Source organism: Muscardinus avellanarius, assembly GCF_963383645.1.
Source record: "Muscardinus avellanarius genome assembly, chromosome: 16".
Taxonomy (NCBI): Eukaryota; Metazoa; Chordata; class Mammalia; order Rodentia; family Gliridae; genus Muscardinus; species Muscardinus avellanarius.
In genome coordinates this window covers 9,819,992-10,108,349 of record NC_137802.1, presented here as the reverse complement: position 1 = coordinate 10,108,349, position 288,358 = coordinate 9,819,992, and the positions used below count along the sequence as shown (strand labels likewise).

General features: G+C 41.7%; 1 protein-coding gene across 1 annotated transcript; it reads right to left on the bottom strand.

Annotated features, from left to right (window-relative positions):
• Positions 1-120,893: 120,893 nt before the first annotated feature.
• LOC308275576 (heparan sulfate glucosamine 3-O-sulfotransferase 3A1-like) lies at positions 120,894-227,008 on the bottom strand (the record flags this gene model as incomplete). Its single annotated transcript, XM_080713938.1, has 2 exons — positions 120,894-121,515; positions 226,413-227,008. The coding sequence occupies 2 exons, from the start codon at positions 227,006-227,008 to the stop codon at positions 120,894-120,896; spliced, it is 1,218 nt and encodes a 405-aa protein (XP_080570064.1).
• Between the last annotated feature and the right edge of the window lie 61,350 nt (positions 227,009-288,358).

Genomic DNA, 288,358 nt, shown 5'->3' with positions numbered 1-288,358 from the left:
CTCCCAGACCTATTTTATATTTTATTTGGGAACAGGGTCTCTTAAGCCAGCGAGGCTGGCTTTGAACCTGCGCGATCCTCCTGTCTCAGCCTCCCAAGTGCGGGGATCACACCACACCCAGCTGACATTCTCTTTTTTTAAATTTGTTATTGGTGCATTGTAGTCATACATCTTAATGGGGTACAAGATGGTGGAGGCATACGTGCACACAGCACCCAGTTAGCCCTTACCCAATTCCCGCCCCACTCCCTCCTTCTCATGTTTGGCTTAGTGATTGACTTTGATATATTTGTTAATGTGCATCATGTACATTAGAGAATTTTTTCCTCTCCCCAATGCCTTCAGTTAGGTTGCCTTATTTGTGCATCTATATTTTCTCCTTCTTCGTCTAGAGTTCCTCCTATGACTCATTTTTTCCCTAGCTTCTGCATATTAGGGAGAGCATCTGATTTCTTATTTTTTGTGACTGACTAATCTCACTTAGCATAATGTTCTCCAGTTCCATCCATTTCCCTGTAAATGACGTAATTGTGTTCTTCTTTATGGCTGAGTAAAATTTCATTGGGTACGTATCCCATAGTTTTGTAATCTATACATGTATTGATGGACATCTTGGCTGTTTCCACAGTTTGGCTATGGTGAATTGTGCAGCTATGAACATAGATACATATGCATTAGTTTGGTACTTTGGTTTCCATTCTTTTGGTTAGATACCCAGAAGTGGTATTGCTGTATCATATGATAGGTTCATTCCCATTCTTCTGAGGATTCTCCATAGTGTTTTCCAAAGTTGTACTAATTTACAGTTTCACCAACAATGTATTAGAGTTCCTACTTCACATCCTCACCAAAATTTGTTGTGTTTTGAGTGATTGCCATTCTAGGTGGAATTAGATGAAATATCAGGGTAGTTTTCATTTGCATCTCTCTAATTACTAATGATGTTGAGAAGTTTTTCATGCATTTATTGGTCATTTAATTTTTTTCATTTGTGAAGTATCTATTTAGTTCATTTGCCCATTTTTTGAAAAAATCAGAAGATTTTCTGTATATCAACCATAAATCCACTGAGAAAGAAATCCAGAAAACACTTTCACTCAGGATATCCCACAAAAAAAAGAACTTGGGAATTAACAAAGGAGGTAAAAGACCTCTACAAAGAAAATTATAAAACTTTGAACAAAGAAATTGAAGAAGACCTTAGAAGATGGAAAGATCTTCCATGTTCATGGATAGGCAAAATAAATATCATCAAAATGGCCATACTTCCAAAAGTAATCTACAGATTCAACACAATACCTTCTAAATTACCAAAGTCATTCCTTACAGACATAGAAAAATCAGTCCTTAAATTTATTTGTAACAACAACAAAAATAAAACACACCAGAATAGCCAAGGCAGTTCTCAGCAACAAAAACCATGCAGGAAGAATCACAATACCTAACTTTAAACTATACTACAAAGCCACAGTAATAAAAACAGCCTGGTATTGGCACAAAAACAGATACATAGACCAATGGAGCAAAATAGAAGGCTCAGAAACAAAGCTGCACACTTATAGCCAATTGATTTTTGACAAAGGGGCCAAAAACATAAACTGGAAAAAAATAGCCTGTTCAAAAAAGGGCAAAACTGGTTAACCATATGCAGAAAAATAGAAATAAACCCCACTTTCTCACCCTGCACAAGAGTCAATTCAAGATGGATCAAAGACTTGAAAATTGGACCAGAGACCTTGAGGCTTCTTGAAAAGGTCATGGGTCCAACCTTGCAACACATAGGCACAGGTAAAAACTTTCTCAGCAAGACCTCAAAGGCACAGAAAACTAACAGGTGGATCAATATGTAGGATGGCATTAAACTGAAAAGCTTCTGTACAGCAAAGGAAACTATCAAGAACCTCAAATGAGAACCAACAGAATGGGAGAAGATTTTTGCCACCTACTCCTCTGATAGAGGACTAATAATATCTAGAATATACAAAGAACTCAAGAAACTCAGCACTAAGAAGACAAATAACCCAATTGAATAATGGGTAAGTAAACTAAATCCTTGACTTTCTGATACCAGCTGATTTCACTTAGCAGACTATGCTGGAGTTCCATTCATTTTCCTGCATAACTACAGAATTTTGTCCTTCCTTATGGCTGAGTAGAATTCCATTGTGTGTATATACCACATTTTCTTTACCCATTTGTTTGTGCTTGGACACTTGGGTTGGTTTCATTATTTGGCTATTGTGAATTGTACTGCTCTAAGCATGGATATACATGTATTGCTATAGTATTCTAATTTTAATTCTTTTGGAACGATACCAAAGAGTGTTGTTACTGGGTCATAGGGTGTTTCCATCCTTAGTCTGTTGAGAAACTTTCATTCTGACCTCTAAAGGAGTTATGCTAATTTACCAATTCTTATCCACAGTGTCTAAGAGTCCCAATTAAGAACTTTGATCTTAGTGAGGTTTGTTATTCAGTTTTACATTACTATAACAAACATCTGAGGTAAATTTCTTATGCACAGAAGAGGGGTTTTTTTGGCTCAGTTTTGGAGGTTTCAGTCTACAGTTGGGTTGACCGCCTGTTGCTTTGAGAAGGGGGAGAGGCAGAATGCCATGGCGGGGTGTGAGGTAGGACAGAAGTGGTTACCTCTGGCTGAGAAAGCGAGAGAAAAAGAAGGGACCAGGTTCCCACTATCCTCTCTGATGGCACACTCCCACATAACCTAAAGACCTCCCAGCAGCCCCTGCCTCTTAAAGGGTCCACACCTCTGCCACCCTAGGGACCAAGCTTTTAACACACAGGACTTTGGAAGACATTCTAGAGCCAAACTGGCACCAGAAGAAGAGAAGAAAGGAGCTACTGAGCCAGAGCCAAACTGGCACCAGAAGAAGAGAAGAAAGGAGCTACTGAGCCAGGCATGGTGATTCATCCCTGTAATCCCAGAGGTTTGGGGGGGGGGGCTGAGACAGAAGAATCAAAAGTTCAAGGAAAGCCTCAGCAATATAAGGATATTCTCAGCAACCTAGCAAGACCCTGTTTCAGAAGCAAAAATAAAAAGGACTGGGGGTATAGCTTGGAGGTAGATTGCCCCTGGGTTCCATCTCCAGTACCAGTACCGTAAAAGAAAAAAAAAAAAAAAACTTGAACATGAACAGAACAAAACACCTTGGAAAAGCTAGATTGTAGAAAGAGAAAAGAGGAAACAGTTTCCTGAAGGGAACGTTCAGGCAGGTAAGAAATCTGGGGTCAGCATTTGTGCATGGCATCCGTGAGAGGGTGGAGGAAAACTTTCTTGAATTTCAGGTTAAGCACTGAATGGAAGAGAGGGTGCAGAATTGTGAGCTGGGATGCTGGTATGGGGCTGCTATCCGCCTCTAGATGGGGCATGGTATTCTGAGTTAAGGTAGCCGCAGTGGTGAGCAGGAGACAAGCAAGATCAAGGTCTGTGGTAATGCTGCCAGGTGTTTATATCCCAGTTGCAAGAAGATGCCTCTATTTGAAGTTGGATCCATGCCACTGATGGGGTTGCTAAGACTTTGGTACGTGTTCAGATTATACCTGACTTACATGGATTTGACGTCTGACTTTTCACCTTGAAGATGGTGCCAAAGTAATGCTCATTCAGTCGGAAATGTGTTTCACAATTTGGTTGAGGGTGTAGTCTTGAAGTAGTCTTGAAGAGAACTGTGTGATGCTCTCTGGTGATACTGGGCAGTGTCAGCAAGCGAAACTCCCAGTGAGTCTTCTGATTACAGGCGGAAATGATTGACACTGCAGGGTGCAGTGTGCTGCCAAGCTCTGATACTTGGCAGGTGAGATGTATTAAACGCATTGCCAACTTAATGATATTTTTCAACCTATGCTGGATTTACTGGAATATTTTCCCACTTTAAGCTGCAGAGAATCTGCATTACTAGAGATGCGTTTCTGTGGATGGTAATGACCAAATAGCAGTTAACCGTGATCCCCAGATGGAAATAAATCACAAGTTAGAGTGGCTGGAATTTAGAAGAGCCTCCAGGCATGGAGCTATTTACCTGTATATCAACATAACATTTTTTTTTTTACTACAACAGCTTTAAAGCATGTCTTGGAGTTAGACAGAATTAGCTCCATAAGTTTTTTTTTTTTTTTTTTTTTTCCCCCAAAGCTGTTTTGATGATTTTAGAGCCTTTGTGTTTCCCTATGGATTTTGGAATGAGCTTGTCCATTTAAAGAAAATACCAGGAGTTTCATTACCTGTACATGACGGCAGACAATAAGGTGTTCCGGGAATGTGACGATTAAGAAAATTTGCCCTTCATGTACCTTTCTGAGGAAGTTATTTGAGGATTTACTTAGCAAAAATAGAGGAAGATCAAAGAGAGCCGATCGTGGGATCCAGGAAACAGTGATAGACTCCAGAGGTACCCACAGAACTCAGAAGCATCTGGTCTAAATTGTAGCAAGAAGCCGGGCGTGGTGGCGCACGCTTGTCATCCCCGCGCTTGGGAGGCGGAGACAGGAGGATCGCGCAGGTTCGAAGCCAGCCGCGCATGCGCGCTGGCTTAGGAGACCCTGTTTCCAAATAAAAATGTAAAAATAGGTCTGGGAGTGTAGCCCGGAGGTAGAAGGGCTTCCAGGAACCCCAGTACCACCAAAAGAAAAAAATATATAGTGAGAAATTAACGTCTAAATTGTTTGTGTGGTACTTGGGATTGGACCCAGGTGCATTCTACCTCTGAGTTACACCCCCAGCCCTTTTAATTTTATTTTGAAACAGGGTCTTGCTAAGTTTCTGCACACTGGCTTTGAACCTGTGATGATCCTCCTGTCTCAGCCTTCCAAGTACTTGAATCACAGGAGTACACCACTGCACCTGGCTAATAATGTATAAATGTGCCTCCTGCAACTTGATGAAGCGCTGTTTCCAAATAAAAAAATAAAAGATACCTGGGGGTATAGGTCAGAGGCAGAATGTTCCTGGGTTCAATCCCTAGTACCATACACACACAAAAAAAAAATTGTAAGTTTGATGACTCATACATAGATAGATACAAACATATTTTAAGTTTTAAATGCAATAGATATATAAAGCCTTAGTAATTATTTAACTAGCAAAATCTGGAGGCAAGAGGAAGGAGGAAGATTGGGATTACACAGATGCCTAAATCTGCATTCTCATAACAAAAGTAACGATGAGTGTCTAAAATAAACGTTAAGCAATTATTGTGCAAGCGTATTATATAACCCAGTCACCCAGTGATTCTTAACCCTCATGGTACATCAAATGCGCCTTCTTGGGATTAAAAATAGTAACCACTTGAGCTGGGGATGTAGCTCAGTGGCAGAGTGTTTTCCTGCTATGGGTGAGGCCCTGGGTCAATTCCCAGCATTGTAATCAATCAATCAATCAATCAATCAATAATATCACTCCCCGGGACCAACCTGAAAGAATCTGAATTATTAATACAAGAGAAGGACAACTATGAAGAACTTTTAAAAAAATTCCAAATGATTTTTAGTGTAAATCCAGAAATAAGGACCTCTGATTTAAAAAGAGGAAGATAACAGCCGCTGTATGAAAAGCAGAAACTGTTAGAAGTGGTTACACTGATGATGTGAGTTTAGAAAGAGTAGAGTGAAAGCGTTTACAGTTTTTACTATAAAACATTGTTATAATCTAATTTTTAATTATTGAAATTTTAAATCTTAGGAATTTCCAAGCAGTGCATAGTCATCATTTTATAAAAATAATATTTAGATTTAGATAGTAGTTTACAAATCAGTACAAACAAAACCATCCCAATATTGTGGGAAATATGTTTTTCAGGAACACACATTAAAATGTTACCAGTGGTCATCTTTGGGTTTATATTTTTGTTTGTCTTCTGTGATATATTTTCAGAATTTCTCATGAGAGTGTTTGTGCACAGCTTGAGTTAGAACCCTAGGCTTCTTATGCTTTCAAAGAAAAGACATTTGCATATATCTCAGGGGATATGCCAACAGACCCATCAGGGTGCATATTTCTCAGCTTGAGAAATAAATTTTAATGACACTGTAGCCCTATTCTGGGAAAATATCTTCCAACCGTGAACTATCAGGGCGAAACATTTGTTCATAGCAATTGCATAATAGAATATTAAAGTCAGACTCCTATAGTAAGATCCCCAAAGCTAAAAAAAAAAAAGTGATAAATCTGACATATCCTCACTCCTAAATTTAGGTGCAGGAGCCATCAAGAGATTGCACATTCAATTCTTCCAGTGTTAACCTATCACCCACACTGAAGTATGAAAGAGATGATTTGCAAAAGACCAGCAGAGGAAACTGCTTTGGAAAGAGCTATGGAAGAGTCATGCATTTCCTCTTCCTCTCCTTTTTCCTCTTTGCAGAGGAAGCAGTACCTCCCCTGCACCTCAAAGCAAGTAAAAGCTTCTTTGTTTCAGTCAGCATTCTTACTACTGTGAACCGAAAAACCTGACGACCACAGCTTAGAGGAGGAAAGACGCATTTGTTCACAGTTCTGGAGATTTCAGGGATTCAGTCCATGTTAGGCTAGGTGAAGTCTGTGGAGCTCAGGGGATGGTGTGGGGAGCAGAGAGAGACAGCGGAGTTCAAGGGCTCTTGCTCTCACATCATGAAGGCCAGAAGTAAGAGATAGGACAAAGGGAGGAAAGACCATATATAACCCCCAAGGCTACACCACAGCGAATCCTCCTCTACAACGAAGCCCTGTCTCCAACGTGGCTGTGATATGAAGTCTGGGCACATTCTAAATCCAAACCACAACACACCTGAAGGCTTCCACTTATGTTGTGTTACATTGGAGACGCAGAGTATAGCATGTGGCACGGACCTGGGAAAATGGCACTGACAAAAAAAGAACAGAGAGAAAACACTGTGAGTGGCTTGCAGGACTGCTGGTGGCAGAGGAGATGTTGGCAGTTCCTCTTGGAGTTAGGTATGGGACCAATGGAATAGGATAACTGGAGTAGAGAAAGGATTTCATCAAAGAGTGGGATTTAACTCTTCCTAGGTCATAGAAACCCCAGCTGGAAGCACCTAGAGGAAGATTAATGGGACGCCTACAAGTAATGCCACATTAGAAGACTCAGTTTATGGGATCTACCACAGCTAGAAAGTTCCAAGACAGATTATAGCTGTGTCATCAATCAAAATCTTTTTATGTCACTTCTTCCTTCCCTGTCCTTCAAAGTCCAAGATGTTAGGAGCCCAGAGCTGCTGCTAAAATACAAGAAAGGTGTGGAGCTGGGACTCAATACGGGAACCACCATCTCCTTACCTTTCCTCTGAGCTCTCTGGACCAAAGTAGGCTGCTATCACGGAATACCACAGGCTTGGTAATTTATAGAGAACAGAAGTTTATTTCTCATAGTTCTGGATGGTAAGAAGTCCAAGATCAAGGAGCTGGCATCTAGGGAGAGGGCTATTCTTTGTTTCCAACATGGAACCTTGAACACTTTCTTTTCCAGAGGGGAGGAACTCCGTGTCTTCATGGGCAGAAGGAGGAATAGCAGAATAGGATGGACCCCTTCCATCAAGCCCTATTATAAGCACATTGATTCACCCCTGAGGCTGATGCCTCATGACATAAACACCTTCCTGAAGGCTCCACCTCCCCATCCTGAATCATTGAAGGTTAATTTTCGGTCACATGAATTTATGGGAATTCATTCAGTCCACAGCCCGAGTTTCAAACTTGAATGGAGTTTGGAGTTTTGAAATTACTGTGGATTGGAACTGAGTGTCTGTTAAGGAAGGTCTGGGCTTTTTAATGATAGTGAAGTCTCAGAAAAAGCTATAGAACCTATGCCAGGTTAGCATGAAGTCAAGGATGAGGGGCTTTCCCACAGGACAAGTTGAATAAGAAATGATAAAAAGAGAATGAGGTGAATTGTAGCACACACCCCATTGGGTTCAGCTTATTGAACTGACAAAGTCATCGAACCTCTGAAACCATGGGACAAAATAAATTATCCTCCTCTAAACGATTTTGGGTCCTTTATTTTTGTCTTTGAGAAGAAAAAGCTAACTAACATAGTTATCCTACAAAGTTGAAAGCCTGTTTTGTTTTGTTTTGTTTGGGTACTGGGGATTGAACCAAGGTGCATTCTTCCTTTGAGCTACACCCCAGCCCTTTTTTGTTTTTTTATTTTAAACAGTGTCTCACTTGGTGTCTAAGGGCAATTGCTCAGGCTGGCCTCAAACCTGTGGTGCTTCTCTCTGTTTCCCAAGTATTGAGATTGCAAGGGTGTGCCACCGTGCCCAGTTTCCTTGTGGTTTTAAATTCTGTTTGTGATTTATGTTATTCTGTTTATCACCTTAGCAATTTGTAAGCATTCATTCTTTAAAAAAATCTCGTGATCAATACTTTGGCACAATTATAAACCTAAATAATTTAATTCCCTTGAATATTTCAGACTGAATATGTGAATTTGCTATATTTGAATTCATTCCTAAGTTTTTTGTCTAGTTTAACAAGCCTAATAAACACAATTATGAATATAATAAACTTTGATTTCTCTTAAGTGTTCCAAAAGCATTAATAAGCTAAGATTTTTAAATTAAACATTTAAATGTGCAGATATGGGGTGGCCACTCTAGTAGGGCAAATTTTATTTTTCTTAAACATAACAAGTTCATAAATATGAAATATTAAAGCTGTGGCTGAAACAGGAGGATCATGGTTTGAGGCCAGCTTCAGCTACTTAGTGAGGCCCTTTGCAACTCGGTGGGATCTTGTTTCAAAATAAAGAATTAAAAATTAGGGCTGGGGATGTAGCTCATAGGTTCAATGTCCTGGGTTCCATCCCCGGTACTGGGAGATAAAAAAAAAAAAAAAAAAAAAAAAAACTCTGGTATTTTTTTTCCACATTTGAATGCTGAATTCTAATTCTCCTGGGGGTTATAAGATGTTTACTTCTAAGGGGGATATTTACCCTTTTGAATAACAGATATGGATCTCAACCAGAGATTTCTAATGAGTGTGAGCTACAGGCTTGTATGTATTCTGGAAAATTCTTTCTGCCAACTAAGGACACTATTATCTCATTAATAGCGTGGACTTGCTTTCTTACTGTGTTGGGAGTGACAGAACATTCCAGCTAGGATGCTGATGTGATTCTTATCAGCAACCTTGATATGATGCACAAAACCCTCTTGATAATTACAGAATCAAAGACTCTCTAACTCAAAGGAGATTTTCACATGGTCCAAGACTTTTAGATACATGCCTTGCACAATATCTAATTCTTTTTCCAAACTGTAGACATCTGTGACTTGAACTTAGCCTGGTTGGATTTTCTGTTTCCTTGGATTTTGAGCTATAGAGTTGTAGTTTTTGTCTACTTCTACACACCTTTGAACCTGATGGAATCCTGCATTCTTTCCACCAATCCAGACCACCCAACTCTTACAGATATTAAAATGACAAGCAGTGGAGCATTTTGTATGTTTTACAGAGCGACAAGGACATTCTGCTAGCAATTTGTATAATGAAAACCCAAATAAAAATAAAAGTATGAATACGGACTCAGCTTTATTCAGTTTTGTGTTTGTCCATTTAACAGTTACAGGAAACATGTCACACAAATATTATTTTCTATTTTGTACATGAAAGTATCGTATGGAAAGAGACTGTATAACTTACCTCAAACCGTGTAGGTGATAAATAGTAGAATTAGACCCCCAAAATAATTCGATTTCACGTATCCTATATCTTCTAGTGTACCTCCCTTCTCCCCATAAAAGTTCTGTTAAAAAGACTAAAAGAATAAATACGATTTTCTGTTGTCCTTTGCACTTCATTAAAACACAGTAAGACGGCTTCAACAAAGGTCTGTATTCTTCTTAAATCCCTGTGACCAACTCTGACTCTTCAAAAGCCTGTAATGGCAGTGAGTGTCCCTGAAAAGTATTTTTAATTATCACCCCAGAGTAAACTTTATTAGGAATTAATCATTTCCATAGACAGGAGCACTGACATATTTATTTGTTAATTTTTTTTTGGTGGTGGTGGTACTGGGGTTTCTGCAAACCCTTCTCCCTCCGGGCTACACTCCCAGACCTATCTGATTGTTTTTTTAAAATTTGGAAACAGGGTCTCTTAAGCCAGCAAGGCTGGCTTCGAACCTGCGCGATCCTCCTGTCTCTATCTACCAAGCGCAGGGATTACAAGCATGCGTCAACACGCCCGGCTTATTTGTTAATTTTTAAAAACTAACCTGAAGGTCACTTCTTTTCTTCTTCTTTTTTTTCTTTGCAGACCTGCGGGTTGAACCCAGGGACATTCTAACTCCAAGCTACACTCTCAGCCCTATTTTTAATTCTTAATTTTGAAACAGGGTCTCACGAAGTTGCCAAGGGCCTCACTAAGTAGCTGATGCTGATTGTGAACCTGCGATCCTCCGGTCTCAGCCTGCCAAGTACTGGGATTACAGGCACACACCACCACGCTTGGCTTTGAAGGTAGTTACCGTGTGCCTTTAAGGAGATTCAGAAGTTTCTAGTTTCTAAGATTAGAGTTACAGGCACATAGCTCAAATTCTTCCTCAGATCTTTAAATAATATTACAAATTATATTACTATACATCATAATAGCGTATTTCCAACCATGTAGAAACATCTCTGAACAGATTTTCAGGGGCTTCTGCTAGACAGCTATCCCATGCTGTAAGTTGATATTGACTGCTGATTTCCCCAGTGGAGCTGGGATAAAAACCTGAAAAACAAAGTGTGATTTCTTAGATCTGATTTTTTAATTCCCCTCATTATTTGTTTTAAAGCAGTGGAACTGTTACTTCACATGAATATTATGCAGAAAGCCAATATGTAGAGCCCTATCTGCAGAGTCCATTTGACTTAAATTCAAGTTAGAAAGCTGTGACCTTTCTCCCTCCATCCTTTCCTAGGAAGCTCTTCTACATCATCTTAGCGCCCACAGTGGTTCAGGTACCACTCTCACAGAAAGTGCATGATGTCCTACGCCTAGCATCTCTCTAGAAACAATTTATAGTGGTCTCTCAGAGGGTTCCTCTCTACCCAAAAGAGGAGGGGACTTGAGCACCACCTCTACAGGGGAATTGTCGTCCTGACTACAATTTCATCATCTAATACCAGAAACACTAGCATCATTGTCTGAGCCATCTAGAAGCTACATATGATATTTGCCAGATGCAACACATCTCATCCATTTTGTCTGAGCCAAATGTAGATTGGTCAGAGAATAAATGGTAAGCGTGAATGTTAGAGACAGATTCCTGAGGGAGAACTTATTCTCTTCCCTCTGTTTTATCTCTCATCCCATTCTTTTTTATTCTTTTGCAAGTTTGGTGGAGTCTATCAGAATAAAGCTTTCCATGAAGGGAGGTTTAGTCTGGTAACTCCCTAATTTGTCTTTTCTCACCCAATATTAATTGTCTATTGGGCATCCGACAAAATGAAGGAGGAGGAGGAAATTGTGTCCCAGGCAACCTGGTGGGTTAACACTGGCCTCGGGGGAGACCCACAGATTCTACAGTGCTTGAATGCTCAATCCACATGTAATTTATATTATAGTTATTGATTGCATCTGCTACATCAGAATTCTGGAAACAGACTTGGAAGTTGTCAAGCCAAAAAAAAAAAAAAAAAAAGGTAGAAACGATGATTACAGTACTTACGCTGTCCAATCATTTGTGGTTTCCCGTCCCATAAACTCAGGAGCTGAAACCCAAGGTCAATTGGGAATCGCGGCCATAAAAAACATGGGCATCTATTTTTTTTTTTTTTTACTCTACTCTTCACCTCACCTCTATCCTCCAAGAATTTCAGCCCCAAATCCCCTTCAAGATTAACAAGCTGACAAACCTTGCTAATGTCACAAGTGGGGGGAAACAGCTCCCCGCTAGCTGCCGGAAACTATCTCCAGACTTCCCCTGAGTTAGCCGAGGACACTATGTAACTACTCAAAAATGTAAAGGTTTCTGAGAGCATGACTATTACAGGACAGAGACACAGGCTTCGCCTGCAGCCAGGTAGCAACACCAATGAATCAGCCCCAGTCTCGCCTGACCTTCAACAGGGAAATGATTTATAATCGGACGCAAGGGCAGTGGTGGCGGATACACCCAGAGGCTGGGTAATCCAGACCAGCTGGGCAGAGACTGTGACACTTCGCTCTTCTACGGGTCCTTTTCTCCCTGCAGGTCTTGGAGAGGGCAGCTTAGACACACAAAGATGCAGACCTATCAAGAACCGGTCCCATTCTTTCTGAAACTAATCGCAGCTCAGAGAAAATATCCTAGCAGGAAATAGAGCCAAAGGAATTATGGACATTCTAGAAAAAGTCACTATAGAAAAATTATTTCTTTTTTTCTCTGGCCTTTTTTTTTTGGTTGGGTTCATAGAAGAGTAATCTTTTATATTTATTTTAAAGAGTTATTAGTTCTCAAAGTTGGGTGTGCTAGTACACACTTGAGAGGCTGAGACAGGAGGATTGAAGCTGGGATCTCAGCCTCCCAAGAACTGGGATCACAGGTTTGCATCACCATGCTCAGTGTTTTCAAATATTTTCAATCTGAATGGTTGAATCCACAGATACAGAACCTAGAGACCCATAGATGTGCACACAGGCAGCCAGCTGTATACATGTATTCTATTACAATACCACACAGAAAACAAACTGGCTTTCCTAAACTATATTACAGTTTCCATCCCAGTTCTACTCTATCCTTCTGGATAAATGTTCTTTAAATAGGTTTTTCTTGGTAATCCTTGTGTTAAATTGTTGGGAACAAAAGAATATCTAAAATCAACATGTTCAATTAAAATTATGTTGGAAAGTTCACAAGGAGGGTAAGAAAGCTTGTTGTAAAAAGAAAATATCTAGTGAATTCTTTTGTAAAGAAAATAAGAAGCAGGCATGACTGAGACTACTGTTCTTCAGCATTAAATACTTAAGGCCGTGGTGAAATCCATACAGACTTGCAGGAGGAAATTTAGCAACCCTCAAATTCTTAGATGAAATGTTATTCATGTGTGAAGATAGTAGAAAGAATTTTCAGATATGCTATTATTCATAAAGCGTGCAATCCACGTACCTATCCTGAAAAATGTAACCTAAGGATGAACCCAAATGCCATTAGGAACTAGCAGTTTTTGAGAGCTCAGATTCAGAAATGAAGAAGTAGAATAAGGAGTTTGAAAATGGAACCTGAAATTGTTTAAATATACATCCAAGTCAAAATAAACCTAAAATACAAGTTACAAAGCCACTATGGAGCACCATAATTCATTTTGAAAGAAAAGATTAGGCTTTAACATGAGAAAAAATACTAGTAGGCAGCTCTTTAAATGTCATACTAGACATAAAATAGGAGGTTAGAAAAAGAAGAGGAATTTTCTCATTTTCTTTCTTGAACTGAAGGGAATCAGTATAAACTATTTCTAAGTAAGACTCATGCTTAAAGAGGGAAAGTATAGCCGGGTGTGGTGGCCCATGCTTGTAATCCCCGCACTTGGGAGGCGGAGACAGCAGGATCGCGCTGGTTTGAAGCCAGCCACGCTGGCTTAAGAGACCCTGTTTCCAAATAAAAAAGTATATAAAAAAAAATAGGTCTGGGAGTGTAGCCCAGAGGTAGAAGTATTTCCAGGAACCCCAATACCACGAAAAAAAAATTTTTTTAAGAGGGAAATTATATGTATTTTCAAATTAAAATTAAACTGTAATTGGATTAAAATTAGTATTTATATGTTACAACTCCATAGACAAAATAAATATGCCTGACTATGGCTCACAAGGCAGGAAAATCAATGTATAGCATATGAAAGAAAGACTAAAACAGACAACAGGGACATGAAGTAAAAATGTGAAACTGGTTAAACTCCAGCTTGTATTATAAAACAGGCTGACTCCATTCTTCATTCAAGTGCACACTGAGGACAGAGACATCTACAAAGGTTTACATTCAAAGGATATGAAAATAAGCCAAATATGAATGCAAGCTAGAAGAAACTAGGTATCTGCTCCTCCGCCACCTCCTCCTCCTCCTCTTCCTCTTCCTCCTCGTCCTCTTCATCTTCCTCCTCCTTTTCTTCCTCCTCCTCATTCTCCTCCTCTTCCTCCCTTTCCTCCTCCCTCTCCTCCTCCTCTTCTTCATCCTTCTCTTTCTCCTCCTCCTCCTTCTCTTCGTTGTCCTCCTCCTCCTCTTCTTCCTCCTCCTCTTCTTCATCCTTCTCTTTCTCCTCCTCCTCCTCTTTCTTCTCCTCCTCTTCCTCTTCCTCCTCCTCTTCTTTCTCCCCCTCTTCTTCCTCCTTTTCCTCCTCTTCCTCTTCTTCCTCCTCCTCCTCTTCTTCATCCTTATCTTTCTCCTCCTCCTCTTCCTCCTCTTCCTCCTCCTCTTCTTCCTCCTCTTCTTCCTCCTCTTCCTCTTCCTCCTCCTCTTCTTTCTCCTTCTCCTCCTCATCCTTCTATCTTCTTCACTGGGGATTGAATCCAGAGCCTTCCAAATGCCAGGCAAGTGGTCTACCAATGAGCTACATCCCCAACCCAGGTATTGCATTATTAATATGAAAGAACAGAATTCAGAACATTAATTGTTAAAACAAATATATAGAAATAATTCCAGATTTTATATGTACATATCGTCTCAGGTAGAATTTCTCCCTGGACTCAGTTTTCCATTTTCTAATGAAAATGACCAAATCGATGCTGTGGGGAGAATTCTGTGTCACTCCCAGAACTCAGTAGAAGGGTGCTACCTATCTAACACTGGGGGGGGCATGAAAATAAATAATGGAAGCATGACAGAGAGGGTTGCTGTGAGGGGAGTCCCCCACAGGGAGACTAAACAGCTAGCAAGGAGATACGCAATACAGACTTCCTGGTAAAGGGTAAACAAATGTTCAAAGAAGAGCATACTGGGAAAATGAGATCAGTGATAACTGACTGCTAACCAAGAAGAAATATTTTGCTTTATTGAGCAAACGAACCTCCTTTGTAAAAACAATCATTCTATAGCATGAACCACACCCTTTAAAACCAAGGGTGAACTGAAGATGTTTCAAATCAATAGACCACAGGAAATCAGTTGCAGAAAGACATGAAGTATACTCTATACTAAAATATATTCTTTAGGCTGAAAGGAAGTGATACCATAAGATAAACTGCATCTAGGGGAAGGTAAACAGTCCCAGAAATAATTGATATGAAGAAAAATGAAAAAAAAAGCCAACTATAGCATGTGAAGATAAATTATTCACCTTAGGAGGAAAGGAGTTGAAGTAGATGGAAGGTTCTTATGATGTATATAAAATAATATGATGCTAATTCTAAATAAACTGTGATAAGGAGCATATTGTTATCCCAAGGAGTGTCCAGTAAGAATATAATAACAAAAATAAAATAAAATGGAAAAAATGACATCAAAAATAACAAAGCTAATTCTTGGTGCTTTGAAGAGAGTAAAAAAATCGATATAGTCTCTAGGAAGATTAATCAAGAAAGAGAAGACAAGATACAAGTATAGGTTGAGGATTCATAGTTCAAAAAAAATTAAAAAAATACTCCAACATCTGAAACATTTTGCATATCAACAGAAAATCACAAGCGGAATATTAAACACCATAAAATTCTGACTTATGCACAAAATTATTTTAAGAATTTGTATAAAATTGCCTTCTGGCTATGTAAGGTGCATATAAATCTTAAATGGATTCTTGAGTCTAACCTCTTAAGACATTTCATTGTATAGATGTAAATAGTCTGAAATAAAAAGAATATTAAACCTGAAGCTCTTCTAGTCTCAACAACAGGATACTCAAACTTTAACCAGTTTCATGAATGACAGAGGTTATACATTACAAACCTTATAGAAATTAAAGAGAATATTATGGGAATATACTGAAAACGTCACACACATACGATGAATAAAATGAAACAGACAAATTTCTTTAAAAGTAGAATTGGCCAAAGCTGACTCTGAAGAAGAAATCTGAATAGCTTTAATCTCATTAAAAGTATTTAATTCAGCCGGGTGTGATGAAGCACGCTTGTAATCCCAGCATTCGGGAGGCTGAGACTGGAGGATCATGGTTCACGGACAGCCTCAGCTACTTAGTGAGGCCCTTTGCAACTCAGTGAGACCCTATTTCAAAATAAAGAATAAAAAATAGGGCAGGGGGTATACCTTGGAGGTCAAATGCCTCTGGGTTCCATCCCCAGACTTGTAAAACACACACACAAAAAAAGTATAAAAATAGGTCTGGGAGTATAGCCTGGAGGTAGAAGGGTTTCCAGGAACCCCAGTACCACCAAAAAAAAAAAAAAAGTATTTAATTCCTAATCAAATCCCCCCCCCAAAGAAAATCTAATTGTACCAAATTTGGAGTAAAAATTTTTACTATCAATCTTACACAAACTCTTTAGAAAATATAGGAGAATGGAATATTTCTAAACTCATTCCATGAGTTCAGCAATAATGCAGATACTAAAATTAGACAAAGACACTAGAAAAAAAAATAAAATACTGCCTTTTATCACTTATCGGTATACTCAGAATCTGTATATCAAGCTCTATGCTAGGGCACATAACCTGGGGTAAACGGTGACATCGCCAACAACTCCTTGTACAAGAATGTTTGTATTGCTTTTTTTGTAGAAACCAAAATTGAGGGCAGGGGGCTCACGGATGTTTATATCCTGTGGAATGGATAACCAAATTATGGTAAATCTTAGAACAGAATCAAGTTCTAAGAACTGGAATTGCAATTGCAGTTGAATCGCACTCATCAGATTGAACACCACTTCACCATCAAAACTAGTAATCTGATGCTACAGCATAGACGATTCCCAGAAGACGAGGCAATAAAACACAGTAGATTTCATTCTCAGGATAGAAGGTCCTCATGAATCATGTTTATGTCCAAAGAGAAAAACTCCACAATAGTTAGACGAGTTTCCACACCCATTAATGATTAAAAATGCAGTGGCGAAAGTGGGAAGAACCCAGGTGCTTTGGTGCATACCTATAATCCAAGCACTTGGGAGGCAGAAGCAGGAGGGTCATAGGTTCCAGGCCAGCTGCAGCAGCTTCACAGCGCCCTCAGCAACTTAGACCCTGTTTCAAAATTTAAAGAAAGCCTAGAAATGTAGCTCAGAGCTAGAATGCCCCTTGGTTTAATCCCAGTAATACACACACACACACACACACACACGTAAAAAGAGATGATATTGAATTCTTCTCTCCTTCTTAAACACATGTGGAAAGTGTTGATAATGAATTCTCTCCTTTCTAATGAATGTGTGTGTATGTATGTGCGTGTGTGTGTTCACGTATAGTACATATGTTATGTAACTATGTTTGAGATGCGGTCAAGTTTTCAATCTTGAGTAAATTTTCTTAATTTATCTCAAAGTTAACTTCATTGAAATTTTTTAAATTTTTATTTATTTAGTTTTTTGCAGTACTGGGGATGGAACCCAGAGGAATTCTACTTTCAAGCTACACACCCAGCTCTATTATTTATTATTTTATTTTTTATTTTTTTGTTTTTTTATTTTTATGTGAATCATATTGAAAATGGCATACATTCAGACTGTGCTTGGTGCCCTCTCCTCCTCCCACTTTTTCTTCCCCGCTCCTAACAATGAGTGTCCAGGTTGACCATGCTACATTTATACTTTTACACATATTTGAATGTAGCTCCTCCATTAATCAACTGTAGCCTTCTTTCTCTCCTACCATTCCATTCTAGCTTTGTTGAGGTTTCCCCTCCATTACCTGGAGTCCCTCTGGGTCTGAGACTTTGTGGTACAACCCAGAGAAGGTAAGAGTAGGGTCTGCTGTTGGACATAGCAGAGGCTCAGACAGACTCAGGCTCTAATCAGTGAAAAGTGTTGGGGGAGACCTATACTTAACTCTAGACCCAACTAGTAGGATCTCCTGGATCATCACAGACCTCCCAATTGTGGTGAACAGGGAGAAGTCAGACCGGCCGGGCCCTACCTGTAGAGAACAGAGAATTCTCTCCTTACCTGATGACACCTCTAAATTCCTATTATTTTATTTTTTTATATAAAATTCTTATTGAAAATAAATGGTATACATATAAACTGTACTTGGTGCCCACTCCCCCCCCCGCCCTCATTTTCCCTACCCCCTCCCACCAATGATTGTCCAGGGTAACCATGCCATATTCATATTTTTACACATATTTAGATGTAGACCCTCATAAATCAAGTTCAGCCTTTCTCCTCTCCTGTCTTTCCATTTAAACTTTGCTGAGATTTCCCCTTCATTATCTGGAGTCCCTCTGGTATCCCCTATGTTCCCTAGTTTGGGCATATTAGAGGAAACATATATCCCTTCTCCTTCTGTGCTTGGCTGATCTCACTTAATATAATGCTCTCCAGGACCCAACAACAGATGAATGGATTGCAAAATTATGGGAAATATACACAATGGAATTCCATTCAGCTATAAATAAGAACAAAATCTTGTCATTTGCAAGAAGATGGAAAGTCCTATTCTTTACTTTTGAAACAGGGTCTCACTGAGTTGCAAAGGGTTTAACCAAGTAGTAGCTGAGTCTGTCCGCTAACTGCGATCCTTTTATCTCAAGCTTCCCAAATTATAAGTGTGTGCCATCACACCCAGCTGAAATTTATTTTAATATAGGTATTCTACTTCTTAAATGGGTTCCTTTAATCATTTTTATTTTCAGAATATTATCTACTTTATTCATATTTTAATATTTATACTTCTCTGTATAAGTTCCCTGTCATCACTTTCTTTCTTTATAATCAATTTTATTCCTCGTCTCTTTTTTGTAAAATAAGTTATTTATTGTATTGTTAGTTTTGAAAGGAACAAGGCCTAAGTTGAATATCTTATTGCCTTTTCTTCTAATTATTTTCTTTATTTAGTAATTATTCATTTATTTCTCTTATAATTTATAGTTCTGTTGCCCCCTTTCCATCTTACTGACATGAACATTTAGCTCAACTATTCCCTTATGAAATAAAAACGTTAAATTCATCTTTTGTCTCAAAAATGGTTTTGAATAAATTCTGATAGCATATATATAAACATTATTCTCAGTTTTGTTTTCATTTAAATGTCATGTATTTAACAATTTTAGTATCCTTTTTCATACTTAAGGGACAATGAGCTTTCTTACTCCTACTTCTATGTATTGGAGATTTTGTGTCTGTTTTAAATTTTTTTAATTTCCAATTTTCTGCCCCATAACCACATCAGGTAGCCTGTACATCCTTTTCCTTTTAGAAATTATTGAAAGTTTTTTTGTATTGTAGATTATGATCAACTTTCAAAATTCTCTTTGGGGATTTGTAAAGAATATGTATTCCCTGTTGGTTAAAGAGTTTGACATAATTAGTAAATTGACCTTATTTCTTTTATTATCCAATTTTATGTGTTATGTCTACTTGAGCAAATGTGGTGTGTTAAAATCATCAACACACATCGTTCCGCTAATGCCTTCTGCACTTACAAGTAGTTTTGCTTTATATATGGTAAGGACATTTAGTTTGGTGGATAGAGTTTCATGCTAATTATATCTTTACTGCAGTTGATAATTATTATCAAACTGGAGTGATTAATTTCCCCTTTCAATGAACTTTGCCCTGTATTTGTGTTTTATGCTTTCTATTGGCTATGCTTTCCTTTTTGCTTAAATTAAGCTAATATACGCTCACCCGGTGTGTGTGTAATATATTTATATATGTATATGTCTATAGATACACACATATAAATATTCTGCAATACTTTAGAGTGTTTTCCTTACATTTATCATATAGCTGCAATTCTTTAAATTTGATTTAACCTTGCTTGTAAATCTCAAAGTCTTGAAATAGTTTTAGATTAACAGAAGAATTCAAAGAGATTGCAAAGAGTTCCTATGTATTCTTCATCCAATTTCTATTATTAGAGGCCTTTAGACCCTCAGATGACTTATAGGTTTCACGAGTTTTCCTACTAACATTGTCTTTCTGTTTCTGGAGACAGTTCAGAGTGTGACATTGTCATTTTCTTTATCATGTTTTCTTTTTTTTTTGTTGTTGGTACTGGGGTTCCTGGAAGCCCTTCTACCTCCGGGCTACACTCCCAGACCTATTTTTTACATTTTTATTTGGACACAGGGTCTCCTAAGCCAGCACGCGTGGCTGTTTTTGAACCTGCGTGATCCTCCTGTCTCTGCCTCTCAAGCGCGGGGATTATGTGCGCCACCACGCCCGGCCATTATCATGTATTCTTAATCACCAGTGTGTGATGGTTTCTTTATGTTTCCTTGCTTTTTGATGACTTAGATACTTTTGAAGAGAAAGTTCTAGGTATTTTGTAGAGTACTGCTCAATTGTGGTTTGCCTTGAGAGTTTTCTCTAACATAATTGGTCTGGGGTTGTAGAGTTTTGTGGGAAAATATTACAGAGGATGTGGCTTCTTGTCACATCACATTGGGAAATGTGCAACGCTGACATGACTTACCTCAGCTGATATTCACCTAGATCACTGGCTTACAGGGGTGTGTGGCAAGTCTTGTCCCTACAAAACCATTTTTCCTTTTTCTATGCTATACATAAGGACCAATCACTAAGTCCAGCTCAAACTCAGGGGGGAGGGAATTTAAGTCCTTTGATTGGAGAGAGGAATACCAAATAATTTATGTTAAAGCTACCAGAGCAGGTAATAGACAGTATGGGGAGAACTTTGAGGCTACACAAATATCTTATTTAAAATAACCTTAAGCCAGGCGTAGTGGCGCACCCTTGTAATCCCCGCCCTTGGGAGGCAGAGACAGGAGGATCACGCAGGTTTAAAGCCAGGAGTGCTGGCTTAAGAGACCCTGTTTCCAAATAAAAATATATTTTAAAAAACAGGTCTGGGAGTGTAGCCCGGAGGTAGAAGGGCTTCCAGAAACCCCAATACCACCAAAAATAAAATAAAATAAAATAAATAAAATAACCTTAAGTGTTCACTGGCCAGTTTTATGATTTATGATTTTATGATTTATCCCTGATTTATCCCTGAATCTTGCTGGCAACAATTCTCACTCTGATATTCTAATAGATATATTTTATTTCCCCTATTTTTGTATATTTATTCATTGGAATTCCTCTGTAAGAAACATTTGTTTCTTCTGAACTTGCAGGTTGAATATCCCTTATCTGAAATACTCAGAATCAGAAATGTTTTGGATTTTAGGCTTTTTTATATTTTGGAGTATTGTGTACATATGTGAGACCTAAGTTTAAACACAGAATTAATAATATGAGATCAGATAATAGAATTTTTCACTTATGCTAAAAATTTTGGATTTGGGAGCATTTTGAATATGAACTTTCTTTTTAGGATTGTGCAACCTGTCTTTGTTAATTAAATCATTTACTTAATTCAGGATACTTAATTTATTTTGAGGTTATAACTAATACTAAATACTATTACTATTCTATTGCTTGACTTTTTTTGCTTGGTCTTGAGAATTTCTTTGGATTGATTCTTTTATCTTTTTGACGTGCCTCTATTTGTGTTATTTTTATTTAATTTATTTACTTTCTACTTATTTTATCACTCTGTTTTCTGACACTATATACAACCGTGAATTCATACTGGCAACTCTGACCTTTATCCAGTACCCAGATAGGATAATTAAAAAAAAATTTTGGCTTGTTTTCAATTTTCTTTTCTTTTCCTTTCTTCTTTCTCTCCTTCTTTTCTTTCTTCTTTCTTTCTTTCTTTCTTTCTTTCTTTCTTTCTTTCTTTCTTTCTTTCTTTCTTTCTTTCTTACAGTACTAAGGATGGAACCCAGAGGCATTCTATCTCCAACCTACACCCTAAACCCTATTTTGTATTCTTTATTTTGAAACAGGTTAACACTGAGTTGCAGAGGGCCTCACTAAGTAGCTGAGTCTGGCCAAGAACCGCGATCCTCCTGTCTCAGCCTCCAAAATGCTCCGATTACAAATGTGTGCCAGTATGCCTGGCTCCAATTTTCTAATGGTAAGAAACCCAATTCCACTTTTCTACAATTTGCTAATTTATTAGTTGTACCATAGCGCACAGATAGTTTCAGAGTTGAAACCACTTTGAAAAACAACCATATCAATGTTTAAGTTTAGTTCACTTTTTTACAGTAACCAATCAAAACTCTATTCTCCAGTTTACTTAGATAAGCACCTTCACTTCCCACTTGGTACTTTTATTTTCATAGAGGGTTTAAGCTATATACAAAACCTCTGGAGTTTCTTCCCATTTTTTTTTTTTGTAATTTTAGAAGCAGGGAAATATCCTGATTCTGGCTTGACTTTAGCTTCCTTTTGAGTTTATATTATTTTTTAACCCCCTGAATGTGTTTACAGCAACTTCCTAGAAACTCTAGAATAGCATCAAGATATATTTGGAACTTAGCCTTTTTTTTAATGAACACAAAATTTACTAACCCAATTTGTCTATGACTGAGTCCTTTCTTTGAGTTGGGAAAAATATAGCTTTTTAACTTGCAGCTAAAATAAAAATACTGTATTGGAAAAGGTAGGCTCCCGGATAGAGAAAGTGGTTTCCTCTTGGGAGATGCTATAGTCTCTTAAGTCTTTTCTAAGGGTCTTAAAGGATCTTAAGTCTCTCTCTCAGTGGCCCATTGTTAAAGGCTTGATCTCCTGGAAAGTGATATTGCAAGGTGGTGGGGCCTTTAAGAGGTGGAGCCTACAGAAGGCCTTTGGGTCACCTGGATGTGCTCTTGAAGGGGATAACGATGCCCTAGCCCTCTCCTTACTTCCATTTATTTCCTAGCCATGAAGTGAGTGTTTTTTTTTTCTCTGCTGTGGCCCAAAGCAGTGAGACTAATAGACCATGAACTGAAACCTGCAAAATGGTGAGCCAATATGAACCATTTCTCTCTATAAGTTGATTATCTCAGGTATTTGTTATAGTGTTAGGAAGCAGACTATCACAGGAGATAAATACCAAGCCTGGGAGCAAAGCCTAGCTTTTGTCTTTAGTCCCAATAGATCTTCACGTGGCCCCTTAGCACTGCCAGTTAGGGCCAGGGAGCCACGGTTGACATCATCGAAGCTTGCATTCACAACAAGCGGAGCTGATAACCACTGCTAAAATCAGGGTGGCTGTGACGGAGATGTGACATCTGCCAGACAAAGTCAGTTGAATGGCCCTTGAGCTGAAGACTTCATGGAGAGCTGACGGGTATTTTGGTCTTATAACAGCAGCTGACTCAACAAGTGTACAAAACCCTGTCTGAAAGTAGCAAAAAGGCAGGTCCTTCTAACTCCTGCTCCAGGCAGACACGGGGGAGACAGGGAGCTCAGGGAATTGCCTGGCATGACTGCGTGAGTGTGAGTTTGTGTGTAGATGTGTGGGCACCACCAAGCCTCAAGTGTCTGATTACCCTTGCACACTCCTGCAGGTTACTCCCTCCCGTCAGCTCCCCGTGCACTGATCCTGTCCCGAGAGCTCAGGAAACCATCTCTTGTCCCCATCTTAGAAAGGAGGGTGAGGCAGACAACAGGGAAGAGGCTTATGAAGGATCGACTGGTTTCTGATTAATTATGCAGTGGTGTGAACGTCAAGTGTTGGAAACTTAATCCCTGAATCCATATATTAATGGGGTTTAGAGGTGGCATCCTTGAAAAATAATTGGAATTAGATGAGGTTATAAAGTCAGGGTCCACATAATGGCATTAGTGTTATGGGGCAGTAAATTTTCTCTGGATTTTTGCTTCTGCAAGAGAGAAAAATGCAAAGGGAAATCACATATAGGGGGATGTAAGAGGTTTCTTTAGGGAAGAGGGGGCATAGTGTGATTTATAAATAAAAAAAAAAAGAAGTGTTCACTTCTAGAAAAAATAAGTCTGGAACAGGCAATGTTTAGAGTGGAAAATAGCATCGGGCTCTTTGCCTGGGAACTCTTATATTCCTTCTGGACATCTCCTTCCCCATGCCTATTTATGAGGGGTGGTCCAGTGTCATTTTCAAGCCACACATTAGTGCATCTATATATGTGCTGTCTTCTTTGCCCTGGGGGAATCTTTCCCATGGGTGGGTGTCTACGTGAGACCTCGTAGTTCTCTAGCTGTTCCCTGGCATAAGGGCGTGATTAACCTTCTCCCTCGGGTGCTTCAGGTTCATCCCCGTCCTACCCACCTGCTTACATCGCTACCTTCTATTAGTGCTTTGTAATAGGAGGAAGAGCGATCAGAGCTATTCTGCTTGCTCTGACCTACCCTGGGATGCCCTCTGCCATGTCATAATGCATCAAGAAGGGCCAAGCCAGATGGCCAGCAGATGCCAATGCCATGCTATTGGGCTCTGCAGCCTCCAGGACCTGAACTGAATAAACTACTAACTGCTTTTCTTATAAACTACCCAGCCTGTCGCAGTCAGTTATAGCAGCAGAAAATAGACCAAGACGCGTACAAATGCCATAGGATCTCCCAGGAGTGGAAGTCAAAGAGTAGGTGAGAGTTTTCGCAGCCAGGTGTGGTGGTGCACATCTGTAATTCCAGTACTTGGGAGGCTGAGACAAGAGGATCACAGGTTCAAGGACAACCTCAGCCACTTAGCAAGACCTTCAGCAGCTTAGCGACACCCTGTTTCCAAATAAAAAATAAAGTAGCTCAGAAGTAGAATGCCCCTAGGTTCAATTCTGAGGACCACATGCGTGCTGCGCGCGTGCGCGCGCGCACACACACACACACACACACACACACACACACACACAATCACACTCAGACAGACACAGAGTCTTTGGTATGTAAATGAAACAATCTTTGCTCCACAGACCACTCTCAACTCTTCTATTTTTGGGGAACTCAGAGTGTCAGAACTTCTGGCTTCTCAAAGCACCCCTGTACAGTTTATTGCATCAATTTATTACCCTATTTATTGCATTGACCAACCACCCTTTTCTGGACTTCAGTCCTGGATCTTCCTCTTTGAATTCCAGGCAGATCCTACAGTTTCTTCAATTACGAAGTAGGGTCCATTTCATAATTGACCCTGACCACATAAGGATGCCCTGAGACCCACAGAACAGACAGATCCAGAGCGTGAGTGGAAAACCAGTATTGCTAGTCTGACATCCACTGTGAGGTACGGGCTGATGTAGTCGTTAAGGAAGCTGTCCCCGGACTCTACTGTCCACATGGTCATCCTGATGCTAACCTTCAGCAGATGCAGACTCGGATGGCTGCTAAATTACCAACTCTCAGCTTCCTGAGAAACGACGTTATCAGCCCCTAAATTGCTTTTGCAAATGTAGTTCACGTAAGTCACATTCCTGTGCCCAGCATATGGCACAATTACAAGAACTTGGGGCTGTCTTCCAGCCTCCACCAGCTCCTACATATCCTGAACTGCCAAAACTCTGAGAAATTCCTGAATTCCACCAGCATCACCAAACTCCCCCCAGAACCCTTGATATACACATCCTCATTGATGCTTTCTAATTTTTTTTTCACATAGAAATTCCCACATTTTGCTAAAGATCATGGATAGTGATACTTCAAAACCAAAACGTGCTATTTTGGCTCCTCCAGCCCGGATGCACGGCTTTGTAGAGGAGGAAATGGAGTTATGGAGTTCACACAACTTGACCACAGACATTGGATTAAATTTGTACTGGAGCCAAATGCAAAACTCACCCCCTGGCCAGTGCTCTTTCCAGTAATACCGCAGTGATATCCCCAGGATTCAGATGTGCTCGGCATCTACAAGAGACTGGCCTGAGCCCCCTTTCTCAGGACTTCCGGAAAGTCCCTGAGGTTTCTAGCTTTCCCTGAGCTTGGCTTTTTGACTTCCCCGGTGCAGGGGCTCCCCATCTCTCTTTGTGCGGACCTTGTTTCACGCTGTGCTGACCTTCTCTGCTTTATTTCAGTGTCAAATTCCACTTCCTCTGAGTCTCCAATTCAACGGCAACTTTCCCAAGGAGGTCCCAGTTCCTCCCTTTTTTTTTTTTTCCTCTTGTCTGAATTGTCTTTATTTCCTTCTGTCATCCCCATTCTCCTTCCACCCTGGTCTTTTGTCCCCCTCAAATCACAACCGGTTCAAATGGCAGTGTGGCAACCTTTTAAAGAAAATTTGGTTAACAGGCACCAGTGGAGAAAGGCAAAACCAAAGAGCGATTCTCCACATTTTCTCATACAGAGCAATGCAATTCCCAGGCAACCTAGGTCTGAGCCACTTCTCTTTGTCACTAAAGCTTAAAATTCACCACTTTTGAGGACTTGAATGAAGCTTGTAGACAAGGAAGTCCTTTGGCTATGTCCTGTAGGATGTCTTCTGTGGCCCCTCATTTATAATTGACCTGTTCAGCTGTCCCAGCTGGAAGTGGGTTCTTTAATAGTTCTGAGAGAAAAATACCAGGAAAAAAAAATTCTGATTTTCCTGACTTGGAGCAAGTATTCATTCCTGGACTTGACTTTATGACCAGAGGTGGGGTTCACTCTTCCCAGATGGTCCATGACCGTAGGGGAATCATCGTTCATCTTAGCACATGAAAGGTTTTCCCTGTGGGATGAGGATTTCTGGTTTCAGAATACAGAAATACAGGAGAGGCAGTGACAATGTCTACCTCATCCGTCTACCTCAGTGAGAGGAGTCTGTTGGCCAAACCATGGAACACATTGCTCCTACATTGGTCTTCCTGGAATGCTACTATTTCTAATTTCTCTCAAGTTGAACAATTTGCAAACGTTTCCCATGGCGCAGTGGATAAATCTAGCTGGTTGAGATCAAGACAAGCCCTCAAGGTCATCTACAGCCTAGCCCCGGATTATTGATAATGTTAGATCCCATATTGTGTCTTGTTCTTCTTTAAAAAATTTCTTTGGGATAGATTGAGCTAGCTGCTGTCCTGCTAACACACTTTGTATCATACTACATCTTGGTCATTACTGAAGCTGATGCACCTTTGGGGTGCTTGCCCTCCTTCCTCCATACCATCCTCTGAGGCACTTTTGTACCCCACTGCTTTATAAAGAAAGGTTTCCATGACCACCTACCTCCCACCACTTAGGATAATAAAAGATAGAAAATGGGGTGGGGAGACAGCTTTCTATTGCTCTAACAAATGCCAAAGAGAGTCAATTAATAATGAGAAATGGTATATCTGGGCTCATAGTTTTAGAGATTTTATTCCACGATTGGACTGAGTGACAATGGTAGGCTCCATTGCTCTTGGGCTTGCAGAGAGGCAACAGGAGTGTGGGGTGGAGCATATCTGTTTACCTCCTGGTGGAGGACTGAAAGAGAGGAAGAGGATGGGGTGGGCATAATCCCAATGGCCTAAAGACCCTCCCCACCTTCTAAAAGCTCCTCTGCTCCCCAGGAACCCCATTCTGGAGACCAAGACTTTTTAGCACATGGTCCTTTAAGGGACAGTTGGGATCCATACTATACCAGGTGGGCAGCAGCTATGGAGAGAGCTGTTTTTCTCTCAGGGTAGTTGCTTATTAATGCATTATTTTTACATAGAACATCATAAGTTACTTATACTGTTTGTACTCCAATTACTTTCAGCAAAATAATAGTGCTGGACTGGATGATGGATGATTTTGAGCTCTCTCTCTCTCTCTCTCTCTCTCTCTCTCAGATTAAACCACCCACATTCTACCTCTGAGCACTCAGGGTTTTTTTTTTTTTTTAATTTTACATTCCAAAATGGAGTCTTGCTAAGTTCCCAAGGATCTCACTAAGTTGCTGAGGCTGGCCTTGAACTTATAGAGGGAGGGAGGGAGGGAGGGAGAGAGAGAGAAAAGAATAAGAATAAGAATAAGAATAAGAAGGAGGAGGAGGAGGAGGAGGAGGAGGAGGAGGAGGAGGAGGGAGGGAGGGAGGGAATCCAAGGAAATCCAAGCTGGGACTCAGAAACATTTCGGAGAAAGAAGACAGCGCTGGAGACACAAACAGTGGCTGGTGTAAGAAACAGGAAACTAGGGGAATAGCAGGGTGCCAGCATGAGATTCAGCAGTTTGGAAATAGAATCCAAGTGTCAGAAAGGATGGGAAGGACATAACATGTCAGTTACTGAACTCTCTCCTCGTCCCAGGCACTGTGCTAAGTGCCTATCAGGCCTCATCTCCCTTAATCCTCAGAGTGGTTCCAAGGGCCATTATTATCCCAATTGGAGTGACAAGGAAACCATTGCTCACAGTTAAGCACCCTGCCCACCCCCCACACACACACAACCAGTGAGCAGCAGAGCAAGATTAAAAGTCTTCCTTCATATAAAGCTGGGAAAGACAGACCAGAGCTGGAAGGGCTGGATGAAAGGAAAAGAATTGTGTTCCTACCCCAGTCATGTTGGAAACTTACACTGCACGTGTGCCGTTTACTCGTCTCCAATAATTAATTTCTGTTTCTACCTTTTTCCCTTCTACAGAATAGGTGAGTGGTAACAGGATGCTTCAGGTTATGAATCACCAACATCTAATCAAAAGCATTACATAACAAATGCTTTGTTCTCTCGTAAAATAAGAGCTCTGGAGACAGGGAAGCTGGGGATCATTAGTCCAGCTATATCCAGGGTTCCTCCCATCTGTGTTAGGATTTATAGAGGAATAGGACCAGTAGAATATATGTAATTCTAGGAGGTGACTTATTAGACTGGCTGACACAGCAGAGGATGAATAGACCACCTCCAGGCTGGAGAGTGGCTGGGGTCTCAGAACAAGAGGGACCAGTGATGCTGTCCAGCCAGAGGCTGAAGACCTGAAATGTCTCTGGAGAATCGCTGGTGTAAGTCTCCATTCAAAAGCTGGAGTATCTGAAGTTGGCTGTCCATGAGAAACAGCAGCAGCATAAAACACACCCACTTAAGAAAAGCTGATAATGTGCTAGAAGCTGGGAGCGGTGGTGTACTCCTGTGATTCCAGTACCTGGGAGACTGAGACGGAAGAATAGCAGGTTCAAGGCCAGTGTCATTAAGTTAGCAAGACTCTCGGCAACCTACAGAGACCCTGTTAAAAAAAATAAAAATATAAGGGGCTGAGGGTGTAGCTCAGAGGTAGAATGCCTCTGGTTTAATCCCCAGTACCAGAAAGAAAAGAAAAGAAAAAAATAGAAAGGAAAAATGAACAGAGAGGTCACTTGTATAAGCCTCCCCTCCTGCTTCTTCATCCCATCCACATGCCCTGCCTATTGTGTGGGGCTTCCACTTTCTGCAATAGTCTTTCCTTCTTTTTTTTAATTCTTATGTGGTACTGGGGATGGAAGCCAGGGGCATTCTACCTCTGAGCTACACCCCCAGCCCTATTTTTTTATTCTTTATTATGAAACAGAGTCTCACTGAGTTGCAAAGAGCCTCACTAAGTAGCAGAGGCTGTCTGCGAACCGTGATCCTCCTGTCTCAGCCTCCCAAATGCTGGGGTTGAAAGGGTGCACCCACCATACCCTGCTGAGTCTTTCCTTTTTAATTAAACTCTCGTACATCCCTATCCTTCTCGGAAACACTTTTATGGACACAACTGGAAGTATTTGATGCTAATTTCCTGGGCATTCCTCAATCCAGTCAAGCTGACAGACAACCCGAAGTAACCATCATAAGCATCTTTCCATGTGCCCTCTCAGGTCACTGGGGCTGTCATGCCTCACAATCACGAGATGCTGCAGCACCTCCAGGTATTAAACACAGACTAAAGATATCCAGCTTAAAAAAAGAATATTTCTCCAGGTGTGTTGGAGTATAACTATAATCCCAGTACTTGGGAGCCTGAGATAAGAAGATTGTAGGTTCAAAGCTAGCCTCAGCAGTTTAATGAGACCTTCAGCAACTTAGCAAGATCCTATTCCAAAAATTAACAAAAATTAGGAGAGCTGAGGAGTGAAGCTCCAAAGTTGAATGTCCCTGGATTCAATCTCTAATACAAAATATTGGGAGAAATATTTCTTCCAGGCTTTTCTGGTGGAAAGAAAAATCTTTAATAGAACATCTTTGAAGACCTCCCTCCCTTGTGCTTTATGCTCATGTTTAATATAAGCAGTGAAGCCAGGCGTGGTGGTGCATGCTTGTAATCCCCGTGCTTGGGAGGCAGAGACAGGAGGATCAGACAGGAGGATCCCACAGCCCGGCTGGCTTAAGAGACCCTGTTTCCAAATAAAAAAAGTATAAAAAACAGGTCTGGGAGTGTAGCCCAGAGGTAGAAGGGTTTCCAGGAAATAATAATAATAATAATAATAATAATAATAATAAAAGCAGTGGAAAAGGAGGATGAAATTACCATAGATATCTTGATTTAATGATGGTTCACTCCTGGGTCAGAGAACGGCTTACCTCTCCTACCCCCATGGGAAAGCAAAGTCCAAACTCAAACTGGAAAGGAAGAAAATGAAAGTTCATGGGGAAGGTGAATGGTAGAGAATGTTCTCAATCAAGGAAAAGGAAGGAAGGAAGGAAGGAAGGAAGGAAGGAAGGAAGGAAGGAAAAAGGAGTTACACCTTTGCTTCAGTGAGAGGTGCGGGGTAAAGGGATTACTACATTATCTAGATTTCTCCCTATTTTCCCAAAAGGTTTAAATTAATAATGTGCCCCTAGCCCTCATGGGAATAAGGAATCATTGTTGGAAGTGAGGCTTGGTTGCTAAGGAGGGGTCTCTGGAAGTGTGGCTTTGGGATTCTAACAGGTCTTCTCCTTCCCCTGCTCTCAATCTCTCTTGCTTCCAGCCTTCATGATGTGGGATCAGAGCCTTGTGCTCTCCCAATCTCCACTTTGGCCACCAAGCCCTGAGCTCCACAGACCTTACCTCACATGAATTGAACCCAGAAATCTGCAAAAACTATGAGCAAATAACTTTACCTTCCTCTAAGTGGTGTGGTCAGGTTTTTTGTATCATAGCAGTTAGAATGTTGACCAAAACAGAAATTGGTACTAGAGGATTGGGGTCACTGCTGTATCTAGGTCTGCTCCTGTGGACCGTGAGTCCTTGGAACTGATTTGTGAGAGGAAGTTGGAAGGGCCAGAATGTGGCTAGAAAGGCAGACAGTAGAGACTGTATTCAGGAGATTTTGGAGACCAAAGAGGACTTCATAGGAAAATGGACTAGAGGTCACAAGTGTTATACTCTGGCAAAGAACTTATCGGCATTTTGTCCAGGTCCCAAAACTTTGCTTAACCCTAAATTTAAAGCTGGTGAGGAAAATCTCAAAAGAGCAAAGTATCCAAAAAGCACTATAAATTTTAATGTCCGCACTTAGCCAATTGTGTGGTGAATTTCAGAAGCAAAGCAGAGAGAATTCGTAGATTTTTAGTTTGAGCAAAGAGCCCTATATAAGTCTGGGGCACAGAGAGAGAGTGCTATGAAAGACGGTAAGATGGATGAAAGGAAGGAAGACATGGCCTGGAGGAGCGTGTGGTTCCTCCAGAGGAAAACGTTATTTGCTCACACTGGGAATATTGGACTTCAGCACGTTTTGCTGTTCAAACTGGACTTTTGCCAATGTTTCTCCAAAGAGTGTCTTGGCCTTTCCATGTAGGACTGGGGCTGCATAATCTGTCGCTCCTATTCTGAGATTCTAACTCTTGGAATGCTCGAGTGTTTGCTGGTTCCTCCAGCTCTCTGGGTACAAGCAGCCACTTTGAATTACATCTCTTTGGGCTGTGAGCTGATTTGATAAATCCCCCTTTGTAATATACATATCCTGTGAGTTCTGTTACTCTAGAGAACCTTGACTAACAGTTAATTATGCAAATTAGGACTATACACTCTAGGGGAAAACAACTCAAGAAAAGACAATGGAATTTCTATCCACCACACAGCTGATCTCTTCTCTACTTGTTCATTGGGTCTCTGTGACTGTGTTGTGAGTTTCTGTGGACTTACAGGACATTCTTTCAAAAGCAATGTGAAGCTTAAATCTCTCAGGGTTGCTGTCTTATTCACATGTAAGATTCTCCTCAGGGGGTATTTCCTTAGCAAACTACTGCTTGAGAACATACACACACAAATAAATATGAAACAACAATGCCACCAACCAGCCACAAATCCACATCCCAGTCATAATCTCCCCACCTCCACTCAAATTTCTATCTTGATTGACAACAGCAAGCAACTCATGCCTGTCTTATTTCTCATTGGTAACACACCACAGGTTATCTGTGATGATTCACAGAGATCCCTCATCAAATAGCATGTGCGTCTTAACACAAAAGATGCTGGGAAAATCAACCTCACAGTACCTCTACATCTATCAGATGTTTTCTGTGCGCCAGAATGGTTCCAAGGAGAGCATTTTGGTTTTCATTGGATGAGAGCATGAAGTCATTTGGATTCCCTTATGTGGTGCCAGGCTTAAAAACCAAAACTAAGTGGCCCTACAGAAATATATTTTAGGAACGGAAGACCCACGGTGGCATATTTGCTTTTGAAAGGGACCGTTCTAGTCAGCAGAATATTAAATTGATGATAAAAAAGTGAATTCCTCCTCTGTCTTCTCTGCCCTATATACTTAAAAAAAAAAACCAGCCTTATTGTCATTTCTATAATTTTAGTTACTCAACACTACAACCTCATCGTGTTCGTGAAGTCTAGTTATTAACTCCTGATTTCTCATTTAAGTTTCCAGATGGAACAGAGATGGCCTCATGTTCAACGTGCACCATTTGTCATGTTTTGCATCTCTGAGATGAAAGATGAATATGGGCATCCAGGGCGATGGACACAGCACAGAGCAGTCAACAAACTTGCCTGTAATGCACAGCCTGTCCACAGATTTGGACATAAATTTGTCTGCCTCTAAGTTCTTTACTCCTTCTGTCATATCAGGCTGTTTCTCATATCCCAGAACAAAAAGTAGTCAAGAGAAGAGGTCAAGGGCAAAGGTCTTTTCTCATAAATTAGTTGAGGATGACCCCCCCCCTAGATTTCTTAAACTACTACAGAAATATAAGAAAGTCGTATGGAAAACAAGTTATCAACAACATAAGTTACCAACTAGTTTATAAAAAGTCCATGACTTACTTTGGTATTTTTTGAGTCTCATTCCCATAGTGAAATAATGTAAACATTATCTTATCTGGCAGCATCTTTGATTTTTAATTGTGAGCTGCCCTGTAAACAGGAAGTGCCTTCTTTGCCGACCGCTTCCTTCTGGTACCCCATCCAGTAAGTGGTCGGAATGATTTAGATACTCTTCCTTTTTGCTCAGACACTAGCGCGGGGCTTTCCATAATTGAAATGAAAGGACTGAGATCTTCTAAATAGACTTTGTTGTTTTGTAACCTTCTGTATACACTTTGATGAATAAGTACACACTCATCCATTGAGTGTCTGTGATATACCAGGCATTTGAAAGGGATTTTAGATTTTATATCTCCTAGTGACTACTGTTCTAAACAAAACAAAGCATAACAAAAGCCCAGATAAATTGCTCAAGTTTATCCAAGAAGTACAAAGCTGGGTGAGTTTATGCCTATAATCTCAGCACTTGGGAGGCTGGGATAGGAAGATCGCGGGTTCAAGGCCAGCTTCAGCAACTTAGGGAGAGCCTGTTTCAAAATAAATAGAAGCTAGGAATGGTGATGCATGCCTTTAATCCCAGTACTGGGAAAGCTGAGGCAGGAGGATCCCAGGTTTGAGGCCAGCCTCATCACCTGAGTAGTCTCTCAGTAACCTAGCAAGACCCTATTTCAAAAAACAAATAATAAATAAAAAATAAACAAATAATAATATGGCTGAGAAGTGTTTCCTGGAGGTAGAATGTTCTTGGTTTTGATCTCCAGTGCAATAAATAACTGAAGGAAAGAAGGAAAGAAAAGAAAGAAAGAAAGAAAGAAAGAAAGAAAGAAAGAAAGAAAGAAAAGAAAGAGAGAAAGAAAGAAAGAAAGAAAAGAAAGAAAGAAAGAAAGAAAGAAAGAAAGAAAGAAAGAAAGAAAGGGAAAAAAACTTTTGACTCAAAGCTGGTCTTTTCACCACAGATCAAATGTTTTTCACACTACAGCACTTTCAAAAAATCTGTGCTTATGTCTAACAGGGATCGATCCCATGAAACAAAGCACATGTTTGTAGAAGTCCTTATGTGCACGGTAGCAGATGGTGGAACTGGGGTCATGGCTTTCAAGCCAGTCAGGATTCAGATAGGAGAGAAGCAGAGCCATCAAGATCACAAGAGCAGGACCCAAGGAGGTTGTGCATGTCACCAGCGTGTGGTCAGGGGCCAGCAATAACATTTGCGTCCACAAAGCTCACATTTGGAAACTCTGCCAGCATTGGCTTACATTTCTGGATCCCAAGATAATTCCTTGGGCTTTGGTTTCTTTTTCCTCCCCAGATCTCCAAAGCGCACGGCGTTTTTTTCCAATTTACTCCTTTTATGTGATAAGCATGAATCGGGCTGCTTTAAGGGACCAGGCACCGTATTAGATACCTGGGACCCACCAAAGAATAGGCCAACATGATTTCTGCCTAGGGAAGTTGCATTTTAGAGAGACAGAGAGTAAGCCATGATGCAAAGAGATAACTGATTGTACTGTGCAAGCAATAAACAGGATAATAAGATAAAGACTGAGAGAGGGCGGGTATGCCTCTCAAAGGAGGTGACATTTGAGCTGAGGGGCTAAAGGCAGTCATGGTGCCAACAGAGAGAACATTCCCAGCACTGGAGCAGCCAGACCAGCAAGTGTCGGTGGACCCAGGCACATGGAAGTGACATAGAAAAATCTGTGTGCCTGGCACCCAGTGAGCAGGTGGGACGTGACGAGGGATGACAGGAAGGAGGAGCCAGAATTGCCAGTTCTTTTGAGGTCGGGAGAGGGGGGTCTGGATTTTATCCTGAGTCTAATTGGAAGCAGGAAAGTGACGTGATCTGATTTACACTTTTAGAAAGGTCTAACAGTGGCTCTTGGAAAACAGGCTTGGGGGACGGGTAGGATCTGAAAGTCAGGTTCAGGGTGCAAACCTGATCACTTGAAGAAGAAAGGAGGTCCTTTAGAGAATACTGCTGATCTCACTCTCCTTTTTTTTTAATATACTTTTATTGGCACATTGTAATTATACCTCATAATGAAGTTCAGAGTGATATGTACAAGAACATAGCACTTGGTGTGTTTCTTTCCAAACCCTACCCTGCTTCCTCCTCCCTCTTCCCGGACATGCTATTGAGTTTGACACTGGTGATTTTATATATGTAGAGGGCATTATTTGAACTGTTTCTTTCATCAAATGTACTTCCCTCATTCCATCTCCCTCCCGTAAACCCCCTCCATAGCTCCCCTCGACTTTCTCCTTCTTTATCTGAAGTTCCATTTGTATCCCAATTCCTCCCTAGCTTCCACATATGACAGAAAACATTTGGCCCTTCATTTTCTGAGACTGGTTCATCTCACTTAGAATAATATTCTCTAGCAGGGCATGGTGGTGCACGCTTGTAATCCCTGCGCTTGGGAGGCAGAGACAGGAGGATCGCGCTGGTTTGGAGACTCTGTTTCCAAATTTAAATATATATATTAGGTCTGGGAGTGTAGCCTGGAGATAGAAGCGCTTCCAGGAATCCCAGTATCACCACCAAAAAAAAAAAAAAGAATAATATTCTTTAGTTCTATCTATTTTCCTGCAGATGACATCGTCTTGTCCTTCTTTATGGCTGAGTTACATTTTATTGAACATGCAACAGTTTGAGATGTCACCGTGCATGGGTTCTTGTTCTCAGCTAGTTTAGAAAAAATAGCCAGAACTGCCTAGTGGCAAGCTTAAGCAAGGTTTTATGATTATAAAGGTAGAAAAAGAAGCGACAGAACAATCGAAGCACTACATCAGAGGGACACGGTGGAGTGTGTCCAAAGTAAGCACTGAGGTCTCTGAATGCATACATCTTTTATAAGATTTTGTTATCTTCTTCTTCCCATCCTTCTTAGTCTAATGCTCTCCTTTTCCCGCCAAAAGCTGGTACAGCCCCGCCAGTTATCTCTGCTCTCTAAGCCTTTTCTGTTAGCCTTCTTTGTTCATCTTTATAGGGACAAATTAGTCTGATACCACTGGTTAAGATGTGTTACTTGGCCGGGTATTGTGTCACAAGTTTGTAATCCCAGTACTTGGGAGGCTGAGACAGGAGGATCGCAGGTTCACAGCCAGTCTCAGCTACTTGTAAGGCCCTATGCAACTTAGTGAGACCCTGTTTCAAATAAAAGAATTAGAAATGGAGCTGGGGGTGTATCTCAGAGGTAAAATGCCCCTGAATTAAATCCCTAGCACCACACACAAAAAGTGTTACTTAGTTAGCAAAGCCAGGGGCTATATGGTGGTAAAATCTTGCTTTTTTTGGGTTTTACTTTTATTCTTAAAATTTAAAGCATGTATTGTCTACCTGTGTCCTTGCTGAGTTCTCAGTTTTTCCCATCTCTGTCTGCTAGAAGTTACTTACTGTGTTGAAAACTTGCCTTATAATTTAAAAGAAGACATAGGAAGAAAGTCTTTCAAAGTATGGAAATTTTGGCTACATCTATTTTGTATTATTAGTAATTAATATTGGGTTAATATAGCTTAATTTTTTTTATCTTTTAACTCCAGTCTCAAGTATGGTGAGAGCCTATATAATTCTTTTTCTAAGTGTAGGTGTTTGTGTTTTAACACTCAGTGTTTAGCTGAACTAACAAGCCACCTTGAGCTGACGAAGATCGACCTGGGCTGCAGCTCTTGGCTGACAGCTTAGACACAGAGCAAAGGATTTTCTTTGTTCTGTCTAAGTATGAAAGCATGTTCTTATTAGCAATTAATAGAGTCCTTATTAACAATCAATATAGGTTAACTCCCCATCAGTATATATATACCATGGTTCTTTCTGTAATCCATTCTTGGTGTTGATAGACACCAAGGCTTGTCCTAATTTCCTTTCAAAAGAGCCACTGGTTCATGAATACCTTTCCTGGTTTATAATAGTAACTTTTATTTCTTCTTTATTCTGATTTCAGTCTACTTTTTTAAAAAATATAATGACATGATTATATTCTTATATTAATTTTTTTCCTGCATAATTGTTGAATGTTGCATTGTATTTCAACACAGTAGTCTATTTGAGGGGCGTATACTTTTACTATTATAAATAAACGCTGCAGTAAGCAACAGAAAGCCAAAGCTTAGTATCTTTGATATTGTCCTGAGAAAAATTTCTCAGAGATTGATTTGCTCATTTAAAGGTAAAATTTTTAGAGCTTTTAGATAGGCTTGGTGGCATATGCCTGTAATTCTAGTGCTTAAGCAACTGAGACAGGAGAATAGCAAGTTCAAGGCTAGCCTCAGCAACTTAGAGAGGCCCCCAGCAACTTAATGAAACCCATTATCAAAGGTAAAATAGGGATGGTGGTATAGCTCAGAGGTAGAATGTTCCTGGGTTCAATCCCTAGTATCCCCTGCACCCCTCAACACACACCTGAATTTATAATTTTTGGTGAGCACTATTAAATTATACCATAGTTCTTATTAATCTATGCTCTTGCCAACACAGAAAATTATCAATTTTTAGAAAATAAAATTTTGGTTCTCTGGACAATTTTAAAACAGTATCCTATTTTTCTGTAATCATAAAACGAAAATAAAATAAAGCCTACTAATTAAAAAATTCTGGTGCTGCTTCATTTATATTTCTTTGGATGAGATGTTTACTCTTTCTTATTTGCTTAGGCATATTTTGCATTTTAAAAAAAAGAGGTATAAAACTACATTCAGATCAAATCAGAACTTCCTTTGAGTACCCGAATTTAGTGAGACTGGAAGCCAGCCGTGACCTTGACCTTAAATTGGATGCGGTACCCAAGGCAGCATCCTGTGAATGGATCTGTTTATGCTCTGAAGCTCCCACAGGAATGTGTTTGTTTTAGGGGAAAACTTGGGAAAGGAGGATAAAGACAGGGGAAAAAGAAATTCAAACTCATCAATCTTCTGATTTAGTTATCCTTAATCTTCTGCTATCAAACTTGCATTTTCATTTTTCTTATAGACAAACAAACAAAATCCAAGTCATTCAGTATATTTGCGAGCCACTTACGAGACCCCAGGCCTGTTGCCGTGTCCAGGAAATTCAAAGATCGTTCAAAAACTGACTCTGCCTTGAAGGATTTCAGAATTCCATAGAGTAGACAAGCCAGTAAACAAGAGTTTCTGCAAGTGTGTTAAGAGTGACTTTAGAAAATTGTATGAGACGCAAGAAGAATCACAAAAGGAGAAAAGAATGTAACTGAAAAAACAGCTTTGAACAGCAGAGGATGTAACAGGGACTCAGGATAGGGAAGATGGGGACTCGGGGTTCAGAGGCATGTGGATTCAGGGTCAGATGCATGGGGACTCAGAATCAGAGATATGGAGACCCGGGATCAGAGAGATGAGGACCCAGGATCAGAGAGATGGGTACTTAGGATCAGTGAGGTAGCATGTGTGTCCTGAGTCAGAGGGAAAAGTATGAAGTAGCCTGGAGTCAGTGGAAATCCTGAGGAATCCAGAGAAAGCAGAACAGAATCTTAGAAGGGAGGGTTGAGTGGTCAGGTGGGCAAGACCAGGAAGAGCAGGGGTCAGCAAACTACAACCCCTAGGCAAAACCTAGTCCTCTCCCTTCTCTGGCATAACCCTCCAACTCAAAACAATTTTTTAATTTGTTTTTACTGTAAAATGCTGAAAAGATCCTTGTCCTTCCCAAAAGAGACACTCCATTTTGCTTTCTGGCTCACTGAGCCTAAAATATTTATTGTCTGGCCCTCTCCAAAAAATGTTTGCCAGCCCCTGATGAGGAGTTTTGTGTCTTGTGCTTAGTCTTGGCATTAAAGTCTATCCTGTGGGTGACCAATGCCATTAAGCAGAAAATAAACATGTTCTGTTTAAATTAAAAGAAAAAAAAATCTCTTGGAGGGGGGGGAATGTAGAGGTAAAGTCAAAGGAAGAAGGCTAGAAAGAAGACTTCAAGGTCTATTTTATGGTCTAGAAAAAGTGCAGTTATCAAAGAAGGTGAATTATTTTTGTTTCATGCTTTAAAACACATTTTTGAATAAACAATAAATGAACAATCTTAGATTTGAAGAATAACTTATTCTCCATAATCAAAATACCCCTTTTGGAGGGGGTAAATTCTCCTTCCTTCCTTCCTTCCTTCCTTCCTTCCTTCTTTCTTTCTTTCTTTCTTTCTTTCTTTCTTTCTTTCTTTTTCTCTCTTCCTTTCTCTCTCGCTTTCCTTTTTATTTCTTTCCCTTTTTCTTTCTTTCTTTTTTATTTTTTTTCTTTTTGGTTCTGGGGATTGAACCCAGGGGCAAGGGCATTCTATCTCCAAGATACGCCTCCAGCCATTTTTATTATTTGTTTTAATTTTGAAATAGGCTCTCGCTAAGTTACTGAGGCTCTTGTAAAGTTGTTGAGGCTGGCCTCAAACCTGTGATCTCCTGTCTCAGCCTTCCAGTTACTGGGATTACAAGGGTGCACCTCTGAGCCAGCTGCAGCATTGGGGTGGGGGCTCTTAATTCTCACTCACAGGGCCTCAATACCATTGCTACTACACCACAGTGACTATATACAATTCTAGAAAACGAGGATGTCCAGAAATTAGAACTAGATTGTGTAAATGTCTACAAAGAGCTGACCAGAAAAAGCTCAAAAAGATATTGTTGATGGAAGAGAAACAAATACTTTGAATTCCTGATCACGCAGTAATTGGATGCGCCCCCACCCCCTTTTCTTTCTTTCTTTCTTTTATTTTTTTGGCAGCTCTAGAGATGAAGCCCAGGGGCATTGGACCTCTGAGCTACACCCCCTGCCTTATTATTTTTTTATTTTTTATTTTGAAACAGGGTGTCACTGAGTTGCAAAGGTCTGTCCACGAACCACGATCCTCCAGTCTCAGTCTCCTGAATGCTGGGATTACAAGCATGCACCACCACGCCTGGCTGCCCCCCGCCTTTTCAATGGGCTCCCTCCAGGGCCCCAAAAATTGCAGCTCATAGAAAATAACCCACACTTCCTGTGCACAGATCTGATCTTATCCTGGCTTTCTTGGTTAATTCAGACAGAAAAGGAAGAGGATGGTGTTCTAACAACCCAAATGATAGGCCTGTGGAAATTGGGGTTAAACCACAAGGAAAACAGCTGTTTTCTCTCAAACTTCCCTGGAAAGCAGGAGAAGAATGCGGTCTGATCCTTTTGTGATGACTCAGTCCACACCCTGTCCTCGCAAGAACTCGTGTTACCACGAGAAGAAGAGATTTCAAAACGGAATACGAATTTCCGAGTACTTCCTTGGACTCCTTTTGAATCTTTCTGACCAGCCAAATGGTTATAAGTTGAATATCCCCTGTCCAAACTTCTTGAGACCAGAAAGAATTCAGATTTCAGATTCTTTTTTTTTTAAATTAAGGATTATTTCCACACATAAGATAGTGTGGGATAAGTTTCCATTCTCAATGTGAAACGCATCTGTTTCGTGTACACCTTATGCACATTGCCTGAAGGTAATTTTATAAAATGTTTTAGTGTACTTGTGTTTTTTTTTCAACCTAAAGTATTTTATTATTTTTTTTTATTTTTATTGGTGCACTGTATTCATACATCATAATGGGATAAAAAAATACTTTTGTAGACATACATGCACACATTGCCCAATTAGCCCCTACCCGTTCCCCACCCCGTTCCCTCCCCATCCCTCCTTCCCATGCTTGGCTTAGTGGTTGACATACTTGTGTTTTGATCTCTACCAATGATATGATTTCAAGTTTGGAATTTTCTTTTCTTTTTTTTTATGGTGCTTGGGTTGGAACCCAGGGGCATTCTACCTCCTAGCTACACCTCCAGCCTGATCTTTTTATTCTTTATTTTGAAATAGGGTCTCACTAAGTTTCTCACGTTGCGGTGACCTCACTAAGTAGCTGAGACTGGCCACGAACCTGGATCCTCTTGTCTCAGCCTCCCAAGTACTGGGATTATAAGCATGTGCCACCACGCCTGGCTAGGTTTGGAATTTTCTACTTGTGTTATTATGTGGACACTGAAAACAGTTTTGGATTTGGGAGCATTTCACTGGTGCACACCTGTAATCCCAGAACTTGGTAGGCTGAGATGGGAGGATAGCAGGTTCGAGGCCAGACTTAGCAATTTAGCAAGGCCCTCAGCAACTTAATGAGAACCTGTTTCAAAACAAACAAAACAAAACAAACAAAAACAATAGGGCTGGGAGGATATCTCAGAGGAAGAACACCCAGTCATGAAACAAAACAAAACACAAATGCTTTTTAGTTTAGGAATGCTCAACTTTTATATAAGCAGGTAAAGATGGATTACTGGTGCAGACAGCCCATCTTTACATCTGACTCAGGGGGCATCTGAGGCCAAGTTAGAGATTAGAGCCATGGACACCAACTAGCCCAAGCTGTGCTGCTAAAATTCTAACAGAGAGCTGGGTGTGGTGGTGCACACTTATAATCCCCACACTTGGGAAGCTGAGACAGGAGGATTGCACAGGTTCGAAGCCAGCCTTAGCTACTTAGTGAGGCTCTCAGCAACTTAGTGAGATGCTATTTCCAAATAAAGTATAATAAAAGTAGGTCTGAAAGTATAGCCCAAAGATAGTAACACACACACACACTCTCTCTCTCTCTCTCTCTCTCTCTCTCTCTCTAACGGAAGAGACCTATGGGCAAGCACCTATCCCATCCCTTAAGTATACAGCTAGATCACGATGAACTTTAACCTTCCCTTAGGAAGACTCAAAAAGAAAGAACTGATGACTTCCTTACCCAGCATCCCATCCGGGGAGACCTGGCTCTGCACTGGTCCTCACTGAGGTCTCAGCAGAGGCTAGCAGGTGTGAGGCAGCCTGCCCGGGGCCACTCCTTCTTCCGCCATCTTCTTGTGCTCCATTGGTATGCAGCTCCTCCATTATTCTCTAGCGATTATTCTGACTTCTTTGAGGAAATTCCTAACTAAGCCTTCTAATCACAACATCTATCTGAATCCTTTTTCAGTGGTCTGATGAAGGCAATATGGGGGAAAACACAAGAGACCCCATAGACTCTGATTTCCTTGTGGCGGATGGTGAGGCCTTGTCCCTTCCCATGGCTTCTGATTTGTCCTCACAATCCCCACATGCGCTTTTCTGCTATAGCCTAGATGAGCACCCATCCTCTGATGCCCACACTAACATGTAATCTCCGTTCCTTCCTCCCATGACTTCTAACAGATAGGCTGGAATGATAGATTGTGTTGATAAGTCACATCTCTTGGGTTTTCAGGGAAAAGGGGAAAAATAATCCCTCGTTGTTACAGATTTACTTACTTGTTAGATTTACTTGTGCGGTATGACAATTGGGTTGGAGGAAGGTGAGTCAGAAATAGAAAGAATGATCTCACATTCCTCCTCCATATATATAATCATGTGGACATCCTGGGAATATTTCAAAATGAAGATAAAATGTGCTGTTTATAAATCTATGAAAGAAAATGTAAAGGAGATTGATTTAAGTATTAAGGGAAGAAAAATCATCAAAAGTTTGAACTCTCTCAGAGGAGTAGCTGGTAAGCTCTTCTCCCATTCTGTAGGCTATTTCTGTAGATTCTTGATGGTTTTATTAGCTGCACAAAAGCTTTTCCACTTAATGCCATACTACCTGTTAATTCTTGTCTTAGTTTCATAGGCTTTGGGGGGTCTTATAAGAAAATTTCTATCAGTGTTTATATGTGGGAGTATTGGTCCTATGCCTTATTGTAGTAATTGCAAAGGCTCTGGTCTTTATTCTAGGTGTTTGCTCTGTCTTGAGTTGACTCTCAGGCATAGTGAGAGATTGGGGTTTAGTTAGTTCCATTCTTCTACAAATGGATAACCATCTTTCCATAACCATTTGTTGAAAAGGCTGGTTTAACTCTAGCTTAAGTTTCTGTCCTCTTGAAGGTAAGGGAGTGGGTGGGACCAGAGAGCAACACACCAAGTGCTGTGTGCACGTATGTCCCCATCACTCCAAACCTCCTTATGATATATTATTACAATACACCAGTAATTATATTTTAAAAAGTCAAAATCCCCTACAACTGGAATTAAACAATTAAAATTAATAACTTTTCTTAAAACTTTTGAGTCATTAAGCATTCGAACAGAAAAAAAAAAAAAATTGCCATTCTGTCCAGCAATTGCCCTAGATTTCTCAAGCAAAATGAGAACAGTGCAAAGAAGGAGAATGGTGTGGCAGATGTGTGGGTAGGTGTGTATTCAGAGGTGAAAACACATCACCCCAAACTGAATGGTGAAAAGCCACAAGAGCCATGTGTTTGTTTACAATGTGTAAGATGATTCTGCAATGCGTAAGATGACTCATCTACTTGACAAGGTGTTAGTCAGAGTGTGAGGCTGTACTCAGCTGGGGGTGGAGCATCCAAGATACGCACACTTCCTTGTCTTTGAGCCTCAGCTGGGGTGGCTGTGGTGTCTGGGGGCTGGAGAAGCTGCTTTCTCCAGTTGGATAGACAGACTACTTATATGGTAGTTGTTCTTGGTTCAAGAAAACAGAAAATTTCTTAAGCGATAGAGATAGTTTCTGTCCCTTTTATTTTTGGTGATATTGGGGATTGAGCTCAGGGGTACCCTAAGTGATGCCCTAGACCTTTCAGTTATTATTATTTTTTAAACAAGGTCTCACTAAGTTGATGATGCTGCTCTCAAACCTGCAATCCTCCTATCTTAGCCTTCTAAGTACTGGGATTCTGAGTGTGCACCACCACAGCTGGCTGATTTTTGTTACTTTCTATTGACCAAAAGGAGGTGTAAAAGGAGATTCAAGGATAAGGCAGGAGACTGCAGTTCTTTCTGGATGGAGTGACACATTGGATAGAGGGAATTCCAGGATGAATTCCTGGAAGCCGTATTTGAGAATTCTATGGTATATTTTTATCAGATTACTGACAAAGACACTTTTCTGGATCATACTCTAGCCAAATTACTCTGTGCCCTCTTATCAACTTGGTCACATCTGACCCTCAACTTCAGTTTATCTATCCTTGGAGAAAGGATTAAAAACTGAAATACCGAGATATTCCCAGATATCTGAAAACATCGTGTCACGCTGGAAGGCTGACGTAGTCACAGTGTCCGAAGGGGGGTGTGAGAGAAGAATGTTTGATGTGAAAACATCTCTCTCATCCCATCATCCCTTCCTTCCTCCTTTCTAATTGATTGACAATAAACATAGACAGATGTACATTGTTTTAGTTTTGGTAACTAGCATTATAGGCATGCATCAGTTAACAAGAGTGCTATATTGTAGAAGATCCATCTTGTGTGATTGTTGTGTGAACATCATAACCTGCACTTATTAAAACCGAGATGGTGCTGCTTTGTAGTGGTTTGATTTTAGAATCTCTCCCTAGTCCTCATGGGAAAAAAAACCAGCAATGCTGAAAGTGGGGGTTAGTGCAGAGGAGGGGTCCCTGGGGATGTGGCCTTGGAGATTATATGGTTTCTCTCCATCCTGATCTTGCTTTCTGTTTCAGGTCTCTATGATGTAAGAGTGGTTCTCTCTATCTATCTATCTATCTATCTATCTATCTATCTATCTATCTCCTCTCTATCTCTCTCTTTCTCTCTCTTTCTCTCTCTCCTCTCTCTCTCCTATCTCTCCTCTTCTCCTCTCTCTCTCTCTTTCTCTCTCTCCTCTCTATCTCTCTCTTTCTCTCTCTTTCTCTCTCTCCTCTCTCTCCTATCTCTCCTCTCCTTCTCTCTCTCTCTCTCTTTCTCTCTCCTATCTCTTTCTCTCTCTCTCTCTCTCTCTCTTTCTCTCTCTTTCTCTCTCTCCTCTCTCTCCTATCTCTCCTCTTCTTCTCTCTCTCTCTTTCTCTCTCTCTCCTCTCTATCTCTCTCTTTCTCTTTCTCTCTCTCCTCTCTCTCCTATCTCTCCTCTTCTCCTCTCTCTCTCTTTCTCTCTCTCTCTCCTCTCTATCTCTCTTTCTCTCTCTCCTATCTCTCCTCTTCTCCTCTCTCTCTCTCCTCTCTATCTCTCTCTTTCTCTCTCTCTCCTCTCTCTCTCCTATCTCTCCTCTTCTTCTTCTTCTTCTTCTTCTTCTTCTTCTTCTTCTTCTTCTTCTTCTTCTTTTCTCTCTCTCTCTCTTTCTCTCTCTCTCTCTCTCTCTCTCTCTCTCTCTCTCTCTCTCTCTCTCTCTCCCTTTCTCCTTCCCTCCCTTTACAGTCTCCATGATGTCAGAGTGAATACTTATGCTCTTCCTCTCTCTGCATCCTGCTGCTCTGCTCTGAGATCTCTGGTCCACAGCATCACATAGTTGAACCCCCCAAATCTCTAATGATATCGTGAGCAAATAAATCTCTCTTCTTCTAAGTTGTGTAGTAAGTCATTTTGGATTATAGCAGTGATACTGCTGATGGCATCATGCCTACTACACAGCCATGCTTTATGGCAGATGTGATCTTTTGCTTCTAGGATCATGATGAACAATACAACAGGAGATTAAATCAGGTGTGAGAGAAAGTGCTGTAATAGCCGGGCCTGGTGGTGCACGCTTGTAATCCCCGCTCTTGGGAGGCTGAGACAGGAGGACCTCACAGGTTCGAAGCCAGCCTCAGCTACTTAGTGAGGCTCTCAGCAACTTAGTGAGATCCTGTTTCAAAATAAAGTACAAAATAGGTCTGAGAGTATAGCCTGGAGGTAGAATAGCCCCTGGGTTCCACCTCCAGTATCACCAAAAAAAAGTGCTATAATAAAGACATTCAATAAATATGAAATTCTATAAGGCTGTTTCTGGCAACACATGACATACTGATCTATAATAATTTCTTTTTTGGTATACATAGAAGTATGCCGTAAAATCATGATTAAAGTTATGTATAGCTGGGCGTGGTGGCACATGCTTGTAATCCCCGCGCTTGGGAGGGGGAGATAGGAGGATCGCGCAGGTTCAAAGCCAGCCTCACTGGCTTAAGAGACCCTGTTTCCAAATAAACGTATAAAATAGGTCTGTGAGTGTCGCCCAGAGGTAGAAGGGTTTCCAGGAACCCCAGTACCACCAAAAAAAAAAAAAAAAAAAGTTAAGTATAGAAAATACTAAAGCAGTCACATAATCATTTATTAAAATGATTAAGTATTCCATACCATACACAGTTATATCTGCTTACTTTATAGAAGTATACAAATGTCAGTGTAGTAGGTTTGAATATATCAGCTTTTGCCACAAACACATGGATAATGTGTTGCTCTATGACATTAGGGCAGGTACCATTAGGTGATAGGATTTGTTCAGCTCCATTGTGATCTTACAGAATCACCATCCTTGTATGTGGTCTGTCATTAACTGAAGCATCATTATGTGAAGCAGGATCAATTGTTCCCCTCAATGGTTAGGTTTAAAGGTGACCTTGGCTGTAAATGATCCTTCAAGTCCCATCACTGATCTTTTCCTATGGTGTATCCCTTCTATAGCTCATGATTATGAAAAAATATCTCATCTCTGTATCAGCCGATTAGATTCAGGTGAAGCTTGCAAAATAGCCAATTTTTTTTTTAAAGAAAAATGAGGCGTGAAGCAGATGTGTCTTGCTTTTGTAATTCTGTTTAGCTTCATACAGCCTCTTGGAGCATAAACAGGACACACACATAGTTACAGATGATGTCAGTTGGTAGACAGACATGCTTTCTTTTATTCAGTGTGGTATTTATTTTAATTTATCTAAATCTTAGGTAAATTTTTTCATAGATAAAATATAAAAAATTATGAGGACACTGACTTTTCAGTCAAAGTTTCAATGAACGCTTAATATAATTTTACAATCTCTATGAGCATCAGTGCATTAATTAATAATTATGCTCTGCTATTCTTAAAAAATATATACCCTGAGAGGCTGAAATAGGAGTATCAAAGTTTTGAGACAAGGTTCAGGAACTTAACAAGACTATCAGCAATTTAGCAAGACCCTGTTTTAAACTAAAAAATAAAGTAGGGCTTTATTTTTTGTTTGTTTATTGTTGTTTGGAGGAAGAACATTTCTGTCCCTTGGTTCAATTCTCAGTACAAAACAAACAAACAAACAAACTCTACTTTGTGTTTGCACCACTTAAAGGTGCCATCACCTCTATGGATAGGATAACATTTGGTCCAAAAAGTAAAGAGTTCTATTTTTCTAGAATAAAACTTGACCAGTAGATTAATTTTAATTCTTTTTTTTCCCTAGCTTAATAAGAAAAAGTGTTTTTAATAACTAATGCTTTTTTGTTAATAGTGTATTAACAAATACAATAGTCAAGGTTGTGTAGAGTGTCAAAACTCACAGGATATGTAATATTATAAAAGGGGGGATTTATCAAAGTGGCTTTTGTGCAGAAGCAGTGGAACACCACAAGGCCACCTGTACCCAGAGAACCAGATGAGCCAGAAGTCTGTCCAGGATTCAAGAAACGGAGCCTCAGAATCAATGTTATGGTCCCAGTCCAAAGGTGAAGGGCAAGGAGAATCCCAAGAGAATTGTTGATGAGAATTTAGTTGGAAATGCAAAGAAACTGAAGTCCAATAGCCCTAGGTGGGGGTGGAAACTTGCTCTTTCTTCCACCCTTTATTCCAACCTGGTCCCCAGCCTATTGCAGAGTGGTTGCTCACATCGTGGGTGGGACTTCCTCCTCAACCCACTGTTTGACATACCAATCATCTATCTCATCAACATATCCAAAGCTAGGTGTCAAGTTAACAAGCCAGATAAAACATCACCAATGGTTATGTACCAGAGATTGCTCCAGAGTCTCTATGTGTCTTAACACTTTTAATACTCCAAGCATACCATGCAACGGGTAGAAAGTAATGTCTCTCCTTTTCGGTTAAAGGCATGAAGGAGGCTATACCTTGTCATTGTGAAAATGGTTTTGTAGCTTACTCGGCTGGCTACACAGTCCGTCCTCCAGATCCAGAAGTTCTATATGCATAGATTTAACCAACTCCAATATAAAATATTTCTAAGTTATGTCTGTACTAAATACATACAGACTTTTACATCATTATTTCTTAGACAATACAATATAAACTCTTTGCATAGAACTTGCACTATATTAGGTATTATAAAAAGTTATCTAGAGATGATTTAAAATATATAGCAGGATATTAGGATATGGTAGGTTAAATATTATAACATTTTTCTACGAGGGATTTGAACATCAATGTATTTTGTTATACACACACAAGGTCCTGAAACCAGTGGCCTGCAGGTACTGAGGGACCACTATATTAAGGAGTATGACTCAGTCACAACCTGTAAAATGGGCATTCTGGTGGGAGAGACAGAACCCTACCCAGATATTCATAACAAAATGCAGAAAGTGTCTGCTGTAAAATCTTGCCCTTTGGCAGTGAAGGAATAAAATAAGAACAGATCTAAGTTGTTTTCTATCTCAAATCAATAGGATTCCTAACCATCTGGCCTTGGTCATCCAAGTAGTTGCTATTTATGGTAATACTTGATTTTCTTTTTGTCTGGTGATAAACATTTTTTCTAATATTATTTCTGTGTAGCAATATCTGGAGGTAGATAGTCAATTTAAAGAAAATGATTAAGTGAATTGTACTACATGTAGCATATGCCCAGGATAAATGGTGTAAAAATGGCCTTGATGAAAATCAATGATGGGTAGCAAGGGTAGAGCCTAGAGGTACAGCTATTGGAGTTGCTAGGAAGTGACAGATGGAAAAAAAGAGGATGATGTTCACACTCAAAGAGAGTGTGTGGGGCTTAGCTACAAGCTGAGACAAACAGTAAGAATTCTCTCAATTAAAAAGTGAAACCTTTGCATCCATCCCAAGGTGGGATAACCACCCTTATCTTTGAGCCTAAGCAAAAGATATCTTAGATGAATGTGTTGTTCATTTCCTCAGTTGACAATAATGAGCTTATAAGTTTTGCCAACCAAAGTGTGTCTGGCAGTGGACTGCTTGGCGCTTCATGAATGGTGGGAATTTTGGGAAGTGGTGGAAAGAGAAAGCCAAGCTCCTTAGTCACCAAGAGAATATAAGCTCTATCTTTAGAAAATATGGCAAGCTCTGAAGTTCGGCTGATTTCCAAAGGTCAGAAGATCACATCCATAACTATTTACTGAGGACCTACTTGGTGTACTTTGTACTCAGCATTAACAAGGGATATTCCTGTGTCTCATCTATTCCAATGGAAGAAGTCCAAAGCCAGGGCTGTCACCCCATCTCATCCCATCTGATAACAGCAATAATGATGTCATTCCTGGCTTCTTGAAGAAGTCTTTCCAAATTCTCCTACACAGAAGCTGACAAGAGATGTGCAGTTATAAGCCTTACTGCTTGCCAAACACAGAGGTGGCAGACCAGGCTCAGTTACTCAGATCACACTCAGAAAATTCAGGAATCCAAGCTGTTGCTGACAATCCACTAAACAGTGTTTAGATTCCACACTGGGCCTGTGTTCTTGCTATGACGTCTCTTTCCAAGTATGAGCAATCCTCTCTTCAGGAAGCCAACATCGGAACACCGCCTCCCACAGAAACCACCAGCTAATGCACACTCAAGCCCCGAGTATTCTTTTTTGGAGAAGCAAGTAGTATTTTTCTGTCTTACAGTTAGAATACTTAAGGTACCAAGTAACAAACTGAGTTGTCTGATTTCTTCTAAGTTAATCTCTAAAGGAAAATTGGCTCCATGTATGGCCCTTAAAATCATGAGTTTAAGAAGAAACACTATGTTTTAGAGAAACATGAGATAAAGAACAGACATATGCAACACGTAACCAGTCATTCTTATAAAAATTACTTGAACATTGTGTGGTTAAAATAAAACTATAAACCAGGTGTGGTGGCACATGCTTGTAATCCCAGCATTTGAGAGGCTGAGAAAGGAGGATTGCGGATCGTAGACAACCTCAGTTACTACTTAGCGAGATCCTTTGCAACTCAGTGAGACCCTGTTTTGAAATAAAGAATAAAAAATAGGGCTTGGGATGTACCTCAGAGGTAGAATGCCCCTGGGTTCCATCAGTACTGCAAAAACAAAAAAACAAAAAAAACTATAGATATGTATGTAGATATAGGGAAAGAGAGACACACACACAAAAATTAATGACTAAGTGATAGATACGTAGATAGACATATATGTGGATGGTGATATGTTAGTCACCTTTTCATCACTGTGACCAAAATGCCTGACAAGAACAACTTATAGGAAGAAAGGTTTATTTGGTTCATGGTTTCAGAGGTCTTGAGCTGGTTGGCCAACTCCAAAGCAGAGAAATCATGGTGGCAGAGCATGGTATAGGAAAGCTGCTCAATTCATGGCATCTGGGAAGCAGAGAGTGTGGAAGATAAAGGGGAAAAGATAAACCTTCCCAGTGCATGCCCCAATGGCCTACATCCCACTACTATCTCTTTTCGTCTGCTAGTCCATTCAGCTATCAATGGATTGATCCACTGAGGAGGTCAAAATTCTCATGATCCAGTCATTGCCTAAAAGCCCCACCTCTGAACTTTGCTAGAGTGTGAATGGTGTGCTTTTAACACATGAGCTTTTGGGGGTCATGCCAGATTCAAACCATAATAGATTAATAGGGGATGTATGGATAGATATATGTATGGATAGATGGACTAATACATGGATGGATGGAATAATATATGGATGGATGGACTGATACATGTATGTATGTGTGTATGCATGGATGGATGGATAGATGGACTAATACATGTATGGATTGATGGATGGATAAATGGATGAATGGATAGACTAATATATCTATGGATGGATGGATGGATAGATGTGTGGATGGATGAGAGAGAGACAGAGAGAGAATATGTCTAGTATTACATACCATTGAATATTAAATATTAACAAGCAGGTTAATCAAAACTCAGTAAAAAAAAAAAAAAGATAACTTTGGCCTGTGAATATCACTGCTTCAGTGGTTGGCCTTCATTTTGAGTAAATCTTTTGTTAGCTGTTAAATGAGAAAGGTCATATAACCTTTGTGGAATTAGTAATAGTATCATGCTTATTAACAGCCAATATTCTACCAATTGTCATCACTGAGTTAAAAATCTCATATAGAATATATCATTTAGTCTTTAAGGTTATCCTATGAGGGAGATTATTTTACTAACACCCTTTTAAGACAAGACAAATTAGGCACAGAAAGAATTCCTAAGTGGTCCAGGATCTCAGCCAGCTAGTAGAGGAGCCATGCCTGAACTTGGGTCTAACTCTACCAGAACTATATATATATATATTTCACCACTGTGCCTTAGACCTACACATGAAAATGTTTGGGAAATTTCCAAGTGAAATACATAGCAAACATGTACTACTGAAATACATATAAATGCATAAATGTGTAAAATGCAATTCACAACCAACTAATAAACCCCTCTTGCCTGCGACTTGGCTTAATTCCAGGAAATAACAAGTGCTGGAACATGTTTCTACACAACCAGTTGGGCTGAAGCCTCAGGGGTGTCAGGGCAAGCATGAGATCTAGCTAATAGTTTATCATGAGGAGACACAGAAGTTCTTATTTTCTACCCACTACCCCTGGCATCAGGACGCCCCCCCCTCAGAGCAAATCTTTGCATTGGACAGAAAAGTAGGCAGGGGCAGATGTAGTATTCTTCATTTGGAACTTTCAAAGGTGTGATATGTCCCATAGTCATAGAAGAGGAGGCAAAGACACAACTTATAAAGACACTATCACAGGTATCCAGACAGGAATTGTTGGAAGGCAGAGCAAGATGCAGCTCCCTGGAAATCACGGAGCTGGGGGAGTCAGGGGAAGGCAGTGAAAGGAGAAGGAAACTTCACCTTCCATAATCTTAGCAGCCCATGTCCTCAGTCCTCCCATTCATTTGGTGATTTAGAAGGAGATTCTGAAAGGATGCACATATATACTTTTTAAATTTTAAATTTTTATTGGTACATTGTAGTCATACATCTTAATGGGAAAAAAACCTTGAGGAGATATACATGCATACATCACCCAATCAACCCTTACCCAATCCCTAACCCCTTCCCTCCCCATCCTTCCTTCCCATGCTCGGTTTCCTGATTGACTTTGATATGTTTGTTTAAGTATATCATGTGATGTAAAGAGTTCCCTCTTCCCCCATCCCATCCCTCAGATAGGTCACCTTAATTGCTCCTCTACTGGATCCCTTCTTCATCTAGAGGTCCTCCTGTTACCCATTTCTCCCTAGTTTTTGCACATTAGAGAAAACATCTGATTTCTTTTTTTTTTTTTTTTGACATTTCACTGTAAATGCCATAATTTTGTTCTCCTTTATGGCTGAGCAAAATTCCATTGTGTACTGGAACCAGCGAGGCCAGACCCAGGGCCTGCTGCACAGCGGGGCTGGGACCAGGGCCTGCTCCACAGCAAACGGCCAGCAGGCCCCTGCAACCACGTGGCCAGGAAACACTAGAAGCTGCCACTGCCTCGCATAATCTCTCAGCAGATTCCCAGATCCAAGTGACCTCTATTAAAAAAAATTGGTTGTGAGTGGATCATCTTGTCAGAGTTACTCACCTTCTGGCTTTCAGTATTTCAGTAAGTGGGAATCAGTGTAGAAATTAAAAAAGGACTTCCAAGGAAGAAAGAAACTGTAACTGATTGGATGTGGAGAAATAGAAGCTCTAATACATTATTGGTGGGATTGCAAATTAATGCAACCACTTTGGAAAACAGTATGGAAGATCCTCAGAAGAAGGAAAACTAACTCTCCATATGAACCAGCAATACTACCTCTGGGTATCTACCAAAAAGAATGAAAACAAAGATACCAAACTAATGCATGAACAACCATGTTCATAGCTGCACAGTTCACCATTGCCAAATTATAGAACCAGCCATGATATCCTTTAACAGATGCGTGGATTACAAAACTATGGGATGTATACACAATGGGATTTTGCACATATATACTTTGAGATGATTTCTACATGTAATGTTACTAAGCCCATTAGACATTATTTTATGTTGTAGGCCATTGCCATCACCTATGAGTAGCAAATCGCAGATACTGAATCATGTATGGGTGTGACATTACATATAACATTATATGTTTATGTGTGTTTGTGTATGTGTGTATTCACAAGGAAACATTCTGAGAAATATGTCATTAAGCAATGTTGTTGTCTGAACATCGAGAACAGGCAGCCTGTTGTTGCTGAAATACTATTGTGCTGCACATGAATATTTATTTATTTGGGGCACTGGGGATTGAACTCTGTGGCATTCTACCTCTAGGTTACAATGATAGCCCCCCCCCCTCTTAAGTTTTCGGTACTGGTGATTGCCTTTTTTAAATTTTGAAACAGGGTGCCAGTAACTTGCTAATGGCTTTACAGAGTTGCTGAGGCTAGTCTTGAACCTGAGCTCCTCCTGCCTCAGCCTCCCAAGAACTGGGAGTAGACGTGAGTGCTACTTCTTTGGACACACCTGAGTATTTATACATCCACTCAAGCACCATTGAAGAAGGCACCAGGCCATTCACATACATCTGAGCTGGAGTTAGAAATTGGAGTGGGAAGTTTTCAAAGTTGGCATTTTCAAACCAGTACACATTTGGCCTCTTGAAGAGAGACTTAGGTCCCTGCTCCTATCCCTGAAAAACACAGCAACCATGTCTCTATTTCTGTACTAAATCACCTATGGAGAAGGGAGATTCTCTGTTGGCCTGCTGTCTCCTTTGATTGTGGAATACACCACTCTCTACTTTCTCTGCCCTGACTATAATCCCACATCGTTCACTCTCAGTCACCTGTGCTGGTTGAGAACATGCTGTAAACCACTGGTCTAATCATACAACTCTTGCTTCTTCTCTGTGCCTGAGGGCACTGTGGCCCTTCATGTCTCTTCTGAGAGAGGTACCGCTGCTATGCCCGCCTCTCAGGGTCAAAGGAAGAACTTGCCTTTTTCACTCCTCCAGAGTTGCCTCTGGAAGTTAATAAGTGCTTTAGCATCAAGCCAATCACTGTTTTGTGTTTAGGTTCATATCAAGCAACTACATCTTTATTCACTTGTCCTCATTCATATCATTTAATAGGAATAGTATAATATGCTGTTGAACAAAGAGCCTATGGATACAAAAGAAATTTGGCATGGGGAGTTATTTTCCATCTTCTCAAAGTGGATCCATCTCCTCTCGGTCCCATAAATTTTCTAAGCATCCCAAAGCAATGAAATATATTCATCATATGAAACTACTGGGCATGGCCTCATTGCAGAAACTCAGCACCCCAGGCCTGATACAGGATACACAGCCTCCAGCTTTACTCACATCAAAATAACGTGCCTTTCCTCAGTTTCTAGCAAACGAATGGCAGAAGGCCTCCTGCCCTTGACTGGCCTCGCCAACCCCCCCACCCCACACCCAGCTGACTGTGGCCTGCTTCTCCTGCATCCTCTGGGACTCTTGACCTTCTCCTCCAGCTGCTGTCCTCCCAGGCACGATGCTACCTCAGGTCAGAACTATTGGACAGAACATTGCTTAACCACAAAGGCAGTTCTTTGGTGTGGTTGCTTCTGGTCCCTGGGAAATACTAACACAGTTTTTGTCCTGAACAATTCTTTTGTGTGTGTGTGTGTGTATGGTACTGGGGTTCCTGGAAACCCTTCTACTTCTGGGCTACACTCCCAGACCTATTTTTATACTTTTTTATTTGGAAACAGGGTCTCTTAAGCCAGCGCACGCAGCTGACTTCGAACCTGTGCGATCCTCCTGTCTCTGCCTCTCAAGTGCGGGGATTACAAGCGTGTGCCACCACGCCTGGCCTGAACAACTCTTAAGAATACAGTAGAAACCTCATCTGTGTAGACATCCCTCCTTGGGTTATCCCATCAGCAGTTAACCCTTTAGATTCTTCCAGAAGAATAAAGTCCCTAGTACATTCTATCTCATGGAGCTATCTTAGGGCTCATAGAGGTAGCTCCCTAAGGCCTTCAGTAAAAGCTACCCCATCTCCTATATAAAGAGGGAGTCAGGAAGAACTTTGAGCATGGCTTTCTCTAAAGAAGGTCCTTTATCAAATATTTCTCCTTGTAGCTAACGACTTATACTTTAACTTTATTCTATGTGAGTAAGGGCTTTAATAGTCATAAATTGATTCTTTTTTATTTTGTACCTTCTTTTGGGTTGTTTCAGATATTTTCTCTGATAATTTTTCCTCACTTGGGCTATTATCCTGATGTCTATTGTTGTATATTAATGTTATATTTTACAACATAATAGAATATATTATATATTATATTGTATAGAATATATAGGATATGTCTATGTAGAACATCTCTAGGGTTATATATATATATATATATATATATACATATATATATATATATATATCTTTTGCTCTCTCTATATATATATATATATAATAATAGTGAATATATATATTCACCTAGGATTGAACCTTGAACCCATGGGCATTCTACCACTGAATTATATAACCCCAGCCCCATTTTATTTATTTATATATTCATTCATTCATTCATTCATTTTGTATGTGGTACTGTGGATTGAACCCAGAGGATTTTTACCTCTGAGTTACAGCTCCATTCCTAGTTTGTATCCTCTACTTTGAAATAAGGTCTTAATAAACTATGGAGGACCTCACTAACTAGCTGAGGCTGGCTGCAAAGCAGCCTCCAAGTACTGGGATTACAGCATGCACCACCACACCCAGCTCTATTTTATTTTTTGAAACAGGGTCTCATGTGTGCATGTGGAGGTGGGGGTTTACTGGAGACTGAACCCAGGGGCAGTCTACCTCCAACCTACATCTATGACCATTTTTATTTATTTGTTTGTTTATCTGTTTATTTTGTTGTTTTGAAACAGGGTCTTGCTGAGTTAGTGAAAGTCTTATTAAGTTGCTGAGGTGAGCCTGTGATCTCCCTGTCTGTCCTTCAAGTACAGGATTATAGGCATGAGCTACTAATTCCATCTTGTCTATAATTTTGTTTATTTATCTAAGTGAATACATCACCCTCTTAGAAAAGCCTTCCTTAAACCAATGCCTTTGGGTAGGACACCTCTGCCAGTTGTATGCATAGTGCCTGTACTCATTTACCTCCAAAGGAACATTAATCTTCACCAGACAGTAAGCTCATTTTGGTCAGGGAGACTTTTCTGTGCACCCAGAAGTCCTTTTTTCTCTCCGCCGAGACTCCAACACTCAGTAGAAACTCATCAAGTAATTTTTGGGTAAATAAAAACACAAGCAGTGGGGGATAGGGAGGTTCCAGCTAAACCCGCAGGAAAACCCATCAAGAGACAAGCAGAAGTACAATTGTTGAGAAATTGGCTTTTGTAGAATAATCTAGATGGAAGGAAATAGGGGCAGCTTGGCCCTGAGTTCTACCAGCTAGTCTTGCAGAGAGGGATTGAGAGCGAAGTACCAATGAGCAGTTGTCAGGGCAATTTTTCCTTTCCAGAGGGAGAAGGCAAACCCAGAGAAATACCTCGTCATTATTCATGAAAGGAACTTAATGGCCGAGGGGGAACATTTGTTAGGGGAAAAATTGAAAGGAAGAGTTTAAAAGCTAAGACAGCCTGGTGACTATTTTAGAATGGCTCGCTAAAAAGTCCAGGATAAATGCATGCCAAAAAACTAAAAGACCTGGCGCTTTAAGGAAAGCAACAAAGGCGCACATACAACTCTTCATGGTCAACTGGCAAAATAAAATAGGGTTTTTTCTCCTGCCATTTTTCAAAAATGGAAAGACAAGCTAAGTGAGTAAAACAGGAAGGCATACACTAGAAATTAGACATGCCTAAAAAAAAAAAAAAAAAAAAGAATTTAAGAGAGTATCGAGAAGGGATTCCAAGACTAAAAATAATAGACTCTTTATACTCGCGGAAAGGGCGAGGTCAGCCAGAGCCTCGGGAGCTGGTTTAATAGATGTGATGCATTCACGGGACTCGGGTAGGCTACAGAAAGCAGCGACGACACAGCAGAGTACTTTAATACTTTTAGTGACGACTGGCCGTAGCCCAGGCACCATGTTAAATATGTTATATACGTTGCCACATTCGATCTCCACCACTTCCTGCTACCAGTTTCACGTTAGGAAGGAGAGACATGCAGGTACAGAGAGGTGAAAAGCAGTAAACACACACAGCCAGTGACAGATCTGAAATTAGTAAAGTCTGACCGAGAGCCCTCATGCCTGGTCTTGGCCTGAGATTTGCTAGCAGATTGATCGAGCAGATCAGAGTCACTGGTCCAGTGAATAAAAAATACACAGGATGCAGCTGCCCAGGTGGATCAGGTAAATACCAAATGACAGGTACTTGACGCCTTATTGACACACAGCCTCTGAACTAAAGAAAAAGACACATGGCCTAAGCCCCACGTGACCCCGTTCCCCATCCTCAAAATTAGCAGACAGAGAAAGTGAGTTTTGATTTCATACCAGATAACCCTGTACCATCTGTAACCAGAGCTAAGAGTTCCCGAGTATTTAACAAAATATCACTTGACCTAGGGGGTGGGAAGAAAAACTACGTAGTGTGTGAAAAAATAATGCACGCCTTAAAATAAAATCCCCATGCCTTAAATCATCTCTTCAAAGGGTTAAAGAAAACAAGTGACTCTGATAGATTTTGACATTATTTATTTTGGTACTGTTTGAAACCCAACTTTGTTCAACAGCAGCTCAAATCAAGACAAGGGGAATTAAAAGGGAAAGCCAGAAAAGAAAAAAGAAAAAAATAGAGAAGTTTAGGGACAAAATCGATGGCCAGAAATTGGGCCAGACTCTCCTTTTTCACTGGCCAACAGATTTAAAGTCTCAGTGTTTCAGCACGTAACCGGCATGTGAATATTGCCAGCGATAAAGAGACGAGTGGAAATCGGTTGCTCAAGAGAAGCTATTTGTTCTGCATACGAGCATCAGGCGGACAATTATTCTGAGGACGCTCATGAATAGGATCCTGTGTAGTGTCACGGACAACATATCATTCTTACATTGAACCCAAGTTTGTGGGTTCAAAATCCTATTTTTCACATCCACTCTTAATAAAGACAGAAGGCTTCAAAACCAAGACTTTGATGCCTCCGCGATGGTTCTGTGCCGAAAGACTTTTATTTACGTACTTGGGTTGCTAAAGGATTTTTGTAAAATGGCTTAATTACTTGTTATGTGACCAGCAATCAGGGGTGAATTGCCAATTTTTTGAATGAAGAATTATTGCTATCATCATCGGGAAAAAAAAAAAAACCACCATAAATGATCTGGAAGGAGTGGGATAGAAGTGAAATATTTGGGATTGGCTACGGTGCTAAGTTATCTGAGGTAGAATCAAATCGGTCTTCCGTATCCATGGACTCTGCATTCAGGAGTCAAACCAACTATGGATTCAAAATATTAAAAAGAAAAAAACATGTCTATTAAACATATACAGATTTTCCTCATCATTTCCTCCTAAATGAACAGTAAAACTCTGTAGCGTTAATTTTTTTATGAGGTATTATAAGTAATCCAAAAATTGTTTTAAGGAGGCAGAAGGTTGTGTGTAGCTTACCTACAAATACTATACCAATTTCAACAAAGGGACTTGAGAATTCCTGACTTTGACCTCCCTGGAGGATTCTGGAGCCAATGCCCCATGGAAATCAAGGGATGGCTGCATTTATTCATTAAATATTTACTAGATGCTATTATGCTCCAGGTAAGCACAGCATTAAGTTTCTGAGACACAGAAGTCCTTATCTTATACAAATACCATTCTAATTGATAAACTGCAGGACGCCTTCAAAGAGCTAGACAAAAGACAAAATATTATTAGCTTCTTAATAAGAAATGAGGGTATTTGCCTTTGGGGCAAGATATGCTTTCTGGAAACCCTAGAATAATTCAAGACTAACTTTCTTTAGGAACAAATGTTAAAGTGGAGTGAAGGAACCTATCAGATTGGAGACTATAAACTCTAATAATTGATATATACATAATTTTTTTTTTTTTGCTTTAGGACTGTTTTTTACTTTCTCAGCAATGTCTCTAATGTTTCTCTTAGCGCGCTCTCCAAATTTCCAGCACAGCACTTTCGGGTTGTTTGACCTACTTTATTTTATCACGTTTCACATGTTTCTGAAAGTGGTGATTTCCGGGTGCCATTTTTAGCAGGGGTTCTAGCTTCACAACATAGTAGATGTTCAGAGGATCTTGTCAAAGGAAGTAGTTTCTCCAGGATCACACGAATAAGAGCAATCCTTATTAAGCAATTTATCACGATAATAATGCGCACGAAAAGGGAAACATAGCAATTACCTAAGTTGCTCAGAAATGCCAATGCAGACGAAACAAAACACACGCCTTGGGGTAGTGTCAACAGTGGTGGAGATCTGTATGTGTGCATGTGTGAGCGTGTGTGTGTGTGTTTGTATGGGTGTGTGTGTATGTGTACCTTTTAATCAGCCAAGGTTACACTTTAATGTAATAACAGCATAAAAGCTTCTCACAATTGAGGCTGCCAGTCAGTTTGGAAATTTGTAATTCTTAGCATCTTATTTTTTTTAAATATGGGGCCAGTATACTTTATTTCGGCATAAAGTGAGATCTTAATATTTTATACTGCACTTTTTTTTTTTTTGGTGGTACTGGGGTTCCTGGAAGCCCTTCTTCCTCCGGGCTACACTCCCAGACCTATTTTTAAATTTTTGAAACAGGGTCTCTTACGCCAGCACGGCTGGCTTCGAACCTGCGCGATCTCCTGTCTCCGCCTCCCAAGCGTGGGGATTACAAGCGTGCGCCACCACGCCCGGCAATATACTGCACTTTTTAATTTGCCTGATTCAAATTAATTCTCTCTCTCTTTCTCTCTCTCTCCCTCTCTCTGTCTCTCTCTGTCTCTCTCTCTCTCTGTCTCTCTCTCTGTCTCTTTCTCTGTCTCTCTGTCTCTGTCTCTCTGTCTCTCTCTCTCTCTCACACACACACACACACACACACACACACACACACACACACACACACACACCTGCTGCCTTGGGATACAGAATAGTTTACTGTTAATAGTATAGAGTGAAGAGCTGAGATTTACAGCCAGGCAGCCTTGGACCTGACTCCTGGTTTTACCACTTACACTTTTGGTCAAGGTTTATACTTCTTTAAGCTTCAGAGTCAGGAAGGAGCCAAGGATTAAGGAAACTGGAAAATATAGCAAAGAAGACAGGTCCAGGAACGAACACTCCTGAAAACCTGTGGTTCAGACTAATAGATGCTTTTGTGTGTTCTTGGCTTTGCTTTTTTACTGCTGAACTACCGTACAATGTCTTTATTGGAATCTCTTAGAATCTTGCCTCAGTCATCATTATTTTCAACTTATGGGACTCCAGTGAGGTTTTTCTGCCCCCTTACAAATCAAGACCGCATTCTTTGTTTAGTACACCATGAAATTCACTACCAACATCCCTATCCGATAGTCTACCTGTGCAAAGAAAAAAGCCCCCCAATTAAATGATACGTGTGCGTGTCACGGAGGGGCAGGAGAATTAATCCAGGCATTCCATGAACTCTCAAACATTTCTTTTGGAAGAAGCATCTGATATCACTGGCCACCGATTTCGCAGATTTCTCCAAGATTAAAGGACAACTTGGTCCACATTCTGCATTCTCCTTCCAGCGGTGTCTGGATTCCAAGATTACCTTGGAGGGGTTCCCAGCAAGAAGGGGGTGCTACCCTGATTGCCTGTCCTGTGGGCACTTGGCCGGCTCTGTCTCTGTGGTCCATCTGGCAGAGAGAATAGCAGATGTTTGATTCTTTGCCTTGGTCAAGTCTTGGTAAAACAGCTACTTAGTTTTTATGTTTAAAACAAGATCCACATCTATTTAGTATGCCCATGTCAAGGACCTGAGATCTATAAAGAACCTTCTTGAACTATTAACCACTTTGAGATTACACCAAAGCATACATATATAACTAGCGCTCCTGGGTAATTTCCCTATAAAATAAGTTTAACTGTGACTATGTAATTGCCATGAGAGGTAACTTTGCACACTCAGGTTAAGTATCCCTTATCCAAAATGCTTGGATTTCAGATAATTGTTTTTCTTCAGTTTTTACAGTATCTTAATGCACATAGGAGATGTCTTGGGGAGGGAACCCAGGTCTAAATGTAAAATTCACTTATATCTCATATACACTTTGCACATACTGCCTGGAAGCAAATATGCGGTATTTTTAGTGTCCTGTGTCTTGTCAAATGAGGTCAGGTATGGAATTTTCCATTTGTGGTGCTCAGAGTTTCAGATTGTGAAGCATTTTAGGTTTTTGGATGAGAGATACTCACCCTATAATTGTGATCTGATGCATTATTTTTTGCTTAGGAAAACAAGAATGTAACCACTTAGATCAGAAATTCTAGTCATGTGTTTTTAATGCTTGAAGTCAGAGAACTCTCTTTCTTTTCGTGGAAGGTGATGACAATCTACGTGAATAGTTTTAGTGATCCTTTCTTAGGCTAATCAGCCGGTTGATTTTATGATATTAATGTAATGATATGACAAATTAGATTTCCAGTATGCTTTCAACTGGAGAGAATTGGGGTATGACTAGAAATACCTTTAAGAAAATAAAATAATTCTGATTTCAATGTAGTCTAAATTTCTCAGTCTTATTTTCTAATAAAAATAGAGATTGTCAATAGATTCCTATTAATAATATGTCAATGGTACCATTGTAGACTTTCATAAGGAGTTGATGTTATGGTTAAATGTCCATAGAATTCATGATTGTCATGTTGTTATATAACATTTTTTTCCTACTTAAATAGACAAGATCACCGGGTGTGGTGGCACACGCTTGTAATCCCCATGCTTGGGAGGCGGAGACAGGAGAATAGCACAGGTTCCTCGCTGGCTTAAGAGACCCTGTTTCCAAATAAAAAGTATAAAATAGGTCTGGGAGTGTAGCCCGGAGGTAGAAGGGTTTTCAGGAACCCCAGTACCACCAAAAAAAAAAAAAAAAAAAAAAAAAAGATCTTTTGCCAGGTTTAGAGAGAGCAGGTAAACTCAGTCTCCCATTTTCTTTCTTACTGGCATTTAAAAGTAACTTACAAATGCAGAGACCGATAGGTATAATCGTCAGATATAACAACAAGGACAAGAAAAAAAAATCAGGATACCCTGTTAGATTTTGAATTTCAGACAAACAATGAATTATCTTGCGAGAGATGTGCCCTATGCAATACTTAGGAAATACTTATTCTAAAAGAATTAAATTTACTTGGACATCCCATAATTTATTTAGCAAACCTACTTCTCTGCTAAAGACTTAAAGCAGGAAAAGAAAATTCCCTGATGGCCTTGAACATGGTGAATTCAAATTCAAACAAGATCTGACTCAATGATGCCATCTTCCATGAGGAATCTCATGAAATAAGCCACAGCCATGAACCTCCACATGCATGTCCCAAGATGTTATCACTTAGCTCACCTCGAGTGAGGGATGGACAAGGAGGGAGGTGGGCACAGTCAGCAATGCATGACAGGGTTCAGGGCAGAATTATTTTAACAGACTTATGCTGCCTATGTAATGCAGATGGAGAAAGGTTGTTTCCTGTGCATTAACTAAAAGCTAGCAGATTCTGAGCCTATGGAAACAGTATATTTCCTTCATACTCTCTCTGTACTAAACACACACACACACACACACACACACACACACACACACACACTTCAGACTTGCAAAACCCCGTCCTTCAGTTTAATGTTAGAAAACTTTGGCGCAGGACTTATTTCTCTAGGAACTATGAATCTGACTTTCTCGGCCTTTCCCAAGATCCCATGATTCACTTGTCATCTTTGAAAGATAAATTGTTCCATGTTTGTGCCCTTTATAACCCCAACATCAGCTGGGCGTGGTGGCGCACGCTTGTAATCCCCGCACTTGGGAGGAGGAGAAAGGAGGATTGCGTAGGTTTGAACCCAGCCACGCTGGCTTAAGAGACCCTGTTTCAAAAAAAAAAAAAAAAAAAAAATATATATATATATATATATATATATATAATAAATTAAAAAATATATAAAAAAATATATATTAGGTCTGGGAGTGTAGCCCGGAGGTAGAAGGGTTTCCAGGAACCCTAGTACCACCAAAAATTTAATAAATAAATAAATAAATAAATAACACCAACATCAAAGGACCTATTAGTAACATAAGGAATTATGTGTGATACAATTAAATTTCCTGTTCTAAATCACAACTTACTGCCACTACCATCATTTATTCATGACTTACAGAGACAAAGAAAAATAATACAAGAATAAAGCATTTACTACATCCAAAAACCTAAGACGAATACCAATGCAGTAGTATTTGGGGGAAATGGCTAATAGGTAGGGAGAAAAATATTTGAAATTTTAAAATAAAAATATGATTAAGTGCCGGGCGTGGTGGCGCACGCTTGTAATCCCAGCATTCGGGAGGCTGAGACCGAAGGATCATGGTTCTCATACAGCCTCAGCTACTAAGTGAGGCCCTTTGCAACTCAGTGAGACCCTGTTTCAAAATAAAGAATAAAAAATAGTGCAGGGGGTGTAGCTCGGAGGTCAAATGCCCCTGGGTTTCATCCCCAGACTTGTAAAAAAAAAAAAAAATGTGATCAAGTTTCATTGCATCAACCTGAACCACCTGGAAGAAAAATAATCTGTATATTTCCTCTCAGATTCCCACATTGGTAGAATAGGGTTGAGATGGGGAACACAGAACTAGTCAGCGTTAGGATTCGGATGCAAATATCCCCTGAAGAGCTCATGTATTCGTGTTTATAGTGAAATGAATTATGAGAGCTCTAATCTCATCGATAGATGAATCCATTGTAATGGGTTTATGAAGTGGTAGCCGCGGCAGGTAGGCTGTGATGGAAGGAGGTTCATCAGTGGGGGTGTGACCTTAGGGATCATATGTACATCCATGGACCCCCTTCTCTTGAGATTTCTGCTTCGGGCCTTCATGCCCTTAACTCCATGCCCTTAACTCTTCCAACTTCACCCAGTCTAATATGGATTGAAACCTCCACAACTGTGAGGAAATAAATCCTTCCTCCTCTAAGTTGTGGTCATCAGGTATTTTGGGTAATAGCAGTGGGGATACTTACTAAAACAACCAGCTATTCCTTTTTATCCCTTGTGCTATGCTATGAAGAAGGCAGAACACTATGTTTTTTAATCTTGAGATTCCACTGGCATTCCCCATACCAAGAGACTCAATCCCAGAAGGCCTCTCGACAGGAAGTGTGTTAGGTGAGTGTGTACCACCAGTGAATTCTGGGGTTTGTTTTTGAGAGGGCTGTATGAGGCAGCTTCCCCAGAAATGATAGGTTAGCCATATTGTAAATGGAACTCAGATTTTCAACTAAAGCTACCAAAATATACACAATGTAAAAATCTGTAATACTGTCAAAATCTGAGTCATCGATCAAATTGACTCCACAAGCCCTGTGCTTAGCTTGGCTATTTCCTCTTCCGTGTCTCCTCTGTAACCCTCTCTAGAACTCTTTTGAGATACAAACAGGACTCTTTCAACTTTAGAGCTGAGAGTTTGTTTTGCTTACTTGGCCCTCAAGTAACTTTAATAGTAGATGAGATTTTCTCCTCTTAAAAGGAGAAACTTTGGGCTGTCGGAAAGCTGAATCAAACTTTTGACCCCAGGTCAGAGCACAGGGGCAGATGGTAACCAGCGCGATCCCTGGTAGCCTTATGAAAATCAGCTTCTTAGCAGTATTTTGGGGAGGTAGAACATCAAAGAGGAAGTTAACTGGACTCTCGAACAAATGAGTGCAATATGAAGGAGACCTGGAGAGGCATTTGGTGTTCATTAGGGAGCATTCAGAAGCTGCTTCATCATTTTTCTTGTTTGTCATAAAAAATAAATAGAATTTAATAGATGATCTAACCTAGCAGCTTTTGGCAACAAAGGAGACTGTGTCCCATTATGATTTCGATGTGTATAATTTAAAGTAAGATGGAACACGAAACCATTGCCAGCACATGGAGGGGAGTGAGTGACAGAGATTTAGTTCCTGATTGTGCAGAAATGAAAACCAGTGCTGTCTTGGATGGTGTATTAAATCATGTATTCTGCTTTATGGAGTCGGGGCTGTAAACAGCATATTTCAGAATAATTAACCCTGTCAGTTTTGACTTAGAAGTTTGTTTTTAAAAAATAGGAGTGTTTTATGTAGGGTGCAGAAGCTTAATAGATGCACGAAGGCCAAGAGAAATTCGAAGGGCAGTTCCTGTGAACTCCCAGGTCAAAATTACCATCAGTTAGCAAGAATTAAGATGTGCCCAGTTAACCCAGGGGAAATTCTGCGCTTGATGGGAAAGATCTGGGATTCTGACTAGGACCTCTCGCCTGCCTGGCCAGGGCTGAGAGGTGACCGGGGGCGGGGGGGGGGGGCTTACAGAAGTTATGCCTTTAACATGACACACTGGATAATCATCTCCCTTTCCACAGAGAAGCATCAGGAACGGATTAACCTCTGTGGCAATTTGGGGGGCTCTTATCAGAGGACTGCTCAGATTTTCTGCCTGGTTGGTGAAGCGTCTTGATCCTAGTCACTCCCAGGGGAACGTCCTGGAGATATATTTCTTGATTTGTTCTTAGATTTGTAGCCCACACTTAGTTTTCTTTGTTCTCAACATATGAGAATTCTCTCCAGGCGATTTTAAGCAATGGGCTATACTTTGGAAGTTACTACGTTTTGGAAGAAATTCTCACCAAGACCAGGACTTAAAAGTATCTTTGTCCCGACTCCGCCCTTTTTCTTGGCTCTTGGGGAGGCTGTCTTCTTCTTTGTCTTGAAAGAGAAAATTCAAACAATAAATGACAGGCAAATAGCACAGTGTTATCTTTTTTTTTTTTTTTTTTTTTTTTTTTTTTTAGTACTAGAGATTGAATGCAGGAGCATTCTACCTCAGAGCTGCAACCCTCCAGCGCTACTTTATTTTTTATTTTGAAACCCTAAGTTGCTAAGGCTGACCTCAAACCTGTGATCTTCCTAGATCAGCTTCCCAAATACTGGGACTACAGGTGTGCACCATCACAGCCCGGTTGCACTATATTACCATTTAAACAAATATCTTCAATATCTTACAAGAAGAAATGTGCTTACCTAGCCCCATTTTACCCGTCAGGTCAAAAGATTGGGTGACAGCCGGGTGTGGTGGTACATGCTTGCAATCTCAGTACTTGGGAGGCTGAGACAGGAGGATCCTGGTCGCGTCCAGTCTCACATACTTAGTGAGGCACTCCGCAACTTAGTGAGACCCTGTTTCAAAATAAAGACTCAAAAAATTGAACTGGGGGTATAGTGTAGCTTGGAGGTAGAATGCCCCTGGGTCCAATCCGCAGCACTACAAAAAAAAAAAAAAAGAAGACTGGGTGTCAGATTGAAGAGTTACCTACTAAGTGGCAAGCTTAAAAATGGATCAGCAACATTCTCCTCTTGGCTGGGAAACTTCTAATGGTACTTTCCTTTCAGATTCTATGATTTCTACTCTAATTATTTTTCCACATCATAACACCAGTTATTCCATTCCTCAAGCCTAAGCATGCATAAAATTTATTTCATCTGGTATTTATGTTAATGGGTAGTATTTACCATCTTACAAATGATCTCTTATGAAGTGGAAGCCTCTCCCTCTAGGATTTTTAGTGATCCAGTGAGAAAAGTCAATATTTACCCAGAAAAAACACTACACAGACACTGACTGAAGAGCTACACGCACTCGTCTCAAAGACAACTCAATAAAAAAGAGAAAGAGAGAGAAAAGAATGATACACCAGTCAAGTTTAGAAAACATTCTCCATGTTTAAGTCAATATTCTCCCTACTATAATCCAAAATAAGTGACCACACACAATTTAGAGGCAGGAGATTTAGTTTTTATTTGTTGACAGTTTTGGAAGATTTCAGAGGTTCAACCCATGTCCGGCTGGGTCTGCAGAGCTCAGAGAATGGCAGTAGGGAGCAGAGAGAGAAAGACAGAGATAGAGATAGAGAGAGAGATAGAGATAGAGATAGAGATAGAGAGCTCTGCTCTTTCATCATGGAGATCATGGAGGCTGGAATCAAGAGAGAGAAAGAGGGGATGAAGGACTTTATGTAATCCTCAAGGCCACACCCCTAGGGACCCCTTCTCAGCAATCAAGCCCTGCCTCCAACATGGCTACTTACTCTCTGTGAGGTTTTGGGGGACATTCTAGATGCAAACCATTACACCCCATATTATTCAGATAATTTTTATAATCTCAAGTATCAAGAATAACCATTTTTCAACTTAACTGCCTGAGGTTTGTAATGAGTTGACCTCATGCTTCACAATCTAGCTGTATTAATTTTACTATAGTAACGATAGAAACTGGCTTTTAAGAAATTAAAAACATAAATGGAATCCTACGTAAAGTTATGGAGTTAATCTTCTTCCAAAGTTAACCTGTTTAACTGTGTGTGTTCTTTTTGAAGAGTCTTGTGTGCAAGGCCCTATGCGCGGTGTACGTGTGTGTGCCTGTGTGAGAGAGTATATGTATGGAAACTTTTAAACTTTTCTCAGATTGAATAATTTCTACATAAATTTACGCACCTTTCTCATTTCACTCAAAACTATAGCTTCCGTGCCTTTCTGTTCTATCATATGTACACCAAAATGTGTCTTTTGAAAAGTGTTTAATACTTACCAATAAATATAATATCCCTCCTGCTAATTCACACATTGGATGTTGTTAATAGTTTGATTTATTGTTTTCTTATATTAAATAGTGCCGTATCCCACATATTTTTGCCATTATGTGCATAGAATTCCTGTAGATAGTTGAGTTTATGGTTGGCCCACTTTTAATTTTAATAGTTATGGCTTTAGTCATACTTCACACAATGTTCTAATAAATTTCCTCAAATAGTGGATGAAAGGACATTTTACCCTAGGCTTCGGCCAACCCTGGTTTTTAATAAAAAACTTCAAACTTTTGCCAGATGCATAGCTAAAATAGGATATCTCCTTTTCTGTTTAATTTGTTTGTAACTGTAAGCAGAGATAAATATTTGTCTGTTGGCTATCGACTTCTTGATAACTGTCTGTTTCCTCCTGACAGTCTTTAAGGCTCTCGGAAATATTACCGTTACTGATTTCTAAGACCACTGAAAGTTGAAAAGAAAATGTAATCTCCCACGTAGTCTATCACATATGTTGCAGAATTGTTTCCTCACTTTATGTCTTGGATCTGGCTGCGATTATAATATTTTGAACAACGTTAATTGACATATAATAGACAGCACATCTCTATGAGTACAGCGTGACAGCTTTTACCTATGGCATCACATTTCACTGTGTCCCCGTGCAATACCCCCCCACATCTTGACTCCACTTATCTTGTGTTTTTGATTCCCGCATATCAGTATGCATTTCCTAGAAAGTTATGTTTATGGACTCATTTTCCATCTTCACCATTCCGCATACTTATTTGATAGGAATTTATCTATTCCGCTACTGATTAGACATTTAGGTTGTTTTCTTTATTATAAACACTTATTAAAAGTTATCGGCCACTTGCTTTCTTTTCTCTCAGATAAATAACTAGAAGCAGAATGTGTGTGTGTGTGTGTGTGTGTGTATTTCCAAGAGACTTCAAAACTGATTTCTATGATGGTTGTGACATCTGAGATTACCAATAGCAGCATCTGAGAAATGTTGAGTTCTTGTTCATTGTTGCCAACACTTGGAGTTTGTCTTATTATTTTATTCATTTCGAGAGTTGTTTATCTTACTGTGATCTGTAGTCACATTTCACTAAATGGCTAACAGTTTTGAGCACCTTTTTATGTGTATTTTTGATATCCATTTATTGTCCTCTGGTTCCTTTAGACCTCTTGCACATTTTCTGATAGGGTTGTTTTCTTTCTTTTTTTTCTTTTTCAGTGGTACTGGGGTTCGCAGAAACCCTTCTACCTGCGGGCTATACTCCCAGGCCCATTTTTTAAATATTTCTTATTTGGAAACATGGTCTCTTAAGCCAGCGCGGCCTCCTAAGAGCGGGGATTACAAGTGTGCACTACCATGCCCGGTTGATAGGGTTGTTTTCTAATAATTGAGTTTTAAGATTCATTTATATATTCTAGATGCAAATTTTATTAGATAATGTATATTTTAGAAATGTTTTTATTCAAATCTGTAGGTTGTCTTTCCTTCCTTCCTTCCTTCCTTCCTTCCTTCCTTCCTTCCTTCCTTCCTTCTCCATTACTGGTATTGGAGATTGAACCCAAGGGCATTCTACCTCCAAGCTACACCTCCCACCCCAGCCCATCCCCCCCACCCCTCTTTTTTTTAATTTTCAGTTTGAAACAGGTACTTGCTAAGTTACTGAGGATCTCACTAAATTGCCAGGGCTGGCCTCCAACCTGAAATCCTCCTGTCTCCGCCTCCCAAGTGTGGGGATTATAGGGTGTGTCATCATGCCTGTCTATATATCTTCTTATGTTCTTTACATTTCTACTTACAGTCCTGGTTAGCTCAATGACATTTGGGACGACAGACCACATATATGATGGCGTTCTCTTAAGTTCTATCACCCTGTGACTTAGCGGGCATCTCGTTTTAGTTAGCAAAAGTGCACCTGATGATGATGACACAATGATGAACTCTCCTAACAATGCGCTGCTCAGGAGGCGGCCTCATCATTCAGTGGCATCTGATTGCACATCTTACTAGGCAGTCCTTTGGGATTCCATTACCTGATCAAAGCCAACAACTCTTCATTTTATGCATGTATTGACTTCCAGTTTCACTGCACAATGATCAGAGAAGGTATCTATCCTCTATCATTTAGAAATTTGCTGAGATTTTTGGGTAATGTGGAGCAAATTCATGTTTCTTTAGAAACAGCAACTGTCAGAGTCTTTCTTTGCATTTAGAACTAAAATAAGGATTATTGTGTTTATCATTCTGTTTATTTTTTCTGTTAAGGACCACAGAGTAAATATTTTAAGTCAGGGGCCTTATGGTTGGCTACAGTTATGAGATTCTGTCATTGTAGGAGGAAAACAGGATTTTTCCCTAGGAAGCAAGTGGCACCATGTTCTCATCAAACTAACCCTCTCCTCTCCTCTCCTTTCCTCATTAGTTCTCCTTTCTTCTCCTTTTCTCTCTTCTCCTCTCTCTCTCTTCCCGTCTTTCTTTCTCTCTTTCTCTCTCTTCCTCTCTCTCCCTCCCTCCCTCCCCCCCGCCCTGTCTTTCTCTGAACTGTATATTGAACCCAGAGGCATTCTACCTCTAAGCTACATCCCTAGCTCTTTTTATTTTTTTTATTTCAAAGAGGGTTTCACTAAGTTGCTTAAACAGTCCACTGACCTCGTGTGTGTGTGTGTGTGTGTGTGTGTGTGTGTGTGTCCATGTTCTCATTAAACATGCACGTGGGACCATGTTCTCATTAAACTAACTCTGTCCTTTCCTCTCTTCTCTCTTCTCTCTTCCCTCTTCCCTCTTCCCTCTTCCCTCTTCCCTCTTCTCTCTTCTCTCTTCTCTCTTCTCTCTTCTCTCTTCTCTCTTCTCTCTTCTCTCTTCTCTCTTCTCTCTCTCTCTCTCTCTCTCTCTCTCTCTCTCTCTCTCTCCTGTATATTGAACCCAGAGGCATTCTACCTCTGAGCTATATCTCTAGCTCTTTTTATTTTTTCTATTTCAAAGAGGGTCTCACTAAGTTGCTGAAACCTCGTGTGTGTGTGTGTGTGTGTGTGTGTGTGTGTGTGTTGTACTGGGGATTAAACTCAGGAGCATTCTACCTCTGAGATACATTCTCCAGCCCTTTCAATTTTTCATTTCGAAATAGGGTCTTGCTAAGTTGCTAAGGCTGTCCTCAACCTCTGATCATCCTGTCTCCCAAACACTGAGACTCTAGGCATGTGCCACCCCCCCCACCCCCAACTTAACTTCTGGTTTAAAAGACACCTGTAAATATTTTTTAAACCTAAAAGAAGGAGAGAGCAAAGACTGTCTTCTCTTTTTATACTGGCTTTATCCACCAGATAAGTTTTCTGTCTCTTCTGAAAGGGCAGAGAATCCGATAAAGGGGAGGTAGAGAAAAAGCAAACGCAGCAGTTCTGAGCTGCCAGGAACTCATCCCTCACAGACAGAGGTGCCCAGACGGAGAGGTGGGTCCCACTCTCTTCCTTTGCTCCTTCAGTGGAGTAGATCACAGGCATCATGTGAGGGCTTAAAGCATGAAGCCTTTGGACAATACCTTTTGATGCTGAACATCAAAGGACACGACAGAGTCTTAAAATCCTGGCTCAGAAATACATTAGCTGTGGATTGCTGGGTAAGTTATGCAGCCTCTCTGAACTTAAGTTACATGTATGAGCCCTGGATATAACAATACTAATCTTGCCTGCTTATTTTAAAGATAAAATAAGTGAATGGGATAGTCCTTGGCATGAAATAGAAACTTTAACAAATGTTCATTCTTTCAGCTACTCTGCAAGCACACATACAATCCTCACGCTCCAGGACCTCCCACAGAGCCCCCAGTCCGTGGATGCTCGTCTCTTATGCAGACTATATGCAAAATAATGTGGTGTTGTAGGTAAAATATGCAACCCCTCTGCCTACTTTAACTCATGTTTAGATTGCTAATAATATCTAGTGTCTTGTAAATAGCTCTTATTCCATCTTGTTTGAAAAATAGCGACAGGAAAAATATCTGTAATGTTCACTACAGATGCAAAATGCTTTAATATTTTGGATCCAAGTTGGTTGCATCTGTAGATTTTGATCCTGCTCATGAGGAGGGCCCACTCCCAACATGGACTTGTGCGCAGAGATTTTCCTGCCCTTTTTTTTTAGCGTGACTTTGTTGGGGATGATCTGCTTGCCCCTAAAGAGAATTAATTTTTCTCTCTCCAATATCACAGCAGAGTAGAATGTCTCCCAAGGCTGCTTCCTGAGCTGTATTTCTTGAAGCAAGAATCCACAAACCCCACTACAGTTTCATTTTCAAGAGTGTTACTATTGAGTAGATCACTGATGGAAGATGAAATGGAGAAGCTCATCAATCTCTTTAAATCTCTGTCTTTTATGTACAATTTAGCATGAGTAAAATAAGAACATTCATTTTTAACAATATTATTTGTAGGACGGAATAGAAGAAATAAAAGAAATAGGTAGAACGTAGACACCAAGGGAGAACAAGAAAAGTGTAACTTTAATATGGAAGCCTGTGGCAATATTCCCCAATAACCTTACTCCCCAGACAGACCCACCCTCTGCCCCTACTCCAAGCCTAGTAGTCTCAAATATCTGAGGAATATACTAGCCTTTACTATTAATTACCCTGAGCTCTGTTGACTATTCTCAAAGACATATCTATCTTGATCAGACAAGAGAGAACACACTAAATATTCAGAAAGGTGACTGATACCAGCCTGGAAATTCACTCACTTGCAAAATACCTTGAACGGTTAATTATCCAACCTAGGTATAGTTACACAAGAGAGCTATCTGTTGGTCAGATAGCAGAGGTCACACAAAAGAGTACTCTCTTTGACCATGGTTAGTTGTCCTTTAATAGTCTAAACAATAGTGATACCTATTGAGAACTACTGAGAAGACATTGGAGGTCCCATCAGGACCTAGTAGATGACCAAAACACCTTAAATTATCTTGTGACTATTGGACTGATGTTATCGTTACTTACCTTCTCCTTCCTGTGCTCCTCACAAAAGTCTCTTCACAGGAGAAGAGCCATGCTGAGTGCAGTGGCTCACACCTGTAATCCCAGTACTTAGGAAGCTGAGGCAGGAGAATCACAGGTTTGAAGACAGACTCCGCAACTTAGCAAGACCCTGTTTCAAAAAATAATTTTAAAAAATATTAGAAAGGGCTAGGCATGTAGCCTGGAAGTAGAATGTCCCTGGGTCCAATCTAGAAGAAAAAGAAGAGGTGGGGGAGGAGGGCCCCAAATGGACTCTGAAGATTGTCCACATTCTCCCTTGAATGTGTATTTCTTGCTTTCATAAATAAATCTCTGAGTAGCTTGACAGTCTTTTCTGTCTTGTAATTCAAGGACCTTGCTGATCCTGGATTTCATTTTCCTCTCTCACAATGGGAACTCCTCAAAACCCTTCGCAAATTAACCCTTCTCCCGTGACAGTATGACCTTTTCCTCAATAGTTCTGTATATTTCGATCCTGGAAAGATAGCTCTTGAGTTCTGCTGGGTTAGTTCACTCAGAACGCGTGACGATAGGTACAGATTGGACTTTTCAATGGTGCAAAAAGAGAAATGCATTCAGCAGAAGAAACCTTCCTTTGAATTCTGAGTTTTGTTCTCTTCCAAGGCTAGCAATATTTGATGATTGGTGGGATATTCTCTCACAGTGCTGGAAATGGTAGTGAGCTCCCAGCCAGAAGTTGACGGCTCTGGTTGCTATAGTGTTGTGTCTTCAGAGTCTAAAACGAAACCAATAACTAATAATTAGACTCTAGAGATTCTACACATGTGTGAGGCCCAGTGTGTGTTCAAATGTGTGTGATAATGGTGAGCATACCTCTACAACCCTTCTGATTTTTACTTCCAGTAGAGTGTTCAATAATTTACATGAGTTATTTAATACTTCATTTGAAAAATAAGCTTTGCTTGAGGATGTATTTGCCCAACTATGTGATCATATAAGTGGGCTGAACACATTTCAGCTAAGCTATCATTCCATTCACCTAGGTTCCAAGTATTAGCTGCATTTTTTTTTATAATATTTTCATTGTATAATGGGTTTATTGGGACGTCCCTCCATCATAAGTCAAGATGCATCTCTATAGAATATTTTTTCTGAGCTTATATGAGAGTAAGTGGCAAAAATCTTGACACTTTCTTCCTAAATATGTCAGCATGGGTCTGTTTAGCAATATTCATATTCTCCACGATGAGAAGATATGGGACATATTGCGGGGGGAGGAGCATATGAATGAAAAATTGTTAAAATTAAGGGAAGAATAAGATGATCAAAATGGAATCCAGTCTTAAGAAAATCCATACAGTGTGAGTTTCCTCAATTGTCCCCATCTACTAATTATTTATTTATTTTTATTTAATTTTTTTTGTCATATGGGAGATTGAACCCAGGGTCTTTCTACCTCCATGTTATGCCCCCACCCCCAGATTTTTTTATTTTAATTTTTGTTTTGAAGCATGGTCTCACTAGGTCGCTGAGATTCTCCATATTTGCTGAGGCTGTCCTTAAGCCTTCAATCCTCCTGTTTAAGCCTCCCAAGTACTGGGATTACAGGGATGTGCTGCCATGTCTGGCTCTTGTTTTTAATGGAGGAATAGATGCTTTCTAGTATATATATATAGTTCATCCTCTTCTCTGAGGCATCTGGCCATAGTCACACACTTTCTTTTTGCCCACAGTTAAAAACTGTTGTTTCTTCCTTGAGCCTGGTGGTTGGACAGATGTAATCCTCGTTCTTTAGAGCAAAAGGTAACCTCTGGCTCCTACTGACTTCCTTTTGCCAGCTATAGACTTTTTTGCTGTCTTTTATTGTAAAATTTACCTTTTTCCAAGTATAGCAGCATTTCCCTGGGCTTGTGTTGTATTAATGAGCCATCAAAACATCAAGGTGTTTACACAGAAGAGAGAGGTGTTTAGACAGAAGGGAGCATCCTTAGGTGACCAGCCCCGGCTCACTTCAAGGAAGCCTAAATGTGTCGCCTTTCTCCAAATCCAGAAAGAGACACTGAGAATCAACTGACACTTCAGCAGAAAACAGAAAACATCAACAATTATTTCTCGGTACTAGTGTTTCATCTGTGACTCCTGACAAGTCAACAGGAGTAATCACTTACATTGGTAAGGCTCAGAAAGGCAATTGAGCTGACCCTGAGTCTGATTTCCTTGGGGACCCCTCCCGAAGGGCAAAGGTCACTGGCAGAAACAATAATGGAAGGTTCTGGCAGCCCCATTGCCCTGGGCTATTTTCCATCCTATGTGGGTGATTTGCCAAAGCAAACTCTTCAGGATGAATTGGGGTCTCTTCCTACTTACCTTCCCTCCAGCCTTAGCTGGAAAAGTAATCGCAATGCAGAAAGTGGGGGGTGAAAAGGCTGTTCTCTTTAGTAAACTATAACTACATATCTAAATCCAGGAATTATGCAGTACCTCACAAGTGTAACTCAAATCCAGAACTGTCTCTTCACTACAGTTCACACAGCTGCCATGGGTCTCGGGAAGCGATTTTAATTTTACTGTAATTTTACTAATGCTTAGGGAATTTTTTAGGATTACTGTAAAGGTCTCGAGCTATACTCTCCCTCTGTCTTCTCTCTCATTTTCACCCCTAAATTATCACAGTTTCCTCCACAAGAAAGAAAACCTTACCACAGCATTATCCGAAACAACTCAGCCTGACCCATCTTCAACACTGACATTTTGTAGAGTGTGAAAGAAAAAGCAGAGATGAGTTTTATTAAAGGACTCTTGCAGTACGGGCAAAGGTAACTCAAAACCTGAGCTCAGTTCTGAACATAGCAAGTAAAACTAGAAATGGAAGCTGGGCACGGTGGTGCATGCCTATAATCCCAGTACTTGGGAGGCTGAGGGAAGAATCACACATTTGAGGCCCAGCCTCAGGAATTTAGCAAGTCCTTCAGCCCCCTGGTGAGACCCTCTTTCAAAATTTTTTAAAAAAATTTAAAAGCGATAGGGGTATTGCTCAGAGATAGAATGTCCCTGAGTCTAAACCCTAGCACCAAGTACCAAAAAGTAAAATAAAATAAAATAAAAAAGGAAAAGGAAAAAAAAAAAAGGAATGATAGCTGTACCAGTATTGGGAATGGCCTAGGAAGATTTGAGAAAGCTATGACTATTAATACATTTCAAAAATTGGGTGAGGGGCAAATCTGTGCAAGGACTTGGTTTCTGCCTAAAAGCAGGCAACTATTCCAATGTAAATTAACATAGCTAAAAGTAATTAACAAGTCAATAGGAGAGGAGAACTAGGCCTTTCTCTATCTAAAGACAGATCTACAGGATTAGATAAACTAGCTAAAATGGTAGGAGGGGTCGACCTTCATGAAAGGAGACACCTTGCCACACCTTGTTGGGGGAGCTACCTTACAGGGTAAGGGGAGGTACCTTATAGGGACGTTCACTACAAGATTGAGGTCATGGGTATAAAAAGTCCAGTCCACGTGTGATCCCTTTGGTATATTCATTTGAGTCACCCCTCCATGCCACTCTGTATTTCTATCTTTTCCTCTTTTTCTGTTTTTCTGTGTTGTCCTGTTTTTTGTTGTTGTTGTTGTTGTTTGTTTCTTTGGGGAGTTTTTGGGAAATTATTCCCAGGGGTCTAACAAAGTTTTCCAATTCATAACAATAGCCAAGGAGCAGGTTGAGTTCTTAGAAAATCACTAAGAGGAAACCTAAGGATAAGGGGAGATTCTAGTTCAGATTCCTGATGAAGGCAAATCCAGGGGGAATCACAGTATCAAACGGAAGATTCCCTCTAAAATGACTTAGCAGGTTTTTTGTTGAAACTAGAAGATGAACAAAGATGAACACCAATGCCCAAGGTAAGAGTCTCCTTAAAAAGGCCTATCGAAGACATTGTTTGGTCAAAAGAGTCATCCGCATTTGAGTTGATGAACCAGTGCACTGGGTGCTACGTACAGGTGTGTGTCTATCTCACTAAATCTCAATATGACTCAGTATGATTGCAATGAATAAAAGTGTGTTTTAAGAATATATAAACCTTTGAGCCAGGCATGGTGGCACACACTTGTAATCCCAGCATTCCAGAGGCTGAGACAGAAGGGTTGTTACTCAGTGAGTTTCCAAAAAAAAAAAAAAAATAGGACTGGGGTTGCAGCTCAGAAATAGAATGTCCCTGGGTTCCATCCCCAGTACCACACACACACACACACACACACACACATACACACACACACTATATATATATAATCTTTAATAACAGTTGCATAATAAAATATCACCTATGGGGGAAAAATTGCACCAAATAAGATTCTTTTGATTTGCTTCTAGTGGCAGGTTTCTATCTTTCAAGAGCGTATTATCCAACAAGAGAATGTTGTGATGTGATGTCTATGGCAAAATTAAGGCTAACACAGAACAGGAGGAATTATGCATTATGGCTTTTGTGGCTTCTTTTTTTTTTTCTGTAATAACATTTCTTTGTGTTAAACCAGGAATGCAGACCATCTGGAATCTTCCTTGCAGAGGTAAGGCCTTTAGGTTACAAGTAGAAACCCCAATATCTACCCCAGTGGCGTTAGCTGGAAGGGGCCATAACGCCTCTCAAAGACAAAAACTCCTAAGAGATCCAGTCAGATAAGATGTCAGGGTGTGGATGTGGGTTGGACAAGAATTTCCAGGACAAAGAGTAGAGCTACAGGTTTATTGGGGAAAGTAAGAGTTATGCATTCAAGGAAAAATATGGACCGTTTTCTACATGAATTGCATTGCATTGTTTGGTCAAAGAAATATCAAGAAGAAAAAAAAAGTAATAATAGCCAGGATGTTCAGATATAGAACATACAGAATGAGAATATAACCAGGGATCTCCAGTCTTGTCTAAGACAAAGAGACAGTACCTCTGGTAGACCAAGTCATGGAAACACATTTTTTGGTCGGCCTTGAAAAGGACCAGCCAAGTGCCCGCCTAACATGAGTATTCTTGCAACTAAAGGCTTTACCTCAATAAGTTGGCATTCTGCCTCACAGCCCAACTCTCTTTCAGCCACCTTGAATGAATTATTGACCCAGATTCTGATGATACCCAGAAGACTTAGAAAGACCCCTGAGCTTTTCCACTTAATGTTATTTCTGGAAACTGATTATTTTAAACATTGCAGCTCTTGTCCACGATGGTGTACTGGTTTCCAAGAAGTTCCTAAATGTTTGATTATGGATTTCCTCAAGGTTGTTTATGACCCTCTGATTAAGCGCTTTGTGAACAAAACACTGGGTTTTGAATCAAGAGAACAAGTGGGGGTTTTACCAGGCAGATACCTTCCCAAATGATCTAATGAAGAAATTTCCCTCTAAATCAAATCTGCCAGATGATTGGCTCTATCATTTGAATTTTGTGTGATTCTTAATACATGAGGAAGGGACATGTAAATTGTATCAAATTTGAAAATGCTGGTGATGAACAGATGCTGGGTATGTCTCATCTATTTCTTTTTTTTATTGGTGCATTGTAGTCATACATTTTAATGGGATAAAAGACTTGTGGAGACATACTTGCACACATCACCCACACATTCCCATCCGAGTTTGTGCCCTTTAAATCAACGCTCCAGGAAAACAGCGTGTAAACCCACGTGCTTATGATGCTCACCAGTCTTATCTCATTGGAGCATTTACTCAGCCAGACTATGAGAGGTTTCAAATGAAATAACTACAAATTAAATAACATTCAAATGAGATAACTACAAATTAAATAACATTAAAACTAAATAACTACAAGAGGTGGCAGATTATTTCAAATGAAGGCGGGCAGGGTCAGAGTGAGAGGTTACATATTCAGAAGAGAAGTCATGTCTGTTTACAATAGTCACTGTGGTTATCGGCAGTAATTGCTATTGCCAAATAGTTTGAGTTTTAAGGACAAAGTCAAATTCAAGTTTTCTTAGGAATTCTGAATTTAGGGGTCTGATTTTAAAATGTGGAATGAGACAGCTCTGCCTTCTCATCGCAACCAACTTACAAGGGCTTCCATTCAGTTCTATGTTCGAATTCCTGCTACTTACCAAGTTTGCAGGAAAGATGTGTAACTCAAGCCTTTAGACCCCGGGTCAGTAAAGAAAAGCACAAATCCCAGCTTAAAGTCTTCAAACCTTTTTCATTGTGGTGCAAGTATGTTTTATGAAGGTGGGAAGGGACATGGAACATTTGTTTTCATTAAGAAAAAGCAAACATAAGTACAGGGTCCTTCAAAAGATCCTTGAAAATGGAGAGCCGGCAGCAGAACCCAAGAGACAACGAGATTAAGACAGGCTATGTGTAAGTAATAAAGAAAGGGAGAAAAAGCAAACCTCTAGTATGATAGGTTTGAAATGAAACAACTACAAAATAAATAACATTCAAAAATAAGTAAGTACAAGAGGCGGTGAATTATTCAAGGGACTGGGAAGGGCATCCCTAACCCTAAGAGAAGAGGAGTCATGTCTGTCTACACCAGTCATTGTGCTCTGGTTCTTTGAGAAAATATTGCTAGGAGATGGGGCCTTTTGGGAGGTAATTAGATAATGAGGGCAGGGATCTGATGATGAGATTATACCTTATAAAAGAGGCCCAAGGAAGCTCCTTATAACCTTCTACTCTGTGAGAACACGATGAGAAAAGTTTTCTATGAACCAGAAATTGGGTCCTTAGGAGACCCCACATCTGCCAGTGCCTTCTTCTTGGACTTCTAGCCTACAGATCTGTGAGCAATACCTTCCTGTTGTTGATAAGCCATCCGGTCTACGGTATTTTGTTATAGAAGCCTAATGGGACTAAGACATTCACACTTCACATTTTAATTGTATACATGCTCAAATTTGTGAGGCTTCGTTTTTGTAAAAGAGAAATGTACTGGTGCATTGTAATCTTACCTGATAGTGAGGTGATACATTCGTATATGTGTGTAACATTTTTGGGTCCGTTTCCTTCCGCAAACCTTCCCTTTTTTTCTTGCTACTTCTCTACTGGTCTCTCCCTATTTTCATGAGATTCCTTTATTTCTTTCTTTCTCTGTAGCTTCCACAGATGAGGGAAAACATGTGGCCCTTGGTTTTCTGAGATAGTTGATAACCGGCTGAAACCAGATCAAACCGGCTGGAACAGGTTCGAACCGGGTCAAACCGGCTCAAACCGGATGGAACTGGATCAAACCGGATCAAGCTGGCAGAAAACTGGATCGGACCGGTTCGAACAAGCTGGAACCAGATCGAGCCGGACCAAACCGGATCAAACCGGCTGGAACCGGGTCAGACCGGTTCAAACCAGCTGTAACCGGCTGAGACCGGATCAGACCGGCTGCCGGCTGGTGAGGAGTCCCATTGATTAATTATTATTACAGTGAGGTTTGAGAGCATCCTAGATGAGTCCAATCCCAAAACCATTCTGTTGGTTCAGTTAACAACTAATGAGGAACATTGAAGAATAATTTCTCAATATGTGGTTCTTGAAGAGGCAGCAAGCAGCACCATAATTTGAGACCTTGGTAGAAGTGCAGATTCTAAGACACCGCCCCCCTCCCAAAATCTGCTGAGTCAGAAACTCGGGGGTGCAAACCAGCAATTTTCATGTCTTCTTAGGTATCAGTTTCACCTCACTGCATGCTGTGTTCACTGCAGTACCTTGATCATAATGCATACACCCTCCTTACTTGTTTGATAGTAACTCATAAAGAAGCACACATTTGAAGATATTTCTTACGTGTGGTCCCTAAATCACGTGCATGATACTAAGTTTGTTAAAACACTTCTAGCCCTACCACTAAGACTACACATAGACATGTAGACTCCTAATTTCTGGTCCTGGAATATGTATTTTTAGGTGATTACATGTATTTCATCCTTTTCCTCTTAAGAAATGTAGGGTTTATTTTAATAGAAAAAATAATAAATATGCCCACATGGTACAATATTCAAAATGTCTAGATGGGGATTCAGGAAAGAGTGAATATTTCTACTTTCTTGTGCCATCCACCCATCCCATGATGTAATTTCAGTAAGCAGGGATTGTATTATTTGTTTGTTTGCATATCTCTTAAAAAATTTTATACTTCCATAAATGCATACCTACACACACACACACACACACACACACACACACACCAAAAGGGTCATATCACATTATCTTTGTGTTTCTTGTCTTTTTCTATTATATCTGAATATACTTTTTAGAATTTTGTTTTGTTTTGGTACTGGGGATGGAACCAAGGTGCATTATACCTCCATGCTATACGTTCAGCTTTTATTATTTTATTTTATTTTTTTTATGTTTGTTTTGAAACAGAGTCTCACTACATTGATGAGGCTGGCTTGAACCTGCTACCCTTGTGCCTCCGCCTCCCGAGTCCTGGGATTACAGACATGCACACTACCATGCTTAGTTTGGAATCTACTTTTATTTATTTATCTTTTTTATTTTTATTTATTTATTTATTTATTTATTTATTTATTTATTTATTTTTAGTGGTACTGGGGTTCCTGGAAGCCCTTCTACCTCTGGGCTACACTCCCAGACCTATTTTATATTTTTGAAACAGGGTCTCTTACACCAGCGTGGCTGGCTTCGAACCTGCGCGATCCTCCTGTCTCCACCTCCCAAGCGCGGGAATTACAAGCGTGCGCCACCACGCCCGGCTGGAATCTACTTTTAAAACACAATTTTTTCAAGTAGAAATTCTTTGCAAAGAATCACTTAAACATTACTGTTTTCTGGGTTTTGTGATCAAATTTGGGAAAGTGTGCTCCTGTAAGGCACAGTATACTTCAGGCAGTTCTAAGTCAAGCTCGAGCTTCCTCTGCACCCAGGACCTCACAAGTTGTCCATCTGACTTCCTGAGATAATATTAAATCTATGCTTAGTCTTAGATTCATATTTGGGGTATGTCACATGTCTCTTTGAAGTTTTTTTTTTTTTCTTTCTGTTCATACCCGGTACTTAGTGGTATATGGTTGGAGCTCAGGAAATAACTACTAAGTGAATGAACAAAGCGTGTAATGAATCTGGGATGCAGCTGGATACCAGAGAATTGTATTGGCCCACCAGCCCAGTGGAGTCATGAGCACTGAAGGCTGAGGCAGGGGTTGCCAGAGGGAGATGAGGAGAAATCCTATGCTTCTCTGCCCCATATTACACACCTAAGTGTGTCAGCCCAGCACACACAGTGCTGAATACTCCACAGTGAAGCCAGTAACCAGTCAATATAGTTGTGCAGCCCACAGGGGCTTCCTAGTACAAGGGCGGGTTACCTTCAATAAGCAGGTGCAAACAAACAAACAAACAAACAAACAAACAAATTCACCCTCCAGCCAGTGCTGCCTCCTGTAGCACTCTTATGGATTCCCAGCTCCCTGTCTCCCAGATTAAAGGTTATAAAAAGGGAAACATCTAATGTTTCTTAATGGCTGCGGGTTATCCGTCCTTTGCATTCAACAAAACAGAGCACAAAGGGAGCTTATGAAAAACTATCTTTATTTCTGTTCATTTACCTCTCTTAAAATGCAGAGACTGAACTTAAAGGGTCCTTTGGAACATCTGAGGCTATCAAGGAGACCCTCCTAGGCCCTTTTCAAGGCAAAAGCAAAACAAAACTGGGGTTATTAAGGGATAAAATGCCACGTTCTAGTCTAAAGACAAGGGTGTGTTAGGCATAGAAATGAAAGAGCATAGAGCTGTTAGACTCAAGAGGGCAAGGGAGTATAAATAGCACAGTCAAAGAGTTCCTGTTCTAAGTTTGTCCTCTGCAGGACATTCTGGGGAAATCTGTGCCTGGGGCCACCCTGCTAGGTCGCAGGAAGGGGGTCTAGAGTGAACAGAACACACACCACATTCCTTTTTTTTTGGCGGGTCTGGAGCTGGAACCCAGAGGCATTTGACCTCCGAGCTACACCCCCTGCTCAATTTTTTATTCTTTATTTTGAAACAGGGTCTCACTGAGTTGCAGAGGGCCTCACTAAGTAGCTGAGGCTGTCTGCGAACCACGATCCTCTGGTCTCAGCCTCCCGAATGCTGGGATGACTAGTGTGCGCCATCACGCCTGGCTTCACACCACATTCTTACAGGAGAGTCTGCAAGTTCACCCCACCCCTCAGTCTGTTCCAGGGACCAGAAGAAATTCAAAGACTTCCAGGGACTGAAAATTCAAACAGAACAGAACTATCCCCGTGGGTAGGATGATCAGGAGGTATAACGATGGTGTAGACATAAAAGAAGACCCCAAAAGAAGAAAAACAACCAAGACATAGTAGAAACCAAATTTATCATAATAAGAGCTGAAATGGCACTGTGTTAAAATGTCTTCTTTTAAAAAAATAAATCTCCCAAACCACCATTTCATATATATATATATATATATATATATATATATATATATATATGTGTGTGTGTGTGTGTGTGTATATATATATATATGTGTGTGTGTGTGTGTATATATATGTATATCCTTGTCATTCCCTAAAAAAACTAAAGAGGACTCATGGTTGGAAGAGCTAAAGAATTTACAAGATTCAAAATAGATGTGACTTGGGTTACATAGACCTTGCCAATCCAAGATGTGTTAAGAACAACAGGCAGCGACCCTGGGCCAGTGACCCCAGTGGGTGTCTCTTCCCTTTTGTCCACAAAGCTTAGATGGGAGTTTTTGTGTCTCTCAATCTCAGTGTCAGTTTTTCAACCAGTTGGCTAGAAGACCCAGGCTCTTCTCCCCGAGTTTCCATAAAGATCCTTCTGTGGACAGTCAAGAACATTTATAATTTTCTGCTTAGTCAACAGAAATGTGAACAACTTGGGTGACCAAGCTCACTCTAATGTGTGTGTGTGTGTGTGTGTGTGTGTGTGTGTGTGTGTGAGACAGGGTTAGGCATAGCATGGCGGCTCAATAATTGGAAATTGATGGGAAACCAAAAAAGGAGGGAAAAGTACAAAAGAGTAAATGAATGTGGCACGAGATGGGAAAAATGTGGTTAAATTAACTCATGATATGCCTGCCATTTAGACTTCTGGTAGAGAGGCTCACCAACTAAAGAGAAAGACTGCACTCTCTGCCTCTTACATGGATGAAGGAACAGAAAGGAAAAATGGCGGGGAGGCAACTGCACCCACAGCCTGGATATCGTGAATCTGTGCCAGAGGTTGTAATTGAGTTGAAATAAATTGATGGGTGATGCCTATAATTCTCTACACCATCCTGATTCATGCGTGATCCTGTTATCCATCACTGCCCAGCAAGCCACCCCAAAACTGTGTGGCTTAAAACAAGTGATCATGCCGGGCGTGGTGGCGCACGCTTGTAATCCCCGCGCTTGCGAGGCGGAGACAGGAGGATCGCGCAGGTTCGAAGCCAGCCACGCTGGCCGTAAAGAGACCCTGTTTCCAAATAAAAATATATAAAAAGTCTGGGAGTGTAGCCCAGAGGTAGAAGAGTTTCCAGGAACCCCAGTACCACCCAAAAATAAAAAAATAAAAACAAAAAAACAAACAAGGAATCATTTTGGAATCCCCTGCAGTTTTCACAGGTAGGGCACCTTGGAGGGGGTGCAGCTAGGCTGCTGTAGCTCGGAGTCTCGTGCACTTTGAAGCAGTGGCTGGAAGGTGAGGGCTTGGGTGGTTGGGGGCTGGCTGAGCTCTGTTCTGTCTCAGGGTTTCTGTGTCTTTCCTCCATATATACCCTTGAGTTTCTATACAGCACGATGCCCTCAAAGTGCCAAGACTTTGTGGATGGTAGCTTAAGATACTCGCTTCATGTACTGGGGGGTCCCAGGATGTATCTGAATTGCTCTTTGGATCTAGCTTCTAAAATCCCTCCCCATCACCTTCAACAGAGCATGTGGATTGGCCAATCCCTAAGGTCAGCCAGTGTCAAGAAGAGGGGGGTCACAGATCCCCTCCCTCCGAGACGGGAGAGTCAGACACATGCGCACATGTTTTCGGATTGCCACAGTCTCCTTGCCTGATTATTATAGTGATATTATTATTTAATTGACTGGAAAATCCAATCCCTTAAGACTGAAGTCTGAGCTTTCTCATGTACCCTATTGAGCTCACAGCAAGGTACATTGTTCACGCAGTGGGAAGCAAAATGCCCAAGAGGAAATGATTAATTTTTTGAACCCAGGGGTTTTCTACCTCTGAGCTAAACCCTCAGCCTTTTTTATTTTTTTACTTTGAAGCAGGGTCTTGCTAGGTTGCTGAGAATCTCACTTAGCTTGGCTGAGGCCGGCCTCAAACCTACAACCCTCCTGTCTCAGCCTTTCAAATACTGGGATGGATTACAGGCATACATCACCACACCTGGCTACAATTAACTTCTTGAGTCCTGCATTTGCCTCTAAGCATGAAGTGAAAATTTTACTAAAATGTCACTACTAATATGGATCGATAAACCCCATCGTCCAGAAAACAATGCTCTATTTTTCTTCGTGTGAGTTTCAAGAAAATATCATAAAGTATCACCAAATCGATGTCTTCGCAGCACCTGTGGCTGACACTTCTTTGCAGTTTTCGTCTGCATGATTCATTTCTCTTGTTGCACGAAGAGAAAACAGCTGGTTAGTCCTTACGTGAACACAGTGATACAAGAATGATGCTCTGCGTGTGTGCTAACGGAGGTCTCCCTGGATAAATTAAATATTGCTCATTTATTTATAATGCAAAAAGTCCATTGTGCATTTGGCTGAAAAGTCATCAATTATTTATTCAGAACACCCTGTCTCCAAGTGAAGCTTTTTGTGTGCATGAGGGCAGATCTGCTTTTATTACTTTAATACATGTAATTTTCTTTTTTATTATGTTTGATACTGTGTCTGGGAGCATGTGGCATCGTAGTAACCTGTAAATTAGATAAAAGACTTCTCATTGATTCACCACTTCCATCTGAGCCCTCTTTCTCCCAGTGGTTAAATGCCCAAGCATCATGACAAGCAGATATCCATCCATCCATTCATCCATCCACAAGCACACCGATTCATTTTCCCTCCCTCCAAACAGAATTACTGCATCACTAAACTATTAATTATATCCCGGGAGCAAGCATCCTCTCAGGCCTCAGTGACTTCTCCTAACCCCAGCGAGGTCAGGATTAGAGTAACAGCATCCTCAAATGTATCCTGTGGTCCCTAAACTCTGACTTTCATTCACTACTAAGTCTGTCTCCCTCACATCACCTTGCTACATCAGCGTCTGGCTCCTCTGGTCCATGCGAGAAATGTAACTCCTTGAAATAGAGGTGGCAACAGCCTGCTGTGTAGGCTCTTCATGAGCTCCTTCATCACCCGGAAAGATGCATAGCCAACCCTCTGCTCCAGGACACGGGCACTACTGAGGGAAAGTGGTACATGAGCCAGGAGTTACTGCCCTTACAGCCAGGTGCTGAAGCCAGCCAGCCTGCATGCCTGCCTTCTTTCTTTCTTTCCTTCCTCTCCTTCTCCTCCTCCTTTTCCTCCTCCTCCTCTTTTTCCTCCTCCTTTTTCTTCTCCTCTTTTTCTTCCTCCTCCTCTTCTTCCTCCTCCTCCTCGTCTTCTTCCTCCTTCTTCCTCCTCATCCTCATCTTCTCTTCCTCCTTTTCTCCTCTCCTCTTTCTTTCTTTCTTTCTTTCTTTCTTTCTTTCTTTCTCTCTTTCCCCTTTCATAATAAGTCTTTTGTTTCAAACACAATGATTAAAGCCTGCCATTCTAATTAAAAGCTCAGGTATTCTTACTCCTATTAAGTGATATTGAACAAATATTTTATTGAATATTAGAATAAAAAGAACTAAAATACCTTTTGTTTGGGCATCTACTATCTCAGGGTAGACATGATTGAGACATGAGGCTGAAATTATCCATTTTTCCTATGCAACCAATTTTCAGAGATCATCGGTATCTTTTTTTTAAAAAATAGTGTTATTGGTGTAATGTGATTATACATCATAGTGAGGTTCAGAGTGATAGAAACAGACATACACACAGCAGTTGATGTGTTTCTCTCTGGAACCCACCTCACTCTTTACACTTCCCCATGCACGTGATTAAGATAGGTGCTGATAATTTTGTGTATGTATAGAGCATTGCTTGAACTTTTTCTTATCATCAAAAAATCCCTACTTTCCTCTCTCAATCTCTTTCTACTATTTTACTGACATCTTTCTATTTTTGTATTAGAGATGGAACTTAGTGGAATTCTACTTTCAAGCTACAAGCCCATTCCTATATTTACCCCTTTTTTAAAATTTTTAAACATAGTCTCCCTAAGTTGCTGAGAGCCTCACTAAGTTGCTGGGCCTGTCCTTGAACCTGTAACCCTCCCATCTCAGCCTCCCAAGTACTGGGATCACAGGCATGCACCACCACACTTGGCTGAAGGCTTTCTTCACTGCGAGTGTAAAGTCTCTTCCTCATGTGAGGTTAGGGTGGGGGGCTAGCAAAGATTCTCACCCAACACAGCTTTGGGGCACTTGAGCATTGCCACCGGCAAAAGACAAATCCCTAGATTCCTTACCCAACACCTCCAGGTAGCAGTCCAGGTCCCTCTCATTGGCTGAGGTAGTTTGAGCCGGGTGCCCACCTGTACAGGTGCACCACTCCGATTTCCCTTTGGGTTCTCCTGGGAGAATGGTTAAAGTCCAGCCTTCAGCTGTCTCCTCTTTAGATCCATGTGGCAGATAAGCCAGAGGCAGAAAATCCATTCAGTGTGAGCCCATGTTACCAACAACCTCAAAATGAGTTCCTGTCTGGTATCTACTCTTTGCAGAGTAAGTTGTTAAAACATCATCAGGAAGGCAGCCTGTTCCTGCCTCCACCCCCTCACAGCGCGGATAAATCTTTGGAATGAGCATAATAAAAATTCAAGATGACATTTGCAAGAAATAAAAAGAAAAAAGAAAAAAACTTTCCTATGCTGTTATATTTGCCTCTTATTTGCTTATTTGACCATCTTCTTTATTTAATTATTTATTTATAATGGTACTGGGGATTGAACCCAGGGATATACTACCTCTGAGCTGTAACCCCAGCCCTATTTTATTATTTTCTTGAAACAAGGTTTTTATACATGGCTGAGGCTGCCCTCGACAATCCTCCTCCTTTCTCAGCCTCCCAAATACTGGGATTACAAGTGTACACCACCGCTCCTGGCTTTGACCATCTTTTATACATCTTTGCATTGTCATTACCAATGCCTAGAATAAAACTAACTTACTATCACATTGCTGAATAAAGATCCCACAATGCCTCTCCACTGTCCCCCTACCCACACTCTCTTGACTTATTTCTTCTGGCATCTCCTGGCATTCAGTGGCTTTGAGCTGACTCTGACCATCCTGTGCAAATCAGAACTCTCCCCAAACAAACTTATTCTTGCTTCTCATCTGGAGTTTGTGTTCAAATTCCACTAGCGCCTATCATTCCTGCTGCCAAAAATAAGATTAAATTCATAAGATGGGAAAGCAATTTCAGTGAGAGTTGGGATGCTGCCCCTGCCTTTAACTCGCTGTAAATTTGGGCTAAATCATTCAATTTCTCTTGGCTTCCCTTTTCTGTCCCATGTTAAGTAGTTTACAGCAATCTGAAAGTATTTTCTGAGAAAATGGAATATCAAATGATGGATGGTTATAATCCATCATTTTTGAATTATATAGTTTTTTTTTTTTAAAAAAAAAGATCCCCGCTGCATCAAATATGTCAATTGCAGTAAGAGTTTTTGATGACAGTAGTGAAGATTGTCACATAGTTCTGAAGATGTGATTAGAGGGATGGGAAAGGGCAATTTTCCTACCATCAAAATATATTCATTACTGCCCACCACCTACACTTACACACACATATTTGCACATTCACACACAATTCTCAAGAGTCACTATACCATCTATTCTGGAACAGAAGGACAGTTGTTTAGGGGACACCCTTGGACAAGTTTTCTAAATCCTGGGTTAGGCAATCAGTCCTTTAGTTGTTCATCAAGACACACAATGGATGACTCCACGTGGGAAGAGAGAAACGCCACTAACAACTGATATGTGGCTGTGTGTGTGTGTGTGTGTGTGTGTGTGTGTGTGTGTGTGTCTATGAGATTAGGGGAAATTGAACTCAAGGGTGTTCTACTTTGGAGCAACATTTCCAGCCCTATTTCATTTCTTTGTTGTTGTTTTGAAACATGGTGTCACTAAGTTGTAGAAATGATGGGAATGAGATTAACGTAATGCCAGTTCTGACCCACTCATTTTAGTACCAGACATTAAGCTAAAATTTGGTTGCAGATACTCAACACTCCCAATACAGACACACACTCACACACACACAGTCACTCACAGTTTTACACAACTGTGTTGACATGTGTCATGAGACTTGGACACAGTGCTGACAGGAATTGGGGAAGCCTACAACGCACACATTCAATAATTCCCCTATTGAGTTCTGTACCTTATTTTAGGCTCCCAAAGGCACAGAAGTGTACCACAAAAATTAAAGTCTACAATAGCCAGTGCCATGGGGTCTTAGCAGAGAATATAAGATCAGCCACCGGAAAGAAAGTCGCCATTTCTTGCAAAAGTGAGCTCATGGCCTGAGATTTGTCTGTGCCCGTGGTTACCTTAGAGGTATGGCTTGAATCCAGAGAAGAGGGGAGAACATTTCACACTTTGCTCTGTTTTCCTGTCTCCTGGGCTTAATTTGTCCAGCCTGATATACAACAGGTCTCACCTCCCTCATTGAGTATCTACAACCAAATTTTAGTTTAACCTAAAAGCAAGAAGGAAAACCTTAGAGGACTCGAAACAGAGGCAGAAGCCATGGGGCAAAATCACACAAACACATACACACACACACACACACACACACACACACACACACACACGCTCTGAATTCGTTTTTCTTTCTTTTTTTTTTTTTTTTTTTTTTGCCATTTTGCCCATTGCCCCTGCTAAGTACGGTTTGTGTTATATCTTCCAGAAGGGCTTGTCCTTGGGTCTGGCTGGTCTCTTTCCAAGTGATCAGCTTCTAACTACTAAGCTACAGGCTACCCTAGTTACTAACTCCCTAATTGCCCTGAGGCCAATGGCCGACCACTCTGTCTGTTCTGATGGAAACCATACATTCGTTTGTGACTTCACGTCAGCGTCAGATGTCAAGAAATGAAGTAGGAGCCACAGCTTCTTGTCAGTCCTCAGGCTGCCAAGATCACCAGCTCCTGAACTCTGCATAAACGACTCTTCTGCTCAGACTTGCAATGGCTCTTGGTTCTCCCAGACTGAGGCAGAGTATCCTTTCCAAGCAGGAGCAGCTCATGCATCATCCTGCCGCCCCAACGCTGTACCTACAGGGAAATGGATCACCTACGAGGCACTGAGGATCAATCTGGGCTTTGTTCCTCCTAGTTATGGAAAATACCACTCATATACCCCCAAAGTCACCCTCCCCGGTGCCTGTGGCTGATTATATACAAAGAGGAGGGTCTGAGGTGGACAGAGCCTAAGGCCGGGACCACCACCTCGGGATGGAGCAAAGGAGGGGCATAAAGACCCCCATTGTTTACAGTGAACCTCTTTGATGGCCAGTCAGGAAGCCCCTTTGCAAACAAAGTCGCCTCTGCCAGCCCTTGGGGGATCTGGGGAATACATTCACCCGGCCCTTGGTCTGTGTGTTTAGACTCATGCCACACTGAATTTCATCTGGGAGGAAAAGCTGTTTCAGATGACCATGAATAGCAGCTTTCACCAGCTGTCACTTCCCATTAAGGCTGGCAAGATATGGAAATGTACTAGAGGCTGCAAGGCTCCGGGAACAGGAGCAGCTCTCTCCATTCTCAACATCTAGTGACTTAATTTTCCCCTTTAAAAAGTAAAAAAAAAAAAAAAAAAAAGTTAATCTGATCATTGGCTTCCTCCTCCCTCCAGTCCTGCCTAGGTTCATCTGACTCCTGGGGTCAGAAAAAATATAGTGCCGATTGGGTGTGGTGGTACACCACTTGTAATCCCGGTATTTGGGAGGCTGAGTCAGGAGGGATCGTAGATTTGAGGCCAGCTGCAGCGACTCAGTGAGGCCTCAGTCATCTAGCAAGACCCTGCTTTACTGTTGGGTATCTACCCAAAAGAAAAGAAACCAAACTACCAAACTAATGCATGTGTATCTATGTTCATAGCTGCACAATTCACCATAGCCAAACTATGGAACCAGCCAAGATGTCCATCAACAGATGAATGGATTACAAAACTGTGGGATATGTACACGATGGAATTTTACTCAGCCATCAAAAAAAAAAAAAAAACTCAATGACATCATTTTCAGGGAAATGGATGGAACTGGAGGACATTATGCTAAGTGAGATTAGTCAGTCACAAAAAATAAGAAATCAGATGCTTTGCCTAATATGTGAAAGCTAAGGAGAAATGGGTAACAGGAGGAACTCTAGATGAAGAAGGAAATTCTATAGAGGAGCAAATAAGGCGACCTAAAGGAGGGGATGGGAGGGGGAAGAGGAAAATCTCTAAAGTACATGATGTACTTAAACATATCAAAGTCAATCACCAAGCCAAGCATGGGCAACAGGTGAAGGAGGGAGGGGAGGGAATGGGGCAGGAACTGGGGAAGGGCTAAATGGGAGATGTGTGCATGTAGGTCTCCACCATCTTGCATCCCATTAAGATGTATGACTACAACACACCAATAATTTGTTTCTTTTTTTTATTTTTGGTGGTACTGGGGGTGGAATCCAGGGGCTTACTACCTTTGGGCTATACTCCTACCCTATTTTATATATTTTTTATTTGGAAACAGGTCTCACTAAGTTGCCGAGAGCCTCACTAAGTAGCTGAGGCTGGCTTCGAACCTGTGTGATCCTCCTGTCTCATCCTCCCAAGCACGGGGATCACAAGCGTGCGCCACCACGCCCGGCTTAGGAGTTTGGGGTTGTGTGTATGTGTGGTGTGTGTGTGTGTGTGTGTGTGTGTGTGTGTGTGTATGTGTTACTGGAAGTAGAACCCAGGGGCTTTTCTACCTCTGGGCTATACTCCCAGACCTATTTTATACTTTATTTTAAAACAGAGTCTAAGTAGCTGAGGCTGGCTTCGAACCTGTGCGCCTGTCTCAGGCTCCCAAGCACGGGGATTAGAAGCGTGCACCACCACGCCCGGCACCAATAAAAAATTGAAAAAAAAAAAAAAGATTAAGAATTAGGAAGACATGCATTGTATTTATGAGGGTCCTTGCAAAGAATAAGTATCAAGCCGGCCAGCACTGATGTTGACATGCTTGAGTTTGAAATTTTCAAGTGCAAAGTCCCCGGTGGTTTGGGGGCCTGGTCTATACCAGAGTCACTTCTGTGACAGAGAAGCAGGAAAGGGTTAAGTCCTGGAGCCAGACTGTCCAGCTTACACTCAGGCCCTACCCCGTGCCCCCTTTGAAGCCTTCTACTGACACGTGGCTGCCTTGTGCCGCATTTTCTTCTTCCTGGCTTCCTTTAGGAACTGAGCCCGAAACATCATGGGTCACAGAAGTGAATCGACACATTAAACTTAGAATAGTATCAAATACATAAGCGCTCAATTAATATTAGCTGGGAAAACTCAACAACTTCTCTTTACTAAAACTTGACCTTTATCCGATGGAAATTTCATGTCCACCGATATGACGGATGAAGCCAGGACATTGTCCTGTCCCTGCAGTCTACCCATAACAGAGTGATTCTGATGTTTATCAGAGCTCTAATTTTAAGCTCACTTTAGTTTGTGAGTGTTCTATCAGTTGTCCTCGGGTGGCTTTCTGGAACCCCTACACATTTTATTTATTTATTTATTTATTTATTTATTTATTTATTTGCAGTACTGGAGATGGAACCTAGGGCCATTCTACCTCCGGGCTACTCTCCTAGCCCTATTGTTGTATTCTTTATTTTGAAACAGGGTCTCACTGAGTTGCAAAGGGCCTCACTAATCAGCTGAGGCCATCCGCAAACCCAGGTCCTCCTGTCTCCGCCTCCCAAATGTTGGGATTACAAGCGTGCGCCACCACGCCTGGCTTATTATTTATTTATTTATTTATTTATTTATTTATTTTTATATTGGGGATTGAACCCAGGGGTTTTCTAACTCTGAGCTATACCCTCAGCCCTTTTAAATTTTTATATATATTATTATTATTATTATTATTATTATTATTATTATTATTATTATTTTGGTGGTACTGGGGTTCCTGGAAACCCTTCTACCTCCGGGCTACACTCTCAGACTTATTTATTTATTTATTTATTTATTTATTTATTTATTTATTTATTTATTTTTAAGCCTACAGCACCCAGTATTCCCAGGTGGTCTCCCATCCAAGTACTAACCAGGCCCGACCCTGCTTAGCTTCCGAGATCAGACGAGATCGGGCGCGTTCAGGGTGGTATGGCCGTAGACTATTTTATATTTTTATTTGGAAACAGGGTCTCTTCAGCTAGCACGGCTGGCTTCAAACCTGCAGGATCCTCCTGTCTCTGCCTCCCAAGCGTGGGGATTACAAGCGTGCGCCACCATGCCCGGCTTTTATTTATTTATTTATTTATTTATTTATTTATTTGGTGGTACTGGAGTTCCTGGAAACCTTTCTACCTCTGAGCTACACTCTCAGACCTATTTTTATATTTTTATTTGGAAACAGGGTCTCAAGCCAACGAGGCTGGCTTCAAACCTGTGTGATCCTCCTGTCTCCGCCTCCCAAGCGCAGGGATTACAAGTGTGCGCCACCACGCCTGGCCATCCCTAGCCTTTAAAAAAAAATTTTTTTTTTAAAGAATTTTGCTAAGTTTACACAGGCTGTCCTCAGATCTGTGATCCCCTCGTCTCCGTCTCCCAAGTGCAAGGATCACAAGCGTGCACCACCATGCCCCGGCATTAATTTTTATTTTAAACAGGACCTTGCTAAGTTGCTGAGGCTGGACTTGAGCTTGCTATCCTCCTGCCTCAGTGTCTCAAGTACTGGAATTCCAGGTGTGCTCACCTTGGAACATGTAAGTTTTCTCAGTTAATCCACACCTTCCCAGCCTGTCCTTGTCTCCTCCATCCCTGACCAGGCCAAATCCTCCTCCTCAGGGAATGTAAAGATGAAACAGAAATGCATCTGGCCGTGTATTATTTAACAGGTGCGTAAAGAAGGCTTCCCTCTGATACACATCTCTTTCACTGTCTTGGCCCATTTTCTGCAGCTACAACAGAAAACCAGACTTGCTTAGCTTCTGTCACTTCTAGATTGTGCTGGTACAAAAGTCTTAGAACAACCCTCAGCCCAGAGAAGAGGGTTAGCCCAGGACAGCAGAAGGAGGAAGAAGAGAATTGGAAGGAGAGAAGGCGCTCACCTATGTACCTTGGTGGGAAAGGCCATGTAAGTGAGGCCTCCCCCTGAGTCAGGAGCAATCCTTGTATTAATAATTCCTTGTATTTCATTATTGATAAAAGGAGGAAGCCTCAGCTTCTTTCTTCGGATCCCCTGTGATTGGCTTAATTAAAGTAAGATTTTATAGCTTAAAACTAAGAGTAGAAATGAATCTTCAAGAATGCACATCAAGATATCACAGAGTCTGGGTTTAATATACAGGCAAGCAAATATAGAAATTTGAATATTCTGTTTTTCCCCCACCCCCAAAGGAGACTTGAGAGCAGTTTCTAGTCAGCTTTCCCCTGTATGATAGCTTGTATTAATAGTTTATAGATGGCAATTTAGGCAAAATATGCAAGAGGTGTTTTCTGGAATTGGAGTACAGTCTCAGGGGACCCTGCCTGAGATTATAGCTGTCACTTTATTAATGGCGAGCATAGTTTGGTAAAAATGTTTTATTGTATTTTATTTTTTAAAAAAGAGCAGTCTCCCTTCTGCCGTGGATTCACTACTATTTCTTGTGCTTGCGTGAATTGAAAAGGAAAGCGTGGAATTCTACAATTTACTCAACTGGGTGAAATTAAGCACAACCTCCGGAGGTCAAATAAAGCAGAATGGTGTCGCTGGTATAAAGGACTTCTGGGCCCCAAGAAAGGCGGAGAAATCAAGTCCCCAAATCTCCAAATTCCCAGAGTTAATTAAATCAAAAGGTAGAAAAAATTAGCAGTGATTTTCTGCATTGTATTTGACATCTCACTGATAGTCCAGAACCAATGTTTGAAGCCAGGCGTGGTGGCGCACGCTTGTAATCCCCGTGCTTGGGAGGCGGAGACAGGAGGATCGTGCAGGTTCGAAGCCAGCCGCGCGCACGCTGGCTTAGGAGACCCTGTTTCCAAATAAAAATGTAAAAGTAGGTCTGGGAGTGTAGCCCGGAGGGCTTCCAGGAACCCCAGTACCACAAAGCAAAACAAAACAAAAAACAGAACCAATGTTTGTGTCCCTGACCACTCAGACTGAATTCTTGAATTGTGGCCCAGGGAGTGTAAAAGGATCAGATTGTTTTGCTGCCTTTAAAATCCTAAGTTACTCGAATACTTTAAAAATGAATGCATTTGTGTGTGTGTGTGTGTGTGTGTGTGTGTGTGTGTGTGTGTGTGTGTGAAAAGGCATTGTAGGTTGTAAATATAATCAAAATTGAAATGAGACAATTTTAGTGACAGTAATTGGAATCATTGATTTCAGTGGCTGTACTTGTCTTTCTTCCTTCTTTTCAAATATTTTGATCTTGGAGAACAGGCAGAAAAGAAGGAAGAAAGTAAGAAAGAAAAGAAGAAAAAAGAGTGAGAGAAAGAGAAGAAGAAATATGAAAAGACTATAGAGCCAGCCAAGATGTCCACTGACAGATGGATTACAAAACTATGGAATATATACACAATGGAATTTTACACAGCCATAAAGAGGAACACAATGACCCCATTTATAGAGAAATGAATGGAACTGAGAACATGATGCTAAGTGAGATTAGTCAGTCACATAAAATAAGAAATCAGATGCTCTTCCTCATATGCAGAAGCTAGGGAGAAAATGGGTCATAGGAGGAACTCTCGACGAAGAAGGAGATTCTACAGATGAGCAAATGAGGCGACCTAAATGAAGGGATGGAAGGGGGAAGAGGGAAATTATCTAATGCATATGAGGTACTGTAACAAACATACCAAGATCAGTCACCAAGCCAAACATGAGAAGGAGGGAGGGAGAAGGAATGGGGTGGGAATTGGGTAAGGGATAATTGGGTGATATGTGCATGTATGTCTCCACCATCTTGTACTCCACTAAGATGTATGACTACAATGCATGATATAAAAATTTAAAAAAAGAAAGAAGGAAGGAAGGAAGGAAGGAAGGGAGAAAGGAAAGAAAAAGGAAGGTGAAAGAGGGAAGGAAGGAAAGAAGGAAGGAAGGAAAGAGGGAGGGAAGGAAGAGAGGAAGGAAAAGACCCAGCAATTTTGCCAAATGCTTTGAAATCATTCCATTTTCCCTCTCACCATCCTTCAGAGTGGGGCAATGCAAGACCCAAAATCACAAGGAAAAGAAAATGGCGGCAGGTCTGAAATGGAACTTGAAATCTGGGAACGCACATCATAAATCTGGGCGCACTCTCTATTCTTGTCAGCGGGTCCCGGTCCCTGATCCGTGGTCAGGATGAATAACGCTGTGTCTCTGAGGACCTCAGAGCTAGCGCATGACCACTGTGTGTGTGTGTGGAAAGATGGCAGCAGCTCCACCTTTCACTGCGCTATTGAAAGAAGGTCCATGTGTTCCTCTGCTCCTTTTATTTTTGTTCTGTTTTTATTTCTTTAAACTTTTATTGGTGCATTGGAATTATACATCAGAGTGAGGATCAATGTGACACAAGCACACAAGTAAGCATCAGTTGATGTACCTCCTTCTGCATCCAACCCTGCTCCTCCCCCACCCCTCCCTACATGTTGGTGAGATGGGTGGTGATGCCTTAGTTTATGGCTTTGCATTATTTGATCTGTTCCCTTTCTCAATCCTCTCTCTCTTTTTTGGGGGGTTGTAAACTGAAGATGCAAATAGACAATAAAAGCTTGTGACCATCATCAGTTTCAACTCAAAAGCGTGATGGAAACCTACAACTCTTTCCTGTGTCAAGGCTACAGCTCAGAAACCGCACTGACTGCCAAGAATGCGGAGGGGAAAAAATTACTTTTCTTAATTGCTCTTGGGCGTAATGAAGCAGAAAGAGAAGGCAGGTCTTTGGACTTTGGGGCTCCTGGGGAGCGAAGGAGTTGAGCATTCCTTCCCTGGATACCACTGGTTTTAACTAGCAATAGGTACAGGATTTCTCAGGCAGATGGCTGTGATATAGGACGCTGGTGAGTGAAAGTTCCCCTGGTGTCGGAGAGCTCCATACCCACTGGGGCAGCCCAGTGCTGCGTAACAGATGTGTTTCCTGCCCTGCTTACTTCTCCTGGGCTCTGTAACCAAAGAGGTCCCTGATGGCACATTCCTCCAACACTTTTAAAACCACATTTCCCATGAAGGTCTTTCAGAGGTGAAGGAAAAGTTACAGGGAGGCATAGGGAGGGCCCCAGTCAGGTTGCATTGGGGAAGTTTATTATGATTCACGCGGCGCTGGAGACCCTGCACACAGACTCACTACACTGCTACATGAAACGTAGATATGAGAGAATTTTCCCGTCCCTTCACATGGCTTGATGAAGCCCAGCCTTTACAAGAAAGGGTTTCTTGGTGGAAAAGATGTCCACCAAGCTTCACCAAAAAAGGAGCTGCTTGGAAATCCATCTGTTTTTTTTTTTTTTTTTTTTTTTTAATTTTGTTTTCTAGTGGTGCTGGAGATTGAGCCCAGGGGCATTCTACCTCTAAGTTACACCCTCAACCCTTTTTAACTTTGTGAACTTAAGTTGCTGAGAACCTTTCTAAGTTGCCGAGGCTGGCCTTGAACCTGCCATTTTCCTGTCTCAGACTCCCAAGTACTGGGATTACCACCTCACCTGGCCCTAACTGATATTATCAGTGATCACTAAGATTTACCAAGAACCTATCATGTATCAACCATACTCTCTCAGATCCTCACATGCTTCATAACTTCCCTGAATTTTCACAGTCCTATCAGGCCAATGCCTTTATGACCCCCAATTTACAAATAAGAGTAAAACAAATTAAAAGTGCTATAATCCACCTTCTAATCTTTGGAGAACTCAGATAACTCCTGGGTGGATACAGATGTATATTTGCTGCAGGACAAGGAAGCTGAAATATGATAAATTTCACTGTACTTTAAAAGAGAAGGCACCTTATCCATTTTCCTTTTTAGTTTCTTTGTCTGTCTTATCCCTTGTTCTATTCTTTGTTTTTCTCTTTCTTTTCTATCTTTCCCTCTTTCTTCCTTCCTTTCTTTTCTCCCTTTCTTTCTCCCTTTCTTTCTCTCTTTCTTTCTTTCTTTCTTTCTTTCTTTCTTTTTCTTTCTTTTTTCTTTCTTGCCTATGCTCTAGGTCAGGGATGGTGAATAGCTATCCTGGCAGGCACCAGCTTCAGTCCATAGATGTAGATTCCTGAAACATGGGGTTGGGGATGATCCCTAGAGAACCAATATGACCGAGAACTCTGAGTGATAAATGATGTCTCCCATGGGCATGGACAAGGGCAGGTCCATCCGGGCAGTGGTTCTGTTGTGCCTGGTACTAGCTATGATTTGGGAAAGTCATGTTGCCTAATAGTAATGAGTATATTATACAGTGTGAGACTCCATCCTGCTAGCAGACTCACTGTGAAGACTCTCCTTTATCATTTGATGAAACAAGAAGGTATGTTGAGGAAAACCATTTGGTAGAAAATGTAGGTGGCCTCTATATACTACATGTCTCTACTTTCTGAAAGAAGCTGGTGGACTCAGGTTTACAGTCAGTAAGAACTGGGTCCTCAGTCCTGAAGCCACGGGAAATCGATCCTGCCATTAACTTGGATGAGCTTTTGAAAGTACCTTCTTCTCCAGATAAGTCTCCAGATGATAAAGCAGCCTAAATTGAGTGCAGCCTTGTGATCCCCCAATGAAAAGACACCTCTCAGTTGTGCCTGGAGTCATGAACTATCCACTGTGAGATAACACATTTGAGGATACTATAGAAATACATGAATCCTAGGTAAGAGAAATAATTTACCCACGATCAATGCAGTATGACCCAGTAGACTTATAACATGCCCTCTGGTATTGCTGTGGGTTGAACGATGTCTTTTATGAAGATATCTTGAAGTCTTAGCCACAGGTACGTGTGAATATGAATTTATTTGAAGATGAAGTCAACATAATTGGGACCATACTAGATTTGAGTGGGCTCTCAATCCAGTGACTGACATAATTCCTAGGAGTGTGAGACTTGGAGGTAGAGAGGACACAGACACACGCAGAGAAAAGAGAGCCATGGGACAGCAGAGACAGAAAACAGAGTGAGGTAGCCCAGGAATGTTGAGGATTTGGGGGACCACAGAACAAACCGGAGAAGCATGGATCAGGTTCTTCCTTGGATCTTCTAGAAAGAACCAGTCTTGCCCACACCTGGGTTTCTGATTTCTGACCTCCTGGATTATGAAAGAATAAATGTCTGTTGTTTGAAGTTAACCCGTTGGGAATAACTTGTTAGAATATCCCCATTAAATACTATAGGTACCATTGAAAATACTTTTAGTTTCCTAGATCCTCAAGTCTTCTAAGTCTGTGTTCTTATTTTTTTTATAAGCAAAACAAAATATTTTATTTTTATTTTATTTATTTATTTATTTTATTGAAAGTAAATGTTATACATTTAATCTGTATGTGGTGCCCTCTACCCCCCTCATTTCCTTTCCCCCCTCCTGATACTTAATACCCAGGCTAACCTTGCTATATTCGTACTTTTACACCTATTTGGAAATAGCCGCTCATCAATCAAGTTCAGTCTCCTTCCTCTCTTAGTTTTCCATTCAAGTCTGTGTTGTTTACAGTGACAAAGTGGACATTATATTAACGGATAAAGAACAAGACCCAACTTCATGATTGCATACAAGAAAAGTACTTTAAATGTGATGACATAAATGTGTTAAAAAAGTACAAAAGAAAAAAAAGAGACTAAGCATGTTAATACTAATCATAATAAAGCCTGAACTAATTATATTTATACCAGACAAAGTCAACTTTTAAGCAAATATTGCAGAGATCATTTCATAATAATAGGAGGAACTCATCAAGGAAATACGGCCATCCTAAGTGCGACTAATGTACCTAATTACAGAATTTTAAAGTTCACGAAACAAAACATCATAGTACTATAAGAAGATATAGAAAACTTTATGAAGTGTTCCATTGTATATTCATTATCTCGATTTTGGTAATTGTTTCAAACTTAAACCACATTCATTAAATGTATGCTACTTAACATATTCAATCATATGCCCATAGAGATATTTTTAAATTATATTGGGAATCTTGAAGATTAGCAGGAGCAAACTGTCTAATAAATCAACTTATTTTAATTTTTGCTTTATCACCAAAAGATACTCTCAATCTCTTTCCTTTGGACCAAAAGAAAGTTTGTTACAGTTAATTTTCAGAAAAGGAAAGAGTATATACAAGTCTAAGTTTTCTATAATTTTTATTTTGGAGAACAGAAGACTAGCCTTAATATTGCAATTATGTTTACCATATCAGTAAAATTGGGATGCTCAATATTATGTTTCTCAAATATTATATATCATAAATAAGCATCAATGAATTGTAGTAACTGTCCATGAATTATATAGAATAGATGTCTTTTATCAAATAAAATATAAAACTCAAGCAAAATTATTTAAACAGAAATAACACCAAAAGGGAAATGTCCAACATGAAATATTATGAGAAAACAGATCTTTTCATACTTTTAGTTTCCCTCATAGCATAAACATATATTTATTTTACATAGAAAGAGATAAAAACTTCGTATAGTGATGTAATTTAATAAACACATTTTAAGTGAGATTTTCCCTTTAAACTTAAGGTTTTAATTTATTGCTATTGCCCATAATTCTCTTGGTAGTTCTATTATAGTAAATTTATATTTAATACATCACTTTTAAACTTAAATTATTACAGCAAATAAAAACCTACAGAATTGAGAAAACATTTGCAGAAATGTTTTGAATTAAAGATCACTTGGCAGCTTTTGTATGGAATAATCAAGAACTGTCTTCAGAAAGCAGAAAAATATATATTTCTGCTGAGAGAGAAACTGATGAATTCTTCCAAGGGAAAGAAGGAAATTGAGGAGCCTAAAAATATTTTAATGATTTGAAATACATGAACGCTACCTTTCTGATGACTCAGACATAGAGCAATATTCAAGAGAAGTTTCAAAATCTATTTATTTATTTATTTATTTATTTATTTATTATTTTTGGTGGTACTAGGGATGGAATCCTTTTACCTCCGGGCTATACCCCCAAGCCTGTTTTTATATTTTCATTTGGAAACAAGGTCTCTTAAGCCAGGGAGGATGACTTTGAACCTGCGCATCCTCCTGTCTCTGCCTCCCAAGCGCGGCTTGGTGTGCGCCACCACGCCCTGCTCAAAATTAAAAAAAGAAAAAAAAATACTAATCATCAGGTGGGGCGTGGTGGCGCACGCTAGTAATCCCCGCACTTGGGAGGCGGAGACAAGAGGATCGCGCAGGTTCGAAACCAGCCGCGCTGGTTTAGGAGACCCTGTTTCCAAATAAAAAGATATAAAATAGGTCTGGGAGTGTAGCCCGGAGGTAGAAGAGCTTCCAGGAACCCCAGTACCACCACACACACAAAAAATAATCCTACATTGTGAGTACAATTATCTTTCATTCTTTAAATTTTAGAACCTGAGAGACTGGACATGGTGGCACGAGCCTGTAATCCCAGTACTTGGGAGGTTGAACCAGGAGTATAACAGGCTCAAGGCCAGCCTGAGCAACCTATGGAAGCCCCTAGCAACTAGAAAGACTCTGTTTCCAAATAAAATAAAAATGGCTGGAGGTTAAGTAGCTTAGAGGTAGAATGTCCCTAGGTTTAATCCCAGACCAAGAGAGAGAGAGAGAGAGAGAGAGAGAGAGAGAGAGAGAGAGAGAGAGAGAGAGAGTGAAGAGACTAGAGAGAAAAGAAAAGAAAAACTCAGGTACAGAGAGAGGAGAGATTAAGTATTAATCTCAGAGTCACACAGCTAGAAATAGATAAATCCAGAATTCAACCCAAAAGCCCACACTATTTACTAACAATAATCTCCTTTATCAGTACTAAAAAAAAAAAATCATGTTAATTATACAATTAGGGCCCAACAAGGATGCCGGGTTATTTGTGAGTTTTATTGACATATCTAGTGTCCCTAGCTGCTGGGGTTTTAGTCTGACACTGGCACCACCAGCTAAAATCAAAATGTGTCTTTACCATCTCTTTTAAATAGGGCAGCCAGCGTGCCATTCCATTGCTTCTCATTCATTTCTCACACAGACCCAGAAGTCCCCCTTCGTGGAGTTAGAGTGATCAGCCAGCTGCAAATGATAAAAATGAGGACAGGGAGAGAAAGAGTGGGGAGTTTGGGATGGGTGCACTTTGGAAGTACTAATCAAGAAGGGTATAAAAAAGGGAAGAAATTGCATCCTTCTGGTGTGGCAAATGTGGACACCAAGAGTCAAACTAACAGAGATGGATGAAGATCTCATGGAACCTGACCCTCCATCGAAGGAGCTTCTTTAAGAAAGCACAGACATAACATGGCAAAGAGCTCTGTGCCCATGAAGGAGGTAAGAAGTAGTGACTCTCTTGGTACTGAGTAGTAAGTGTCCCTGCATTTGAAGGCAGGAGGCGGGAGAAGGTTCTGCTAACTACATGTCCCATGGAAACTAGAGACTCCTTTAGGAGAGCTACCCAGGGGAAAAAAGAAGCCACCCAAGGCTACCAACTAAATTGGGAGAAAATAAAAAATAAAGATGCCCTTCAGTTCCTACAGGCAGTGTTTACAAATCAGAAGAAAAGAAAGTCAATTTGTCTTTTATTGTTTATTTGTTTGTTTGTTTGGTAGTACTGGGGTTCCTGGAAACCCTTCTACCTCAGGGCTACACTCCCAGACCTATTTTATATTTTTATTTGGAAACAGGGTCTCTTAAGCCAGCAAGGCTGGCTTCGAACCTGCGCAATCCTCCTGTCTCCGCCTCCCAAGTGCGGGGATTACAAGCGTGCGCCACCACACTCGGCTTAGATTTGTCTTTTAAAAAAATTTATGAAAAAATTGGTCACAGGCACTAGAACGATTTTCTTACATTGAGGCTTGCCTTGCCTTTAGAATGGATCATAGAGAGCACCAAGACAATAAAATCAGTAGAGATGGCCACGGAGGCAAACCAGATGTAGTGGGATTTGAAATAGAAGACTGCTGTTATTTGGATATAAAATGTCTCTGAACAGCTCATTTATGAATGTTCAGAGATGATATGATCAAATCAGGAGTATTCTAATCTCATCAGTGGATGTGTTCATTGTGATGGGTTTATTGGTGGTAACCTAGGCAATGTGTCTGAAGGGGCTGGATCATTGCCGAATGTGGTCTTAGGATCCCTCCCTCCCTCCCTCCCTCCCTCCCTCCCTCCCTCCCTCTCTCCTCCTCCCTCTCTCATCATCATTCTTCTTCTTCTTCTTCTTCTTCTTCTTCTTCTTCTTCTTCTTCTTCTTCTTCTTCTTCTCTTCTTTCTCTCTCTCTGTCTCTTTCCCTCCCCTCCCCTCCCCTCTCCTCTCCTCTCCCTGTCCTGCCCTGAGCCCGGAAGGCTTAACATGGACTGAATCCCCAGGAAAATCTCCAAAAATATAATAAAGTAATTCTTCCTTCCTCTAAGTTGTGGTTGTCAGGTTATTTGGGTCACAACAGTGAGAATGTTGACGGAGAAAACTCCTGTCTGATCTTCGGACTTGCCTTGGTGGATAAAAGCAAGAAAAATCTGGCAGTAGATATCAGAGGTGTGGTCAAAGAGACATAACTCCAGATCCTGAATAATATGGTTGAAGAAGGTGGACAGGCTGGAAAGCCACCTGTACAAGTGGAAGACGACACTCAGCTAACATATATATATATATATATATATATATATATATATATATATATATATATATATATATAGTTTGTTTGTTTGTTTTGTTTTCCAAAACAGGGTCTCTTAAGCCAGCGAAGCTGGCTTCGAACCTGCGCAATCCTCCTGTCTCTGCCTCCCAAACCCGAGGATTACAAGCATGCGCCACCATGCTCGGCGTTCCTCCATTTTTTTTTTTAATATGAGAAATCATTACATGTCTTTTGCAAAGCTGGACTCTGAATACCTAATGGCAATGAATTTTGTCTTCCCTTCAAAGGCAGAGGTCCACAGCTTCACTTCAGATAGCAGGCTCTGCTGCTCCACGTGCACCCTGGCCTCCCGCACTGTGCAGAGGAGTATGGTGGCCCTGAAGGCTGATGTCTCCCAGAAAACGCAGTGTGGTGGCCCATTCTGGTTATGCAGGGATCCCTCTGATACACCCCAAACCCTTTTACCACTTAGCATGTTGTCCAGAATTCCCGATCATGTGTGGCAGGAGCAGTCTACTTTTGGGGAGATTTCCTCAAAAGTTCAAGGTGGATTGGACTGGATCTGTCTTCCCCTCCAAATACTGGTCACCACCACTGCCACTCTCACCACCGCCATCTTGGTTCTCTCCTGAACACCTTTCCCACACAGCATGTTTTCCAGAATTCCCAAGCATGTGTGGCAGTAGCAGTCTAACTTTGAGGAGATTTCTTTAAAATTTTAAGGTGGACACACGGTGCATGCCAGCCAGGGCCCGGATCGCGGGACTCTGGGCCCCGGGCCGAACTGCGCGGAACACGCCAGACCCCTGGAGAAACCGGGCACAGTAAGACGGTGGGTTCCGGGCGGGGTCACGCGGAGCACGCCAGCTGGGGCCCGGGTCACGGGACTCTGGGCCCCGGACCGGAAAACGCGTAGCACGCCAAATCCCTGGAGAAACCGGGCCCAGTACCCTGGGACCCAGGCAGGGGTCAGGTGGGGCACACCAGCCAGGGCCCGGGTCGCGGGACTCTGGGCCCTGGGCTGAACTGCGTGTAGCACACCAGACCCCTGGAGAAACCAGGCCCAGTATCCTGGGTTCCAGGTGGGGGTCGCGCAGGGCACACCAACCGGGGCCCGGGTTGCGAGACTCTGGGTCCTGGGCCGAACTGCGCGTAGCACGCCAGACCCCTGAAGAAACCAGGCTCAGTACCCTGGGTACCAGGCGGGGGTCGCGCGGAGCATGCAAGCCGGGGCCCGGGTCGCGGGACCCTGGGGCCCAGGCAGAGTAGTGTGGAGCACTCTGGACCCATGGGGAAACTGACCTGGTTACAGTGCCACTGAGTGAGTGCCTGATCCCACTACCTCCTCAAACCACATATACTGTCTTCTCTTATTTAAAAAAAAAAAAAAGGAAAAGAAAAAGAAAAATATCGGAGAGGAGTTAAGAAAGCTATTGCGGATGTCAGGACACTGGAGATGCAGACAAAACTTATCTAAATGCACTGGAACTTATGGAAAAATTCCCCATGAAGGAGGACTGCTGTTTCTCTATATTGTTAAGAATCTTGGATATCACCTGTAAGGAGAGAGTTTAGCGGAGACCAAGGAGAAAGGCGGTGTTGAAAGAGGTCTCCACGATGGCAGTGGAGACTTGTATTCAGGAGAAGCAGAAACTGGATCCTACCAACCTTATTTTTTTTTTGAAGAAATTACACCAAATGTCGAATGCTACCGTCACGCATGCTAAGGAACACTGGACAACATTCAGAGTGGAAAAAGAGCCTGGGAAGGATTTGAAATGGTGGAGGCAGTGGCAATGGCAGTGGCCAGTACTCAAGGCAGGCAGAGATCTGATACATTACACCTGGAACCTTTGAAATAAAACCCCAGAGACAGTGATTGGAGCCTGCTGAGGGGTTAGGTGGGTGCCAAGGCCAGTGGCCGACATCAGAGCTTGACATGAGGCAGGGCCACTACTGAGGCCTCCATGGCCGGGACTGGAGCCTGCCGAGGGGTTAAACCGATGCTGGGGCCAGCAAGGCTGGCATAGGAGCCTGCCGTGAGGCAAGGCTGGTGCTGGAGCCTCCAAGGCCGGGATCGGAGCCTGCTGAGGGGTTAGACTGGTGCTGGGGCCAGCGAGGCCGGCATCGGAGCCTGCTGTGAGGCAAGGCCAGTACTGGGGCCTCCGAGGCCAGGATAAGAGCCTGCCGAGGGGTTAGGCCAGTGCTGGGGCCAGTGAGGCCGGCATCAGAGCCTGCCGTGAGGCATGGCTGGTGTTGGGGCCTCCAAGGCTGGGATTGGAGCCTGCCGAGGGGTTAGGCCGGTGCTGGGGCCAGCGAGGCCGGCATTGGAGCCTGCCTTGAGGCAAGGCTGGTGCTGGGGCCAGCGAGGCCAGCATTGGAGCCTGCTGTGAGGCAAGGCCGGTGCTAGGGCCTCCGAGGCCAGGATCGGAGCCTGCTGAGGGGTTAGGCCAGTACTGGGGCCAGCGAGGCCAGCATTGAAGCCTGCCATGAGGCAAGGCTGGTACTGGAGCCTCCGAGGCTGGGATTGGAGCCTGCCGAGATGTTAGGCCGAAGCTGGGGCCAGTGAGGCTGGCATCGGAGCCTGCCGTGAGGCAAGGCCGGTGCTGCGGCCTCCAAGGCTGGGATCGGAGCCTGCCGTGAGGCAAGGCCGGTGCTGGGCCTCCAAGGCCAGGATCAGAGCCTGCCTTGAGGCGAGGCCGGTACTGGGGCCTCCGAGGCCAGGATAAGAGCCTGCCGAGGGGTTAGGCCGGTGCTGGGGCCATTGAGGCCAGCATCGGAGCCTGCTATGAGGCGAGGCTGGCATCGGAGCCTGCCGTGAGGCGAGGCCGGCATCGGAGCCTGTCGTGAGGCATGGTCGGTGTTGGGGCCTCCAAGGCCAGGATTGGAGCCTGCCGAGGGACTAGACCGGTGCTGGGGCCAGCGAGGCCGGCATCAGAGCCTGCCACAATGCAAGGCCAGTACTGGGGCCTTCAAGGCCAGGATAAGAGCCTGCCGAGGGGTTAAGCCAGTGCTAGGGCCAGCGAGGCCGGCATCCGAGCCTGCCATGAGATGAGGCCGGCATCCGAGCCTGCTGTGAGGGATGGTCGGTGCTGGGGCCTCCAAGGCCAGGATCGGAGCCTGCCAAGGGGTTAGGCTGGTGCTGTGGCCAGCAAGGCCGGCATTGGAGCCTGCCGTGAGGCAAGGCCGGTACTGGGGCCTCCGAGGCCAGGATAAGAGCCTGCCAAGGGGTTAGACCGGTGCTGGGGCCAGCGAGGCAGGCATTGGAGCCTGCCATGAGACAAGGCCGGTGCTGGGGCATCCGAGGCCAGGATCAGAACCTGCCGAGGGGTTAGGCCGGTGCTGGGGTTAGCGAGGCTGGCATCGGAGCCTGCCTTGAGGCTAGGCTGGTGCTGGGGCCTCCGAGTCCAGGATCGGAATCTGCCATGGGGTTAGGCCGGTGCAGGGGCCAATGGCCAGCATTGGAGCCTGCCGTGAGGCAAGGCCACTCCTGCGGCCTCCAAGGCCAGGATCGAAGCCAGCTGAGGGGTTAGGCCGGTGTGGGGTCCAGTGAGACCAGAACCGGGGCCTCCCATGAGGCAAGGCCGCTGCTTGAGCTAGTGAGGTCTGGATCAGTCCACTGAGTAGCCAGGCCAATACTGGGGCTGTCAAGAGTGAGATCAGTACTTGCAACACAGCATGCACAGAGAAATATCGCAGAAAATATAAATCAGACGCTTCCCCTAATCAGCAATAACTAGGAGGAAAGGGGCAACAGGAAGAGGTTGAGCTATAGAAAGGGCCCTATAGTGAAGCAACTAATGTGACCAATCAGAGGGTATGTAATACTGGAGGACGGAGCCTCTTTAAAACGCAGGAGGTACATAAACAAATGTATCAAAGTAAATCACCAAAGAAGTGTGGGATGGAGGGAGGGGGAGGGAATGGGACGGGGGCTGGAGGAGGGCTAATTGGATGATGTGTGCTTGTATATCCTCTCAAGTCTTGTACTCCAATGTGATTGATATATGACTACAATGCACCAATTTAAAAAATAAATTAATTAATTAAAAAAATTTAAGGTGGATTGGATTGGATCTATGCCTCTTCTAAATACTGGCCACGACTGCCGCTGCCATGGCCATCTCAGTTTTCTTCTGAGCACCTTTTTCACAGAGCATGTTGTCCCAAATTCCCGAGCATGTGCGGCTGTAGCATTCTACCTTTGGGGAGATTTCTTTGAAAGATCAAGGTGGATTGGATCAGATCTCAGCCTCTCCCAATTACTGACCTATGCCGCCGCTGCTGCAGCAGCTGCTGCCACCACCACCACCACTACCAGTACCACCATCTCAGTTCTCTCCCAAACACTTTTCCCACACAGCAAGTTGTTCAGAATTCTTGAGCGTGCACGGCAGTAGCAGCCTACCTTTGGGGTGATTTCTTCTAAATTTCAAGGTGTATTGGATCAGATCTCTGCCTCTCCCAAATACCGGCCGCCTCCCCTGCTGCCGCCACCATCTTCCCGGTTCTCCGCTGAGCACCTTCCTTACATGGTATGATATCCAGAATTCTTAAGCATGTGCAGCAGGGGCAGTCCTCCTTCATGGAGATTTTTTTTTCCAAAATTTCAAGGTGGATTGGATAAGATTTGTCTGCATCTCTTGAATCCTGGCTGCTGCCGCCACCATCTTGACCCCTCTCTAATGTTTTTTAATAAGAGAAGATAGTATGTGTGTTTTGAAGAGGTTGTGGAATCAAGCACTCAACAGCAATGAATTTTATCTCCCTTCCAAGAGCAGATGCCACAGTCTCACCACGTGGAGCAGGATCTGCTGTTCTGAGCGCACCACAGCCCCCAGTGCACCATAGAGGAGTGCGGTGGTCAGGTGCACTGAGCTCCCCGGGAGGCGTGGCTGGGCTTCCTGCCCGGCACTCCTGGGCTCCCTCCACCATGCCTGAATCCTTTTTCTTACAAGGTATGTTGTTTAAGAGTTCCCCAGCATGCATGGCTAAAGCAGACTTTTCTCTAATCTCTTTTGGGATGTTCTTCCAAAAATCACTTTTCTTGTGTGGCAAGCCCCTCCTTGTCATCTTGCTTCTAATTCCACCATTATCCACTCTCTCTCCTGTATTCTAGATAGGAAGTCACAGCTGAAAGTGTCTCCTTAAGTTGTCCCAATCAGATATTAAACCAAAATCTGGTGTCCAGGGCTTCTCCGAGGAATGCATGTCCTTTTCAGTGGCTGCCGTCTTCCTCTAATAATCTATTTTAAAAGAGACTGAGAGATCATATTGGCAGAGCTTTTGTTACTTTATATTGCTATAGTTGCTCTGTTTTGTTATTAGTTATTGATATGTCTGTCTGTCTTGCTATGCCTAATTTATAAAGTAAACTTTATCATAGGTATACATGTGTAAAAATATTATATGCAGGTTTTGGGTATTATCTTTGGTTTCAGGTGCCCGCTGGACGGTCTTAGAACATATCTCCCATGGATTAGAATATATCTCCATGGATAAGGGTGGTGACTCTGTCATGGCTGAATTTGTCTCTGACCACCGGGGGATCCTGAATTTGCTCCTGGTAACATCCGTGTGACATCTGCAGCAACAAGAACTCAGGGAAACCCTCTCATACTCAGTGACACTTTTATTTTATGAAGTGCAAACAGTGAGCCACAGCTGAACTTGTCTTTATCCACAGTATTCTTCCTTGGTAGGCTCAATTTCAGTGTTAAACATCTCTTGAAGGCACGGGAGGAATCATAATTGAGTAAAGACACACTAGACTGTGTTTATGATCATGCTGAGGTTGGCAAACCATCCTGGGGCTTGTGTGAATTGTTCTGGTGTAAAAAAAAAAAAAAAAGAGGTGTGCCATGGAGGAAATGGTGTCTTTTTAGAGCTTATGTGGTTATAGCTGGTAGACAAAGACCTAAGTCATTTGTTCAAGCCTCAAAGTAGGTTGGAAAAAGTAGGTTATCTCAAAGTAGGTTATCTGAGTGCCACCAGACAGCATCTCTAATGTGCAAAACAGGGATCTGGCAATAGTTCAGGTCAAGAGGAGATGGAATGTGGTCTTCCTGGAAGCTTGGGAAACAGTATACAAAGGAACTAGTGAGTATGGGTGCCTTGGACACAGAGTTTTCTGTAATGAAAAGAAAAAAAAAAGATGAGTCTGTCAGCTTTAGGAGTCCAGCATGGAAAGGACATTGGAACAGCAAGATCCATCCTGGTGAAGTTGTCTCAAATTTTCAGAGTTCAAGAGGTTTCCTAAGACAGGGAAAGTTTGAAAGAAGGAAGCAATTCAAATTCAAAAGGCAGAAGAGCAGACTTGGAAGGTGACTTTAGCTAGGAGACAGAGTCGAGGGACAAGCACAAGAGAGGGGAGGAAGAGTGAAAAACAACTTCAGGTACCATTAAAAAAAAAAGTCCCCAAGAGCTGGGAGTGGTGGCAGGCATGTCTGTTATCCCAGTGAGGCCAGTCTCAGCAATTTAGCAAGACCCTCAGTGTAATGAGACCCTGTTTAATAATACTAACAATAACAATAATAACAACAACAACAACAACAACAACAAAAATAAGGGCCAGAGGTGTAGCTTACAGGTAGAATGCCTCTGGGTTCAAAATATAATCAAAACAGGGGCCAGGCATGGTGGCGCACGCTTGTAATCCCCGCGCTTGGGAGGCGGAGACAGGAGGATTGCTCAGGTTCAAAGCCAGCTGCGCGCGCTGGCTTAGGAGACCCTGTTTCCAAATAAAAATGTAAAAATAGGTCTGGGAGTGTAGCCCGGAGGTAGAAGGGTTTCCAGGAACCCCAGTACCAAAAAAAAAAAAAAAAAAAATATATAATCAAAACAGAAAATAAGAAGTTTTGGTGTCTCATGCTTGGAATTTCAGTACTTGGGAGGCTGAGACAGGAGAGAATCACAAGTTTGAGGTCAGCCTCGGCAATTTAGTGAGATCATCTGCAACTTAACAAATAAACAAACAAACAAACAAAATTAAATAGGGCTGGGGACTGTAGCTAAGAGGTAGAATCCACCTGGGTTCAATCCCTAGTACAAGAAAAAAGAAAGAGAAAAGGAGGAAGGGAGGGAGAGAGGAAGTTTAAAAAGGAAGAAAGTCAGGAAGGATTCTGGCATGCCCTCTACTCAGAAGGCATTTGTATGCTTGATCAAGAGGCAAGAAGCAATTCCCGTCATCCCCCAGTGGTTACAAATGGCGTGTTGTCCTCAGAAAAAGATTCCTGCTCCTTCTTTTGCAGAAGCAGGGAAGGATGTTGAAGACAGAAAAGCCAGCGCCTAGGAGTTCACCGAAAAGAGGCTGTGCTCAAGGACAGACGTGGTCAGCTGGCAGCAGATCAAAGGGAGGAGAGAAGTAATGGTTTGCATTCCATGAGTTTCTTCATAGCTGTCTTTGACTATTCAAGGTGGGGGGTAGTCTGTAAATTAAAGGGCCCCCCAAATGAATGGATGGCGAGGGCCCCAGTTTAGAAACAGTTATTAAAGACCTTTTTTTTTTTTTAACTTTTAGAAACCAGAAGAGAGAATGGTAGTAGAGTTCAGGAGATGAATAGTGTCAGGGTTTCAGGGAAAGTAGCAAGAAACTCGCGGTTCAAAGGTGGTAGTGCTTTGCTCCTCCAACGTGAGTCATGTGATCACACTGTAGAGAAAGAAAATGCTTGGTGGTCAGTTAACACCTATCCTTATTAATAAAAGCAGCCTTAGGTCACAGTTCTCAGTAGCCTCTGGGAAATGAAGTGATTGATTTAATGGTAATCACTTTAAAGAGACAGGAGAAAAGTAATTATCACCAAGAGCCCTGGTCATAAATGTTTCCAGGCTTGTCACAGTTGGGAAAAGCCGGACAGTACAGTTGATCCCCTCCATTGTTTTTCTTTAATAAATGAGAAAATTTGAGGCTCCGTGGTACTGAGTAACTCGTGCAAGACTTTTCCGTTTGTGGTTAAATCAAAGCTGTTCACGGGGTTATCCACAAGGCGTGGGGTGTCATCAGACGGCCCAGAAAGAGCTGGCGAGTCTAAAAACCACCATAAAAAAGGGAGAGGGAGAGGAGAGGAGAGGAGAGGAGAGGAGAAGAGAGGAGAGGAGAGGAGAGGAGAGGAGAGGGGAAGGGAGGGAAGGAAGAGGAGGAGAGGAGAGGAGAGGAGAGGGGAAGGGAGGGAAGGAAGAGGAGGAGAGGAGAGGAGAAGAGAGGACAGGAGAGGAGAGGAGAGGAGAGGAGAGGAGAGGAGAGGAGAGGAGAGGAGAGGAGAGGAGAGGAGAGGAGAGGAGAGGAGAGAAAGATAGATGACTGGGCATGGTGGTACACCTCTGTAGTCCCAGTACGTGTGAGGCTGAGTTAAGAGAATCACAGTTTCAAAGCAAGCTTCAGTAACTGAGCAAGACTTTCAGAAACCTGTTTAAAAACAAAGGCTAGACAAAGGGCTGTGGATGGAGCTCAGAGATCAAATACCTCTGGGTACAATCCTCTCTCTCTCTCTCTCTCTCTCTCTCTCTCTCTCTCTCTCTCACACACACACACACACACACACACACACACACACACACAAACACACACACACACACACACACACACACACACATGCACATGAGGTTGGATCAAGAAAATAATGTATTATGTAAGCAATGGGTTCCTCTTCCAAGGTATATACAAGTATAAAGTGCCATGTCATCCCACTAGATAGATGATCATATTCTACTTTCCAGCATGTCAGCATCCCTGGATCAAAGATAAGTGGGGGAAAAAAGGAGGAGAGATGCTCACGGAGGTGATAGAGTATTGGGTCAGACAAATTCAATACAGTTTTAGATACCCAGAGAGCATCATAATGGCAATACCACAAACAAGGGACCCAACAGTAAAAATGAGAAAGTCATGCTGGAGAAATTGGACCAGGAGACAATGAAATGATAATAGTGTCAAAGGAAGAAATGGAAATGAGCTGGCAGAGAGCAGACGGGCGAGTCTCCCAAGGCAAACACTGTGGGGAGTATAACAAGGGAAACAGAAGCCAGGAATTGTGACCACGAGGGGAGGCATTGATCCTGATTTAAAAGACAGGATGCTCAAAACAGATCTGCTCCCGATGTCTCTGTGTACTCACTCTTTATGGCTTGTGCTAGTAGAAGTTATTATTCCATTGGTGCAGAGCTTTTTATTAATGGCCTCATCAAATAGCAGGGGGCAAAGAGTCTGAGAAGAAGCTCATTACTTAGTTCTACATGGACGAGGAGCTGGACATGTTTGCTGAGGTATCCTAGCAGTGGGAATCCAGCAGTGTGTGATGGCTTTGCATCTCAGTGCAGCAGAAGAAATAGAGCTGGATCCACAAGAAGATTTCCAGTCCTATATTATTGTAGGCTAGTGGGAAGGATGATGTTCTCAAAAGAGAACTTTTTCACCGGGCGTGGTGGCACATGCTTGTAATCCCCGCACTTGGGAGCCGGAGACAGGAGGATTGTACAGGTTCGAAGACAGCCGCGCTGGCTTAAGAGACCCTGTTTCCAAATAAAAAAGTATAAAATAGGTCTGGGAGTGTAGCCCGGAGGTAGAAGTGCTTCCAGGAACCCCAGTACCACCCCCCCCCCAAAGAGAACTTTTTCTAAAACAGAAAGAGAGGGAAGACTAAAAACCACTTGGCACATGCCTGTAATCCCAGGATTTAGAAGCTTAAAACAAGAGGATTATAGGTTTGAGGACAGTCTCTGAAACTTAGCAAGACCCTACTTCAAATTAAAAAATAAAATAGGGCTTGGGATATGGCTTGGAGATAAAACACACCTGGGTTCAATCCTCAGAACCAGGAAAAAATAAAAACAGAAGAGAAGGAATAAAGGGAAAAAGGAACAAAAAGCTAGATGTGGTGTTGTACACTTGTAATCCCAGCATTTGGGAGGCTGAGACAGGAGGATCACTGTTTGCAGTCAGCCTCAGCTACTTAGTGAGGCCCTTTGCAACTCAGTGAGGCCTTGTTTCAAAATAAATAATAAAAAAATAGGGCGGGGGTGTAGTTCAGAGTTAATACTACCTCCTGGGTTCCATCTCCAGTACTGCAAAAAAAAAAAAAAAAGGAATGAAGGAAAAAATTATTTGTAGAATAACATACAATAAATACCATGCTGATTGAATTGAAAATAAAGAATAATTTTGGACCATCTGTTTCCAAAAGGAAGGTTAAATGACAATTGAAGGTCTTATTTAAAAGAAAAGGATGAAAAAAATAACATGCAAGACAATTTTTGATATAACCATTTTGATATTGGAAATACTAAAAGGCAAAATTCTTTCAGAAGAGAATAGGAAAAGAAGCAATAAAGATATTTTTTCTTTATCCTTTTTCTCCCGAAAGATTCTGAGAAGACTTTTGTAAGTCAGTTGGACATCACGTGGAGTTTTATCTAGAAAGAAAGTAAAGCTAGTTGAGTCTAAAGTAGATATCAGCACACTTCCGAACATTTTATATAAAAGTCAGGTGTTACTATTGTAGAACATTTCATTGGACTTTATGTAACAGTGAACAACTGAGCTGGGATTTAGGCGTGAGATCAACTAGTCAGAAATAAGAATTCGGTTTGTCCATAAAGGTATCAGTTGATGGTTCTTTATCAAGTACCCTTGTTTCTTCTGAAAAGTTGTGATGAAATAACTATAAAGTTTCCTGGCTTCCTACTGTTCTCGGGTCGACCAGCTGTTGCAGACTTGAAATAAAGAAATCTGAGCTTAGATAAGGCTTTCTGGGAAAACAGGTGGCAGAAAATACCACAGGCAGACAATCTTGCAGAACTTGACTTCCCAGTTGCTGCCCAGAAAAGTATTCTTCCAACAGCATCCATAGTTTCTATCTAAAACATACCTCATATTTTATTTTCTTGGAATTTTTTCCTACCTGTTGGAGACCTGACATTTCCAACATCCTACCTCTGAACTATATCCTCATCTTTGTGTGTGTGTGTGTGTGTGTGTGTGTGTGTGTGTGTGTGTGTGTGTTACTGCTCAGAGGTTGAATAGCCCTGATTCAATCCCCAGTACTCAACACACACACACACACACACACACACACACACACACACACACACACCTCCATTCTCAATTAAGGCAAAGCCTCCAGCAATGGTTAACTCTAGTCACTACAGAGTGACTTTCAGAGAGACCCAGAGCATACGGGCCTTATGTGACCAACATGTGGATCTTAGGAATGATCAAAGTTAACACCAAGCCTCGCTGTGTCCCATCCAACAGAGCTCATGAAGGACCCTAGCTCAGCACGTCTGATCCTTCAAATGCACCTACAGGATCATCCCCAGATGTTTGGGGGTGAACTAGACTCACAGCAGCATGTATGATCTTCAGTGATTGTCACCTTTGATTTCACAGTAAAACTACTGGAGAGTGAGTTGGTGAGCATATGGCTGTTAAGTTGAGTATCATCAATAGTTGGAAATTGAACTAAAAAAATGTCAGGTTCTGGCCTGAAACATGCTAACATCTCCTAATATCCCACAATAGACTCACAGATTATAAATAATTTCAGCTTTCAGTTTTATTCTCTCCCGGCATAAGTAGACTCTATTATTTTGTTGCCTTGTGAATAATATTTCACTGTCTCATAAATCGCCCCAATTTCATCCTTCTTCAAGCCTTAAGGAGAGTCCTGCCGTTCCAACATTTCATTATATAACAAATAGGTTTCTAATTTCCCTGTTCATGTTCTTTTCCTGGAAAACCTTAATGCAAATCTGCTTACAGATTGATGCAGCTGTTTCTTGAGCCACAAATTTTATAACACTATTGCTTTTCCAATAGAGACCAAGCTTTGGGATTTTCAAGTACCACTCTCCTTCAATGACTGTTATGATTTTATTTTATTTCTGCATCAAGGTTTGCACTGGACTGAATTTCAGCACTACTTTTCCTGCATTTTGAAAGCACATCCTCTTCTTTCCCCGATCCTAAAAAATGTCGTGTATAGTGTTCTAGGTTTCGAGGACATATACAGCAGAAATTCGCTTTCCTTTGCTCTAACTAAGCAGCCTGAGGATATTTGTAACCATAGCACATCTATCTGAATTTAGTTGCTTAGCAGAAGTGGAGATATTTAATTCTCCCTCACTACTTGGGTTTTGTCAGCTGACAAGAAATATTACCGCAGCGCTGGCTGTTGCGGCGGCAAATTGAAACCACAAGACTTCAACTTGAAAGAGCCTGAAGAAATCTTTTGGTGGAATTTTATCTTTCCACCTGCGGCTGACCGATTCCACTGCCCAGAAAGACACATCCATTTGTTGCGAGCTGCTCCTATAATCTCCATCGACAAAACCCAGTTCGGTTCTCTTTAGGCACTCCTCACGGGGAAGCGCTGTATGTTGACTTTGCTATGTTTGATTTCCAAAAGAACAACTAAAACGGCAGCTGACAGAATTACCAGTCAAGTATCAGTCAGAGTCTGGCACTTAGATCTGATTCACATGCAGCCTAGCTTTGTGACTCACGTGGTTCTAAGCCAGGGACCTCAGCAAGAGACATATTGGTAGAGATGCTGATGGGGGCTTGCTTGGGTTTTATAGGACATTAAGAGGCAGCATCCGTGACCTGTACCCATAAGATTCCATTACAACCTTCAGTCGACCCTTGGGACAAAAATGGCAATGATGATGATGGCGACGATGAAGAAGATGATGATGTCATCATCATCTCTGGACATGGCCCTGGAGTGTAAAAGCACCTTTCGTTAAGAAACACAGTCTTAAGTCATGGTTGCCTCCTCTGCGAAGTGACACTAATGAGCGTGGGAAGCTATTGCTTGTTTTTGATGAAAAGATGCATTTTTCAAGGGCAATCTGTTAGGTGAATGTTATGCATGATTACTTTATAGCCTCATTTATTTATTCACACATTGCATTTAAGATATATTCATGGGTAGCGGATTTGGCACATCTCAGCTGGCAGAACATGATGAGGGTGTCTAGGAGAAAGGCATCCTGCTTTCATCTGCAAAATCAAGAGTTAAGAATTTACAGACACATCTCTAATTTAAAGTCTTGTATTTGAGTGTCAAATGGTAATTTGCCTCCAATTAACATCCAGGTTTATTCTAGCTTTGAAGATGCTGTTAAAATAAGAGAATTGGAGAGAATTAACCCTTCTTGAACAGTAAGCACCCATTCTCTGGAAGTGTCTTTTACTATGCAGTTATTCAAATAAACTTAATGTGCTTTATTTTATTTATTTATTTATTTATTTATTTATTTATTTATTTATTTATTGGTGGTACTGGGGTTCCTGGAAACCCTTCTACCTCCGGGCTACATTCCCAGACCTATTTTATACTTTTTTATTTTTGGAAACAGGATCTCTTAAGCCAGAGAGGCTGGCCTCGAACCTGCGCGATCCTCCTGTCTCCACCTCCCAAGCGCGGGGATTACAAGCGTGCGCCACCACGCCCGGCAACTTAATGTGCTTTAAAACTGATGAAGTTATGTGGAGACTTTCTATGTGTACACAATATATACACTGTGGATGTGGTCTTATAAGCAACCTGTTCACTGTGAAGCTGTAGATATTTATTTTGTTCCCGGAAAAATAATGTCCTACCTCTAAAAATGTGGTGGGGATCGGAAGCAGGGCTTTGGAGAGGACGGGCACAGAGGATGGAGGGCTAAGAAGTTCCATTCAAGACAAAGCCTTGCCCTTGATGTAGATAAATGGATAAAATAAACGAGGCGTCGAATCCCCACACAGGTGGAGTTAGTACCACATTAAAGTCAGACCCTGAATATTCCTTTTCTGGGTGAAAACTTAGAGAAGAGCCGGACGTGGTGGTGCACGCTTGTAATCCCCGCGCTTGGGAGGCGGAGACAGGAGGATCGCGCAGGTTCGAAGCCAGCCGCGCGCGATGGCTTAGGAGACCCTGTTTCCAAATAAAAATATAAAAATGTGTCTGGGATTGTAGCCCGGAGGTAGAAGGGTTTCCAGGAACCCCAGTACCACCAAAAAAAAAAAAAAAAAAAAAAAAAACTTAGAGAATACTGAGCTTAGATTTTTCTTTTACATTTTGCTGAGATCTGTAACTCCACACTTAGGAACTGGAAGGTATCCTAAAGTGTTCTGTAGTCACTCATTTTAAATAATAATGTGAACAATAAAAAAAATCTATGTGTAAGAAGAGATCTTTTGCACTCAATTTCCTTCCTTTATTATTTCTTCCACACAATAAGAGGAAGGTTACTGGAGGCCACCGTTAGAGGCAATTGTTTCTTTGTGCAAGCCATTTTTGCATAATGCCAAGCTAACAAACACTTATAAAAGACTCAGACGCACAAACAAAATGGGTTAAGAGAAGAGAGGCGAAGTTTAAAATGAGTATCTTGTTGCTGCTAGAGAAGGATTCAGATAGAACAGAAACAGGCTGTCCTGTTGGAAAACGGAGGGCGTGGAAGTCAAGGAAATCAACTGGAAAAAGGGCGACCCAGTTTTAGGATTTTCTTAACTGCTAGAAATGAGTTATTAATTAACAAATAACCCCAAAGATCTGGGGCAACGGCAAAATAAATCTAGAATCTTAAAATATTTCTTTCCTTCTATCCTGGCTTCGCCTTCTCAAAAAATATTTACCCCCCTCAATTAACACCTATGGTAAATCCACAATTAGTTTCTTTTGATTGCAAGATAATATTTTATTGTACTTGAGGGTCTGGTCCTTTAAATTTCGGCAGATAAAGAAAACTTCCATGGAATAGGCGGCATTCTCCTCTTGGGTTTAAACCTGTAATAAAATGTCAATGGCAGACTCATTTATACATGTTTTATATATTTCGTGCATATGTGCTCCTCTCTAAACCAATTTAATTCCCATTAATGCTAATCTTGTTAATACCCACTCAGAGAGCAAAGGACTACTCTTAATAAACTATTGATTTATTTGAGTGATTTAGATGGGGGATGGGAAGGAAGAGGCAGGAGGAGAGGAGAAGCCACCACTGGCACAATTGCATTTCTTGAGACAGTTTCCAAATATTAATGAGAATGAGGCTATAATTGGTATGAGCAGGAAATACGAAAAAAAAAAAAGTGACGACGTGACATTCCGCCATCCATAAACATGAAGGCATTGTAAATAAGTTGCCAATTGATAATTTTTCAATACCAGTGCCGAGGTTAGAAGTGAGATGTTACAAAGAAAGGTAGATTTTATTTTTTTTCCCAAAAGAAATAAGGAAAAATGGGATGTGTACTTGGAAGCTCTAGTTGAAGAGGGGATTTCTTAAATAAAACAAATCAACAAAAAAGGTCAGTTAATACTCCTGTCACTCCTTCTCCTATCCCTATAGTATGGCTGTCCATCTCGCCCTCCATACAAGAATACAGTGATTTCCATTAAACTCAATGAAGCATTGGTCTGTCCAATTTCCATATCTTGGGGTACTTTAATCATAGCCAATAAAAAGAATGATTCTTCATAAGGTTACACCCGGGGCTTTGTGGTTTCCTTATTACACATTACAACTGCTTAATGAGACTGGATGACCTAAGACTAGCTAAGAACTTGGAAAATAATGAGAATAAAAATAAGAATAGTATTCTCCATTCGTTTTTCAGATTATCCCCAAACTAACTTCTAGCAAGGTGCAAATGTTTTTATTGTCTATACCCCTTTGGAAAAAGTGGTAGGAAACAGAGAACAGATAAAAGATGGTATTCTGACCAGGATCTACCATTTGGGCTTAAGATAAGACATTTAACCTTCCCGAGCCTCAGTTTTTCTTATCTGTAAAAATGGGGGTAATAATCTCTATGCACAATATCATCGCCTAAAGATCAAAAAGACGTATCTGAAAGCACTATAAAATCTATGAAGTGTTGGGCAAAACTATGTAGTATTATTAAGTAGAGAAATTATTCATTTAAAAAGTAGCACAAATAGCTGGTTGTTGGGGCACATACTTTTAATCCCAGTACCTGGGAGGCTGAGACAGGAGGATCATGGGTATGGCGGCCAGCCTCGGCCACTTAGTGAGTCCCTCCACAACTTAGTGAGACACTCTTTCAAAATAAAGAATAAAATATAGGCCTGGAGGGAGCCGGGCGTGGTGGCGCATGCTTGTAATCCCAGCATTTGGGAGGCTGAGACGGGAAAATCGCAGGTTTGCGGACAGCCTCAGCTACTTAGTGAGGCCCTTTGAAACTCAGTGAGACTCTGTTTCAAAATAAAGAAGAAAAGATAAGACTAGGGGTGTGGCTCAGAGGTAGAATGCCCTTGGGTTTCATCCCCAGTACCACAAAACATAAAATATAATAAAATAGGGCTGGGGTTGTAGCTCAGAGGTAAAACGCCTCAGGGTTACATCCCTAGTACTGCAAAAATATAAATAAATAAAAATAAAATAAAATAAAATAGGGCTGGGAGTGTAACTCAGAGGTAGAATGACCCTGGGTTTCATCCCTAGTACTGCAAAAAAAAAAAAAAAAAAAAAAAAAATATATATATATATATATATATATATATATATATATATATATATATTAAAATAGGGCTGGGGTGTAGCTCAGAGGTAGAATGCCCCTGGTATCCACCCTCAGTACTGAAAGAGAAAGAAAAAAAAAGTAGCATGAGTAAAAGAAAAACATAAGAATAGATAGATATCAATTTTATTAGAGTTGTGTGTATGTGTGTGTTTGTGTGTGTGTGTGAGAAAGAGATAGAGAGAGAGAGAGGAGAGAGAGAGAGAAGAGAGAGAGAGAGAGAGAGAGAGAGAGAGAGAGAGAGAGAGAGAGAGAGAGACTTGTCTTCAAGAGTTTTTTTTATAATTCTTTAATGGCAACTGATGGTTAACACTCGATGACGGGTATACAGAACATAAACTAAAACACGGCAGTGTCGATTATTTATCTGAGCCAAGATCCTCTTCCTTTCCTGCTTATCCAAAAGCTTGAGGTTGATGGATGGATCATTAAGATGCGGAGGGCAGCAAGAGCAAACACTCATTGGGGACAAAAAAAAAAAAAAAAAAAAAAGACCCAAAAGCCAGTGAACCTGCCTTTCCTCTAACTGATGAGTACAAAAATATATTATTATTATTATTATTATATTCTGATATTTTTTTTTCCTTTTTTAAATTAGACTGGTCACTGGCATCCCAGCCGAAGTCCTGGCCGGTCATTAATATTTTTTTCCTTTTTTAAATTAGACTGGTCACTGGCATCCCAGCTGAAGTCCTGGCCGGTCATTAATATTTTTTTCCTTTTTTAAATTAGACTGGTCACTGGTCCCAGCCGAAGTCCTGGCCGGTCATCTGGTAGAACTTGCGGTTGTGGGGCCGGTAGAAGTCCCGCAGCCGGCGCAGCACCTCGCCGTCGATGGCCGGGTGCGGCCGGCCCTTGGTCTTGCCCAGGCAGTGCGGCCGGCCGCTGCCCTCGGCCTTCTTGAGGCACGGGAAGCCCTTGGTCTTGTTGAAGTAGAAGTGCTTGTCGCCCACGATGCGTTTGAGCCCCAGGAAGTCCTGCACGCGGCCCAGCTCCCCGGCCGGGTCGCTGACCAGCCGCTCCCCGCTCACGAAGAGCATCTGGGCCAGCGGGAAGTGGCGCAGCCAGTGCTCCAGGTGCCGCGCGTACAGGCCGATCTGGATGGCGCTCCAGGACGCGTCCACCAGCCCCGCGCTGCGGTTGCGGAACGTCAGGCTCTCGAAGGGCGGGATGTCCGGCCGCTTGGACAGCGTCTGCGTGTAGTCCGACACGGCCCGGGTCACCGGGTCGCGCACCACCACGATCAGCTTGGTGGCCTTGGACATGGCCGAGATGCGCGCCGGCGCCTCGCGCGTCACGAAGTAGCTGGGCGTCTTCTCCATGGTGATCTGGCCGTCCAGGGTGCGGGGCATCAGGTCCCTGCGGAGGGCGGACAAAGCAGGCTGGGGTCAGAGAGGGGTGCCCGGGCCCGGCGTGGTGGTGCGCACAGGCGATCCCAGCATTGGGGAGGCCGGGACAGGAGGATTGCAGGTTCGAAGCCAGCCTCAACAACTTAGATAAGCCCCTCTGCAACTTGGTGAGACCCTGTTTCCAAATAAAAATATAAAATGTGTCTGGGAGTATAGCCCGGAGGTAGAAAAGCACCTGGGCAGAGGAGAGGCAGGTTAGGAGCTGCAGAGGGGTCTGCAGAGAGACAGAGAGGGGGGGAGAGAGGGAGAGAGACAGACACAGGAAAGGAGAGAGAAAGAGAGAGGGACAGGGAGACAGAGAGAGAGAGAGAGAGAGAAATTAGAATAAAAATAAGAAGGAGAAAGGAGAGAGGAACATGGAGAGAGAGACAGACAGGGACAGGAGGGAGGGAGAAAGAGAGAGAGAGGGAGGGAAGAGAGAGAGAGGAAGAGAGAGAGAGAGAGAGAGAGAGAGAGAGAGAGAGAGAGAGAGAGAGAGATGCTTGCTAGGAGAGGCCGTGCAGTGTGCATGCCATCTGAAGTTTCAATCTAATCTACACTAAATAAAAGATGGAATTAGAGTCAATGCACATCCAGGGTCCCGGGTAGCAACTCTGGAAATGACATCTGGACACAGCCCTGCAGGTGTCTCCAGCATGAGAAAGAAATAATACTTCCCTTTTACTTACGGTGTTGGGATGATTAGTAGAGAGGGTAATATACTTCAAACCTTGGGAAATGTGCCTGGCACAGAATACGCCCTATGAAAGTTCAAATATATATAGTGATTTTTTTTTTTTTTTTTTGGTGGTACTGGGTTCCTGGAAACCCTTCTACCTCTGGGAGATTATATATATATATATATATATATATATATATATATATATATATATATATATATATATATATATATGAAACAGGGTCTCCTAAACCAGTGAGGCTGGCTTTGAACCTGCACAGTCCTCCTGTCTCAGCCTCCAAAGCGCTGGGATTACAATCGTGCGCCACCACACCTGGCTGTGATTATTTTTTACATAAAACAAAATACACCTGTAAATCGAGTACTGCATTTCTGGTGTTTGGGAGAGCTCGGACATTGTTCTTTCTTGACCTGAGTAAGGGTCCTAATGTGAGTCTACTTTGCAGGCACATGGGTTCAGGGCAGGTAGTGGAAGATCGATTCCAGTATTTTGAAAATTTTGAAGAAATACAAGATAGGCGAGGGGGGGCCCAAGGTATGGGTGAGGAGAAGACACATGAGGTCATCATGAAGACAAAACAGAGGGGATAGTCAACTGGTTGATGAGAACAGTAGGTCTTAGGACTTAATTTTCAGGCCAAGTAGAATGGACTATTCCAACTTCACTTCTAAGAGTTGAAAAGTTCTATAGTAGGCATGGAGATGGAGAATAGGGTAGATATCAAAATTATAAGGCAAAATTAAGAGGTTAGTTGATCATCCTACAAAAGATAAGGACAGGAGGGATTTCCTCAAACAAATTAAGGATTGTTATGAGGTAGGTAATGCACATTTGTTCTTTCTCTCTAAAGAATTTAACTGAGAATGCACAGCCAAAGGGTAGAAGCAGCCCAAGTCTCCATCAATGGTTAAACGGTATACTGGGTGTGGTATATCTATACAACGGAATATTATTCAACCATAAAAAGGAAAGAAATTCTACCATATGCTACAACACTGGTGAACCCTGGAGGATCCGCACTAAATTAAATGAGCTACTCACCAAAGGACACCACCCTGTGATGGTCTTTTATGGCTTTCAATAACACATATTCATTGTGTGTTTAGTATGTGCAAGAAAGTACAAAAAAAAATAAAAAGGAAGCCACCTATGTGCTTCACCTTTCTTATCAATTTGGGCTACTTTCTCTAAATTCCCACCATCCTCATATTGTCTTCTTTCCCCCTATCCTCATTCTAGAATTGCTACTGGCCCTCTCTGAACATAGCTCCTCCCAAATCAATCAATGAATGAATATTATCACTTTCCCCATTGTATTTTTAATTAAGAGCAAAATCCAAAGTGCGATAAAAAATGAATCAGAAAATTAGTTGGTCAATTGGCCATTCATGAGGAAAAATAAATCTTGACATCTGCTTTTTACTAAAGACAAAAATCAATTTCAGGTTGCTTGCAGACAAAAATATTAGTGGTCAATCATTGAAACTTCTGGGAGGAAACCTAGGAGAACAAATTAATGACTCTTAAGAAGGCAAATGTTTTTTTTTTTAATTTTATTAAATGAGTAAAATAAAAAGGATGAATTGGACTGTTACTAAAATTGACTTTTTTTTTTCAACAAAAGGTACCATTGAGTCAAAAGGCAAACCTCAGACTTGGAGAAAATCATTAGCATATATCTTATGAAAGAGATATACCTACAATATATAAAGAGATCCTATCAGTAAGTAAGAGAACTTTCTTCTTTTACTTTTTTCTTTTACTTTTCTAAGTATCATAAAAGAAAAAAAATGAGAAAAAGACTTGAATAACCACTGCATTGAAAAGACAGTATTCATTTTGGAGAGAGGGTTCAAGATGGCATCCGCCGAAAACAACATGAATTCTCGGAGAAGCCCTGGATACCAATCTTTGGATTAATATCTGCTTGGGACAACTCAGGGGGACAATTCCAGCCATAACTTCCTACCTAGAAACCAGGAGAGAGAGTAGATAACGGCGGAATTGGAAGCAGAATGACAAGGAGGCGCATGCCACGCAAACAAGTGATTTTTGGAAGAGCACCCAAGAAGGGTTTAGAGAGAAGACCACTTCGGCCACACATGCTGGGGACTCCTAACAAGAATAATCTGGGCTGGGTGGAGGGAGCTGAGTAACGCCTTGAGGGAAGTTGAGCCCTGGGTAGCCCAGAGCACAGCAGAAAGTAGAGCCCAGCGTCCCCGGTAGCCCAGCGCACATCACGGGCAGCTCAGCATACACCCCCCCCACCCCCCCGCCAGTGGCCTGAGAAGCCCAGCAGCTCTGTGCTGCGCTGGGACCCTTGGTGCGCTCCTAAGAGGCAGTTCCTGCAAAGGAGATAAAATTCATTGCTGCTAAGTGCTTGATCCCACAACCGCTTCAAAACACACATACTGTTTTCTCATATTAAAAAATATATATATATTGGAGCTGGGCATGGTGGCGCATGCTTGTAATCCCAGCATTTGGGAGGCTGAGAACGGAGGATCGTGTCGTGGTTCATGGACAGCCTCAGCTACTTAGTGAGGCTCTCTGCAACTCAGTGAGACCCGGTTTCAAAATAAAGAATAAAAAATAGGGAAGGGGGTGTAGCTTGGAGGTCAAATGCCCCTGAGTTCCAATCCCAGACCCGCCAAAAAAAAAATATATATATATATATAAAATATATATTAAATATATATAACTATAACTATATAATAAATATATATTTATATTATATATTAAATATATATTAAATATATATAAATATATAATAAATATATAATAAATATATATATATATATATATATATATATATATATATATATATATATATATTGGAGAGGGGTTGAAATGGTGGCAGCAGCAGCCAGGATTCGGGAGATGCAGACAAATCCTATCCAATTCACATGGAACTTTTTGGGAAAAAATCCCCGCGTAGGGGGACCGCTCCCTCCTCACATCCTTAAGAATTCTGAACATTATCTGTGAAGAAGGAGACCAGTGGAGAACTAGGAGGAAGGCGGTGGCAGCGGCGACGGCAGCAGTGGTTGAGGCTAGCATTTGGGAGAAGCAGGGATATGATCCAACCCACCCTGATCTTCTGAAGAAATTGCCCCAAAGGTGGAATGCTGCAGCCGCACATGCTCAGGAATTCTGGACATGTGGTGTGGGAAAAGTGTTGGGGAGAGAATTGAGATGGTGGAGGCAGCAGCAATGACAGCAGCCAGTATCCAGAACAGGCAGAGAGCTGATCCTGCCCACCTTGATCTTTTGAAGAAATTGCCCCAGAGGTAGAATGCTACTACCGTGCACACTCGGGAATTTGGGACAACATGCTGTGTGAATAGGGTGCTCATAGGAGAACCGAGATGGCAGGGGCAGCGGCAGCAGTGGTCGGTATTTGGTAGAGGCAGAGATGCAATCAAATCCAGCCCATAATTTTAAAGAAATACCCTCAAAGGTGCGCTGCTACTGCCATGCATGCTCGGGAACTATGGAAAACAAATCGTGTGGGAAAGGTGGTCAGGAGAGAACCGAGATGGCAGTGGCAGCAGCAGTGGTGGTGGTAACCAGAGTTTGGAGGGGCAGACAGATCAAGTCCAGTCCAACTTGAACTTTTGAGGAAATCTCCTCAAAAGTAGACTGCTCCTGCCACACATGTTCAGGATTTCTGGTCAACATTCTAAGTGTTAAAGGCTTTGGGGGGTTTCAGAGGGAGCCTAGCATGGCTGGGATGGGGCACCATGCAGTATGTTCTGGGAGTCATCAGCCCTCATGGCCACCACGCTCCTCTGTGGAGCAGCAGAGCCTGCTCTCCGGAGTGAAGCCGTGGACTCTGCCTTTGGAGGGAGGACAAAAATCATTGCCATTAGGAATTTGTGGTCCCAGCTTTCACAAAAGACATGTACTGCTCTCTCATATTAAAAAAAAAATACAAAAATCAAAGAACACCGGGCGTGAGGGCGCACGCTTGTGGTCCCTGTGCTTGGGAGGTGAAGACAGGAGGATCACGCAGGTTTGTGGCCAGCCTTGATGGCCTGAGAGACCCTGCTTCCAAATTTAAAATAAAGTGGGTCCCTGGGGTAGAGCCCGGAGGTGGAAGGAAAGGTTTCCAGGAACCCCAGTACCACAAAAAAAGAAGGAAGAAAATAGGGAACATCTGTATACAACCTGATCATAGTGGCAGAGAACAGAGTCTGATACACAGCAAGATAACAAGGCCGGTGCCGGGGCTTCTGAGGCCTGGACGGGAGCCTACCCAGGTGACTAGGCTGGTGCCAGGGCCAGTGAGGCCGGGATCTGAGCCTACCGTGAGGCAAAGCCAGTGCTTGGGCCTCCGAGGCCGGGATTTGAGCCTGTCAAGGGGTGAGGGGCCAGCGAGGCTGGGATCGGAGCCTGCCGAGGGGTGAGGCTAGTGTCTCGGGGCCAGCGAGGCTGGGATTGGAGCCTGCCATGAGGCAAGGCCCATGCTGGGGCCTCCGAGGCCGGGATCGGAGCCTGCTGAGGGGTGATGCCGGTGCCGGGGCCAGCAAGACCAGGATCGGAGCCTGCCGTAAGGCTAGGCCAGGGCTGGAGCCAGCGAGACTGGGATTGGAGCCTGCCATGAGGCAAGGCTGGTGCTGGGGTATCCGAAGCCGGAATTGGAGCCTACCAAGGAGTGACACTGGTGCCGGGGCCAGCGAGGCCGGGAACAGAAACTGCTGGGTGAGCAGGCCAGTGCCGGGGCCTTTGCGAGTGGGATCAGAACTTGCAATGTGGAATATTCAGAGAAATATCAAAGAAAAATTAAAAAAAATCAGATGCTCTTTCTAATATGTAAAAACTAGGAAGCAATGGGTAATAGGAGTGAATCTAGTGGAAGAAAGGGCCCTATGGAGGAGCAATTAAGGTGACCAATCAGAGGGGATGGGAAGGGGAGAGATGTAATCTCATCAAAACGTAAGATGTACGTAAATGAATATATCAGTGTTAAACACTAAATCAAGCATGGGATTGAGGGAGCATGAGGGAATGGGATAGGGACTGGACAAAGGTACTTGGATATCCACACAAGTCTTGTACTCCATTGTAATGTTTGATTACAATACACCAATAAAAGTTTATTAAAAAGACAGTATTCAAATGTCCAATATATTCACGAAAAGGCAATGAACTCCTCAGTCACCAGAAAAATTGCAAATTGAAACCCAATATCAGTATCTTAACTGTGACACAACTGCCTGGAGGGTTAGAATTAAAGAATTCTGAGAGTGGACCAGGACATAGTCTCACCAGCTGGTCACTGGTGGGAGAGTAAATTAGCATACATAAGACTGGCTGGTCATTGGTGGGAGAGTAAATTGGCATATGTAGGAAGCTGGCTGGTCATGGGTGAGAGCGTAAATTAGCATACGTAGGATGCTGGCTGGTCATTGGTGGGAAAGTAAGTTAGCATAAGTGAGATGCTGGCTGTGCCTAGCAAAACTGAGAGTGAATGTACCATTGGCCTAGCACTTTCAACTCTAGGACTATACCCACTAAATATCTCACATTGTTCACTAAGGAGCAAAGAAGCTCCCAAGCTTTTAAAGGTGGGAAAAGGTCCAGTTATTTCTGAGAAAGAAAAAAAAAAAAAGAGTAGCCCTCTCTCTCTCTATCCACCCCCAAACAGAAACAAGTATATAATTATCTTTTTTTGGTAGAATTCTTTTGAAAAGTTAGTACTGCCTAAGGGGTCTAATGGGGATAAAATGTTGTTGGCTTTATTCTAAAATATGGCTCTGATGGATTGCACATCCTCATGAAAGGAACAAAAATGTGGACCTCAGTCTTTCTGCTCTGTGTGATCTTGGATTAGTCACTTTGGATTTCTGGATGGACCTCAGTTTCTTTGTGAGCAAAACAAAGTTATTGCCTGAAATGTCTCTGGGATTTTCCACCTCTGTAATTCCGTGCATGGCTTGGTACTTGAATCCATTATTAATTTCTCAAACGTCAATCTCTGCTTAGCTTCAAACCGCTGTTCTGATGTTTGCTTTCAACCATTTAAATCCAAAGATTTATATAAATAATTGGGCTGAGCAATTCTGCATCAGAAGAATCGATCTAAAAAAATCAATGGCATCTGAAAGAATGCAGTTCAGATAACTGACTCTAAGAGAAGCCACTGAGGTCAGTCCAAGTGGGACCTAAGCTGGTATCTCCCTCGTGCAACGGGACAGGCGGTCCAGAGCGAGTGGTCTCCTCGCATTGGATAAGGCAAGTGTGTCTTTCTATGCTTCCTCTGTGCGTGTAACATCGAACTAAGATATCACGACCTAGCTGGAAGATGAAGCTCACAGATCAGGATGCATTAAAAATAATGAATTCAGGAAAGTCAGGAATTCTAGCCAGGGGCCTTGGGAAGCACATGAGGAAGACGTATGCAAATGTATGTCTTAAGCTTGAACTGAAGACCAAGAGCTGATGTGTTTTTGAGTCTCACAGTGAAAAGGCTAGAATTATCCTAATATCACAGATGAAGACATGGGCTCAGAGACACCATGGCTTGTCTAAAGGCAGATGCTTATTAATAAAAGCTACAGAATGAAAATGTAGACCTTTCTAGTGTGTGTGTGTGTGTGTGTGTGTGTGTGTGTGTGTGTGTGTTAGTTACTGAGGATTGAACCCAGAGGTATTCTATCTCCAAGCTATACTCACAGCCCCCTTTTATTATTATTATTATTATTATTATTATTATTATTATTATTACTATGATTATTAAATTTTGTTTTGAAACAGGATCTCACTAGGTTGCATACAGTCTCACTAAATTGCTGAGGCTAGTCTTGAACCTGTGAATATCTGGTCGTGGCCTCCTACACCCAGCTGGATCTTTCTGGTTCTAAAGTGTTTCTTCCCAAGCTGCCAAGCAACACCAGTGTGACTTCTTCCATTGCTGTTACTGATTTGTTAAAATCTAAGGTTTTAATTTTTTTTTATTTTTTTGAAGATTTAAAGAAGTTTATTAAAAAGATAGAAATACAGAAAATAGTTACAGCCCCATGCCAAAATGGTATGGGGGGGGTGACTCGAATGAATACACCCCAAATCTAAGGTTTTAAAATAGTTCTCAATGTCCTCTGGGTTTCTGTGCTGTCTGTGGCAATATCTCCCTTTTCATCTCCAACTCTATTAATTTGGGTCAATCTTTTCGTTGGGTTGGCTAAGGGTTTATCAACGTTATTTATCTTTTTGTTTATCTTTTTGTTATTTATCTTTTTATCTCTGTGTTTTGCTTTTGTTTTTCTGTTTTAGAACCTTGAGATGTGTCATTGGGTTGTTGATTTGGAAACTTTCCGTCTTGTTTTTGTTGTTTACATACGAACACTCAACTCCGTAACCTTCCTCTTCTATTCCCCTTCATAGCGTCCCAGAAGTTTTGCCTCCATTTTCATTTGATTCTAGGAATTTTTAAAATTTCTCCCTTTATCTCTTTTACAATCCAGTCCTCATTCAAAGGCGTTTTGTTCAATCTCCATGTAATTCTTCTGTATCTTCTTGCTACTGATTTCTAATTCCAGCCCACCATGATCTAAAACGATGCATGGTGTTATATAAACTTTTTTCTTTGAATTTGTTAATATTTGCTTTGTGACCATCGCTGTTACCGGCTGCTTTGATGGGCTGACAAAACATCTGAGAGCTAAATGCATTCCCGCCTCATTCAGCTCAGAAGGCAAATCGCCCTTCCTTGAAATTTACAAACAACATAACATGCTTTTCAAAAGCTACCTTCCCTGAGGAAAGAATGGCCTGCAAGGAAGTCCCGAGTTATCATGCAAAGACAATTTACCTTGAGAAATAAATAAATCTACAAAAATACATGCACACACAGGTACGCACACACTCTGTGTGTGTGCATGTATTTTTTTTTTTTTTAGTCTATACAATCAAAAAAGGCTTGTGTCTGTTTTGTAAGCCTCCAGCAGCAGCCATGCTGGGAACAGGATGCTCTGTACCTATCCAAGTGCTGAACACCTTGTTCCTGGGGGTCTCTAATGGTTCAAGGTCGTTCTTGTGGGTTCCTAATGGTGTGCGCCTGGGAGGGAAGGTAACTCGGGGCTGTCAGCCCACTGTCCCTGGAGCCCAACTCTGCTCATATCCATATTTCTTTTCCTGCTGTTGTTACGTGGGACTGCACTTGAAACGTGACTTGTAAGGCTGGAAAGAAAACTCCCTTCAGATGATGTTTTCGTTGGCTTCCGTGAGACAGGAAGACGGAAGTTTCCGAACCGGCTCCTACACAAATGGAATCTGGACGTGCAATTTTAGGAATGAGGCCGTCGTTAACATCGGACGTTGAGGCTAGAAGACTTCTTAGAGCCATGGGTAGTAGGCTCCTTCCCAAACTCAGGACGATCGCGTAACAGAGAAGAAAAAATAATAATAATTCTTGTTCTCGCCAAGATTTAGGATATGATATGCACCAAAGCTTGTTTCAAGAGAGAAATGTGACCTTCCTTGGGCTCCGGGGAAGGTGAGAAAAGTCAAGGCTTCTCGATTGTTAATATAGGAAAAGTGCAAAAAAAAATAAAACAAAACAAAACAAAAAAAAGGGCGGAGAATCCATCTGTCACTGACTCTGAGGGATATTAAAAATAGACCCGTATCTTACAAGGCTGATTGCCTAAATCCCGAATCCCTTCTAAGTTTACTTCCTTGGGGAGGAATTCATGTTTTCCCAAGAAAAAAAAAATATCATTTCCAACTGCTATATGCATTACCCCCAACTTTTTCCTTTTTTTGTGATATTCAAAGTAATACAAACATACCTATACACTGTAAGGGTTTGGATTTATTTATTTATTTATTTATTTATTTATTTATTTAGTTTTGGTGGTACTGGGGATGGAACCCAGAGGCCTTCTACCTTTGGGCTACACTCCCAGACCTATTTTATATTTTGTTTGAAAACAGGGTCTCTTAAGCCAGCTGAGGCTGGCTTCGAACCTGCGTGATCCTCCTGTCTCAGCCTCCCAAGTGCGGGGATTACAAGCGTGCGCCACCACGCCCAGCTTGTAAGGGTTTGGATTTAAAATGTTAACCTAGTTAACAAAATAAGCAGTATTGGAAGTGGGGCTTGGTTGCTAAGGGGTTTTTCCTGGAGTGTGTGGCCTCGGGGATTATATAAACTGTCTCCTCTGCTTTAAAATTCATAATGAAAAAAAAAAAAGACCCAGAATAGACAAAGCAATTCTGAGCAATAAGAGACATGTGGGAGGCATCACAAAGTACCTAATTTCAAATTATACTACAGCATGGTATTGGCATTGGCACAAAAATAGATATATTGACCAATGGAATAGGATAGAAGGTACAGAGACAAATACACTTATATCTAGTTATTTTTGACAAAATTTCTAAAAAAAAAATATGCTGGACAAATACATCCTTTTTCTTTCATGGTGGTGGTACTGGGGTTCCTGGAAACCTGTCTACCTCTGGGCTACACCCCCAGACCTATTTGACATTTTTATTTGGAAACAGGGTCTCTTAAGACAGAGAGGCTGGCTTCGAACCTGCGCGATCCTCCTGTCTCCGCCTCCCAAGCACGGGGATTACAAGCGTGCGCCACCACGCCCGGCCATATACATCCCTTTTTAACAAATGGTACTGGGAGAACTGGATATTCATATGCAAAAGAATGAAATTAGGCCCTTATCTCTCACCCCAACAAGAGTCAACTCGGGATGGACCAAAGGCTTAGAAATTGGAAGAAAAGATCTAGAATTAGCAGAAGAAAACAGAAGACCAATTCTCAGAGAGAGGTAGAGACTTTCTCAATAGGACCCCCCAAGTCTCAGTAAATAAAATCAAGAATTAATAAACGGGACGGCATCAAATTAAAAGGCTTCTGTGCCAGCCGGGCGTGGCGGCGAAGGCTTGTAATCCCCGCGCTTGGGAGGCAGAGACAGGAGGATCGCGCAGGTTCGAAGCCAGCGCACTGGCTTAGGAGACCCTGTTTCCAAATAAAAAAGTATAAAAATAGGTCTGGGAGTGTAGCCTGGAGGTAGAAGGGTTTCTAGGAACCCCAGTACCACCACCAAAAAAAGAAAGAAAGAAAGAAAGAAAGAAAGAAAGAAAGAAAGAAAGAAAGAGAGAGAAAGAAGGAAGGAAAGAAAGAAAGAAAGAAAGAAAGAAAGAAAGAAAGAAAGAAAGCCTTCTGTGCCACAAAGGAACCCATCAAAAGTCTATAGAGAGTGCTCACCAAATGGGAATATTCTTATTAGCTTCTCCTCTGATAGAGGATTAATATCTAGGGTATAAAAAGAACTTTAAAAAATTCTTTTCTGCTCCAACAAGTTGTGTTTCTCTCCATCTTTTAGACAATGAGAGCCTATGACACTTGTAAAAGGTCTGAACACATCCTGCCTCTCCACAGTGGGGCCATATTAAGACCTTGAAGTGGGGTTGACTTAGACCTGCTTTGTGCGTTGAGTTGACAGTAACAATTATTATTCTATCCACTATCCACTCCCACTGCTCTCTGAGACTCAGCATCTTCTTACATTGTGTGTGTGTGTGTGTGTGTGTGTGTGTGTGTGTGTGTTACTGGGAATGGAACCCAGGGGCCTCCTATGTTCAGGATACACTCCCAGACTATTTTACATTTTATTTTTAGATAGAGTCATACTAAGTTGTGAAGGGCCTCACTGAGTGGCTGAGGCTGGCTTCTAACCTGCAATCCTCCTGTCTCAGCCTCCCAAACACTGGAATTACAAGTGCGTGCCACCGCACTCGGCTTATTACATTTTTTTTAAGCCCTAGATGCTACGTTGTCTCACTGTCCTCCTGTCCCTTTTCAGGGAATTCCGAATTCCACTTTGAAAATACCAAAAAAAAAAAAAAAAATTTTGGAGTATGAGATAAGAGAATTCATAGGCCTTGGTACAAAAAGAGGGAAAAAAAAAAAAAAAAAAAACAACATACGATGCTACTGGCTTGTGAAAGGTGTGCGGTAGCATGACATTAGACTTCAGAATACCTGTTCAAATGTAACAGAATTTTAAAGGATTAAAAGAAAAAGACCTTTATTTTTGGCTAAGTTTAATTTCACTTGAAGTAATATCAAAGTGATATTTGAGATACACAAAGAATCAGAAAAACTTAACGCCCATGTAAACTGTGGAAACAAACTTGAAGATTCATTTTATTTTTAAAATTCATTCATTCATTCATTCATTCATTCATTCATTCACTCATTCTTTGTACTAAGGATTGAACTCAGGGGCAGTTCACCTCTAAGTAAAACATCCAGTTTTTTAAAGCATTTCTTCCTTCCTTTCTCTGTTTCTCCCTCTTCCTTCCTTCCTTCTTTCTTTCTTTCTTTCTTTCTTTCTTTCTTTCCTCTTTCTTTCTTTTCTCTCTTTCTATGGTACTGGGGCTGAAACCCAGGTGCATTCTACCTCTGAGCTACAACTCCAGCCCTATTTTTTTATTTTATTTTTTTATTTTGAAACAAGGTCTCACTGAGTTGCAGAGGGCCTCACTAAGTAGCTGAGGCTGTCCGCGAACTATGATCCTTCTGTCTCAGCCTCCCAAATGCTGGGATTACAAGCGTGCGCCACCACACCTGGCTCATTTTTTTTTTAAAAATAGGTTCTTGCTAGATAGCTGAGGCTGGCTTCAAACCTCAGATTCTCCTGTCTCAGCCTCCCAAGTACTGGGATTATGGGTGTGCTCTACCATGCCCCACATAAATTCATTTTAACTGAACAACAGGGGACTGGGGTGTAGCTCAGAGGGAGAACACCTGCCTGGCATAGAAGGCCTGGCCCAGGTTCCATCCCAGCACTGCAAACTAAGTAAGAAAATAAATAAGTAAATAAACAGCCAGGCACGGTGGCACACACTTGTAATCCCAGCACTGGGAGGATCGCACAGGTTCGAAGCCAGCCTCAGCTACTCAGTGAGGCTCTCAGCAACTTAGTGAGACCCTATTTCTAAATAAATTATAAAAAATAGGGCTGGAGGTATATCCCCAAGGTAGAAAGCCCCTGGGTTTCACCCCTCAGTACCACACACACAAAAAGAAGAAACAAATATAACTGAACAATAGAAAAAACTAAATTAGGAATTTCCAGAATGAAAAGTCTATGTAAACCAAGTACAGTAATGTACACCTGTAATCCCAGTCCTTTGGAGGCTGAGACAGGAGGATTGCAGGTTCAAGGCCAGGGTCAGCAACTTAGCAAGACCCTGGTTTAAAACAAAAATTAAAAAGGTCTGGGGGTATGGTTCAAAGGTAGAATGTCCCTGGGTTCAAAGGCCTGGGGGTATAGTTCAAAGGTAGAATGTCCCTGGGTTCAAAGGGCTGGGGGTATAGTTCAAAGGTAGAATGTCCCTGGGTTCAAGCCCTAGCACCACATACAAAAAGTTCGTATATTTAAAAGGAATGAGGGAACATCTAAAATCAGAACAGAAATAGACCTTAAGGAATTACTTTTAATAGAAAATGACTGCAAATAGAAGAAATCTAATTGAACTATGTTGGGATATAGATTCTAAAGCTTGGTATTTACAAGTCCTTACACGCACATGCATATGTGGGTTGTGTGTGTGTGTGTGTGTGTGTGTAAAAGAAAGACAGAGACGGAGAGACAGACAGAGATAGAGATAAAAGAGACAAATTGGGAAATTTCTCTCTAGAAATTGGGAGATCACAAGTAGAGAAGCTTGAAAGGAAGCAGGGGAGAATAAAGAGGAATCCATGAGACAGGAAACTTCAAAAGCTGTAGTCTCCCTACACAGCTCCTCCAAATGTTAGAATTACCAGGAACTGAAGGAATTCCCCAATCTAGACCTCATTCACAGAGATGGAAAGGCCCAAGGCCTGGCTCTCTGAGCTTCTACAGTCAATGGACATGATGCTGGGCTCCGATTCTATATCTCCCTCCCCTTTTTCTCCATGTTAGGTCATTCTAGAAATATAGCACAGCCACATCTTGACCGCCCTTGAAGTTTCACGTCCCCGAAAAAATAAAATCTGTCCTCGGAAGAGAAATTCCCTCCTGGGAACTTCTGAGCCAGGAAGGTGATATTAAAACGTGGGTCCTCATTCGCAGGAGAATTGGTTTTCACCCCCCAATCTGGCACTTTTAACGACATTGCAAAGTTGACAATCTAGGAGAGGAAAATGGAATTTTTCATCCCAGTGTGGAGTCCACGGGCCAGGATGGGCCTCCTCTGGGGTCCATGGTAGTTTCCACAGCAAACCCCCCAGGTGGGCTCACGCGGGCTCCTGACAGAGGTTTTATAAACGATTACTTTGAGAGCTGTGTTATCGGCATTTGTGCTACTGTGGAGAGCAGCTTCCAAACAGAGCTCCCTCATCAGCCTGGAATTATCGGGTCTCTGCATATGTGCGGCCGGAGATAAGGGAGGAAAACGCTTTCCTTCCTGGGAAATCGACAATTGGAAGCCGAGAGGGGAACAGGCCGAGAACACGTCTGTGATTTTAGAAAGGTCCTTTGTTCAATTTTGGCAAGGGTGGACTTTTTGTTTACTTGGTCCCTTTTTGTTTATTTTATTCTGTTTGTTAGATTCCCAGCAGAGTAGGTGCTAAACAAATCAATAGTTCTTTTAAGTTTGAAACCGAAAAAGTGGCTTGAAGCCATGATTCTGGAAGCGGTTTGGGGCTTGGGCTGCCTAGATAGTCTTTCTAAAAATTTGTCATCAGTACCCTGTGTGACTAGCTCAGCTTCCTTGATTTTTGAACAATTGGAAATGAGGCGGTTTTTCCTGTCTGTTTCACTAGAGCAAAAGAGAACTTTCAGAATAATTGCGCTCTTAGGATATCTCCCAAACATCGGCATCGTCGTGAAATGATACGTTCAGATGAAACAAGACTCGGGAACGCATCTGACGAGTATACATTTATTTCACAGAGACCATCGGCAAGTCTGTCCCGCACGCCACTATGAAGAGGTAACACCAGCTCCCTACAGGGACACAGACACGGAAGGCTCTGGTCCCACCATTTACCTGCATACGCACAGGCACGAGTTGGCTATATGAATGGTCACTCAAGCATTAGCATGGCGCAACTGTAGCCCTAAACATCTGCTTTTGTGAGCAACGCTGTTCGGGCCCCAGGGAAATGCTGCTCCAGACCTCTGGCCAGGTGTCTTCAAACCAAGAGCGCTGAACAGCTGAGGATTTCGCAGACGAACAGAGCTTCCAGTGTGTCGCGGGATTGAAGGAAAGGAAGTAGTTAGCTAAGAAAATATCTAAATCAAGTAATGTACCAAAGGTTTTATATCACGTAGCGTGAAATCATCTCTCCCTACGAGAGGGTAATTTCCTGGCACTACGGAGCACGCATTTCTTTGCTGCTTCTCCTAGTCTAGTTGAAGGTCCTGGAGGAACTCATGAGTTACTCTGCTAATCAAGACATTTGCATCTTGAAGCCGAAGGATATTTTGTATGATGACCCAAAGAGTGCTACCTTGTAAATAGGTCTAGATAAAGCAGGTGACGCATGATACTGATTCTTTCTTGTTTTTTTAGTTATTTTTATTTATTTATTAATTATTATTATTTATTATTATTATTATTATTATTATTATTATTATTATTATTTTTGGTGGTACTGGGGTTCCTGGAAGCCCTTCTACCTCTGGGCTACACTCCCAGACCTATTTTATATTTTTTTATTTGGAAACAGGGTCTCTATTTTATATTTTTTTATTTGGAAACAGGGTTTCTTAAGCCAGCGCGGCTGGCTTTGAACCTGCGCGATCCTCCTGTCTCTGCCTCCCAAGCGCGGGGATTACAAGCGTGCGCCACCACCCCCAGCTTAGTTATTTTTATTTTGAAGGGAGGAAGAGAGAGTGAGATAGGAAAGGGGAGAGAGAGAGAAGAGAGAGGCAGGAAGAGAGAGGGAGAGAGGGAGAGGGAGAGGGAGGGAGGGAGAGAGAGAGAGAGAGAGAGAGAGAGAGAGAGAGAGAGAGAGAGAGAGAGAGAGAGAGAGAGAGAGAAAGATTGAGAGATTGATTGATTTTGCAGGAAGCGAGTCAGGAAAACAGGAAGACAGAGAGAATGAGACAGGAAGACAAGAGAAGGAACCAGAAAGGGAAACAGGAAGCCAGAGATAGAAACAGGAAGACAAAGAGGGAGACAGAAACCAGAAATGGAGACAGGAAGTCACAGAGTGTGACTGGCCGCCAACCACGGAGACAGGAAGCCGGAGAGGAGCTGGAAGCTAATGCTGATTCTTTCTGTGGGTAGCTGGATGGATGTCAAGGGCTGGAACTGGGAACACTTCTCATTCTAGAGAATGCCTTAATCACAATTTAAAAATAGTCAATTTTAAATCATTTTTATTTTACAGTTTTTTGTAGATCACTCATCCTTTCTAGTTTATCTTTGGTTTTTTTTTTGTTGTTGTTGTTTTTTTTTGGTGGTACTGGGGTTCCTGGAAACCCTTCTACCTCCAGGCTACACTCCCAGACCTATTTTATATATTTTTATTTGGAAACACGGTCTCTTAAGCCAGCGAGCCTGGCTTTGAACCTGCGCGATCCTCCTGTCTCAGCCTCCCAAGCATGGGGATTACAAGCGTGCGACACCACACCCGGTTATGTTTGGATTTTGGTAGATAACTTGGGCTGCTTTAGAAGAAAAATAATTTTAAAGACATATGGAAGCAATTGTAAATTCTTAAATTCTATGTTTGATTTACATTTTCAATCCGAATATATTCTAGTTTGTAGCTGGGCATGGTGGCGCACGCTTGTAATCCCAGTAGTTGGGAGGCTGAGACAGGAGGATCCCGGTTCTCAGCCAGCCTCAGCTACTCAGTGAGGCCCTCCACAATTTAGTGAGACCCTGTTTCAAAATAAAGAATAAAAAAAAATTGAATAAAAAAAATTAGTTCAGAGGTAGAGGGCCCCAGGGCTCAATCCCTAACACCACACACACACACACACACACACACACACACACACACACACACACAGAATATATTCTAGTTTGGGTACTTGCATTTCAGAAATCATTTAGCATCAAAGGTCAACAAAATGTCCCAGGAGATAAATGTAGATTTTTTTTTCATTTAGTATGATTTCATTTATATGAAACCTTAAAGTATAAAGCAAATCCGTAGGAACAGAAGCAGTTCAGTTGTTACCAGGGGCTGAGGAGAGAAGGTGATGAAAATATTTTGGAATTATGCGGTGTTGATGATCAGCTATTTTTGTAAGTGCAGTTTTATTGACACGGAGCCATAACCCTTTGATTACATATTGTTTATGCAGTTTTTGAACTATAATAGCGGGATCGAATAGTTGTGACAAAGAACATATGACTTTCAGGGACTAAAATACTTATTGTCTGAACCTTTTCAGAAAGCATTTTTCAACCCCCAATTTAGACCATTACCGTCAAGAGAATGAAACTGATAACAAAATCGCGATTGTCACATAATTAGTATTTTGCTGAAATTAAGGGATTAAAAAATAAATTGCACCTTGTAAGTATACCATAGGTCATGACTGGTGTATGTCTTTATTTTATGACTCATCCAAACATTTCTCGCCCATCAGTGGAATTCCCAGATGAGCAATAATAATTAAACTGAGTTATCTTTGGTATTTTTCCAACTCTCAGACGCATAAAAACAATAGATTGGAACCTTTTCTTTCTGTTTCATTGTCATGAAGGAATTATTTATCAAAATGGGAGAACATATTTCATTTAATAGTTTATTAGTTTGATTTATAACTTTTTAAATGTTTAGACATATGGTATAGGAGCCTTCATCTGTACTTAATTTTTATTTTTTATTTTTTGCAGGGACTTAGAAATGTTAAGGGTGGGTCTGAAGACATTGCCACAGGCTGTGGAAAAGTTATGATGGAGAAAAACAAGGCAATCCCACGTATTGATTCGCCTTTTAATTCATTGTGCCTTTAAATTCGTTTCAAGAATTTTGTATCATATCCTCTATTAAAGTTTTAATTTGTCCTTAAAAACAAACAAACAAACAAAAAACGAGGCAGGCAGACAGGGCTCTGGATTCCAAATGAGCCTGAGGGCTGCTGGGAATTGAACATTCCAGACCAAGAAACTCACAAGTACTAGAAGGTTCTGCCACAGTGAGGATGTGACAGACATCTCACATCTGTGTGGCTGGACAGAGACCCTCGTTAAGCACAGAAAAACAAGCATCATCGGGGATGCTGGGATGAAACCAAGGAGAACATAAATGCTTTCCAAATGGGCTCTTTCTCTCTCTCCATTTTTCTTTTTGTGGTGCTAGAGATGGAACTCAAGGTATTCTATCTCTGAGCCCTATTTTATTTTTTATTTTGAAATAGAGTCTCCCTAAGTTGCTGAGAGGCTTGCTAAGTTGCTGAGGGTGGCCTCAAACCTGTGATCCTCCTATCTCAGCCTCCCAAGTAGTAATATTATAGGCATATATCACCATGCCCTGCTCAAATGGGCTTTTTCTTAATTAATTAAATATTGCTTTTTTTTTTTTTTTGGTGGTACTGGGGATGGAGTCCTTCTACCTCCAGGCTACACTCCCAGACCTGTTTTTTTTTTTTATTTTTTTTTATTTGGAAACAGGGTCTCTTAAGCCAGCACGGCTGGCTTCGAACCTGCGCAATCCTCCTGTCTCCGCTTCCCAAGTGCAGGGATTACAAGCATGTGCCACCACACCTGGCAAAATATTGCTTTTTAAATTGCACAAGTATAAAGGGTTCACTATAGGAAACTTGGAAAATCCAGAGAGGCATGAATTGTAAAAAAAATAAAATCACCCACCCACCAGTCAGATGTAGCCTTTTAAAATTCAACTACCTAAACCTCATTCTACTGCAGATCTTTGTAACTTATCTATAATTAAATTATATTAATTAATATAAATTACTTTTTATACATAGAAAACAGAAAACATTATATCTGATATTAAATACATGTCTACTTCATTTCATGTCTGTGCACCATCCTTCTTTAGTAAGTGACAAGAAAGTGTTTAGTGAAAGCCATATTATTGGTTACTTGGGCGGTTTCCAAATATTTTTACTCATGAGTTTAATTATTTTCTTGGAATGGAAACAATGATGATGATGATGATGATAATGATGATGATTGTGTGTGTGTGTGTGTGTGTGTGTGTGTGTCTGTGTGTGTGTGTCTGTGTGTGTGTGTGTTATTGAAGATTTAACCCAGGGTTTTCTACCTTAGAGCTCAGTCCTTTTGATTTTATTTTTCCATTGGTGCATTGTACTCATACATCTGCTTAGGACAGAAGACTTGTGTAGACCTACACGCACACATCACCCAATCAGCCCTTACCCGATCCCCACCCCATTCCCTCCCCATCCCTCCTTCCCATGCTTGGCTTAGTGATTGACTTTGATATGTTTAAGTGAATCATGTGCTCTAGAGAGTTTCCCTCTTCCCCTCTCCCATCTCCTCACTTAGGTCACCTTATTTGCTCCTCTATAAGATCTCCTTCTTCATCTAGAGTGCTTCCTGTTACCCATTTCTCCCTAGCTTTTGCATATTAGGGGAAGCATTCAATTTCTTATTTTTGTGACTGACTAATCTCACTTAGCATTTGAAACAACGTTTTACTAACTTGTTGAGAGTCTCATTATTTTTTTAAGTGGTACTGGGGGTGGAACCCAGGGGCTTTCTACCTCCAGGCTATGCTCCCAGACCTATTTTATATTTTATTTGGAAACAGGGTCTCACTAAGTTGCTGAGAGCCTCCTAAGTAGCTGAGGCTGGCTTCGAACCTGCGCAATCCTCCCGTCTCAGCCTCCCAAGCGCGGGGATTACAAGCGTGCGCCACCACACCCAGCTGTGTCTCATTATTTTCAAGGCTTTTGAATCATACTGTCATGTTGCCTTGTATGAAGTTACTTAAATTTTCTTTTTTTTTTTCAAGTTTAATACATTATTTTAAGTATTGTTCTATTTCATCATAAAGTATGTATTTTCTTATGTGCTCCTTAATACTATGCATTATGTATTGTGATGTGGCACAATGGCTGCCAATAAAAATAAAGAAAAAATCCGGGCGTGGTGGCGCACGCTCTATTCCCCGCGCTTGGGAGGCGGAGACAGGAGGACTGCGCAGGAGGTTCGAAGCCAGCCACGCGCACTGGCTTAGGAGACCCTGTTTCCAAATAAAAATATAAAAATAGGTATGGGAGTGTAGCCCGGAGGTAGAAGGGCTTCCAGGAACCCCAGTACCACCAAAAATAACAATAATAATAATTTTAAATGTTTAATACTTATGTTTAAAACAGATTTATAGATTTTGTATGATGCACATTTTTTTGTTCTAGGCTAAATAGCAAGGATAGGAGGGATTCCTGCACTATATGATACCTGCTTAAATATATAAGGAACTGCAAACTGTTTTAAAAAGTGGCTGTGCCAGTTTGCATCCCCCAAGGCAAGATGTGAGGATTCATTGTGCTCCATGGGGCTGTCACCATTAGATGTCTTCAGGTGATCTTAATTTTTTTTTAAATTCTAGCTATTGGAATAGTTATGCACTGGTATCACATAGTGGCATCGCATAATGGTTTTAATTTGCATTAACTAATGATGTTGAGTGTTTTTCCATGTATATAATTGCCCCTGCATTGCAATGTTTATTAGTCTTTTGTGCAAGTTTTAAATTGAAAATTGATATGTTCACATATATTTATATCATATAACATTATACATATGAATATATATAAAATCACAATTTAAAACTTACATATTATTATATATAGGTATTTTATAAGATGTGGTATTTGGAAATTTTTTTTTCCAGTTTGTCTTTTCATCTTTTTAATGGTATCTCTGGATTACATTTTTTTTTTTTTATTCTGGTGAAGTTCAATTTACCTATTTATTTTGTGGATTATGGTTTCAGGGCAGGTGTAAGAATTTGGTCTAACCCTGAGTCACAAAACCTCAAAAAAGTTCTTTATAGGCAACTCATCTACAGCTCCTGTTGGGATTTTTCCAAAATATTTTTTGGTTTTGCTGCTATTTTGAATGGGATCTTGATGTTTCACTTTATCTAAATACACTTTAAATTTTTTTTTTTTTTTTTTTTTTTTTGGTGGTACTGGGGTTCTTGGAAACCCTTCTACTTCCGGGCTAGACTCCCAGACCTATTTTATACTTTTTTTTTTTTTTTGAAACAGAGTCTCTTAAGCCAGCGTGGCTGGCTTCGAACCTGCGCGATCCTCCTGTCTCTGTCTCCCAAGCGTGGGTATTACAAGCGTGTGCCACCATGCCCGGCCACCTTAAATTTTTTTGAAGGTGCAGTGAACTTTTGAAACTCCTTTCCAACAAATCAAATAAATTTATACTGAATCACAGTTAAGTAATATCAAATGAGCCAAGAAATATCATAGCAGATGGCTCCATCGATACGTATTCCCTTATCAGCAGCTTAAAGTAATATGTGAGTCTCAAAACTATTTTTTAAGAAATAGTCAAATAGCCGGGCATGGTGGCGCACGCTTGTAATCCCCGGGCTTGGGAGGCGGAGACAGGAGGATCTCACAGGTTCAAAGCCAGCCGCGCTGGCTTAAGAGACCCTGTTTCCAAATAAAAGTATAAAAAATAGGTCTGGGAGTGTAGCCTGGAGGTAGAAGGGTTTCCAGGAACCCAGTACCATCAAAAAAAAAAAAAAGAAAAAAAAAGAAATAGACAAATATATAAAAAGTAGATGAAGATACAGATATGATAGAATCTCTATTTGGCCACGTAGACACCTGTTATAAGGTTAGAATGAAGGAGTAAAGAACTATAATATGTGTATCATGATAGATGGTTTAGTCTCAAAACCTTCACATCCAAGTCCTAAGATAGCTGAGTCCGACATTGGGCCATACTCTCATCAACTTAAGCTACAAGTGCTTGAGCCCCAAGAACAAGCATCAGGAAGCAGTAACTTACAAAAAGTATATGCGAAAATGTAAAAGTGTACCAGAGAGCAACAGCAATGCCTATAATCCTAGTACTAGGGGGAGACAGAAGGATCACAAGTTCAAATCCAGCCTTAGCAACTTAATGAGACCCTGTTTCAAAATTAAAAACAAACAAATAAATAAATAATAAATAAAAAAGGGGCAAGGATGTAGTTCAGTGGCAGAGGGCCTCTCACACACATGCACACACGCACCCACACGCACACTTTTTTTTTTGTATTAGGGATCAAGCCCAGGGTCATCCTGCCTCTGAGCTATATCCCAGCCTCTTTCTGCATGTATGGATGTATTTTAAATTTTTAAACAGGGTCCCGTTAAGTTGCTGGTCTTGTTGAGTTGCCACAACTGGCCTCAAACCGTGATCCTGCAATCACTGAATCTATGATCCTCCTGTCTCAGCCTCCCAAATACTGGGATTAGAGGCACATGTCACTGTGCCCTGCTAGCCCCAATTCTTCATACTTTTTTTTTTCTTGTCCTTTGCCACTGACTTGGTAGCTTCTTCAACATGCCTGTAATCTATAGCTATTCCTCCATACTTGGTTCACTTGTGTAACTTGTTTGGGGCAATAGAACATCAGTAGTTAGGATACAGAAAATCCTCCGATGTTTTCTGGGACTTGCCATCTTAAGTATGTGTGTGTCTGGATGAGCCATCTGGAGGAAGGGAGGCAAACAGAACGAAGCGGAGTCTCTGTGTTGTCTCAGCAGAAACCTCCTCAGCTCAACCTTCAGCATCCGAGTCCCTAGACATGTGAGCAGGCCCGGACAAGATCAGAAGAGACATCTGGTTGACCATAGAAGACCACGTGAGCAAGACCACTTGCTATCCCAAGCCAGCCTGGATCAGCTAGACTTGCAAAATAAAGAACTGTTGTATGTCTCTGGGGTTTTGTGGTAATGTTATGAAGCATTATTTGAGTCATAATATAATGGATAGACTGTATTTGTATCTAATATAAGCTTACCAAAAATATGGAGAGATGCATGACAGGCTATTAATAATGGAATGGAATCATTAGCCAACATTGTGCATTAGCCAAGCAGTTCGCCCTACATTAAATTTCAACATTAGCCAAACAGTGAAAGCATTGATGTGCCCTAAAGAAATGGCTACATTTGGGTTTTAATCTATTTTATTTCCTTAGCTCATTCTTAAGTTACAAAAAAAAGAGCCGATAAGATAAGAAAATAAGTCTTAATCCTGGTAACTGTTAGGACCTGAAGACTGTTTGATCGGATGAAGAATTAACATTGTTGTGCTGGAAATTTTAGAATTAGCGAGCTTTTGCTCTTGTCTACAACATGGATATGCTGAAAAATCAGTGAACGAGCTACTTAAATCTCTATTTTGGCCCATTTTTTTTCTTTGAAAGTGGTTCCTGCTGGGGTGAGAGGCTCACTGAGTTAATGATTGTGTCTATTATGAATAGGAAAAGCCATAGTAAGAAACTTGCATGTACCCCAAATCCTCAATGTGTTAGAGTCTGGCAGTGCTGTGGATGGTGACAATGGTGATGGTACGGTGGCATGACATAACAGGATGAAGACATTTGTCTTTAGCCTTATCAACAACACATCACCAAGGGATCTACTGAATTCCTTGAGTCGATCTACTTTGGCCTTTTGGGAGGCTGAGACGACAAAAATTATTTTACAAATAACTGGATCCTGCTGGGTAGAGTTATTTTATTCATTCATGTCAACTGTCTGAGAGAAGATAGGGTGATTCAACCTTTACCAAGCCTACAAAAAAATAGTAATTGCAAATCATCGTTGATTGGGTTGGCTTGTTCACCCTACATTAAATTTCAACAAATGCTTTCAACTGCCTGCAAGGCATTTAACTTGATTATAGACATCTAAAACATCAGAGGAGTGTCTCCTGGTGTGAAACACAAATTTGTTAGAGAGTACGGTAGAAAAATAGCATGCAGATGGGTCAGGTTTGAGGACTAGGCATATTTAGATGCAACTCCAATTACTAGGTGATCCATTGTGTCTGAATTTCTCTGTGTCCAACTTTTCCCAGTCATCTAATGGAAATGATGAAGGCACCTTTGCTATATAAATAATATTTGGTAATCTTCACCTCCCTGACTCTACTCTCAAATTACTAAAAATCATGGCAAAAAGTAATGGGGAATTTCCATGCTATTATTACTGACACCATCTTTCTTCTTTTCTTTTTTATTTCAGTATTGGAAGTAGAACCCAGGGGCCTTCTACCTTCGAGCTACACATCCAGGCCCATTTTTTATTCTTTATTTTGAAATAGGGTCTCACTGAGTTGCAAAGGGCATCACTAATAGCTGAGAATGTCCTTGAACCCAAGGTCCTCCTGTCTCAGATTCTCAAATGCTGCAATTACATGCATGCATTACCATGCCCGGCTTGTTACTAACATTTTGTAGAGCTCTTTTAATTAAAACTTTTTGCCTCACTATTACTCTTTCCCACTTTGCTTTTATTGTCTAAGATCTGCCTATGTAATGATATAAAATGAGATCTGATGTACTAACATTTTGAACAATTCCACTATCAGCTCATCCTCTTAAATCTATAGTAAATTGGAGGAAAATCAGATATTTAGAAATTATATCAGCTGGGCATAGTGGCTCACACTTGTAATCTCAGTACCTGTGAGGCTGAGACAGGAGGATCGCAGGTTCACGGCCAGCCTCAGCTACTTAGAGAGGCCCTCCACAACTTAGTGAGAGCCTGTTTCAAAATAAATTATAAAGTGAAGCTGGGGGTGTAGCTCAGAGGTAGAATGCCCCTGGGTTCTATCTCCAGTACCACAAAAGAACAAAAAAACAAAAGAAATTATATCAATCATGCCACCTGCTCAAGACCTCCAAAAATTTTCCCAGCTAATGTATGGCTGTAGAAGCAAACCATCATGATTATAGCTGATAATGCTAAGAGATATGCAAATATTTCCATTTAGATTCTTTTGTTTTTGTTTTTGTTTTTGTTTTGTGTTTTTGCAGTACTGGGGATGGATCCCAGTAGCATTCTTCCTCTCAGCTACACCTCCAGCCCTATTTTTTAGTCCTTTTAGTTTTTCTTTTTTTTTTGTGGTAGTGGGGTTCCTGGAACCACTAGTGGGGTTCCTTTCTACCACTAGGCTACACTCCCAGACCAATTTTATATTTTTTAATTTGCAAACAGGGTCTCTTAAGCCAGTGAGGCTGGCTCCAAACCAGCACGATCCTCCTGTCTCCACCTCCCAAGCACAGGGATTACAAGCAGGCGCCACCATGCTGGCTCCTTTTAGTTTTTGAAACAAGGTCTCACTGAGTTGCGAAGGGCCTCCCTCATTAGGTAGCTGAGGCTGTCTGAGAACCACGATCCTCTAGTTCTGCCTCCCAAATGCTGAGATAACAAGCAGATTATTTTTAAAAATTACTTATTCCTAGATAGATGCAGTGGCACACGCCTATAATTCTAGTACTTGGGAAGGCTGAGACAGGAGGATTGCAGGTTTGAAGCCAGCTTCAGCAACATAGTGAGGCCCTCAGCAACTCTGTGAGACCTTCAGCAACTTCTTGAGATTCTATTTTAAAATAAAAAAAAATAAGAAGGCCGGGCGTGGTGGCGCATACTTGTAATCCCAGCATTTGGGAGGCTGAGACCTGGAGGATCACGGTTCACAGACAGGCTCAGCTACTTAGTGAGGTCCTCGGAAACTCAGTTTCAAAATAAAGAATAAAAAATAGGGCAGGGGGTATAGCTTGGAGGTAGAATGCCCCTGGGTTCCATCCCCAGTCTTGCCAAAAGAAGAAGAAGAAGAAGAAGAAGAAGAAGAAGAAGAAGAAGAAGAAGAAGAAGAAGAAGAGGAGGAGGAGGAGGAGGAGGAGGAGGAGGAGGAGGAGGAGGAGGAGGAGGAGGAGGAGGAGGGCTGGGCACGTAGCTCAGAGATAGAATGCCTGGAGTTCAATCCCCAGTAACAAAAATAAATAAGTAAATGAATAAATAGCTTATTCATAAGAAAATGGGAACAATATTTCTATACATTACATTTGCTTAGCATTTGCTGTGACAAGCTCAATAATGACAACTAGAACCAAATTAGGTGCTTCATTTTAAATTCTTTACCATCCATGATGGATCTGTTGGGCCTTTCTCGTTCCATGACTCTCTTTCTACATAGCAATGGCTGTCCATGGGGGCAGATCTCTCAAACTCTGGCTTCTCAGTCTTGGACAGAACTTGCCTCTTGGTCTACACACTACACCAGAAGTCCCTCTACTTTATGTTTCATTTTCAGTCTTTTTGCTAACAACCCATTTCTTTCGAGGAGCACAGAATATGCCCAAGGTTCCCCGCCCCAGTAAGCAGAATGTTCTCTGCTTTCAGATGTCTCAGCCCTTCCTGAATATAGCCTTGACCTTGGGAAAAGAAGTAATTAGCCTGATGGGGAATAAACAGCCATTTCAGCAGTTTTCTTCCTCCTGGGTTTGGAAGTAATAGAGGCCCAGGCAGGTCAGAAGAAGTTGAGCACTGCAGAGTCTCAATGCCCCACTAAGCTCAAATACCGACTACTGGCACCCAAAGCTCATTAGTTCCACTCAATGCAGCAAATCAACCGGAGTGATGAATCAGCTCTCATGGACACTTAGAAAGGCATTCATTAATGTATTAACCTCAACGTGGCCTGTGTGGCCTTGCAGGATAAACTTCAGCCGTTGAGATAAACTTGAAGAAAGAGTGCACCATCAAGCACTCTTACAGTAAATGAAAGTGGGCTGACTTTGTGAGGTCTTCATAAAGACACGAGTTGCTTATTTCTCTTGGAAGAACCTTAGCATATCATTGTAGATGATGTTCCTTTCTTTTGGTGATCCCCACCCTGGGAGAAGTGTTTTAAGATCCATGCACACGCCAGGTGTGGTGGTTCATGCTTGTCATCCCAGTAGTCGGGGCTGAGACAGGAGGATCATGGATTTGTGGCCAGCCTCAGCTACTTAGGCCCTATGCAACTTGATGAGACTCTGTTTCAAATAAAGAATAAGATATAGGACTAGGAGTGTGGCTTAGAGTTAGACTTTTCCTGGGTTCATTCCCCAGTACTGAAAAAAAATCTGAGGTTCAGATTCCTTTGCCTCAAATGTTGTATGACAGTTGCAAGAGTATCCTGTGATGGTGGGATTTTGTTTTTGTTTTTAGAAATAGAGCTTGAAGCTAGGGGCTTTCTATCTCCAAGCTGTTCCACAGCTCTATTTATTTATGTATTTTCATTTTTAGACAGTGCCTTGAACCTGCTATCCTCCTATCTTAGTCTCCCAGGTACCAGGGTTACAGGGATGGGCCACCGCATCCAGCTTGATGATAGGATTAAAGCAGCATCTTTGGATTTACCCAGCAGATGCCTTTAGCATCCTCTCTTCCCCTCCAAGGTTAAACATGGATAAATATGGCCGGGGTCAAAATTTCACCTACTTGAGATAACTCACTCACCATTAAAAAAAAAAAAAAAAAAAGACCATGACATGATAAAATAGGATGCTATATAAAATACCAGACCATATAGTATTAGAGAAAACACAGTTTTATAAATATGGTTTTTAAAATTTATTTGCTTACATAGGCATATAAGTAATGTGAATTATGTAAAGACAAATAGTACAAAACACTGATAAAAGTATCTTGAGTCTCAGAAAGCCAATTATGCATCTTTGCTACTGCAAAGTTTCCTACTTGGAAATCGCCCTTTGTCCTCTGTAATGTATTTGGATTTTCTTTTTTTTTTGTCATTTGGTTGCTTTTAATTTAGTGTGGTTTTCTTTCAGCAACAAAGGAGACTTTATTTTTGCCTTATCAAAAAAAGTTTGAAAGGAAACTCATTTTAAAGATGTCCTGATTTAATTAACTTTGTTTTCTTTCTTTGTTATGATTTCTCACTTAGAGTCAGAGTGCTAACTATTTATATTTCCAGGAAACTTATTATGGTTTCTCGTGACCAGGTATATAAACATTTTATAAATATTCCATGGGTGTCTGCAAAGACTATATATGTTCTGCCGGCAGAATGGGCAGCTTTGTGATAGTACCTCACTTAACCAGAATTAAGTGTATTTTTTGAGAGTCCATATTTGCTCACATTCTTTGCAATGGCTCTGGCAAAGATTCAATTGAGTGTATGAGAATATTCCACCAGTATCGTGATATTTTCAAACACATCTGCCCATGAGGTGGGTTACACCCCTATCCGTTTACCTTCAATTTTACTTTGATGCTAACTGTGTCATCTTGTCTCCATTTTCTTTTCTTTCTTTCCTCTGTTTGAGTGTGTTCTTGCATATCCACAAACCTGAAAAGTTGCCTTTAGTAGATTTTATACATCCAAACTTTATTTCACAGAGTTTTGTTATTATTTGGTTTTGTTTTTTTTTTTTTTTTGGTACTGAGAATTGAATTTACAGGTATTCTACCTCTGAGCTACATCCGAACCATTTATTTATTTATTTATTTATTTATTTATTTATTTATTTATTTTTAATTTGGAATAGAATCTCACTAAGTTGTTGAGATTCCCCCTAAATTGCTAAGACTGGCCTCAAACCTGAGATCCTCCCATCTCAACCTCCCAAGTACTGATATTATAGGCATATACCACCATGCCCAGCAGTTCATGTTTCAATATGCCTCTTACGTAAAATAACTATCAAAGATTTTAATTTGCTTTTCACTTTCAAATTTATTTTTATTGCAATGCCCTAACTTGCCCTAACTTTCTTTAACTTGACCATTTGAGATAATATGGATAGTTAAACTTTTTTTTTTTTTTTTTGCTACTAGAGATGAAATCCAGGGGCATTCTACCTCTGAGCCCTATATTTTGTTATTTATTTTGAAACAGGGTCTCACTGAGTTGCAAGGGCATAAGTAGCGGAGGCTGTCCACAAACCGCATTCCTCCTGTCTCAGCCTCCCAAAAGCTGGGATTACAAGTGTGCACCACCACGTTAAACATTCTTATTTAATAAACATTATGACTTAAGACTGTAATACTTGGCTAATTTTGTGTGTGTGTTTGTGGTGTGTGTGTGTGTGTGTGTGTGTGTGTGTGTGTTATGGTGTTATGGGGAATGGAACCCAGGGGAATTCTACCTCTGAGCCACACCCCCAGCCCTAGTTTTTTTTTTTTTTCTTTATTTTGAAACAGGGTCTCACTGAGTTGCAAAGGGCCTCCCTAAGTAGCTGAGGCTGTCTGCCAACTTGGATCCCCCTGTCTCGGCACCCTAAACACCGGGATTACAAGTGTGCGCCACCACTCCCCGTGGCTAATGTTTCTTGAAATTATATTTTGGAGAGGACACCAAATGCCAACTTATTATTTCTTCTTTTGAGGCTCCCTGTTTTCCTTACTTACTGATTTGCAGGGCTTTCTTGTTTGTTTGGCTTTATCTTTATCCTTTTATTAACATTTTTCTCCTTGTGATCAAGATACTTTTAGGCCACTTTCATTACTTTTGCATGGTATTCACTTCACCCTTCACAATGACAGGCTGAAATCTTGAAAAAGCAAGTTGGACATTTTCTTAAATTCTCTCCCCTTATTTATACTGAAATTCTATATTGCAGAGGCACCAAAAAGGAAAACATTTATACCGCTTCTTCCAATCGGCTCTATTAAATGACCAAGTTGTATGTTTGATTGGCGACCCCGACATGCACCAGAAGTCAATTTGTACTTATCTATATTAAGGGCGGCAATGGATTCTGTTTTACTGAGTTCCTGCAGAAATCTCTGAGTTACAGGAGGGGAGGGAGAAGGAGGGAAAAAATGCTGCTTTTGTCTGTGATCTTCCTTCATTGAATTAAAAGTCAAATATCTAGATGAGGAAGGAGATACCATAGGTGAGCAAATAAGGTGACCTTACTGGGGGTGATGGGAAGGGGGAAGAGGGAAATTTCCTACTGTAAGTGATGGAGATTCACAAACATACTGGAGTCGATCACTAAGCCAAACCTGAGAAGGAAGGAGGGGAGAGGGAACGGGGTGGAAATTGGGGAAAGGCTAAATGAGTGATGTGTGCATGGATGCCTCTCCCGTCTTGTACTCGGTCTCCCCAACGTGGTCTCAGGATCTGACCTTGGTCATCGGGTTCCAGCACAACCTCCCTCTGTCCCTGGTGTCTCACCTCCAAATTCTTTCACCTTCCTTCCCAGGACGACTTTCCCTTCTTGGCTTGGTGACTCCTGGCTCAATCTCCTATTCCTCAGTCCAAACATCTTTGCCTCATATCTTTAGGCATGCTTGGGTTCATGAATTCTTTGGTATGTGACTATAATCATAGCTCTGGTCCTGTTCTTTGTTGCTACTGGAGCTTTGGGAGGAGGAGCTTACACACGGAGAGCTGGTATTCCCGTTTTAAACCAGGATGCATCTTTAATTTTCCCAATTTCCCTATTATCTGGCTGGCCCTCGCTATGGTTTAGATGTGGTTTGCTTTCCAGCTTTCCTGTCCTGGAGGCTTGGTTCTCAGTGAGGTGGAACCTTTAGAGGTGAGACCTGGCGGAAGGTAGTAAGGTGGTGGGAGTCCCGCCCTCCCGAATGGATTAGGTTGGTCTCACTGAGTAGGAGTGGGGGGGTTGGGTCTTAGGGAAGTGAGTTTGTTCTTTTAGGAGAAGTTGTTATAAAGCCAGGCTACCGCACTTGACTGGCTGCGTCTGCATGAAGCTATTTCCCGTTCTACTGCTCCACTGCCATGCCGTAAAGCAACCAAGATGCTAGCCACGCCCTTTAGCTCCTCCATCTCTGGGGAGACAAGCCAAATAAACCTCTTTGCTGCATTTTGTTATAAAGACACAAAGCAGACTAAAATGGCCTATGATTAATTTCCTTTTCCTTGAGGAACAACAATAGATTCTCCCCCACTCGAGGGTACCAGGCCAATAAAGCAAGTGACAGGTACTCACAGATGTCATTTCCTATGGGTTCTCATTTGAGGTCTGCAGCATACACTATTCCAGGGATGGGGGACCCTATCTCCAAAGACCTTCTGCACAAAATCAGTTGTCAGCCCCAAATAATCTACCCATTTTTCATTTGTCAGCCCCAAGAGATGAGGTTGTCTGTCTGTAGGAAGAAGCAAGTCCCAGGACTAAACTAAGCTAGGCCAGGTCTGTGCTTACCCTTTCACTCCTCAAGTTCATCCTTGAAAATTGATTTTTTTCCCCCATCTTCTCTCCCGCCTTGGCTTTAAAGACACACGGAACAGAGGTCTGCTATAAGCACGAAATGATACTTTAGAGAAAAGGGAGGGAGGGCACAGAGCACGAAGGAGAAAAAAGAGACAAAATGCTTAAGGGACACAGAGTTGATTCTGTCTAATTATACTTTTCAAATTCCCCTAATTGCTCTGTTTAATTATTGATGTGGAAAGTGTTTCCTTTTAGGGAGGGAGATGAGTAATCAAGAGCCCCGAGGACCAAGCAGACAGACATCACCTGCTTTGGGTTTGGTAATTAAGGCACTATCAGTCACATCTGGGGTGGGACAGACCTCTGTCTGGGAGTGGAGGCCCCTGCCCACTGCACAAAGACAGAGAGATTACCCCAAGGAACCCACCACACAGAACCCAGTGTCCATGAAAATAGCCTTTGGAACTGCATTGAAGATAACCCCGTGGCCAAGCAGTTTCCCCCGAAGAACTATTGATCCACACAAGTGGAAACTGCTGCAATTTATTCTCTTCCTGCTGGCTGAGACTTTCTTCCTTATCCAAACAAAACTTTTGTTCATAGACTTGTGTTGCAGCTGACCCAGCTTTATGGGTTTTAGCTCCTTGTCATTATCTGTAATTGGTCGGGGACTTCAAGTCACAAAGGCCTAATATTTAGTGTCAATAAAAACCGTGTTGGTTTTTTTTTAAATGTATAATTGAACTACAATGGCCTAGTGCAGATATCACTAATAATTTTCTCATTACCCGACATCTATCAACCCTCCATCCTGTTGGACCCCTGGGTAAGGCAGCGCCTCCTGGGGTGGCCAGATAAGCAGATGCCGATTCACGTAGAAGTGGGGATGCTTGGATCGGCCTACTAGATTCTGACTGGGATCCAGTTTAAGATGGATCACAGAATCAAGGAAATAATAATTTTGCAAGAGCTGTAAATGTTTATATTTTCTCAACAGTAAAATGTGGAGGCTAGACTATGTTACATCCAAAGATTCTCCTACACCTACCATTTTGGTTCTACCAGTCATGAAATAAATCTCTGATAGGTAACCAAAAAGATGGAGAATGTGGCAGATGCAGAGATGTACTAGTAATTTGTATCCACCTGCAAGAAAGAACTTGCTCTCCAGCCTTGGCGAGTGTGCTCAGCGGGCAGCTTCTGGCAGTTAGAGCCAATAGAATCTATCTCGGCACACACCTGGCTCCAGGTGATCTTGATCAATGGCCGAACAGAGTGGAGGCGCCAAGGCTTAGGCCCCTGGGGTGAGCCATCTTTACGCCAGAGTTCCTCATTGGGCTGGCAGAGATTGTCAGATCTGTCAGGTTTCTGCCCTATCAAGTTTCCTCTCTTTCTCCTTGACGATTGTCCATCCCCAAGACACCCTCAGGATTTCCAGGTCTACGCTAGGACCTGCTCCCCAGAGAACCCAAATGGTGACCAATGATGAGCTAAAAAAAAAAAAAAAAAGGAATTCTCAACCCAGAAAAAAGGTACAATGAATCCAACCAACTAGGGAAACTGGGAACGCAAAGTCACGAAGGAAGTGGCATTTGAGTTTACCTTTCAGGAAGGAGAGAGAGTTTTATGGAGTATCGGTTAGATTTTGCATCACTGACCAAAATATCTGACAACAACTTTTTAGAGAAGGAAAGATTTATTGGACTCATGGCTTCAGAGGTTCGTTCCATGGTTGGTCTATCTCCAAGGCAGAAACACCCAGATGGAAGGACATAGTGGAGGATGGTTACAGGCTCATATAACAGCCAGGAAGGAGAGACAGAGATAGAGAGACAGTGAGAGAGAGAGAGAGAGAGAGAGAGAGAGAGAGAGAGAGAGAGAGAGAGAAAGAGAGAGACAGACAGACAGACAGACAGACAGACAGACAGACTAGGGATAGATATGGCCCCCAGTGATCTGCCTCCTCCAGCCACCCATGTCCTACCTGTTTACAGTTACCACCAAGTCCATTTTAAAGTATGAATCCACAGATGGATTTATCCACTGATGATGTCAGAACCTCGATTTAATTATTTCATCTATGAGCATTTCTGAACTGCAAATTCAAGAGCTTTTCCAGGGGACATGCCATAGCCAAGCCATCACAGCTGGGTAGAAAAGAAGAAAGCAGGCATATCAAGCAGATAGGTGAACACGCACATGAAGGAACAAAGATAGAGAGATGCAGGGTGTGGGGCCAGTGCAGAAACATGGAAGCTGGATGAGGAGCGTGGGGGTGCACTAGGGAGCAAAGCTGGGAAGTGTGAGATCCAAGATAAATAGTGCCACAAACTCCCTACATATATATGCCTATTGGCTCTCAGACTCTGATAAAGGAAAATGGTAACTCTGGGAAAATAAAAGCTACCCAAAGCAATAAAATATCAAGAATTTCATAGCATAGTACTTTTGACAGCCTAAAAAAAAAAAAAACCAATATTTTACTTCTATGTAGGTGGTTTCCTTGAATGAAAAGCACCTGCTATTTGTTAGGGAGAGAATGAATTGCTCGTCCCCTGGTACAGCAAAATCAATCCTATCATAACATCAATCTATCTTGTGAAATTCCCTCTCTAGGCTCACATTTTCAGGAAAGAAACTGATAGTCTTTTTATTCAAGATAGAGAAGGACCTGCTCATGGGGTCCTAAAATAATTTTCTTAAAATCAGATTCTAACAACAAAGACCATCCATCCTAAGGAAGATTTCTTTTATAATTAATAATTGGCTTTAATTAAATAAAACAAAAAAATTACAACAAAAAGCAGCCTTTCCCAAACTTTGTGCCAAGGAACAGAGTCCTGTGAGGTTTTCATGAATATGAAATCTAATAAAATATGTTGTCTAATCATTATAATGTGGGGAAAACTGTCTATGACAAATCTTTTGACTTTACACAGGGAACGCTAGAAATAGTCCTTATGGGTCACTTGTAAAATATATATATATATATGTGTGTGTGTGTGTGTGTGTATATATATATATATACATATATATTCATATTTGTTGCATTATTTTCCCATTCATATTTGATCATGAAATGCCAATGTTTTCATCATTTACATGAAATAGAAGTAACACTACAAGGAATACATTTTTGTGGGCTGAATTTGAGTAATAAAAAAGCATGAATCCACCAATGAAAGCCATTCACGTCAATATTTGATAGGAATGAAAAGGAGAATTGGCTTCAAGTTTCACAAAGCCTCATCTCTTCTTTGGGAACTTGTTGTCTTTAGACCCAAGAATAAAGTTATTGATGGGATTTTGTTCCCAATCAGGTGTAGGAATAGTCCTCCCAAATCAATAATTTAGTGGATATTCCTGTCCACAATGGGACCTGAGAACATTCAATGTTCTGTTTACGAGACGTTCACAGTTGGTAAAACACTTTTAAACATATAAATAAGATACTCGGGCTCATGGCTTGTTGGATTGCATAATAATCATCAATGGAAAGAACTTCTATACTGCAAAACTAAGGGATAGTTATTTGAGTTGTCTTACAGCTTGCGACCATAATGCAATATATGTGTATTCATGTCAAGTTTCAGAGATGAGATTAAAATTGAACATTACTAAAATAAGGATTCAAACTCATTCAACATGGCTAGAGAAAAAATTCAAGCCCATAAATTTTTACACTAAAACTCAACTAACACAACTCTAGAGGGTCTTTGGCAATGTTTGAAGGTCACCCTGTGGAGTGAAAGGTTGCTTAAGGAGGTGGGTGCTTGGAACTCACCCCATTCCATCAGCATGGGTTTTATTAGACATTAAGAGTGGGCAACAGGTTTTTTTTTTTATAGAAAAATGACTTCTAATGTTGCACATATTTTAAACCACAACTGTAATGCATCCATTTATCCATTTGCCAATCTATCTGTACATGCACTCATGCGCCCACACACACGTGTGCGCACAGACACACACATGATAAATCAGCCAATAGGAAAAAGGGTAGGTTTGGTCAGGGGCTTGATCTCAAACAAAACAAAACAAAACAAAAAACTTTTCATTGCTCTGAATAGATACAAGTTGAGTTTCTAAAAGAATCTCCCACTTAGACACATGCACAATCCCCATCTAAAATATAGGTAGTATTTTCAGCTTTGAATGAAGTTAAGAGGTTAAATTGCAGGAATCTCTGCCTCCCATTTTTTATTTTATATAAAGAATATCTACAAATTGTAAGTCCTAAAAGGACAACTTTATGCAATCATAGGCTGAAGGATAAAATCAAAACAATGGCATGGCAGCTCATGTACGCTGTTTCTTTTTTGGGGGGGGGTACTGGGGGTGGAACCCAGAGGCTTTCTACCTCCGGGCTATACTCCCAGACCTTTTATATATATATTTTTTGGAAACAGGGTCTCACTAAGTTGCTGAGAGCCTCACTAAGCAGCTGAGGCTGGCTTCCAACCTGCGCGATCCTCCTGTCTCGGCCTCCCAAGCGCAGGGATTACAAGCGTGCGCCGCCACGCCCGGCCATGTACACTGTTTCTAATCCTAATAGAAAACAGACTAAAAATCTACATGGCAAGCCAGGTGTGGTGGCAGCACACACCTGTAACCCCAGTACTCTGGAGTCTCAGACAGGAGGATTGCGGATTTGAGGTCAGAGCATTTAGAGAGACTCTGTATCCAAATAAAAAAATAAATAAAGATGTCCCTGAGTTTAATCCCTAACACCTCCCCACACACACACATAGTCAACTGCCCAATGGCAAAACTAATGTCAACTGTCTAAAGTCACCCAGATGATTAGGAGATGTGGTGGAGCTTGAACCCCAAACAGGCAGATTTCCAAAGCAGTCCTTTGACAAAGGCTATGGGTCATGCTGACTTTTAAAAACCATATATAAACAATCTCGTTAGGATATGGGACAAAATAGAGGACTCTCAATATGCTTCTTAAGGTTATTTCCCTTTGCAGGAATTGGGAGAATTTTGTCAGCCACCAGACAAAATTTAAATTAAGTGATATTCTTGAAACATGGCCTTTCTCTGCTCCCCCCCCCCCAGTGGCCTAGTGCCATATTTTCAGTGTAGAGGAAACACCTCAATCTCTCCGTTGGTGAATATGGCTCTTTGGTTTGGCATACATAGGTGGCAACGGAGCCAAAGCGGGCGTTTCCCCTCTTCCAGCCACTGGTTTTATGGTGCTAACTCACATCCCTTCTCTCCTCCTCAGAGAACTCTTTGGAGTGGGCCAGTGAGGGTCCTCGATGGCACTCCTCTCTCCAGACATGAACCAACGGCTTTCACATCCTGACAAACAGAATCAAGATGCAATTGGGTGTTTCCATTGGGTCAGGTCAGGCCACTCTTCCTGAGGATCCCTTCTTGTCATCTGGAATTTAAGAGAGCGCCGGGCGTGGTGGCGCACACTTGTGATCCCCGCGCTTGGGAGGCAGAGACAGGAGGATCGCGCAGGGTCGAAGCCAGCTGCGCTGGTTTAAGAGACCCTGTTCCCAAAAATTAAAAAACAGGTCTGGGAGTGTAGCCCGAGGTAGATGGGCTTCCAGGAACCCCAATACCACCGAATAAAAAAAAAAGAAAAAAGAAAAATTTAAGAGAACTCATCCGGTGCATGTGTGCCTGGACTTCTCGATGGATTCAACTCAACATTTAAGGGATAAAAGAGATGCTTATGAAAACTCACCGCGACTTCTATCCCAAGTAAATCCAAAGGATAGCATGGACAGAGATTTGTTAAAAGAGTGACCAACCCTTTAGACATACTCATGAGAAAAGAACTCACTGTTCAATATCAAGAACCCAGCGTGAGATTTCCACCAATGTGTCTTACAGACACGAGTGCTCAGGGTCTACCACCCTTTCCTGCTACCTTCCCTCTTTTCATAGTAAGTATTTACAAATGGCAACTCTATCTGAAGGGGAGTGAGGTGGGGTGCTGACTGTAACCACATCCCAATATCTGAGAGAGGAAAACTAAATAGGTTTTGTCCCCTTTAAAAGAGGCTCAGACAGGAAAGACCTCTTCCATGTTATAAGTTGAATAGGAAAAATGTCCTCTCTCTTACCCTGCCCCCCACCCCATTCCCAGCATCTTTGTTTGAACGGAGCCTCAGAAAAACATGTAACTCTTGGCCCAGACTAAGCAAATCACCTTAAAAAGGAAGGTTAGAGAACTGTTTATTATTTGAAATGTCTCTCTCCAGACCTCATTTTTGATAAATTGGCTTCAGCTTCATTACTTCATGATATATCTCCCTTGACATTTAATTATACTTACTCCAAACACATTAAGCGAATCAGTCTGAACAGCTTCTTATTAATATGCAAATTTCTCCTTTGAAAACCCATGAATCTGTGAAAAATCTCTTTAGGCTCCCATTAAACCCACTCAGGAAGTTGTATACCTCACACAGACACTCACTGCATTCACGGACTCCATGATTCAGCGTTTACTAATTGTCTGAGTTAACTATTCTGGCCACATCAAGGGGAGGCGGTAGGAAAGAGAGGAAGGACAGAGGACCAAATGGATTCAGAAGCCGAACACTTAAAAGATGAATGATCAGAAAGCCAGGCTTGAATTAGTGGCTGGTAATTAGAGTTGGAAATCAAGCCTCTCTGGAAGCATAATCAGCCAGATGAGTGGAAGTAGCCTGTTTGGAGGCAGAAAAGCCAGGGACATGGCTCACCGGGGAATTCTCTGGCAATTGCTGTTAAGGCTTAAGAGGGGGTTGCAAAGTCCTCCACACATAGGGATCCCTCACTCTCTCGCCAGCACTGGCGGCGCACCCATGCATTTGTGACTGCATTTGAGAATTCTCTTGACTGCCCTCCTGCAACATGAGGAGACAGAGTCATCTCAGTTAGCAAAGGGACACTGGGACATGAGGGAGACCAGGAAGAAGCTCAGAGTTCAAGCTGGCAAAGAACTGTCCTCAGGCTGACCAGAAGAAGCCAAAATTGCAGAAATCAGGAAACAAATCCTAGCCCTCCGGGAGCATGCCGAAAGCCTGGCTGCAGGCAGATCTAGTCAATAGGGGAGAAAGTGAGCTCTCCAAGAAAACCCAAGGACACCAGGGGGCTCGGAACAAAAGGGAAGAAAGTAGAAACCAGTACAGAAAAGGAATCTGGGCGCTGGGTGTTTATAAAGCGTGGCACATTTCCTTAGCATTTAGACAGGATATCAAAGAGGAGGAAAGACAGCCATTCTCCATAGACCTATCAGATACAAATCTGAAATTGAGGCCCATGGGCAGTGAAAATAGATCTAAAAATAGTATGTGGGAGTTGGGGCTGATGGGTTTGTTTTTCCTCTATCATCTCTGTATATGAATATATGAAGTACTATGTTGCTTATATATGCTTAGTATAATCATGCTTCGTGTCATATCTGCCATAGTATAAAATCTGTATGTCACTGCAAATGATCTGTTATATTTCCTCTCTTTTCATCATGAGTCATCATTGTTATCATGATATAAGATTATATATATGTAATCACCCTGTGGGGTAGGAGGGTGCCTTAGGAGATGGGTACTAGAAACCCACCCCATTCTGTCAGTAGGATTGTATAGCACATCAAGAGTTGGCAACAGACTTTTCTTTTGAACAATAATTAGTTCTAATGGTACCAACATTTGAAACCACAACTTTCATCCATCCATCTCTCTACATGCATATGCGTATACACAAGAAATACCACTTCTGGATATCTACCCAAAAGAAAGGAAACCAAATTACCAAACTAACGCATGTGTATCTATGTTCGTACCTGCACAATTCACCACAGCCAAACCGTGGAACCAGCCAAGATGTCCATCAACAGAGGAACGGATTACAAAACTGTGGGATATGTACACAACGGAATTTTACTCAGCCACAAAAATAAGTATGACTGCGGTATTTTTGGGGAAATGGATGGATCTTGAGGACATTATGCTAAGCGAGATTGGTCAGTCGCAAAAAGTAAGGAAGCGGACGGATGCTTTCCCTAATATGTGAAAGCTAGGGTGAAAGGGGTCATAGGAGAAACTCCAGGTGAAAAAGGAGATCCTATAGAGGAGCAGATAAGACAACCTAACTGTGGGGATGGGAGGTGGGGAGAGGGAAACACTTTAAGGTGCATGATATATTTATTCATATCGAAGTCAACCACTAAACCAAGCATGGGAGAGGGAGGGACGGGGAGGGAGTGAGGTGGGAACTGGGTAGGGACTGGCTGGGTGATGTGTACATCTATGTCTACACAAGTTTTTTTTTTTAACCCCATTATGATGTATAAAAACAATGCACTAATAAAAAGAATAAAAAAGAGAAGTCCCAAATGCATGTGCCTGACTTCTTGATCAATGATTGAATAATTTATCTTCTGGTCGTGTCATGTTAAAAAGAAAAGGTACCTGCTTCATACTTCCCATAAGAATTTAGCTGAATAAAATGAATTGGAGCCAGGGGTAAGGTCTCTCTAAACTGTAACAGATTCCATATGTGTTCGATTTGTACCCATAATAATATCTATACGGTGAGGCTTTCTTATTTATGCAACAGCTTTACAAATGGCCTCGAGGGCTAAACGGAAGTTAAATTCTTTAATAAGGAGACTAGGAAAGGAGTGAATACCTAATGAAGATGTGCTATAACCCAAATACTGCTTAAAGTAAGTTTTATTAGTTAGCCCATTTTATGCTAACCTTAGAAACAACCCTAAAAGGATGGGGGATAATCAATCATTGTCCTACGCCTTGTCTGGAAGAAATGAAGGCTGAAACATAAACTTAAACCTCTAAAGCAAATGCAAGAAAAAAATAGTGAATGTACACTAAGAATGCTCATCACCTGAAAAGTTATTTTAAGGCAATTATGTATATGATATAATTTTATATTAATATATAACATATATCATATAATATATATCTGTCATTTAAGATGGGGCTACATTGCTGGAAAACAGTTTAAATCAGAATAATAAAAATCTGAAGGTACCAGAAAAGAGAGATGTTATTTTCCCGGAAATAAATTTTTTATAGCTCTGGAGAGGTCTATAAATTGATCAAACAGGATAACAATAACCAAAAATAAAGGAAGAAAACAAAACATGAAGTGACGTTTATTATAGCACAAGATCATAGGATAAAGTTCTTTCCTTGCTTTTTTTTTTTTAAAAAAAAATCCCTGCCTTGTCCAGGCATGGTGGCTCACGCTTGTAATCCCAGCATTTGGGAGGCTGAGACAGGAGGATCCAGGTTCGCGGCCAGCCTCAGCTACTTAGTGGGGCCCTTTGTAAATCAGTGAGAACCCGTTTCCAAATAAAGAATTAAAAAAAATAGGGCTGGGGTGTAGCTTGGAAGTAGAATACCCCTGGGTTCCATCCCCAGTTCTGCAATAAATAAATAAATAAATAAATAAATAAATAAATAAATAAATAATATCCCTGCCTTATATTTAATGCAAAAAAGTTAAAAGAAGTACCTAAGAGGTGAAAGACTGTTAGTTCCAGAAGAGCTTGTCTGACAGTATTGTTTGCAGATGTCTTGATGCAAACTAAAGAAAGAAAGTAGGGTGGTCTGAAGAAACCAGCTAGGAATACTGATTTGGGTATTCCTACTTTTCCCCCATTCAACAGACCCTGAAACAATCACAGGTATGGGTTTGGCTATAAAAAGGCTCTGAGCCAGTTTCCTTTTTCTTAAGCATGTAGGTAGCAGAGCACAGGCAGTGGGTGAATTCATGATGGGGAGAGTTCAGGAATCAAGGTCAAACCCTGGCTCTGTCCCTTAGTCGCTGAGCCAACCTGGGTTTTAGTTTCTGTGCACTGGGTCAATGTCTAACTTACAGTATTGCTTAGAGATTTATAGCAGATACAACATTTATCTCAAATAAGTACCCCCAAAATGCCAGCTGTTGTTGTTAAATACACTCTTGAAGGGTATCATCCCTTCTATTGCACTTTGCCTCTAAAAGACACATTTGAACAGGGGATATCCAACCATATACTCCGTGAGTGTTATTCTAAGTAGTGATGTTCCACGAAGTTGCCGCAAACATTTAATTATTGAATGCTGAACTAACTATACAGGTAGCCGAGATCGAGGAAATACAGGGCTGGGTTTCTGAGAGCAGCTGGTCACATCTTTTCAACTGTTGGGATTTCTAACCTTGTTTTATATTTATGACTACTTATATATTCAGTAAACATTGCTTATCGGTTAACATGAACCTGAAGGCAGTAGCACTGTAATGCTCGCCTGAAGGATGCTTATCTAACACACATGTTTTTTCCATAAGGTACAGTGGAGCCTTCTAGTGCTAGAGAGACACAGGTATCAGGCAGCCCTCCAACACCGTGCTTGGAGCTAGTTTAAACGGAGAAATCATCAACCAGAGTCACCAAAGTGCGAAAAGCACATCACTAAATATATCCCAGAAAGCACCGTTTGCGATGGGAAGGCTGGCACGCAAAGGTAGCATGTCACTTTTACCGTCCTCACCCATGAACCTAGAGCAGCGCCAGTGTGTCGCAGCTCTGGGGATGTCCACAGATGGCGGTGGAAGCGCTGCAGGTATGAACTGTGCGGTCACAACTATGCTCTAGAGAGTAGACAACAACTTTGCAAACTCAAGTCTGTGTGCATTGAGGATAGACCGTATCTGTCAGATGGATGAATAAAGGTAAAATGTAAAACTTGTGAAAAATCAGCCAGAGGTTGTGATGTCTATTCTCTCAAAGCAGTTTTCCTTCTCTTAAAGAAAACCCAAAATCTCTGTAGGTTAGAAACATACCCGGTTCAATTAAAAAAAAAGTCAAGTTAATATCAAATCTCTCTTTCTCTCTCTGTCTCTGTACGTGTGTGTGTGTGTGTGTGTGTGTGTGTGTGTGAGTGTGTGTGTGTGTGTGTGTGTGTGTGTGTGTGTTTATGCACTGATGGAGAGTTTTCCTAACTTACTGGTTAAATTTTGGGCCATAAAAAGTAGAAAATGAACAGATGCACAGTAATATACTAGGTTCTCTCATTAATGAAGGCAACTGAAATATTGGCAACTTTCTCTGTGAATCCAGAATCTTTGTTAAATGACTTAGAGAACCTCAGAGCTCTGCATTTTGCAGCTGCTTAGTAGAGAGAGACAGAGACACAGAGAGACAGAGAGAGACAGAAACAGAGACAGAGAGACAGAGAAAGAGATTTCTCAGAACTCATAAGTCACAGTCATGGGCTTGGGTTTGTGATACTTCTGCGGTTCAAGCAAGAAAAGCTATGCTTTATCCTGTTCTCATTTGCTTTCCAAAAAGTTCAACTCCAGAGCCCCAAATTTAAATATATGTATGTATATGTATATATATTTCAAGGTCTCTTTTCTTTTTTGTGTGTGGTACCTCTAGGCTAAACTCCCAGACCTATTTTATATTTTATTTAGAAACAGGGTCTCTTAAGCCAGCTCAGGCTGGCTTTGATCCTGCGCGATCCTCCTGTCTCAGCCTCCCGAGCGCGGGGGATTACAAGCGTCTGCCACCACGCCTGGCTCAAGGTCTCTTTTCAAATAGATATACCTGCCAACTTCCAAATCTGCCAGTTCCAAAACAAATGAGCTTATACTACTTTTCAGTATTTCTATTTGGATAAAAATGAGTATACGTTATTTTCAAAGCAAATCAAGGACAGATTATTAATGTACAGAAATGGCTTGATTTCTTTTTATAGGTAGGAGGAAATATGGTCCTCTCTTAGTAATAAAAATGTTCTTTTGGTCCACGAGACAACAGCCATCAGCTTTCTGTCCCTACCTCTTTAGTCATGAAAAGGATATATAGCCCCACCTACATAGATGCATGGTCCTAAGAGCAGGAAGAGAAGCCCTTTGGAATTAACACTAGTTCCATAATATAGAGAAGATGCAAATTTATCAGTAACATTGCTAGCTGGCCCCACCAATATTTCACAACCCTAATGTGTAAAGGTGGATAACTTGCTATTGGCTTGTTTTAACATAAGAGACGCTTCTTGTGGTACAAGTGATGATTCAAGATGGGTTTTCAGGACACGCTACCTGTGAAGTCAAAGGGACTTCAAGTTCAGAAGGGCGCTGAGCTTAGCAGGGCTCTGCCCTGGGTTTTATGCTCTGGAATTTTTGAATCGTTGTTATCGATTTTTATTTTAAAAAGCCCTATAAATTTCATATCGCTGATATAAACCTTTCCGATGATCATTCTGGTCCTGCTTGGAATTCACTGATGTAGAGAGAGTATGATACAATCCGCAATCCAATGCTTCTCCCACCTACACTAACCTATCTGACACTAACTCTGAGAAGGACAGGACCACCCCTGGTAGCTCACAGCCACACATCCATGGGGTGTCAGTTTTGTACCTCTGGACCCATCCATCTGCTTAGGTGGGCTGCGAGCCAATCTCAATCTCTCTCTCTCTCTCTCTCTCTCTCTCTCTCTCTCTCTCTCTCTCTCTCTCTCTCTCTCTTTCTCTCTCTCTCTCTCCCCTTCCCTCCCTCCCTCCCTCTCTCCTTCTCTCTCTCTCTCCCTCCCTCCCTCTCTCCTTCTCTCTCTCCCTCCCTCCCTCCCTCTCTCCTTCTCTCTCTCCCTCCCTCTTTCCTTCCCTCTCTCCCTCCCCTTCCCTCCCTCCCTCCCTCTCTCCTTCTCTCTCTCTCCCTCCCTCTCTCCTTCTCTCTCCCTCCCTCTCTCTCTCTCTCTCTCTCTCTCTCTCTCTCTCTCTCTCTCTCTCTCTCCCCTCTCTCTCTCTGTCACACACACACACACACACACACACACACACACACACACCCTGGAACCACAGCTTCAGTTCCACTACATACAGGGTCAGTTTATCTTCACTGAAAGAATGAGCTAGCCAATCCCCGCGCTTGGGAGGCAGAGACAGGAGGATCCTGCAGGTTCAAAGCCAGCCACGCTGGCTTAAGAGACCTTGTTTCCAAATTAAAAAAAAAAAATGTAAAAAATAGGTCTGGGAGTGTAGCCCGGAGGTAGAAGGGCTTCCAGGAACCCCAGTACCACCAAAAAAAAAAAAAAAAAAGAGTGAGCTAACCAACAGGCAGGTTAGGAATACAACCTCTTCCTGGATACATGGAGCTGGATACCCCAGCTGCATTGGGTAGCCTGTTTTCTTCATATATGTTTTTATAAAGCAGCTAGAGAAACAAAATGACCTTATATCATCTAAGAAGAACAATCTAACTTTGTGTTAGGAAGGATAAATCCTTCCCCCCACAGCTACTCTCCATCTCTCTCTTAGGGTTCTAGGCTGGTCTCCTGCCTGTCCCCTTTACTTTGCACAAAGGTGAATAAATCAACGGGAAGTTCTTATTATCTTATTTGGTCTCTGCTCCCTCCTACTCTGTCCTCCCCATCTTGAACGGTTTGAGAGAAATTAATGCCTCTGTCTCTGGCAAATGCACTGCACCCATAATTCAGTCTTAAGCGTACTAGCAGTGGCCAAATCTTGGGTAGCGGGTTCATTTTTCACATGATTAATTGGGTCCTTCCATTCAATTTTCTTTCAAGTATTAAAGACAATTGATGCCTCACCGAGAACTCTTATAAAAGTGTCTGCCAGACACTTGTCAACAGAGGGTAGAGCTGCCTTTGGAACAGAGCAGGAGGACATGGGGGAGAGCCGAGATGACAGGGATAACATATTTTTTTCTATAACTCATAGGAATGAAGCTATTGCAAGGCACTGAGTGTCATAAGAAGGCTTTCCTCTATACCGTGATTATTTAGGTAAAATTAAAACATGGGTTTAGGTGACATGATTGAATGTAATTGAGTTTTCAGCTAATGCAATAAGCAGGTTATTAGTAGATTGCTTCACCTGGCTAAAGTTTTAAAAGGTACTTTCTATCAAGAAATCTCTAGTTTTTCCATCAGAGTTACACTGGTGTATTTTAATCAGCAGTTCTGAAAAACATTTACGGTGTTTTTCATTAAAACAGAAGTGGATCTTAACACTACTTCATAATCTTACTACTTAATAATCTTGGTTATATCCAACTACTCTTTTCCAGGGAATCAAGTTTACCATGGTATTGGAAAGTCAGATTTTTTTTTCTGTTTACAGATAGCAATTCAACCCCACCCCATCCCCAAGAAATTTATTTTACAAGCAACTGAACTGACTCAATTACTATCTCCTTGTCATTCAAATTTGCCATAGAACTGACTCACCATTTTGTAGGTCACTGAGTCTGTCTCTTGCTATTTTTCTTTTCAGAGAGAGAGAGAGTACTTTCTTTTCCCAGAAGTTAATTGTTTGCCCTGTCCACCCTATAACCGTCTCATTCCCCATTTCCAATTCTTATTACAATTTCTTTCTCTTTGTAATTTTGAATCATTTGGGAAGTTAACTGTGTGGTACCCATCACCACCTTCTTCTGCAATTGGAACTTGCAAACCGAGTGCCAGGAAGATAACATAAAACACAAAATTTAGGAAGTTCTGATCTGCATGGATGAGCAATCTACAAAACCAAGAAGCACATACGAGGGACTTGATCCTAATCTTCCAGCCCCATCTTCTTTTGGGGAACAGGGGAAGTCCATGCAAGCGCTATTTCCAGGGAAGTTTGACTTAGGATCTGATTTTCTTCACGAAGACTCTGAGTAACATCAGGGGATGTCACAGGAGAAGAGCCCATCTTGAGGGGAGGGGGAAAAAAAAAAAACCAGCCAGGAGCGAGTCTCTAAAAACAAAATCTGTCCGAATTGGTCAACTATTATCTACAGTGAAGCACCCCAAAACGTCATTCCTAAAACAGTGCGAAACATGTATTTGCTTGTGATTCTGAAATGTGGGCAGGACTTGGCTAAGCATTCTCTGGCCACTTGCGATGTTACATAGTTCTGTCTGTCTGGGAGCTCAGCAAGGGCTGCGGTGGCCAGATGGCTTCTCTCCTGCATCTGTGTCCTTGGCTACAGTGGGTGTAGAGCTGGGACTAGGGGGCTTCTAGCTCCAGCAGGGTGTGGGCTCCTTATAAGGCGGCTCAGTGTGTTCAACGCATGAGCCCAAACCAAAGCTACCAGGCCTCTAAAAGGCTGAGGCTTGTTCTATAGTTTGGCAATTGTAAATTGTGCAGCTATAAACATGAATATACATGTACTAGATTGGTAGATTGATTTCCATTTGGGGGGAAGATACCCAGAAGTGGTATTGCTGGATCAAATGGTAGATTTGTTCCCATTCTTCTGAGGATTCTCCATACTGTTTGCCAAAGTGGTTGCACTAATTTGCAATCCCACCAACAATGTCTTAGAGTTTCCACTTCTCCACATTCCTGCCATAATTTGTTGTTTGTGTTTTGAATGGTTGCCATTCTAATGGAATTTAGGTGAAATCTCAGGATAGCTTTGATTTGCATCTCTTTGATTGCTAATGATGTTGAACATTTTTTATGCATTTATTGGCCATTTTTATTTCTTCGTTTGTGAAGTGTTTATTTAGTTATCTTGCCCATTTTTATTGGGCTATTTGTTTTCTTATTGGGGAGTTTTTAGAGTTCTCTGTATATGCTAGATGTTTAGTCCTCTATGAGGGGAATAATTGGCAAAAATTTTCTCCCATTCTGTTGGCTTTCAGTTGAGGTCCTTGGTGGTTGACTTATTTGAATAGTGGGATTATTATTGGTTTTATTTTTTTCTTCTTGTCTTACTTCAATTAATTTTCATTAACATTAGGTTTCTTGTAATCAGAAAAATAGCAAGTTATTTTAATTAAAAAGTGAATAAAATTTGTGTCTAAAGAAAAATAAAAGGCTGAGGCTGGAACCACCACAGTCTCACCTCTACCACAGGCTACTGTCTGATGAGGCACAAGTTCAGCTCAGCTCCAAGGGGGGGGGGGCATAATTAGGTTCCATACCCTGATGAAACTAGTGAAATGTACAAATACGGTTGGTAGACTTTGGGAGACAGTTGACCGAAGCAACCATTGATATTTGTTCCAAACCCATATTCTAGCAGGGTGTGTGATCACCAAGAGTCAGATTGTGGATCAGCCAATAGACATGGATGATGTAGAGTATCCCTGGGTTTGATTCTCAGTACCGAAAAAGAGAAAGAGAGACAGACAGACAGACAGACACACACACACACACACACACACACACACACACACACACCCCTTGGCTTTCCGTATCTCTGTATCACTAGAAAAGAAAAACTTTAGCCAAATTTCTCTAACAAAATAGTATATGATTTTTCATTGAGCTTCATAAAGCCCAAAGGATTCTTTCTCCAGGGCAGTTCTGATTTTGTACGATCTTTACCTTCCACCAACATTTTAGAAGCTCACCAGCATCCATGTATCGAGATGAAATCTTCCAAACTTGAGAATGTGGGAGTATAAAGAGGGGGTTCCCTTCTGTTTCCCAGTTTGGAGTTACTTAGCAAATAAGCCTAAATTTTCTCCTTAAAAATTTGTTTTTGACTTAATAGGTCCAGACCAATAGACTGATCTTTTGTGTCCCAGTGAATCAACTGGGATCCAGTTTAGGTATCATTGAAACATGTTTTTTTTTTTTTTAATACAAAATGCAATAAATTGTTATTTTTAATTTCTAAATGACTATTGGTTGTCAGGATTTTAATGACTGATCACAATGTCCTCAAGCAATTATTTCACTAACTGCTTGATACTAGCAAGACAGTTTTCCCTTTTCCAAATTCTAATTAAGGGGTTCAAGGTCAAACATTAAAGGCACACTAAAGCTCCAATTAAGAGGAGTTGAATATCATTAGCAACATTAATTCTTGCAAAATGTTCTATAGGTCATAAAACACTTTTATGTATTTAAATCCTTTGATTTCAGTCCCTTCTATCTTCAACATTGTACAATGTGGTGGATTATAAGTGTATGTTTAGCCAGGGCTGATGGGCCATGCTTGTAATCCCAGTACTAGGGAGGCTGAGACAGGAGGACCTCAGGCCAGCCTCAGCTACTTAGTGAGGCCCTCCACAACTTAATGAGACCCTGTTTCAAAATAAAGAATAAAAAAATAGGGCTGGGGATGTAGTTTGGAGGTAGAGTGACCCTGAGTTTCATCCCCAGTACCAAACACACACACACACACACACACACACACACACACACACACACACACACACATTACATGCTCAATAGATAAAATACACATTGTTTTGCAACTGTTTATTTTAAAAAATCAGAAAGTTTTAAATGCTCCTGCAGTGGATAAATCTATACCATTTAGTCTCCGTATTACATTGGAAGATTACTTATCATTTTCAAAATATTTTTTCATATCTTACGAAGACGTCTGATTTCCTATTTAACAAACAAGCTTTCATTCACGCATTTCTGAGATTCACTGAGAGAAATTTACTGAAGAAAGTGCTAAGACTTCTAGAGAGAAAAAAAGTTATTCAATCTATCTTCTTGGAAGACCTTGGCATTCATCCTCCTTAGGGATCACTCAGAAGAGTGAATTGGAAAGGGGTATCTCAGGACCACACGTTTTTATTTAAGCGGAATCGTTTCCTTTTTATCAGGTTTCCTTTTTCCTTCAGTGTAAAATTTCATTTGAAATAAGACTTCTAAGGTCATCAAATGTTTGAAAACTAACGCTCCAGGGAACACATGGATTTGTAAATCCTGGAAAATCTATTTACATGTTGTGATATAACTCCCCCTCCTGATGCTGTGGAAGAATTTTCTAAAGTGAACGTTTTGATATAAGATCTTCAGATTGACCCTGTCTATCCCCAAAGGCCCCCTTTAAGGTTCTACCCTGTGGTTTGAATGAGTTTTGAGTGGACGCCAAAGATTTCCTATCTTCTTGGCTGGAAGGACTAAGACGCCAAGCCAGAGGGTAGGGGTGGGGGCGGGTAAATCCCAGCCATAAAGTTTCAAAGAATTCTCAGATGTTAATTCTGACCCAAGTGCCAAAATGATTCACTGGCGGGAGATGCTGAGTAATCTTACTTTGGACTTCTTAATCCATGTTCTGTTAATGGACTTTAACCACAGCTCCAAAGGTTAGGAATTAAAGACCCCGTTTCCACCTCTTTTCTGTTAAATTATTCTAACCTCATCCTGGGTAATCCATCACTGTCTCCCTTGCTCTTGGTGTGCACGTTGGGAATGGAAGGGCCAGTTTATTTAATCACCGCCTCCAACTTCCAAACATATTCTAAGAAAACAAGCCCAGAATCCAATTTCTCTGCGATTCGAAAGGGCAGTTATTCCAGTTTTACACCCTGGGTTGTAGAGCGGTCAGTTCCAAGAGGTTCCTACCCCATGAGGACTTTCTTTCTTTAATGGAATCACACCTCTTACCTTCGTCTTGACAACTTTCAATGTTGTTTGAAGTTGAGACTCTGGGAATCTTGGCCAGAGAATCATCTGTTGGCTGTTTACACAGCATTCACTCAGGGGACACAAATCCCAACTGGCCACTCAGAGAAAGGAAACGGAGGTCAGATGGTTCACACAGCTCCCCAAGCCTCCTGCACCTGTGAATGGTGTTGGCTTTCTCTGGTTCCTGTATATTTAATAAAGCATGCTGGAAAAAAATGCAGGCTTTCACTTCATTACACCTGTCATGGACTCAGTTGCATTCCCTGAAAATTGATAGGATTAAGCCCCCTAAACTCCAATGTGATAGAATTTAATGTAAGACCTTAAAGAAGGTAGGTAGGTAGGTAGGTAGGTTAAAAAAAAAAGCCATAAGAGTATAACTTAATCCAATAGAGTTGATGTCCTTATTAGAAGAGAACCTTAATGAGTGGTACATGCCTCTAATTCCTATACTTGGGAGGCTAAGACAGGAGGATCACAGGCTTGAGGCCAGCCTCAACAATATGGCAATACTCTCAGTAACTTAGTGAGATCCTATTTCAAGACAAAAAGGGTTGGGGTGTAGTTTGGAGGAAAAAAATTCCCTTAGTTCGAGCCAAGCGTGGTGGCGTATGCTGGTAATCCTAGTATCTGGGAGGCTGAGACAGGAGGTTCACACAGGCTTGAAATCAGCCTCAGCTACTTAGTGAGGCTCTCCGCAACTTAGTGAGACTCTGTTCCCAAGTAATATATAAAATAGATCTGAGAGTATATAGCTTAGAGGTTGAAAGCCCCTGGGCTTTATCCCCAGTAACACAAAGAAGAAAAAAAAAAAAACCCTGGGTTCAGTCCTTTATACCACAAGAAGAAGAAGGAGGAGGAGGAAGAGGAGACAATTACACTAGGAGTTTGTCTGCACAGAAAAAATAAGTTGTTATTTTTTTTTTTTTTTTTTGGTACTGGGGTTCCTGGAAGCCCTTCTACCTCCGAGCTACACTCCCAGACCTATTTAATACTTTTTTATATTTGGAAACAGGGTCTCTTACGCCAGCGCAGCTGGCTTCGAACCTCGGCGATCCTCCTGTCTCCGCCTCCGAAGCGCCGGGATTACAAGCGTGCACCACCACGCCCGGCAAAAATAACTTTTGATCATGCAGTAGGATGTCCGTTTGCAAACCAGGGAGAGGAAACACAGAGAGACCAACCTTCCCAATCCTGGATCTTGTACTCCCCGTCTCCATAATTGGAACAAAATGAATTTTTGTTGTTTAAGCCACTCAATCTGTGGTTCTTGTTACTTTGATATACATATATTTGGCCTCTTCCTGAACCAGAGCTCCTCAAACCCTTGGAATCTCCAAAGCAATCAGTGTCTTTTATATTAACAAGATGGCTGATGGCTGGCAATCCTGGATATATTCAGAACATAGGGTACCTTCCAGGAAAACTAATTCTATGATGCCAGGGTTGAAACTTTTCAGTCCTCCCTCTCACCCTTACCAGGGACGGGGGAGGGCTAAAGGTTGATCATCCATGGCCAATGATGTAATCATTCCTGCTTACATTATGAACCAGAAGGACTGGGTTCAGAGAGCTTCTAGATAGCAGAACACAGGGAGATGCCAAGAGTAGGCACAGAAAAAAACTTCATGTCTTTTCCCACGTGTTGCCCTATGCGTCTCTTCTATCTGCTGCTCATCAAGGTCCTTTGTAATAAATGGGTAAACATAAGTGAAGTGTTCCATGGGCAGACTAACTGAGCTACAGAAAGGAGTTGTGGGAAACCCCTATTTATAGCCATGTGGTTAGAAGGTAGAACTAGCTGAAGACTGGCATTGAAGGGGGTGGCGGTTTTGTGGAACTGAGCCCTGACCTGAAACTGTGGGATCCAATGCCATCTACAGGAATACAGCATACAAATTCAAAAGAATAATAGAACACATTGGGAGTATCGCTAGAGAATCCAGTGACCAAAGTATTGTGCTGAGTAGTGTGTGAGCATAGACAGGCTTGTTGTCCCTCTACCTAGCCCACAGAGATGAATGCAGTATCACAGTAGCTTAGACACCTGAAATTAGCCTAAAGAGAAGTTTCTAGGAGACATTGTGGCCACTTTTAAATATCTAAAGACATGTCACTTCCCACATGCTTTTCCCCCTATGTATCTCTTCTATCTGCTGCTCAGCAAGATACCTTGTAATAAATGAGTAAACATAATCAAAGTATGCCAGGAGCAAATTAATTGAGCTCCAGAAGGGAGCTCAATTCCATATAGGGATACTACATAGATAATAAGATTTATTCTCAGTCCATCTACAAGAAAGTCTAGAACTGTTTGGAGAGCATAAAGATAAAGATTTTTGGCACAATTCCAAAATAAAAACTGTTAACTGTTCAGGCTGTTTAAAAGAAAAATAAGAGTGGATTGCATAACCTCAGGAAGTCAGATTTTTCTCACATGAAAAACCACTTGTCAGGATTTTGAAGCACTACATACAAATATTGGACTACACTGACTATTATGATTTTTAAGGTGGTAAAAGTAAGATTAAGGAAGATTAAGGAGACATCCCGTCAAGGGTTACCACTCACAGGTTCCTGATCTTGGGCAAGTGACATAAAATCTCCTAATCTTAGCTAACAAAATATTTCCTTTGGACACATTTAATTATTGTGAAAATCGAAAAGAAGAATGTATTAGTAATGTGTTCCATGAATAGAAAGCATCATCTTCACCACCATCATCATCACCACCACCACCACCATTGTCTTCATCATCATCATCATCACCACCACCACCACCACCACTGTCTTCATAATCATCAGTATCACCAGCTTCATCCTCACCATCATCACAACCACCATCATTATCATCACTATCCCCAACATGATTATCACCACCACCATGAGCAAGATCATGACCATCACCAAGATCATCATCATCACCACAATCACCATCACCATCACCACCATCATCATCCAGCTTCATCCCTACTATCATCACCACCACTACCATCAACAGCAGCATCACCATCCTCATCACCATTATCACCACCATCATCATCATCACCACCACCACTGTCTTCATAATCATCATCTCCAGCTTCATCCCCACCATCATCCCCACCAACACTATCATCATCACTATCACTACCACCATCACCACCATCATTATCACCATTATCACCATCATCATCACCATGATCATCATCATCACCATCACCATCATCTTCATCACAACCACCATAATCATCATCATCACCAACACCATGATCTCCATCATCATCATTGCCATTATCACTACCATCATCATCATCATCACTATCATCATCACCATCATCAACACCACTACCATCATGATCATAACCATCACCATCACCGTCAAGATCACCACCACTAACACCACCATGATCACCATCATGATAATCATAACCACCATCATGATCATCATCACCATCATCACCATTATCAACATCATCATCATCACCACTACCATCATGATCATCACCATCACCATCAACATCAACACCATTAACACCACCATGATCACCATCATAATTGTCACCACTATCATGATCATCATTATCACTATCATCATCATCATCATCATCACCATGATCATAATCATCACCATCACCATCAGTATCACCACCACTAATACCACCATGATCACCATCATGATAATCATAACCACCATCATGATCATCATCACTATCATCAAAATCACCATCACCATGATCATAATCATTACCATCATCATCACCATCATCATCACCACCACCACTAACACCACCATGATCATCATCATAATCATCACTATCATCATCATCATCATCATGATCATAATCATCACCATCACCATCAATATCACCACCACTGACACCACCATGATCACCATCATGATAATCATAACCACCATCATGATTATCATCACCATCATCACCATTATCAACATCATCGTCATCACCACTACCATCATGATCATCACCATCACCATCAACATCAACACCATTAACACCACCATGATCACCATCATAATTATCACCACTATCATGATCATCATTATCACTATCATCATCATCATCACCATGATCATAATCATCACCATCACCATCAATATCACCACCACTAACACCACCATGATCACCATCATGATAATCATAACCACCATCATGATCATTATCACCATCATCATAATCACCATCACCATGATCATAATCATTACCATCATCATCACCATCATCATCACCACCACTAACACCACCATGATCATCATCATAATCATCACTATCATCATCATCATCACCATGATCATAATCATCACCATCACCATCAATATCACCACCACTAACACCACCATGATCACCATCATGATAATTATCACCACCATCATGATCATCATCACCATCATCACCATTATCAACATCATCATCACCACTACCATCATGATCATCACCATCACCATCAATATCACCACCACTAATACCACCATGATTACCATCATGATAATCATAACCACCATCATGATCATCATCACTATCATCAAAATCACCATCACCATGATCATAATCATTACCATCATCATCACCATCATCATCACCACCACCACTAACACCACCATGATCATCATCATAATCATCACCATCATCATCGCTAACACCACCATAAATCATAACCGCCATCATAATCATCATCACTATTATGAGTAGCACCACAATCATCATCATGCTGTACAGGGCATCAAATGAAAAGATTCCAAGGAATAAAAATAAAATTTCCCATATATATGCCTTTCATTCATACAATGAAATGGTAGAAATAATTTTTAGCTTGTGTTTGCCTAGAAAAACATAAGTATAAATGTATGTCCATTGAAAAGGCAATCACATCAAATCATTAAAAACTCAAACTCTGGAAGTTGGCATTATATCAGAAAAAGAACAACAGGAAGCCTAAGTCAACCTGGACAGAGGGTTCTCTTTGCCACAAAGGGAGAGACCAACATCAGAAGCACAAATGAGACTGTAGAGGCACGCACTATTCCCTTAGTTTTAAGGATCTGGAGCACTCTTTCTAAGGCAAAAATCTCCCTGCCTGGGAGCAGTTCTTGCTCCCCCCTATTTCTTTAATCCATCACTTGGCAGGCCCCATACTGTCTGCTACAGCCTAACCTCTTTGTGTGCTCAGATTGGCTCATATTGCTTGGGAGAAGTGCTGCCGGGAGGCTGTGACTCAGGTGAGCTGTAAGGACCAGATGGCGCCTCTACGAATACAACGTCTCTCCTGCACCCTGCTCTGTGGAACAACTATAATTATTATAAATGGGATGGATGATGGGATGCGCAGAGATCCAGCTTTTCCAAGAGGATGTGCAAAGCATCCTTCTCCAGAAAAAAAAGGCATCCGCAGCCACGGGCAGCACAAAGGCACCCTGATTGGGTATTGTTTATAAACATGGTGCTCACTCCAGGGTTATTGTCCTGACCTGATTAATGAAATGTGGATGCTCGCAAGGGTGTTCCGCTGTCTGCATCCTGCAGGCGGGCCCACGATGGACAATTCCCTCCAGAGCATCAATTCTCGGTGCCCTTGTCAGATAGCTGTTTATGAAGAGATGAACGCGTGTGGCGATCTCGGGTGAAGGGGGCTGATGTATGTATTGTTAATGATGGAAGTAATCAGTTTGGAGATCACGGGCATGTGAGTCTATTCCTCAGACACTCAGCCCTTTATCTCCGGGCAGTGTCTGGCCGCTACCAAAGATCATCCGTGAATAAATACTGTGCCTGCCCCAGACATAATTAAAACTGCCAATGCAGATACACCTAAATAAAATGGATATCTTAATGACACCAGATAGTGCTCAAGTAATGGAAGCTGTGCATGGGCAGGGGGTGGGGGTGTACAGGATGAATGGGGATATCTGTGCTCATTCCACAAGGGAGCACTTTCCCAGACAGCTCCTTGTAGGGTGTGCTTGTTATCACGCCAGAGCTTTGGTTTCTGGCCCTTTCTTTTATGTCGGGTTGCCTTTGCCGGGTGAGAAGTCGCTCCTTCCCTCTTCCTAACTATATTTGGGGCTAAGCATCTTTCTGCTTAGAAAAGTTATTATTTTTCTTTCGTACATCTTTTTGATACAGTGCACTAGGCCGCTGAGAGTGTGGCCAAGAATGACATGACCTATGGAATAAACCACCTGTGCTTTTGATCTGAATAATCACAGAGATGGGAGCTGAAATTATATCTCCTCTTTTCTTTTCTCTCTCTCCCTCCCTCCCTTTCTTCTTTCCTTCTTTTATTTCTTCTTTTTTGTGGTATTAGGAATTGAGCTATACCCCCAGCCCTATTTTTTATTCTTTATTTTGAAACAGGATCTCACGGGGTTGCAAAGGGACTCACTGAGTAGCTGAGGCTGTCCGCAAACCACAATCCTCCTGTCTCAGCCTCCCAAATGCTGGGATCACAAGTGTGCACCACCATGCCTGGTTCTGTTCTTTTCTTTTATTATATTTTCTTTCCTTCTTCCTTCCTTTATTCCTTCCTTCCTTCCTTCCTCCCTCCCTCCCTCCCTTCCTTCCTTATCTTCCTTTCTTCCTTCCTCCCCTCCCTCCCTCCCTCTCTCCCTCCTTCCCTTCCCTTCTTTCCTTCCTTCCTTCCTTCCTTCCTTCCTTCCTTCCTTTCTTTTCTTTCTTTCCTTCCTTCCTTTGCGGTACTTGGGATAGAACCCACCTCTGAGATACAATCCCAACTCGATTTTTACTCTGTTTTGAAATGGTCTCACTGAGTTGCAGAGGGCCTCACTAAGGAGCTGAGGCTGTCCATGAACCACGATCCTCCTGTCTCAGCCTCCCAAATGCTGGGATCACAAGTGTGTACCATCACCCCCAGCTTTGTACCTCCTCTTTCAATGAGGTTATTGAAGAAGCCTCTGCTGCTCCTGGCTTGTGTCTGTGTAGTACAACACACTGCTCACAGACTAGCAGGTGACTCTATATCTCCAGCCATTTCGAGTCGCCAGAATCACTTCAGTGTGGGAGTGTGTGTGTTTCTCTGCTTTGTTTCCACCAGTCATGCATTACCAACTTTATGAAGGTCCCAAGTGGATGCTCTCTGTACCACTAGGGCGTGGGCATGGGCATCTTGCCTAGTTCTTCATCTTTATATATTCCACTCCCAGGAAAACTGGTTCTGCCTCCCGAACTTCATTGTCCTCAGCTCAGTCTCCTCTCAATTTCCATCATGTTGCTATAGATTTTCCCTGCTGACTCCTCTTTGGAAAATGTGTCTCCTTTTCCTGGTTTTCCTTAAATTCACTTTACCAAAAATGGATGATTCACACACTTAATTTTCTCACTCACAAAAGGAGAAGTTGGATAAGTGCATCATTTCTCAGAGTGCCTTCTCCAAAGCACCAGCCTTTTCTCGCAAGGTGCTAAGAAGTGGACTGTTGGTAAACATTGGCAGAATGGATAAAAATATGTGAACCATGACAAATAGATCCTGCAGATAAAAAAAAACTTTGGGTTGGATTGAGATAAATGCGCTTAATTTTTACTTTAAAACTCGTTGGATCCTCTAATGTGTTAATAAGCAGTATGAAACTCTAAGATTATATGGTATGCAATACTGAGATTTTTTTTTTAACCATGGGATTTGTGCTGTACAGGTTGCTTAAGAACCGCTTGGAGTACACATCTTAAACTTAACAGATCCCCAAATTTCCTCCTGGTTATTAAATTTGACCGTCATGTCTTTTACACAGAGAATCACCCCTCACTCCCATCCATCTCAGAGGAGGGAAAAAGGAGCCTTCAAGTTAATTCTTCCTCCCAGCATCTAACACGAAGGTCTTGTAATATTATATATAATAAATATAATAAATATAATATATAATAAATATATACATAAATATAATTTGTTCTTTGCTCCCCTATTCCTGGTATCCAAAGCCCTTAGAGTCTCTAGATTGACAAGAGCATCCTTCATATGCTAATAACTGTCTGGTGGCTGGGGCCTCCAAAACAGCTTCAGAAAGGGGGCCAGATGCCAGAAAGACTCAGGCATGATTAAAGGTTTGGAATTCCAGCCCTATCCTCTAACCTCTGCCAAGGAGAGAGTAGCTGGTGATTGAGTTAAACATCAGGGGCCAGTGATTTACTAAATCATCCCCACACAATGAAACTTCTACCAAAAAAAAAAATGGGAACCAGAGTTCAGAAAGCTCTTGAGTGGTATACACACAGGGGGCCAAGTGGGGGGCATACGCCGCGAAAGATACAGATGCTTTCCTTCCCCCAAACTGTGTCCTAAGCATCTCTTTTCTTTGGCTGGCCGTGTTATACCCTTTAAAATAAGCCAGATTTAGGAAGTAAAGTGCTTCCCTGAGTTCTCTGAGTTCCCAGCATATAATTAAACCTGAGAAGAAAGTCACAGGAAGCCATGATTTGTAGTCACAGCACAGGAGACTTGTAATTGCCATCTAAACCATAGTCTGTCTGTCTGTCTTTCTCTCTCTCTTTCTTTCTTTCTTCTTTTTTCTTTCTCTCTTTCTTTGTGCTAGTGATTGAACCCAGGGGCACTCTACCTCTGAAGTATACTCCCAGCCTTATTATTTTTTTAATTGGAAAACAAGGTCTTGCTAAGTTGCTGAGACGCCTCACTAAGTTGCTGAGGCTGGCTTTGAACCTGCAATCCGCCTGTCTCAGGTTCCCAAGTATTGGGATCACAGGCGTGCACTACCACACCTGACAAGTGAGAACCTTCTTGTGGGATGGAATCCTTAACCGCGGGGACCTGAGGCTAACCCCCGGCAAAAAGTACCTGAGTTGAATTCAACTGTAGAGCATCCAGTAGTAGGTGTCCGGAGAGTTGGAGAACTGAGTGAAGTGAGGAAAAAGCCAACACTTTGGGTATCAGATGTGATGCTAGTAGCCCCACCCTGAGTCCCCATTTAGGAAATGGACCCTACTAACTCTACATCTTCAATTTAATATAGCCCAGCTTCATAGCTGACTTGTGTTGTCGCTGGTGACTGTGCCTCTACGCTGCTTTGACATATCTTAATATCTATGATATGTTTACAGGCATTCTGGGTTCCTGTAGCAAAGGGCCGTAGATTGGGTGATATAAAAAACTAATATTTATTCCTCACAGTCCTGGAGTCTGGACCAAGATCCAGCTGTAACCAGATGCCCTGTCTCTCTGAGAATTGCGGATTGCTCTCTCCTTCTGGAGTCTTCACAGGGAAGGGTAGAGAGAAATCTGGTTTCTTCCTTATCTTCAGGGCAAATCTCTCCACCCTGGGAGATACAGCCTGCTCCCTCACCTGGTCATAAGTACCTCCTAAAGCCCAACCTCTAATCCCATCACATTGGAGACAAGGGTTTCAACATAAGAATTTGGAGGGGAGAAGGGATACAGGCATTTGATCCAAGCATATATATATATACACTAGGTTTCTTAATGTCCTGGATAACATTCAGATTACCAAACAAACTGTAATCTTGACTTCTGGTCTATCATATTTGTAAAATGCATTTATAGTCTTTAAACGCCAAGGTTGTAAATTAGCTGTTACTGGTATGCACAGGATCCTTTATTCATTCTCATTCATTCTCTCTCTCTCTCTCTCTCTCTCTCTCTCTCTCTCTCTCTCTCTCGTACTGGGAATGGAACCCAGGAGAATTCTACTTCCGGGTAACACCCCCAGCCCTATTTTTTATTCTTTTTATTTTTGAAACAGAGTCTCACTTAGTTGTGAAGAACCTCACTAAGTAGCCGAAGATGTCTGCGAACTGTGATCCTCTGGTCTCAGCCTCCTGAATGCTGGGATTACAAGGGTGAGCCACCACGCCTGGCTAGTCTTTGCTTTTTGATGGCCTCAAAACTTCTCTTCTTCTAGACCCATCATCCCCCAAAATGCCTGCAAAAACTGATAGATGTTCTATGAATATGTATATATGATTATAAGTACATATTTATTTGGGGATAAGGTTGAATTCAGATAAGTATATTATATTCATTATTGAAGGCTTAAATTGCTGGCATGTAATAAAGAAATCAAACAACAACAAATGCTGGCGAGGATGTGGGGAAAGAGGAACTCTTTTACACTGTCGGTGGGAGTGCAAAGTAGTTCAGCCGCTATGGAGATCAGTATTGAGATTCCTTAGAAAACTGGGAATAGATCCACCATTTGATCCAGCTAAACCACTCCTAGGTATTTTTCCAAAGGGCTTGAAATCAGAGAACTACATTAACAAATGCACACCCATGTTCATAGCCCAATTTGTAGTAGCCAAAATATGGAACCAACCTAGGTCTCCATCAACAGATGAATGGATTGCAAAATTATGGGAAATACACACAATGGAATTTTATTCAGCTATAAAGAATAAGATAATAGCATTTGCAAGAAGATGGAAGGAACTGGAGAACATTATGTTAAGTGAGATCAGTCAAGCACAGAAAGAGAAGGGACATATGTTTTGTCTAATATGCCCAAGCTAGGGAGTAGTGGTAATACGAGAGGGATTCCAGATGATGGAGGGGAAACCTCAGCAAAGCTTGAACGGAAGGATAGGAGAGGAAGAAAGCTGAGGTTGTTCAATGGAGGAGCTACATCTGAATATGTGTAATATTATAAATATAGCATGGTTAACCTAGACACTCATTATTAGGAGGGAGGAAGGGAAATGGGGGGGAGGGCACGAAGCACAATCTAAATGTACACCATTTTCAATATGTTCCACATATAAATAAAATATGAAAAGAAATGCTGGCATGTATTGGGAATCTGCTAGAAGGTGTGACAATATGGAACACATACAACTTTGTTTGACAACTGAATCCACATGTTTTACAGCACATGGACTAAACTTTTAATAACATCAGTCAAGATGTTCTTTTGGGGATGTGTGTTGGAGTGGTCTGCAGCCCGTTTGCCCTGCCCACTCTCTCTTGTTTCTGAAAATATAGCCAGCCTCTCTTCCAGTAGGGTGGACCTATAGCCAACAGAAATGGAAGACAATGGGTATCACTTCCCAGCCCCGGTCTTGGAAAGATCTCCTTTCCACAAATATCCTCCCTGTTCTTTTCCATTTCTGGCTGCTGGAAGGGAGAGGAGGCCCCCCAAGCAACCTCGTAGGTCCGTGTCCAATTAGAAGCCTGGGACTTTAACCAGAGTCACCTAAGAACACCTGCACATAAAGTTTTACCAGGTAGACACTGAAGTTAGGTAGATGCTTATTCAGGACCCAGATTATTATAAAAAAAGCATTACCTTAGATACCAAATTTAAGAAGATATAAAAACTGCACTTATTTTTTTCTTTTGGTGGTACTGGGGATGAAACCCTTCTACCTCCGAGCTACACTCCCAGACCTATTTTATATTTTATTTGGAAACAGGATCTCTTAAGCCAGCAAGGCTGGCTTCAAACCTGCACGATCCTCCTATCTCTGCCTCCCAAGCACGGGGATTACGGGTGTGCACCAACACGCCCAGCTATTTTTTTTTTTTTAATATTTAAACAGGGTCTCATTAAGTTACTGTACACTGGCCATGAACCTGCACTCTTCCTGCCTCACCCTCCCAAGTACTGGGATTATAGGTATGTGCCCACGCACCTGGATGCAGGATTTTACAGGATTTTTTTTTTTTTTTTGTACTGGGGATTGAACCCAGGGGCATTCTACCTCTACACCCCCAGACCTATTTTTGATTTTTTATTTTGAAACAGGGTCTCACTGAGTTGCAGAGGGCCTCACTAAGTAGCTAAGGCTGACTACAAACCTGAGATCCTCTAGTTTCAGCCTCCCAAATGCTGGGTTTATAACCATGTGCCACCACACCCGGCTAGGGTTTTTTTTTTTTTTTTTTTTTTTTTTTTCCCCTCAGAGGTCTACTGATTGGCCAGCCTGAGATATGGCCAAGACAGAGACTCAAGAATTCTATCAGTCCTGCTGCGAGGCCCAAGGCTGAAAATACAGTTGATTGGAGCAGCTCTGAGCTTTCCCCCAATTCCAGATAAGTAGCAGAGAATTCACAGTGCCCAGGAGGTAATTGCCAGTTATTGCTCTACTGGTTCCAATTTTAGTAGCAAATGAGCAATGTATAATGTATCCAGCTTATTAAAAAAATAAAAAATGAGAAATAAAAGTGTTCACAAGAGGAATGGAAAATTGGCAAAAGTTTTACAAGACACAGTCGTTACCAAAGCTGACATCTGACAGCCGCCAGGCCCTGCGTGGTATTGATGTCTCTGTAAGGCTGTGACTCAGGAAAACTCCTGCAAACCCCTCAATGGTGTGTGGCTAATTACTGCCTTGCTTACTGAGGGGAGCTGATGTAGAAAATGTCAAGTCCCCCAACCTTCCGGGACAATCTAGTTAGAGGCATGCTCAGCCTTCCTTCCAAATAGATAAAGCAAAGGTCTTGTTGTCCACACAGGAAAAGGGAATGCACTTCCGGATTTTTCAAAACCTGCTAGAAAGAACAGGTGTGGTGGTTGTATACTTATAATCCTAGTACTTGGGAAGCTGAGACAGGAGGACTGTGGGTTCTCAGACAGCCTCAGCTACTTAGTGAGGCCCTCTGTAACTTAGTGAGACCTCGTTTTAAAATAAGGAATAAAGCCGGGCGTGGCGGCGCAGGCTTGTAATCCCCGCGCTTGGGAGGCGGAGACAGGAGGATCGGGCTGGTTCGAAGTCAGCCGCGCTGGCTTAAGAGACCCTGTTTCCAAATAAAAATGTAAAATAGGTCTGGGAGTGTAGCCCGGAGGTAGAAGGGCTTCCAGGAACCCCAGTACCTCCAATAAATAAATAAATAAATAAATAAATAAATAAATAAATAAATAAATAAATAAATAAGGCTGGGGGTAGCTCAGAGGTAGAATGTCCCTGGGTTCAATGCCCAACATGACAAAAAAAAAAAAAGCAAAAAATAAATAAAAACTAAAAAGCCTTCTGGGATTGGATGAGACATTATCTCCTTTACCCTCACCACCCCTATGCCTTACAATCTTGGAACTAAACCGTGGTGATATCCTATAAAAGATCCTCCTAACTCTATCCCATTCTGCTTCCCAGCAATCAAATTCCTCCTCCTCCAGCTCCCAATGCTAAATGATGGTGCTACTTAAGAGTCACTTGGGGGCACTGGGCTTATGTGCAAACATTTTAGTCTGGAATTCTTAGTAGTGTGCACTCAGTCCCATAGAAGCAGAAAGATCCAGCATCATCCCCACGTCTCCCTAGCTCATGACCTGCATTTCTGCTGATCAGAAACACACCCCGCTCCCTGAGCACAGAGGAAATCTCCTGGCCTTCTTGCTGGGCTCTCTGTTTGCCTGTAGTTCATTTTCCCTCCCTCCTCCTCCAGGAAGCCTTCCCCATACATCTGCTCTTCTAAACCCACCCCAGGCTTCACACAGTGTAGGAATAATAACAGGTAGGGGGAAAAAAAAAATAAAAACACATAACCTCCCCTATTTGAGAAAGACTGGAGATGAAATCCAGGAGCATTCCATCTCAGAGCTACATCCACAGCCCTTTTCATTTTATTATTTTGAAACAGGGTCTCGTAAAGTTGCTGAGGGTTTCACGAAGTTACTGAGGCTGGCCTCGAACCTGCGATGCCCCTGTCTTCTCTCAGAGATCACAGCACGGCTAGATCAGACATAGTCGAGTGGCATCTCCAGAGAGAGGGCACAGGGAGCCCGGATTAACACCAACACAAGCCATAAGCTTTCTTCTGCACCACAACAGGGGTGCAGAAGATAGTAGCCATCTCGCCCCATAGATTCACAAGAGCAGGGATCGGGAGGCTGCCCAGAAACGGTCCCCCAGAGGCTATGCACAGATCCCAGCTCTCTTCCCTCCTGGAAGTTTCTAAATCACTTAATTAGAATGGATTTTTCATTAGCTAGTGGAACCTCTTGTTTATCTGAAGTGACTCACACACCTCTACTTATTTTTTTGGGGGGAAGCAAATTAAAAGCCTGAATAAAACCTTTAGCACTAGAGTATGAGTCAACAGATAACAACCACCAGGAGTGCTAGAAAGAGAAGCCACAAGATTAAAGGGAAGGAACAAGTCCGACCTAGGAAGAGACTACAAAGGAACATTTTGCAGGGAAAATATATAACAAGACTCAAGGCACGTTTAAAGGAATACTCACGAAACCCAATAGGAACAGGGATGAAATTGGAAATATTAAGGTTGGGGATGGGCAGCTTAAGAGGTAGGCAGAAATAAACAGGGTAATAAAACAATATTAACAATACAAAAGTAGAAAGACCTGCTTTGGGGTCGTTTTCTCTTGGGCTGCAGAAGAAAGCTATCAAGAGGTAAAGGCAGGAAAGAAGAAACGTGACAGAGACCCAAACAGTGCAGCTTCACGATGCAGGTAATTCAGTGCTCTGGTAAAAGATGTAGGTACCTTGGGTCTGCAGACAGAAAACGTCAATCATTCACACAATTACCAAAAGGAGATGAACTGGCAAAGGGGTCCTGGTAAGTGTTTTGGATTTAAAGAATAAAGACAGACCAGGGTGTGGTGGTGCATTCCTATAACCCCAGTATTTGGGAGGCTGAGATGGGAGGATTGTAGGGTCAAGGCCAGCCGCAGCAACTTAGATCCTGTTTCAAATATTAAAAAATTAAAAGGTGTCTGGAAGTAGAGCTTGGAGATAGAATGAGTCTGATTTCAATCCCCAGTCCCCTTCTCACCAAAAAAAGAATAAAGAATCCTACAAGCAAATCTAAAAGCAAGATGAAAGAAATCGTCTAACTTCTGTACACTAGCCAGTGCCACAAGACCAGGACTCAGTCAAACTCTACAGGATTTTGAGAGAAAACATCTGCGACTTGGGAAAGCTATATGTTACAAAATCTCATGTGTGGGAGAAGATTTTTTAAAACAATTGGATGTGCAAAGAATTTTTTTTCATTTTTGATGCCGGGAATAGAACCCAGCTACGTAAGCACTCTACCACTGAGCTCTTCCCCCAGCCTCCAAAGAATCTTAATTAAATGTCAAAAATATAACCCAAAGTACATATATAGACAAATAAAAATTTCTAATATTTATATAATTTTTTGTGGTACTAGTGATTAAACCTAGGGAAATTCTACCTCTGAGCTACACCCCCAGCCCTATTTTTTTTATTCTTTATTCTGAAACAGGGCCTCACTCCATTGCAGAGGGCCTCACTCAGTAGCTGAGGCTGGCTGTGAACCTGCGATCCTACCGTCTCAGCCTCCCAAGTGCCGGGATGACAAGTGTGCGCCACCATGCCTGGCTTATATAAAATTTAAAAATAAAAAATAAAAATTATAGCTAATTAAAAATTGAAGCATACAAGTAAGTGGATAAATACAAAAAGAATAAGAAAAGATTCCTGAAGATGCTTACTACTGAAGAAGGAGAGGGAGGCAGAGCCTAAGAGGAGCGCAAGAAGGCTGAGCTAGACCTACACCTGTCGACCTCTTTAAAAGATGTCTATCCGCAGCCGTGCCTGAGGCTGCCCTGGCAAGGTATCAGGCAAGAGAGGTTATCTGTATCACTTGTAAGCTTGATGCATGATAGATAGATCAATAGATAGATAGATAGATAGATAGATATAGATAGATGATAGATGGATAGATAGATATAGATAAATGGATAGATATAGTTAGATAGATGATAGATATAGATAGATGATAGCTAGATAATAGCTAGATAGATAGATGATAGATATAGATAGATGATAGATGGATAGATAGATATAGATAAATGGATAGATATAGTTAGATAGATGATAGATATAGATAGATGATAGATATAGATGATAGATGGATAGATAGATATAGATAAATGGATAGATATAGTTAGATAGATGATATAGATAGATGATAGATAGATATATGGATAGACAGATATAGATAAATGGATATAGTTAGATAAATAGATAGATAGATAGATGATAGATATAGATAGATGATAGATATATGGACAGATATATGTAGATAAATGGAGATATAGTTAGATAAATATAGATAGAAGATATAGATAGATAATAGATATATGAATAGACAGATATAGATAAATGGATAGATAGAGTTAGATAAATATAGATAGATGATAGATATAGATAGATGGATAGATATAGTTAGATAGACAGAGATGTATATAGATAATCTTAGTGTATAATATGTATATATAATATCATATATAATTATATGTTATAATTATAATTTATATATAATATATATTATATATGATATGATATCTTATATAAGATCTATATAATATATATCTTAGTGTAATATATATAATATATAATATATATATTATATGTATTATATTATATATATTATATATATTATATATATATATATATATATATATATATATATATTTACCAAAAAGGGATGAACAGGTGATGGGTCCTAGTGTTTGGGATTTTAAGAATAAAGACAGATCAGGGTGTGGTGGTGCATTCCTCTAACCCCAGTATTTGGGAGGCTGAGATGGGAGGAGCATAGGTTAGAGGCCAGCCTCAGCAACTTAGATCCTGTTTCAAATACAAAAAAAGTAAAAAATTAAAAGGGGTCTGGAAGCATAGCTTGGAGATAGAATGCTTCTGATTTCAATCCCCAGTCCCCTTCCTGCCAAAAAAGAAAAAAAATATATATATATATATATTACACTAAGACCTGAATTATGGAGAGATAGAAAAATCTTCATCACCAAATAAGCTAAAAGAAAAGTAAGAACAGATTTCTACAAAAGTGTTTAGAAAAATGTCCATGTGAAATAACAAAGCCCACATATTATATAAAAGTAATCATTATTCCCTAATGTACATGATGTACATTCACAAACATACCAGAGTCCATCACTAAGCCAAACATGAGAAGGATGGATGGAGAGGACGGGGTGGGAACTGGGGAAGGGCTGAATGAGTGATGTGTGCACGGATGCCTCCACCATCTTGTACCCCACTGAGATGTATGACTACAATATACCAATAAAAAATTTTTTAAAAGTAATCATGCAGTGCCCGGTAGGGTAAGACAGTGGTTTGAGATTGGAGCTCAGGACACTGCAGGCCTTTGTTCAGATTCTGACTCTGCTACTTGCTGGCTGTGTGACTTCAGGCACCTGCCAACACCTTTCTGAACAAACCCCAGTTAATCCCTTTGTATAGGGCTCGTCGTGACGCCTAGCTCCTGGTGCAATTACACACTTATGTAAAAGACTGATTACAAATCTCATCAATGCAAGAAAGCAAAATGCACTTACCAGATAAGTATATGCATTTTAAAAAGTCCAGCAATGTGCTGCTTTGCAGAGACGCAGCTATAGAATGTGTCCCTGGATGGTTTAAAATGAAGAGCGAGCCGGGCGTGGTGGCGCACACTTGTCATCCCAGCATTCGAGAAGCTGGGACCAGAGGATCACGGTTCCCCGGCAGCCTCAGCTACTTAGTGAGGCCCTCTGCAACTCAGTGAGGCCTGGTTTCAAAATAAAGAATAAAAAACAGGTTGGGGTGTAGCTCAGAAGTCAAATACCCCTGAGTTCCATCCCCATTACTACAAAAAATAAAATAAAATAAAATAAAATAAAATAAAATAAAAATAGGGCGGGATGTAGCTCGGAGGTCAAATGCTCCTGGATTCCATCCCCAGACCAGCAAATATAAAATAAATAAAATAAAATAAAATAAAATAAAAATAGGACGGGGTGTACCTCAGAGGTCAAATGCTCCTGGATTCCATCCCCAGACCAGCAAATATAAAATAAATAAAATAAAATAAAATAAAATAAAATAAAATAAAAATAGGGCGGGGTGTACCTCAGAGGTCAAATGCTCCTGGATTCCATCCCCAGACCAGCAAATATAAAATAAATAAAATAAAATAAAATAAAATAAAATAAAATAAAAATAGGACGGGGTATACCTCAGAGGTCAAATGCTCCTGGATTCCATCCCCAGACCCACAAATAAAATAAAATAGCAAAGAAGTTGGACAAACAAAATAATAATAATTATAATGACAATAATAATAAACAGAGTAGCATGCTAGAAATGTAACCCCCAAACTTGAATCAACCAAACAGAATTAAAGGCAAAATATTTCATAGAAGAATGAGAGTCAAACCCCTTTTACTCAAGGTAAAATAATAGAACCCCATTACTAAGAATCATGAGAAAGTAGCACTAACTCATTACATATTATAATTCTACTCTACTGAAAGTACAATTGCAATACAGGTGTCTAGTCCAGAATCCAGGTTTAAGATAAAAGTACTTAGTAGTTCAGGGGGAAAAATACTTTTTAAATATTTTGGTGTGTGTGTGTGTGTGTGTGTGTGTGTGTGTTTTACTGGGAATTGAACCTAGGGGCATTCTACCTCTGAATTCCATACCCCAGTCCTATTTTATTTTTTATTACAAAGTAAAAATTTTTGAAATAAGGTCTCAGCCAGGCATGGTGGCGCATGCTTGTAATCCCAGTATTTGGGAGGCTGAGACAGGAGGATCGTCATTTGCAGACAGCCTCAGCTACTTAGTGATGCCCTCTACAACTCAGTGAGACCCTGTTTCAAAATAAAGAATAAAAAATAGGGCAGGGGGTATAGCTCAGAGGTCGAATGCCCCTGAGTTCCACCCCCAGACCCACAAAAAAGAAAGAAAGAAAGAAAGGAAGAAAAAGAAAAGAAAGAAAGAAAGAAAGAAAGAAAGAAAGAAAGAAAGAAAGAAAGAAAGAAAGAAAGGTATTATTAAGTTGTGAAGGGCCTCACTAAGGAGCTGAGGCCGGCCGCGAACCTGGAAGCCTCCTGTCTCAGCCTCCCAAGTGCTGGGATGACAAGAATGTACCTCCATGCCTGGCTCTTTTGTTCTTTTTAAAGGTACAGGAACCCAAATGTGGGGACCTAAAGCGACATTCCTCCAGTTTATAAGCTGAGGAAAGGATGCCGAAATGCAAACTCCAACTCCAGCCACACCACCCAGCAGAACACAAAAATAAATAAAATAAAATCCTTAAGATGCTTGGCCCACGGGGGATGTGATTCACTAAGAAATTGCTTCCATCTCCCTCCTTTCTGTTTCCAACAGATCTCAGGCAGAGGTCCTCATTCCTCCGCGCACGATCACATCATCTTGGGGGATTTTAAATGATGCACAGACGCCCACATTAGACCAATAAAACTCAAGCCTCTGAGGACCAAACCTAGACCTCGTATTTACAAGCTCCCTGGGGATTCTAATGAGCAACCACACTGGAGCCCAGGGCCCTGGTACAAGGGAAGCTGAGATCTGGGGTTCAGCTGTATACTCAAGGCCAGCACCTCCAAACAGACTCTTGTTTTAGGAGGGAACAACAAACTCCCCTTTTCTATCTCTCTGCTACTGATTTCTTTATTCTTTTCCTCCCATTCTTCTTTCTTTCTCATATTGGGGATTGAACCCAGAGGCATTCTACTTCCAAGCTACCCCCTACAGCCCCCCCCTTATTTTTTGCAGGTCTGGGGATGGAACCCAGGGAAATTTGACCTCCGAGCTACACCCCCTGCCCTATTTTTTATTCTTTCATTTGAAACCGGGTCTCACTGAGTTGCAGAGGGCCTAAGTAGCCGAGGCTGTCCGCGAACCGCGATCCTCCAGGTCTCAGCCTCCTGAATGCTGGGATTACAAGCGTGTGCCACCACTCCCGGCTTACAGCCCCTTTTTAATGTTTTTTTTTTTTTTTTTAATGTTTTGAAGCAGGGTCTTGTCACATTTTGAGGGTGCTCTCCAACTTGGGATCCTCTTGTCTCAGCCTCTCAAGTACTGGGATTACAGGTATGTACCACCAAGCCCGGCTTGCTGGTTTTCTTAAAAGCATTCACCCTGAGATAAATGGGCAGAGCCATTCTAAATGTGTTGGCTACATCCGTCTGGGTATCTCACCAGGCAGGAGATGCTGGAGAACTCCAAGTTTCATCTCCAACTCCAGAGATGAAACCGGAAGGACATGGCAGGCAGTTCACTCTCAGTACCATCAAAAGAACAGAGCTGTGCATTTCTGCCAGTGGAATGGACATACAGGAGAGGTACTCAAAGGACAGGCTGAGGATGTGGTTAGCCTGGTCCTGGGAGGTTTATCGGAAGAGCTCAGTGGTGACTAACTCTCACGGGGGCCAGGGAGCTCAGCTGTTAAGAGAAACCCAGAGCCAACCAAGTCACGCTGCAAATGTCCCTTATAGACAATGAATCCTCGAGCAAAGGCCAGTGTGTTTGTGCCCTTTCAGAACTACCTAAACCCTCAAAACTAATGACAGATTCCCCTCTTTCTTTCCCTTGTCCCAGTCCCCACCAGCACCCTGTCTTATCTGGATTATGCCAGGAAGTCTCTTTGTGTCAAAAGGAGCCCCCGGCAGCCCAGCCTGCATGAATTTATTGAGCCCTATCCCATGCAGGAGATGAGTCAGACAGACGTGGTTTGGCTGGGAAAAACCAAGAAACACAAGGACAAGCGTGTCTACTTCTGTTCATTCTGCGAGCATCTCACATCCTGTCACCGGAGACATGGTCACTGGGACACATGCGAGAGACAGCGGACGGACGGACGGATGGACGAGTGGACAGAAGGGTACCGTAACCCTATCCAGTTCCTGATAGGGCAGCCCCCTCCCTCCTAGCTCTGATCTCCATTACACCCTGGGATTGAATGACCCTATAAAAATGTCCAGCGTGAAAGACAAATTCAAAAACTGGAGAAATATTATCCTGATGGAAATCCTCTAACATCCTTCACCCTCTGTCTTGTGGTCCTTCCCCCTCCCCCCAAGCCCCCACCGGGCCATGTCATACCACCCCACCCCCCATGCCTGGCTAGGCAGAGAATTTATGGGCTGTAAGTCCTGTTTTTCTACATTGATGGAAATCACCGGCAAACGTTTCCACTGCATCAAACTCCATCCAAAGAGTCAAATATCAAGGCACCCAGCTGAGCTCCAGGACTCTGCTCTTATAAAGCCAATCAAAGTGCCCTGCAACCGTAAAACATCTGATATTTACTATGACAGCACAGTATTCGAGTTCATAAAAAGATTTTTTTCCCTAATGTTGGTTGCAAGACCTTAACTTCTTTATTTCACAAGAGGATTGTGTGTCGGGTGCAGATGCATGGCCTGCAGAGCTCAGTCGGGCAGCTGTGGTACGCTCACTTTGTTGAGGTGGGGAAGAGTAAAGGCAGAAAATCAGACCTAAAGGGACCCTAAGCAAGAGTCCATGGATTAAAGGGGTGCACTCTTGAAAAGTGGGAATAGATGTATCTCTTTATCTCCTGCGCTGCAGATGGGAGAAGGAAAGGGGCTGCTTTACCTTCTCTCTAGATCCTGCCTCTTCTGGGGATTCCATGGGTCCCATTTGGAAAGAAGGAAAAATTAGGGCTCTCTAAAATATTTCATCAGAGCCCTGGAAGAAAGGTGGCATTATGCATTTTCAGGTGGGCTACGGTATTGAAGGAAACCGAACCTGAAGCGGAAAGCAGCGGAGAGGTTGAGAAGGGGATTATCCGCTTTGGAATAGAGAGGACGCATGGTCTGCTCTTTCAGTTCTCCGAAGGGTCCCTGCTTGGGTCGCTGCCTTTGACTTCACTGGAATCAATATGCCCGTGGACGTGGAGACCTCTGGAACCAGGAGGACTGGAGTAGAAATTTTTATAGGTCATCAAGAAGTGGGAATACAGACAAACTATGAAACCACCAGAGAGGTCCAGCTCTTCTGCAACGCTGAGCCTGGGGTGCGTGGGCATTGGACCAAGGACATTTATTTGCTCTCCTGTCTAGAGAAATTTGGTGGGTCAGGAATGCAAGAAGTTCTTTCTGACCTTCTGACTCTGGAACTCACCAAGTAGCTGGAGCCCAGAGATAGAGCCAGGCCAGCAGAGCCTCGGAACTTGCCTATGAGATATGACACAGGTCCCCAAGACTGGTGCTATCTATTCTTTCTGTTGTCTTCTTTCCTGGCTTTGGAAATCAGCTCTTTTCTTTCCTGAGTATCTGTTTCTGCACTTTTATTTACTTATTCATTGGTGCAGTGGGGGTGGAGGTGGGAGACTTGCTATGCTATGTTGCCCGGACTGAACTAGAACTTCCTGGCTCAAGCAATTTTCCTGCTTTGGCCATCCAGTATTGGAACTAAGGCACATGCCACCATGTATGCCCAGCCTTCTGTAGTTTTTAAAGCTATCACATAGCCAGGCGTGGCAGTGCACGCTTGTAATCCCAGTACTTGGGAGCTGAGGCAGGAGGATCACAGATTCTTCTTCTTCTTTTTTTTTTTTTTGGTGGTACTGGGGTTCCTGGAAGCCCTTCTACCTGCAGGCTTCACTCCCAGACCTATTTTTATGCTTTTTTATTTTGAAACAGGGTCTTCTAAGCCAGCGTGGCTGGCTTGGAACCTGCGCGATCCTCCTGTCTCCGCCTCCCAAGCACGGGGATTATAAGCGTGCGCCACCATGCCCCGCGCAGGATCACAGATTCTTGGGCAGCCTCAGCAATTTATGAGGCCCTCTGCAACTTAGTGAGACCCTGTTTCAAAAGAAAAAGGAAAAAGTAGGACTGGGGGTGTAGCTCAGAGATAGAATGCCCCTGGGTTCAATCCTTAGTACTGAAAAAAAAAAAAAGAATAAAAAAGAAAAAAAAAGAAAAAAAAGAGAAGAAAAGAGAAAAGAAAAGAAAGTCAATTATGTTGGTAGGAGAGGACAACTTTAAAAAAAAATCACGAAATTACAACTCTGAGCACTGATACCAGGCGTATAGTTTTTCTTAATTAATCATTGTTGAATGAATGGGTTAGTCTATTCTTAACACAATGAACCATTTGGATTAGTCCCCTGGACCAAACACACACACATACACACAAAAATAAAACTGAATTAACATTGCTCTTTGGGAAGCTAAAACGCTTAGATTGCTTTTAGGAAGTTTTTACTCTTAATTCTTAATTCAAAAAGTCAATTTTGCTTTTCTCAGCAGCACCTCGTGACACGGGTTAATGATTTTTTTTTTTTTTTGATTCTGAACTTCTTTGGTCTGGTCAAAGAAACGTGCCTTTTTACCCTTTGATATAGAAGATAAGAGACATGAAGTATCTTAAAGAAATTTGAAGGCAGGTTTGCAAAAGCTTCGAGATCTTTTGGACAAGATTTCTATTTTTCAGGGGAAATTATCCAATCTGAGAATGCATTTTCTCTTTGATTTTAATGCATTTGTGCTGGCTTTGATAACTTTTAACTTTGAATGTGTTTGCTATCTTACTTTTATGTTTCCTATTTACAATGTTTTTTTCAGTTGCGGTAATCAAATTTATTCTCGTATTTTTTTATCTCCCTCTAGCTTAGAGTTATCCTATTCTTTTTTGTGGTTATATTAAAGCTTCTTTCCCATAGTAAATTAGCTTAAGGAAATCCAATGTAACGTTGCAATCTTATCATCAGATCAAGAGATTAAAATATCTTCATTCTGGCCACTATTTCGCCTCTCAATCTACTTTTACCACTAGTAAAACTGGTGTTAATCCAGCGGATGCACAACGTTTTAATAATTTTATCGTCATCGCTCACTTAGATGTATGAGTATGTTTATTAATTTCTTGATTCCACACCCTTTCTGGATTCTGTCTCTCTTAGCAGGTCATTGAGAAGTTGTTTTAGCAAAGGTCTGTGTGCGGTTAATTCTCTCTCTTTTTATGTGAAAGTTCTTTATGTTCTGTCCTCTGGAAATCTTATTAAGTGCATCTTGGAGCTGGTCCCCCTATTTTTTGTGTAAACCACTCTTTTAGGGGTCCTGTCTCTTTATCTCTATGGTTAGATTTTCAAATCTCTCCATTACTCATATTCAAAAGTTAAGTTGGCCACTTAACTTTTCCCTCTTGCTGGGGCTTTCTGTTCGTCTACTCCGCTGCAGCGTATGCTAACTGTTGGCTGTTTCACTTCTACATTCTCTGTTCTTCATTACACATTCTTTTTTTTTTTTCACATCTCTTTTACGATGTCCTGATTTTCTTTTTTCGTTATGATTTTTTGGATTTTATTTATTCACTTAGCAATCTGAAGCAAGCACCCGAGCACCTGTCTTTCAAAGTGTTCTGCTTCTGAGCTGCATCTTGGGCTTTGCTAGGTCTGCTGATTTTCCTTCATGGTTGGTTTCTTCTTCACACGATGACTGAAATGTCTAATTGTGCACCCATCTCCCCTTGTGGCAGAGCGTGTCGTGAAATGTCACCCAGCTCAGTTTTGGGTTTTCTTTTGCCAAAGGATACTAAGGGCGTCAGTGGTACTGAGACCAGTTCTTACTCTGCATTCTCGGCTTGTGGTTCTCCTGCATCATAGGTAGGAGGAACTCAACCCCTGGGAAGCACACAGCTCAGACCTGGGGTTTTAATTCCTTAGGGCTGGTTTTTGTTTGTCTGTTTTGTCCATAACATCTGCGAAGAAGCCAAGCATCCTTGCAACTTTTTCTGAACCTTGAAAGTGGAGTTTTGTAATCTAGGACGTTTTAAGGAACATGAGATAATGTAGAGAACAGAATTTCGTCTCTCGGGGCAAATGTAGGCTAATGCCAAATCCTAGAACCCCCCACCCCAGCCTTTCTCCTCTCTATCTTCTGTGACCAACTGCAGCCTCAGCCTCCACTTACTTTTCTGAAAGCTCTCCTTTTAGTTTATTTTATGTTTGTTTTGTTTTGTGTGTGATACTAGGGATTGAACCCAGGGGCATTCTACTGCTGAGCCTTTTTAAATTTATTTCTTTATATATATTTTATTTTTGGCAGGGTCTTGCTAAATTGCCAAGGCTGGCTTGGAACTTACAGTCCTCCTATCTCCCAAATACTAGGATTACAGGCATGTGTCACTGCCCCAGGTGATGAATGTCTTTGCTTTTGTTGTGGCAATGTTAGATCTTAGGCAGGACTTCTGGTGTGTGTGTGTGTGTGTGTGTGTGTGTGTGTGTGTGTGTGTGGTCATTGAGCAGAGGAAGGAGGGAAACAGACCACTTCATTCACAGCTCAGTCCATCGGGTTGCTGGAAACTTTTCTGAGATAATTAAAGGTTTTAATGACAAGGCTACATTGGTACCTTATGGCACACACAGAGAAGGTCCTGGCCCAACAGTCATTGCTGAAGGTACTGGTCCAACAGTCAGCGCCAATAAAATATATAATAGCACAAGATCATTATGAAAGCTCTCAAGGACACCAAATCTGAATGAATCAGAGGATTTATCACCGCTGATACTCTCAGGACACATCCTGCTGGTTTCTTCCATTTCTTTCTCTACAGGCAGTCATGATTTTTAAGATGTGGAAGTTTTCCCCAACTCTCAACTTCTGAAAGCTTAAAGCAAGAGACCTAGCCTGACAGTAAGATTTGGATGTAAATTAAATCCCCTGGAAAAGGTAACCAGGAGAAGGAAGGGAAAAATAGAATCCAGCCGCACAGCCGAGGCATCTCAAAGCCCTGTCCTTTGAGGGGCTGGCTTACCATCAGTACTGGCTGTCACCTCCATGGCTGACATTCTGTGCCCATCCTCATCTAAAATGGGTCTTGAGCCATACCATACTCCGCCCACCTTCCTGCTCACATAAGCCTCCGTGTCCTAGATGTGGAGGCTGGAAATTCTATTCTGGGAGTCATCATTAATCCCACTTGGAGGCTGGCAGTGTGAACAAGAAAGAGACAAGCGGTTTTATAGTTATCCCAATCTCTCAAAAGCCTCTTACAGCCCAGAAATGATACAACCTTCGAGAGTTACTGACATTTGAATATTCTCACCACATTTAAGAAAATCCAGCTATTACCGAGCGATGATGAATAAGCCATGATCTTAGGATATAGACGGTATAAAACAGTAACTACTGCTTCTATCAGACACAGCATTTCATCTCTCTGATATTTCTATTTCTCTCTTAAATGGCCAGATGCTTCCTGCTCTAACCAACTACTTCTAAAACCATTTCTATATTTTTATAATAAAATGATAAGAACACCAGATACTTAGTTCTCATACAATTTTTTTTTTTCAATACTGGGGAATGGAACCCAGGGGCATTCTACCTCCGAGATACACCCCAGTCCTTTTTTTTCTTATTTGGAAACAGGGTCTCACTGAGTTGCAAAGGGCTTCACTACGTAGCTGAGGCTGAGCTGCAAACCTGCGATCCTCCGGTCTCAGTCTTCCAAGTACTGGGATCACAAGCATATACCACTATGCCCGACCTTCAGTTTTTTGTTTTTTTTTCTTATGTCTTTTTCATTGAAACACAATTGAAATCATAATATCTATGTGTGTTTTATATATTTATAAGTGCCTTATGTTTCTTAGCATCTCATTTTCTTTTTTTTTTTTTTATCGTAACTCTCTAGTAAGGGCAAGGTAGAATGGCCACATTTTACAGAAGAGGAAACCAAGACACAGGCATTTGATGGTGAGTGATGCAGGAGGAACTGGTTGCTATTGCCCAAGCCCTCTCCTCAGACATCTGTGAACCCAGGGAAGCCACAGCCCCTTCTTCAGCCCACGCAGACCCACAGGTGGTAGAAACTACAAGTGCAGAAGGGAATTACAGGGAAAGGAACCAGTGGCTTTGAGAAGCCGCCTTTATGAGTTCAGTTGGTGTGGGGCATCTCTAGAATCAAGAAAGCCAGTTTTCTTTTGAGACATACGTCTAAGGGTAATTCCAGAAAATCCCAAATCTATTTTGTGTGTCAGCAATAGTGAAGTAAGTATGTAAACTTTGCTGAAGACTGCGCGCGCGCGCGCGTGCGTGCGTGCGTGCATGCGTGCGTGCGTGCGTGCGTGCGTGTGTGTGTGTGTGTGTGTGTGTGTGTGATATCCATGGCACTACTTTCTTTTCTTTTTTTTATTCTTTTTAAAATTTTTTAAAAAAAAATTTTGGTGGTATTGGGGTTCCTGGAAACCCTTCTACCTCTGGGCTACACTACCTGATCTATTTTTTATATTTTTATTTGGAAACAGGGTCTCTTAAGCCAGCACAGCTGGCTTTGAACCAGTGCGATTCTCCGTCTCCCAGTCTCAAGCGAGGGGCTTAAAAGCATGCGACACCACGCCCCGCCCCTGCCCTATTTTTTATTTTTATTTTGAAACAGGGTCTCCTTAAGTTGCGGAGGGCCCTCGCTAAGTAGTCCGCGAACGGCTGATCCTCTAGTCTCAGCCTCCCAAATGCTGGGACTACAAGCATGTGGCCCACGCCCGGCTATAAAATAATAATTTTTAAAAATTCCCTCAGTGGGGACTCCAGGTAATGGAGAAAAAACCTCAGTGGAGCCACACTACTTTCTTTTCTACTTGGAAACAGGCTCTCACTAAGTTGCAGAGGGTCACACAAGGTTGCTGAAGCTGGTTGCAAACCTATGATGCTCCTGTCTCAGTCTCCCAAGTACTGGGATAACAGGTGTGTGTCTACCCCTGGCTCTTCAGACTGCTTTAATACACATTTCTTATTTGGGTCTACAAATCCTGTTGCTTTTTTGGTTTTTTTTTTTTTTTCTTTATAAACTCAATCTTAGCTGGGCATGGTGACGCATGCTTTTAATCCCAGCATCTGGGAGGCTGAGACAGGAGGATATGGTTTCAGGGTCAGCCTCAGCTATTTAGTAAGGCCCTTTTCAATCAGTGAGACCCTGTTTCAAAACAAGGAATAAAAAATAGGGCTGAGGGTGTAGTAGCTTGGAGGTAGAGTGCCCCTGGGTTCCATCTCTAATAATGCAAAAACTAAAAAGTAACAACAAAACTCAATCTTCCTAATTTACGATTTCTATTCTTCTGTCAATCCATCTGTTTACCAAATACTCTACACTCAAGATGGCAGGAAGCAAATCTCGCTCAGAGAGTATCAGGATGTGCCCGTATTGGGAAATGGCTTCAAAATGTATTTGAAGATAGCATTGGAATCAGAAAGTCAGAGCTTGGCAGGCACTCAGAAGGGAAGGAACCCTGCAGAGTTGCACCAAGGGTGATTAGCAAGAAAATAGAGGGAGCCCAGGGCCTTTGCATTTTAAAGACAAGTAACTTCAGGCAGACAGACTAGGATGTGGGAGCTGTGATCTTCCTGTCTCTGCCTCCAAAGTATTGGGATTACGAGCGCCACCACAACCGGTTACAAATCCTTTTAGAAAGGACAATACTGAATCTTCCATAGGGGGAGCTGACTGATTCCAAATTGAGTCATCATTTGGCAGACTCGGACATAAAAGTTAGGCCTCCTGTCTTCCAGATCACAATGTGCCAAATACTTTTCTTTCCAGGAGATGGGCACTTTGACTCCCGTGTGTGTGTGTGTGTGTGTGTGTGTGTGTGTGTGTGTGTGTGTGTACGTGCATGCACGTGCATGCGTGTATGTGTGTGACTTTGTCTGGAAAGCCCCAAAAAACCAGTGCATTTGAAAATGTTAAGGGGAGGTTTTGGAAAAGTTAGGGTGCTGAGGACTGTCCACAAAGGAGGTCCTCAAGGATTTGTGAGAACAAAGGAGGTGAGAGTTAGTGCAGGGATTAGAACTTCAGGAAGATACAGAGCTCACAGTGGAATCAGCTTCTCTGGAACCTATGGCATCTGTGCACAGAGGCTGGGCTTTCTGGAGGAGGGATCCTGGCTGGGTTCCCATTTGCTAAGGTCATTTCGTCGGCCTGATCTTCAGGCCCTGGTCCTTCTTTTACAGGATTAAGGAGTTGGGGAATTCAACAGCTCTATTCTGAGTTTCTACCATTGTGCCAGGCAAGGTGCCAGAAACCACAGGAAATACTTTTTAAAAAATGAGTAAAACCCAGACCCAAGGAGTTATAGGCATCCTTTTAGCGGACTGGTAGACATGAAACGAAGAAGTCAAAATTTTATACTTCAAACTAGAGAAAAACAGATGACCCTTTTTCACCATAAGCTCCTGATCATTTCACAACCTGATCCCAAGGGGTAGAAGGGGATGTTACAGTCCTGGAGTTTAGGAGGTCTTAGAAGAACAATATTACAAACGACTCCACTGGAGATCTCATCTTAATATCTAGATTTCGCCCAAAATATCTCACACCCATGATATGGCTACCCTGACCTTCCAAATGCAAAGTCCATTCAGGTTTTATTTTTTCAGGCAACAGAATAATAAATATTTATTTTCAAGCAGAAAGAAAGTCATGTCAAATTGCAAGGGGTTTCAAGAAACCTGGTGTCTATGTCCAAGATGAAACCTGAAGAGGGTCCCTGAAGTCTCCAGCACGTTGAGCCAGCCCCTTCTGGCAAAGGTGACAGGCCTGGCACCATAGAACTCTAACGCCTGCATTCTCTCCACACCCCTTTGGTTCTCCAGGCTTATAAAGGACTGAGCTTTGGGTCTTGGGTACACCTCTGTCTTGGATCACTTGAGGTGGGGCGAAATGACCTGCCTTGTTTTGCAGAAAGCCCTGTGGAGAAGCCCACAAGGCAAGGAATTGAAACCTCCTCCCAGCAGCCATGTGTGGGAGCTAGAGATGGGTCTTCTAATCCAGCTCATCTTCATTGGAGTACAACCCCAGCTAAAAATCCCAGTAGAGTCTCAAGAGATGTCCTGAACTTGAACTACCCACATACGCTGTCCCAGGGTTTAGGTCTACAGAGTAAACCTGCAAAGCTAACTGCCCTTTCTGGGAAGAAGACAAGAAAAAAAAGAGGAGGAAGAGAAAAAAGGAGGAAGTAGGAAAGGTATCAAGGAAGAAAAGGAACAAGGATGAGAACAGGAGAAGTAGTCACGCTCCTAACTTCCTTAGTCTTATACAGTTATCCCGATAGAAAACAGTACAATTTCAGGCTCAGAGGTAACCAAGAGAAATCACTGGGTTTACCATTTTTAAGTGAAAGACAAAAAGACTCTCAGCCATGAAGGGAGAGATCAAGCGCTCTGTATAATAATCTCACTCATTCAAGACAAAGCCAGGCTTTAGGTCCTTGCTCGAAAGGATTTTCTTGCCATAATCAATATGGCTGCCATCTGAATTAAAATTCAGGCCTGCCCCAACTTTTATGGCAAAAGATTCTTCTAAAGAAGTCAAGGAGCCGAGCACGGTGGTGCACACTTGTAACCCCAGCATTTGGGAGGCTGAGACAGGAGGATCTGGGTTCGAGGCCAGCCTCGGTTACTTAGTGAGGCTCTCTGCAACTCAGTGAGACCCTGTTTTAAAATTAAAGAATAAAAATTAGGACTGAGGGGTGTAGCTCAGAGGTAGAATACTTCTGAGTTCAATCTCAAGTACTGCAAAAAAAATTTCTTTCATAAATGTTTTAAATCTATTTAAAAGCCAGGACTTGCCGGGTGTGGTGGCGCACACTTGTAATCCCTGCACTTGAGAGGCGGAGACAGGAACATCGCGCGGGTTCGAAGCCAGCCTCGCTGGCTTAAGAGACCCTGTTTCCAAATAAAAATATAAAATAGGTCTGGGAGTGTAGCCCGCAGGTAGGGCATTCAGAAACCCCGGGACCACCAACAATAATAATAATAAATAAATAAAAAGCCAGGGCTTCCATGATGGTATTTGAAGATTTGAAGATTTATCTAGATCAGCCTGAAGCCTGGTTCCCCTGGTATCTCTTCTTGTGCATATTACAGTGCTTACAGGAAAAGGAATTGGTCATATTTAATCAATGAGGAAGCAAATGGACAGCAATTAAATTATTAGCACGACACCAGTGCACACTAATAACAAAGTCTTATCTGAGTAAGAGAAATTACAAAGATCTTGTCAATACAAACAATTACTCGTAAGTATGCCAGTTATCCAATTTTAAATTACTTCATGCAGTAACAGTAGACATTGATCGGCATGATTAATATCCATATCTGTCACTCGTATAAAAGATACGCCATACACAAGCAGCTTGTACCTGACTGATGTCTACACATCTAGAAAAACATTTCCTTCTTAGATAAGGTGAACATTTTTGGCCAGATCGTATGGAAACATATTCTAAAATATCCACATGTCTAGCACTGTGTGTCTTATTCTTAAATCAAGGCATTCACACAATTGGACACGTTTTTCCATTCAAATGAAATTTTCATCTTTGTGGTCCCCACATCATAAAGACGTATGAACTCTACTACGGTTCTACCTGTACAGTACTGATGGGGATGCACGTAAATTCATACAAATCATTTTGGAAGTCAGTGCAGCAGTATGAATCACATATTCTTAGCCTTTGACCTCATGATTGAATCAAATATTCTTAGCCTTTGACCTCATGATTCTATTACTGGAAACACATTCTAAATAGCTCTTGCTCTATTTTAGAAATATCATCACAAACAAAAGACTTCCGTAAAAAAATATTCAGAGCCGGGCGTGGTGGCGCACGCTTGTAATCCCCGCGCTTGGGAGGCGGAGACAGGAGGATCGCGCAGGTTCGAAACCAGCCGCGCTGGCTTAAGAGACCCTGTTTCCAAGTAAAAATATAAATTAGGTCTGGGAGTGTAGCCCGGAGTTAGAAGGGCTTCCAGGAACACCAGTACCACCAAAAAAAAAAATTATTCAGAATAGCCCCCAAATTAGCCCTAGAGACTAAATAAGTAAATTATGATATATCTTTTTAAATTTTTTATTGGTGTATCGTAGTCATACATCTTATTGGGCTACAAAACGGTAGAGGCACAAATGCACACATCACTTATTTAGCTCTTCCCCAACTCCCATCCCATTCCCTCCACCCCTCCTTCTCCTGTTTGTGATTGACTCTGATATGTTTATGAATGTGCATTATATAAATTAGGAATTTACCTCTTTTCCCCTCCCATCCCCCTCAGTTAGGTCACCTTACTTCCTTATTTACGCTTGTCCTTCTTTTTCTAGAGTTCCTCCTATGACCTCTTTTCTCCCCAGCTTCCACATATTAGGGAGAATACCCGATTTTTGACTTTGTGCGACTGACTCATCTCACTTTGTATAATGTTATCCAATTCACCCCCAAATCATAAAAGTCATTACAATATTTATTTAAAAAAAAAAACCCTAACAGCTCGCTTGGGAGGCGGAGACAGGAGGATCGCGCAGGTTCGAAGCCAGCCTCGCTGGCGTAAGAGACCCTGTTTCAAAAATATAAAATAGGTCTGGGAGTGGAGCCCGGAGGTAGAAGGGCTTCCAGGAACCCCAGTACCACCAAAAAAAAAATAATTAATAATAAAAAAAACCCTAACAGTATAGTTAGGAAATGTTTATGCCATATTCCTAAAATGATAAATTCATCCTAAGTAATTGTACTTATGACATTATCCTAACTAGGTTAAACACACACATAACACAAGGTACAATGCCTCAGAGAAAAACCCCTTCACCTGTTTGCAAAGGCTGGTCGTCAGGTTTTGCATTCACTAGGTTTTATATAAGCGAGTTGACAAATACAGACAGCTGTATGAACATCCGACACCTGCATCCCTACAGCCCGGTGCCATGGTACAAACTAAAAACTACAGGGCCTATAGAAAAAAATGAGGTTATGGTCCAGCACTCAAAATTCTTTCACTGGGCCAGGCGTGGTGGCACACGCTTGTAATCCCCGCGCTTGGGAGGCGGAGACAGGAGGATCGCACAGGTTCGAAGCCAGCCTCAGCTACTGAGTGAGGCTCTCAGCAACTTAGTGAGACCCTGTTTCCAAATAAAATATAAAAAAGGTCTGGGAGTATAGCCTGGAGGTAGAAAGCCTCTGGGTTCCACCCCCAGTACCACACACACACACACAAAAAAAAATCTTTCACTGGTACACGCGTGTGCACATGCACACACACACACGCGAGCATACTAAGTAAGGAACCCGATAGCTACCGGAGCAAGGTTTTATGTCTGTGTAATAGTTAAGAAATCTATGCATACTGTGAGAACTACGAGACTTTATTTTGAAGTGGGAACTGGAAGAGCTGAAACTTGTCAGCTATTGTGAAGCTAAAATTGGACTCAACAGCTGCACAGCAGACAGGGATGGGTGAGACCTGTGGCCCACGGGCGGGGAGCTGAGGTAGCTGGCTGGTGGTGAAGACGTGTAGGTGGGTGTCTGTGCACCGCCAGGTCCAGCCGGGTGCAGTTTGTTTCCTGCAATTTTCTAGCACTTTCTTACGGGTAACCATGTGCATAAGCGAATACGAAATTCACTGTATGCTCCAATGATTACCTAACATATTAATCTCCTGGCAGCAAATTCCCATTTTTTAAAAAAAGCATGAGAGCAGAACTGACATATTATCTTCCTAAGAAAGAAATTTTAACACAAGCTTAAAAAATTATACTTCTAAAGTTGTACACACACACACACCGCACACACACACACACATACACACACACACACACTATTCGGTCTCAAAACAATTAGTCACATTAATGAAGAATCCACTTGGTGAAGACCAGGAAAAAGAAGCCCAAAACAAATATTTTGCTAGCCAAATAAGTTATGTTCTCTCAGGATTTTGAGAACTTCTCTTAAAAACATTATTCAATGACTGGAATAGGTACAGCACTGTTTTAATAAACTTTGGTCAATCAGATAAGTATTGGATTCGATGACCTCAAGGTCACTTCCAATGCTAATAATGAGATTTAATGATAGTGTACATTTTTACTTAATAATAAGGCTCTTTATTTTGAAATAAGAAAAAAAATAAGCTCGGTTCCCAGAGGGTGGAGGTTTAGCACAAACTCCGTGATTTTCAAACAGGAACTGAATATAATAAAGTGAGTGTAATAAAGTCACACCACTCTGAGTCTAAATATGTCTAATTTAGAAAAAAATTTAAAATATACTTTATAGCTTGTTGCGGCTGTCTCTAAAAAAATCTGGAAATATGTGAAACAGCTCTCATCTCTAACATTTTTATGAGGATATCCTATTAAATGGCCTAAATTGTTTGCTTTTGATTACGGAAGACACCTATTTTCTTGAACTATCTTGGTATTTTTGTGCCAATAACACATAACCCACAAAACATGACCCACAGACTCACATCTTTTTATGGTCTAGATGTTAACTGAGAACAGCATGACGTTTCCCTCTCATTTTAAAACTACCTTGAGTTAAATAAGCAAACACCAAAAAAAGGGTCTTTCCTGGGAAAACAGTTTGTCCAGAAAAACACTTCCCCTTTTTTCCTGATGGATGTTAAAAAGGGGGAAACAACTCGTTTGGCAAAGCATAGGACATCATCACTCAAATCTGAGTTCAATAGTTCACATTTTTAGAGGCCTTGGGGAGGAAGAAAAAGAACTTTCTGTTTTCCAGGAAAATGATTTTGCCTGAGCCTTCAAAGCTGAGCCCGCCTATCCTCCAAAAGTCTCACACTGGGCAAATATACAAGTGCGATGTTTAAATCAATACACCGAAGTCGGCTAAAGATCCAGTTACTGATTTATTTTTTAGAATTCCCTGTTTTGAAGGGCAATGATTTTACCCAAAACTTTAAATCTCAGCGAGCATATTATAATAATAAGTATATATAAATAAGATGCCTAAATCAATATGCTCATAAAGCTGTTTAAATGAACTATTGCATATTTGCTTTTTTATATAAACGAAACGTGCTTGCAAAATTAGAACCACGGTCGAGCGTGGTGGTGTGCGCCCGTCATCCCACTCTGAGATGGGAGGATCACGGGTTTGCAGCCAACCTCAGCAACTTAGTGAGGCTCTGTGCAACTTAGTGAGACCTAGTTTCAAATTTTTAAAACACCCACAGACAGCCTCAGCTGCTTAGTGAGGACCTTCGCAACTCTGTGAGACCCTGTTTCAAAATAAAGAATAAAATAAAAAATAGGGCTGGGGGTGTAGCTCAGAGGTAGAATGCTCCTGAGTTCCATCCCCAGTACCGCAAAAAAAAAAAAAAAACAGACAAAAATTTAAAAGAATATAAAATAGGATTAAAAGTGTAGCTCAGAGATTGACTGCCTCTTAGTTCAATCCCCAGTACCGTAAATAAATAATTATTATTTATATATTTATTATGTATTTTATAAGTATATTTTATTATTTATCATTTATTTTATTATTTATTTTATAATTATTTGTTACTACGTAAGTATCTCTTATAAATATATTTTATAAATATATTTTTATAAATATATAATTATATATGTATATATTACATATAAATAAAAGAAAGAAATTAGAACCACAACCCAACCAATCTGTTAATATAATTTGCTAAAGGACTAAAGAGTTACACATGGGGGAAAATTTTTTAGATCTAGTGGATTTCTAAATATTTTGTAATAATAAACTCTCACATTGGTTATATTATTATATTATTTTATTGGCAACTTTCATGCTTCTTGAAATTTCAATAATTTATTCTAAACCAGTTTTGAAGAGTGTGTGTGTGTGTGTGTGTGTGTGTGTGTGTGTGTGTGTGTGTGTTACTATATGTGTGCATGCATATGTGTATGGTACTGAGGATTAAACCCAGGGGCATTCTCCCTCCAAGCTACACCCTGGCCTTATTTTATTTTATTTAACAGGGTCTGCCCTAAGTGGCTGAAAACCTCACCAATTTGCTGAGGCTGGCCTCAAACCCGTGATCCTCCTGTCTTAGCCTCCCAAGGACCGGGAATGCAGGCGTGTGCCCCCTGTGCCCGGTTCAAATGCCATATTTCCAAATGAACACCGTCCCACACAGCAACCGTCCGTGGGCACAGAGTCACAATGACAACGCGAAACTTGGTGCGATTCCTGAGATGCACATATGGTAGAAACTGAGGCGTCAATCCATGGGGAAGATGAGGAAACCTATTAAAACCCTCAGCCGCAGAGAGGTAGGCGGGCAGGTGCACAATAAAACATTTAAAGTCCTGTCACATATAGGCAGAGTATCAGACAGGGACTGGCATTATTCTTTGCAGGAGATTAAAGATGTAAAAATGCCGAACGTGGTGGCACAGGCCTGTAATTCCGGTATTTGGGAGGCTGCGATAGGAGGATCACGGGTTTGAGGACAACCTCAGCAACTTAGCGAGGCCCTCTGCAACTTAAACGTAACCGGTTTCAAAATTTAAAAGAACGGAAAAAAAAAAAAAAAAAAAAAAAACGGGCTAGGGTTATAGCTCGAAGGTAGAATGGCCCTGCATTCAATCCCCGGTAGCACAAAAAAGGGGGAAGAGACTTATAAAGCAAGTCCACTTTTTCTCTTCACACTTGTAAAGGAGGTTAGGATAGATCGGCGCAGCGCTTCTTTGAAAAGGGACCCCGCCCTTTACCAAAATGTTCAAGAAAAGTACGGCCCTGAATCAGTAATTAATGCTAAAAACCATCAGGATCCATGCAAAGGATGCGACCCACGATTCAAAAAGAAGAAAAACCCTAGCCAAAACCCACCGATAAAGAAAGCCATCGCCAGAACTCACTGTTAAAGGATGCATTGATTCAGTCGCCACACAGAAATAGCCACATTCGTTCGGAGATTAGAACAAGAACCCGGGAAACAGGTTTTCACCCTCCTTCGTCTCAGGAGGTTTCATTTACCTGAGTGATGAGCCATGATGGTCACAAGGTAGGTAGGAAGACACCACTGGTCAGCTGGAGTCCAGGAAAGAAAGGGATGGGAGGCAAGACCGCACAGGATGGTCCTGGTCTTCCCTGGCAAAATTTCCATCTATGTTGTGATGTTACAATCTGGCTTCTGCTGCACCACAGGAGCCCACCAGGTCTCAGGGGTTCCTTAAAATCAGATCTTGCCGGGCGTGGTGGCGCACGCTTGTAATCCCCGCGCTTGGGAGGTGGAGACAGGAGGATCGCACAGGTTCGAAGCCAGCCACGCTGGCTTAAGAGACCCTGTTTCCAAATAAAAATATTTAAAAAAATAGGTCTGGGAGTGTAGCCCGGTAGAAGGTCTTCCAGGAACCCCAGTACCCCACACACACACACACACACACACACACACACACACACACACACACACACACACGCAAAGACATCCATTTGACCTTTCCTGTAGCATTTGATACCACTGAGCTGGAGACTGTCCCCACCACCACCACCACCACCACCACCACCACTGGTTTATGAGAATTTTAAATCCAGCAAACATTTAAGAGAACAAACACCTGTCCATCCATGAACTTGAGTCATCGCACTACGCTTTTACTGACACCCTGGCTACCCATCCCTCTATTAACATTTTCTTTCACCCAATCCATTGACCGGCCCATCTTTTCTCTCTTTTGCATCTGAAAGGAGATCGTAGACACCACACATCCGCACGCACAGTGGGAATGAAGAAACGGGCTCCCCTGGAGGCCAGAATTTGAACCCCTTCTGCCCTCTCCTCGTGTTCTGCCGACTACGCACCTCTGCTTCTCGGCTGTAGTGACAACCCACGCAGCTTCCGGAACCTTCCCATTTCACGCGTCTAAAGCTGTTTATTCCTTTTTAATGCCTCTTTTCTCTCCTGGTTTGCTAGCAGAGTGAGGGAGTTACTAGTCTGCCCAAGCTAAAAATTCTTTAAATAGCACCCAGTTTCTCTCCTTTCCCTCCCTGCTAATATTCCACGCCAAGTGTTATAATATCTACTATTAAGACACCTAGCAAACCTTTCCCCCTCTGCCATGCTCAGGGGACTGCTCTGGCCCATGCCCCCATCCTCTGGGCTCTAGAGTCATCAACACCACCTACCAGACTATGCATCTATAGGGGCATTTGGTTTACAAAACAGAACCAGAGGAGTCTTCCACTGAAGGTCTTCAGCGCCCTCTTCCCCAACCCAGCCTCAATAGCTGCACATATGTAGCCAATGCGGCAACTCGTGGGCCTATAGAGACGTGCTGCAAGCACAGAATGCTTTTATAGATGAGAAACCAATTTGGATTTGGAAATTCAAGCCATCTCGTTAATCATGTTTTCTATTAAAATGCTGAATTATACTTTCGATACATTGGCTGTTTTGATCGTAACTCAAATACTCGATGCGACTCCAAATACCCGAGGACCGCGACTTAGAGGAAGATAGATGTATTTGCTCACAGTTTTGGAGTTTTTAGTCATGTGTGTAGAGCCCGGGAGGTAGTCTTGGGAATCAGACAAGAGAGAGAAAGAGTAGACGGTCTCTGCTCTCACACCACAGAGGCCAGAATCAGAGGAGAGGGGAAGGGGGAGGGACACATATAGTCCCCAAGGCCCGATCCCCAGAGGTCCCTTTCTCAGCAACCAAGCCTCCCTCCAACATGGGAATCTGGGGGACCTTCTAAACCCAAACCATAATGCCTGTCTAAATTACCCAATCATAAAAATGAATTTTGCCTTTTTATTCTTAGCATTTTAAGGCTTAAAGTTGCATACGTAGTTTCCACTATGTTTCTTTCTTAAAGAACTGTATTCACAGAACCATAATCTATACTTGTGGAATAGAGTGTGAGGGTTTAATACATTATACAACGTGCGATGATCAAATCGCAGTAATTATCATTCATCCCTTTAAACACTTATCTCTAAAATTTCCTGTTAGGAATGTTTAAGTTACATTTCTACATTCCTATTTGATACTGATGACCTAGAATAAAGTCCAAACTCCCTAAATATGCCATTTAATAATCCTCAAAAAAATCTTTCCCCAGCCTTTGTTTTCTATGTGACCTCTCATCTTCCACAGAGACAGAATGACGACTTAAACTTCACTGTCGGTTGTTTCTAGTAGAAAGACCAGGTGGGAATGGATAGGACCTCATTGTCTCCTATTTCTCCTTTTAATTTTGTTTTTTGGTTTTTTTTTTTTTTTTTTTTTTTTTTTTTTGCGGTACCAGGGATGGAACCCAGGGCCACTCTACCCCCGAGCTACACCCCAGCCCTGTTTTTTATTCTTTATTTTGAAACAGGGTCTCGCTGAGTTGCTGAGGGCCTCACTAAGTAGCTGAGGCTGTCCTCGAACCGTGATCCTCCTGTCTCAGCCTCCCAAATGCTGGGATTACAAGCCTGTGCCACCACGCCCAACTCTATTTCTCCTTCTAAATGTTCTAAATGTCTCAGGAATCCAAGGGAAAGATAATTTTTTTTTTTTAAAGAGCAGAAGTAGGTCTATAAACGAAACACACTCAAGTACAAAACTAAGGAAATATCAGAACACATTATTAAACACCAAGGGAAAAAAAAAAACCACCAATGACTTTGGTGTTTATGTACCCCTTCTAAAACAAAATGCTTGTAGCTGATCCAGAAACCCCATTCCCAGACCATGCCATTATCTCCAAGGACTCTGTATATATCAGAAAGATCCTCCAGCCAGGCATGGTGCTGCATGCTTGTTCATCCCAGTACTTAGGAGGCTGAGACAGGAAGGTTACGGGTTTAATACCAACTTCAGCAATTTAGCGAGACTGTCAGCAAATCTAAAAATAAAATAAAGAGCCGGGCGTGGTGGCGCACACTGGTAATCCCAGCATTTGGGAGGCCGAGACAGGAGGATCACGGTTTGTAGACAGCCTCAGCTAATACTTAGTGAGGCCCTTTGCAACTCAGTGAGACCCTGTTTCAAAATAAAGAATAAAAAAATAGGACTAGGGGTGTAGCTCAGAGGTAGAATGTCCCTGGGTTCCATCCCCAGTACAGCAAAATATATACATATGTATGTATGCATGTATGTATGTATGTATATGTGTGTGTGTGTGTGTGTGCGTGTGTGTGTGTGTGTATTAAACTAGGTGTAGTGGTGCACGCTTGTAATCCCAGTACTTGGGAGGCTGAGACAGGAGGATCTGGGTTCACAGCCAGCCTGTGAACCTATATTAATAAAATAGAGCTGAGGGTAGGGCTCAGAGGTAAAACATCCCCGGGTTCAACCCCAGCACCACACACACACACACACACACACACACACACATAATAAATCTGTCATTTGTCAAGCAGGTTGAGTTCCAGACCCTTGGCATATAATATTGAAGAAGAGCCTAGAATCAATAGCATAGAACACACACATCTTAGTCTCTTCAAAGAGAACTTTTGTTTATACTAGTCAGTATTAATCAAAAGGAAAAAAATCTTTATTAGTATTAAACCCAAGAATATTCTACCTTTGTACTATACCATATCCCTTTATTTTTAATATGTATGTATGTATGTATGTATGTATTTATTTATTTAGGTCATACTGAGGATTGAACTCAGAGGTATTCTTACACCCCCAATCCTATTTCATTTTATTATTATTATGTTTTTTTGGTGGTACTGGGGATGGAACCCTTCTACCTCCGGGCTACACTCTCAGACCTATTTTATATTTTATTTGGAAACAGGGTCTCTTAAGCCAGCGCGGCTGGCTTCAAACATGCGCAGTCCTCCTGTGTCCGCCTCCCAAGCGCGGGGATTACAAGCGTGCGCCACCAGGTCTGGCTTATTGTTTTAGAAACGGGGTCTCACTAAATTGTGAGGGCATTACAAGGTGGTTGTGGCTGTCCGTGAACCTGCAATCCTCCTGTCTCAGCCTTCCAGGTCCTCAAATCGCTGGTGTACACTACCACGCCCAGCTCTATTTTATTTTTTGAGATCAGGTCTTGCTAAACTGCTGAGGCTGGCCTCAAACCTGCTGTCCTCCTGTCTCTGCCTCTTAAGTAATTGAGATTAACTGGCTAGGAGTCCACTTTTCTGTGTGTTAAGGATTGGCTGGGGCTGAGAAATTTCTTTTCTCTCTCTCTCTCTCTCTCTCTCTCTCTCTCTCTCTCTCTCTCTCTCTCCATCTTGAAACTCTTTGCCACAGGGCAAAGACACCTGAAAATTTCAAGAATTTTCATCATAAGCACTAGCACCCTGTGTTTTCCCCCCGTACAAATATAAAACAGATCCAATTTGTTTTCTTTCCATCATTAAACCCTCACAGGGATTTCTAGTAGCCCCTCTGGCCTCAGAGAAAGCCTTTTTTTTTTTTTTTCTTAACAGATACTCTTGTAATCCCAAGGCCTTCTACACCAAGAAGAAAGAGTAAGGCTCCATTAGAAAGAAAAACAAACGGCCTTTATTTAAAAAAAAAAAAAGGCTAACCCACAAGATTTGATGAAAGAAACTACAAGAATAATTAGAGTCCACCAGGAAAATTAAAAAGAAAAGACAGAAAAAGAAAAAACAGATGCAAGTTTTTGTTTACTTAAAAAAAAAAAAAGTTGTTTGTGACATAAAATCACTGCGCTCTGTCCCGTTTGGGGTTTTCCCACCAGAACTTTTCCAAACACAAAGTTAATGCAGACATGGCTTGAGTTAGGGAGGCCGGGAGAGAGAGCAAGCTAGCTCTGGGAAGGAACTGTAATTGGCACTTAATCCAGGCCCCTTTGTTAAATACCTGAGCGTAATGAGAATCCGCAAAAATTTATGACCATAACAAGCACATCATGTCTGACTCTGTCATTCAAACCAGCCTGGCAACTTTGATATTTCCTAATGAAAGGGGAGATCTAATCCATGTAAGAACTCCGCAAAAAGGGGGAAGAGGAATTTTATTCCCATAATTTGATTGATTACTTCCTACTGGGAACACTCCAGAGAGAAAAAGCGAACATTTTTCCTGTCCGTACTCGGGTTTCTCCCACTAATGTTTTACAAGCAGGCAGCAATCATAAAACACAAATTACTTACAAGGATCCTAAACTAGCCGATCGTGCTAGCTGGCTTCCAAAATCCACAAGCCTCAAAATACGGAGGGAAACGTCGAAGACAGACAGAAATCGAACAATGGTTAGACCCTTCCCTGATTCAGTTCAACTCGGTGCCTTTATTCACCATTCCTGGGAAAAGATAATGCTCTGAGGACTATGTTTGTTGTTGTTAAAAAGCCTTCAAAACTAAGCATTTATATAATTCATATATTTTTTAAGCGTATATAATTTAGGGCCTGCAACTTTGCCCACTTACACTGGACAGAGTTGGTCTTTTAACTTTGAGCAAGGCATCTCTGTTCCGTTACTTATGAAAGTTGATCTTTATAGTGTGTGTGTGTGTGTGTGTGTGTGTGTGTGTGTGTTATGGGGATGGAACCAGGGGCATACTACTACCTCTGGGCTACACACCCAGCCCTATTTTTATTTACTTATTTATTTATTTATTTATTTATTTTGCAGAATGTTCTTTATTAATTTCCGATGTCTTTACCATAGGTGAATTGCTTATTCTTTATATTTATTTATTTTTTATGTGGAAATAGGGCCTCACTAAGTCACTGAGGTTCTGCCTAAGTTGCAGAGGCTAGCTGAGAACCTGCGGTCCTCCTGTCTCAGCCGCCCAAGTACTGGAATCACAGCCGTGCGCCATCATACCTGGCTGATGTCTATCTCTACGATACTTATTCCATCCAACATCCGATTCACACCTCTCTCTCACTGACACTGGAAGGAGTTTAAGTCCACAGCCATTTTTTATCGGGTTAGTGGCCCAGCCATTCCTGTAAGGATTTGGCACTAATAATGTCCAGCTGTCAGGAAATCGTTTGGGTGAATGTTATTAATAACAGAAATAACGAAGATAGAATCGTGCTTGGGGTTACCACCGGGCTGTGCTCTGATTGAGACATAAACTTATCTAAAGAATAAAAACAAAAATTTCACTCTAAAAATAAAAATGTCGTTCCTACAGTGAAAAGACAGACTGACAGTGAACCAGGCTCCTGTCCCATAGGGGGACTTGTACAGTGCCAAGGGGCCACAGGACTGCTGACACCAGCCACCAAGTTCAGAAGTTGTTTATTTGGCCGGGCGTGGTGGCGCACGCTTGTCATCCCCGCGCTTGGGAGGCGGAGACAGGAGGACCGCGCAGGTTCGAAGCCAGCTGCGCATGCGCGCTGGCTTAGGAGACCCTGTTTCCAAATAAAAATGCAAAAATAGGTCTGGGAGTGTAGCCCGGAGGTAGAAGGGCTTCCAGGAACCCCAGTACCACCGAAAAAAAAAAAAAAAAAGAAGTTGTTTATTTGGTCCACTTAAAAGTGTGTGTGTGTGTGTTGCTATTTTTTTTAATAAACAGAGAAAACATCAGTCAAAAGACCTCAGATTTCTGATATGCCCAATTAGATGGGTTCTGTGATGAGATTAGTTGAAAGTAAGAAGTTGACCAAATACAGAGGTAGCTTTAGTTATTCCATACAGGTGAAAAAACCAACCAACCAACCAACCAAACAAACAAACAAAAAAACTCACATGGATCTTTAAAAATTATTTTAAATTCTCTTTATTTGGTATTTATTTTTGGCATTACTGAGGATTAAACCCAAGGCATTCTACCTCCAAGCTACAACCCCAGCCCTGTTTATTATTCTTTATTGTTGGTTTTTTTTTTGTTTTTATTTTTTTTGTTTTTTGTTTTTGATTTTTTGTTTTTTTTGGTTTTTTTTTTTTTTTTTTGGTGGTGGTACTGGAGGTGGAACCCACAGGCTTTCTTCCTCCGGGCTATACTCCCAGACCTTTTTTATATTTTATTTGGAAACAAAGTCTCCCTAAGTTGCTGAGAGCTTTACTAAGTAGCTGAGGCTGGCTTCGAACCTGTGCGATCCTCCTGTCTCAGCCTCCCAACCGTGGGGATTACAAGCATGCGCCACCATGCCCGGCTTTTATTGTTATTTTAAATTCATATTTTAAGCAGGGTTTTATGTGTTGCTCATTTTTTTTTTTTTTTTGGTAGTAGTAGGGATTGAACCCAGGGGCATTCTACCTCCAAGCTACACCCCCAGCCCTATATTTTATTCTTTATTTTTGAAATAGGGTCTCACCAAGTTGCAGAAGGTCTCACTAAGTAGCTGAGGCTGGCTGTGGACCTGTGATCCTCCGGTCTCAGGCTCCCTAGTACTGGGATTACAAGCATGTGCCACCATACAAGGGTTTTTGCTCAATTTTCTAACTGAAAGTACAGTATCAAAATGCAATACACTCTTCATCACGGGATGATCTTTCAGTAGCACCCATTCATGGCTGCTATTTGGACAGTAGGATCTGCCCGTGGGAAATTCTGTTGAGGATCATAGAATGTATCCCAGCCACTAAGCACTGGCATGCTGGAGGCAGACGGATCTGGGGTCCAAGTCTGGTTCTAGTACTGACTTAGCTCTATGACTCTGGGCAAATTTGCCTTCCAGAGCCTCTGTTTTCTGATATAGAACATATAGAAGTTGGGAACTGTGGGGCACACCTATAATCCTAGTAGCTGTGAGGCTGGGATAGGAAAATCAGAGGTTTGAGCCAGTGCACTAACTTAGTGAGACTCTGTTTCAAAAAAAATAAATAAATAAAATGGGCTGGGGGTAAAACTCAGAGGCAGGACAGTATGAAGAAGGAGGAGAAGGAGGAAGAGGAAGAGGAAGAAAAGGAAGAAGAGGAGGGGAGGAGGGGAGGAGAAGGAGGAGGAGGAGGAGGAGGAGGAGGAGAAAAAAGAAAATGATAGCATATATTTAAAAATATTCATCCCACTGGTGATATTATTTGGAATTTGTGCAGCAGATGATTCAGCATAGTGGCAGTTCAAATTATTTACTTACAGTCACTCTACATCTAAAATGATGGATTTTATCAACTATAATTCTATTTTTTAAATGGTTCATAAAAAAACATAAAGAGCTGAGTAGGGTGGTACACACCTGTAATCCCAGTACTTGGAAGGCTGCTAGAGGAGGATCGCAGATTCAAGGCCAGCCTTGGCAATTCAGTGATATTCTCAGTAACCTAGTGAGATCTCATTTCAAAACCAAAAATTAAAAATGAGGTATAAAAATGAGGGTGAAGGTATAGTTCAGAGGTAGAACACCTCTGGGTTCAATCCCCAGTAAAAAACACACACACACACACACACACACACACACACACACACACACACACACACAGCACAAAGAAAAGCATATACCCATTAGAATGGAAAAATGCCAACAGCAAGTGGAAAATGGTATTAAATCACAGAAATTATTATCTACATAAGCATTCACTGCCCATGCCTTACACAAAAGACATCTATACAACCAGTCCAATAAAGATAAGTGAATCAACTAATAAAAGAAAATATAGCTCGTACCGTGGAGCCTGTAGACAGAGCGGGTGCTGTTTTGTTTTGCTTAAGTAAAAACGTAATGTGGCCAAAACTATTTTTATGGTTGTTATAAATATCAAAGGGGAAATGTTTCGAGGGAAATTATCCTTTCTCCAGGAAAATAAAGCCCAGAGACTCAACTACGTGCATAAAAACAGAATCCGAAACTGTCAGCGCGGACTTCTGAAGCCGATAAAACAGTAGGCTGCTGGGACTCGCGAGACCTAGAAGGATGAGCCACCCATTAGATGCTCAAGGCCTGGTCCCCCAGGGCTCTAATAATCGGGCTGTCTCTCTTCCTCTCTCATTCTTAAACACAAAAATTGCTTGGGACCTGCCTTGCTCTAGCATCTGGTCCCATAAGTCACAGTATCTAGAATCAAAAGTTTAAAACCAGGTTCAAGCCAGGTGTGGTGGGACACACCTGTAATTCTAGTACTTGGGTGGCAAAAACAGGAGAATCACAGGTTCGAGGCCAGCCTCAGTGACTTAGTGAGACCTTCAGCAGCTTAGCAAGACTGTTTCAAAAATTTTTTTTAAAAAGGGCAGGGTGAGCCGGGCATGGTGGCACACGCCTGTAATCCCAGCATTTGGGAGGCTGAGACAGGAGGATCCGGGTTCACGGACAGCCTCAGTTACTTAGTGAGGCCCTCTGCAACTTACTGAGACCCTGTTTCAAAATAAAGAATAAAAATAGGGCTAGGGGTATAACTCAGAGGTAGAATGCCCCTGAGTTCAATCCCTAGTACAAAACACACAAACAAACCAAGTCCATTAAGTAGAGAGGTTTAAGCTGATTTGGAAAAATATAGGTCCCCTTGTCATTTAGCCATGAGGAACATCCGCGGGCATGGCCCCATCTCTCCACCTGAGAACCGGCTTCCTACTTCCGCCCTCTCTGTCCGCAAAGACCTGCTATTGACATTAAATTGTTTGCTTGTCCCTTATGGGAGGAATTCAGTCGGGGTCAGGGATCTCTTAGGATTTCTTCTCCTTTCCATTTACTGGTCAACTCAAAGAGGATGAAGAACTGGGAACAAGACCCTTCTACCTCCGGGCTACACTTTCCAGACCTATTTTATATTTTATTTGGAAACAGGGTCTCCTAAGCCAGCGCGCGCGGCTGGCTTCGAACCTGCGCGATCCTCCTGTCTCTGCCTCCCAAGCGCGGGGATTACAAGCGTGCGCCATCGCACCCGGTTTGCCTTCCTCCTTTGACTAAGTTACATGCTTCCTGTCACTGTTTTCTCTTTTAGTTTTAGACTACACTGGGATATTAAAATTGCATATATACCTATATACACATATGTATATAGGTATATATTTATATATGTATATGTATATATGTATGTGTATATATGTATGTGTATGTATATATGTGTATATGTATATATGAGAACTACATACATATATGAGAAATATATAGATGAGATAAAACATCATATACATATATGAGCTATATACATATATGAGAAATATATACATGTATATATGAGAAAGTCCCATATCCCCTTCACCCAAACTTCCTTAAGGTTACTATCTTTCATAACTTAGTACAATACAATAATCTAAACCAAGAAATGTACCTTAGCACTGACCCCTACGGGGATATGTTCCAAGCCCACCAGCAGGTGCTTGGAACAGCAGATATCATCAAACCCATATACTCCTACACAAATTTAAGGCCTTTCTATCTTGTGTGTGTGTGTGTGTGTGTGTCTGTGTGTGTGTGTGTGTGTGTGTGTGTGTTTGTGTGTGTGTGTGTTCCTGGGGATGGAACCAAAGGGCCTCTAACTCCAGGCTACACCCCCCGACCTATTTTCTTTTTTTTTTTTTGCGGTACTGGGGATAGAACCCAGGGGCTTTTCTACCTCTAGGCTATACTCCCAGACCTATTTTATATTTCATTTTGAAACAGGGTCTCACTGAGTTGCTGAGAGCCTCACTAAGTAGCTGAGGCTGGCTTCGAACCTGTGCGAGCCTTCTGTCTCTGCCTCCCAAGTACCGGGATTACAAGTGTGCGCCACCACGCCCTGCAAGGCTTTTCTATCTCAGTGGAAGAACCTGTCATGGTACCACAGCGATGACTTGTAGTTTGAGGTGCCGCAGCAAAACTGGCATGATTTTTTTTTCTTCTTCACCATTTCGCGGATAGAAGAGTCATTCTTACTGTATATCTTAGCAACCCCACTATATGGTTATTTTCTTTTATTAAAAAAAAAAAACAAAACGTGGAGCGCTTTCACCTTTTCACTCAAAGGAAACCCTTAATGGCTTTTCTTTGGCACGGGCAAAGTCTCATACTTTGGGAACTTTATTCAGTCATGCAAGCACTCCCATGACTCCACCATGGTGAAGCAGACAACTGAGTCAGCTCCTCAGGGACTCACGGGAGGGTAGGGGAAACAGTGTGGATACGCTGGACACAGGGATGGTTCACACGCCAACAGCAAAGCTTGAGACTTTTCTAGCGCTGCTCAGAAAGTCATGCAACTTAAGACATACGAACTGTTGATTGCTGGAATTTCCTGTTTAATATTTGCAGACTGTGGTTGACCACAGGTAACGGAAACCTCGGTTAAGAGGGGAACTACTGTATAATGCTATTCACCGAACGGCACACATCACTCATATTTCCCCAGTTTCTTCACGAATGCCGTGTGTGTGTGTGTGTGTGTGTGTGTGTGTGTGTGTGTGTGTGGCTTCCATCAAGGGTCTTTCCTGCAATAATTTACTCATTAGCCACGAGTTGTCTTTGACTCCTCCCACCAGAAAGAGTTTAGCAGTCTTGCTTTGCAAAATCATGACACTTTTATTTATTTTTTGGTGGTAAGGGCTTGAACCCAGAAGCACAGTACCACTGAGCTACACCTCCAGACATTTTTTTTTTTTTTTTTGCAGTACTGGTGATTGAAGCCAGGGGCATTCTATCACCGAACTACACCCTGAGCCCTATTTTTGTATTCTTTATTTTGAAACAGGTTCTCACTAAATTGCAGAAGTCCTCACTAAGTAAGTAACTGAGGCTGGCCACGAACCTGTGATCCTCCTGTCGCAACCTCCCGAGTACTGTGATTATAAGCTCGCACCACCACGCCCGAATACCTCCAGAACTTTCCAATTTTTTGTTTGTTTTTGAAATGGAGTCTCACTAAGTTGCTGAGGCTGGCCTCACACCTGCAATTCTTCTTTCTCACCTTCCCGAACACTGGAAATTACAGGTAAGTTTACCACCCCCCTATGGCTCATCCGGACACTTTTGGAGGAGAATATGGCTCCAGCCTGTGGTAGACTGCTTCTCATTTGGGTTCTAAAGTTTTCCCCAGGTTAGAGGGTTTGTGGGTGGAGGAGAAGAAGAGCCCACCGTCTTCACTGAACTGTGTCATGGGGACGGGGCCTCAGCATGACCAGGAAATGTTACCCTTGGTCGGTGAAGATCGTGTCTCTCCAACATAAAGCTCCTAATTGGTTTCTTTCTTCCTGCCTTTATTAACCTGACTGCGCCCAGATCCTCAGCCAGCTGTCCCCAGGCCTTGCACTGCAGAGACAGAGACAACTCTGCTACTGAACTCCCAAAAGAATGTCCCCCGATGCCATTCCACATGGGGTGGGCAAGACAGTACCAGGGACAGCAAGGGTTAAAAAAAAAAAAAGGGCTTCTGTATTTATGCTGCCTTGTGAAGAGTCACAGGACTCTCCTCCGGAGCCCGTACCACACAGAGAAGGAAAGAACGGGGCTGCCTTACTGGTATTGATGTAAAAATCATCTGGAAGTATTTTCACCCGAAGCCGGCTCTCAGAAACGGAGGCAGAAACACACTAACAGAAAGTAATGCGGGGCAGATGGTATTCCTTGCAGTCGTCCGCGTGTCTAATAGGAATCCTTTCTAATCATTTTCTATCTCGGTGTTGCAGATTTCTTGTCAAGTGTTTTTTATTTCATTCCAAAGAATAAGCTCCCTGCCTCGAAGACCTGAACTGGCCTGGCTCGAGAGGCGAGGACAGCTGGGCAGTGCGAGGAAGACCTCCGTCTGCTAGAAACAGCTGCCTAAACACAATTTGTTTTGTTTTCTTTATTTTTATTTTTTATTTTTTATTTTAATGAGACGGGCAGTTGACATCCTGGAGCTGAATGAGGCTTCCCAAGGTCTCCCTTCTGGGGGGTCTTCGCGGCTAATCCTACCACTAGGTGGCGCCACACATCGCATTCCAAGCAGGCTGTTCACAGAGTCCGCCAAGGGCTCTGTTTTTAACCTTAGCAATCTCTAACTTCTCTGATGGCAAATACTTAGATGCATTCTTCACACACGTGGCCCTTACCCTTTTTTTTTTTTTCACAAATTCTGAAACAGGCCAGGTGTGAACTCTGGAATGCGGTAGACCCATCGGTGGCCTTGGGATAATTATGAAATTTTAGGTGCATGAATAGTCATGAGAAAGGCAAAAATTCCAACAGCCTGCAGCATTGGAGATAAGAACAAGGAAGGGTGTCTTTGGTTTACTCAACACGGCGTCGTCTCAATTTCTAAAATTAGGCTTTGTTAAGAGTTTGTTAGCCCGGCGTGGTGGCGCACGCTTGTAATCCCGGCGCTTGGGAGGCGGAGACAGGAGGATCGCGCAGGTTCGAAGCCAGCTGCGCGCGCTGGCTTAGGAGACCCTGTTTCCCAAAACAAAAAAAAAAAGTATAAAATAGGTCTGGGAGTGTATCCCGGAGGTAGAAGGGCTTCCCGGAACCCCAGTACTACCAAACAAACAAACAAAAAGTTTGTTAGTTATATTAGCCATTTATTAAACTTTATTACAAGTTGTATTTATTAGTTTATTATTCATTAAGCTTTATTAAAAGCCTGTTTATTTTGTTATGTTAACAGTCTCCGTGGGTATTTTGAAGCTGTATCAAACTAGCAAGGGTTTCAGAGTGCTGACAAACCTGAGATCTTCCAGTCTCTCCCTCCCTCTCATGTACAGGGATTCCAGGCATGCGCCACCACACCAGGCCTATCTCCACAATTATAACTCAGCAGAAACAAATGGCCTGTAAGTTCTGAGTCTAATCTCACTGGGAAACACAGATCAAGAAAGGGTACTCTTTATCAGCTGAGTTATTATTACTCAGGGAAGGAAGATCTCTCCCGCAGGAAAATAGCTAAGTCTCCAAGTGGGCCGAGCCATCTGACCCATGGTAACTGCAATTAGTAGCGAGCCCCCACCCCCTTTCTTTATGTTTATATCAAGAAGGTTTGTTTGCGCTGTGACTGAGGCGCTCCTCATTATATGAGCATCTGGTCTGTGTAAGGGTCACCCCTGTGGCCATTAATTGTACCGCTTATGTTATTCCCATGACCCCCTCCAAGATAAAGTCTCGGCACATCTTCTTCCCTGACCAATCAACAGATTTATTTATATGAGGCAAATATTTTGGCTGGAGTGTTTTCATTTTCAAGGGAGGGCAGGAGATTACAATGCTGGGGTCGGCTTCCACCCAAAGATGGCTATGTATTTCCCATAAAGTGTCTCAGCACATTGTAAACCTCATCACTACGCAGGGCTGTGCACCCACACAAGGGATTCCAACTTCAGAATTCACCAAAAGTGCCATTAAAGCCTGTTCTAGACCCCTCGGGTTCAATATTGCTCAGATGTTTCCCCAACCACTTAAGAACTTTCTTATAAATCCCAACAACTGTTTTCCCAACCTCTTGGGCACATGCACGCATGCGTGTGAAGCCATGCACACACACATGCACGCGTGCACGTGCACACACGTGAACCAGAGTGACTGATTTGCATTGTCGGTACCAGCTTCTGGAGGTAATGCCCAGAGTTCAGCTCTTTAGTAAACAAAACGTCAGCCTTTGGACTTGCCCATCTCTTGCTAAGTGGGAAGCATGCAGTGTCTCAGAGCTCCTGGGAATTGTATCCATGAAACAAATTGTACCCTCTTCCTCCATAAACATGGATCTAGACTCAGGATCCAAAGCCACTTCTTCCTACTATACTCCTTCCTTCCTTCCTTCCTTCCTTCCTTCCTTCCTTCCTTCCTTCCTTCCTTCCTGAGTTCCTCATCACTGAGGCCAGATTCTTTGGATTCGGCCCATGTGCCCTTGAATGGGTGGCCAGCCTTGGCAGCTCCCCTGGCTCAAATTTCATTCCAAACCCTTCACGCAAAAGGGACTCTTGGATCAGGAGCAGGCGGGTGGGAAACTGCACATGGAGGTACTCTGCAGCTGTTCCCAGCTGCTCCCAAGCACAGATTTCTCCTCCTAGGAACCGAAACTGCCACAGCTCAATTGCATCATGAGAGGCCAGAAAACTTCAAATTTTAAGGAAGTCACGGGAGACCCAATCCCAAACTTCAAACTGAATGATCTTTGATCTTTCTTTACACCTGAAAGTGCTTCTAGTGGTTTTCATCTCTACTGAGATGATTCAGACTTCTTAAAGAAACAGAACTCAAACATAGGAAATAGACGTGCTAGTACAAAGAAGATTTTGGAAGATGAATACTTCCTATCTTATACCGGAATAAAACTAAAGTGTTAAGGAAACACATACATGGGTCTGTTTATAAGTATATGTAGATAGGTGGGTGGATGGGTGGATGAATGGATGGATGGATGGATGGATGAATAGATGATAGATAGACAGACAGATACACAGTAGGGTCTCTGTATCTAAAGGTTCTGCATTTGTGGATTCAACAACTGTTGGCTGAAAATATTCAGAAATTTGAGCTGGGTCTGGTGGGTCATGTCTGTAATCCCAGCTACCCAGGAGGCTGAGGCAAGACTATGAGTTGGAGGCCAGTCTTCGGAAACTCTGCCTCAAACAACAACAACAAAAACAACAACAACAACAACAACAACAATTTCATACTAAAAAAAACTACCTGTCCCAAATATGTACTGGCTTTTTTTCCTTGTCCTTAACTCCCTCTACAACACAGTATAACAACTACTTACATAGCGCCTATATTGTTCGAGGTATTTTCTGTAATCCAGAGAGAAAGGATACAGGGGGAAGAATACAGGTTTTATGCAAATACTATTCCATTTTATATAAGAGACTTCAGCCTCTGAGCAGTTTGGCATTAATGCAGAGTCCCAGGACCAATCTGTCACAGACACTACAGATATGTTAAATCTATATTTCTAACTTTATAAATGAGTGTCTTTTGTCCTGGTATAAAAGAATAATGTCCCCTTTCATTGTCTCAGGTATAAACCAACAGAAAAAAAAAGGGCCTTGTTCTTAAATGCAACACACTCACCTGCTCTTGAACTATAGTAGTGGAAGCTGCCCTTGACTCCTAGTCAAGATGTGGACATTTCGCAGCTAATAAAACCATTTTCCACTTTTCCTTCCCAAACTCACCACAAGGACAATGCAAACGGAGGCTATTCATCGCGAAGGACTGCTTTCCCATGACACGCAAGCCCCAGACATTTGTTGTACTGATAGCATGTCTGCTAAATTAAGTCATGAGGAATGTTTTTTAAAAACCCCATCAGGGTGGGGTTTCATGTCCGGTCCAGAGAACTTTGCTGAAGTACCCTGAATGATTATAAACAAACCCCCACACATATAAAATTTCTTTCCAGGATATGAAAGGATAAAAAGGATAAAATAAATTTAAAACAATTAAAATCAATAAGAATTATTCCATCTGAGAGATTTGGAGTAGCACGTTTGTTTTCTTTTGTGTCCGCTGCAAATTGGTTTAAAAGGAAGGGTTTGTGGCTCTGCTCTTGAGATGGAGTGCATAGTCGATTTTTTTTTTTCACAGTGAGGGAAATGTATTGAAACATCTTAGCAACGGGCCTTTCTAACTCTCAAACTCTTTCTCCAATAGATTTTCTTCTAATTTCCTAAGAGATTTTTTTTGGCAAGGACAGTAGGGGGCACTGCCACAGAAAAATATCCTGGCAACCTGAGAAATTGCACCCAGCAAAAAAAAAAAAAAAAAAAAAAAAAAAAAAAAAAAAAAAAAAAAAAAAAAAGCTAGACATGCAGGATTCTCCAAAGAAAATGCACCTTCAAAAAGAATGTCCAGGTTTTTCTCTTTTCCATAGTTTGCTTTAGGGTCCAATATTGGGATTTTCCTGTCTCTCTCTCTCTCTCTCTCTCTCTCTCTCTCTCTCTCTCTCTGTGTGTGTGTGTGTGTGTGTGTGTGTGTGGTCTTTAAGTGTGTGGTAGGAATCCTATATTTCAAATCTAGGGAAGTCTAACCAAGTCTCCTATTCTGGAATATTAGCTAAATATAAATAGTTAGAATATACTTAATAGATCAGAGACATGTGTGAGACATTCTGTGTGGCAATATATAGATATAGATAGAGAGAGAGAGAGAGACAGACAGACAGACAGACAGAGACAGAGAGAGTTAAGTCTTCAATCTTTCTTATAAACATCAAGTTCAGAGCCAAGATGAAAGAGAAGCTATGGGGAAGGAAATTTCATCAAATAATCACATAATCCAGGCTCCATAGGTTGCAAATTTTTTTTAATAAGAGTTTTCTATATAATTGAGTTAAGCTTAAATTTATGCATCCAATAAAAAAAAACCACTGCAAATGGTAAAAACAAAGACATTGCTCCAACACTTGGAAAATTAAATTCACCAAACCATGAAGTTCTACTGTACAGTTATTTTTGTAACCGCCATAAATTGCTTTCTAGAACTCCTCTGCTGGGGTAAACAATTAGAGGAGAGATTTACTTTAGAGCATGCATCCAGTTTCCAAAGGATAGAGCAGCCTCCCAGTTTATGGCCCTTTCCTTTCCTTCTTTCTATTTTTTTTTTTTTTTTTGCCTTTTCTCCTTTTTTAAACACTTGTTTCTAGTTAGCTTGCCACCTTCCTGTCTTACGTGACTATAGGACTTTCCATGAAAAATAAGATCCAGGTCTATAGATAAACTCTTTCCTCCAACTCCTACTGCTAAAATATGAAGAAACAAACCTACCTCGTGGGAATAAAGTTCATATGGCGAAAGGAAAATAAAGGGTTTTAGGACTAAATATTTCTCCGTACTTAACGGCACCTCAGAGCCCAACGTTGGCTTAGATGGTCCAGACAGTTGGCTTGAAACGTGTTTCTTTCTAGCACTGTGCGAGGTTAAACCCAATGCAAACTGCTATAGATAAGAGTTTTAGGGGTCTTTAATCACTCTTTCTTGTGTCCTGGATGAAGAAAAGAAAAAAAACAAAAAACAGAGCAGTCTTTGTGCTAAAAAGAAGGACCTGTTGTTTCCAGATTCAACAGGTCATTTTTATAAGAACTTCCCAGAGGATATAACATAAATGACAGAAGCACCATGGGATATTTTAAGTGGCCGATGATTTTTAAATGATATATATTCTATATTCAGGGAAGGTTGTTTGTTTTTCTTTCCAACAAATGGAAAGTTGGTGTTCTGAACGTGTGTAATGTTTGAATTCGACCGTGAGGATCAAACCTTTCCTCATGAGTTGAGTTACTATAAAGTTGGCGGCTGAAATCAATCCGAGGGCAGGTTGATCCCGCAAGAAAGTATACTTGTCACATTACGTTCATTTCTGTTTTGGTGGGGGGGGCTGGATGGTTAATTCAGGGGGCTTTTGTAAAAGTTTATTTAAACTGTGTTCTAACTTTTCTAATATTGTTTCAGTTAAAATAATGGGAACGCATATTTTATGACCAAGATAAACTTTATAAAATGGAGAGTTCTAGCCACACAATTTCTTCTTATACTTGAAGGAGTGAGGGGGTAGTAAAAAAAAAAAAAATCAGAATTTTGTGGCAAACAAAACCAGGGAAACATTAGAAGTGATTAGCGTCTAGCCCATTCTGTCACAAAAGGTGGCCTGGATTGGAAGAGAGTGGCGAAGTTAAGATTAAGATCTAAAAAAGTTTTCTTTCCTAAACTGAATTCCCAGGGTTATCCACAGTGTATTTTTTTTTTATTTCCTTATTTAAAAAAATACCTTATTTGTAAAGAGATTTGTCTAAACATTTTTAGAAAAGTTTTGGCTAGCCCAGAGAACAAAGTTACTTTTCCTTGTTAAAGTCCAAAAGCACTTTACCAAACTCACTCTCTGCCCGTTGCCCAAACAAAAGTTACTACTAAGTAAGGCAGCACTCTTTAAAACACAGTGACATAGATTATCCAACCTACCTCCTCTCTCTGGTACTTGACACTTTTACTAAGTCTCTCTATTACTGACCGAGGAGGACAACTACCTGGCAGAGGGTCAAGGTAAATAAATAGTTGGGCGCAAAGGCTGTGTTCACCCCCTGGGAACTGCCGAAAGGTTAAGAAGAAATAAAAGCCAGTTTCCTTGCAGAGATAACCCCCAGTAATGACCAACAAGTTTCTAACTTAGGAAAGTTTGTGTGACCCCTTTAGCTAAATACATGGGCACTTTTACGGGGCAGAAGAAGAGGAAGAGACTGGCTGATTCAGAGAAGAAAAATCCCAAGGAAGGACTAAAATTATTAAAATTAAAAATGTCCCTCCCCTGTCCCCAAAATGAGAGGGTATGAGACCTCTCAACTCAGGGGCAGCTACGGATGACCTGTTGGCCTTCTGCACCAAGTGGGGGGTTGGAAGGCACACTGGGGGTCACCAAGGGCTCTCCCAAGTTGTCCCTGCTCCCCCCAGCACCCTGGTACCCTGTCCCCGCCCTGGGCCCGCGCCCACTCACCGGTACCAAGCGAGGCCCTTGTCGTAGCTGCGGTCGAAGAAGTGCGGCTCTGCGCCCACGGCGCGCACGTCGGGGTGCACCCGCAGGAACTCCAGCAGCGCCCTGGTGCCGCCCTTCTTCACACCGATGATGATGGCCTGGGGCAGCTGCTTGCTGCCTTCGTCCAGGAGCTGAGCCAGGGTCCCCGATGGAACCTCGGCCAGGCTGCTGCCGCCTCCGGAGCCACCGGGTCCTGCGGCCAGGCCGAGGGTCTCCTCCTCTTCCCAGGCCTCCTCCTCGTCGCCCTGGTCATCATCACGCTGCAGGCTCTGCCGGCGCCTCCGCAGCTGCAGCTGCAAGAGGCGCTTTCTGCGCGCCATCGCGGGCCACAGGGCCAGGACACCCCGGCGACTCTGGGACCCTGCAGCTTCTTGGGCACCGCGGGACAGCCCCACCACGGGGCCCGACAGCGTCTGGCAGCGCTCGGCCAGGCAGTAGAAGACGTAAAGGGACGTGAGCAGGGAGCAGAGCATCAGCAAAAACTTCCGGAAGATGCTGCGGGACAGCGGCTCGGCCGAGCTGGAGTGCTGCGCGCTGGCCGGGCCCGGAGGGGCCATGCTAGCCGGAGGCGACGTCGGGCTGGGCAAGGGCCATGCTAGGCCAGGGCTGCACCAGGTGCTGCGACCTGCCCCAGGCTGGCCTGCGCTCCGGGCCGCGGCCCCATCACGGCCCGTGCGCCCTGGCCGTGCCAGCTGCCCGGGGAGGTGGCGGCCACGGCCCCGGAGCCCTGCCTTCAGCCAAGGGGACAGGACAGGAGGTGACGCGGAGCGGTGCTTAAGAAACCATCGTCTTAGGTGTTAGATGCGCCCAAGTCCTGAAGCTTTGGGGGCTGCGAGCAACCGCGGGAGTTACAGGAACAGGGATCTCCGCGGGCGGCGGAGAAGGCGCGCGGCTTCAGGTTTCAGCCCAGCGATCCTGCATCCCCAGCTCGGTCCCCGCGGAGGGGACCACGGTTGGTTCCAGGGCCGCTGAGCTGCTAGCGCCGCAGACAGCAGCAAGCCACAGTGCCCCCCTCTGCTTCCTCTAATCTCCTCGCCCGACTGGGCGCTCCCTCTCCGTCTGGGCTGAGATCCTCTCCACCCAGTGCGAAGAAGTCTTCTCTCCCTGCCCCTTCTTAGTTCTTCTGTTTGAGTGGGACCCAGAAGGCCCGCACCCCGCTGCACCCCGAGCTCTTCCGACTCAGAGTGGCACCCAGAGCGCCTGCACCCCGAGCTCTTCCGACTCAGAGTGGCACCCAGAGCGCCTGCACCCCAATGCACTCTGAGCTCTCCCGACCTCTGGTGCAGGCTGCTTTCCTGGGCCCCACCTGTGAGCCGGGTGGCGGAGCCGGCTGCGCGGGGCCTGTCAGCAGCCAGGGCCACTGCGCTCTCGCTGGCGCTCCCCGCCGCCACCAGGGCCCCGCACGTGGGGCGCCGAGGGCTGCAAACTTGGCGGTGACGTCAGCGGCCCGGCTGGACCAGCCCTGGACGAGCGCGGCGGGTGGATGGATGGAGAGAGGGGTGGCGCACGGCCCCCGCAACTGCGGCCCAATGGCAGGGCAGGGCGACGCCCCTTCCCCAGCGATCCACTTCCTCTGGGTCCCTTAGCCTCTGTCCAGCAAAGCAAAGGGGTGCTGCGGTGACTCCCAAATTGTCCAACTGCAGGGTGTCAGGGGGCTAATTTCCATCCATCCAGCTTGGCTGGGGACTCTGGGCCCTTTGCAGCTTTGAAGCCCCTGCCAAGTCTCCCCCCTAGGTCAGCTTCCCTCCCCCACCCCGCCTCTGCCAGCCAGCAACACACACACACACACACACACACACACACACACACGCACGCACGCACGCACGCACGCACTACCCCTTTCTGCCGCCCTAAACCTCCTCCTCCTCCTCCGGGACCCAGAATCTTTGCAAGTCTTGTCTGTTGAGGTCCTGCCTGAAGCTGTACGCCACGCCCCCATTTGTCCCGGGCAAAATGAATTCCTTCCATTAGCATTGACTTAAAGCTACTTGACTGTCCATTAAAGTCCCTTAAGGGAAGCCCCTTCTTTACCCCAAATCTTTGTTTTTCTTTTGTTTCTGGTTTTTGTTTTTTTTTTCTTTTCCTCTTTTTGGATTTATGTAGAATGCTCCAGGGCCCCACCCTCCCCAGCAACTAGAAAAAAAAAAAAAAAAAAAAAAAGAAGCCACCAACTGCTTAGGAAATTCACCAATAAATAAAGGCAAAGATTAAAATTTAAAAAATAAAATTCACCCTCGATTCCAATCTATATAGGCACTTTTTAAACAAAGTGCCTTTTATTTCATGTTCGTATTAATTTGTGGGTAGGGAGGGGCTGCACTGCATGTGTGTATATGCACGCGCACACTCGCGCGTGTGTGCGCCGCCAGGGGTTAAATGTCCTTACATAAACAACCGTTTCCGATTTCTCTTGCCTCCCCTGACCCTAAACCCTCTTCTTTAGCTCCATGGAGAGCAGGTCAGGAAGAGATATAAACCGCCTGGCTGTTTAATGGTGGGAGGTGGCCCTGGGAGCCTGCATGCGGTGGTGTTTGGTACCAGTTCTATTTGTTTTCTTATTTCTGAACTTCCTGGTCTCCGCGGGACGCCCCACCAGCGTGTGTGGAACGGGAGGCGATTAGGGTGGTCGGGCAGCTTTATTCCAACCTATATTTTCTGGAGGGTCCTCAAGCAGGCACTGGGGACTCAGCAGGAATTTCTGCTGCCCTGTCCTGTGCTGGGAATCTCCAGTTTTTCTGTCCTTTACTTCTTGTATTCTATTCTACCATGGAAGGGGAAGTTCTTTTTTCTGCTTCCAAAGAGACTCTACGGAACTGGTGTAGCCTTCCTAAGTAAGCTTTTTTTTTTTTTTTTCTTTTTTCTTTTCTTTCTCTGTGGTACTGGGGATGGCATTCTACCTCTGAGCTACACCCTAGCCCTATTTTTTATTCTTTATTTTGAAGGCCTCACTAAGTAGCTGAGGCTGGCCCGGAACGTGCGATCCTCCGGTCTCGGCCTCCCAAGTACTGGGATTATAAGTGTGTGCCACTATGCCAGGCTCTGGGTAAGTACTTCTGCTGGGTGTGATTTCAGGTAATAAAGGGCCAATAAGGATGAGCAAAGAAGAGCTGACTCTATGCTGACAGCATCAAGCTCTGGACTTTGATGGGGATGAACAGTCTTTGCCAAGCTTTGGTGTCCTGTTGTTGGATAAAATTGGATATTAACACACCAGTCGAGGTTTAATACTAACCTATGGTTTAAAAGATCTCAAAGTTTCTCCCTAGGCTTTTCTGTCTGGTTTGCAGACAAAAGACAAGACAAAGACCACTTGAAAGTTGCCCTGAAATCGTACCATGAAGGCTTACAACTATGCCCCTATTGCCTCATCTGGAAATCGATGGGCTCCACGTTTGCTTATAGCTGATAGTGTGTGTTTCTGCTTTCCCTTTGCAAGCACGAATTTTTATCTTACATGGATATTACAGACCCATACTAGTAGGAAACATGATTCTTAAGGTCACTCTCATGATATCGAAGGCAGTTCTGTAGATGCAAAAATTAAAATGTGAGTCTTGATTATAAGCCACATAGGTAAGTTAAAATGTCTACTGAATTTTAGAACCTTATAAACAGGTACAAAGGAACAGATAGAATTAGTTTCTCACACTATTTCTAAAAGTGTGATTTTTTTTTTGACATGGAGTCAGTATAAGAATTATTGAGGTCATTTATGGTCTGCTATGGCTTGAATGTCCCTTCCGAACCTCACATTAAATTTTAACTGCCATTGTGACAGTATTAAGAGGTGGGACCTTCCAGAAGTGACTAGGTCACAGAGGCTCTGCCTTCAGGAATGAATTAAAGCTGTGATTTCCAGAGTATGTTAGTTATAAAGGGGGGAGGGCCGTAGCCTCCCTTTCCTCTCCATATTGAGCACCTGTTGGCCTTTGCACCTCCCACCATGGTAAAATACAGCCCAAAGACTCTAGCCAGATGCCAGCCCTAGGCTCTTAGACATCCTAGCCCCCAAAAGCATGACCCGAATCAATTTCTATTATGCATCATTTACCTAGGCTGAAATATTCTTTTATAGCAGCAGAAAACAGGCAGATTCTTTTTTTTTTCTTTTCATCCCAAGTTTCTGGAATCCAGTATCTTTTACACATCTGGTACATATTGTCTGGGACTAGCTACATTTGTAAAGATCAACACCCACATATGGCTAGTGGGTCCCACTAACTGCCGCTGGACGGCAAGGGCCAAGATTCTGTTTTGGTGGGAAGAGTGTATCTGTTGGGGTCTCCACAGGGGTCAGGCAGCACATTCAGGTTAGGATAAGTCACAGAGAGTTTATTTGCAAAAGATTTGTTTGAAAAGGAGTAACAGAGGGAATGGTTTAGGAGAATGTACCAACTAGCCCCAGGATCCTAGTATCTGAACCATCTCTACTTGAACATCCGAAAGAGTGAAGACAAGGAGAGGTCATGTCCATTCACAAACATATCCAAGTCAATCAGTAAGCCAAACATGAGAAGGAGGGACGGGGAAGGGAATGGGGAGGGAATTGGGGAAGTGATGTGTGCATGTCTGCCTCTACCATCTTGTACCCCATTTAAGATGTATGACTGCAATGCACCAATAAAAAAAAAGTAGAAAGATAGCCGGGCGTGGTGGCGCACGCTTGTAATCCCGGCGCTTGGGAGGTAGAGACAGGAGGATCGCACAGTTTTGAAGCCAGCCGTGCTGGCTTAAGAGACCCTGTTTCCAAAAATAAAATAGGTCTGGGAGTGCAGCCCGGAGATAGAAGGGCTTCCAGGAACCCCAGTACCACCAAAAAAAAAAAAAAAAAAAAAAAAAGGAGAAAGATAAAGAAAAAAGATGAGTAAAAGGGTAGACGGGGGTCCTAGAAAGAAATAGCCCTTTAATGGTAAGACACAGCCAGCCCCTCCTAGAGGAGAGGGAAGAAAGTGTTCCTAACAAGACAAGAGGAAATGGCTGGTTGGCATTGCATCTAACCATGATGGCAAACCATGATGGCAACCAAGCAGTGTGATTGGACTCTCGTGATAGCGTTAGGTACTGTCTTGTTACACAGTCCTTTAGAAAAATCGTGTGTGTGTGTGTGTGTGTGTGTGTGTGTGTGTATAGTACTGAAGATGGAACCCAGAGGCATTCTACACTCCCAATATCTACACTCTGAGCTACACTCCCAACCAACCCCCACTTTTTTTTTTTAACATTGAAACAGGGTCTTGCTAAGTGGCTGAGGCTAGTCCCCAACTTGAGAATTTTTCTGTCTCAGCTTCACAAGTACTAAGATTACAGATGTAAGCACCATCCCGGTACCCTCTCCCCTACACACAAATGTTTGTTTCTTCATGCATTCATAGGTATAGGTTAGAACGGGAACAAGTTGGAGATAATAATTAGTACGACACTTGGAAGAGGAAAAATGCCTACCCAAACTTCATCAGTAAGCCAGAGAGCTCAGGAGCCCATTGATGTTGTTTACCCATGTCAGCTTTCCACGGCAGGAGGAAAGAGCAGATCAATCTAGGAGCCCAAACAGAATATGTCCCGCAGGTGGGGAAACATGGTTTTAGGCGCTTATAATCTTAATGAGCTAAAACATGCACACATTTTTGGAATGCAAACTTGTCAGTCAACAAATGACCAGATGCCATACTACACATTCAGTTCCCAGATGTGCCCTCCTCCTTCCTATCCTGTGGCATGCATTACTTCTACCTAGAATGCACCCGTTCTAATCTATCTTGTGGATATCAGCTCAAAACTCACCTCCAAGGATGTCTTCCCCATCCATCTCCTGCTCCTGCTGAAAAGCTCCAGGTCCATATCCCATAGAGAGTCCGTAACTATATAGATGTATGGTTTTGATAACTATATAAATATTTGTCTTTCCCTTAGATTATGAGCATGCAAAGGGACCACGGCCATTGCTCCTTGGTACACCTGGAAGATCTAACACATCATCTGGTGCAAGGAGATGTCCCATAAAGATGTAGAGCGATGGGCATTTCAGTGGGAGAGAGAGCCATAGAAAGACTCAGGGACGAGAGAGGGTGTGGTGTGTCATGAGCTGCTTGTGCTTCCACGGGAATGAACTGTGGGATCGGCATGGAAAAGATGTAGGAGACGGCTGGAGGTCACAGGAAATGAGAATAGAGAAGACACCGGAAGCCAGATCCCAAGGACCTCCTGTGGTTTTTCTTGACATTTGCACCCAGTATTTCTACTTCCATTAGTCCTCCCTCTCAAGACTTTGCATGAGAATTTTATTTCCAGAAACTGTCCCCAGGGCCAAAAAGAAAGACTATGGTCAAGAAATGATCGAGAAGCCTCACAAAATTGCCCCATTCACCTGAAATGTGGGAAGCAAAGTCATACCACACGTTGGCAGGTTTTGGACACCTACATTAATTCCAAGAGATGCCATTCACAGTGTAGCTGTCTTTTTTTGTTTTGTTTTGTTACTATAGTGGCGTCTATCACTAAAAACTTAGAGCTATTACTATAAATTCTAATAATTTATACTTAGGACTCTTTGTAACCATCAGTCATGTGGTGGTTGTCTTAGTCCATTTTCTGTTACCATAACTGATTGCCTGAGGCTACATAATGTATAAAGAGAAGAAATTTATTACAATTCTGGAGGTTGGGAGGATCAAGATGGTGGGGTCATCTAGCGGAAACCTTATGCTGGTGGGTAATTTCTGCAGGGCCCCAGGAAGGGCATCTCACATGGTGAGAGGGTCTAGCTTTTCTAACAAAATTACCCTATTAAGGGTCTCTCGTGATAACCAAACTACTTCCTGATAACCTATTAACCCATTCTTGTAGACAGAACCCTCATGACCCCATCACCTTCCTTAAGTGCCACCTTGAAAGACTTTTAACATGATTTGGGAGGGGGTTATATTTCCCACACATGAATTCTGAAGGACAAATTTTCAAATTCTAAGAGCAGCCATCTCAGATTTGTCATTTTTATGTCATTTTTATGACATTTTTATGACAATTTTCAGCAAAATTTTTGGAAGAAGCAGCACCATGATCTGCCTTGCACACTGGCGTCCAGTGGCGTCTGTGGGTTTTAACACTCTCCTGGATGAAGTCCGTCTCTGTAGTATCCAAGACCTGAGTAAGATGTGCTTCCCGCTCTAGGTGTACACAGGCTATAGACAGGACAGTAGTACAGTGAACACCTCCAAATTTTTATTTATTTTCTAATACCAACATCCAGATTTATTTCCTAGGGAAACACATATCTATATATTCATGATATAAATTCCCAGTTTTCTGGTAAACAACAGCTATTCTCCATCCTTGGTCTTAGGTATCAGAGTAGCCCATCTTCCTGTTCAGAGGGTTTGCTTTAGATGATTCTGAAGGTTTAGCAGGTGCACGAAAGTCAAGACAGGCCCAGAAGTTCAATTCTAGGACCTTGATGTAATTTCTGGAAAAGATGTACCTATTGCCCTGGAATTGCCAGCCTGACAGGATACAAGCTTTAGCTACTAGAGGCTGTATTTTCTCTGCCACTGAGTCAACACAGTGAAGAGAGCAAAAGATAAGAGAGGGAGAGGGAAGAAGAAAGAGAAGGAGGAGGAGGAGGAAGAGGAAGAGGAAGAGGAGGAGGAGGGGAGGAGGTGGAGAAAGAAGAAGATGAGGAGGAGGGGGAGGAGGAGAAGAAGAGGAGGAGGAGAAGAAGAGGAGGAGGAGGAGAAAGAAGAAAAGGAGGAGCAGGAGGAGGAGGAGGGGAGGAAGAGAAGAAGAGGAGGAAGAGGAGGAAGAAGAAGAGGAAGGAAAAGGAGATGAAAGAGGAGGAGAGAGAGAGGGCATGAGAGAGTGAGAGAAGAAGAAGAGGGGAGGGGAGGAAAGGAAATCGAGAGGAAGAAAGGAGAGAAGAGGACTGATTATTTCAGGAAATGTGGTCTGAGATCCTGGATTTATACCTATTAAGGAATGTATAGTTATACCCACTGATAAATTTTGTTGATGTTGTTACTGTTGCTTTCAACATTCACTGGAATGTTAGAGCATCATGTGTCCATCACGACAGATTTGGTTTTCTAGCACACCATACAGGCTTCCATGCCCGCCTGGACAGACCACAGGTGACCTTGTTAATGACCCATGAATAGCGCGTTATGCTCACCAGCTAGGCTTATCAGGAGCCACCTGCTCACACCTGTCTGGCTGCACCTGCTCTCTGGCCTCCAGCACACCAGCCCAACCCGGACTGTAGCTACCTAGCCTGACTCCAGAGAGCCTAGTGCAAATGTGAGGTCCTTAATTCCAACACTTTACACTGTCTTTTTATTTACCTCCTGAGAGGTTTCACGCATTAATAAATTACTATAAAGTGGGAGGGTTTGCTTTTGAAATCCAATTGATTATCCTTATACCATAAGTGCACTTGTTACCTTGGATTATACAGATGCATCGTTCCCAACAATTTTTGAAAGCTTTATTATCCATGGGATGGAAACCATTTGCTTCTCTGAAAGTATTTCAGCGCATCAGTATTAAGAGATTAGGAGCCTGATTCAGCACTTCTTGGAATAAAATTACCTGATCTCAAAAGCTTAGCTATATTTATAGTTAGCCAAAACAAACAGCCAAAAAAATAAAAAAAATAGGGTCCAGGATCTTCAGATCTCAAATTCAAGTGCCTGATTTCTTTAACAGAGGAGCATTTTAGAAAATTACTTTAAGAACTGCATGCTAGATCAATCTGAAAAGCTTACAGCAGACCACCCAGTGATGAGACTATAGCTTCCTATCAGCCGTGAAACTGTAGGGTCCTAAATGGCAATACCAGCAGAGGGTAGAAGCAGAGAAAAAAAGAATCGAAAATCTTACAAAGAGAGAAATGTTAAGACTTTGTGATACGGTAGGTATACCACGTGAAAAAAGCAACAGTCAAAAGCTATTTCAATTATTGCCATGGGATCGGTCTGTCCACAGTTGGCCTGCTGTGTTTGTGAGTTGGCGTTGACAGCTGTCTTTGTGGTCAGGCACACCGACGCCTGGCTCTACACTGACCTGGGGACTGGACAGCGGGACTGCGTGGGCGGGAGACAAGTGGCCAAGAAGAGATAAAGGCCATCGGAGTCGAGCCTTCAGCTTGCTCCCAAGTTATACTGGTCACTAAAGAACTAAGTGATCCTAAAATGCAACCCACAGTGACCACTTCAACCACTCTATAAACCACCTATGGCTCTGACTAGTCTCCTGTCGAAAGCAAAATTACGTTCTCAATGTCAGGTGAGAGGGTGACTAAAAACGTACTTCTCACTGAACTGCGACTTACCCAGAGGGAGTGCCGATAAAATAGAGGAAGATCAACAGGAATTCCCAAAGCAAGTGGGATTTCAGAAGGGCCTTGGAGGAGCAAGGATTTTGCAGATGAAACTGAGCAGGTGGTTGTCTCTGGTTGAGAAACAAAATGAACAGGACATTTATTAGGAGACAGTTGTAAGGAGTGTTCTTACCAATCTTAGTAAGCAAAACTCGGTAGTATGGATCAGAGAGGGAGGTCAAAGCGCCGGGCGTGGTGGCGCACGCTTGTAATCCCGGCGCTTGGGAGGCGGAGACAGGAGGACCGTGCAGGTTTGAAGCCACCTGTGCTGGTTTATGAGACCCTGTTTCCAAAAATAAAATAGGTCTGGGAGTGTAGCCCAGAGGTAGAAGGGCTTCCAGAAACCCCAGTACCACCAAAAAAAAAAAAAAAAAAAAAAAAAAGGAGGTCAAGGCAGGATCCTATGCAAGGTGCGGTGCTGATAGTCACTGAGGCCTAGACGTTGCACTGAGCTGAGTACCAGGGGTTGTTCCTAGCAGCTGTTAGCTGAGTAGACACTCAGGATTTTTCATAAAACAGTATTCCGTGATGAAACAAATTTAAGAAGCTACATCCCCTCCTTTGCATTCCTGATCAACATTAGCATATTATAATCTCTGAGATAACTTTGCAGGAAGGAAACTGGTTAAATTTGGCTTACTATCAATGTTTTCCCAGCTGTTTAGACCACAGACTGCCTTTCTCCATCCCTCAGCCAGTAATGTCCATTGTTCTGAGGAGCAGGCATTAAGAAACACAACCCTGAGCTTTAGAGGGCTTGCTATTGTCTGGGACCTCAGAGGGTGCCTGTTTGTCAAGCATATTAGAGCCTCAGCTGCATTTAGCAAGGCCTTGGTTTAGTTTGAGACCAGGTGGGGGAATATTTCACCAAGTATCTGGGATTTTCTTTGTTCTGTTATTTCTCTGGGGGTCCAGTCCCCTCAAGGGATTGGGGTTTTAACTAAGGTCTTGACAAATGGTAATTTTCATGAATTATTGATTTGTCAAAAAAATAATTGGAAAAGATGGTAATTACATAGCGGTTCCCTCATGCCTCTTGATTCTGTTCTGAACCATTCCTCATATATCCTTATCCAATGACATGTGAAAGAAAACGGTGTAGGTTTTGAAAGATACCTATCAAGAAGTGCATTAGCAAGCCAGGTGTGGTTGTGCATGCTTGTCAGAACTCAGGAGGCTGAGACAGGAAGATCGCAGTTCATGGACAGCCACAGCTACTTAGCGAGGCCTTTTGCAAGTCAGTGAGACCTTGTTTCAAAATAAAGAATAAAAAATAGGGCTGGGCATGTAGCCTTGAGGTAGAATGTCCCTGGATTCCAACCCTAGTACTGAAAGAAAAAAAAAAGTATTAGCATGCCATAGGGTCAAGAGACATTTTTGAGTAAACCAAGCTTTTATAATTGGCTGAAATAAGCCAGGCATGGTCAGCATTCGGGAGGCTGAGACAAGAGGATCTTGGTTCAAGGACAGCCTCAGCTACTTAGTAAGGCCCTTTGCAACTCAGTGAGACCCTGTTTCAAAATAAAGAATAAAAAAAAATAAGGCTTGGGGTGTCGCTTAGAGGTAGAATGCTCCTGGGTTTAATCCCCAGTACCTCAAAAACACAAAATTGGCTGAAATAAAAATAAAGCATCAGAAGAAACCAGAACTCTGGGGTGGAAAACAAGATGTATCTCAGAAAGTCATGGAATGCTCAAAGTTGTCTCGGTAAAGGGGAGGTACTTATCTCATTTGTTCTCTTCCCTGTTTGATCTCTGAGACATCGAGTCCATAATTGGCTCTGTTTTACTGTGATATTGGCAAATTCACTTATTATAAAGATATTACAGATTTTTCATAGTAAATAAAAAAAAACATAAGTGAACTTATAAAGCACGCAGGGCACAAATAACAGACCTGGGAGTCTAAGTTAGTTTTATTGGCTTCTCCATTTCTTACAAGATATTTAGAAGCAGTCCTTGTATTGCAGGAGAGGAGGGCAAATGAAAGGGGAAGGGGGATAGTGAATTTGAGTGGGTTCTCCAACAGGAGAGTTTAGTGAGAATAGGAGGAAAGAGGCGGATCCTTATATAGGCCTCAGGAGGTCTGACAGCAAGGAGGCCTGTCCTTTGACCACCATCCCCTAGAGTGGACCAAGGAGAGAGCAAGCCTCAAAGAGATCCCCAACTTGGAAACAGAAAAGGAGAAGGGCCATGGTGTTCTTCAGCAGGAAGCACTGGCAATAACTCTCCCCTCAGGGATCCAAGACATAAGAGAGGGGACCAGACACCAGGATCTAAGAAGCCTGGGGGGTGATCCTAGAGCTGACATGCCCGCAGAGGTGTGGACTGGTAGAAATTGTGGAGAAGGAGGCCCGTTCACTTGTAAGAGCTGGGAAGCAAGGGAGGGAGGCGCGGTTACCGCATCCCCTTCTTTCTTCTTTTAAACATTAGCCCTCTTAGAAGTCTTTCTCTTCTACCTTTTAATGGTTCTACCATCTCCCAACATCTCCGTGGGCAGGAACCAAGCCTTCCCACCAAAGCTTCTTTGAATGCCCATGAAAGATCCGAATGATGTATGCTTTGTTAGTAAACTTCATCACTGTGACCAAAGTACCTGGCAAACATAATTTAGAGGAGGAAATATTTATTTTAGTCAGTTTCAGAGCATTCAGTTCATGGCCCATTCCATTGCTGGGGGCCTGAGTTGAGGAAAGGTGGCCAACTCATGGTAACCAGCAAGCAGCAAGAGAGAGAGAGAGAGAGAGAGAGAGAGAGAGAGAGAGAGAGAGAGAGAGAAAAGAAGAAGAAGAAGAAGAAGAAGAAGAAGAAGAAGAAGAAGAAGAAGAAGGAGGAGGAGGAGGAGGAGGAGGAGGAGGAGGAGGAGGAGGAGAAGAAGAAGAAGAAGGAGGAGGAGGAGGAGGAGGAGGAGGAGGAGGAGGAGGAGGAGGAGGAGGAGGAGGAGGAGAAGAAGAAGAAGAAGAAGAAGAAGAAGAAGAAGAAGAAGAAGAAGAAGAAGAAGAAGAAGAAGAAGAAGAAGAAGAAGAAAAAGAAAAGAAAAGGGGAGGGAGACAGACAGACCAGGGAGAAGATAAACCCTTTAGAGGCACAAAGTACTTCCACCTAGGTCCCACCTTTAGATAGCAAATCCAGTGATCAACGGATTAATCTAGTTCACAAGGATGCTACAGAGGTCAGATCCTTTCTGATCTTTGCCTAAAAGCTCTACCTCTCCACCATGATGCACTGGGGCCATGCTTTTGGTACATGAGCTCTTGGGGAACATTTGACAGATGGAGACATGGAATTTCAAAGAAGATGAGCAATCATGCCCAACACTATACAGCTAGAAAGTGGCAAGACTGGGTTCTCCTGCTTCTCTGATTTCACACGGCGACTCAACCTTTGGGCTGTGTATCCTCTTAGTTCAACACCACACTCTTCAAAGGTTCTCCTGTTTTGTCTCAGACTTCAGTAAAACACACTTTTTTCAGTCCAGTTGGCAATTCTCTGCCATATCTTGTACCCATTTGTAGGGCTAATAGACACATCCGTGGATGGTAGAACATTCATGATTTCTTGGACATTCTTTCATTTTTACTCTTCTCGTTTCTTAAGAAAGACTGGTAGCTGATTTTATTGCAGACTTGACCATCTCCCATGATTCTGTCTCTCTTTTTATAGGTGTGAATGTACATGTGAACATGTGTATGAATATGAGTTATAGGTATGAATATATAGAGATAGCTGTACTATAGATAGGTAGAGTTGCTGCTTTTGTTAGATTCCCTGAAAGATATCTTTTACTTCTAATCCCCCCAAAATTAGAAAAAAACTATTTTTTTTTTATCTGATTGCTTCTTCTCTCCAGCATCTATTCCTTTAACTGCTGGAATAATATTAGCTGAGGCTGCAAAGACAATGCTTAAGTTTCCTAATTAAATACTCAGAGCCCAAGTTCAGCCTTAAACCTTTTTATAGCCTGACCTCAGACACAAGTTTTGCTCTGCTAAAGAACTCAGAATAACCCATCTGTATGGAGGATCCTCAGAAGAATAGGAACAAAGCTACCATACGACCTGGTAATGCCATTTCTGGATATCTGCCCAAAGAATGGAAACAAAACTACCAGACTAATGCATGTTTATCTGTGTTCATAGCCACACTGTTCACAATTGCCGAAACATGGAACCAGTCAAGATATCCATTAACAGATGAATGGATTACAAAACTGTAAGATATGAACACAATAAAATTTTGCTCAGTCCATAAGGAAGAAAAAAAATTATGTTATTCACAGAACAATGGATGGATCTGGAAAACATTAAGTAACTAAGTGAGATTGGCCAGTCACTAAATGTGAGAAGTTAGATGCTTTTCCTAATATACAGAAGCTAGGGAGAAAAAGGGTTAGAGGAGGAACTCTAGACGAAAAATAAGAAACCATAGATGAACAAATCAGGGGGATGGGAGAGGGGAAGAGGGAAAAACCCTAATACACATGATGTACACTTACAAACAAAGTCAGCCACTAAGCAGGACATGTGAAGGAGGGACAGGGGAGTAAATGGGGTGGGAATTGGGGAAAGGCTAAATGAGTGATGTGTGCATGAATGCCTCTGCCATCTTGGCCTTCATTAAGATATATGATTACAATGCACCAATACATTTTTAAAAGAATAACTCAACTAACAGGCTATATAAGAACATGGCTTATTAAGATCCTTTTGACCAGACAAAACAATACTTTTATTATTTAATTTTATTTATTATCTCTTTATTTATTTTGTGTGTGGTACTAGGGATTGAACCCAGGGGCATCTGCCTTTGAGCTATACCTACAGACTTTTTATTTTATTTTTTTGGTGGCACTGGGGTTCCTGGAAACCCTTCTACCTCCAGGCTACACTCCCAGACCTATTTTTACATTTTTATTTGGAAACAGGGTCTCCTGAGCCAGCACATGCGGCTGGCTTCGAACCTGCGTGATCCTCCTGTCTCTGCCTCCCAAGCGCGGGGATTACAAGTGTGCACCACCACGCCCGGCTCCCAGACCTATTTTTATATTTTTATTTGGAAACAGGGTCTCTTAAGCCAGCATGGCTGGCTTCGAACCTGCGCGATCCTCCTGTCTCTGCCTCCCAAGCACGGGGATTACAAGCGTGCGCCACCACGCCCAGCCACCTACAGACTTTTTTATTATTCATTTTTAGTTTGAAAGAGGGTCTTGCTAAGTTGCTGAGGCTAGCCTTAAACCTGTGATTCTCCTGTCTCAGCTTCCCAAGTACTGCGATCACAGGTGTACGCCACCAATGCCTGGCCAATATAATATTTTTGGATGAGGCTATGTTGGGGACTTTAAGAAGTGGGGGTGGGAGGGGTAGGGATGAGAGCAGAGCATCACTTCGGGCTATGTTCCCTGGAGCACTGGCTCCTCTCATTCTTTCTCAACAGGTTTTAGGTACCAGTCTGAACTTAGCTTCTGTCCCTCATCACAGTGGCCAAAGTCTGCGGAATATCAAAGGCAGGAAAGCAGGGACTCTTACCAGACGTATCCAATCTTCGGCAGAAACCACAGAAAATGGCTGATTTTTGTCTGTCTCAAAACAAACATCAGCCCTGACATTTGGTTCCGCTTAATTTGAACCAGCAGGAAAGGGCCATACTTAATTAAATGAGAAGAAGAGAGACAGCCAGGAGATGAAAGAGCAAACAGAGGAAACAACAGCAAAAACATTTGGTAATAAGTAACTTTAGCATTAGGCTCAGGAGAATTTTCATTCATGCAAAGCGTCAGTTAGACTTCTGCTGTTAAGACAGCAGTTTCTTCGGGGAAAAATCTTTTTCCTCATATGATGAGCAAAAATGAAGAAGCAATTGACCTCCCTCCCATCCTGAAACCCACCAATTATTTTACTTAATTCGATTAGAGCAAAGCAGAGGTATAAAGATTTTGCCCTCGAATTTGCCTGCAGTCTGCAAAAACCATTTTGGAGAACTTTTGTAAAATTTTATTACTGTCTCCAAATCTAAAAAAAAAAAAAATTAAGAAAAAAATTGAAGGGTTATCTTTGTCTTTTGACTTTCTGAATAGTATAAATTGCAGCTGGGAGCCAGACGCAGTGGTGTACATCTATAATCCCAGTACTTGGAAGAATGAGAAAGGAGAATCGCGGGTTCGAGGCCAGCCTCAACAACTTAGTGAGACCCTCAGTAACTTAGTGAGACCTTGTTTCAAAGCAAAAAATTAAAAAATAAAAAATAAAAAGGGCTGGTGGTGTAGCTCAGTGGTAACATGCCCTTAGGTTCAATTCTCAGAAAAAAATATAAAGAGAAAGAAAGGGGGAGCTATCTATCTACCTACCTACCTACACACACACACACACACACACACACACACACACACACACACACACACACATATGAGAGAGAGAGAGAGAGAGAGAGAGAGAGAGAGAGAGAGAGAGAAATGGACTATTAAGATCATAAAGGATTTGCTGAGTGGGGAACAATAAAAAGGATGAAATAAATTGTTGGGTGGCCCCAAAAACTTCAGAGCAAAAGCATTGGAGAGGGAAAATGTTTTCAAGAACAGGCAGAAAATAGAAAGTCTAAAAGAATTATGAGAAAAGTATTATATGTGAACTTTTAGAAAAGAAGTTGCCACCCTCTATCAATGTAAAAATGTTAAAAATAAGTTCCAGGAATGTATGCCCAAGAAACACCTGCCCTTTTGTCCAAAAATGTATAGACAGAGATGCTCAATTTCCATGCTGTTCAAAACCAAAATTTCAGACATCTAAATATCCATCAGTAGAAAAAAGCCTTCCTGGGAAATATGCTGAAGCCATAAAATCAGATGAGTTAGAGCCCTAAGTCATTACAAAGTTTATCACCAATTTATTTACTGGAGTGAGAACAGCAAGTTCTACAGCAATATGAATAAAATAATCTCACATGTAGATTTTCCCATGTGATAGGAAAAACATAAATACACACATCACTGGCAACAAAGTATGAACACCCAACTGTTTTTTTAAAAGTACTCCTATTAGGGCAATGTAATGATACAACATAGTGAAATTTAAAGTGATACATGTAACAGTTTGAGATGTCAATGTGGGTCCTTGTTCTTGGCTAGTTTAGAAAAAATAACCAGAACTATACTGATGCAAGCTTAAGCGAAATTTATTTTTACAATGGTAGAAAGAAGGGACAGAGAAATAAAGTACCACAGCAGAGAAAATATATAGTGGAGTGCCTTGAAAGTAAGACACTGAAGTCTCTGAACATGTAACATTTATTATAAGAATTCATTATCTCCTTCCTCCCATCCTGATTAGCCAATAATCCTCATTTCTCACTAAAAGCAGATGCAGGCCCACCAGTCATCTCTGCTGTGAAAGCCTTTCCTTACAGGGACAGATAAGTCTGATCAAAATGTCTTGGTTAACAAGGTCAGGAGGCTGCGTGAAAGAAGCCCGCTTTGTCTTTTGGTTTTAGTTTTAAAGTATGCATTGTACACCTGTGTCCTTGGCAAGTTATTAGCCTTTCCCTAACTCTGTTAAAAAGTTGCTTCTGTTAAAAACTTGTCTTAGAATAACAGACAAGAAAGACACAGGAATATAGTCTTTGAAAGTATGAAGGTTTGGGGCTATAAATATTTTATGTAATTAGTAATTACTATCGGGTTCACATAGTTTGATTTTCTCTTTAGCTTTAACCAAAACTATTGTGAAAATCCATATAATTCTAGTGTCCAGCTGGGCTAACAGCCAACTCTTAGCTGACCAAGGTCAATCCTGGCTGCAGCTCTTGGCTGACAGCTTAGAGGCAGAGAAAGGGATTTTTTTTTGTTCTAAGTATGAAAACTTGTTCCTATTAGCAACCAATACAGCTCTTATCAACAATCAATACAGGTCCAATCTCCATCAATACAGACATGCGTGGATGCATCACTTGGTATATTTCCTTCCATATAATATTCAGCTGTCGACAGTGGTTATCTTAAAGAAGGATACAGTCGGGTATGGAGGCGCACACCTGTAATCCCAATACTTGGGAGGCTGAGACAGGAGGATCTCAGGTTTGAACCAGCCTCGACAACTTAGTGAGACCTGGTTACAAAATTTTAAAAAAATGAAATATTGGTCTGAGGGTGCAGCTTAGGGGTAGAATGACCTTAGATTCAGTCCTTAGTGCCAAACCAAATAAATAAATAAACCAATAAATAAATAGAAAGTAAGGAATATGGAAAAGAGAATGTCTTACTTTGCTATACTTAATTGCTTAACTTTATTGTATGATAATATATAGTTCATTTGTGTAATATTTATATAATGAACACTGGAAGTATACTAAAATTATATTCATAAGTAATATATGACATTCAATTACAATAGTATGTGTAGGGGGCCATATAAAGATTGAACCCAAGGGCATTCTACCTCCAAGCCACACCCCCAGCCCTTTTTATTTTTTGTTTTGAAATCATAATTTTTTTTGGTAGTACTGGGGATGGAACCCTTCTACCTCCAGGCTACACGCCCAGACCTATTTTTTATATTTTTATATGGAAACAGGGTCTCTTAAACCAGCACGGCTGGCTTCGAACCTGTGTGATCCTCCTATCTCTGCCTCCCAAGCGTGGGGATTACAAGCATGGAGATTACAAGCGTGAGCCACCATGCCCGGCTGAAATCATAATTTTTAAAAATAGCACATTTGTGTATATAACTCAATTCTTATTTAGCATATTTGTTCAGACCTTATCTTCTTTTAAAAAAATTGCCAGAGTTATGCCTGTTTATTTTATTCCAAAAAATCAGTGAAGAAATAAAACCACCATTTCCTGTTTTCTGATTTCTTGATTCTCGCTTGTAACCTCATTGCTTCTTTTACTCTTCTCTCATTCGGTGTGCTTTGTCATGCAGTTCTAGAATCTTGAGCAAGAAATGCAACCTTAATCCCAGCATCCGGGAGGCTGAGACAGGAGGATCGTGGTTCGCGGACAGCCTCGGCTACTTAGTGAGGCCCTCTGCAACTCAGTGAGACCCTGTTTCAAAATAAAGAATAGAAAATAGGGAAGGGGTGTAGCTTGGAGGTAGAATGCCCCTGGGTTCCAGCCCCAGTATCACAAAATAAATAAATAAATAAATAAATAAATAAATAAATAAATAAATAAGAACATGCAACCTACTGTATCTTTTATTTTTTTCATTTGGTGACAGAAGTCTTAAGGTGGTAAATTTTATCTGGTAGAACTTTGTTCACCTCCAGAAGTTTTTCTGCATGCTCTTCGAGTCTAACATCCTTGGACGACTTTGTTGTGTACCAGGCACCGTGCTGGAAGCCTAATACACAAAAATCCCCTTTTTGTGTGTGTATGTGGTACTGGGAATAGAACCCAGGAGCCTTCTACCTCTGAGCTATACCCCAGCCCTATTTTATATTCTTTATATTGAAACAAGGTCTCACTAAATTGTGGAGGGTCTCACTAAGTAGTTGAAGCTGTCAGCAAACCAATCCTCCTGTCTCCACCTCCTAATACTGGGATGACAAGAGCATGCCCCCGTGCCCAGCACAAAATCCCATTCAATCATTGTATTTGTCAACATTCTCACAGTCATAATCTAAAAGACCTGACCATGTTACTTAGAGAAAGGAAGTTGTTTTGTTTTCAGTACTGGGGCTAGAACCCAGGGGCATTCTACCTTTGAATTACATCCCTAGCCCTATTTTTTAATTCCTTTCTAAAAATTTTTATTGGTGCATTGTAGTCAGACATCTTAATGGTATAAAAAATGGTGTAAATAAACATGCACACATTACCCAATTATCCCTTACCCGATCCCCACCCCATTTCTTCCCCATCTCTCCTTCCCATGGTTGGCTTCGTGATTGACTTTGATATGTTTGTTTGAATACATCATGTGCTTTAGAGAGTTTCCCTCTTCCCCCTCCCATCCCCTCAGTTTGGTCACCTTATTTGCTCCTCTATAGAATCTCCTTCTTCATCTGGAGTTCCTCCTGTTATCCATTTCTCCAGGGTCTCACTAAGTAGCTGAGGCTGGCTGTGAACCCATGATCCTCCTTCTCTCAGCCTCGCAAGTACTGGGATTATAAGCACGCACCGCCAAGGCTGGCTGAGAAAAGATTTATTTGCTCATGGTTTTTTTTTGGGGGGGGGGTGAAAGTGGAGATGGAACCCAGGGGCCTTCTACCTCCAGGCTACACGCCCACACCTATTTTATATGTTTATTTGAAAGCAGGTTCTCACTAAGTTGCTGAGAGCCTCACTAAGTAGCTGAGCGTGGCTTCAAACGTGTGTGATCCTCTTGTCTCAGCCTCCCCAGTACTGGGATTACAAGTGTGTGTCACCAAGCCCAGATATTTGCTCATGGTTTGGAGATTCTGAATTTAGTCCATGTGAGACTGGGGACTGAAGATCTCAGGAAGGGGAGAGAGGAAGAGCATCGGGTTTTCTCTCACATTGTAACATTCAGAAGAGAGATAGCAAGAAGAAGGAAGGAAGGAAGGAAGGAAGGAAGGAAGGAAGGAAGGAAGGAAGGAAGGAAGGACCAAATATTACCCTAAAGGTTGCAGTCAGCCCCAGGGACCCAACTTTGCTAGTCATACCCTACAAACTCAGGCCAACACCCAAATAAATCCATGACAATGGATATATCCACGCTGAGATTACAACTCTCATGACTGAACTCCATCAGCCCTGAATGTTAAAATATGAACCCTTAAGGAGACCTTCTATATCTAACTATAACAATCACTGCAGCAACCCTAAGAGGTAGGAACTCTTTTTTCTCGTTTTACTCATAAAGAAATGAAGGCATCTCTTTGGGGAACCTGGGCGCCCCCATTTTTAATTCCTGTGGTTTGGGACATGAGCTAGGAGTGGCCATTCCTGGGCCACAGTGACTGGTCCAAGAGGCAAATGGCTCAAGCCTCGTCAACTGGAGTCCTTCATCACTCTGTTCCCGGGACTATTATAAAAGGAATATTCTTTCCCATGGAATCTTTGGCTATAAAACAAAATAAAAGCTAGGCATGGTGGTGCATGCCTGTAATCCTAGGAAGTTGAGACAAGAGGAATACAGGTTTGAGGCCAGCCTAATGAGACCCCCAGCAACTTACCTAGGTTTGTTTTTAAAGGAAAAAAAATGAAAGGGCTTGAGGGTATTTATACCTTGAAAGTAGAAAGTCTCTGAGTTCAACTCCCACTATCAATCAATCAATCAATCAATCAGTATATGGATGTAGCTCAGAGGTAGGATACAGCTATGTTCAATCCCTAGTACCACAAAATAAATAAAATAAAAAACAGAGATCTTTGTCCCACTATGAATAGGGTTTGCCCAAGACTGAAGACAAATACTTAGGTACCCATGGTTGTTTATGCAGAAAATGGGACAATTTTCAAATGGTACCAACTAAACACCAACAACCAGACACACTCACAGCCAGAATGATCCCTGGAATCTCCCAGTTATATAAGCCAATGCAATTTCTTCCTGGTTTAGCCAGGTTGAGATGAGTTTCTATCACTTAGAAGTCAAAGAGTCCTTAGAGAGTTAAATCCCCCAGATCCCCTAATAATTGATGGATCCAAAATATGTCCACAGGTAATATAACACTAGAGCTAATGCTCAGAATCATTAATTCATTTTGTCCTGCTTATTTTAGAGTTTATTCATTTACTGAACACCTATGACATTGGAGAGACATAGGCTAGATAATTTAGGGTCTCTTAAGGTCTGGGGAGCAATATAGAGTTTTTTTCATTGTAATGGGAGAACATTGAGAAATTTAGAATAAAAGTAATGTGATATTATTTACTTATAAGAAAGATTGCTCCAGTGTTGCATGGAGAATAAACTATAGAGACAGCAGAAAGAGCAGGAATACAAGTGAAGAGACTGTCACAGTTTTCTAGGAAAGAATCCTTGGTCTTTTGAATGAGGATATTAGTGATGAAGTCACTGATCAGGGGATATTTTAGGTGTGTTTTTTCAGGTAGACCCAATGGATCTGTTGACAGACCAAGTGTGAAAAATAAAGGGATATTTCTCTGTGTATATCCCATTGCAAGTTCCGATCCCACTCTTGAAGGCCCCGGCACTGGCCTGGCCACCCAGCAGGCTCCGATCCCAGCCTCGCTGGCTCCAGCACTGGCCTTGCCTCATGGCAGGCCCTGATCCTGGCCTCGCTGGCACCGTCACCAGCCTCACCCCTTGGCAGGCTCCAATGCCAGCCTCAGAGGCCCCAGCACCAGCCTTGCCTCATGGCAGACTCCGATCCTGGCCAGAATACTGCTTTCCAGATTTGATTAAATAAATATATGCTGGCTCGTGATATATTTGGAATTATTTTGGATCAAATGAATACAATGGGTATTCAATTTATGACATTCATTGATAGATGTTATTAAAAGATGTAATTAATACTGAGAAAAAAAAGAAAAATAAAGGAAACTATAGCAGTCAGGGATCCTGCCTACATCTGTGACCTAAAGAACTCAGAGAACGATGGAGCCGTTTCCACAAATATTTGGGGAAATGCAGATAGCTCAGAATTGCTGCAAATCAATGGATTCACGTACAATACCTCTGGAGCAGCAATAAAAGCAGATGTTTGTTTTTTAGTTTAATAATAAGTTTGAGATGCCAATTACACTTTCATATGGAGATGTCAGTTACAAGTGTGGAGATAAAACAAGAAATTAGGATGTAAATGTGGAGTCCCCAGTTTACTAAATTTATTTTGCTCTCTGGAAATAAATTGAGTTTTGTCCTTAGGAGAGGCCATAAGACAGTACAAACAGACAAATGAAGAGGATCAAGCTATGAGACCTAGTATACTTTTATGTTAAGGTTTACAAAAGGAAGAAGAATGTCTTAGTTCATTTGTGCCACTATAACAAAATACTTAGTCTAAATCATTTATGAAGAGCAGAAATTTATTTTCTCTCAGTTCTAGATGTCTAGAAGACTAGAACCATGGCAGTGGTAGGTTATTTGTTGTTCCTTCTTCTCCTCCTCTTCCTCCTCCTCCTCCTCTCTCTTCTTTTGTAGTATTGTAAATTGCACCCAGAAATGTTCTATTTGAGCTAAACCTGTAGATCTTTTCTATCTTTTATTTTGAAACAGAGTCTCATCAAGCTGCTGAAGGCCTCACTAAGTTGCTAGGGCTGCCCTCAAACCTGAGATCCTCCTGTTTCAACCTGGGAGTCCAGGTGAGCACCACTATTCCTGACAAAAATGATGTCTTATTCTGCATCCTCCAGAGGTTAGGAACACTGTGTCTACAAATAATACAAGAAGCCAACGAGTTAGCCAAAGCAATGGGAAGCCTGTTTTGTATGTGTCTTAATCCTTTGCATGAGGGAAGATCCTTTGTGACCTAGCTACCTCTTAAAGTATCATATGGGAACCTCTTAGTACTATCATATTGGTAACTCCAAAATTTTTGTGGAGGACATGGGAACCGTAGCAATGAGCTGAAAAAGAAACACAGGAAGACACATCCAATGAGGATGAAAAAAAAAATAAACTTATGCCAGGCGTGGTGGCACACACTTGTAATCCCCGCGCTTGGGAGGCAGAGACAGGAGGATCACACAGGTTCGAAGCCAGCCGTGCTGGCTTTAAGAGACCCTGTTTCCAAATAAAAATATAAAAATAGGTCTGGGAGCCAGGCATGGTGGCACACGCTTGTAATCCCCGCGCTTGGGAGGCAGAGACAGGAGGATCGCACAGGTTCGAAGCCAGCCACACGCGCTGGCTTAGGAGACCCTGTTTCAAATAAAAATGTAAAAATAGGTCTGGGAGTGTAGCCCAGAGGTAGAAGGGCTTCCAGGAACCCCAGTACCACTATATATATATATATATTAGGTCTGTGAGTGTATCCCGGAGGTTGAAGGGCTTCCAGGAATACCAGTACCACCACCAAAAAAAAAAAAAAAAAAATAAGCTTAGCATAATGCGGTAGAGGAAGACCTTGGTTAAAGAAGAATCAGCTACATCATCTAGGTCAACTTGTGCTGTTGACCAAGTGGAATTAGGAATGAGAATCCACCAGAGGTTGGCAAGACATAACTTGTTCTTGAACGTGACAAGAATGGTTTCATTAGATTGGTGACGTCTAGGGAGGGTTTAATGTTTTCCAGATGGGAAATATTATACATGTATAGTATGTTTGTTTCTTCATGGAAATAATCTAATAGAGGAGAACATAACTATAGGTAACCTTTGATACAGTTTTGGCAAACAGAGGAGAGTGGAGGAATAGGCTGGGAACTGGAGGAAAATATGTTTTGGAAAGGGAGACCTGCTCTTATGTTGATGAGAATGTAAGTCCATAAAAGAGATGGAAAATTATGGGAACTCAGTCCTTGGGTGAGTGAGACATGAGAAGCAGCAAGGGTATCTGAAATCCAGGTGGAGGAAACATAAGCAGAAGTTAAGGCAGAGTATTGGGTACCACTGCAGGGGGATCTAACACTTGGCAGTAGAAGCCATGACATTTTTTTTAAGCATCTCACACCTTGACCATCCACCATTCTCTACGATGCAAGCTCACCTACTCAGGTAATCCCATTTTAATCTCTCCCTAGGGTCTCCAAGGCATCTCTTTTTTTTTTAATCCACATTTTACTGCCCATTTCTGTTGCCACAAGGCAGAACAAGGGAGTTGGTAGAGGAGTTTCGAAGTGGGGAGGGTGAAATCGCCAGGAAAACCAGAGCAGATGGGGCACACGGCCTTTGTGGCAAATCGGCACAGGTACATTTTCTTGAGACATGTTCATGGGCCCGAGCGTAAGCTGACACAGATCAAGATCTGGGACCAATCAAGGAGGAATTTTTTAAACAAACACTATGAAGCAAATGAAGAGAAGGGAACTAAGGGGGAATGCAATGAGGAGGTTGTGCGAAATACCTTGGAATGTAAGCTAGGTGGTGGGAAGAGAAGGCTTATATTGGTATCAAAGAGTGAAAAATGGTAAAAACCAACCTATAGGAGATGCATGTCTATAATAGGAATTAAGACTACTTTAAAGTAATTTTGACCTTGACTTAGAGCAAAAAGGAAACACATTTAACCCAATCTACACGTGCATGTATCTATCTACCTATATACCTAGCTATACGTCATTGGTAAGTCTTCTCAAAGAGTACCTGATCCTGAAGACTGAAATGTTCTAAGATAATATGCAAAATGTTCTGGTCTCCTCCAGTTTATTCTCATCCATCCCCAGTACTGCAAACAAACAAACAAACAAACAAAAATATTGTGAGCCAAGTGTGATGGCGTACTCTTATAATCCCAGCATTTCGGAGGCTGAGATGGGAGGATCGTGGTTCGCAGACAGCCTCGGTTACTTAGTGAGGCCCTTCGCAACTCAGTGAGAGGCTGTTTCAAAAATCAAGAGACTAAGCCGGGTGTTGTTGCGCACCCATTTGGGAGGCTGAGACGGGAGGATCATGGTTCGCGGATAGCCTCAGCTACTTAGTGAGGCCCTCTGTGAATTAGTGAGACTCTGTTTCAAAATAAAGAATAAAAAATAGGTCAGTGTAGCTCAGAGGTTGAATGTCCCTGGGTTCCATCCCTAGACCTGCAAAAATAAAAATAAAAAAGACTAAAAATTAGGGCTGGGGGTGCAACTCAGAGGTAGAATGCCCCTCGGTTCCATCCCCAGTATCACAATAAATAAATAAATAAATAAATAAATAAATAAATAAATAAAGTAAAAAATAGGGCTGGGAGTGTTGCTTGAAGGTACAATGCCCCTGGGTTCCATTCCCAATAATGCACCAAAAAATTGTTGTTTGCAACCTACTGTATTCAACTCAAGGCATGTTAAGAGATTATGGCTTGTAGTTTGTAATGCACTAGTGTTGGATGCAATGTGGGCATGTGGAAGAGGGTGGTAGAGACGGGGTGAGAGTTGTTGGAAAGAGGAAAGGAAAGAGTTGTTGAGGTTGGCGATGTCACACAATTGGAAAACCAGAATTTGAAAACAGGTTCTCAAGGTGGACACTGAAGTTACTACAATTGATAGTGAACTGTCTTGTGCATATATATGTGTGTGTATATATATATATGTATATATATATATGTATATATATACATATATATATGTATATATATATTTTTTTTTGGTGCGTTATAATCATACATCTTAATGGGGTATAAGATGGTAGAGGCATACATGCACACATCACTCCTTTGGCCCTTTCCTGATTCCCATCCCACTTCCTCCTCCACCCTCCTTCTCATGTTCAGCTTAGTGATTGACTTTGATATGTTTGTGAATGTACATCATGGGCATTAGGGTGCTTTTATCTTCCCTCTCCCATCCTTCTCAGTTAGATTGGCTTATTTGCTCATCTAAAGTTTCTCCTTCTTTGTCTAAAGTCTCTCCTACGATCCATTTTCTCCCTAGCTTCTGCATATTAGGAAGAGCATCCAATTCTTTTTTTTACTTTTTGTGATTGACTAATCTCACTTAGTGTAATGTTCTTCAGTTCCCTCTATTTCCCAGCAAATGACATAATTTTGTTCTTCTTTATGGCTGAGTAAAATTCCACTGTGCCTGTCTCATAGTTTTGTAATCCATTCATCTGTTGATGGACATCTTAGCTGGTTCTATAGTTTAGCAGTTGTGAATTTTGCAGCTATAAACATAGATCTGCATGCATTCGTCTGGTAGTTTGGTTTCTCTTCTATCTAAGCTATAGCCACTATCCACATGTGGCTCTTTAACTGGAAATTTTAAAAACTTTATTGAGGTATAGCAGGCATACAGTAAACTATACACATTTAAATACAGAATTTTATAGCTTTTGACAAAAATCACAATCAAGGTTTAAACATATATCATTCCTTTTCCACACCTCCGTGCTCTAGTTCTGACCGGGTTTCCAGGCAACCTGGTATACATTAATATGTGTTACCTAGAATTTTATATAAATAGGATAATACTTATGTGATCTCCATCGTCTGACTTTGTTCAGCATAATTTTTCTCTTTTCTTTTTTTTTTTTTTGTGGTACTAGGGATGGAACCCAAGGGCATTCTGCCTCCGAGCTACACTCCCAGCCCTATTTTTATTCTTTATTTTGAAACAGGCTCTCACTGAGTTGCAAAGGACCTCACTAAGTAGATGAGGCTGTCCTTGAACCATGATCCTCCTGTCTCAGCCTCCCTAATTCTGGGATTACAAGTGTGTGCCACCACACCTGGCTCTCAGCATAATTATTCTGAGATCCATCTATGCCGTTGTATGCACCAATAGCTTGTTGGTTTTTATTGCTGACACATACACTATTTTATGGATACCTTATACTTTTTTATGCATTAGCCTATTATGGACATACGAGTCTTTCCCAGTTTGGGGCTATTACAAGTAAGTTGTTATAATAATTAGTCTATATAGCTTTGTGTAGATGTATGTTTTCATGTCTTTTGGTGGATACCTAGAGTTCTAGTCTTGGTTTTTGTTTAACTCATATATCTTCCATTTTAAACAGAAATGGACATTCCCTGCCCTCCAAAGGAGAATTAATACACAAATAAGCTTTATTGTATCTCCTGCCTTAGACTATGTGAGATAACTTCTCAGGCTCTATAATTGAATCTTCGGCTGTTTGCACACATAAATGAAGGTTTGATGTCCAGCTTTTCAATGCCACAGCCAAATATTTGCCCAAGATCTGCAATTTAAGTCTAGACCATTCCAATTATAATATCTTTCTTGGAATTCTACTTAAAGACCCTAATTGCCTTCAATGAGGGAAGATGCTATTTTCCTGTCTGCATGTTTATAATTGATACTCAAATGCTTTTCTTTTTAGTGTAGAAAAGATACTAACCCAGTGACTTATGTATGCTGAGCTGTGTTTGTTCCAAGTTTGAACACTGATTTGAGAGGATGGTTAAAAATAATCCAATTATTATCAGGTAATCGGCAGATACATTTTAGTTATATCTATTTGCAAGAGAGGACCATATAGCAGCAGTTCTCAAATGTCACTCTGTGTTAGCCTCATAAAATATAGATTTCTGTTCCCACCTGCAGGGTGTCTAACTCAGTAAGTTTGAGGCGGGGCAGTTTGTACTAAGTTTTAGCTAAAATTGATGGTGGAGGGGTTACTGTTTGAGTGCCCCTGCCATAGCAGATATACCTGTGGGTTCATCTGTTTTGATGTCAGATCAAATTCATATCCAGTACCCGTGAGACCTTAGGCATGCCATTTCTTATGGTTTAAATATGGATTGTCCTTCAGAGAAGCTCATGTGTTGATAATATAGCAAGATTCAGAGATGGGGTAAGATTAGAAAAAGTGAGTCACTGGGTCACTGGCTCTGAGGACGATCTCTCTTCATGGTCCCTGCTTCTGATTCTCTCTGCTTCTGACTGCTCTGAGTTGAACGGCTTTTTTCACCGCACCCTGCCACCGTGATGTTTCTGCCTTGGAGCCAGCCAGCCATGGACTGAACCTCTGTAACCATGAGCCCCAAATAAATGTTTCCTCTTCTAAGTTGGTCTTGTCAGAGACTTTGATCACAGTGACAACAAAATGGACTAATACACTAACCCAAGGCTATTCCTCTCTAAACTGGGTGTGTAACTAATATCTCATAGAACTTTGTGACAGAGATATTTATACAGCGCAAGTTAAGCAATTTAAGTAATAGCTATTATTGCTGTTACTATCATTCTAAACTTTAAAAACATGGTGACAAATATCTCCTTGCTTAATAAATTCTTATAGAAACTTGGGGCAAAATACAGCAAAAAGGAGACAAAAAAACACAAATTGTCCATAAATAGCTTGTTTTTTTTTTCAGGAACTAACTTAAAAGTTGAAATCTTTTCCATATTATTTTGATCTCACTTTCTCCTTGGCTAGTTCTCATTGCTTCTTGATGAGTATACTAAAGTCAGGAGAGATCAGGAGATATTTAGGAAGCCTCTCACTGGAGCTTCTTGGTATCTGTAATTACTGCACCTATAATCCCCCCAAACCAAAACCATATCTTTCTATTTGATCCCCTAATCTGTCTATAACCACAATTAACCCCACTTGTATGAATCTGTTTCTCCTCAATGCATAATATTAAAGGCAGGTCTTTTTAAGTGCAGAGTATAAGTCCTATGTATACCATAATATATAAATTATGAGATGTTGAACTTTAGGCAAATAAGCATGTCGATTTTTTTTAATTTTAGAGTATAAAATGCTCAGGACAGCAATCTTTGTGAAAGAGTTGAGAAATATTTTAATACAAAAAGAATTGAAAGATATGAAAAACTGAGCCAGATGGCACACACCTATAATCCCAGTATTTGGGAGACTGAGACAGGAGGATTGCAGGTTTGAGGCCAGCATACGATAACTTAGTGAGACTCTGTTTCTAAATAAGAAAATAAAAGGACCGGGGTGTAGCTCCGATGTAGAGTCTCCCCAGTTTCAATCCTTCATACCATTCACACACACAAAAAGGTATAAAAATTAGAAGGAACTATTTTGTATCAGGTAGGTTATTCACATAAATAACAACCATAACCATCACTCTTTATGTTCATAGAGCAAACATTTATGGTGAAAGCAACTTGCCCAGAGAAAGGCAGCTCACGCAAACTTAACATTTTTATTTAGTATGGCTGTCACCACCGACTAGCACCTGTCTAACTGTGGCTCAGTCAATACAATTTCTGCCCCCTCTGGAAGTTTCCAGAAACACAATGTTTAAAGGGAGTTATTTAAAAGGAGTTACTGGGAATCAGGTTGCTCAAACTCTGTATGTTTCTTACATGGGCAAGGTACTGAAGATATAGATTCAAGAATTTTGAGAGGGATGGTCTGGCCATCACCAAAGAAGTAATCTGTAGAAAGATGTGGAATGAGATAAGGATTTGATCCTTTGTCCAAAGTCTCCACTTAGAAATTAGCAGAGTTAAAGCTTGTCCAAGATTATATACCTTAAAAGCTCAACCATGCATGATTCTTGCTTTCTGCTGCTACTCCATATTTTCACCATTCTACGTTAATTTTAACCCACAATACTCTTGACTATTGAGCTTGTAGTAGGCATTAGCTGGATGCTGAATGTTATATAAATATCAGTTCTAAATTTTACAGCACTCTTCTAGTATCTTATTTTTAAGAGATAGATTTCTTTTTAAAAATTTTTTATTGCGCCGGGCGTGGTGGCGCAGGCTTGTAATCCCCGCACTTGAGAGGCTGAGACAGGAGGATCGCGCTGCTTCGGAGCCAGCCGCGCTGGCTTAAGAGACCCTGTTTCCAAATAAAATATAAAATAAGTCTGGGAGTGTAGCCTGGAGGTAGAAGGGCTTCCAGGAACCCCAGTACCACCAAAAATAAAAAATAAAAATAAGATTTTTTATTGGTGCATTATATTTATACAACATATTGGGGTAAAAATCTTGCGTATCCATACATGTACACATCACCCATTTAGCCCCTACCCAATTCCCACCCCATTCCCTCCCCATCCCTCCTTCCCTTGCTTGGCTTAGTGGTTGACTTCGATATGTTTAAGTACGTTGCGTGTTTTAGAGAATTTCCTAGAAATGCCGGATCAAGTTCAGAAAGCCGAACAGGTAAAAATTGGGCACACTTGCAATTTGTCTTCCTGGGCTCTTTCCACTCTCAGTAAATGCTCTTTCTCCATTTGGCTGTTACATCTGGATTCACGGGCGTCAAAGCCGTCACTAGTGGCCTATCATTTCTGCTGCAAAGCTCACCCCGCCAGGTGTCCCGTCAGAACACTCAGATGGAGAAACAATTATAATTGAAGTACATTGTCATTACCCACGTAGCTCTGAGCTGCTGAAGTTTAACCCCATTAAACTGACAACGTCAAGCCGACACCATGAAGGATCGCCAACAGAAGGAAAATAGGTACAAATTATGCTTTCATGTACATTTAAATCATGGTCAAGTCATAATCTAATATTTAATCACCAAAAGCAGATTTTCTTAACTCAATACATTTATCATATTTTAAAAAATTCTTGGAACTTTCATGCAGATAAAATTCTGATCCTAGGCTCCTTGTGGATATCGGCTTGGATATACGGATGTTGGAAATATTGCAAGTTGAAAATGTAAATAATACAAGTAACCTATGGAGCATCCAGGCTCAGCAACTCGGCACGCTGGATAGCGTCGATTGTTTATCCCTGTGACAACTCAGCTGATTGGGATCTGAGGGTCGGGGCTGCTACCCAACATCACTAGAGGGTCTCAGATCACATATCGATAGCCCAAGAAAAGGCCCAAACTCAAAATTTGCAGCATGGTTTCGACTGAATGTCCATTGCTTTTGAACCATTGTAAAGTCAAAATTTTTTAAAGTTGAAGCCAGGCATGACGGTGTAAGCTTGTGAGCCCAGTAGTCGTTGAAAGCCCGAGAAAGGAGAATCGCCGGTTCAAGGCCAGCCTCGGCAACTTAGGGACATTCTGTTTCAAAATTTAAAAAAATGAAACAGGGCTGGGGTGTATCTTCGAGGTAGAATTCCCCGAGGGTTCAATTCCTAGCACCCCTCCCCAAATAGCTGTAAGTTGAAGCACTGTTGATCCAGAGACCTTCCACATCAGATCTAATTTTAACACCTAACATGCAATATCATTTCACAGATGAGGAACAGAGGAACTGAGTGAAAGGGTAGCTACCAGCTACCATTTACGGAGTGCTGTTCTTTACATAAATCTTAACTTTTTTTTATTTTTGTTAACAACCTTACAACTAATCACCAATTCCCCTGAAGATGGAGAAACTTAACATTTCCTATGGGGAGAGAGAGAGAGAGAGAGAGAGAGAGAGAGAGAGAGAGAGAGAGAGAGAGAGGGAGAGAGAGGGAGAGAGAGAGAGAGAGAGAGAGAGAGGAGAGTGTGTGTGTGTGTGTGTGTGTGTGTGTGTGTGTGTGTGTGTTTTACTGGAGATTGATCTCAGAGGCATTCTACCTTTAGACTGCACCTCCAGCCCAGTTTTTTATTTCTTATTTGGAAACAAGATCCTGATAGGTTGCTGAGAGCTTTGCTAAGTTGCTGAGGCTGGCTTCGAACCTGTGATTCCCCTATCTTAGCCTCCCAAATAGTAGTATAACAGACATGTTCCACCCTACCTGGCTTTAGGGAGTTATGAGAGTTCAATTGTTCAAACTCTTTGTAAAGTGAATTTTTTTTTTAAATGAAGGACTTGAAGACTGTGTTTACAACTATAAAATGATGTGATAAGAAATGGGATTCTGTCCAGGAATGCTGTTTTTATATATCCAAAGTGTACATAGCCAGATGCCTTTTGCATACCAACCTAATATTCTGGTTAACTAGATTACTAACTCAACGTTAAGAGAAGAACTATATTTTTTAAGTATTTCAAAGGTGGCATATCAAACATCACAGCTCTGCAAGCCTTCAATATTTCCTATGTCTTGAGTGTTATCTCCTTTTAGTACATTTATGGGCACATTACAGTTTCACATCATATTGTAGTTCAGAATGGTAGGGACATACATGTACAGAGCACTTGGCGGGCCTTCCTCTGGCTCCTTCTCCACTCCCTCCTCTTCCCCATACACGATACTGAGATCGGCATTTTATTATTTTCACTCATGTTCATAATACCAATGGAAGTGTTTCCTTCATTAATTCTCTGTCCTCATTCCCTTGGGGTTTGTCCTTTATTATAAAAAAAAAAAATCCTTCACTTTCTGTGACTGGCTACTATCACCTTAACATAATGTTCTCTGGGTCCATCCATTTTCCGGCCAATGAAATAATTCTGTTCTTCGTTTCTGAGTAGAATTCCATGGTATGTCTATCCCATAATAATTTTGTAATCCGCTCATCGTGTGTGTCTTTCTGTTACAGGGTCTTTTCATATTTCCGTGTTCACTGTTCATGAGGATGCTTTGACAACACTGGGGCTCTCATCAAGCCTCCAGGCGAAATTCAAAGAAACACAAGAACCAACTCCATCTATTGGAAGTCAGATACAATTCCTAGGGGGATGTCTCATTATGAGCAGATGAACACAGAGAAATATAAATTTAAAGATATGAGGCAATGAAACATAAAACTTTCAAGATGGAGCCAGGCGTGGTGGCATCTGCTTGTCATCCCAGTTCTTGTGAAGCCGAGACAGGAGGATTGCAGGTTTGTGGCCAGCCTCAGCTACTTAGTGAGGCCCTCTGCAACTTAGTGAGAGCCTGTTAAAAAAAAAAAAAAGCCAGGCGTGGTGGCACATGCTTGTAATCCCCACTTGGGAGGCAGAGACAGGAGAATCGTGCAGGTTTGAAGCCAGCCGCGCTGGCTTAAGAGACCCTGTTTCCAAATAAGAGTATAAAAAATAGGTCTGGGAGCATAGCCTGGAGGTAGAAGGGCTTCCAGGAACCCCAGTATCACATAAAATAAATAAATAAATAAATAGAGCTGGGGGTATAACTCAGAGGTAGAATGTCCCTGGGTTCCATCCCCAGTACTGAAAAAAAAAATTCAAGATGGTATTCACTGGCATATTTTAAAGTATAGATGCTTGACTCTCAATAAAAAAATAGAATTAACAAACCATATTGGCTCTCTGAAGCAAGAGAGAAGATGCAAAGGCAAGATAAATTGAGGTTAACAAGGTGACTCTAAGACAAAATGATCAAAAGAGAATTTTAGTATAAAAAAGTAATAAATATATTGAAATTTATCACAAGTGAGAGCAAAATTTACCCTCACAAAAATAGAACTAGAAAGTGGAGAGTAAATTAGAGAAGTAATTCTAGGATGGCAAGAAAAAGAAGATGGTAACAGAAATGGAGAAGAAAGAACTAAGGTTGAACATGTGAATCTTTAATGTTCTTGAAGTTGGCTCCAGAACAAAAGTAACCAAGAACTAATTAAAAATGCAGAAGAGAATTCTTGAGCTGAACAATGCAAAAAAAAAAAAAGCAGCAATCTTTAATTCACAAGAAGTGAACATGTAACTAGAGAAAATTAGTACAAAGAGAGGGCTTGGAAGAGCCAGGAATAAAGGTAAAACTGTTTAAATATAATGAAAAATCTGTTAGCTTCAGACCTGCCTACAACCTTAAATGCTCACAAACAATGGAACTATGGATATAAAATTTTAAAGAACAACTATTATGAGCAAAGTGTTAAATGTCTAATAAACGTCTTTCCCTTGCAGAAAAGCAATATCCCTCACAAATACCCAGAAAGTACTGTGGACTTATAGAAAAAAATCTACGTGAACTACATGTGAAAAATAAACAATTTTTTTTTAACTGAGAGCATTGATTTTTTTTCTTTAAAAGGCTGAACTTCTTAACTACGGTCAGATAATTAAATTCTGATAAGAATATATGATACGTTTCATTGAGGGGAATCCACCTTTATAGTTTCATTTTTATGGTTTTAAAATTAATACATTTAAAGGTTAAGAATACTTAGCCAGGCGTAGTGATGCACCTTTGTCATCCCAGTACTTGGGAGGCTGAGACGGGAGGATCACAGGTTCGAAGCCAGCCTCAGCTACTTAGCGAGGCCCTCAGCAACTTAGCAAGAGCCTGTTTCAAACTAAAGAACAATAGGGCTGGAGTGTATCTCAGAGGTAGAATGCCTCAGGGTTCAATCTCAAGTGCCAAAAGAAAATAGTATATATCAGTTATGAGAGACCCTACTAGTAGAACTATAAGCAGACAGTATGTCTTCCAAATTAACACACATGTGTAAAATTTCTAGATGGGATAGAGGGACACAGAAAAAAAAAATAGAATGAAAATGTAAGAAAGAAAAAAATGGAAACTTAAATGACTAAAATTAAGCCAAATATACAAGGGACACTTTAGAATAAAAGAAACATACTCATCTATTAAAACCAATAGGTTTATTTTTGTGCATGCATGCGTGCATGTGTGTGTGGTGTGGTGTGTGTGTGTGTGGTGCGTGTTACCAAGATTGAAACCAAGGGCATTCTACCTCTAAGCTATACCCACAGCCCTATTTTATTTTTTATTTTGAAACATGGTCTCACTAAATTGCTAAGGGCCTAAGTTGATGAGACTGGCCTCGAACCAACCTGCAATCCTCCTGCCTCAGCCTCCCACGTATCACCACAACCAGTTGAAACCAAAGGGTTTTTTAATTTGGTCCAAAGATAAATTGATGAGCTGGAATGTAGCTCAGAGGTAGAATGTCCCTGGTTCGATACCGAGTGGCACCAAAAAAAGACACACTTGAGAAATTTATTAATATAAAAGGAAGAAAGTAAAAAATTAATTACAGGTATAGAATTTGGCCATGGGAATGCCAACACAGATTTGACAGCATTGATAAATCCAATGGAAAATTTAGACCTGAATGATAGTTAATGATACAAATACTGTATAATTATGTACAAAGGTTTTATGCCATTGTAGAAATTCATAAAAGGGGGAGCTTGCTGCTGCCCAGAAGAACTAGAATGCTGGATGGAAGGCTTCTGTTTTAGTGCTTGAAGTTTGGTGGGTGGAGAAAATGGGAGAGATTTCTCAAGCAGGAGGAATAGTGGAGCAGCAGCACTGAGGTGGGTGCAATGGAATGGACCAGGAAGAAGAAGTTAACATCTCCTACAGGGTATAGACAGGCTGTCTTGTCTGTTGCCCAAGGCCAGCCTGTGAGGTTGACTGAGACCATCGCCTGAGGTCTTCCTTGAGTTCAGGATAGAGAGGCCTTTCCACCTACGTGCGGATGCTCATGGTTCCCTGAGCAGGTGCCTCAACACATCCTCTACTTCCAATGAGCCTAGTAGCCCGATGTGAAGAAAAGGGAAACTCGCTCCTGTGTAGATCTAGACTCTTAAAAATATGTCTGAGCTCAGAATATCCAGTGCCATGTGTTTTCTCTTATATGCAGAAGCTGGAGAGATAATAGGAAAGAAAAAGGATCCCAGAAAAATCAGAAGAGAGACCAGAGAAAGAGGAGGGGTGGAGAAGAAAACATACCAAGGGATGTGTGTGCATGTATGAATGGGTCACTAGGGACCTCACAATCATGCATGATTATGATAAAAAAATTAAAGTATAAATGAATAAGAATTAAAATATGCCTGAGGATGTCCGGAGAGCTAGCTATATCTACACACAAGTATGTGTGGACACTTGAGTGTGTACATATGTATGTCTGTGCATACATGTGCATATATAATTTATAGGTATGAACAAGAAGGGGGCTATGGAGAAAAATTCACCATGAAGGATGAAAAGACGTGTGTGTAGGCTCCACCCTGGACAGGACGGTCACGGAGGGGATGGCGGCTTCCAGGACAGTGCCACACTGTGGAAATTGAATTGCCCTCGTTCTTGGGCTAGCAAAATAAAAAATTATGGTCTCAGTAGGGTCCCAAGTCAATGTTTGGGGCTCACTTTTCTCCAGATCACTGGGAGGCGAAATCAAAAGGATTCAGTCACTCAAAGTCCCCGGGTCACTCCTGCTAAGCACAGAACAGTGATGAGGAAGAAATCACTTCCAGGCAAGAGGGGAGGGCCAGATGTCTGAGGATAAGTGTCCAAGAACACCGGGTAGTGGATTTATGGATGATGAGGCATCCTGAGGTACGCAAGGCCAAGAATGGTCTCTCAACTCCTGAGCAGCAAAGCAAGACAAGATAGCATTGTATGCAGAGGGAGGGCCAGGGAAGAGGGCGCACAGCTCAGGTTACATGTTAGACCCTCATCATCCAAAGATACTCACCAGTGCTCTCCTCTCCTCTCCTCTTCTCTCCTCTCCTCTCTTCTTTCTCTTCTCTTTTCTCTCCTCTTTCTATCTCTCTATCTTCATCTCTATCTCTCTCTTTTCTTTTTTGGCACTGGGGATTGTACCCAAGGGCATTCTACCTCCAAGCCACACCCATAGGCCTTATTTTACTTTATATTTTGAAACAGGTTTTCGCTAAGTGGCTGAGGTTGGCCTCAAACCTTTAATCCTCTTGTCTCAGCCTCCCAGGCACTGGGGATTCGAGGCACGCACCCCTGCATCTGACGATCAATGCACTCTTTCAGACAATGTGACCCAGGTATTTCGTGAATGGAACGGACCTAGGATACGTGATAAAAATGCTAGTGCCCCACCCGTCTGCAGGATGAGGCTCTCTAGGGTACCACCCAGGAATTTTAACCAAGCCCTTCAGGTTGTTGTTGGTACAAAGGGAGGTTTAGGCCACATTCATTTCAGAGACTTCTAGAATGTCAGAAGGGTAGAGAGTGGACACCTGGCCACTTAGCATGCAGAGGCTATTGACACCTCATCCCTGTTACAGTGAGTGATGCTCGCTGGTGCAGCACAGAAGACATTTGCGAGAGAGTTATAAACAATTCCGAGTTGGCACCTATCACAGATGTCAGTCCGTTATCTGTGGTATGCATTAAGTAGTCCACAAACCCAGGGCTAGAGGGACAGTCGGCCATCGGCGACTGTATCACCAGTCTTTCTCCCTGCGAACTTTCCTGATGACAGCTTAGGAAACAAATCAGGAGAGACTCCCCAGGATCAATGCTGCCATTAACAGATTTACAATTTCATCAATAAGATAGGCACTTTAGTCAAATGAACCACCTGGGAATAGCAGTATTAAAGGCCCGACAGCTTCAGAGGTTATTTATTTGTTCCCCTCTCTATAAATCTTTATGTATTCTTCCATCAATAAGAAAGAGGAAATACCTGGGAAAAATATAGATCTATCTTTTGAGCAACTATCAGCTTCTATGTGCCTTGATTCTTGAGTGGCATTCTTAATATAAAACAAAGTCTATCCAGCAAGTTTTGGAGGGCTGAAATAAAGTTTTCTTGCCCCACTCACAAAGCTTTTGCATACGACAGACAGAAAGAACTTCTAAAGCCCTCCCTGGGGAAAATCTTCTGTGGTTTGCAGCCTCAGAGTTATGCAAATATTATCTGTATTGCAAATTGGACAAATGTCACTTTTATAATTTCACTTTTTTTTTTTTTTTTTTTTTTTTTTTTTTGCGGGTCTGGGGCTGGAACCCAGAGGCATTTGACCTCTGAGCTACAACCCCTGCCCAATTTTTTATTCTTTACTTTGAAACCAGGTCTCACTGAGTTGCAGAGGGCCTCACTAAGTAGCTGAGGGTGTCTGTGAACCGCGATCCTCCGGTCTCAGCCTCTCCAATGCTGGGATTACAAGCGTGTGCCACTACGCCCGGTTAATTTCACTTCTTTTAATTTTATAAAATGTCCTGTTTAATTTTATAAAATGTTCTACTTAATTTAATAAAATGTTCTAATTAATTTTATAAAATGCTCTAATCAACTTTATAAAATGCTCTAATTAATTTTATAAAATGCTCTAATTAACTTTATAAAATAACTATAAATTAATTTCACTTTCTATTACTTTTTCAGAGCCAGGCATGGTGGCACATGCCTGTAAATCCCAGTATTTGGGAGACTGGAGGCAGGAGGATCACAGGTTTGAGACCAGCCTCAGCAACTGAGCAAAAGCCTCTTTCAAAATAAAAATAAAAAGGGCTGGGGGTGTAGGTCAGAGGTAGAATGCCCCTGGGGTCCATCTCCAGTGCCCAAATAAAATAAATAATAATTTTTATTTCCCGCCTAACTTGGTTTGGCTGAAGTGTACATAAGCAGCAACTCTGAGACCCACCAAGAAAGGCATTCAAGCAAAGCTCATTTCTCTCTGGAATTCCGCCCCCTCTTCCCTGCCTGGCCTCCCTCCCCCTTCACCTTCAGCCCTCTCTCAGCCCAACTCTGCCCTTCCCTTTTAAAAAGTGGCATTAGTTCTTTACAACTGAGCAAGAACAGAACCAAACGTTTCACATCTGCTCCCTGAGTTCAGGGATTAGCATGAGAATGAGTGGCTAGTGGTTCAATGCTGCACAGTCCAGTGGGCGAGAATGGGGGGCTCAAGCCCAGCATCAGAGAGCTCTCCAGCTCCCGCCAGATGTCCTAGGCCCAGGACACAAAAGCCCGAACCCAGGGTTTTAACAAATCACCTTTCTCTGCGGCTAATCGCTCAAGAAAAGGTTTTGTTGTGGGCTGGAGAGGGTCAGGTTGGTATTTCTCCAGTGATCTGTAGCCATCCCCAACCCCTCTAGCATTCGCCCTTTGGGGCTTTCTAAAGAGACCTCTCATTTCTTTCCCCCCAAATGCTGGGACTCTGGGGGCAAAAGCTGCAGGCCAGAGTATGCTTCAGGCACCGGGGCAGCAGGGGGCTCATTAATCAACGGTGGTCATGTAGCGGCTCCATCACTCAACCTCTTCTGGAACAATGCAGACTTTAGCAAGAATAAATGGCTCAATGGGCATGTACAAGGTCAGGCTTAGTGGCAAGATGGTTCCGGGCAGGGTAAGCACGCTTGCAGGGAACCTGCACTCCCCACAAAAGAAGGTCCATCGGTGAGGAAGCAATGCCTCTCAAAGTGTGGTCCCTGGGTCCGCAGCAGCAGCAGCATCTGGTCGTTTGTAAGGAATGCAGGTCCCCTGTGCCACCCTGACCTACTGAATCAGAAACGCTGGGGTGAGCGGAGCAATCTGTGTATTTGATACACCTTCCAGGGGACCCGGAACTATAGGCAATCTCTTTTCTTCAAAGCAAAACAAGTCTAGGCCGATGCTTCTTCGTCGTTTCTGCTTATTTTAGACCCAAGCTTCGGCCATTCCCCTCCTCTTTTTAATTCTCATTAGCATGAGATAACCATTACCCCATGGTTATCACGGGGTAACCCTTTTATCCAAGACTGGGGGAGGGTATTCCAAGATGCAAGACTGACTTCTAAAGACCAAAAGTTCAGGGGAAACAGAGACAAGTCAGTCACCCTAACTGAAGATCAATCAAGGCCAGTTTGGATAACCCTTAACTCACCAGCAGACCCTCCTATCCAACTGTCTTTGGTGTATTGGGCTACCTCTGTTGAGGTCCGGGTCACCCATAAAAGAGATAAACATCAGCCGAGGAGATATTTTTTGGGGGGAGGAGATACTGGGGATTGATCCAAGGGGTATTCTACCCCTCAGCTTCACCCCCATATCTATCTTATTTTTCTATTTGGAAAAAGGGTATTGATAAGTTGCTGAGGCTGGTCCACAGACCTGCTGTTTTCCTATTTCAGCCTCCCAAGAACTGAGATTACAAGTATATACCACCACGTCCAGCTCCAAGCGGAAAATTTTAATAATGCAAGGGCAAAAGTAGATTTAAAACAAAACAAGAAAAGCAACAGATAAAACAAAAACAGTTACAAAAAGGTAAGCTGATTTTGTATTAAAAAACAACAACAACAACAACAACTTCTAGCCAGGCGTGGTGGCGCACGCTTGTAATCCCCGCGCTTGGGAGGCAGAGACAGGAGGATCGCACAAGTTCGAAGCCAGCCGCGCTGGCTTAAGAGACCCTGTTTCCAAATAAAAAATATAAAATAGGTCTGGGAGTATAGCCCGGAGGTAGGAGGGTTTCCAGGAACCCCAGTACCACCAAAAAAAAAAAAAAAAGAAAACTTCTATAACAAATAAGTGATTCCTGCCTTTAGAGAAAAGATCCAAAACTTCATCCTAGACTCATAAATAGAACATACATATAGAATATATATATATTTAAAAGTACTATTTAACTATTAATACATTAATTGCCCAAATTAATGGGTTCACTGCAACATTTGCAGATTGATATAACTTGCTTTGATTATGTCCATCTCCCCTCTGGGCCCTCCTCCTCTTCCTTCTCTCTTTCCCCCTTCCTCTTCCTTTGTTGCTTTTCTGTAATTTCAGCAGAAAACCATTAAGCCGTTTTATAGCAGTGATACTACCGCCAAGCACTGTCCACACATTATTCAGTTGTAACGCTGGGCTCTTTTGTCCTGGTTTACTTCCTCTCCCTCTCTGTCGGAAGTTACAGTCCACACTCCACATCCATGGATTTTGCATCTGAACATTCAACCGAATGGAAGATCCAGCCAATCAGGGATGACGAATATTTGGGAGGAAAAATCGCATCTGCGCTGAACGTGCATGGGCATGTCATTGTTTTCTGAACATATGGTATGATAACTACTTACATACACAACACATCACATGAGGTCTGCTAAATACTCTAGCAATCATTTGAAGCATCCAAGATGATATGTGTAGGTTATACGGCATTACTACTCTTTATATATAAAGATATTGAGCATCCATGGATTTTGACATCCATAGGCCTATGTGTGGAAGGACTGGTCCTCAGCTTAGTGCTTCTGGGAGGTAGTACAACCTCTAGGACCTGGGCCCTAGCAGAAAGAAGTTAGGTCGTGAGACCGTGTCCTTAAAGGGGATATTTGGGACCACAGCCCGTTCCTGTTTCTTTCCATGGATGCATTCCAGATTTTAACTACAGCATCTGCTCATGCCCGCTATGAAAATACTGCTTCTGTTTTATTTGTTTTGAAACAGGGTCTCACTAGGTTTCTGAGAGTCTCCCTACTTGCTGAGGCTGTCCTCAACCCTGCGATCCTCCTGTCTCAGCTTTCCCAAGTGCTGGGATTATAGGTGTGTGCCACCACGCCTATCAAAATTCTGCTTCTTAAACTGGGCGTGGTGGCTCAAAACTGTCATCCCCATTCTACCTCCAAGCTACACCCCCGGCCCTATTTTTAATTCTTTATTTTGAAACAGGGTCTCACTGAGTTGCAAAGGGCCTAAGTAGCTTGAGGCTGTCCTCGAACCATGACCCTCTTATCTCAGCCTCCCAAATGCTTGAGCTGTCATTCTTGTCTCATGGAACGGGGCCATGGAGCTCCAGGCTGAAGCCCCAGCTTTCTGCCTCAAGTTTTCTCAATTTGCTCATCTCTAGCTTGGCTCGCCAGTAGTAGAATGAGTGGGAATTCTACAATGGCGGCGCTGATTCACACAACCGCTGAGATTTACTCTTTCCCTGGTGCTTTTTAAAACCCTCGCACCCTCTTCCAACAGCCCTAGGGTGCAGGTGAGAAACAGAGATGCCGGGACGCTAAGCTGCTCCAGGTGGCCAGTGAGCAGCTGGCTTGAGACCACAAAGGCAGAAGCAGCAGGAATTTTCTGAGCATCAAGATTCTGCAAGGTACATAAGAAAGTCCTAGAGAGGGCACTAGCTTGCCAGAAACCCTCTTAATGCTGTAAATCAGAGCATACAGCAGCCCAGAGCTCTTACAAACAGAACCAGGCACAGCCCAATTACTCCAAAACAGAGGTTCAGAGGAAGAGCTATGAAGCCAGGACCCCAGCAGAAGGCAGCCATGGATAACAACAGCCCGGCCTGCCATCCAGAGGCTGTAAAAACTCTAAATCTTAAGTCAGGATTTGAGAGTTATTTAGCATTGGTGAATTGGGACTTGAAGCAGAATTAATTGCCTCCAAATTGTATCTTTCCTCCCAGCCATCCATTTTAGTCTGGTCTGGCAGAAGGAAAATGACACTTCGTGAAATACAGCTGCAGAACTGAGCCCCCGTTCACGGCAGTGCTGGAAAGCGCTTAGGAAAAGCAAAAACTTTCAAATAATAAGAGTTTCCCCCAGGACGAGGAGCGGTAGACAAGTGAGGTTGCTAGGGTCCTCTCTTGAGAGCAAAACACGTTTGTTTTTAAGTGATAGAATTTCAGAACCTTTTGAATCAAATCCCGTGTAAGGGTGTGTTCTGTTTTAAGTTGTCGTGAGAGAGGAATCTGATCTTGGTTTTGGTTGCAGTTTTTGTATCCGAGGTGTAGTCTCTTCTCTGTGAAGGTCAAAAGTCTGAGAGAACTAAGTGGAGATAGTTGAGACTGAGACTGGTTCCCTTTAAGCATCTTCTCAGTCTCTCTCTCTTTTTTTTTAATACTTTGGTTGGTGCATTGTAATTATACATATTATAATATGTCATAGTTATATTCAAAGTATACACTCATACATGCACACAGCACTTGGTGAATTTCTGCCTACTTTCAAACCCCTCTCCCTGTACATGTCAGTGAGATTGGTGGTGTTACCTTCATATACAAACATAAATTTTTTTTTAACTGCTTTCTTCTTCAATCCTGCTTTTCTACCTTCCTCCCTCAAATCCTCTACCAGTCTTCTCCTGGTCTCTCTCATTTATCTAAAGTCCTTTTTATTTCCTACTTTCTCTCTAGCTTCCACATGTTTGCAAAAACGCATGATCCTTGACTTTCTGAGACTGGCTGATCTCACTAAACCTAAATATTCTCTTTTCCCGCAAATGCCACAATTTTGTTCTCCTTTATGGCTGAGTAGAATTCCATTGTGTGTATAGGCCACATTTTCTTTATCCAGTCATCTGTTGACAGAATCCTAAGTTGGTTTCATAATTTGGCTACTGTAAATTGTGCCTCTATGAACATGGTATGCATGTGTCACTATAGTGTTCCGACTTTTAATTCTTTTCTAAAACTATCGGAGAGTAGTATAGCTGGGTCATCTGCTCTAGTGGTTCTATTCCTCATCTTTTGAGGAACCTCCATACTGATCTCCATTTCCAGTCACTTTGGAAAATTGGTAGAGAAAGTCACGGCTAAGATACGGAGTCAAATGGATGCTGGCTTTCTTAGAGAAACAGTTATGCCAAAATAACTTCACATCCCAGTGAGGACACTTAATATTCACTCAGAGTAGCAGAAAGGTGTCAAGGGATTCTAACTAGCAGCCCACTAGAACAGAAATGTTTCAGGATCAGTGATACCAAACTGAAGTCCACAAGGGGAGCCCAAAATATCTAAGCAGTATTGTATGTAGTGTGTGTGTGTGTGTGTGTGTGTGTGTGTGTGTGTGTGTGTATTAGTAAACTCATGCTGTCATAACAAAACACTACAGATAGTTATTTTCTCGTGCTTGTAGAGGCTGGGAAGTCCAAGATCAAGGTCCCAGTTTCATTGTAGTCCAGTGAGGGCTCGCCTTATGGCTTGTGGATGGCTGACTTCTACTTGACTCTCACATGGCTTTTGCTGGTATATGCACATGAAAGGATGGTGAGTTCTCTGGCGTCTCTTCATACGCTGCTGATAATAATCCTATCAGATTGAGGATGTACCTGTAGGATTTAATCAAGTGCTCCTCTAAAGGCTCTGTCTCTAAGCAGAATTACATTTATGGGTTGGTGCTTTGGCATGTGATCTTGGGGGGCACACACAATTCAGTCCAGAGCTCTCCCCCCTCTCTCTTTTCTCCCTATCTCTTAAATTTAAATACATGCATTGGTTATAAGCAGAAAAATCATATTACTTAATTTATGCTACTGCTTAAGCCAGAGCTCTGAGTCAAACAACCACTGAAGGAAGATGGATGATAATAATTAACTGAAGATTAGTGAAACAGAGAAGGCAAGAGGGTCCAACTCAACTGCATTGTGTCAAGTCAAAATGTAATCCCCATGTCGTCAGATAGACAGATTCTCCAAGAGCATTTAAAAGTTCTGGGCTGGAGCTATAGGTATATGGTAAAATGTTTCCCTAGCTATATGCCTAGCGAGGCCCTAGGTTCCAGCCCCAGCACTGCAAAAACAAACAAACAAAAAAACCCACTAAACATTCTGTGTATTTTTCAATGTAAACCTATTTATTTATTTATTTATTTATTTATTTATTTATTTATTTATTTTTGGTGGTACCGGGGTTCCTGGAAACCATTCTATCTCCAGGCTATACCTCCAGACCTATTTTCATATATTTTTTTTAACTTGGAAACAGGGTCTCTTAAGCCAGCACGGCTGGCTTTGAACTTGTACAATCCTCCTGTCTCCGCCTCCCAAGTGCGGGGATTACAAGTGTGTGCCGCCATGCCTGGCAATGTAAACCTCTTTAGAATTTTGGATAAATTGTTCAACATATAAACATATGATCCATGTTCCTGGAATATATTGAAGCAAGACCTAACATGGTTGTCCAGGCAGTGGCATAGTCGGTTGTGGTGGTGCATGCCTGTGTACTTGAGAGACTGAGACAGGAGGATCATCATAGGGTCAAGGCCAGTCTCATCAACTTAAATGAGACCCTGGGCAACTTAGTAAGACCTCATTTCAAAATAAAGATAAGCCGGGCATAGTGGCGCATGCTTGTAATCCCCGTATTTAGGAGGCGGAGGCAGGAGGATCGTGCAGTTTCGAAGCTAGCCTCGCTGGCTTAAGAGACCCTGTTTCCAAATAAAAATATCAAAAATAGGTGTCTGGGAGTATAGCCCGAAAGTAGAAGGGCTTCCAGGAACCCCAGTACCACCAAAACACAAATAAATAAATAAATAAATAAATAAATAAATAAATAAATAAATAAATAAATAAAAGGGCTGGGGGTGTATCTCAGAGGTAGCATGGCCCTGGGTTCCATCTCCAGTATCATGAACATAGAAGAAAAAGAAGAGGAAGAGGAAAGAGGAAAGAGGAGAAGAGAGAGGAGGAGGAGGAGGATCACTTGTTGTGAGTTCGCACCAAGAGGGAGAGCCAGACTCCAGGATCACCCCTGAAGGGTCAGGGTTCTGACATTCATACTGTGGTGTAGTCCCCACCCACGCTGAATCTGAGACATACCAAGTGACAGATACTCAAAGGTGTCAGTGACAGTGTGCGACTTCTAAGACTAGCCACAACAGGCATTATAATTTCAGCTTTGGCTGCTGGCACACACCTGTAATCCCAGTACCTGAGAGGCTGAGACAGGAGGAACGCAGATATGAGGCCAACGTCAGCAATTTAGTGAGTCCCTCAGCAACTTAACTTACGGAGACTCTGTTTCAGAATAAAAAATAAATAAAAAGGGCTGGATTATGTAGCTCGGAGGTAGAATGCCCCTGAGTTCAATCTACAGGACCAAAATTAAAAAATAGGTGCTCTCTGTAGTATGAGTCACTAATCCTTGCTAACACTTGAGAAATCCCAGGGAGAAGCTTACCTGGAGAGGAGTTGAGAAGACTGTTCAGCCACAGCTCCCCATCTCTTTCTCCTCTGCACTATGGTTCTGTCTGCTTTTTTTGGGGGGAGGGATCATAGTGTGCCTTTTGACATAGCTGGAGGTGGATAAGAGGATCACAGAAGACTGTCTTTACAGACCAGAATTCTGTGACTTGAAACCATCACGATGCAGGTATCCATGGCGATGGGCTGTCAGAAAGAAGAATGGTACGAATCAGCCCACCACCTTCAATCATTTTCTTCCTACCCATTTGGCAAGATTTATGTTTCAGAACCCTCGTAAGATGACACTCAAGAGATCTGGTCCAGTTAAGCGATGCAGAAACGGCAAAATGAAGGATTTCCCACCCCTGCTCCCCCCCCCAAAAGAAGCATGGCTCTAAGATCAATTGATGAAACTTCACCGTTTCCTATTTTTAAAAAAAAGATCCCTTATTAAAAAATAAGATTCTATATTTTCTGCATGTGAAAGGACTATTTTCTTTTGTTCAAAAAAAGTATACAATTTGTATCCTTGGTGACTGTCAATCACACCAAGTGATGTTGTGTGTGTGTGTGTGTATATATATATATATATATATATATATATATATATATATATATGAAAGTGTCATTTTGAATCTCATTAAGAAGCATAATTATATTGAGCCAATAAAAATACATAGAATTATATATTTGTATCACATGCTAACAATATGTATTCTAACAATATGGCACGATATATTTAGATTTCTAGTCCTTAGGAAATCAACATAACTTTATGAATCATGATATCAATTACTGACTATTCCTAAACTGGAAATATTACTTGCTGAAATGTCATCTAATAATGAATGGGATATGAGAAGTGTTAAAAGTCCTCGCATGTAGGTATTTCTCAGAAACCTTCTTTCTGGACCGATGTGTGCAGGATTCCATTGCTTAAAATATGAACAATGAGATTTTCTTCTCTAAACTTATGAATAAGTAATCGTCACACTTCTTCCATCAAATTAATAAGACCATCTTAAAGCCAAATGAACACGATGTAAAAATGTGCTGAATTCTATAGAGAAGAATGCACTTAATGTTTGCATGTGTAGACTACCAATTATTATTGCTTGTAAGTGATAAGCCCTTAAGATATGTAAGTTATTCTCGGATCCTTCAAAACACCGAACAAGATAGAAATTCATATAATAATGCTTCTGTGGTCCCTAGAGAAATATGGACCACTTACAAAATCTAATTGTTTTGGTGTATGTGGCACTGGGAAATGAACCCAGGGGCATTCTACTTCCAAGCTATACCTCCTGCCCTCTTTATTTTTTATTTGGAAACAGGATCTCGCTAAGCTGTGAAGAGCCTCACTAAGTTTCTGAAACTGGCTGCTAACCTACAATCCTCCTGTCTCAGTCTCCAATTACTGGGATTACAAGCATGCCCCGCCACACCCAGCTTGAATTTTTTTTTAAATCAAAGAAAATTTTAAAATAATTTGATTTGGTAAAATGAGAAGGAAAAGCAATAAAAATAATAACAACTTATTTTCATAGATATTTGAGGCTTATCCTTGAAGCAACCATCAACTTCAATGTCTGGGAACCAGGCACTGAATGTAGTCAACTAAGAAATTGAGGTAAACTATATGTAACATAAAATTGACTGTTTATCATTTTTCAATATATACTCAATGGCATCATAATGGGGCATAGGGTGTTAGAAACATACATGCACATACAGCAAAGGAAACCATCAAGAGTCTACAGAGAGAGCCCACAGGATGTGAGATCTTTACCCCTCGGATAAAGAACTAATAACTAGAAAATACGAAGAGTTAAAAAAAAAAACTTAACACTAAAGACACAAATAACCCAATAAAAAATAGACAACTGAACTGAAGAGATACTTCTCAGAAAAAGAAATACAAAGGGCTAAATAAATAAATGAAAAAAAATGTTCAACATCCCTAGCTATCAGGGAAATTCAAATCAAAACCACACAGAGATTCTAGGTCCAATTAGAATGGCAGTCATCAAGAACGCAGACACTAATAAATGATGGCGAGGGTGTGGGAAAATAGAAACTCTAATACACTGTTGGTGGGACTGCCAGCTAGTACAGCTGCTAAGAGATCAGCATGGAAGTTTCTCAGAAGATTGGGAATGAAATAGGAATGACATCTTCAGTTTGAAGATTTCACCAAACTGAAACCTTAAACCCATTAATGAAGAATGCCCCATTTTTTTCTTCCTCTAAGACCCTGGTCATCTCTATGCTTTCTTTTTCTGTCTCTGCCTCTCTCTGTCTATAGCCATCCTCAATTCTCCTATTTTCCTCCTCCTCCTCCCCTCCTCCTCCTCCTCCCGCTCCTCTCTTCTCTCTTCTCTCTTCTCTCTCTCCCTCCCTCCCTCCCTCCCTCCCTCCCCCTCTCCCTCTCCCCCTCCCCTCCCCCCTCCCCCTCCCCCTCTCCTCTCCCCTCCTCTCCTCTCCTCTCCTCTCCTCTCCTCTCCTCTCTCTTTCTCTCTGTACTGGGGATTGAGCCCAGAGCCATTCCATCTCCAACATATACCCCCAGCCCTTTCTTTTACTTTTTCTTTTTTTTTTTTTTTCATTTTGAAACAGGATCTTACTAGGTTGCTGAAAGTCTCACTAAGTAAAGCTGTGATCCTCTTGTCTCAGCCTCCCAAGTACTGGATTGAACCCAGGGGCATTCTACCTCCCAGCTATACCCCTAGGCCTATTTTTATACATTATTTTGAAACAGGGTCTCACTAAGTTGCAGAGGGCCTCACTAGGTAACCAAGGCTGGCCGCGAACCTGTGATCCTCCTGTCTCAGCCTCCCCATTATGTTTACGTTTTATATTTACTTATAAGATACAGGAGAAATGCTCCAATTATGCATTATGTTTTTGTTGTCCAGGTACAGAATGCGGGTAACTTGAACACTATACTGAGAGTTCAGTGTTCTGAGTTCTGTATCTGCTAGTGACTTACCCTGTGTCCTTGATGTGTGCAGATGTATGGGGCTGATTAATCAGTCCTCAGTAGATTCATCTGCAAAAAACCCAGGGGATGTGAACCAGAACCAGATATATGTTGAGCCCCAACCCTCTCTGTCTCCAGGGCTCTACTGGGTAGCTAGCAAACGCACTGTAGGGGACACACACCTCGAGATAGGATAACGTCTACGATACATCACTTTTGCTTTGCGCTGAGAGGGCTGTTAGTACTGCCAGTTCCTGTGGCATCTCAGGAGCATAGAAGCAGCAATCGTTTCCTTCTGAAGGACAGAGACCACTTGCGTCAAAATTCCCTCATCTCTGGACCATCTGGTTGCTGATAATACGCTCCTCATATCCACGCTCAATTAAACCGAGGTCCCCTCGGGGAAACAAGGATCTAACGGAGGGAATGTCAGAGAATCGATAGCATCCAAATTCTGGTGCTGCCAGAGCAGCTGGCTCGGGCAACGTGAAGGAGAAGGCACAGGCGCACTCTTGCGACTCAGCTGTCCTTTGATGAGGTTGTAAGAAGCGTTTTTGGGGAAGGAAAAAGGTCATACTGGAAGTTGTAGGGGTTTCCTCTGGATTCTAGCAAACTTTGGGTGTAAATGAGACCGAAAACATCTAAGCAAGTATCACCCTTCCTTGGTTCCATAGTAGTAAGGAAGCAACCATGGAGATTGTTTGGTCTATAGGTGATGAGATTAAAGACACAGGGCCCAGGCTGGGCGCAGCTACTAATTTAGAGATAAACGCCTCACAAATCAGAACAAGTCTTTCTGAAGATACAAAGGAATTGCAGGCCCTGTATGCTATCGCATTAGAGCTTGGACTCTGGAAGCTATTCAAGTTGTACTTTTAAATTTACTCAACATGCGGGGCGTGGTGGCGCACGCTTGTCATCCCAGCACTCGGGAGGCTGAGACTAGAGGATCTCGGTTCGCGGACAGCCTCAGCTAATTAGTGAGGCCCTCTGCAACTCAGTGAGACCCGGTTTCAAAATAAAGAATAAAAAATTGGGCAGGGGGTGTAGCTCAGAGGCCAACTGTCTCTAAGTTCCATCCCCAGCCCCGCAAAAATAAATAAATAAATAAATAAATATACTCAACATACTTAACTATGTAAATATTTATATATTATATGTATGCTTACATATTTACAATGCATATATACACACATTTATTTTTAAATATAAATATGTATTTATGTATATATATATATATATATATATATTTTTTTTTTTTTTTTTTTTTTTTTTTTTTTGGTGGTGGTGGTACTGTGGTTCCTGGAAACCCTTCTACCTCTGGGCTACACTCCCAGACCTATTTTTATATTTTTATTTGGAAACAGGGTCACTTAAGCCAGCAAGGCTGGCTTCAAACCTGCGCGATCCTCCTGTCTCCCCCTTCCAAGCACGGTGATTACAAGCGTGCTCCACCATGCCCGGTGTTGTATACATATATATATTTAAAGTTATATTCTTCTCTGTCAGGCAAAACAGAATGGAACTGCTTCAGCTCTTATACATTTTAATTACTTAAAATTGTTTTTGATGATGGGGATCAAAGCTAGGGCCTTGCGCATGGTAAGCATATATTCTACTGAAACAGAGAACTCCTGAATATCATCACATTGAAAATAAAACTACCCCTGATCTGTGCAGCATCAAGAAATACAAGACTAGTCAGGAGCAATGCCACATGCCTATAATCCTTCCTGGTACTTGGGAGGCTGAGATAGGAGGATCGCAGGTTCAAAGCCAATGCACAAGCCGGGCGTGGTGGCACACGCTTGTAATCCCCGCGCTTGGGAGGCAGAGACAGGAGGATCGCGCAGGTTCGAAGCCAGCCCCGCCCGCTGGCTTAGGAGACCCTGTTTCTAAATAAAAAAAGTATAAAAAATAGGTCTGGGAGTGTAGCCCGGAGGTAGAAGGGCTTCCAGGAACCCCAGTACCACCAAAAAAACCAAAAAACCAAAAAACCAAACAAAAAAAAAAAAAGCAAAGCCAATGCACAGTAACTTAGTAAGACTCTGTTTCATAATTAAAAGAAAACAAAAGCTGGACATGGTGGTACATGCCTGTAACCCCAGTACTTGGAAGGCGGAGACATGAACACTGAAAATTTGAGGACAGCTTTAGCAACTTAGTGAGATTCTGCTTCAAACTAAGAAAATTAAAATAAATAAATAAATAAAATAGCGTTAGAGGTGTAGCTCCAAGGTACTAATTGCCTAGGTTTGATCCCCAATACCACAAATTAAATAAAGTAAAAAATGAAAATAAAAAGAGCTGAGGATATAGCTCAGAGGGAAAGCACCCCTGGCTTCATTCCCCAGTATGACAAAAAAATAAAAAAGAATGAGCCGGGCGTGGTGGTGCACGCTTATAATCCCCATGCTTGGGAGGTGGAGACAGGAGGATCGTGCAGGTTGTTTTAAGAGACCCTGTTTCCAAATAAAAATATAAAAATAGGTCTGGGAGTGTAGCCCGGAGGCAGAAGGGCTTCTAGGAACTCCAGTACCACCACCCAGTGTGACTAAACCACAAAATTCATTTTTGCTTTTTACACCCTTTGTCTTTGGCCCTGTGGGTGGGAAGTTGCACAGCCCAGACGCAGCAAGTTCCCTGGCTGTGGGTAACACCGCTGCTGATCCACACCCCAGCCCCATCCAAGTCATGGTAGATTCAGGTTTGTCTTTAAGCTTCTTCGCCTAGAGCTGGAACTTGGGCTCCAGGATACCCTGAGGATTACATGCTGGGCTCTTTGGCTCTTTGGCTGGGCGGGACCTGAAGCAAAGATCCCTGAACAGGAGGCCTGACCTAGAAAGATGATGACAGAGAGAGCAATCGAAGAGGTCAAGGGAACAAGGACTTGCTTATGGAAGATCCTTGGGAGGCCCCAGAAGAGAAAGGACTGGACACTCCTGAGATCCACACAGTTTCTAATGCAACCATGTATATTAGAATAACAACATAGACATTAGACATACATTAGTTTGGGCCACTTTTTATTAAGACCCAAATTTGGATTACCAAGTGAACAGCTGTTAAACTAATTCTACTAGAAAAAAAGTTTTGTGTTCTTTTTGTTTGTTTTTTGTTTCTTTGTTTTTACTGAATGAGATGTGAAGGGCCAAGTCGGTACAACATGAGACCACAGCCATAATGTCTACCTCCGCCATCACATCCCTTTCACTAACTTGGAATTATCAATGGTGGTTTGGAATGTGGACCTCCTAGGGAGGTCTAAGAACCCCCCTCCCCCCAAAAAAAAGTCTTAGGTGCTAATCATGGTTCTGATATTTGAGGTCCATCAATTCCCCACATGCGTTGCATCTCCCAATTTGTAAAGCGTAGCGGTGGCGTCCCAAGATAAAACTCTACTGGGCGGAGAATTGTCAGAGCTAACAAATTCCAAGTGGAGACGAGGGATCTTGGTTGCTGCTGCAAAGCCAGCTCCTGAGCTTGGAGGTGCCCTGAGCACCTGCCATGCTGGAGCCCTGGCCCCATCTTTTCATTAGTCATACTTCTTTCCCCCTTCCTTGAACCTATTTCCAAGGGGAACCCACTTTTTAGGATGTGGAAGGTTTTAGGAACCGTGTTTTAACCATCTGAATAAGATTTTTTCAAGTGTATGGAAATATGGACATGAGAAAATTAGGTTTACGGGGCACTCACAAATTTTGTCCAAATTTTATGGTATTTTCTGGCAGAAAAAAGAAAACAACTTTAATTTCCCTTAAGGTTGATACTTACCAGTGAATCTGTAACAGTCTGTTCCCCTTCAATGGTTCTATTTAGGGGGAAAGATGCCTGCTTGTAACTTCCCTGCTGAGATATCTACCATAGACATTACTTAGAATTTTTTTGGAACTTACTTATGAATGGTAGGAGCAGAGGATTCCTTGGGAAATGACCAAAAAAACCAACAAAAAAGTGTTCACTTTGTCGAATGTTAGTGTATGTAGCTCTACCATTAAGGGGAACCGGGTGACTCGGGGCCAGCTGCTTATGTCTGGTGGACTCAGCCTATATATTTGTAAAATGAGAGAAAAAAAAATAACCCTGACATTTCCCAGCTCTAACATTCAGTGCTTCCATGTTTTTAGTATTTGTTGATGTTTTAAATAATATTTCATTCCCAGAGGCTCACTGATCTGCGCGCGCACGCCCCCTCTCTCTCTCTCTCTCTCTCTCTCTCTCTCTCTCTCTCTCTCTCTCTCTCTCCAGATTCCTCCACAGATAAATAGTTCCAGGTGGGATTCATTTAGATTTATTATTATTATTTTAATAGCTACCATACATCCAGGGGGCTCACGATGTGCAGAATATATATTATCTGACATAATCCATATGTAACCCAAATATTAGCCTAGGCTTGCCTTTCTCCGTACTTTGGGAAAAGGGAATTGGTCTGAAAACTGTGGCTGGTTCCACTCCCGGCTGCTTCTGTGAGATGCAAACTTGTCTCCATCACTTTTGGCTTTTTCTAGGACTACATCCTCTGTGCGGCCAACCATCACCCAAAACTCTTGGACTGGGACCTGCCTTGAGGAGATGCCCTTTCTACTGTGATAGTAGCGTCAGGGGATGGGGAAATATGGAAAGACACTTTCTTTTACCCCTTGTGATGGTTTGAATCTTAAATGTCCCCCAAAAGACCATGTGCTAAAGGCTTGGCAGATAGCCTTGGCACCCAGGGAAGATGGTAGAAACTTTAAAAGGTGGAGCCTGGAGGGAGAAAGTAGGTCACTGTAGGGAATGCTCTTGAAGGGAATATGGGGGCCTTTGACCATTTCTCTTTCTCTTTGCTTCTTGAATACCAAGAACTGAGAAGTTTAGCTCTTCTCTCTGTTCCTTGCCATGATTTCCTCCCCACTCCAACACACACATACACTATAGGCCCAAAAGGATTGGAACAAGAGACCAAGGACTGAAACTGTGAGGCAGAATAAATCTCTTTTCTTCTTTTAAGCTGATTCCCTCAGGCCTTTTGTCATAGTGACAGAGTCTAATACACCCTCTTAGCTCCTAATTCCTCCTACATTCACCCTACAAGTCTTTGTAACATATATTATTACCAAGAGGGAGAGCTGGGCGTGGTGGCGCACGCTTGTAATCCCAGCGTGTGGGAGGCTGAGATCTGGAGAATCGCGGTTCGCGGACAGCCTCAGCTACTTAGTGAGGCCCTCTGCAACTCAGTGAGACCCGGTTTCAAAATAAAAGAATAAAAAATATGGCAGGGGGTGCAGCTCAGAGGTCGAATACCCCTGGGTTCTATCCCTAGGCCTGCAAAAAACAAAAAATGGAGATAACCAATCTTATTCAACTGAAGAGGCAATAATGTAAGACTGCATGTGAAATATGATTTTTTTCCCAAGCCTGCCAAGGAATGTTAAAGAAAGGAAGGAGGAAGAGGAGGAGGAGGAGGAGGAGGAAGAGGAGGAGGAAGAGAAAGAGGAAGTGGAGGAAAAGAAGGATAGCAAGAGAGCATCTGGAAAAAAGATAAAGTAGTCTTTATCTTATCCTTTAGGAAGCACTCTGGATCCTACCTTTTTCTATCCAGAACCTTCCTTCTTTCCCTTCTTTAATTCTTATTGCAAAATTCCACTTGGCTTTCTGAAAACCACATCTGCAGGGCGCAAGGGTTGGTCTCAGCTCAGAATGATCATCTTCCTCTTCAAGGTCAAAACATAGGCTACTCTAACATTTTACCAAAATATGTCAGTTTGGCTATGACCAAAACCATAGACCACAGTGACAGAGTCTCAAAAATCTGAGTTACAAGTAGAGAATGACATCACAGGTCGTTTGACCAGAGCAGTCTTGTTAGGAGTCTTCAAAGCACCTTACATGAGGCCTTAGGTGTGTTTTGACCCTTCCAGTATAATCCTATGGAGTCTTTTTTCCCTCCTATGAGGTCCGGATATGCCTTCCCTATTTTCTCAGTCATGGTCTTAACTGTAAGACCAAACATTTACACATATCTTCAAACAACAGACAAGATTTTTTTATGGAACATATGGTTGAAATCAGAAAATATATATCTTCTAGCTTTGTTCTTTTTCAAGATCGTTGTGGGTACCTAGAGTCCATATTCCATATTAGGATAGATTTTTTTTCTGAAAAATAAATATATAAATATATGATAGTTTCACCTAAGAAATAGAAAAAATAGATTCTCTGGTAAGAAAGAAAGCAAAAAGAAATATTGAAATGTTATCTTTAAGTCATCAAAAGCTTGGTATCAGACAAATGAAACTGTTATGTGAGATTATCATTTTAAATTTTTGATAAATTGCTATAATACTAGATGTCAATCACTAAGCCAAGCATGGGAGGGAGGGATAGGGAGAGAACGGGGTGGGGATCAGGTGGGGGCTGACTGGGCAACGTGTGCATGTATGTCTACAAAAGTATGTATCCCACTATGATGTATGAATACAGTGCATCAATTTAAAAAAATCTTTAAAAAAAAACCAAATAAAACATAAACTACATCTGGGAGTAGAGCCTGGAGGAAGAAAAGCCACTGGGTTCCACCCCCAGGACCAAAAAAAAAAGAAAAGAAAAAAGAAGGGAATACCTTTTTTCCTAAATGCGTAATAATCTACACGGATTCCTGAGTTCCACATGGGGCAAATACTTTCCTTTACCACATGCAGGCAAGCACTGCCTCTCTGTATAATTTCTCCAGTGATGTCCGGAAGAAGTAGGTATGTATGAAATAGTGCTTATTTTCTGTTTCTTTGATCCACAAAACCAGCTACATTGAGCAGCTGTCAGCAGAATCAGTGTGCACGAAATAAGCTTTGGAATCAAGATTTTATTCTCACTTGAAACCAAGTCAAATCTGTAGACCAGCCACCATTCCACAAACACACAGGTGGTTGTCCTAGAAGGATTTAATATTTCCCTGTAGCGGGTTTAGAGCCTAAGGGATTGGGGGGAGTGTTGGCATAGGTTTCCCTTTAAATCATGTACAATTAGTTCTGGGGTAGCAATTACTGTTCTAGTTTTAGGGAACTGAAGCCCAGAGAATCAAAACAGCACACCCAGTCATACTTAGAGTGAATGCGATTGGACTGAGGTTAGTGAGTCTTCAAGCCTATTTACTACAACAAAACAAAGAGTTCACATTATTTAGGGGTGGCTTTTACTCCAATATTTGAAGAGAAATTGTGTCTTTTCTGTTCTCTGGTGTCTAGTTTCCTGTTCTTTCCTTCTCTTTTATCTGGTCCTTAGTCAATGCCACATCACTGTGATAATTAAGTACATTTGTGTTTGTCTCTCTCGGAATGAGTTTCAAAGAAAAAAAATCACGTTTTGTCAGAAGAATACAAGGACATAACCATCAGGTATGGTTCTCCCATTGACTTTCATTCTAAAAATGGATTGTTTTCTTTTTGCGGAGAAAATTGTTTTCTGTATTATCTCACTTTTCTTTGCCTTAAAGAAAACAACAACAAAAAAATCTTTTAACATATAGAGTGGGTCTTCTGGAAATTTATTGCCTTTATTTTTATTTTTTAACTAATATTCCTTAATTTTTGAAGAATAATTTTTCTGACTACATAACATGAGATTTGTGGTACATTTTCTTTCAATGCTTTATGTATGTTATTCCTTCCTCTTCTTGCTTATATGATTTCTGATGAGAAGTTATCTATAATTCTTATTGCTTAATCAAGATAATCTGTCTTTCTCTGTGATTTGAATACATATCCAGACGTGTTTAGTGTTTATCCTGCTGCGAGTTCTGAGTTTAGTGGGGCCGTAGTTTGGTGTTTGCCATTAATCGTTGAGTCTTGGCCATTAAGACTTTAAGCACTTATTTTGATATATTTTAACTGCACATCTGTTGGACCTTTAAAAAAGTTTACAGTTCTTCAGCATTATTTGCATTTCAGTTTGGGAAGTTTCTGTTGACCTATTTGAAAGCTTACTATTATTTCCTTGTCTGTGTTGAATATACTATTTAAGTCATTGACAGCATTTTTTACTTCTATCACAATGTTTTCCACTTTGAGTCTTCTCTTGTGTTGATTTTTAGAGGTCTGGATCTTTGGTTTGGTTACATTACCCATCTTTTCTTTCATGTTGTCTGTTTTTTACATTATATTTCTTAACATTTAAATATAGTTATTTTAAAATTCATTCTTGATATTTTAATCATTCTTCTTCTTCTTCTTCTTCTTCTTATTATTATTATTATTATTATTATTGTTATTATTATTATTTGGTGGTACTGGGGTTCCTGGAAGCCCTTCTATCTCTGGACTACACTCCCAGACCTATTTTTATATTTTTTATTTGGAAACAGGGTCTCCTAAGCCAGCGTGCGCGGCTGGCTTCGAACCTGCGCGATCCTCCTGTCTCTGCCTCCCAAGCGCGGGGATTACAAGCGTGTGCCACCATGCCCGGCTTATTAATACTATTTCTAAGTTTTACTTTACTTTATTATATTTGACAAAATTTGTATATATTTGTGGTGTATAAAACATTTCAAAATATGTGTATATTGTAGAAAGACCAGTTTGAATCAATTAACATTTGTATTACCTCACATAATTATCATGTTTGTGTTATGGATATGCTTAAATCAGTGATTTTAGTAATTTTGAGCTATACAATATTTTTAGTGGTACTGGGGTTCCTAGAAACCTTTCTACCTCTGGGCTATACTCCCAGACCTATTTATATATATATATTTTATTTGGAAACAGGGTCTCTTAAGCCAGCACGGTTGGCTTCGAACCTGCGCGATCCTCCTGTCTCCGCCTCCCAAGCGCAGGTATTACAAGCATGCGCCACCACGCCCGACTATACAATAATTTTGATAAACTGTAGTCACCACACTGTGTAGTAGATATCTTGAATTTATTCCTCTTAATTAAAATTTTGTATCCCTTGACTACTAGCTCCCCAATCCCTTCCTCCCCCAATCCCTGATAACCAGTTTACTGTCTGCTTTTATGGGTTTGATTTTTTTCTTTTAGACTTCACATATAGGTGAGATCATATATTTATCTTTCTGTGCTTATTTCATGAACATGTTTTCTAGGTTCATTCATGTTGCAAATAACTTGAAATTTTTTCTTTTTAAAGGCTTCCTAGCATTCTATTCCCTTTATATATCACACTTTTTTTTTTATCCATTCTTAGGTTGTTTTCATGTCTTGGTTATCATAAACAATGCTGCAGAAAATAGAAGTACAGGTAACTCTCTGACATGCTGATTTATTTTCCTTTAGACATATATATATATATTTTTTTTTCCTTTAGACATATATATATTTTCCTTTAGACATATATATATATATATTTCTTTCCTTTAGACATATATATATATATATATATTTTCCTTTAGACATATATATATATATATATATATATATATATATATATATATATATCCAGTAGTGGATCTCTGGATCATCTGGAGATTCTATTTTTTTTTTAATTTCTTGAGGATCATCCGCATTATTTCCCTTAACAGCTGTACTAATTTCCATTTCCACCACAATGTGCAAGCCTTCCTTTAACTCCATCGCTTTAACAATGCTTATTCTTATGCTTGTTCTTAATACTAGCCATTCTCGTATTGGTTTTAATTTGTACTTCCCTGGTGACTTGCGATGCTGTACACCTTCTCATACACGTGCTGGCCTCTTCTGTGTCTTCTTTTGAGAGATGGTATTCAGGTCCTCCACCCATTTTAAAATCAGGTTCTTGGTTTTCACATTATTAAGCTTTTCGAGTTCCTTATATATTTTGGGTGCTAATCCTTTATCTGGTGCATGCTTTGCAAAGATTTTTCTCCTTTTCCATACGTTGTCTCGATATTTGATTGATTTTGATGATTATGTTATTTCTTACGACTGTGTTTTTCCTGCATTTTTTGGCATGCCCTATAATTTATTATTGATGCCTAGGCATGCCGTAGTAGGCAATTATAAATCTATTGTCAGGATTTACGGTTAGGGGGTAGGCTGTGTCTAATATGTATTATAGCTTTAGGTGCAAGGGCTTTCAAATTCCATTTCATTCCTCTAGACTTTGGGCTTCCCAAGGGCGCTTCTTTAAAAATCATTCTCAGAGTCCACGCGATCTGCCAGAAAAGAGGTACAGGTCACCCCAAGGGGCCTGGTCTTCTGGGAGAAAGTAGTTTACAACTGATGGGCACTTGGCTCGGGCGACACTTGGGTAGTGACCCTGAAGGCAGCTACTGGACCCCGGAGTTCCAACCGCCCCTATGGGGTGTTCTGCCACTTTTCTCTATTCCCTTTTGGCAGATCGCGTGGACTCTGGAAGAAAGCAGCCTGCACCTGAAGGCAATTCGGCTTGGGCTACTCTCAAGTATTGTCCTGAAGGCAGCTGCTGGACCCAGAGTTCCAGCCCCTTTGGGGGTGTTCAGCCACCCTTGCCACATTCCCTGCTGCTTCCAATAAACTTTTACTCCCCTTCAAAAAAAATAAATAAATAAAAAATAAAAAAAAATAAAAATAATTCTCTCAGGTATAGTCCATTGTTACTATACCTGAACCCAGCCAATGTGTGAGACAGGGTATTCTGTAATCAGATTGCAACTCATCATTGTAGTGGGTTTGTCAGTCTCTTCTGGGCCTCTGTCTTGGGGTTTTGCATCTTCTCCACTGGTACGAGATTTGTTTAACCTTTTATGTCTTACCTTCCTGGCTGCCGTATTCCCAATCTGTTCATTGGAAGGACTGATTCTTGTCAATCATGTTCTTTTTTTGGTTTCCTTTTCTGTTTTTGTTTTGTTTTGTTGGCACTGGGGATTTAACTCAGGGGCACTCTATGTCTCATCTACACCCCCAGCCTTTCTTATATTTTGAAACAAGTTCTCACCAAGTTGCCAAGGGCCTTACTAAATTGCTGAGGCTGGCTTTGAAATTATGATCCTCCTGTCTCAGCCACCCAAGTACTTGGATTATTAGCATGAACCACCACACCTGGCTTCTTCTTTCTTTCCTCCCTTTGCCAAAATCATGAGAGATAGTTTTTCAGATGTTCACTAAGAACATCTGAAAGAGAACCAAGTAGGATTTTTTGAGTTAAAGCTGATAGGTAGTCAGGCATGGTGACCTACGCTTGTAATCCCAGCATTTGGGAGGCTGAGACAGGAGGGTTGAGGTTCACGGCCAGCCTCAGCTACTACTTAGTGAGGCCCTGCACAACTCATTGAGACCCTGTTTCAAACTAAAGAATAAAGAATAAAAAACAGAGTTGGGGGGTATAGCTCAGAGGTAGAATGCCCCTGAGTTCTATCCCCAATATCACACAAAAAAAGCCCATAGGTGAGGAGGCACCACCTCTCTACACAGAATTCTTCTCTGTAGGAGATTCTCTCTTGCTTACTGGTTCATACTTAACCTAGACCTATACCATTTTATAGGTTTAGCAGAATCTGATCCAGAAAAGAAGGTCCCTGCTGTATCTTTCTTGTTGTGCCTCTTGGTCTGGGATTTTAGATAGTAGCTTAGCTGCAATAGCATTTCTCTGATGTGTCTGTATGGGCAAAAGTACTCCCTTCCCACCCTCCAAATATACAATAACTGAGCCTTCTAAAATAAAGCAACAATAGGCAGATTAACAGAAGAGGCATGCAAATTTCCTAACATGCACATATGCACAGAAGCTACATAAAATGTGACTCTCAAAGCAGGACCAGATGATTGAGGCTTAAATATCATATTCATGGGGGAGAGACAAGTGGTGGTACATGTTTATAATCATAGGTACGTGGGAGGCTGGAGACAGGTGGATTGCAGATCTGAGGACTGCCTTAGAAATTTATTGAGGTCCTCAGCAACTTAATAAGACCCTCCTTCAGAATAAAATATAAAAAGGACTAGGCTTATAAACCAGAGGCAGAATGCCCGTGGGTTCAACTCCTCAGAAGAAAGAAAAGGAAAGAAGAAAGAAAGAAAGAAAGAAAGAAAGAAAGAAAGAAAGAAAGAAAGAAAGAGGAAGAGAGAAAGAAACAGGAAGGAAGGAAGGAAGGAAGGAAGGAAGGAAGGAAGGAAGGAAGGAAGGAAGGAAGGATGGATAGATGACTGGACATAAAGAACAGATAATAGCCCAGATAAAGTTTTGTTGGCTCCAGGGAAGGTGGTGACAAGTTTTGGGGAAGTGAGGGGTAGAACAAAGGCTGTATAACTATGCAAATCACATCTCTTAGGTAACAGCTTTTAAAAGAACAGATGAAAAGATTGTCCAGTTGGGTATAATAATGTCCTCTAGTTTCTTCCCTGGTGATTAATCTTCCCTAGTTAATGAGGTTTCAGGGAGAGAGTCTAAGACAATTCCATTTCCTTTTGAAGAACTTTCCATTAGCTTCAGAGAGAGCCCCTTCCAGCGCTTGGGGTAGGAAGGGATGGAGAGTCAGAGAGGCCATGATTCTAAGGCTTCCAGTTTCCTTTAATCCCAAATGCTCAGCATTTGCCAAAGAACCATATCCTGGGATACCACATTTTTTAGCCTTGACTTGTCCAAGAAGACCACTGATGATAGTTTCTTCAACCCTTTCTTGTTTTAAGAGTAGAAGTGATGAATTTCAAGCTCTCAATATGTTAAAAATGAAACCAGAAATCCAGGCGTATGCTTTTTCAGTTCTAGAATCCCCGAAATTTTAATTTTTGTTTACTTTCAATTTCTCTGCTGAAATTCTGCACCAGTTCATTCATTCTCTCATTTTCTATAATTACTGTTACATACTCTTGTTAGAGCTACTTGAAGTCTCTGGTTTCTAGTTACTAGATAATTCTAGTTTTACCGCCGTTTACGAAGCTTCCTACGGACTCAATTGTAGATCACATTTTCTTAATTATTTGCATTTTTAGTAATTTCTTGCTGCATACTGGATACTAAATGTGAGACTCTGATTTATTTTATTTTTCTCTAAACACTATTTTATGTTGTTCTGATAGGAGGTTCAAATATGAGCAGATCTACTTGATTTAGTGAGAAACTTAAGGGTTTTTTCCTCCTCCTCCTCCTCCTCCTCCTTTTCTTCCTCCTCCTCCTCCTCCTCCTCCTTCTCCTCCTCCTCCTCCTCCTCCTCCTTTTCTTCCTCCTCCACCCCTTCTCCTTCTCCTGCTTCTTCTTTACTGGGGATTGAAACCAGGGGCATTCTATCTACATCCTCCATCCCTTCTTAATTTTTATTTTGAAGTAGATTTTCACTGAGTTGCTAGAGGGTCTCATTAAGTTGAATGGCTGGCCTTGAACCTGTATTGTCTCAACCTCCCAAGTCTTAGGATTACAAGTGTGTCCCACAACACCCAGGTAAGATTTTTTTAAAAATTGATTTCTTTTAGTTATGCTCTCTTAGAATATAGGTACAAATAGCCTTGGTTCTTAATTCCTAATGTGTGGCCATTCTACAATTTCATTTAAAAGCCCACATTATTTACCAATTCTCTTCACTTGGCTTCAGACTAACATCAGGAAGTGGCCACAATCTCTATGGAGTTGTTTAACTTTCCAACTGCAGCTCCCCCCTGGATTCCTTAAGGCTATTGACCTGAATATGGAGAGTTGAGGAGTCTGTGGGGGTTGTTATGCAAATCTTAGGGCTGTCTGCTCTATATTCCCCACCTTGT